The sequence below is a fragment of the Amphiura filiformis genome, unplaced genomic scaffold, assembly GCF_039555335.1.
Source record: "Amphiura filiformis unplaced genomic scaffold, Afil_fr2py scaffold_28, whole genome shotgun sequence".
In the NCBI taxonomy this organism is placed as follows: Eukaryota; Metazoa; Echinodermata; class Ophiuroidea; order Amphilepidida; family Amphiuridae; genus Amphiura; species Amphiura filiformis.
This window is the reverse complement of record NW_027305492.1, coordinates 69,234-357,591: the sequence shown is the minus strand read 5'-3', so window position 1 is coordinate 357,591 and position 288,358 is coordinate 69,234. Positions and strand designations below refer to the sequence as shown.

Genomic DNA, 288,358 nt, shown 5'->3' with positions numbered 1-288,358 from the left:
TAGCAAGCATAGTTCGTTTTTTGAGTATTTTGCATGAAAATGCACTAGAAAGGCGTTATATCTATTTGGATGATTACAATTTCTTTTAAAAGAATGTGAAAATCAGACCGTTTAACTTCCCAAAGTAAAAAAAGAGTAAAAATGCCGTTGCGTAAAGTCAATTAAAATAAAAGCAAAATAAAAATCACATGACATTTACACTTAATTAATTTTTAAGTGACAGCCAAAAATGAATCCTTCATCAGGTTATTATACACATATCATAAATTAATACTGCACAAATAAATGTCCTAAACAGTATAAATATATCCGATGATTGAAAAAGAAGAATTTCGTTAAAAACCCATGTTTCTGAGATTCAATTTGTATATTTTTCCTTGTAAGTGAGTACAGGAACCAAACTAGCTATGGTATCAATCTTTAAGAAACACCATGTACTTTAACTACAATTGGACCATAACAAATAAATAAATACATAAATAAAATAAAATGCTCGTGATTTAACATGTACTTCACATTTCGATACCAGCAGACAGCCCATACACTGATTTATTCCGATGCTACACCATCCTTTCGCACCACAAAGGTCGCACCCGTACCGCAGTTTCGTTTAGTGTTTAGATTGTAAATTATTCCCTAACAGCTTCTCATCTTTACACTCGGGTGGTGCAACACTTACGCGCTTCGGTGACTCAAACTCATGTCCTAGAGCTACCCTGATATTATGTTGCGCCACCGTGCCATATTAAATGATATATAAAGTTAAGGATTTTCGCTACATCATGTTGGGTGGTAAATAACCTACAAGTATGTTTTCTCCATTACGTAGCATGTCGTCATGGAATACTCGCCCGTGGTGGAGCAATTGGTAGCAATTGGTAACAGCTTTTCTATCATAGCACTGTTGATCGGCTTGAGCATTTGTGCCATACTATGGTTAGTTGATTTTAGTTTTTTGCTTTGAAGGTCAAGTTTAAGGGTTATTGTTTCTTTTAGCTTGGAGAAGGAAAGAAAGAAAGAAAGGAAGAAAGGAAGAAAGAAAGAAAGGAAGAAAGGAAGAAAGAAAGAAAGAAAGAAAGAAAGAAAGAAAGAAAGAAAGAAAGAAAGAAAGAAAGAAAAGAGAAAGAAAGATTATTTAGTTTTTCCTTAGCGAAATGAGCTTCTCATGAAGCTATCTCTCTGTGTGTTTGCATATTGTGCATGAGTGTTTTAAGATTAATTTTATCTGTTCCTAGTCTGTATTTAAGAAAATGGAACAAATGTGATCAAATCAAACTCATTCAGTATTTCCTGTATTGTGTATTTCACCTAGGAAACGGTCCAGTTTGGATAAAGATAAAATACTGGTTCATGTCAACTTGATGATAGCATTGATTCTTGCCTACTTTGTGACCCTCGCAAGCAAAGGAGCAAAAGCGAATCAGGTATGTTGTTCATGGTTGACCCAACGTTGGGATAAAGTTTCCTAGCCATTTAACAGTGCCAATATAAACGGCTTAACTACTTGGTATAGTGCAATGTAATAACAAATGATGAATTCTTTTATACTGTTATTTGTAATAATTTCGTATTTTTCATCATCAGATCGCTTGCCTTGCTGTAACAATATTGCGTTACAACATGTTCTTAACTGTGTTTTGCTGTATGGGTGTGGAAGCTTTACATCTATACCGCATGATAGTCCTAGTTTTTGGTATTCACAGGAATTTTAGACCAGCTTATATTGCCATAGGCTGGGGTAAGTGATGCTTTTTTCTTGCATATGACCCGGAACGACCCTTACACGACCTTCGGCTACTACATGACCTCCGACCTTTCCCACGTACCCGTATCAAAACGAATGAGTCAATCATGATGCAGTCATGTCTACAGTAGAATTCATCTCGACCTTTGCAGGACTTAAACCCCATTAAAAGCTATTAAACCAAGATAACACTCATTGAAGCAGCTCAACTGATTAAGGTTGGTCTGAACCCTGGAATTATGAAAACTTTTGGGCCTCATAACGGCTAAATTATTAGTCTAAAGAATATAAAAGTATACATTTTTAGAATGGAAATGACTTGATGAATTCATCTGTGAGGTCCAATTTGGGCAAAAATGCTCATTTTTGGAGAAAATCCCAAAAAAACGGTTTTTTTGGCCCAAATTTTTTCGTGCAACGTAACAAAAAAAAATAGTTTGGCCAAAAAAATTTTTTTATTAATTTTTAAAAACTAGATAAAAATATCTAGGGACCGTTTTTTCATTTTTTTGAATTTTGACCAACTTCACCGAAAATCAGGCTTTTTTATTATTTTTTTGAAAATTTTGCGTTTTTTGACCATTTTGGTGCAAATTTCTCAAAGTTGGTCAAAATTAAAAAAATTAAAAAACGGTCCCTAGATATTTTTATCTAGTTTTAAAAATTAATAAAAATTTTTTTGGCCAAACAATTTTTTTGTTACGTTGCACAAAAAATTTGGGCCAAAAACCCGTTTTTGGGATTGTCTCCAAAATGAGCATTTTGGCCCAAATTGGACCTCACAGATGAATTCAGCAAGTCATTTCCAGTCTAAAAATGTATACTTTTATATTCTTTAGACTAATAATTTAGCAGTTATGAAGCCCGAAAGTTTCCATAATTCCAGGGTTAAGACCACCCTTAAATCAGATCTTCTCTGGTTGTGCACAAGTGTCTGTTTTACATGTGCGACATCGCAATAAAGCTGGTATTATAGCTTCAGTTGGGTAACCGATTATAAAGAAAACAATGGTATGTGTACCTTTGTTCACGAAATGAGACAATGACCTGCTTTTTGTTAACCAGCATTCTTCAAAATGAGCAACATAATGATTGTTGACTTAGGTAGACTGACAATATTATTTATACGTCCTACCCAGTCTCGTTAAGGCTTTTAGCGGGATCCCGCAAAGTGGGGCGTACCTCGTCCCATTTTTTCACATGTCTGATTGTGGCAATTAGCACCTCGTAGGTGTTCCGATAAAATCAATGGTCAATAATAGTAGTGGCACCAGTCGCGGTACGCTGCAGTACGACGGACCTCTGCACCGTGTACATTGAATAAACAATTGGCAGTGATTATTCTGGCTTAAATCATGGGTCAATATAACTGTTAAAAGATTCTAGGAAGGTGTAAATGTGTGATAAATGGATGAATATAACTGTTTACTGTTACAGTAACCAGCGACTTTATTGCCAGGTTTTAATATTGCATTCTCCAGATCGGTGTAAGAATTATATATCAATCATATAAATAGCCAAGTAAAATGTGAACCCATGCCATGTCGTGATAATTATTTAGTTATTGCTATCACCATCCTATGGTTGTGGATATTATCATCTATTTTAGTGAAACTATGCAATTTATGATATATTTGCGATATGTGAATTATTTAATATTCAATTTTATTACATCCCAGCGACTCCTTCTGAAACAAAACAGAAAACTAAACAACATCAATTCAAAACACACATAGCGATCAAGATAATTAAAAATTCATGATAGGCCTATAATTATTATTAGTTATTTTCTTTGAACCTCGCCTATTAATGGGAAAAAAAAGAAAAAAATTCTTGGCTCTAATTTACGGTTTGTTGTTATGTGGTTTTCATCTCAATACTAAAGTTTGCGTGTACCCAGGCATCGAGGCATTCTCAACCAGGGACTCGTGGAAGCATCTATGTATAGATGGAGGCCAGCCGCGAAACCCCGATCTACAGCTGTAGCAAGCCTAGATAGCGGCCCGATGCTAAGCGGGCCAGGTAGCCAAACTCTTCAGCTCGTTAGATACATTTTCGCCCTGGGTTTTCGCCGTGTTGAATCTCCACTCGTTGCACTCTAGGAATGCTAAAATTAAATAAAAATGAAAGTTTCTTAAAATGATTCGATCCTTGAAGGTTGAATTAATTGTATTCGATCGACACATCGTGTAGGTCTACCCGCTTTAAAAATCAACAAGAAGTTCAACTTGAAACATCACTGGGAATCAAGCCCGGTCCCCGCACTCCGTGCATCCGCGGGTATTCATGCTTGTCGAAAATTTTGCGAAATAAGGGGTGTTTTCAGATGAAGAAACGCGATTCGCGAAACACACAAAAAAAGGGGTGTTTTTTCAAACAACGTGTTCGCGAAATTAAAAAAAAAGGGCATTTTCATCCAGCAGCCTACGCGTTTCTGCCAGAAAAGGGTATATTAGAAATATCGTTCGCGTTTTAGCTAAAATAGGGTATTGTCGAAGGGCAAATAATTCGCGAAATCGCTAAAAAGGGGTATTTTTCCCTAAAAACTTCGCGAAATGAGGTGCAAAAGGGTGTTTTTAAAGTTCACCGACAAGCATGAATACCCGCGGATGCACGGAGTGGGGACCGGGGAATCAAGTTGAAGTTAAATTGATTTTGATATTATCGACATACTTCATGTGCAAGATATTATCACAAGACTTGTAAATTTTATAGGCCTATCTTGCACATTTCTTACCTGATATTGCTTGTATTGCTATAATCATTTCAAGACATAATTTTTGTACGTTTCAGCAGTGTTTTTCGTACTTTTGGCACATGTTCCCACTACAATTTTTTTACAATCGTCCGATGACGGCATTTTTCTTGTCAGATAGACCTACTTGTCATGCTTGTTCTCCATCTCATCATGACAACACATGCGCACCGATGGTATATATAGGGTCATTAATTTATCTTTTCCATTTTCCATAGACCCTAGAGTGAATGTTGCATCGTATTTCCATTTTAAAACGTAGGCTAGTCATCGTTTTATCTTTGGTATTATATTCTGTCCAAAAAAATGGACCCGTAAAGTCTATGATGGACCATGCTCAAGGATCAGTGATCCCTTGCGCGATCCATGGACATTTGCCCAGCACTGCAGCTCGCCTGCCTGATGCCTACCGTGAGCCGAAACATCATCTTTCTTGTTGCTATTAAACCTCCCACGAAGCCTATCGGAGATATCAGTGAAAATCATGGTGAAGGCAGCTTTTCGCCTTCGGTGGGGGGCTGGTATTGTTCCAAAAGTTCGCATCTCTAATATTCTGGCTGACCTCACTAGAAAATTCAATTCAATGAACACAGCCTTTACATAGATCCCGCCAGCGCTCAGCGCGGCGGGCCCGCCATGGAATCCCAGTTCACTATCTGATTCAGGTACATGTACATCATCGGATTTAACATCCATCGCAAAAATGGCTTGAAATTTTGAAATATACCCCAGGAACGAGTACCAGGCCTCACTTGCAGTACATGTACAAAAGTCAATTTAGTATTTAGCACCATGGCATGGCAACAGCTGATTTTCTCTGGAATATTGTCAACAAGCCCATACCATTGGTACATTAATACCATATGCATCGAGTTGTAACCATGGTAACGCCGGGCGGTGGTCTTTGTGGTCGATGTTCATACCATTGGTACATGCCCAGACAAACAAGAACCTAGACCTATAACTTTGGTTTGCGTAGTGAAGTCAACACTGCTTAGCAACGATTTTGACAAGGACGCAACCCGGACGCAAACAAGCAGACATGTTCGCGTCTGCAGAACATGTTGCGTTTGACGCGGGCGATAACGGCGCAGCAATCACGGAAACGATCGCGTTTTTCGTTCCAGACATGAACGCTTATTTCTCCGCGTCCGACCACCCGACCAAAATCACCTTGGATACGTGGCTTCACCTACTGCCCCTTAGGGATGGGCAGTTACAGGTCTAGGTGGTATGTCTATGGGTACATGTACCATGCATGGAGTTGTAACCATGGTAACGCCGGGCGGTGGTCTTTGTGGTCGATATCTGGTATATCATGCGTATACATTACAACCTGGATGTACAACCAATCACAGTGTGGGAAACGAGTTCAGGGGCTGTGCAATAGTTATGAGCCGGGAAGGGGGCAGGGCTGTCAACGCATTGGGTCACTTTCTCACGGTCTCACGCCAAGGTAGTATAATATCACGCCTAGTAGTAAATCTCACGCAAAAAGCTGGAAAACGAGTAAAATATCACGCATCGTCAAAATTTTTTGTTGTCCTCCCCCCCTTTTTCACATTCTCGAGCCCCGTGGCTCAAATAATCATGGATCAAAATGAACATTGTAGTCGGCAAATCCCGGTATAAGTACGTCTCTGTCTCACGCCAAGCAATTCCAAAAAGTTGACAGCCCTGGGAGGGGGTGGGGATAAGAATTTTCGGATTCACTTTACTTCCAAGAATTTTTTTTTTTTTTTTTAGAAATGTATGCCACCATAGGCGTAGATCCCGAGGTGGGGATATATCCTCCCAATATTTTGCCCTGGGGGATTTTCAATACATTCATCCTCCCAGTGGCGTCGCGTCAAAGGGCACGTGTCCCCCAATTGATTGCAAAATTTAGAAAATGCCATAGGAAAATGCCCCCAAAACGGCTTGTGCCCCCCCCCCCCAATCACACCCGGTTGGGTCCGATTGGTGCCAATTTTTTGCGAAATTATTCCACTTTTGCACCATATTTACACCAGTTTAGCTTTAATAAGGCACAATTTTTCATTTGTACCATAAACTTATTCTCTTGCCAAAAGGTGCCTGATTTACTATACTTTTTTCCAACCCCCCCCCCCATGTCAAAAAGAAATCTATGCCACTGCATGTTATACCATGGAAGTACTAGCCCTTCCATGCTTTATAGGCCTACTCAATTCATACTCACTGCGCTCTAATTTGTCAAATTATTATTGGAGCAGCTATAATTAATGACGGGGGAGGGGGGCCCAGAGCTCAAGAATCTAACTAAAAAGGGAGAGAGATTGGGGTGCAGAGGAAACTTTTCCAACAATTTTTCACCGCACGTTTAAGGGCTGGCATTTTCTTCGGAAGGGGCGGGGGAGGGGGGTCCAAATTTATAAAAAGTCGGCGCCAATAAAATTGCGACCCCTATTTTGACAACAAATATTTAATGACCCCTCCCCCCACCTTACCCCTATATATGCTTAAAACACACTATCTGTGGTCATCTTGTGACTCCCTATACATTTTGGTCATCAAAATTTTATGACCCCTTTTTTTTCCAAAGGTTTATGAGCCCCAATATATTTGGGACTTAATCTCTTTCGAAGAAAATTCCAGCCCCCTTATATACCAATATCTGTTTTCCCCTCCCTTTCACTGCTCCCCCTCCCATAATTCCCGATACCGTCACTGCGGCATGCGGATAAACATTTTGATATTGAATTTTAAAAGTCAATATCAAAATTATGTTTACACCAGGGTTACACGCACACATATGTTGTTGCCATTCCGTCTGGTTACCATGGTTACATACACATGGTCCCCCAACCGCTCCCCAATAATAATGATCATGATAATAGGTCATCAACGGGTCAAGTATGTTATTTACATCAGGGATGTGAGGCTATACTCTCACATCCCTGGTACCATGCATCTAGTTGTAACTATGGTAACGCTGGGCGGTGGTCTTTGTGGTCAATGTGTACAGCCGTTCGGGACAAGTGTGTGAGAAGCGATTTCACATCAGGCTGTATTTGTTTATATTTTTTTACGTGTAAAGTGTTACATCTTCCAATATTTTTAAATAATAAATAGCCGTATTGTCCTGGCAGATTGTGTTTAAATGCTAAGTTCGTATAACTTTTGTGGTGAATAGTACATCAACAAATCATGGTTGAATGTTGGCAACACGTGCTTTCTACCGTATTTTATGGACATTCTACCGTACTTTTACAGAATACCGTATATATGCTAATTATACGGTACTTGTAAACATCATCGTTTTTGCGGTACAATGCTGGCAACTTTAATTGACGGGTATTTTACCGTCAGTGTATGCTATTAAAATGTTTAAAAATCTCAACCTTTTTTTTATAGAAAAGCGGGGGGGTCCAGCAAAAGTGGATTTGAGTCCGAATCCATACATCACTGCAGTGTTAAATGCATGCGCGTATTTGGGGGGCTTTGGGGCGCCAGCCCCGAGGTAAAAGCAGGGGCGGCCAAAAACAAGGAGCGGCGGGGGAAGAAGGGGGGGGGGGGCAAAACAGGGGGGGCGAAAAACGAAGGGGCGGCAAAAAGAATTGGGAAAGAAAGAAAGGGCGGAAAAATGTGAAAAAGTCTAACAATTTTTGAAAAAAGGTACTACACATCAAAATGTGTTGCTTTTAGGGCGCTAGCGCCGAAAATCCTTTGCTTCAGCCCCCGGGGTAGGAGCAGCCACGGTACGCCACTGAAAATGTATATTGAAAAAGCAAGAAACAGAAAAATAGCTCATGCAATAAGGGCTGTGCAATAATTATAAGCCCTTGGGGTAAAATTTCCGAACGGCCCGCCAAAATTCGCTTGCCCCCCTCGGCCTGCCAAAATCGCTTTGCCCCCCTCCTCTCGGCCCGCCAAAAATCTTTGCACCCCCTTTTACACATGCCAAATTTTTGGCATGTCAATTTTCAAACTTTAAAAGGTCTAGATATATGTTGCGAGCGCAGCGAGCAGGAACATTTGCATATTAAAGCGTTTTCGTACTGTTTTCCTAAGCCTTTTAGAGCGTTATATTGAAAAAGGCGCCCCATGAATGTGTGCCAAAAATCGCTCGCCCCCCCTCTCGGCTGGCCAAAAATCGCTTGCCCCCCCCTTTCGGCTCGCCAAAAATTTCTTGCCCCCCCCAATTTCACCCTCCCCCAGGGCTCATAGTTATTGCACAGCCCCTAAATAGGCCTACCTAAAAAACAAAACAACAAGCAAACAAACAGAAACAAAAACTTGCCCGATCTCAACATTCATCCCCCAGTAGGCCTATAAAATATAATAGCACGTCCTTAAAAAATCATGAGAATTTTATTGACACATCCTATACCAATTCGTTAATTGATGTATGCATAGCAGGTATTTTATGGGTGATAACGTAATCTAATGTAATCTGGCAAAACCAATGTAATCTGGCAAAACCAATGTAATCTGGCAAAAGCAATGTAATCTTCTCTGAATCTGTCAAAAGCAATGTAATCTGTAAACAATGCATAGACAATGTCAAGTAGTCCCTATATAATCGATGATATTGTACACAAACCTGTTAAATCCAATGTGCGGCGGACTGCGGTATACTTTGCGGCGAACTGCGGCATCCTTTGAGACTCGTGATCTCTTAGAAATGCCGACAGACGTACGCATGAGCGTAACTTTATAAGGCCAAAACAAAAAAGGTTTGTCTCAGGACCCCGCGCGAATAGCTTTTAAAATGAGATTTACTTTTTTAGTGCACCTTTTTTTTTTTTTTTTAATGATCATCGTAGTTTCCAAGAAAAATTACATTTTCGGCACAAACAATTGGCGATCATTTTGACAAAATGTCAAAATAAATAGGCCTACTCCAAGAACTGTATGACATCGTTCGCTCTGAATACCGATCTGGGAAAATGGGTCTTTGTGACCTATATTTTGCAAAATTTTCTGACTGCGAGGCCTCGCGCACCCCAGTGTGGTCCCACAAAATAAAGTTTAAGCCCCCCCTCCCATGTTGAAAATCTTCCCAAGTCTATGAATTTATTTGTACTACACAAAGTGCCCAGTTCATTCACTTTTCTTGCGCAAGGCACCCATCCAATCTCATCTAACCAAACATTTTTATGTACAAAAAACTACATTTATTTACCGTAGTTAGATATTTGGAGAGTAGTTTCCGAAAAATTTGTTTGAAATCGCCACTTCCAAACTCACTAGAAAGTCGTCAAAATTTGCCGCAAACAAGTGCCAATCATCTGATCTCTTCCGGGTTTGATGTGTGCGTTGGTACCATGCGCAATGGAGCTTCAGTTTTCATTTAGACTTAGAAACCTACGGCATGGAAACACCGCGGTTATCAGCGAATCGCACGTGGTTTTTTTAAATTACGTTTTCCGAATACGGTCATCAGTACTATTTTCGTTACATATTTTATGAAGAATGAATAATATTACGGGGATGAATAATTAAAGGTTCTGTTTTAGTTCTACGGACATGCATGATTCATGGGGAATCGAGTCATAATGTAAATAAACATGGATTGGATATAAAACTAGCAAACATTTTACTGGCGATCTGTTGAAGACACAATTTTACTAGGCCATTTTCTGAGCACTGAACATGCTGGATGATGCTGAATCAGTCAAAATGGAGCCAAATTTATAGGGAAAAATTATGCATCGCACATGTTGCGATCATCTACTGTTCGATGTTGCGATGTATGATAGCAGGGAAGTGTATAGCAATTGGCAAGTTTTGCATCGCATTCCGCGATGCGAAACCGGCGAATTCGAACCCTGCATGGATTATACTTTTCATTTAATATTCATAACTTATGATTCTGATATTTGTAGCGTTTAAAAAAATAAACACGAGACGATTGTGCAGATTTCTCAATGCGGAAAAGGGGATTGCATGACGGTCGTGGTCAGTCGTGTATATCTGAGGTTCTCGCGATAGCCCATGTAATATTACAACAATGAGGAATATTAGGCGCATTTAGGCCTAAGTTGGTGAGATGATATCAAAAAGATAAGCTTTCTAGGACTAGGTTAAACTCCCGGGTTAAACTATGGTTAAAACAATTTTTACCAGCGATTTTAAAATGAGTAGGCCTAGGTCTATTTTCAGGGTTTGTCATATTAGACATCAGTAGCCCAGAATGGCTTCTTAATTCTAATTAGCTCTTAAAAAGCTATAGGTCTAATTCAAAAGTTTCGGGGCGTTGTCATTGCCCCTTAAATTTATTTGATAGTATCAGAAGGCCTATAGGCCTACGACCACGATAACAGTTCATCCTTTTTGACAAATTGTCTCATATCTTCTCTGCATATATACACCCGTACCGGAGCTACCCGGACAACACAGTACACTTTGTGATCGCCAGCAAAATATAAAAATACAATACAGTTATATCTTAATTATATATTATCAACTCCACAACATCATACAGTTATATGTAAACTATCAACTTCACAATATTAAGTGGACATGAGTTTCAAATCGGTGACAACACAAGTGGGTAAATACTCCCGATCGATCGAGTAGACGGTGACAATGTTTGTTCTTCCTTGTTGCCAATTAGGTATGTAAATAGATCTGTGCTTGCGGCTTACCGCGGTAGGCTTCGTATTGAGTTGATGCGATGGTGTTTATTGATCAGTCTCACACTCTCGTGATAAAGCAGATTAGCTGATAGCGTCTAATTGGGTCGACGGCCTGCGGTATAAATAAAACAATGGATTCGCGATATGCGGCGGGTCCGTTCTACTGCAGGAAACCTTATAAATAATATTGTCAGTCTACCTTAACACGGTTTGGAAATAATTTCTTCATATTTTTGGTGTTATCTGTCGTTTACATATCCTTCCTAAAACACAAAAGTGCGACCCTCTCCAAACATCTAAATTAGCTAAAAATTTAGGACATGTTACAAAACTATATTTTCTAGAACCTATTTAGAATAGTTGAAATGTAGCTTGTACCGTTTTTTTTTTCATTCTTCAGAACGGAGCGGTCCGTTACCAATATAGCTCAATATTTTCGGTCAAATCTCCATTCAATTAACACGGGGAGTTAGCTAGCTATGAGCTAGCTATGCTTTCTCCCTCACTCATATTTTACAAAAGTGCGACCATTTCTGAACATCTAACCTAGCTGTAATTTTAGGTCATGTTAGAGAAACATATTTGCTAGAAGTTTGGAGAATAAATTAAATATTGGCTGGTTATTTTTCACACAGTGATGTTAACTAGGCAAGTGTCCATTCTTCCAACATACATCATTTGTAGAGGTCACGCGTCAATGGTGAGAGCACTGTGTATTGTGTATAGGAAAACGGACAGTAACTGCAGTATGTTAGCGGTGAAATGAGCGAATGAGCGGTTAAATGAATCAATGAGCTGTGAAATGAGTAAATGAGCGAGGAATGAGGGCTAAATTGAGTCAATGAGCGAGGAATGAGCGAAGAATGAGTCAATGAGCACTGAATGAGAGGTGAAATGAGTAAATGAGCGGGAAATATAAAGACCGGTTTCACCTATATTTAACGTCATTCGGGGATTAACCTTCGAGGAGTCGATGCATGGCTTCTATTTGAGCGTTCAAACCCCACCCTTGTCACGCGGGCGATAAATGTTTCGATCGTTCGTACAACTTAGAGAGAAGAAGAACGCTCCGAAGTGGACGATTCCGAGCTCGAAAATTCGGGGGTGGATGATTCCAACGCGTCAGTCGATAACGACGCGGAGCTGGAGGACAACGTCATCTACCGAGAATGGTATAAACGGACCAGACTAGCTACTCGCAAAACGTCCATCGGAAAGACGTCAACGTTCATCGGGATATCGATGAGAAGACGGATAAAGGCGAGGACGTGAGCAAAGCGCTGAAAATAACGTTGGCTAAACATCGCCCTAAATTCACCGGGCTTTTCCAACTGATGAACGACGAAGATGATGATGAGGAGGAAATGGAACGCGACGGCGAAGATGATTAAGCGGCATATTAGAATATGATAAGGATAATGAACTGAGTGCAATGCATTAGTCAAGATAATTGCACGCGCCGTGGAGTTATTGCATTTAGCTCGAGAGCCGATAGGCTCGAGAGCTAAATGCAATAACTTCATGGCAAGTGCAATTATCTTGACGTATGCATTTGCACGATACATTATCCGTCATATACTTTGAGTGTATTAAAACAATAGGCAATATTAATTGCTGCATTCATTATATTAGTTTGAATATTAGGGAAAATATCTTAAATTTTAAAAACAACGTCAGAACATTGACCAGGTAGCATTTAACTGGTCAAGAAAATCAATCACTGTATAAGTTAGCTATCAATGGTATCGATTGCGCCATACGTCATACTTTAGTAACTTATTCACGCATGGTTTGTAACCAATTGACTTTATGTTGTAATCATTTAATATCGTGGTTCCGAACACAGAGAGCACTGAACCAGTTGACCTGGAAACGATCGATTTTGACGTCTCACTAGTACTACGGTGACTAGAGATGAGAGAATAAACTTATATATCAATATCAACTGGACTTTATAGTTCTATAATTTGAACTTTAATATCTACTTATTATTAAAACACACGACAGTGGAATTTTACAATTTGTTCAGTATTATAAAGCATGATCATGATATTATGCGCTAGTGTGTGTTTCCCGGGCGTGTTTATGTTATTTTAGATATAGGCCTACATGTATTTCATTCGTAAAATGCTGAATATTTTGTAATGGTGCCATCTTGTATAATTATGATCCACCTGTTTTTAGACCTTTTTGATTAATAGAAGCTCGATTATTCTCATTTGATGTTTGATTTATTTGAGTTCATTAATCATAATTTATGGCAATGATAGTTGCAAAATAGAACACAGTTTGTAACCTATGATTTACATCGTGTGCATGAAAAAATACCATAACCTATAACCATTTTAACACCATAGAATGTATATTCGTACTTTTTGATGGTATATGTATCGAACAAACAAGTTATATAGTTATGTGAAAGTAGTATTTCTAGTATTTAAGCGTGCACGTATTATCTAAAATCTATTGTTTAGCGTGCGGGTTTTAGATAATGTATTGTTTAGCGTGCAGGTTTATATAATTTGGTCTATTAAGGGTAGTTCGCGAAAATAATGCACGGGAGAAGAATTCATAACAACGAATAGAAATGGGCACTAGAAGTATATGATATAATAAAGTAATTAAATAAAATGCGATCGACCAATTCGCATCGTCATTTCAATTTCAAACGTCTAAAACCCCATTTGCTCATTTTTCTACGCATTCCCCGCTCACTGACTCATTCTTTACGCATTTCCCCGCTCATTCGCTCGTTTACCTACTAATTCTTCCCCTCATCGACTCATTCCTTACTCATCGACTCGTTTCACTGCGAGATCGACGCGGTCCGAGGCGTTTTGTTACTACGTTTTGATACGGATACGTGGGAGAGGTCAGAGGTCTCGTAGGGGTTGAGGGTCCTGTAAGGGTCGTTCCGGGTCGAGTGTCACTGCCGGGACAAGGGTCGCTTCAGGGCCATATGGTCATGTCCCTATTTTTTTTACTGCGATACGTGGTATAGAACAAAAAATCGATGTTTCCCTAGGCGAAAGAAGTTTATTAAGCGTATCTACCCGTCGATACCTCGACCCCCGCGGGTAGTTTGTAAATTGACCCTTAACGAATATACCGAGTTTGACACCGATACGTTTCACAACACGGCCGATACGACGCGTTATTTTAGGCAAATTTCATTGTTTCTAGAACAAACACACGCCCGTGAGGGTCATTTCGGTTCAAAGGTCACTTCCGGGTCAAAATATTTGAATTTTTAAAAATCTTTTTGATTTTTTAAAACAATTTTTTAAAAAATTCTTAAAAATTTAGAAAAAAAAATAAACCCCTCTCGTTCCGAATGCATTCGTCCAATTCATTAGCCACACCCAACTCATTAATATGGAGATATGCTAATTAACCACACCCACCTCATGAATATTCAGATATTCTAGTTAGTCACGCACACCTCATCCTGTAAAAATATCCCTTTTTAACTATTTGAGTTTCATATAATAGGTTAATCCTTTAACTTCAAAATGTAATCAGTCCACTGAGAGATAATATTGGAGGAGTACTGACTATGTTATTAGTAGCATATCCTTTAAACGCGTTTTTCTCGGAAATGTTTGTCCTACACGTACGTCACTATGGGTTGCGACCGACGATATCATTACCTTCAAAATGATACTTTTAAGTTTTTCGTGGGGGTAAAATCAAATATCACATCATTTTGAAGCAAAGTTGAAAACTAAAATATTCCCGTAAATTTGCAGGTATTGCGTTAGGTTCAAAGTGTAATTTTTCAACAATCGTTGAAAAATTCATTTGATGGGCGTAATGAAGTCTTACAAAAATGCTATGATTCAGTCATAGTCTAAGTATGTACATTTTCTACTTAAACAGGGCTGCCTATATTAATGACCACCATTACAGCTGCTATTGGTAGAGAACATCTGCACAACAAAGAAAGGTATGTAACAAAGACTTGCATAGTTTGACAATCAGTGATTCGTTACAAACCAAAACTATTTAGATATGCAAAGTTCGACCTTATCGGGTTGAGATGCCGTAAATAAGAATTTGATATATAACAATCAACCTTATTGGCTTGGGATGCTGTAAAAACTAATTAGATATGTAACGCTCGACCTTATTGGGTGGGGCTTTCGTAAAGTTTAATTAGATATGTAACGCTCGACCTTATTGGGATGGGATGCCGTAAAGACGATATAGATGTGTAACGCTCGAACTCATTGGGTGGCCTGTCGTAAAGTCTAATTAGACACGTAACGCTCGACCTTATTGGGTTGGGACGCAGTAAAGACTGATTAGATATGTAACGCTCGACCTTTTTTGGTGGGACTACCGTAAAGGTCGATGATTAAGCCACCGCATCATTAACAATCAATCAATCAATAAATTTCAATCAATTTTCAACAGTTTAATGTTATTTACATCAGACATAAACAACAAAAATACAATATCATTTCAATACTACACGATGTAGAAGGTACAACGATAAGCAAGCCTGTGAATGTTGCATCCCTGTATAATTATTCATTATAAAATTAAAACAAAATAAAGATAATACATGGAAATGAAGCAAACTTTGTTTTAAACAAACATTTAATGAATAATTCACAAATTCGAAGTATAGACCTCTGGCAAGGCAATCGTTACTAATAGTTTCACGGAATACCCTCACTTACGATCATTGGGTATACCGATTATCAGACGGATAATTTGTCATGATTTCAACTTAACAGAAATGTTTATACATGTATATACATTCTGTGGTGTCAAAAACATGACAAACCAAGCTAATCAGAACAGTCTCTACTCCAAAAGTAGTCGAGAGTGCTCAACCACTAAAAATAATGGGGGCGTAATCTAACAAGTTTACTTTACAAGTGACTAACTTTGGAATTTAGAGTGCTCAAACCCATTACAGGTTACATATTACGGCCCACTATTTTTAGTGGTTGAGCACTCTCAACAGAAATCAGATTATGCCATGAAGCAGCCGTATTTTAGCTGCAATTCTGTGCGTCTGTTTGTGTGCTTCGTAAGGCAACATGACTCTCTACACATTAATACCCCGACACCGGTACTGAAATCCTGGACGCAGCATCGAGGCTCAGAGGGAATAGTAATTCTATTCCCCGGGAATAGTAATTCCAATAGTACCCCGTTCCCTCATCAATCGGCTTTTTGACTGCTTTGCAAAATAGTTGAACTATTTTAATTCACATGTTACTCGTTTAGCCAATTAATGAACGAGAATATATTAATGAAGGATATAATCTGTAATATTGTTCTACTTAGGTGTTGGTTGGCAGGAAAATTTATTTGGGCCTTCATAGCACCTGTGATTGCCATTCTGACGGTACCTATTTATTTTTTCATATTAGTAATATTGTGATTTTATTTTCAAATATTCTAAGTTATTTGTGTCCGTCTCTTGCGCATTTTTATATAATTGGAGCAAGAATTAAAATGACTAGTTTGCGTCTGACGTCATCTGTCAATCAAATTCAGGAGTTTTTGAACGCGGCTGGAAAAAGCGTGCCTTTATTATGGTTAAAAACTTGGTCCTGTGCAAAAGTACATTAATCTGTCTCCATTTCTCTCTTAAGATGAATCAACTTTCATTTACGCGCTACTAACCAATCAATGGTGGTGAGGAGCTTGATTGACTGTGACGTCAGACGCAAACTAGTCTCTTTAGTTCTGTCTCCGTCTTTAGCATGTATAGAAACCCCAGTTCTTCTCCCTTTGCTCCTCCTCCCACATCTTCTTCTCCATAGTACTACTACTACTACTACTACTACTACTACTACTACTACTACTACTACTACTTCGACTATTACTGCTACTTCTAATACTACTAATACTACTACTACTACTACTACTACTCAATCAATGGTGGTGAGGAGCTTGATTGACTGTGACGTCAGACGCAAACTAGTCTCTTTAGTTCTGTCTCCATCTTTAGCATGTATAGAAACCCCAGTTCTTCTCCATTTGCTCCTCCTCCCACATCTTCTTCTCCATCTACTACTACTACTACTACTACATCAACAACGACTTCTACTACTACTACTACTACTACTACTGCTACTACTACTACTACTACTACTACTACTACTACTACTACTACTACTACTAACTACTACTACTACTACTACTACTACTACTACTACTACTACTACTACTACTACTACTACTACTACTACTACTACTACTACTACTACTACTACTACTACTACTACTACTACTACTACTACTACTACAACAACCACAACTACTACTACTACTACTACTACTACTACTACTACTACTACTACTACTACTACTACTACTACTACTACTACTACTACTACTACTACTACTACTACTACTACTACTACTACTACTACTACTACTACTACTACTACTACTACTACTACTACTACTACTACTACTACTACTACTACTACTACTACTACTACTACTACTACTACTACTACTACTACTACTACTACTACTACTACTACTACTACTATTGCTACTACTACTACTACTACTACTACTACTACTACTACTACTACTACTACTACTACTACTACTACTACTACTACTAAACATGTTATTTTATCATAATTATCTATTCAGACAAATGTAGCAATATTGCTGGTTGTCATATACAAAACTCAGGCTGCTGCAGGATTGCATGGCAAGGATTCAATTTATTCCGTCAAGTAGGTTCTAAAAACTGTAACAAATGTACAGTTTAAATTGTGTTTAACATAGGACTATTAATATTAAAACCGGAAATGTATTGAAGTATGTATTTATGTTTTTTTGCGTTTCTTTGTCCTTAATCTTATAACATTCATTACAAGAACTTTTTTCATTATGCAAATTTTTTTTTTTTTTATATTTCTTGAATAGTTGAAAACTTTTAAATTTAAAATCCCTGAATTGAAATTGGAACATTAAGTGTATTGTATGATCAATGAAGCACGCCATAAAGGACGTTTTTATAACAAAAAAAACCCAATAATAATAGTAAAATAAATATTTTTAAATTTGAAGAATTGGTCTGCGTTGTACATTCTTATTACTGCCGATGATTGGAGTAGGCTGGTTGGTTGGTTTTCTAGGGAATCTGCATATCAACATTGCGTATATTTTCGATATACTGAGTTCCTTACAGGTAAGGTTGGATCTGCACTTAGTACCTTCGCATTTCTTAGATTTAAAACAAATGTGAGGAGAAAATAATTATGATTAATATCATAATACGAACTTCGTTGAATAGATTCATCAGGTTTGTTCAGTAAATAAACATTTTGATTTTTGTTTAACAAAACCAATTGAATTCTTACTTACTACAATAGTTCGTCCTACACATCGGATGATTTCATCAGCTATGACTGATATGGTCATCTGATCCACTTTTCCGGCAAAGCCAAAAATCCACCTACATCAATAATAACATTAATGTAAACATTATTTTCTGTTTAATACAGGGTGTGTATCTCGTTGTTGTTACCTGCATTATTAACTCAGAGGTATGTTACTAAAACTTTCACATGCATAAGCTCGTAACCAGAATTTATTGGGGGCTGATTTTGAAAAATGACTTCTTTTTTTAATTTGGACCTTTTTGAACTAGAGGCGGATTTGAAAAAGTTGACTTTTGTCAAAATTTGACGTTTTTTTACCTCATGTTCTCTCATTCGTTTTTAATGTCTAATTATTATTATTATTATTTTTATTATTATTATTATTATTATTATTATTATTATTATTATTATTATTATTATTATTATTATTATTTATCATTATTGGAATGTTTATACTATCAATTTCAGGTCCGAATGGCATTTAAACGAGAGTGGGTGCGAAAAAATGGACAGGTCAGACAAGTAAGCACACTCTTTAAATATTGAAGTCTGAAGAATAAGTATAACTGGGCATATTAGTGAATCGTTCGAACACATGGTAATGCAAACAACAGATTAGCATATTCACGAGGGTGGGAGAGGTACTACGAAAATACGTTGGAAAATAAGCTGCCTTTGCGCAATCCAATAATTTTAAATCCAAAGTTTATACAAATTTGTATAAAATGTTGTGTAAAACAAATTCCAAAAAATTCCGTTAGACATAATGATTCTGAAAATATATAGTAATATATTGACCTTTTTATTAAGAAGAAGTGGTCAGATTTTAAAAGTTTTGTTTACTATTTTACATAGAAACATTATGCTTCCAAATTGTGAGTTGTTTTGTTCCAGCAGTTGTGATATGAGAAGCAGAAGACGTGTATGCCCCATATAATAGTCCATATAGATCCTGTTGTGGTATTCAACGATTCCCCACTTTTAATTGCCTACATACTGATGTTAAGTCGTAGGTAGGTCAAGCTATTATATTCCGAATCCATTCGATCAACGGCATATTTTAAATGGGTTTCAAGAACATTTGAGCAATTACTAATTTTTACCCCAGTATCAACTTTGACCTTGGATTTCTGGGATTAAACAGATCGTCGCCAGAGTGCTACACTATCGTAAGTGACATTTTTGGCCAAAATGAGATTTTGACGAATTATGGAAGGCCATATAAAAACGCACGTTTTAAACCAGGTTTTAAGTTTCAAAATTAATTTTTAATAAATAAAATAAAATATCGTAAGTGCAATGCGATTTTAATTAATGCATGCAAGACTATCGTATGTGCCACGTACGATAGTCTTGCACGCTAATTTTGTTTTTCATTTGCTGCAAGACCATCGTATGTGCCACATACGCTACTTTATTGGGCCTAAACAGCAAAATCACGGAATCCTACACCATCGTAAGTGCAAAACAGTCTCTAACACATCACTGGCTGTGACGCTGACGGCTGTATGCGTTGTCATCATGCTGGCTAAGTTCATAGCTCCCATGACTGGTAAAAGAGACGATAAATCCGGTGTTTTTAGTTTTAGATTCAGTAATAAATCTTGAGAGATAACATTACGGCAAAAGGTGTCACTATCGTATGTGGCACTTACGACATCTAAATCAGTAATAATTCATCGATTTATTAACTCTAACACCCTTTATATAGTTTATATTATTAAAATCAAATTGCTTTTATATACATTCCCATGTCATTTCATGGCTACTTGGAAACAAACGGCTACGCTAAACACAAACAATTTTCCGCTTGTAAAACTGTCCAAACTGCACTTACGATAGTGTAGCACTCTGCCGACGAGATGGATTATCATCATCATAAGTGAGTCGGATTAGGGTTATTATATTTAAGATTTAGGGCTACGATTAGGGAAATGTGATGTTTAAGGGTATTGTTGGATTGGGATTAAGAGATTAGAGTGAGAATTGCGGTTGTGTGTGGATTCAATTTCTAATGTATAGTTTTAATCGAAATTAAAAATAACCAGAATGAAAGTACACACAATTAACGAAAACTAGTTTGTGTTAATGATATTCTATACTTGTTTGTATTTTGTAGGTACGAACGATCCAAGTCCAACCAAGGCAAGAAACTCAAAACACAAATGGGTAGAGTGACGTCATATTGTTTGTTTGTTTTTCACTCACACAGGAGACTTCTATATTAAGATTGAATTTTATAATAGTTTTTACCCTTTATAATTGTTGCTTTACAGTTACAAGATATAAAAAGTAACAAGCTACCTACAATCCTGGAATAAATGGTTGACGCTTTTATACTAAACAATCGAAATGTGTGCCTTATCAAAAATTGGAGAGGTTAATCATATATTTATGCAATTATATGTGAAGCCAGACTAACCCCTTCCACCTCCACCTGTATCTCACCTTTTTGTGTTGAAGGGTGTTACGGACCTCCTGAAATGGTTTAAGCTTGAAATGGGGGAGCGAGCCAGATATACACCAAAATACAGCCAAAGTGTGCCAAACTTTTTTCCAGGATTGTAGCTCCTGCAATTGGGTAGTCCACTAAAAGATGTTCTGAGATCAATCATTATTTATTCATTGATAAATGTATTTAGTCAATAAATCATATCGCTAAAATAACCTCGAAAAGGATGCCCGATGGTTCATTGCTCAGGCTTAAGAAGCCATTGTCCTACATTATGTGATTCTGAATGGTACCCAAGACCTTGCCAGACACCCTGCTCCATTTTGCATGGCTGACGGGTCATTGATGGTAAGAAAACTGCACTCTGAAACAGGGCTATGCTAAAAAATAACAATATTCGAAACTTTTGTCCATGACTGTAGTAATAAGTAGCAGAATAAGTCATTTCAATCAGAAATGGTGAAATCGGAATAGAAAGCACTGTTTGGTACTTGAAATCCGTCTACAGATACTTTGTTCGCAATTTAATTATCATAATCATCAAGTCAGTGTTATTAATGGATGAGGTGTAAATACAATATAGATTGTATTAAAATTAGTATTATTAAAATTAAAATTATTGTTCGGTTGGTGTTTTTGAAAAGCCAGATTATGTCACAAGCATCCACTTGAAATAACCAGTATAAAGTACTCAGTCTGGTCATTTTAAGTTGATCCATTGGTGCATTTTGAAGAGACGAGATTTAAAAAACACGACCAAATTAAGTGTTTTTCGTAGATGTATCGTTAATATAATAGAGGCTATATCAAAATGATTGCTCGTTTTTGGTGTTTCAGAAAAAGCACGATTGTTTCGTACGCATCCACTTGAAATGACTTGGTCTTATCATCTACAGAATAAAGTACAAAATATGGTCATTTTGAGTGGATCCAAAGTTTCGTTAGAAACAGGCAGGATTTTTAAAAAACACCCAAATTGGAAATAAATCAATCAGCCTTTGTACTACACGTCCTACAGATGTGAGAAAATTAAATTGAATTATATGGATGTATTTTAAGTTTTTATATTTCAACCAGAAAAGGTGAAATAAGAATAAAAAGTAGTTTGTGGCCATTGAAATCCTTTGCAGATACTTTGTTTGCAATTTGTATATGAAGAGCTTATTCCCAAACCGTGTTAAGTCCACAACCACATGTGTCTGATTTACTTGTGTAATACAATCACAATTACTTTGACAAGTTTGACATTAGCAACAATGACCATCAACAAACCATAACAATGTTGCATAACAATATACAGACTATTGATCTGATTTGGGAATCAAAGGCCTCACACAGTATTGTTACTGTGCGTCCATCCACTGTTTGCTTTGTAATGGTGCATCCAACTGAAATTATAATACCTCTAGCATCACAACCCCTTGCAATATCGCACAGGTAAATCAGAAACATGGGTTTGGAAATAAGCTTTTGATATATGTAATAATAAGTAGCAGAATAAGTCTGATTCCTACACGTCCTACACGTCCTACCGATGTGATGAGAACATTATATTGTATTGAATTAAATTGATGCAATTTGGCAATTTGTATATTTGTATTAATAATTAGTTGAATAAGCCTGATTTAATAATTATCAATTGTTATTCGTGATGTAGTGCCAATATAATACAGGATGTATCAAAATGATTGTTCGGTTTGGTGGTTTTGAAAAGCACGAGTCTGTAAGAAGCATCCACTTGAAATAACCAGTATAGAGTACAATGCTTGGTCGTTCAATCAGAAATGGTGAAATCGGAATAGAGAGTAATGTTTGGTACGTGAAATCCTTCTACGGATACTTGCAATTTGTATATATGTAATAATAGAAGCAGAATAAGTCTTAGTGATTTAATAATTACTTATGTTATTCGTGGATGCACTGTCAATATAATACAGGCTGTATCAATACGATTACACGTTTTGTTGTTTTTGAAAAAGCCAAATTTTTAAATAACCAGATTTTAAAATCTAAAGTATAAAGTACAGTATCCAATTCTTTCACTCACATCGAAATAACCGGACGTTTAAATCTAAGGTATTAAGTATAATGTCTGGTCATTTTAAGTGGATCTAATGGTACGTTTTTTGAGACACCCAAAAAACAGTGAATTGCAAAAAAAAAAATAATACGATGTGATTAAATTAGATTGAATTAGATGTATGTAATTTATTCACCAATTATTTAACTGTCATTGCACGGCAAAATTGCTGTTTTGTCCTTTTCACATGCGCAACTGTTTCACATACTGACGTATTTGCGCGACGTATTTGTCATTTGAACGGCGAAATTGACGTAAGTCCTTTTCACAAAGTGACGTGTTTTATTTAATTCTTTTGCAGAATAAGTTGTGCTCTGATAGTGTTATTAAAAATATGGTATATTTGCATTACTGTTAACCTGATTTTAATCGACAATAATGTTTTAATCAAGATTATTCTGCAAATGAAAATCGCTAGATTTTCTCGAAATGCGTATTTTGCAAATACGTCAGTATGTGATACGGCCGACTCTATATTGTGAGGTTATTATATTGAATGTTATGTAGTTATTATGTCAAGCAGATCTGGTGAATTCGGTATTGAAAGTATATAATTTGTAGCCAATGAAATCCTTCTACATAGATTTATTTGTATTTGTGTACTTTGTACTTTTTGTGCGGTATTTAGAAATTGATTAGGGTGGGAACCAAGCTGAATTAGCCCTGGCCACAAATAAGCCGAACGTTTTAAACACGTGAAAAAAAGTATGCCTACTAGTCGAGGATAGACACCATTGTCGACCCAGTATAACCGTGAAGTTGCGTACTAATGTAATCTGTGTGTTTCAGGTAATAGAGGCTACGCGGTTGCCCTTGAGCAAATTGAGTTCAAAGATCACACAAGTTATAAAATATTACATGTTGTTTCTCTGGTCTCAAGGAATACAAAAGTTAATGGTCGTGTATCTCCAAGATGCCTAGTTAATTTCAAAATGTTCCAATTTAATAAAAATAGGATCAAATTATTCGTCTTCGCATATTAATACAAAAAGGTACAGTTTCCTATATCTGATAATTCATCTGATTCTAGAATCATGGGTCCGAGTTCAACAACCCTATTATATCCTATACAAATAATGTGACCTTGACAGAGGTCATAACATAAGATCTAGACTCCGTAGAAATGCCAAACTGTATATTTTGTATTTCATTGACAATGCGGATAATTTGAGACCATCTGGACATTGCCTTGGAGCATTGTTTCTACTACATGTATTTGACCTATTTGACATGTTTCATTAATTATGTATTCTAAAGATATATGCTATTTGAAACATACCATTGACATTTTTAATTCTGAGGAAACAAAGAAAAATATGTGATATTTTATAAGTTAATTTAAGCATTTTAAAATGTTAATTGTCCCCTTGTGTTACCTTTGACCTGAATAACTTAAATTTCCTCAAGAGTACCTTCGTGGATCCCCCGGCTGATTCTGAATTTACACACTCAGGTTGTTACTTTTAAGAACAAATTTATCTTTAAGTACGCATGCAACTTCACACCCATACGGCCATTTTGCTTTACTTGTGGCAGACAACAAACCTAGTAATTACAGAAATGTTTTTAAAACGTTTTGTCTTGTTGCCAAAATGTTTTAAACATTTATATGTCTGTTATAGCCTTGTATTAGCGTTTATTAGAGTAGATCTGATTGGCAACCCAAGATTACCTTTGGGTATTTTGCACAGTGGGGTTTTTTTTTTTTTTTTTTTTTTTTACTCAAATCTATTCCTACACGTCCTTCAGATGTGAGGGAACTAGGGAGTGTTCATTTGTCCTTTGGTGGGTGTCGAAAATATAGGGGAACAAACACAATTTGGGTCCCCAAATACCTCAGTCTTTTATAGGGGGTATCAAAACATTTGATGGTAAAATTCTGGGTTAAAATGTACGAGATGGCGTGCACATTGCAATTTTTTTAAATGAATGTTTAAAAGTATTTACTCGCGTACTCTCAAGGTTTAAATCCACAAAGTGTGCGCAATGTGAGTAATCAGAAATATTTTTTGATATGCGATGTTCCAACTTTTCCAACTCCAAACTAAAGTATTTATGAACGCTCCCGTATATTAGAGTATATGAATGCACTTTTTGTAGTTCAAATAAAAGGTTTTTTGGAATAGAGAGTAATTAAGATAAAGATAAAGGACAGCTAAGACTAATATTATAAGAAGATTAAAGAGATGATTATAATAATTTTATGAAAATATGAAAATAATATATTTTAATAGCGAATAATAAATATATGGTTATATTATAGAATGTTTACTGAGAATACTACAGGTAATAAAAACAATATATTGATAAAAACCAAAATGATAGCGATAAGGCTAAAAGGATTGTAATAATAATAGTTGAAACTTGTCATTGTTGACCAAGATTACACTGTTAACAATAGTAAATAATGGTGTTTTGTTGTTATAATAGTAGATATTACATCCAAACCGTCTAGTTATGCCACACTTTCTGTAAATAGGAACACATAAATAACTTTAAGATGAGTTTACAAGTGGCAATGCCCTATTTAATTCCATATTTACCTTTGTTCCCCTATAACAAACGTTTTAGCTATTTTGGTGGCCATTTTGAAAACCTTGCAAATGGGAAAAAGCGGTGAATCATATTTCACACCCTCTAAGCATGGTTTGGGACATACGAATCGTGTTATTTTTTACTAATAAGTCACATAGTGAGACTGTTTTCTATTATTCTGTCCATCATTTTAATCATTTTGGAGGCCATTTTGAAAAAGTCGATTTATCCATCTTTCGCAGAGGTTGATTTTGGTAGACTTTTTAGTATGTTACTAAAGGCACCTAATAGAAATATTTTCCGCAAAAGAAATCCATGTTGCAATTTTTTTGACCTTTTCAGCTGATTTTACTGGCCTATTAAGCCCACGTTCGTTTTTCTTAGCGTGTCCGTGTCAGCTTAAATAGCAAATACATTTTGTTTAGTTTCATGAAATTATGTGACAAATTTGGAGGAAAAGTTACTGGATACGATACTCGCATTTGTTTAGGTATAAAACAATTGCTTTTGTACTTCAATTGTGTAAATCAACCACAATTTTATGTAGTGTACTTTTGAACACTCGAAAATGACATCTTAATTCAAAATTATGTATGAAAAAAAATTGAAAAATTGAAACTGCCATGGGCTTTGAGACATAGCATTATTTTTTCAGCCTAAACAAGTAATAGATATTTAAATCTATAAAATGACTATGAACCTGAAACAAGAGAATGGTGGAAAGAGAGAATAATAAAAAAACCCTTTAAAAAGGGATGTACCGGGACAGGAATGATTTCATGTGAAGATTATATAACAAAAAGTAGATCACAGTGATTCCTTTACAATGTACCCATTGCCAATAACTCATCCAAGTTTGTGCCATCAATTCACCTACACCTTTTATAACATTCCAGAAATATTTGTTTATTGTATGCAATTGCTAGAGTTCCAAAATTGAACATTTTTATACTTTCCAATAGTGATCTACATTTGTTACTTATATTTTTTAAAATTAAAGTATGTCTTTCTATACTGAAAACATATACACACAACAACAGCTAACCGGCAAAAGGATGAATTACATTGAGTAACAACCATTTTCTTTTTTTAAATATAAATATACAGTAAAAATAATTTTTAAGTGTAAAGATTGTGGTTGTTTGAACATTTTGAGCCAAGTTCCATTTGTTGCTATTCTTTCAACATCAGTCTTTACGTTGTTACATAAATTTGAAAAAAGATGGAATAGATTCCAAACATTTGGTACCAAATGTGATCCCTTCTACATCCTCAAGAATTTACCAAATGTGATCCCTTCTACATCCTCAAGAATTTCGGAAGCTAATTCATTGGCGATTTTGCCCAATAGTTTATGTTATATCTGTTTTGTATTCTCTCTCACACTATAGCCTACTTACGTCAAAACTGTCTATATATAGGCCTAGTATAATTATTGTGATTGCACAAATGAAATTTGTAAAAGCAAACAACATTCGCATCTTTTAGTATAGATTAATTCATAACAATCTGGTTTGAAAATTTAAACACACAGAATGTTAAACACTATATCAAGAATAATTATTTTTGGAATATATAAACAACAAATATATTATAGGCCTACACATACTGAAACCCAATGCTATTGTATTAATTTTGTTTATGGCATGGTTAAAGACTAGTGATATATACGTAGGAACATAATTCGTTACATCTGCACCAAAGCTACATTTTACTGATTTATGATTTTTCTGTATATCATCATAATATTATAGACAAAAATATATGAAGTTAATCAACTTATCCAAAAGAAGGTAATTGTTTATCATGTGTGCAAATAGCTTTTGATACCAGACTTTTGATTAAGGGCATAACATACACCCTCTTCTATCCTAACATATTATTATTATCATGTGAAACTCCTAAATGTAGAACCAATTGTCCTGCCAATTATTCTCTATCTCCCACCAACTGCCAATTAATTTTCATGTGTAAGTTTTCTGGAATAGATGTGTAATGACATCAAAACATTTTCATTAACCTATAGCAAGATCGCTGCTAGATAACCTTGACCCTGCTTGAAAAGCACTATGACATGATGACCACACACTGACACATTTACTGAGTATTTTATTGTCCCCTGCACTTTATACTCTAATAAGGTCAATGTGCATGGTAAGAGGACCAGCGAATTTGCCCAATTTTCAATTTAGAAAGAAAGTTCCTAAAATATATACTGATTTTACCTTAGTCATGCAAAATCAACACAAAACTTCTGCTTTCTTCACACACCAATTTTGGTATTTCTATTTGCTATGACAACTTGATCATTTTTTGACAATATTTTCTGTTTTATTCATAAACTATCAAATAGAAAGTTAGAAACAACAACAAACTTGAACCAATTAATAAGTACCGTGGCCAGCTTTGCTGGCCCCGGTACAAAAAATCCTATATAAATAAAATCAATACACGTGTATTAACATTAATGAAAACAACTACATAAAAATGAAAATAAAGAACAATAAAATAAATAGATGTCAGCACACTGAAATACAAGTTGTGAAAAGTGTATTATTTGACTAAGTAATAATTAATAAATAATAAATGATAATTCACAGACTTTGAGAGCGCTTTTTAAATGAAGAAACAAAGTGTTTTAGAAAGGGAAAAACGCAAGAGGGAGGAAACATTGGGTGAATAGGTTTCTAGGTTCTTCTTGAAGGTTTGGACATTGGCAGAGTGACGAATGTGGGATGACAAGCCATTCCATAAAACAGGGGCAATGCTGGAAAATGCTCTTTCACCAGCCAACTTGTTGGATCTGGAAATGGACAAGTGGCAGCAGTAGAGCGCAATGAGTACCCAGAATGACGGGTGTGAAGGATATAGGCCAGGTGTTCAGGTGTAGATGAAGCAAGAACCTTATAACCATGGACGAGGGCGTGTAGCTGGCACGTTTAGCAACTATAAGCCAGTGCAGACGGTAAAGGAAAGGAGAAGTATGAGTATATTTGGGTTCTCTGAAGTTGAGTCTGTCGCACTTGTTCTGGATAAGCTGCAAGAGGGTGATTTTTTTTTTCTGGGAAAAGCCATTAAGCAAGGAGGAGCAGTAAAAACTGAGGAGCCACCCAATCCTCCTATGTTGTCTTTTGGGTTTTGGTTTAGATAAAAACGTTTTAATAAAATTAAATGTTGGGTTATATAAAAGTCATTGAAACGTTTTAAAACGTTTTATATGAAAACACACTACAGCAATATTTTTTTAAATGTTTCCAAAATGTAATTGTAAAATATTTTCCCAAACATTTTATCAACATTATGTTAGAATATTTGCAGAAGGTTATCAACAAATAGCTGCACACGGTTTCACTTACCATTAATTAGTATACCTCCTGTAATAATCATGATAACTCTTATAATCCATGTAATTCATAGTCTGAATTCATGAATTCATGGTCCGACTGAAACGTGCTTGGGAAATGTTGCGATGGGGGTGGCGCCTTGATCTGCTGATCTTTGGGTCTATATTTGCAACGCATGCCTAACTCTAGAAAATGTTTACTTGTAATCTGGCAGTGACCCTGAATCCTCAGACTGTCGGATAATTAGAGTCACATGATTCGAAGCTTGCCTATATCCTTATGTTTCTTACTTGATATCCGATGAGCTGTGGAAAACAGAAGACGAAAGAAACGGGACTTTACGCGGACCCAATGAAACTTTTGTCGCCATAATTGAAGTTTCATATTGTACTTGGCTCGTTTCTTTGTGTGCAGTGTAATATGATGAAATTGGAAATGTTACAAAAGAACTCTTCAGGCCCATCTTTAGACCATAATATAGCCCGCTAGGTATTATTGATCGAAATCACTCCTGCCACACAACTTTATTTGCATTTGAATATCGCGTTGTACCAATCAACACAAAACCATGATAATGACTCATGTTTGGGAAGAAAACCCGTGTGCAACTACAACAATTGGTGGTCTTATTGGAATGAATACAACTCGGGTTTGCAGTAATTTAATTTAGACGCTCGGAATCTGTTCATTTCAATGATGTTTTCATTTACAGCAGAGTCCTTCTAGATTTTGCACAAAAGCGCCACAAACATGAGTTGACTTCATTTGAACCACCCTGTATAGTATTGAAATATATGTATAATCTAAAGAAACTATACAAAAATTATTTACCACAGAATGGCAAACACGCTATTTAACCCATAGTTGCCCACTTATAGTGCAGGCCCATCAATTCATAATAGCTTTGGCCTACCACTATGGTAATCAATCCTGTTACAGCACTACTTCTACGGATGGTGTAAATATGACAATACCAAGATAATGTACAGCGTTAGTGGCAGTTGAGATTGGATTAAGCACTTCCTTTCTCTTGACCCAGAGGCTGACAGTAAAATGTTAAGTTGATTGTTAGGAGTGGCCTGCTTTTCCTTTTCCAATCTGTTTCTCACTTCTCTTTCCATACAGGCCAGCATGCTTATATATGCTTTTAGCCTGGCTTGAACATTTTGTTTATGCCTGGTCCCATCAGAATCCAAGCGTGTCTCCACACGGAGCGATCGTTTAAACAAACAAACAAGCAATATGCATGCGATAACTGAATAATATGATTATCATAATGTGAAAGAGCAATAAGACTACACTCGACCACTGTTCTTAGAAATTAGTATTTCTGTTTTATCAGTATCAACCGCGTAAGTCTATTTTAGGCACTTGTTGCTTGATATCATTTCTTATGAGAATTCTGTACCCAACAAATTGATTGATGACTGAGTACGCAACCTTGCTTAACACCAGCTTATGTATAAAATAATTCCCGATTAGCAAGCTTATTACAAGGAATACATTACCATGTATTATTATTTTTCTATAAACAATTTCCTACTATTACTTAACATATATAAGAACATTATGACAATGTTATCAACAAAACACAGAAGCACAATCAACAAAGCATACGAACAATAAGTTATCAAGTTTTGATATATATTTATCAATAACTGGTTTTTTTTTTTTTCAAACTAATAATATATTTATCAATAATTGTTTGTTTGTTTTTCCAAACTAATAATGATCCTGTAATGAGATCGAGCCTTTTAATAACCTACAAATGTCTTTTTCATGTGGTATAATACCATTCTCGCCAGTGCAAGATGAAGGACTAAACAACTATATTTAAATATTCTTATCACCTTTTTATGAATTACTGTAAGAGTGCCCAATGTGCCAGATGTGTGAATTTTAAACAGCAAGAAATATAGCAATAAATAACTTTGCCAAACTAGGTTCTAAAACAGAAGCACCAGTCTTCAACATATTAATTCTAATAAAATCTAACCCTGTAGATATATTTTCTATATTTTAACACTTCATATTGCTTAAAAATTCAACATCTAATTTTATAGAAAAATATTATTGTCATCAAACGTTGACAGGTATTAAGAAAATTTTTAAGATCAGCATTATTATGCTGATGAGTCCACATACATAAATACATACATATTGAGCATTTATAAAGTGCTGCTACACTACGAGCGTAGCGCTACATACAATATTGAAGGTGGCAAAAGGCCAAAATATTATACACAAGCAAAATATATACAGAGCAACAGAACAATTAGAATGAATTGTACAAATGTGTCTTAAGAGCCTTCTTAAAAACCAGGCTGCGGATGACATGATCGAGCCGGCAACTTGTGAAACCGCCGGGCCGTATGGCATTTTCCAATATAGTCGTTTAGTTTTGTGGGGTTCATTATCGAACGGCTTGTATTTATATTATTTATCAACATAGGCCTATTTGTTTGTGATATTTCAAGCGTTTTAAAATTTCAAAATAATCCTATTCAATTACACGGTTGACGATGAAAATTTACTGAATTTAGAGAATGCAATGCGGCCACCACCTGTTAAAAACAGCAAGTGGTGTAGATTCACGGATATTATATTCAATCGGACTCATGATAAACTTGAAAGGGCAATCGATTTAATAATATCACTGTCACTTCTACATGTACACGTAACAAAATAACTTTGATATATTCATTAATCTTAGTAAAAACGAAAAACAGCATTGCCACATATAGACTATGAGACATGGGCATTTATCTTTCACTTCTGTAGTCCACTCTTGGGCAGAACATGAAAACATAACAAATCAAGAGTAAATATATGTCTGAATTAATATCCAAAAAGTTACCACGTTTTACTTTACTCATTTAGGAGTTATTTGGGGTTAAAAATGTGTTTTTCGTGATTTTTTTCCATTTTTGCCCAAAAATGTCAAATATTAAAATAGCTGTAACTTTAAAAATAAATTGAGTAGAAATTTCATTTCTATTGTAGATGTTACATGTCACATGGATTTCCAACACTGGTGAATAAAAATGTCACAGCACAATTCTTGATTTAAAAAATATGTCATTATATCAACCTAGTTATTCTGAACAAAAAAGTTAATGATGGTGAATGTCTGTGACCTATGGTTTTTGATCTATGGCCCTTTCAAATTCACATATGGACTAAAATAGCATGTTTTTGTCAATTTTTCCAATATTAGGCTGAAAATGGTACTTTTTGTAATTTTAACAAAATTTTCAGTGTTTGGAAAGTGGAACTTCACATATATTATGGATATATTATAGTACTTTCATTTTGTTAGTTGTAGATCCACTGGTAGCTCGGTTTCCATGGCAGCAGCAATTATATCGGTCAATTTTACTAATTTCAATGCAGCAAAATCATTTTAGTCATCATTTTACTGCATTGAAAGTAGATAAAATTGCTGCTACCCCGGTAGTGGGCATACCAGTGGATCTTGAAATAGCTTAACATTAAAGTACAATTACATGTTCATATTATTAAGTGAAGTTCCCACTTTCCAAAAACTAACGAGTTGGTTAAAATGGCCATAAAGGACCATTTTTGGCGTAATATTGGAAATATTGAACAAAAACATGCTATTTTAGTCCATATGTGAATTTGAAAGGTCACAGGCATTCACCATCATTAACTTTTTTGTTCAGAATAGCTAGGTTGACATAATGACCTATTTTTTAAATCAATAAAATATATATTTATTTTTTCCCCATGCAAAAAATACATTTTTAGCTCAAAAATGGCCAAAATAGCACAAAAAATATGTTTTTTGCCATTTTTTTTATATTTCAGAGTTGTGCTGTAACATTTTTATTCACCAGTGTTAGACATCCATGTGATATGTAACATCTACAATAGAAATGAAATTTCTACTCAATTTATTTTGAAAGTTACAGCTATTTTAATATTTGACATTTTTGGGCAAAATGGAAAAAATCACGAAAACACATTTTAACCCCAAATAACTCCTAAATGAGTAAAGTAAAACGTGGGAACTTTTTGGATATTAATTCAGACATATCTTAACTCTTGATTTGTTGTGTTTTCATGTTCTGCCCAAGAGTGGACAACAAAAGTGGAAAACCAAGGGCCGTAGAGACGCATGGCTTATAGTCTAATACTTTGATTCAATTTATGTCAGAGCCTGACAGCGTTTTTTAAGTTAAAATAATTATTTAGCCAAATAAAGCAAATCACTGCAGCAATTATTTACATGTTCTTTGATAATAAATTAATTTAATACAAGTATATGATGGATACTAAATTTATGCAAATGCACTCGTTAAGATAATAGCACTTCCCATTGCGTTATTAGGTGCACCCTATTAGAGAGATTACGATTTCCAAACACAGTGCTTGGACGCACGTCGATCTATTCAAAACCACTCTCCTGTATCGAAGCGAGGTCGCGTATTTAACCAGTTTTGAAGATTTTGCACGTGCGAAATTAACGTAGATACATCGTTGAAAATGCACAGAATTTGTCCAGTTTACAATATGTTAAAGACAGTCAAGGATAATGAACATACGAAGAAAAGTCTAATTATTATTATGATTCTTTTTGATTATAACAAATCATTATAATAAAGATGCAGCGATGTGTTAAAAACTGACTTCATTTAAACGCGATGTTCACCCGTAGAGATTGTCCATTGAAATGTGTGTGATACTTTCCGTATAAAAAATGACATTGACGAATACCCTCAGTTCATTATCGTTACATTTGTCTTAATACGCTGACTACAAGCCAATGAGAAAATGTTTACGTTACTTATTCATTTCGTGTTAATGTTACGATCAAAACATATTGTAAAATCCCATGTGGACCCATTCACATTATCACATCGTTTTCAATGTCTTTGTTGTCTCCTCGTGACCTCATCCAGTTGATTCTCTTCATCTTTAACCTCGTACCCGTTATTTGTAAAATATTTACTACAGCAGTATCGTATGAGTAAAACACCGACAGCCAAATATTCCATTATCGTGATTAATGAATAGCCAATATAGAGTCCAGCAGTTCCACCGATGTCACTAAATAAACTTTCCTCCTAAATGGGAATATATGAAAAATAATTAAATTTTAATGTTGAATTCTGAAAAAAAGTACGTACCACTTTTAAGAGCTATATATTTAAAGCCCCTCTCACTTCAAAACTAGTACATTATAAGTGCATTTTAGTTCTGACGAACGCTTATTGGTATATGTGACCGTCCACGGCGAATGAGCCGTAAATTCCTCCCCGGTCAATTTTGTTTTATTTCGTGTTTAAAAATTAAACATCATAAACTTAAAAATGGTATATAATTTGACTTCAAACGATATCCAGAAGCGGGGTTATGGTTTGTTAAACTTTGCTCCTTCAACAAAATTATAGCTTTTTACGTTTTTACATGTGTCTCTTTTTGTCTCATTGTTGACAATAAATATCAAACAGTCATAATTGGCGGTCATTTCAAATCATCCCCAAGTCAACGAGGTTTAAGAAAGTTCTCTCATTGTTAATTGTTGGTTATGCATACCTGTACAAAATACAATGCCTGGTAACCCACCACTTGAACAGGATTTAGCAATATAAGCAAACAAAGACCAGAGCTATTAAAAGTTCTATAGCCATCTAAGGTAGAAGCTTATTATCCACTTCAACAATAGGATTATTAATTCGTTTTTGACTATCGAAATGAGACGGATGTCGGGCCAGCTTAAGTTACTGATGAATATGACCTTCGTACACATTTTACACCGTAACTCAGAATACAATTTAGGGAATTTACGGCTCATTTGTGCTGCCAGGTCACATATAGGTTCGGTAAATATAGGGTCCACAACTTAAAAGTTCCTCCTAATGCTTTTTGAAAGAAATCGAAATATATTTATCGTAATGTAAAATTGTAAAAAGTTGTGAGTAACCTTATTTGTTTTACAAATCTGGACCAATTTGTAGTGTCACACCTCATTGCGTTCGGTCACAGTGGTTCATTATGTAAAAAAGAGGCAGTTTTAGGAGTCAAATTTCAAACAATACAGTATGTCAGGCCTCTTCTTGTGTTTGTAATGGAAATAAACCTAACGTCTAAGATGTTCAGTACATTCATACATACATACATTAAATTCTTATAAGGCGCAATATCCAATTTGATCAAGGCGCCATACAAAATACAACAAACAATACCACATGAAATTTAACAAAAAGCAAAAATACAAATTCAGTTTAAAACAAATGAGTTTTCAGAAGTTTTTTGAAAACTGCAGTTGAGCCGGCATTTCTTACATGCTGCGGAAGTGAGTTCCAAAGTGATGGGCCTGCAACAGAGAAGGCTGTTCACCTATACAATTCTTACTAAATGGTATTGCAAGGACGTTGAAGGACGATTTATATAAGTAAGTAAGTTGGCAAGATATGCAGACCACAGTCATTGAGACATTTGTAAACATGAAGACATATCTTAAATTGAATACGTTTTGTGACCGGTAACCAGTGCAGTTTTTTTTCAAAAGAGGAGATGGCCCGGGGAGATGGACTATCCAGTCTGGATGTATATCAGTTTTGCTGCTCGGTTTTGAAGGGACTGGAGGCGAACAAGATCTTGTGAGTTTGCGCCATACAAGAGGGCATTGCCGTAATCAAGACGGGAGAGAAACAATACTCGGACAACAAGGTGACGTGTGTCCTGGTCAAGATAACGGCATATGCGGCGGATATTGCGTAATTGATATTTTCCAGATGATACCAGACTGTTAACTTGTTTACACATTGTCATATTTGAGTCAAACATTATTCCAAGGTTTCGGATGTTACATGATGGTTCAGTAGGGAATGTGTCCTCCTAAACTGTTAACAAGTGCATTACAACGTCAGCGCATGCTGTCTATGACAGTCCTGATCCGTTGCTGATTTCAGTCAGATTTACTCTTGACATCTCCTAACGAACAGACGTGGCACGTCGACGAGGTGCTCTCGGCTGATTTTTAACTTCTCCTTCAATTTTCGAATCGCATTAGGCGCAACTCCCATACGACGAGCAATTTTTTCACTGGTACATTTTCATCCAGCAAACCTATTGCTCGACCGCGACGGAGATCGGGCAAACGCGGCATTATTAAAATGTGACTTTTCACATGTGATGAACTACTGGCGATGTTTGGTCTTTTTCTCAGTGCAGTACATACCCCGCACCCCGCCCAATTCAGCCATTTATCATTAAAAAGAAAAGATTTAAACACCTGCTTTACTTTTGAAAATGAAGAATACCAAAAATTAAGAATATTCCTGACCTACTCAGTATATTGTTAGAGAGTTGACTGGGCTCAGATGCAACTTTTACCACTGTTAAAAACGGTCTCTTTTTTACATAATAACCCATTGTGACTGAACGTAATGATGCGTGACGCTATAATTTGGTCCACATTTGTACAAGAAATAAGGCTATCCATACCATTTTACACGTTTGCATTTCGTCAAATATTTTTCGATTTATTTAAAACAGTATTTAGGGGGAACTTATAAGTTGTGGACCCTATATCACCTCGAACCTCAATCACCATAAGCTACCATAGTATTGAAAGCTCAGCCGTCTGGTAGAGTACAAAATGTGTTGTGTGAATTTTATCACTGCATGTATATCATGATATGTAACAATAGTACCACAATAGTATGTTAACATGTAATCACTTTTGATGATACTTAACGTGTTCGTATGTATGTTTTTTATTAAACATGATAAAGGAAATATCAACATGAATATTACCTCATATGCAGGTACTTCCTTCGTGACGGCATAATTCAATTCCTCAAAGAAGACTTCCAATCGTACAAGGTTTTGTTCAACTGATTCCTTGTCATTGATATCTATTGTCTTATTAGATATAGAGTGTATGGTTCGAAGCAAATGTTGCTGTAAATAAAATTATCACAGAGGTTTAGACACGGAGGTTAGACAATTTGTTCGTGTTATGTTTTTGAATGCCTCACACTGTTAACATGGTTAAATGGCTGGGTATATAAGTGTACTCAACATCGCGTCGGTTGCGTCAGTTATGAAAGATTCAACTGTTGTAGGTAAATGGCATTAAAATTAACACAAAATATCTTATGCCCATGTCATACTCCCATGCTGCTTGCCGCATGACGTATTAGCTAATAGCGGGCCAGGTTTGTGTCCGTTTGTGTACAATTCGCGTGCACCACAGTGTAAAACTAGCATTACTCTACATTGTTGATTTCAACTCTAAACAAAGACCACTTCACCGCAAATTTGCATTATAAATAGTCTATTAACCAACATTTTGTAAATATTGTTCACCATTTTCTTCACATATCCACATTTTCCAGATTTGAAGATTTTTATACAGGGGGAGCGTGTACCTCAGACACCCCTTGCACAAGCTGACGTACCGAAGAATTTCAATTAAAAAAAGAATCACCCTTAAATAATTTATGGCTACGGGCCTGCATGCTACCAGTAGCTACCGTACATGATTGAGTAAAAAGAAATAGAGAGAGGAAGAATGTCAAGTTTGAATACTGCTATTATTTTGCCAGAATCACATTGATTACGTATACGCATATCGAGGTTTCACGCAAAGTGAGGCGGCGTACTTACTAAGTAGACCTGTGATGGCCATGCAGATTGAGACACAGTTTTCGTAAAATACCTGGTGCTGAGAAAATCAAAAGAAACATCACTATTGTCAAAATTCTTTTCCATATTCTTGGTTACTCATATAGTGTGTGCAAGATAATTCTAAAATTCCGGCCTTAGCTAAGACTGTATGGGCGTAAATACCGGGGGAAGAGGGACGTATTCCCTTCACCTATTGACTTTTCAGCCACTTTGTGACAATTGAGGCTGGATGTTCCCTCATGTTTCAAGAGAGATTGACGCTAATGGCTGAGAGCAAACAAAACATAGTAAATCTAGAATAATGGGATATATTAACAGTACTGTAATTACCTTATTACTTCTAAAATATAAACACACAAGAAGAGATAGTTTTAGAAACAAGGCAGGTGTTAAATTTGTCTAATAAGCAAATGAGTCCAAAATCAACTATAAAACACAAATTTCGTTGCCAATAACTTACTACTAACTTACTTGCATTGCTGTCCACAGTTACATCCAAGTGCATTGTTGTCGTGAAGGTAAGTCATATATTGACGGCAAACATCTGGTTTTAAATAATAGGAGCATTGCACAAAATATACAAATTGTATCTTCTCATGAACCTTTATAACTGTATAACACGGAATTGATTTGCTGATTTTATTTGGTTTAATACAAGCAATATAAAAATAGGAAATACATAAACAAGTTTATAGTACATTACATATGACAAATAAACTAAAAACTAAATAAACTAAACTAAACTAAAAAAAACTAAAACTAAAAAGACATATAAAGTGAAGATAAAAAGACACTAGGATAACCCATAAAAGCCAATGCACTTTTGGTAGCAAAGGTGGTATCAAATTTGAGCTACCAAGTTGATGCACACGGCCGCATCAATCAAAATGTTGTAAAATGACACGGTTTGGATTTATGGTGGGTCATTAGAGTGAGGATTTTTGCGTTGTGTGTATTTGAAGCTCCACTCATTCATTTTATAAGAAAATGACCTACTTCTCTGTCTTTTTTTTTCTCACCTTCTGAAATATTAGATATTCTGCACCTTGGCCCATCAAGCTCAATTGTATCAGAACAGCCACACGCCTTTAATATATTACCATGAAGGCAAGCTCTTAGACAACGCTGTATTAAATGGCAAAATATTGAACATATAGTGACACAATAATTAGCATAATAGCCACCAATACTCGCAGATTTCATTCTCGTAATGATAATTATAGGAGAGAATACTCATTTTGTTTCAGATACAGCGTCATTTTCAAGCCTAAAAAAATAAAGATCATTCTTTATACTTTTCAAAATAGTCAAGGTTGTAATATGAAGACTTCACATTGTTTGCATAGAAACTAATCAGCCAAAGGATCCACGCGCCAATTATGTGAGCGCAATTGTTTGACATAAGAACAAAGGAGCATTTCTGTAAGCTTACTACTGATACGCACTAATATTCCCTGTATGATGGAACATCACGGAAAGAATATACCTTTCTGTCGTAACGTTCGCCCTTTATTGTCATAACTTTGCCTTGTCGCAAATCGTGCCAAACAGTATCGTCCGGGATGCAATCACTATACTTTCCTCCAAGACGAGAGACATTCTCCTATAATAATAATAAGTAGTTATTATTATTATTATTATTATTAATATTAGTAGTAGTAGTAGTAGTAGTAGTAGTAGTAGTATTAGTAGTAGTAGTAGTAGTAGTAGTAGTAGTAGTAGTAGTAGCAATAGTAGTAGCAGTAGTAGTAGTAGTAGTAGTAGTAGTAGTAGTAGTAGTAGTAGTAGTAGTAGTAGTAGTAGCAATAGTAGTATTGTATTCAACAGAGGTTGTATTCGTCGAAACAAGCGAAACACCACATCCTTAGAGTTGGTAAATTATGTCACCTGCTGTTATTCATATCTACCTTAAGCGTTTGGAATACATGGGTTACCATTGTTGTAATCTCTGTACTAACAGAATGAAAAGTAGTAATAAAGTGTTGACTCTTGTGCTTGAGAAGAGATTTGTTTACATGGCAGCTGACCTGACTAATTGTGTCCAGAAAAGTGCTGAATAAGGAGATCGCACGTACATGCATGCATATACCTGAATTGCACCTTGTACCTCGTAATCTAGACTCCCGAAAAGTCCACCAGGGACTATACTGGAAGCTGACAAGAGTGGTTTGGTGGTCTAACGAGGGCCTTGGAGTTCATATTGAATCCTCAATATTAAACTACATACTTTTGTTGTGAAAATACGTTCTGATTTTAGTTGTGAATTTATGGTGTATTAACAGACCAACGGCACAATGGCAAAAAGCAGCCTTAATTTTGAGGAAGTACAAAGTTTGTGTGCAGAGCCTGACCCCAGCACAAAAGTAAGTGGCACATAATGTCAGTACAATCATGAATTACAATACAAGGCCAGGCCTGACAGGCTAGCTCGAGATATCGTAGCTAAAATACAGGTTAACATTTACTATTACGTTATTTTACTGTATTCCAGGGCGGGAAATCCAAGCCGATGGACTATGCCAAGTATTGCAGTAGAAGTAGAAGTATGCAATAATTATATAAAGTAATATACATGGCTGTGATGGATTTGGTTAATGATATCGGTAAAGCGATTGATAAAAGGCATGAATACCTTTTATGGATTTATCAAAAGCCTTTGATACGATTGATCGTGGCATGTTGCTGCATGAATTATATCACTATAGTTTTTGAGGGGTATAATATGAATGGTTTAGCAATTATCTTTCCAATAGAAAGCAATTTGTATCGTATAACTCGGTTAACTCTGAAACTGAGTCGGTGAGCTGTGGAGTTCCACACCGGTCTATTCTTGGACCATTGCTTTTCATTATTTATATGAACGATATTTGCTACACATCAGAGATTCAATTTGTTTGGTCTTGAAATAATCGGTGCACAGCATGGACTGTGATTTCCAGAGTCAGGACACCGGGATCTCCACAAGAAAAGATGATAGAAACTGTAAAATAAACAATATTAAAATAAACAATATTGACTCTGACGATGTTTTAAAAACCTTTTCTAAGAAGGGTATTCACATTATCAATCTCAATGCCCGTTCTGTTTGTCCCAAAATGAGTGAATTAAAATTGATTGCATCCAATACTAGAGCCAAAAAAATAGAGTCTGTGAAACATGGCTTGATGATTCAGTCACCGATAATGAAATCAACATTCCTAATTTCTCTGTTATACGTAAGGACCGTCACAAAAATGGCGGTGGTACCTGCATCTACATTCATTCTGATTTGGCATTTAATCCCAGGCCTGATTTAGACATTCCCAAAATGTAAGCTATTTGGACTGAGATTTTGCTACCAAGATGCAAACCTTTTATTGTTGGTTCCTGTTACAGGCCTGAAAAGCATTCACAGTTTATCAACAATCTTGAGAATGTCCTTTCAAAATTGCCTGCTGATTCTTAAGTGATTATTTTGGGTTATATGAACACGTGTGCTTTACGTAAAGATCGAGTATACACCAAATATGCTAACATGCTCCACTTGTTTGGACATAAACAACTTATTCATACCCCAACTAGAATCACCCCTACCCCAAAGTCTGCTCTCGATCACATTATATGTAATTATGATAATGTGATCAGTCAATATGGTGTGGTAACAACTGGGTTAAGTGATCACTTTTCACGTACTGTACAAGGAAGTCACACAAACCAACATTTAACGAGCATAAAAAGTTAAAGTACAGCAAGGAATCTTTCATTGATAAGTTGTCTGAAACTGACTGGTATGAAATATTGTTATGTAACGATGTTGATAGAGCTTGGTCCATGTTTTATAATGTATTCCTGAACACTCTTGACTCTGTTGCTTCTCTAAGGGAAGTTCGGATTAAGCAACGCTCTGAACCATGGATGACAAGTGATATTATTGATGACATCAGAGAAAGAGACTGTTTGCTTGCAAAATGCAATAAAAACAAACAAATATCTGAGTATTATAAAGAGTACTGTAAGTTACGTAATAAAGTCCAAAGAGAGATAAGATCTGCTAAACAACAGTACATCTTGCATAAGATTGAAGCAAATAAAAATGATTCTAAAAAGCTCTCTAAAAATCTCTCAGAGCTTGGGTACCAAAACAAAACAAAAGACTCTACCATTATGGTTTTGGATATTGATGGTAGAAAGTGTTTTGAGAACAAAGAAGTTGCTAATTATTTCAACAAATTCTTTACTGGGGTTGCTGCCAAACTTGGTGGTGAGCTACCTGAGCCAAGTGTTCTTTATAATGTTAACTTCAACAGGTTCCAAAGCTATTACAGTCATATTAGGAATGGATCCTTTGATCTCCATGAGATTTGGAGAAATCAGTGTTTGTACAATTTAACAGGTATCTCACGGAAAATAACATCTTTTTTAAATTTCAGTCATGTTTTAGAGGTAAATATTCCACAGACACATGTCTTATCTATCTTCAAGATCATATCAGAAACCAAATCAGTGCTGGTCTTTTTACTGGAATGATGCTTCTTGACATCCAGAAAGCACTCGACAATGTTAATCACTCTATTTTATGTCAAAGCTTACTGCCCTGGGAATGAACTTCGCTAAATGGTTTGAGTCATATCTGAAATTGCAGATCTTAGATTGTTAATGTTAGATTCTAATGATTTTAATCATGTTTAAATACTTTTTTACTTTTAATATTCACTTGTATATACCGTATTTATTTATTTGTATTTTTTTTTTTTTTATTTATACCTTTTGCCCTTCTATGTATAAAGGACCCCTTCGGAAATAAGCCTTTGGACTTAAAGGGCTATCCTGTGATATCTCCTTGTTTTGTTTTTATGTGTATTATGTGTTTTTTATCTTAATGCATTTTATATCTATTTACCTTGCATTGTTGTATGTGCAATATTGAGATACCGAATAAAATAAAATAAAATAAAATCATTCAGTTCATGTACTGTAGAAATACCAGTCCATGGTCAATTACAATTCAGAATCGCAGATTAAGTAAACTCTTGGGTCTCATTGAATTCTATTTAAATGTTAATTTAAATGTGCATGAAATGGACTCGGTGGATGGTATTTTTATGTTCAATATGTTACCGAAAGATCTCAATTCGAACAAAGAAAATACGACTTTTTTCTTGAATTTCACTGTTGGTGTGCGCCCATATGGCTATATACGCGAAGGCGAAACACACGAAGGCGAAATACGCAAAGCGAAATGATACTAATATGGCTTCATATTCTGGGACTGGCCTGGTCTATTTTATAGACAGTCTCTTTGACTGGGTACGTTGATCACTATACATATTGATAGATAGGGTATACGGTATAATATTTTAATTCCTTGAAATGTTTCTTAAAGAAAAAACGTTTTTGGATTTTTATCTGTAAAAGAATGACAAAATTTCTGGCGTTTACCTTCTATGACCCCACCCCCCACCTTTTTTTTCTTTCTTTTGGAAGACATCCAATTAAACATCCAAATGAAAATTCCTGTGGCAATGGTTGTCCTATTAATTTGTAAACAAATATTAACAGCAGCATAGAATCCCTTTCTAAGAGAATCATTTTCATAATAATGCAACGTAGTGTCCGTCCCTAGCGCTGCAAATAATTCACGTAACTTTAGCGGCATGGAAAACACAAAATTTGCGAGTCTCCTTCGCAGCCAGAGTCTGGTTACGCTCCCTCCACACAAACAGTCTGCCAATGATAACGAACTGGTCCTTTTTGATTGGCTAACGGTTTTCTGACGACGTCATCCAGCTTGACGTCAAACAAAGCTTTCAATTGGTCGATCGAATAGACGGCTACTTAATTATTCATGAGCAATTTTGACCCGCCATCTCGCCAGCTGACTGAGGTCAATCAAGTTCCCGTATGTACAGCTCTATAGCTACATACGTGTAGCCAATCAGAAACGGCGTGATAAGTGGCCATTGGCAGACTGTTTGTGTGGAGCGAGCGGAATCAAACTGGCTGCCGTGGAGACTAACAATTTGCAACAATTTGTTTGGCTCTAAGCGAGCCTGTGTGATAGTGCAAAGTGAAATAATTTTGCCCACTTCTGGTGGTTTTTGTTTTGTTTTTTGTTTTGTTTTTTTTAAATTTTTAAAGTTATTTATGGGGTCAACACTACTGTTTTAATGTTGCAATTAAGTTTGATTCAAAATATTTTGTTGTCGTCAACAGGATTTCATCAGGCATCACACAAATTTACTAATCAAAGATCCCAAGAAAACATTGGATTTCTACTCCAGAATTCTCGGAATGAGGTGAGTGTGGCAATCATTGTCTGTTCATTTATTGTTACGAAATATAATACCGGGGTATTCTGTAGTAGTAGTAATTACAAATTTCAAACATTTGAGGACTTGTTCTCAAGTTATAGAAAGTGTCATTAATATTGACAATAATTGACAACCTGTTTGACCAATCCATTAGTCATACATTGCTTGCCCGTGTTTTCATATCACCAGTTGTGGTGAAAAACAATTGTCATTTGTAGAGCAAAGATTTCTTTGTTCGACGGCTAAGTATGCATGTGAATTATACTAAACCACGGTGACACATATACACACAGCACTTCTTGGAACTCCCGGTCAATTCCCGGTTTCAATTATTGGAACTGGGGTACTTTGTACTTAAATCTTCTCTAATGATGACAGATGAGTATGTGTGGCAGGGCTTTAAGGCTGTATTTTGTTCTATTTTGAAGCTAATGGTTGATTTGACCTAGACTTCACTTTCTGGTAGGCTGTCCCAGTCTTTGAAGACTCTCAGACAGAAAAAGGAATTTTGCGTCAGTCCTCTGATGACCTGCGTAGTTATCATACGGGTTCAGGGTTGGTTTGATCATCTGGCTCACAAATCTTAATGTAGCATTTAGCATTATTTTGTATGACAGCTCTTTAGACAATAGGGATCAGATAGATAGTGTTTGGTGCACACTTTACCAGTATTTACTACACATATTTTAGGTGAAGTGGTGAAAACTACATGTACTAGCCCTAAGTTTGTAGATGGTAAACGGTTATTTACGACGACGAACCTGGTAAAAAAACTCATGTTTATTTATATAATACCCGTCGATCATGCCACTGCTTTCCGTGTTATAATTTCCTCACAGGAAGGATGGCAATTTATTTCTCGCATTTTACAGTCCTAGGTGCTATGGGCTATTTGCGGGAAGGAGATATGTTTAAGTGTACGCTTATAGATTCGAATTTCAACCAACCTAATCATTAAGGGATCTAGAATGAGCGTTTATGGCGTTTCGACAGTATTTGTGGGACATGAGAGCACCTCAGACGTATCAATTTTTTGAAATTCACGATATAATACAAATTTAATGAAAAATTATCAAAATTTGATATTTTAAAATTTTTGGATATATATCAGTCCTCGAAATAAATTTTATAAATCTAATGATATATTCTTAAAGTGTATGTAGCTGGGAGGAAAAGCCGACGATCAATTGAAAATTTTGACCTTTAATATTGAAGATATGGATTTTTTCCCAAAAAGACTTATTTTTTTGGTGTTTTGGGGAAAAAATCCATATCTTCAATACGAAAGGACAAAATTTTCAATTGATCGTCGGCTTTTCATCCCACCTGCATACACTTTAAAGTATAAATCATCAGATTTATAAAGTTTACTTCAAGTACTGTTAAATATCACAAATATCAATTTTTAATAATTTGCCATAAAATGTGTATTACATTGCGAATTTCGAAAATCAAAATTATTTGATATCAGAAGGACATTCTTCGTATTCAGAATGCAATTCGATATGTCTGATGTGCTCTAATGTCCCACAATAAATACTGTCCAAACGTTCATACCCCCTTCCCTTAAGCTCCCGTGGCCGAGTGGTTAAGCCACATATCTCGTAAACCTGAGGTGCTGGGTTCGATTCCCAGGCGGGATCACTTTTTCTGCTTGTCTCCTTTATTATTTACGACGGCGAACCTGGTAAAAACTCATGTTTATCTATATAAATCCCGTCGAACATGTCACTGTTTTCCGAGTTATAACTTCCTGACAGGGAAGATGGCAATTTATTTCTCGCATTTACAGCCCTAGCTACTATGGGCTATTTGCGGGGAGGGGATAAGTTTAAGTGACCGCTTATAGATTCGAATTTCAACCAACTTAATCATAAAGATCCCGTAGCCAAGTAGATAAGGCACATGTCTCGTAAACCTGAGGTCCTGGGTATGATTTCCAGGCGGGATCACTTTTTTTGCTTTTAAACCTGGTAAAAAGTCATGTTTATTTATATAATTCTCGTCAATCATGCAACTGTTTTCCGTGTTATAGCCCTCAGTTATTGGCTGTACTGAGGCCTTAAAATATATATTTAGTTTATTACACGTATAAGGTCCACTGTGACGAAATTCCATATACAATATATTGACACCAACCATTTTATTTCTGTTGATTACCAATTTTAACAGGTTGTTATATGAGTTAGACTTGCCCGCTATGTCAATGTCAACGTTTTATATGGGCTTTGCAAAGGCAGAAGATATTCCCAAAGACAACGCCAAGAGGAGAGAGTGGGTTTCTACGCAATCAGGATGCCTTGAGCTAGTATAGTAAGTTATGGATCAACGTCTAGACATTGTGTCTGTGCGTAGCGCACTATAAATCCCTGAGCTTTTTTCTGCTTTTATTTATCATAGCAATCTTGTTACCATCCAATATAATTGGTGACTTATTATGATCCTCCTTACAGCAAATATGGAACTGACACAGATGAAAGCTTTAAAGGATACCACAATGGTCAATCAGATCCAAGAGGATTTGGTAAGATGTTAAATTACTTTCTGGTATCTGACAAGAGACTGCATTATTAGTAGGTAATGACAGTTGATTCCAAATTTCCTTTCACCTGCCAGGCGCGTAGCCAGCATTGTCAGTCCGCGGGGTGGGTGGGTGTGTGTGTGTGTGGGGGGGGGGTGGAGGAGGCAGTGGGGTACCGTGGCTGCCCCAACCCCGTGGGGAGGGGGGCTGAAGAAAATTAAATTTTGCCGTCCCTTCCTCAACATATAAAAACAGGGAAAATCTGTTCCAACTGACCGGCGGGGAACCAAAGGATGGATCCAAAAGGATAAAACAGTGTCACACTAGCAATTGATAAAATTAAAAACAGGGAAAATAATTATGACACAACATCCAATGGGGGAGTAACATAAGACATAAACAAAGTTAAAAACCCGACGTTTCGAAAAGACAAAACTTTACTTTCTCAAGGGATAAAATAAGAGACCTGCTCTCAGTATAGTGGAGACCAGCTCTGATCAAAACATGAAGATAAAAAGCTGCATTGACTGGAGCATTGATTATAACAGCAAAAATAAAAGAAATCTGAATAACAGTGGAGGCTTGAGTGGGTTGGGAAAGGTGTGAAAAACCATAACAGCAGACTTCTGACGTTTGGTAAGCCCAAAATGAATCAATAAAATCGTGTATAAGATATTTGCGGGGAGTATTTGGGCGCGATTACAAAAATTTAGAAAATAAATCTGCACTTCTGGGTTGGGTATCTATAGATTCTATAGAATTTAAGTATGATATATTTTCGATGGTAATATCTTTTCACTTTCAAAGTTTGTAATTTTCATAATTGCAATTTCTGAATATTATATAAAAAGCATGAATAAGTCTATAAATGTAAGAGTATCGGATCATTTTGAATGTTAATAAATGCGAAACGCCGGCGGTAGACACCAGCGATATCAGAGATTGCCGCGATTCTTGCAGTAGCTTTTATGAATAGAATGCAATAGTGGATACAATAGCGGATACAATAGCGGAACAATAGAGCTCTCTTAGGCTGCGTTCACATAGAAGTATACTATTCGGGTATGCGGTGCACGTTTTGCAGGTACACGCGTATAGCTTAAATCGAGCAAGGCAATTTCATAGTACCGGGTCACATAAGGCTACGATCACATAGAAGTATAATATTCGGGTATACGGTGCACGTTTTGCAGGTGTACGCGTATAGCTTAAATCGAGCAAGGTAATTTCATAGTACCGGGTCACATAGGGCACTATTCGAAAAGGCGTATACCTGCGTATAGCATATAGTATTGTGGGAATCGTGCGTGTTCGATTTTAGTGCTGCGTATACCGTCCTATTTTTATCTAATTCTGCACATTATGACACCTCATTGAATGCAATGTGACCTCAAGAAATAAAGTTACAAGCATTTGATTAGACGAAGAAAATTGGTTAACTGACCTATCATGCCTATATTCGCTAATCGCTATACGAAATACGCTCATTCGATCAGGCTGAGTTCACATAGTATACTCCTATATGAACTCAGCCTGATCGAATGAGCGTATTTCGTATAGCGAATACCGTATACCGTATACCTCTAGAGAGATTGCGGAGAGGCGTTCACTGCAAACGCCATACGGGTTACGGATTTCTGCATTTTGCGGTAGAGCGTCATAGTCCCGTTCACATCCAAACTAGCCTCCTACACAGCCAGTTTGTGTCGGTCCTAACGCTCGTCGTTCCTAGTATGTTCGTGATAGCCGCATAGAGTCTGAACCAAGACTACGTGTAAACGCAATTGCAATCATGATGGCGCTATGCTGAGACAAATAATCTAAAGGTTATAGGAAGCACCCATTGATTCACCTTGGGTGCATCGAACCAGAGAAGATTATCTTCTTTCATCGAACTACTTTCCTCGGTATTAATATGCAAATACGACTGGCTGTATCTATAATGCTCTAAGCATTCAGTCCAGATTAGCGATATTTGAGTTTTGCGGGCTATTCAGTATCGAAGTTACGTAATGTTACTATGTCAACGGGATCACGCGCTAGAGTAATGAACCACGATCGAAATGATCACCACATAAAGTATATGGCACTCGAAGGCATACCAAAGTAGCGTGATCCGGTAACCAAGAGAATTACGTAACCACTTCGATGCTGAATTGGAAAATGAGTATACATGTAGGCCTATGTTCACACGTGTATGCTATTTGTCAAAATAATCTAAACAGAGTTTGGTGTTGGATGCCTAGGAAGTCTTGGTGCATATTATTCGAATAACAAGAAACAAATTCCATTATCATATAAATAACACCCTGTTTACCTAATCTAATATGCCTAGTTACTACCCAGCAAACACAAATATATTACAGAAAACGTTAAATGTCGGGTTAAAGGTTATGCGATGGTCAAGGGCATTAAAAGTTTTTAATAACATTCAAAAAACCCTTTGTTCTAAACTTGCTGATAAACGTTCTAACACAATAGACACTTAAATATGTTTGCCAAATGATATTTTACTATAGCATTTCGAATTTTGGCTTGAAATGTTGTTGTATTTTTTTCAGTATGACACGAGTTTTTATTCATGATTTTTATATAAACATACATCGATATGTTATCAAAACGTTTTAACTAAAACCAAAAACACATGCATTATCATGTTTTAAAAACATTTTGGAGTTTGCTGAATAGTATCCATAAGCAAAACACTTTGACAGCTGTTTAATGCACAACGAAAAAGCAAGGCGAAAAATAGCGTTGCACGAACTTCTGTTCCCCGTCCCAAACAGACAATTATACCGCATTTATGCCGTAACACGACACAGTCTTGCCTAAAACGCCTCTTTGCAAGCTGATTTTTGGACGGCATTTTGAATAGGCAATCTACCCGTTCGAATTCGCGTCGAAAAAAATCGAAATTTGTTCACTTCTTCTTGTCTATACGAGATCAAATTTTAACCCCCAAAATGGATTTTATTACATGTCGGACTCTACTTGTTCTATTAGGATACTTTGATTCGCTTCATAACATGATAAACATAACATTTTTCTGCATTTTATAATGCGTTCTACCAACCGCAACGTAATCGCCTTACGGTAATTCCACGATTGACCAATTCACAATAGATTTCACCCTCTAGAAGGCATAATAACCGATTTTCGACTAATGTAGCTTGCCGTTCGCGTTCCCGTGTCACGTTTCACGTAAATTTCGCAATCTCTCTTCTATGTGAACGCAGCCTTACGGGCAAATAAACCTCGTCGCGTTTTGCTAAATTTCACTTCTTTTTTTTCATGAACTAACCGTTATTTGTAAAACTTGGCAAAAAATCGACCGATGTTTTTAATGTGACGGGAAACTTAACATCAACTTCTATTAGGTGTTAGATATCTAACCAGCACACGCAAAAATTATGTTTTGAAACATTTTAAAAACATTTTTTTAAAAAGTTAAAAATAGTTTTGATAATGGTTAATTTAATGACTAGAAAACAGTTTTAAAAAAAACATCTGTATTTACAAATGTATGGTTAGGATCATTAGAATCATAGGATTGATATTAATTTCTATCAGATTGTTCAAGGATTTGTTCCAAAATTATTTTACTTTGCAGGGCATATTGGAATCATGGTACCTAGTGTAGACGACGCTTGCAAACGATTTGAAGAGCTTGGTGTAGAATTTGGGAAGAAACGAAATCAAGGTTGGTTGAATTTTTGTTGTTTTTATAACAGATTTTGTCAGCAAAGAATATTTCAAGAAAAGCTAAGCATGTTACTCCAACTGCTATAATAACCATAATCCAAGTATGTCAGTGTAGTATAAAGCATCAAAATCCCACATATGATTGTGGAGATATTGGTATTGACATTTTGCAAAAGATCTACCAGATTCTACAGTTTTCTCATGTACATGGCCATGGGGCCCTGGGCCAGGCCAAAATTTGGAGGCCCCAAATCGCACAGTGAGAAAGGCATGTGCAGTCAAGTGACCAAGTCTTTGTTTAGATATAAGATCGACGGTGTCGGTGGGATCATTACAATTTAGATGGAGACAAGCAAATACAGGGTGTAACAATAAAATTTGTACAGTTTTGAAAATAGACTGACACAAGTATGCCGCTTATTTTTAATATTTATATTTATATATTAAGACAATTTATTTAGCCACCAGACAAGCTTTGTTCCAATAAAATCGATGGTATACAAGTGAAGATATAGCTAATTATGTAACCTAGTCTTAAAATCGCTTGGGCCACTTTTGTCCAAGTGTTACAAAAGTGACTGAATAAAGTTGAACTATAGGGTATGTTGGACGTGCTCTTACGATCGGAAGTTTTAAACAATGGGGTATTCGAACTGGTAGAAATGATGACATAATAGAATATATCCTTGCGTTTTTGAAAGTCACAACTAAGCACTGACATAACAACCTCATTTACTAGACATCGTGGCTGCAGCTCAACAACTTCAACCCCAATTCACGTTGTAAGAGCGTATTTTTATGGTTGTGGCATTCGGTAGCACATGCAGTCAAACAGAAACCATAAGATTGTTTATAGCTCATTTTTCAAACTCATTACTTCCATCAAGGCAAACAATTACATATAGCTAAGAGAAGTATCTAGAATTTATTTATTAACAGAAATGCTGGCAATAGTGATTGCCCCAGAACAGCTAGAATCCAAGCTGAACTTAATTTCAAAAGTAAAATTGTACTTATGGATGCAAAAACTGTTCTCAGTTTTACCAGGATGCAAAAACTGTTCTCAGTTTTACCAATGATATCTAAGGGATATGAAAATTACTTTATTTATAAGATAATTTGAAAGAAATTTCATGACTTCACTTATAGATTTAAAAAAAATATCATATTATTATTAAGTTCATGTTAATTATATGAAGAAGCACCACTTATAATTCTTTTGTGTCAGTTCTTTGATGTTTAATGCACGATAAGCATATCTACGCGGTTCAAACTTGATATTCGCAAACATGGCAAAAGTGGCCCAGCACGTTTTCTGGACGACTTAATCGGAAATAACTTTTAAACCCGAGCTAAGATACCAACTAAACGTCTTCTTTTAGCCAAGATATTACTGATAGTATTACATATAACATGTGTGCCATAACTATTTTAGTTTTTTCCTGAGAAGTCATAATGCAATTGTATAAATTTCATTATTACACCCGGTATATTACAAGGACATAAGCGCGGAAAAAAACATTTTAGACTATTTTAGCCCAGATTAAGGCTGAATTTAGGTATATAATAAGCCAGTGCATATGTCAATGGGGGTGCGAAATTTGGGTGCCCTGGGCTAGGGCCCATCTGGCCCATTGTCAAATACTGAGATTGACAAAGCATTAACGGAGGGGGTACTCGGTACAAATGACCATACAATGATGTGCTGTAAACATGGGTAGTATTATCGGCCTTGTGGTATATCAGTGAACCTTTTTCCAGGCCACTTTTGGTATATTGATGGGTCCTTTTTTATACCAAATTATTATTTTCGCATCACTGTTTACATTCATTATGCTTGCACAATGCATACTCTGTGAATGTACTTTGTTCAAGCAAACATGCGCATATGCCCATGCCGCTTTCCGCTGTCTCATGACATAGCAGGCAATGTCAGTCTTGTTGTCAAGCCGTCTCACGCCGCTCACTAAATGACAACTAGCATGACAGTATGAAACACGTTTTAGATCATGTTTATATAATGAAAGACAAAGATAAAGAGAATTTATCGCGTCTGACGTCATCTGTCAATCAAACTCGAGCACGGTTTGTTTACAAGTGTCGTGATGATGACTTGCTGAACGCGGATTTGTAACCGGGCGCCTTATTGTTAATTTTGCACCTTTCGACATGCAAACCATCTCAAAAGTTAGGTCTTTATAGGAGGAAACTTTCATAACCGAAGGCACTATTTCCACAATGCCTAGAAAAGCTGCTTTTTGCCTTGTAAAAGTACGTAATGTTTCGCCATTTGCTGCTATTCCTTTTCTCCGATCAGCACCAGATAGATCGGCCTTCCTTTTACGCGCTGATTAACCTGTGTAAACCAATCAAGGATCGTAATTGACAGTGACATCAGACGCGATCATTATTTTTATACCTGTCTTTAATTATACATGTAGTCCCATTATATAATTGTGATTAATTTTCTATTCTTGTTGTTGCAGGGAAGGCGACAGGTTATGCATTCATCAAAGATCCTGATGGCTATTGGATTGAGATTTCGTCTTTCAAAAAGTGAAGATTAAATCTGAATAATTTAAACAGGGAAGTGAGAGTATGGGAGTCAATTATCATGACATAAATATAGTGATTATTAATTTAGAGGTATACAGTGGCGAATCTAGTCCAAGTAATTGACAGTGAATTATTATGTTGTTTGTATCACGGTCAAGAGATGTTATAAGAGATGTTATGTAAAATTATTTACATGTATCATGTTTCAATATTTTATGTTATACATGTATGTAAAGGAGATGGTAAATTATTATGATGTATAGAATGAAATTATAATGAAATTGTAATAAAATTGTATTAATGGAATGCTATTTGAAACTGCATAGATTATAAATGTATAAGTTGAAGGAATGAGATTGTAAGGTTTATTTATAGACAAAATGATAATAGATTGAAAAGGTAATAAGATTGCTATGGAATATTATTCATCAACTTTTTTTTTCAAAACTTTTAATGAACAACCAGGGGAAAAATCACTTATAAGTTCCCCATAATACTTTTTTAAAACAAGTCCACAAATATTTTACAAAATGTGAAAATGCAAAACAGGGAGTTATTTATAGCCTTATTTTTTTAAACACATTTGGACCAATTTATAGCGTCACACATCATTGTGTTCAGTCACAATGGTCAATTGTGTAAGAAAAGAAGCCGTTTTAAAAGTTGCACCTTAGTCCATAGGAATCAGGTTTTCTTTAACAAACATGTCTTGTTTGAGGGTTGGGGTGAGATGAAACTTTCAACACTGTTTAAAATGGTCACTTTTTACATAATGAACCATTCTGTGTGACGCTATAATTTGGCCCATATGTGTAAAACAAATAAGGCTACCCACGCATTAAACCTCTTTTAAAATGATTTGGTGGGATGCTGATCCCAATCAACATTCTGCACTGTTACATAACTCCCCTTCCTTCAAGATGATGTCCTCATCAGTATAACATTGGGTCATATCATGGAAATAGTAGATGAGAAGGAATCACAACTAACCATCATCAAAGTTCCAAACACATTGCCGACATGTACATTGACGTTTCTATACACGTCAACCGCTATAGTTATATCATAATCCTCGGGATTATATCCCAACACGATGGTCAACGGTGACGTAACATTTCTATGACATGACATTTTCAATTCTAAAGCTACAGTCAAGCGACCAATGCTTATGTACTAAATGCGGCCTTGTGAGCAGGAAAGGGCGGGAAATATGAATGCATTATGGGACAGATGGGATAACATAGCCAAAAATAATGCCTTGTGGGAAGGATGTATTACCAAAATCGGAAGTAGAAAGTCATATATTTGAAACATTTAGGGCAAATTTACCTATGTGGGCGGTCTGGGGCACATGTGAAGGCAATTTGATAGAATTGATTTTCCGTTTGTCTTATGATAGAATCTGTTCCCATTTTTCGGAAACAATCGGAACAACTTGTTTTATACCTTTACATTTTAATTAAATTTGGGGTCAGCGAAAATACGATTATCCTTACAAAATGTAAAACTTTTTTAAAAGTGTCTTTAGTCGAAAATACATCGTATTTTGATTAAATGTCCCAATATTTGTATTGTTTTGGCTTCTCTGCATCTGAAAATGCAGAAATCTGTTGCAAATGTTTATAAAATCCAGTCTAAAAGAACGTTAAAAGTGCGCTTCATCAACTAAGGTCACAACAACCGGTTCAAAATTTGTTTGTGCGCAAAGATTTATCGCTATGAATTTCCAGTTATGCTACCAAATTACGCTCTTTCGAGCTTTAAAGTTTGAACACTTGACGTTTTTCTTTTTGAATAAAATAAATTATTAAACAGATCTATTGTCTTCGAAAATATCAAAATCTCATTATTTGGTGGCATGGTGGTGATTTTAGGATGTCCCCAATGGAAAGAGCGCCCTCACATTACCAATGATATGGCTCTATCTCAAAATGTCCCAATTTCAAGTTAGATCGTTTTACCAAATCAGGGCCGAATTAGGGTCCACAACTTATTATATATAAGTTGTGAGCCCACTTTTGTTTTGCAAATTTTGATGCTTCATTTGCCTTAATAGCCCAAATTTTGTTGTCATTGTGACCCTTTGAATGAAAAACACCCATATTCAAAAGTTGCACCTATAGACAGGTAACAACTCCCAAAATTAGTCTGAGTGCTAAATATTGTGGTTAAAAGCTGGACATAATGTTTAGACATGCACCCAGTACACACATATGTACACGTAACACATTGTGTCCATACGGGTCGTGTGGGCAAGGTAAATGCCGTGCTGGGATGGATACTCTGTATTACATTTATAGCGCCTTCTATTGGTTAAAATTCATTTTAGTACGTATTTTCAACTGTTGACACCATAGAATACGGAAACTATTATTTTTATTAGTTAAAAATCGAAGTGAGGTATGGGGTTGGCTTATGGTGGTTACGGGACGTTAAAAAAGAACCACTAACCGCGAAATGTGGATATCCAACTAGTTTGCCCCGCAGGGCTACAAAGAACCGTGACATATTGATATCCAACAAGCTTAAACTATAAATAAGGCCCCAAAAAGAGGGCAGGACTTAAAGGATGAGGGAAATTATGGGGTAGAAAGTAAAAGAAAAAAGTAAAAGAACCACTAACCGCGAAAAATGGATATGCAACTAGTTTGCCATGCAGGGCTACAAAGAAGCACTTACCGCAAAATATTGATATCCAACAAGCTTAAACTATAATTAGCCCCAAAAAGAGGGCAGGGCTTGAAGAATGGGGGAAATTAGGGGGTAAAAAGTAAAAGAAAAAAGTAGAGTTAGTGTTATGTATTAGGGTTAGGATTAGGGTTTAGGTTTAGGGTTAGGATTAGGGTTTAGGTTTAGGGTTAGGGTGTAGGGTGTAGTGTTAGGGTTTAGGGTTAGGTTTAGGGTTAGGGTTTTTAATTATATTTCAAATTGAAAATAGTACGTATTTTGACAACGGGGTACACCGTGCTCGTACGTATGCTGTAATACAGCATATCCATCCCAGCACGGCATTTACCGTGCCCATACGACCCGTATGGACACAATGTGTTACGTGTACATATGTGTGTGTCGGGTGTTGTGTAGGTGTATAGGAATGGACCTGTGTCCAAAACCTCTTGTCCTTTGTATGGTCACCAGCTTAGGCCAAAGGTCATTATGATGTAAAATGTAAAAGTTGCTCCAATCACTCCCCCATCTCAGCATTAGAAGTCAATTGTCATATTTCAGTAGGATGCGCAGTTCAGGGATTATGACGTCAACTAGATCAAAGGTCAGTGACTTTTAACGTAGTATTCAAATTTTTTAAATGCTCCGATTCGCCCGAAACTCGTCTTAAATTGCTATAATGATTCAGACAAGTAATATAACATAATTTGTGTGATTTTGAATTTCTTATTGTCAAGTAGTAGTAGTAGTAGTAGTAGTAGTAGTAGTAGTAGTAGTAGTAGTAGTAGTAGTAGTAGTAGTAGTAGTAGTAGTAGTAGTAGTAATAGTAGTAGTAGTAGTAGTAGTAGTGGTAGTGGTAGGTAGTAGTAGTAGTAGTAGTAGTAGTAGTAGTAGTAGTAGTAGTAGTAGTAGTAGTAGTAGTAGTAGTAGTAGTAGTAGTAGTAGTAGTAGTAGTAGTAGTAGTAGTAGTAGTAGTAGTAGTAGTAGTAGTAGTAGTAGTAGTTGTTGTTGTTGTAGTAGTAGTAGTAGTAGTAGTAGTAGTAGTAGTAGTAGTAGTAGTAGTAGTAGTAGTAGTAGTAGTAGTAGTAGTAGTAGTAGTAGTAGTAGTAGTAGTAGTAGTAGTAGTAGCAGCAGCAGCAGCAGCGGTAGTAGATATAGGAGAAGACAAATGTAAGATGAAGGAATAGAAGAACAAGAAGAATAGAAGCGGAAAACAAGATGATGGAAAAGAAGATGAGAAAGAGGGAGAAGAAGATCTGGCATTTCTATACATGCTAAAGACGGAGACATAATTAAAAACATTATTTTGCGTCTGACGTCACAGTAAAACAAACTCCTCACTACCATTGATTGTTTGGTAGCGCATAACGGAGGGTTGGTTTCTAGCCGCGTTCAGAAACTCAGCCATCGCGACAAGTTTCTGAGTTTGACTGACATATGACGTCAGACGCAAACTAGTCATTTTAATTCGGGCTCCGATTATATATAAATGCTCAAGAGAGGGACACATATAACTTTACAAAATACACAATATAACTAAATATGTACCGTCAGAATGGCAATCACAGGTGCGATGAAGGCCCAAATAAATTGTCCCGCCAACCAACACCTAAGTAGAACAATAATGCAGATTGTTACCAAATTACAAAAAAAAAAGGTTGAGGTCGGCAAACCTTCTATAAGTGTCAAAGTTATATACATATTTATAAGAAAAAGTTGTCTATTTTATGTATAAGTAAACCCAAGCCATGTTACGCAAATCATTTAATGTAATGTTTAAAAATCTCAAGGTTATTCACATTTATAAAACTGGAAACAATTATTATTATCAGCTGCACAAAACAAGTACTGGTATCTCCAATGGTCCAAAAACTTGGAATCAAATACCTTATGAGATTATACATGATGCTACCAATATTTCTCTTTTTTTTTTAATATTTCTTTTTTTCTTAAAAAAGAGGAGTACTTATTGCTGTATGACAAGTGGATCTAAGCCTGTTTGCTTGAGAACTATATCATTGTTAACTATTGTATATTTCTATATAATCATGGTTAATCTTTTCTGTTAAATTATTGCCTGCACTTAAAATTCAATTCCAAAGAATTATTCATTATATTTTTGTTTAAAACAGTTTGTGCTACATTTCCCTGTACTGTCTTGTTTTGTTTAATTGTATAATTTAATTAAACATGGATGCAACATTCACAGGCTTGCTTATCGTTGTACCCCCAGCATCGTGTTCTAGTTTAATAATATTGTATCTGTGTTGTTTATTTTTGATGGAAATACAATTTTTGGCATCCATCCCAATGTCGAGCGTTAATATCTAATTAGTATTTACGACATCCCAACCCAATAAGGTCGAGCGTTACATATCTAATTAGTTTTTATGGTATCCTAACACAATAACTTCGAGCGTTACATATATAAATAGTTTCACTGATTGTTAAAGTACGTAATTATTTGTTACAGTCATACCTTTCTTTGTTGTGCAAATGTTCTCTACCAATAGCAGCTGTAATGGTGGTCATTATTATAGGCAGCCCTGTTTAAGTAGCAAATGTACATACTTAGAATATAACTGAATCCTATCATTTTTGTAAGAAATCATTTTGCCCACCAAATGAATTTTTCAACGATTGTTCAAAAATTACACTTTCAACCTAACGCAATGCCTGCAAACCTACGGAAATATTTTCGTTTTCAACTTAAAATTATGTGATATTTGATTTCCCCCTCGTAAAACTTAAAGTATCATCTTGAAAGTAAGGTAATGATACATGCAAGTAGTAGTCCATAATCTGTCAAAATATTTATTTTTCTGGCAATCAGAGTATGAATACTTATTAATTTTTAGCAGCATTATGTTAGCCCTGGTTATAGTTAAATTCAATAGTATGCTGAATTAAACGTTTAAAGTAAAGACAAGACCCGGCATATATCCGTGTTTGTCGCCCATCTGTAGCCAGAACAAGCGTTGGTCTCGATCCCAGCCGCTAACCGAGACTAGCAATATGTACGCACGTATGCCGGACGCACGGTACAGTGTATTAAAAGCTTATTATATTTATTATTAATTCCTCTATTGTAACATACACTGACGGGGGTAACGTGTATGTATATACATTTATTTTTATGCAAACTGATTTACTCCACTATCATTAGATCCTGATAATTTTACGTGCAGGTTTTGAATGGCAAGAAAAAAGCATCACTTACCCCAGCTTATGGCGATATAAGCTGGTTTAAAATTCCTGTGAATACCGAAAACTAGGACTATCATGCGGTATAGATGTAAAGCTTCCACACCCATGCAGCAAAACACAGTTAAGAACATGTTGTAACGCATTATTGTTACAGCAAGGCAAGCGATCTGATGATGAAAAATACGAAAGTATTACAAATAACATTATTCATCATTCATAATTACATTGCTCTATTACAAGTAATAGTTAAACCGTTTTTATTACCATGTCTGTTCGAATGTCGGATTTTACGCGTCGTATTCAAACTCATCCACGCAGATGAGATTACGCGGCCCACAGGAATAGCCAATTATGGGAATCGCCAAAAAGATATGACAACTCAAGCAAACCCTTGGGTTGTGTCAGAACAAAAGGTACATCTCGATCGTGTAGGCGCTTTCACGTGACTTTCGTTTGGTCACTTATTGACAGTAGCCTGCATATTATAGGCCTAGCGTTAATACGATGTCAGGTCAGTGACTGATTTAATGGTGGAAGCCCTTTGTCCCGAACAAAAGGTACCTCTCGATGAATAGCGTGTGGGAAAAGCAAATCGGCACAAAGGAACAATGCGTTACGTAATCTATTGCCACTCTATGTTTATAAAAGCTCTTTCTTTCTTTCTTTCTTTCTTTCTTTCTTTCTTTCTTTCTTTCTTTCTTTCTTTCTTTCTTTCGTTCTTTCTTTCTTTCTTTCTTTCTTTCTTTCTTTCTTTCTTTCTTTCTTTCTTTCTTTCTTTCTTTCTTTCTTTCTTTCTTTCTTTCTTTTTCTTTCTTTCTTTTTTTCATTTTTTCTTTCTTTCTTTCTTTCTTTCTTTCTTTCTTTCTTTCTTTCTTTCTTTCTTTCTTTCTTTCTTTTTCTTTCTTTCTTTCTTTCTTTCTTTCTTTCTTTCTTTCTTTCTTTCTTTCTTTAACGCAACTTTAACCCAACATTGGGTCAACCACGAATAACTTACCCGCTGTGTAAAGTTCAATGGAATGGTTTATACGAACTTGAATTAACCAGCCTTTAAACAGTGTAGGAATGTCTTTTAATGTTTTTATCATCAACATACCTGATTCGCTTTTGCTCCTTTACTTGCGAGGGTCACAAAGTAGGCAAGAATCAATGCTATCATCAAGTTAAGGTGAACCAGTATTTTATCTTTATCCAAATTAGACCGTTTCCTAGGTGAAATACACACTACAGGAAATACTGAATGAGTTAGATTTTACTAAATTTGTTATATTTTCAGAATACAGACTGGGAACCGATAAACCTAATCTTCAAACACTCATGCAAAATAAGCAAACACAGAGAGAGAGATAGTTTCATAAAAGCTCCATTCGCCAAGGAAAACTAAACAATCTTTCTTTCTTTCTTTCTTTCTTTCTTTCTTTCTTTCTTTCTTTCTTTCTTTCTTTCTTTCTTTCTTTCTTTCTTTCTTTCTTTCTTTCTTTCTTTCTTTTTTCTTTCTTTCTTTCTTTCTTTCTTTCTTTCTTTCTTTTTTCAGTTTCTTTCTTTCTTTCTTTCTTTCTTTCTTTCTTTCTTTCTTTCTTTCTTTCTTTCTTTCTTTCTTTTTTTCCTTCTCCTAGCTAAAAGAAAAAAAATAACCCTTAAACTTGACCTTCAAAGCAAAACTAAAATCAACTAACCATAATATGGCACAGATGCCCAAGCCAATCAGCAGTGCTATAATAGAAAAGATGTTCCCAATCGCGACCAATTGCTCCACCACGGGCGAGTATTCCATGACGACATGCTACGTAATTGAGAAAACATACTTGTAGGTTATTTACCACCCAAAATGATGTAGCCAAAATCCTTAACTTATCATTTAATATGGCATGGTGGCGCAACATAACTTCAGGGTAGCTCTAGGACATGAGTTTGAGTCACCGAAGCGAGTACGTGTTGCGCACTTGTGTTAGGCATTTTACCTCACTTGTTTCGCCCCATCCGAGTGTAGAGATGAGGAACTGTAAGGGATAATTACAATTTAAGCGTTAAACCAAACTGCACGGTTGCGCCCTTTTTGAAGCGAAATGATGATTTACATTGTGTATTAGTAGCATCGGAATGATCCATAATTTTAAAGATTAACGGCTTACATCTTAGATAATGGCACATTATTATTTGTTGTTTTATACACTACCTTCGAGAATTCGAAAAGTACCGCGAACGTTGTAAGATGGTTATATTCACATGATTGGAGCGGATGTGTCTCATCTTCCTCAAAAGTATGCGATCCTTCCAGCGACCACATGCTATATATTGAACCAAATAAGAGGTCATTGTGCTCATCAAATTTGGTAAACATTGTGTAATTACAATATATTTTGGGTTAAAAAGGTAGCTATAATGTAGTAACAGTACTTGAATTTGATCATTTGCGTGTCAGCGGAATAAGAAAGGGATGATATTTTATGAGTGGAGGCTGCAAATCATTACAATGCTTTTCTTCTCCCATCACATATAGTATTGCACAGATTACGTACATGTTTTCGGCGTCCCAAAATCCACACACTGTCCTGGTATAATTCTGCAGTTGATTTGAAGCATTTTGATTAGGTGGCTACCAATGAAATACAATGAAAATAAAATAAATCACAAAGCATGTGTATCAGTAGCTTTACTTGCATGTATATAAATGTTAAGCGTGTATAGACGTACACATGTTCCATGCATCACGAACATTGCGCGCACACGCGTAACGAATACGGCCGCTTCCTTTAACTTGCTTTCGCGTATACATGCGCTAACTGTAAAAGTGTGGATCCGTAACAAAAGAATAGAAAGAGTTGTTGAATAGCCACTGATTAACATTATTTTGAGAACACAACAACACCACTTGAAAAAGTTCATTAATGAATACTTAGGAGATTAGTGATATAACTACTGGACATGTAGAAAGCTCCTAGAAAGCTATCTAGGTGAAATGGACTGAATTTTCAGAATAATCAGAAGATTTTTTCGTATTTCAGAAACAAATATAGATGTGATATTAAGGGGGTACTACACCCCTGTGGTAAATTCCTGATTATTTTTGCATTTTTCTCAAAAAATAATAACACATTGGTAACGTAAGTTATGTATATTATTGGGGCAAGGAATCCAATTACTACACTGGAATTTCAGTGACTCAAGACAAGCAGTTCAGTATATTATGATAGGAAATGAGGTAGGCCTACATACTAGCGGTACCACTTTTCTTATCATAAATAAAGAACCACTTGTCTTGGGTCACTGAAATTCCGCTGTAGTAATTGGATTCCTTGCACCTATAATATACATAACTTTTGTTTCCACTGTGTTATTAGTTTTTGAGAAAAATGCAAAAATAAACACAAATTTATCGAGGGGTGTAGTACCCCCTTAATGCGGATAAAATGTCAAACGTATAAGCAAACTGATAAGGACAAAATGAAAACAGAATAAAAGCACTATAACTGTCGATATTGAGGACATACATTTACATTTACAGAACGAGTAAATTATGCAAGGTTTTATGACATTATGATACTATCCATTAGATGTTATGATAAAATTGGAATATATGTTTTTTCTCTTGAGTCAGCAAATCAAGGGATTTCATCCTTTATGAAGATGTAAACCTGGGACCTCTCTAGTTCTTCATCAAGGTAATGCGCTTTTGGATTGTAATTTTTGTATGCCTGGTGGAGCAGCTAGATAAAATAAATGTTGTACAGAAAATCTCTTATAGTCCCTTTGATGTACACAAATAGTAGACTGGTCATACAATTCTGTCAGATTAGCATATAATCGTATCTATTGGTGGCACAGTGGCGCAGCGGTCTACAACTTCGACTCATAGTTGCGAGAGGTAGCTCCAGGTCATGGGTTCGAATCCTCGCAGCGCCAACGTTGCGAGGATTAGTCAACGTTATCACGGATGAGTCAACCCCAATCGCTTTGAAAGAGAATTGGGCACTCCGACCTGTCAACACAAGTTCGTTCCCTTTACCCTTTTTACGAATCTATCTTTTGTTGCATCATTGTTTGTCATTATTGGTAGGGTCAACACCATGACGAAGGAAGCCAGGAGTTCCAGGTTTAGATCACCATACGGGTGAAATCCCTTCCTTGACTGACACGTGAGAAAAAAAAATAATAGCGATAATGTACCTGTATTGGAAAAGTAATCTGCAATGCGTTTTGTTCATTTTTATGTTTCAGCAAACTGTCATCATCATCAAATAAGTTTAGCGATACTAACGAGCTTCCCACCATGTACACTGTATCCGTGTTGTCTCCTTGGTATTCGTTGTCGTTGGGCGTTTTCAGAACAATTATTGAGAGTGAACACTGTCAAATATTGTGTCATTCGCAGTAAATACTATCAGAGATAAGACTCAATAATAATTGTCATCATTAAAGTTAATTCCCTTAAGGGCTCGGATAGTCACTATCGCACATTATTTTGTGAGACCTGAGAGCACACCAGGCACACCAAATTGTATTCTTAATACGAGAATATCCTTCAAATATATTATCAAATAATTTAATGACAAATTATTTAAAATTGATATTTTGACATTGAGCAGTCCTTGAAGTGTCTACGTGGAAGGACGGTCTGAACTTACCTTTAACGTTGTTTAATCCAGATTTAAGAAATTCCTTTGGGATTGCAATGTTAATGCCATCTGGACGATTCAACTGGAAATCTTTCTCTAAGGCATCTTGATCCAATGTAATAACGTCCACATCTACATGGTGGTAAAATTACATGTTGTATTAACATCCACATCTACAGAGTCGTACATATTTGAAAGTTTGCGATTATTTAAATAGGTGAGCGGCGAAGGCATTCATCCGATTTGATATCTGATTCATGTTGTATGTTATTTGTATGTCATGATGTAGTATCGCACAGGAATTCACAGTTGACCAATTCAGAATAAATTTCACGGTTGACCAATTCAGAATAGATCACAACCAATGTTGTTTTTAAATGATTTATGGCATAATGTGGGGCCGTAGTGTAAGCAAACAATCTGCAAAGTGTGCTGCCCGGGGTGTGCTGAGGCTTGTGGATCAACGTCTAGGCGTTGTGCCTGTGCGAAGCGCACAAAAATCACTGCGCTTTTTTAGAGTACAGTACAACTTAGCTTAAAAAAGTGCATGATGTTGTTACCTTTCAAGCTTTACAACCCATATTCTTTTGCCCTCTTGTTACTCCTTCTGCTTCAGACTTATAACATAATATTAGTAACAACTGTTTTTCTGAATAATGATGTAAATGGAAGAAAAGCTCTATATGGTATGATTATGAAAACTCTAAAGAAATGTTACTGTATTTAAGGCACTTCAGGCTTAGTGATTCACATTTTACTTCACCAATTGGCATTATAATCATGCAGTAGAAGTTCGAAAACAATTGAGGGTGTCGCTGCAAATCACACATTATGTTTATTTTTTATTTAAATATATGTGACTTTTAATACTTACCGATTACATCTGTCTTAATGGGTAGATAAGATGTGTCAGGCAAATGTAATGTAATTTCTTCAAACGCTGAAAAAAAAACACCCCAAAATAGTACAGTTTCCTATTGTACAACTCAGCGAGAAGAAATGGCATCGGAAGATATGGATTTCCCGGTTTTTCCGCAGGAGGAACAAACATGGCTAATCGTACACGTAGCTGTATATCGTTTATAACATGAACCGTGCATTAATTCTGATGAAAGTACATTGTCTGTATAACTTGGGTGGAAATTGTATTCTGTCAATATTCAGGTTGTCGGCCTTCAGTCTAAAACATTTTTATTGAGGTTGAAGTGGAGTATTTATTCTTCAATTTTCTTATAAGTAGGTAAAAAAAGGTAATATAGAAGATAAAGCTCTATTTGTTAATAAAGAGCAGATGTTGTATTTTACACAGTGTTGGTTCTAAATGGCTCTTGGCTTCGTCATCACCTAAACAAAATAGTACGGTGAAAGTCGGGGGTCTTTATTTCTGATGGGTATTTTTGCCACGATGGCACTTTTTTAGTATTTTTTTACTTGCTAAAATTAGATCCGGGTTTGAAATCCTTGATGTAACCTGAAAAACTATAATTCTTTACAAATAGTCGGGCAAAATAGGCCCGATAATATCCATGTTTAATGGTAAATCTTCTAAGATGTGCCTTAAATTTATATGAAAGTGAAGCTGCAATAATAAAATATCCTAATTTATTTGGATAGCAATGCAGAAGTGAAAGCACCGTTCAGAATCGTCGCTTCTGAGCACATTACCAGATGATTTTAGGTCCTAAATCATACTGCAGTTACTGTCCGTTTTCCTATACACAATACACAGTGCTCTTTCCCATTGACGCGTGACCTCTACAAATAGCCCTACGTTAAAAGTATGGGGATATGACTAGTTAACGTCGCTGTGTGAAAAATAACCGGCCAATATTAAAAGTACTCTTCTAAAGTTCTAGAAAATATAGTTTTTAACATGTCCTAAATTTTAGCTAATTTAGATGTTTGGAAATATTCGTACTTTGGTGTTTTAGTTAATGTTATAGGTAATAGTACATTGCCTAGTTAACGTCGCTGTCTGAAAAATAACCGGCCAATATTAAAAATACTCTTCTAAAATTCTAGACAATATAGTTTTGTAACATGTCCTAAATTTTTAGCTAATTTAGGTGTTTGGAGAGGGTCGTACTTTTGTGTTTTAGGAAGGATATGTAAACGACAGATAACACCAAAAATATGAAGAAATTATTTCCAAACCGTGTGAAGTCAACAATCATTATGTTGCTCATTTTCAAGAATGCTGGTTTACAAAAAGCACGCCATTGTCTCATTTCGTGAACAAAAGTACACATACCATTGTTTCCTTTCGTTTCCTTTATAATCGGTTACCCAACTGAAGCTATAATACGCAAACTTTATTGCGGTATCGCACATGAAAACAGTCACATGTGCACAGCCAGAGAAGATCCGATTTAATCAGTTGAGCTGTTTCAATGAGTGTTATCTTGGTTTAATAGCTTTTAATGGGGTTAAGTCCTGCAAAGGTCGAGATGAATTATACTGTAGACATGACTGCATCATGTTAGGTAACGAATGGGCCACAAGCCGTTTGAAAACAAGACTGCACTCTACCTTGATTAAGTAAGTGTACAAAGGCTGCGCTATCCAGTGAATGTATATGTCGACTGCACCTTGTATGAAAGTTTAAATAAATGCAATAACGCCATGTTATTAAAGTATTGGTTTTATTTAAAAAAGTGTTTTGTTCCAATTCGAGATTTTTGTATAATCAACTCTTCATCATGACAGGTACTTGCCTACTTCAACACTCATAAAAATAATTACCTAATAATTGCCAAAAAAATTGACTTTATACCGAATTCACAAACTCACTATACGTAAGATAACTTATTGCCCACGTAAAAAAATTAAAATGACTTAGGCAGATATATTTCTTTTCAATTTTCTTTAAAAAATAGTAATGACTGAGACGATTATTTGAATACGGTGACGGAAAGTTACTTAAGCAATATTAACATAAATAATAATGAATTATAACATGACTTTGTGTCATTAAATATGCTGGAATATATTACTGATATATCTCGCCCAGCAAAATATTGTGCAAAGGTGAGATACATTATATCAGTGCTTTACGTGCATGACTAAGATAATCGCTTTTGGTCAACAACTTTCCATCAGAAAATGAAATTGTCTCAGATCCATAATAATTGTTTATGTTTATTTGTTATTTTTGTGATTTCTACTTTACCGGTAAGCTGAGATGTGTTTGATTCCCTTGTTTCATATGTTACTCCAGTAGAATGGAATTCATCTGTAGCCTGAGATGTAGCTGGGTCCATATTACTGATTTTATTCTTCGTTGTTTTTGACACTGAATCAGATCTATCTTGTATCAACGTCGGTAAGGAATCTTTGAAGGTTGTGGCGGTAATCTCTTTCAAGGTTGTCAACATTTCATGGGTGGTTGTTATCTCATATACTGATGATTCCTTTGTTTCATATGTTATCCCGGTAGAATGCATTTCATCGGTATACTGAGATGAATCTGGGTCCAACGTGCTGATTTCATGCTTCGTTGTGGGTGACACTGACTCAGATCTATCTCGTATCAAAGTCGTTAAGGATTCTTTGGGAGTTGTAGTGGTAGTCTCTTTCAAGGTTGTCAACATCTCATGGGTGGTTGCAATCTCATAATCTATAAAGATAATGTGACAAACTTTGGGGAGGGTCACGTGTCTCCAAATCAGCGTGGAAATATATAGGGACTTCCAGTCGTGGGAAATCTTTCGCAGTAGTTTGTTCCCATATTGTATGTTGATTGTATATTGATTGTATGTGTAAATTATGGTAAACGTCAATGCTTTGCAGTGTGTCAACCAACATAGCATGATAGCTGTTGAAGTAGAGTAGCTTTTGGCGAGAACGTTAAATTGAAAGTTACTAAAAATTATGTTAACAAATATATCAATGTATTCCTTTAGCTTCAAACCTATATGTGTATGGCATGTTAGTACAGACTTGACATTTAATATTGAATATTATTTGCAAAATTCCAAGACTGGATGGGGTCTGCATAAACCACACGGGGTAATTATTAATTGGGGTGTGTCGGGAGATGGTGTAAAATAATTGTTTAACAGAAAATGTGCTTTCAATTAGTTTACATTATGGCGCTCATAATGTAGTGAATTAGCCTAAAATGGCGGATTTAAGGGGACTGAATGTGATTTTTGTGAGGGTAAAATTCTGAATTTGAGCAACTTTATTCTGATATTATCAAATTCATTGAGGTTTGAGGCGATATTTACTGAACCTAACAACCAATAACTGTTCGTCAGAACTGAAATGCACTTGTAATCTATCAGTTTTGAAAGTGGGAGGAGCTTTATAAATATGGCTCTTAAAAGTAGTACACACTCAGAAATTTGAATAGTCCCCTGAGGTCAAATGTTATAAACTTACTGTACACAAAGAAACAGCGAGAGTTCACTGGACAACTAGGAAAACGCGCAGTTGTTTTTTTACCGTAAGTTTATAACATTCGACCTCAGGGGGCCAATCAAACCATCTGAGTACGTACAACTTTTAAGAGCCCTACTTTTAACCTCCTCCTTTGTTCAAAAAATTGGTACATTACAAGTGTATTTCAGTTGTGATGAATGCCAATTGCTGTCGAAGTTTAAGTATTATCACCTCAAACCCCTATGAATTTGATAATAACAGCACAATGTTGCATAAGGTCCGAAGTCGTGTCCCCCACAAATCTAAAATTCAGCCTCCCTAAATCCGCCATTTTAGGCAAATTCGCTACATTAAGAGCACAATAATGTAAACTTATGGAAAGCACATTTACTATCAAACAACTATTTTACGCCATCTCCCGACATACCCCGATTAATATTGAGCCCGTGCGGTTTATGCAGACTCCGTCCAGACCAGTCTTTGGATTTTGCGAAAAAAATCCATATTAAATGTCAAGTCTGTATAATATAAATGTTGTCAATATCTGGGATTGTTCTGGTATATAATTGTATCATTTTGTGGTCACCCAGGGGTAATCAGTTACTAAAAAACTGTCGTATGAGCATGATACAAGGTGGGTACAGTCAACATTTAGAGCAGGTCATTTTGGGCTCATCCGGGGTTACCCAGGGGTCATCCGAGGTCAAATTACTAAAAACTGTTGTATGGGCATGAAACTTGGTGGGTACAGTAACCATCAGCTAGGTAATCGCGACAGCCGAGAACGCCAAATATGGGTAAGCGTTTAGTTGATCAAAATTGACTGCTTATATTATTCACCATGTCCATTTACCTGTGGCACAGGAGTTAAAAATCTCCAGTGACATTATATTAATTTAATATCAATATCAGAGACATGAAAATTGACCCACCTTCTAGACTGTCGTCTGTGTGAACCTGGTATCTTGCTAAAAATCCATATGAGTGCCAGAGGCTAAAGCCGTAGACGAGAACTAGGAATGATGTTGATGGATGAGTAACAGAATGAAAACCAGGGTCAACTGAAGAACGAAGAATGCAAAACTCGCCATCAGATGTTTGCAACATATTGATGTTGTTCAGTGGCAGGTCGTCCAGTTTAAACGAGGTTATGCTATCGCATTCTGGTGTTATTATTGAAATATAGTGTTGATGTGGATCTCTTGTTGAGCCTGTAGTTGGGAATGTCACGTTGTTAGAGAACTTTTGCGTTGATGGAGTTACTACCATGAAAGGGTCAGCAAAACCATCAGAGCCATGTCCCTTTGCGTATTGAACAATCATGACAGGTTTGTCTGCCACTGCTATTATTACTTGGTCTGATGTTACAATGTTACCTTCATAAAACTCTCCAATTGATAAAGAAATGCTTTCACCGGATAAGGACACGTGTGTTGTACCAGGTGATACACTTACCACGCGGTATATAAAACCGGAAGTGCGCCCAAGGAAGGGAGAGAGTATGTAGTGATGTCCCAATATGGTCAAGGGAGGGAGGTGTTCCATCAGATAATCACAACCTGCTATGTCGACTGCTTTAATAATCATACCAGTAATATCCATAAGATTTACAAGGTTTGACACGAATTGATAGGATTCATACTGGTGCAAGGTCATCGATAGTTCTGTTAGTCCTTTAATATGCACTGTTGTGTTGTCTTCAATTGCTGTAACAACAAACTCCGAAAAGCGTTGTTTTTGTGGAATTGAATCATAGCCTACAATAATATAGTTCTCGTCCAATGCTGTAGTTGGAAGAATAAACCACGCATCGCGACTATAAAGATCAGAACTTCCAGCATAATATCCATAAACAGATATATTATCAGTTGCGATGATGGTCACTGTCTTCTTTGTTTCTTTAACGCTGAACGAATCTCTTATACCGGCGTTCTCGGGAAAATTAATTCGGGCACCCTGAGTTTGTGTAACGTTGGTAGATTGGATAAATCCAATACCAGGAACCGACACTGTCACCATTACTTGATTATTCACTTGAGTTGTGATGAATACGCTGGGTTTTGTAACAAGAGAGGCATGATACGGGAAGGTGAATACGAATTTTGTCCATGAATCGTCATTCCCGTTAACGCCTGAAAAATTAAAATGATGATGATGATGATAATAATAATAATAATAATAATAATAATAATAATAATAATAATAATAATAATAATAATGATAATAATAATAATAATAATAATAATAATAATAATAATAATAATAATAATAATAATCTACTACTAATAATAATAATAATAAAAATAATATAAATAATTACGATAATAATAATAATAATAACAATACTAATAATAATAATAATAATAATAATAATAATAATAATAATAATAATAATAATAATAATAATAATCGAAAGTCACGTGACGATAAAATTGAGTTTGAGGCCAACAATAAGTAACCCGTAACATTGAGCGCTTCAGGTGTGGAGTAGTGGCCACAAAACCTTAGTTTTGCTGTCATTAAGTTTCAACATGTTCATTCTCATCCAAGCATCAATCAACGAGCAGTAGCAACGGATACCGGGTCCTTGGGATCGACACTAGTGTACAGCTGTACATCATCTGCATACAGGTTGTAAGACAAGTCAAATGATACAATAATACGTCAATCAGGTAAAATCTAGAGAGAAAACATTGAGGCTCCAATGATTGAATCCTGTGGAAGGCCAAGTTTGAGCTCAACAGATTCAGAAAAAGTACCATCAATGCTTAAACCAAATTTACCCAGTAATATATTAAAAGGACATTTCGTGATCCACAGCCTCATCCCCCCACTTTTCTCAAAAAAAGTTGAGATTTTTATATCACTGGAATACTCTGTCTACATAATGTTTATGTACAAAATATTTCTTGCAGATTAATTCGTTTAGCAAAGATATCGCGAAATCGGAATCAACTGAAATTTTGGGAATATGCTTTTTTCGTGGATATGTACTGAAAAATGTCATAAAAAGAGGATGCTAGGATCACGAAATACTCCTTTAATCAGCATGTTGTGTTTTACAGTTTCGAAAGCACTCAAAGCCTTTGTGGTTGGAAATGCACTTCATGATATCATTCTTTACTTTCATTAATGTTGATTCTGTGTTGTGGTCCTTTTTATATGCAGATCGTAACTTTTCACCCAGGTTGTTTCTTTCAATAGGTCTGAAATTGTTCAGGTTGATAAATGGTTGTGACAATAGAATGCTTCAGGTTATCACGAAAAACGTCAGAACGTCCTCCTCGCCCAAAAGATCAAACTCACTGAATGAAAAACAAACTGGTCTCTCAGACAGAGGGTCATAATTATTTGTCAATATCAGGTTGATCTTTACCAAGATCTTGATGCATTTTAGTGATTTTGTTGTTGCAGAAACCAGGAAAGTCATTAGCCAGTTCCTGTGCCGATTCATGGGATGGGAGTACTTTGATGTCTTTGTTTAGCAAACCATTCACACTCTTAAATACAATGTTACTGTTCGCATGCTCAAGTTCATTCTTGTAGATTTTTTTTACGTTTCAATCATTTCATTAGCAACAGTTAGCTGAATAGATATGGGACGGGTCTCTTCTTTCTATCGATACTAAATCAGTACAAACATCCCAACATTAATTGTCGTAAGAATGACAACATAATCAACAACATAAAATTGCTCAACAATTATATAGATTTCAGCCAAAAAGCATAGAAACTTCTGATTTATGCAGAAGTAATACGAATCCACTATGTTGGCTCTATGAGAAATATGCAATCCTGCAATTAGTTTGCAATCGTTGGAGTCTTCATTTTCTGTTCAACTCGGTTGTCACTTTGAAACATGAAGTGAAGTGATATTTGTGTTGAAAAATGTCATTGGTTTTTCATTTTTTTTCCAAATTTATACCTACAAAATGTCAAATATTTATGTAGCCATAACCTGACCATTGGCTGCAACCGTAACATTTGCTCTAAATAATAGAAGACATATGCATATGTTATATCTGCAAATAAAATTTTCCATCATGCCATATTGAGGTGAAAATTCATTTATTTGACCAACAAATATTTTCAGTTGGATGTTTGGATTAAAAAAAGTGACATATTTGTGTAACCCATTGTCTTTTACTTCCTGTCTTTTTGAAGATAATTCATGTTAACTGTGTATCATTATCTCGCGCGCACGCTGTTCTGTTGGTTTTTGGAACAAACACATTTACTTGTTAATAAGTTACATGTAGAAGGCAGGATACGCTATGAAAATGACTTGTTGTTCTATTTCCAAATTTTTGGGTGGCAGAGCATGTGCTCATAAAAATATGCTGTCTTTGGGTGATAGCGATGCTGAAAAGGGTCTTAACGGCCCTACATACGTGTCACCTCCAAAGTGGGAGTGCTTCCACATTATTTGCAGTGAATTTTAGAAACAGAACCGTTGTTATTCCCATATCAGACGGTTATATATATTCTCATGACAACGGGCAATTTTAAATGACTTCTTTGGATGTCAATAAAGTGGAAGGTAATCATCTTCTCTAGCGTATTAAAACACACCAGGTCATGAGATGACCCGATTACGAGTTTATTTCACAGTCAAGGGTAGTCAATGGCTCTGATGGGAAAATCAGTTACAGTTACGTCTTGTCATGGGCAGTTAGTTGTCAAAAGTTAACAGTTTATGTGCATGTATTTGCCCAATGAGTTTATTACCTGTAATCAGGTAATTTGGTAACATGTGACAAATTGTTTAAAGGATGCACAGCATAAAAATAAAAAAAATAAAAAATAAAAAAAAACGAACGTAAAGAAACAATGTCTGAAGCTGTGAAGCTGTGGGCTTTCTATGTTTAAGGTTATTTTCAGCAAATGTTTGAATAATAAATGACTTCTTTGGATAACAATAAAGTGGAAAGTAATCATCTTCTCTAGCGTAAATGGCAATATTAAAAACAAACCAGGTCATGAGATGACCCGATTACGAGTTTGTTTTATATACAGTCGAGGGTATGGCCCTGATGGGAAAATTAGTTATAGTTACATCTTGCCAAGTGACATGGGCAGTTAGTTGTCAAAAGTTAACAGTTTTCAACAGGTGTATGTATGTTTTACCCAATGAGTTATTGTTTAAAGGATGCGCAGCCTAACACATACAAACGTAAAGAAACAATGAAGCTGTGAAGCTGTGGGCTTTCTATGTTCAAGGTTATTTTCAGCAAATAATGTTATTAGATACTATAGACTGTCTTAAAATAATATTCTTCATTTACTTCCATGGTGGAAAAGTGAGGATTATGTAGCAATTTGGCATTTAAATTTGCCGTCGTAGTGTTAATACATTAACATCTTTCGTTGCCAGGTCAACTGGTTCACGCTATCAGTATTCGGTACCGCGATCAAAATGATCACAACACAAAGTCAACGGGTTGCTAATAGGTGTGCAAACCAAGCGTGAACAAGTAACTAAGCTATGGCGTATTTACTTTCACGATGGATACAGTAGGGGAGACAAGTAAGAGAAACCACGTGGAAATGATTTCGCATCTCTTCATTTAATTAGAACGAGATCTATACGTAATGCCTTGATGAATTTGAACAAAAGATACAATTTTATTACTTCTTATATGAAACATCATAATACCACAATTCTTACTTCACTATTCGTAAATAATTTGGCATCTTTTCATTTAATTAATCTGCTGTAATGCTAACTGCAGACTATGTTAAAACAATATACGATTAGTATGGTTAGCCGTTTGAAACTGTTTTCTCGGGCGATTGCTTGGTAGTCACTGTCCGGTAACCCAGTGTTTTAAAATGTTATAAACGTGTTATAAATGCGTTGTGGTTTGGGTCAAAACGCGTTGATAACTTTTAAAGTCATAATGTACGATATGTGAAATTGGTTAAAATGGAATCAGCCATATTCGTTGTGTTTTTCAGGTCGACAGAGTAATTTTGAATTTAAATCTTCCATATAACTCCGCATTAAAGCCATAGGCTATTGTAACTTTTCCATAATAAAAAAATAGATATATCAGTATTTTTTTATCAGAAAATATCTGTTTTTATTGTCGGATATTGTCCCTTTCAATTTCGAGCCGAAAAACTGAAGTACAACCAAGAACATTTTGAATATACAGGGTGTCCCAAAAAAAGAAGCCCCTCGTTGCGCCCTCTTTTTCTCCTATTTCTGAAAAGTTGATCAAATATATTTTGGTATGTAAAGAAATCTTTAATCGTTAGCTTTAATAAACCAAATTATTTCAATCGGCTCACAACTTCTGAAGATATGCCCTTTTGAATAAAAGTACCAGTTTTTCACTCGTAATAATAAAACGCCGGTTCCGGTGTTTTATTCAAAATCTCGGATTTACAGCACCTAGAGTCTTGATTTTTGCAGGGGTATATTGGTTTAATAAAGTACAATATAATCGTGTAAAAAATGAATTTAAAAAAAATCAGTGATTGCGTCCTCCTCAGCAAATGTTATAATATGGCTTTAAGGCTAAAATAGTCTAAAATTGAAATTAATTAGTAAAATCTAAAAACTTGGGCACTTGAGTGCACACGCCTTCCTCACGGTGCATTTGGGGCCTCCAAATTTTGGCCTGGCCCAGGCCCCCAAAGAGGTAAATCCGGCCCTGGGTAAATGCTGTTCTCTAGACATGTTAAAAGACAAACAAATATTGTGCACTTCATGTTATAGGTTAATGAATGTGTATTAACTGTTGGGAGAGATATTAGACAAAATAATGCACACGTGATGATGTTGATGCGTTTAATGCATGCGCCCCGAAAGGAGGAGTGCATTTGACGCATCAACATCAGCAATCATTGATTTACATGTACAGCTCTCTTCCCTAGTAAAAGTGGCACAATTGTGATTTTGCCCTTTCGTTGTTAAATAAACATATCTCAAAATTGGAACAAGCAAATTGAACAGAACAAACGGCATTTGAGAGCTAAGACTGCGCCCGTGACGTTGTTGTAAGCATTATGTCACAACGGTATTCTCTAATTGCCATAGAGGGCGCTTTTCACTTGCACAATTTTTTTTGAGGCTGTATATCGTTTTCTTGCACATCCACAAAAGATTTTACTACAATTAGAGTTCTTGATATTAAGACGTACTACAATTTCTGGATAGTCACAGGTTGGTCATTAACATGGAAATTTAATATCGCACAATTTTTCAGTAAATTCTGATGGCACCAATTAGAGTAAAAAATTGCCCAAAATGGGAACAAATAATTGTTGCCATAGAAATGTCACACAGGTGACTTCTACAACTGCAAACAAAATTTACACTGTACCATTACCCAAATTACCTAAAACGTTATTCTTCGTTACAAAACCAGCTACTGTGTGGTGCCTCAATTGACGTTTCTGATTAATCAAATGTTTAACATTTTCTCAAATTGTTTAGCTTGATGCGTAAGCCTCTTCCCTTGTTTGTTGTTTAGCTTGACCCAGTAAACAGAAAGTGAGGTTTTGGCATTGCTAATAACTGTCAACAATGTTTATGCCAGTGGTATATAGGGTCACGCTTGCATAATATCATGATGGTGTTTGACATTCGAGCTATTACCATTGTAGAAATGCCAAACTCTGTTATTTTGATTCTTTGTGTCAAGAAAAATTATTGAAACCATTTTTGCTTGACTCAGAGACTTTTGAAATTTGACCAGAGATGACCCGGGAGATGACCTTTTGCCTTCATTACACAATCATCCTACAAATATTTACCCGCGTACCTGTATGTTCCATATGATTACGGGAAGAGTTTGAGGTATTGTTCTAACAATTTGAACAATTGACACCCTAAAGAAACCAAATCAAGTGGAATTTTCCTTTAACATCAATTTGGTCCAGATTATCTTGTAAATCAAACGTCAGCATAAAATGCTCGTTTTTTTTTTTGGCTTTTGGCATTTTTTCATCACATATATCGTTTTGTTGCCCATCCACAAAATATTTTACTACAATTAAAGTTCTTGATATTAAGACGTACTACAATTTCTGGATAGTCACAGGTTGGTCATTAACATGGAAATTTAATATCACACCATTGTTCAGTAATTTTGATGGCAACCATTAGAGTAAAAAATTGCCCATAATGGGAACAAATGATTGTTGCCATTGAAATGTCACACAGGTGACTTCTACAACTGCAATGAACTTGAAGTACCATGTCATATATACATAATATAGATTGTAATAAAGACGTTTGTATATATAGCAAACCATAGTTAGGCTGACAAAATGAAAATTTTAAACCAGAAATATCGTCTGAGGATGTCATTTTGAGGTCGCTGCACAAGGGTTGTGTATGCAGGTGCTCGGGATCATTTCGGCTGATGGCGATCATGCATATCAGCACTGGAATATGCTCTTGAGGGAAGCGGGACGGTTGGGGTCCCCTAAAAACCGGTTTAACCCACCAGAGTCTGGTCCTAAGTTCAGATACCTCAGGGAATTGTTTGATGCCTACCTAAGTCACGGAGATATGCAGCTCAAGAAATACTTCACAAGACACCTTCAAAGAGGCATTATAATGGAGTGCTCATCTGTATAAGGGTGACATAAGGCTCCGAAGCTGACTGCGCTGGTGCTCTACCAATGAATTACTTCTCATAATAAAATGTACAAAAATCATGTATTCTCCAAAGCAAGTATGAAGTCATGATTTTATTCAATTTTAAAGTTATTAGCATTGACATCTTTGGTAAATTAGGTAAAACAAAATAACAACAAAATTTTCAACCCAAATATCCCAGCTAAAGTTATTTTTCAGAAATGACAACCGGCTATAATCAAAAGATCAGATTAAAAAGGTCGGAAATTGCAACATTAAGACGCTTCTTATCGTGTTAAAACACGATAAGAAGCGTCTTAAGGAAGGGTATGAACGTTTGGACAGTATTTATTGTGGGACATTAGAGCACATCAGACATATCGAATTGCATTCTGAATACGAAGAATGTCCTTCTGATATCAAATAATTTTGATTTTTGAAATTTGCAACGTAATACACATTTTATGGCAAATCATTAAAAATTGATATTTTTGATATTTAATAGTACTCGAAGCAAACTTTATAAATCTGATGATTTATACTTAAAGTGTATGAAGCTGGGAGGAAAAGCCGACGATCAATTGAAAATTTTGACCTTTTGTATTTTTTTCCCCAAAACACCAAAACAAATTAGGTCTTTTTGGAAAAAAAATCAATATCTTCAATATGAAAGGTCAAAATTGTCAATTGATCGTCCTCCCAGCTACATACACTTTAAGAATATATCATTAGATTTATACAAATTTACTTCGAGGACTGGATATATCAAAAGTTGGAAAAATATCAAATTTTAATAATTTGTCATAAAATTTGTATTATATCGTGAATTTCAAAAATTAAAATTATTTGATATCAGAAAGACATGCTTCGTATTCAGAATGCAATTCGATAAGTATGAGGTGCTCTCAAGTCCCACAAAAAATACTGTCGAAACGCTCAAAACCCTCATTCCAGATCCCTAAATGTTGTACGAAAATCTTAACTAGAGCAAATACACCAATATGGCTTCTCTACTATAATACAAGGGGTGTGTAAACATGTATTTCCGCTGAATTCTTGTACAGTAAAATAATATAAGGGCAACGGCAGTTGATGGTTCCTGTCATGGATTTTGAAAAAAAAAAAGTAAAAAAAAAAATACGAGGTCCCTTTTTGTGATATTCATTATTTTCCAACAATCATAATTTTGATACAGTTACTTGCATGCTTCGTCCAAGACGACCTGTATTATACATACAATCTGTTTGTCATTTTGTATCAGTTGAACAACTTACGTGATTGTTTTATTTACATTTGAAATAATTCGTTAATTCCTTTAAAATATAGCAATGAAGTGTGAAGGGCAAAAGGCGCTCCTCGTCGATTTAAAGCCCTACCAACATCATCAGAAGGATTTTTGAACTAATTTTGAACTGATACAAATATAGATTTTATGAGAATGATTTAATCTGCAACAAAATTATTGACTGGAGCCATATAATCAACTTCCATACCCAGGTCCTACATTAATCAGTTTTAATGTAAAGGCCCACGTCTTTTTAAATATCACAAAAGTGTACGTTATTAAATGACTAGGAAAAACATTATATCAAAAAGGTATTGTCAATGATGTTGACCAAATTCCTGGGTTAAAATATTTTGTAAAATATAAATAACGTGTTCCTCAACACTTAAACAATATGATGTTACAATGGTTTTGTAACGATGGTGACGTTTTTAATTCTTTTGAAAATTATAAAACGTTTTATAACCTTTATAGCCCGACATTTGAATATTTCCCTTTCCATGCTTTGAATGCCCTTGATTTGTATTTCATTGAGATAGTGATCTAGTTGGCAATAATAATATCAAAACTTCACCACATTGGCCTGGGCCAAATTAGAGAGACAAGCGTTTGAAACTATTATAATTATAATAATTATAGTTGTTGTTGCTACTATAATTGTTGTTGCTACTGTTTGTAGTCTTAATAGTAGTAGTTATAGTAGTAATAGAAGTAATACTCACCCTTCACTCCAAAGCCTAGTATAATACTGCAAAGTAGAGCTACAAAACACTCCCACGTGCACCTACAGAAGTTAGTTTTGTCCATATTTTTTAATATTGTTCACTGTTCTACTTTAATCACCATAAAATTATTAAATGCGTTTGCCAATTACAACAGAGTCAGATAATGGTACTGATTCAATATTTTGTATTATAAACGTTGATGCAGAAAGAGTTTGTTTATTTCCATGGTGATGATACGTCAGTATTAACGTGATTAAAGAAATGGGTGCTCGTTGCTAATACCATCAACAAGTAAAAAACGTAAATGAACGCAACAAAATGCAACCATAATCATTCAGTAAATTTTGTTTCGAAGCATAATTTTTGAAATGATATTCGTGATGCATAAATAAATATATAATTGAAACACAGAATATTAGTGGTCACCCAAATGGCACAAACGTTTCCAGAAATGGAAACAAATTTGGCAAATCAAATATATTAATATATTCGCGAATATTCTGAATCATCCAGGTGGATATAATAATAATAATAATAATAATAATAATAATAATAATAATAATAATAATAATAATAATAATAATAATAATAATAATAATAATAAATAATGATAATAAAACGAGATTTCTAAAAGGCGCACTAACCCAGCAAACACAAAAACGTTTTTAAAACGTTTTAAATAAGTTACATTTTGGGTATTGGTTTAGGTAAAAACGTTTTAATAACATTAAAATGTCGGGTTATATAAAGGTCCTGAAATAGTTTTAAAACGTTTTGTATGAAAACACACTACAACAATATTTTTAAAATGTTTTCGAAATGTCAATGTAAACTATTTGCGAACATTTTTGGCCAAATATTTTGTCAACACTTAAATAACATTATGTTAAAATATTTGATCCCAGCAAACACAAAATGTTCTTAAAATGTTTTTTACAAAACGTTTTAATAACATTTAAATGTCGGGTTATATAAAGGTCGTGAAAACATTTTAAAACGTTATTGTAAATATTTTGGGCAAACATTTTTTGCAAAATATTTTTCAACCCCAAAATAACATTCTGTTTAGAATGATTTGCACCGAGTTTAAAAACATGTTTTTGGAATGTTATTAAAATGTTTTATACCCTTCATATAACACGACATTAAAATGTTTTCTGTAAAACATTTGTGTTTACTGTGCAGTAAATTACCAACAAATGTTATTTAATGTTATGAAAACATTTTATACCATTAATGTACCCTTTATATAACCCGACATTTAAACGTTTTCTGACAACCTTTTATAACCTTTTGCGAATGATGTCGAAAACGTTCTGTGTTTGCTGGGAATACACGTAAATGCGGTCTCTAAGCGCCAGAATACAATAAAATATAACGAACTGAATTGGCAAGAATATAATCTTTAGATATTAATGAGATATATGTCAAAATAGGTCAAATGGTAAAAACAAAATTGTACATGGATACCATTTTCTGAAGGCTCCAATTGAAATGAAAATGGTCTCAAATTATCAGCATTGACAATGAAACACTAAATATATAGTTTGTCATATCTACGGAGTCTAGATCGTATGCTATGACCTCTAAACTGTCAAAGTTACATACACTATATAGGATTTAATAGGGTTCTTGAACTCGGACCTATAATTCTAGAAAAATATGACCTCTCAGATATAGTAAACTATACCTTTTTGTATTAATTTGTGAAGACAAATAATTTGATATTATTTTTATTCAATTGGAGCATTAAGCTGAATCTGAAAAATAAACCCAAATTTAGATTTTAAGGGGCTACCCTCTCATTTGCTACATTATGTTAAAAATAAACCATATCGCATGAAAATAAATTATACGTTTTGAACAAATTTTAGAGGTCCCTACCGAGCATTTTAATTTTGCACATAAAGTCAATGTTGATTTTAACTATTTTCAACAAAATACTAGAAAGTAATATTTATTTGAAATATTTACCTTAAAAACTTGTGTCATCAGAGAGTTATTGGAATTTGTAACATAATTGTGAAAGAAAATTCGGGATAAAATATAATGACCAGACTTTAAGTGGATGCTTGTTACAGAATCGAACTTTTCAAAAACACCAAACCAAACAATCATCTTGATACATCCGGGACTCTACTGGCACTACATCACAAATAACAATAATATTAATAATTACTTATTATGCTACTTTTTATACAAATTAAGAAATTGCATCCATAATTTAATATAATGTCTTCACATCGGTAGGACGTGTAGGAATCAGACTTATTCTACTACTTGCGAACAAAGTATCTGTAAAAGGATATCATGGCCACAAGCTACTTTTTATTCATATTTCACCTTTTCTGGTTGAAATAATAAGTACTTAAATACATCCATATAATTCAATTTAGGGTTAGGGTGAGGCAAAGTTCATTATTGATTGTAGATTATATACGTATTTATTAATACTAACATACTAGTAATAGTATACTGTGTGTATGCATGATTATTTTATTAAGTAAAAGGAAATAATAATGGCAATAAACCTGTGTTATATCTAGCCTCATAGGCCTATACTTGCATGTATGTAACCTACTATGTGCTATATATTATGGTCGCAAAAAGAAATTACGCGTGCGGCATCGCACCGCATCGCATCGCAATTGCGGCATAGTATGAACGGACCTTTAGATTGAAATGTCTTGTTATTTCAAGTGGATGCGTGTGAAAGGATCGGGCTTTTTCAAAAACACCAAAAAAACCAACAACGAGCAATCATTTTGATTCAGCCTGTATTTTATTTACAGTACATCCGCGAAAAACACTTGATAATGATTGATTCGCGCTTATTCTGATATGTATTCTGATATTCTTATATGTATATAAATTGCATACAAAGTATCTGTAAAAGGATTTCAATGCATGGTCACAAACTGCTTTCTATTCTCTTGAACAATTCATCAGGACTGTTCCATAAAACTGTATATTTTTCCATATACTAGTCCAAATTAAACACACTTACGTGCAGACATTTTTCGTCAAAGATATGACTTAGATTGTACTGGCCCTCGTCTCGGTTCATTGTGGTGCCTTGTTTTCAACAACTTGCGCGGTGATACAAAAACTTACCATCAGACCCAACACAGAAAAATAAGAGAAAGCTTGTAGCCATTCTTTCTAGACTAAATGAGGAAGATAAGATCACGTTTGGAAAATATAAATTTCCATGTATCATTACGTGCATCAGGTTGGTCAGCACTAATTAAAACGTAAGCAATTTCATTCTCCAAAGTAACATCGACTTATACATGAATACCAATTGCGAAAAAGCAATTACAACTAACAATAAAGTTCACTAATTATCAATTTCAGATATTTTATAAGTACCCTATTTGCACCCCTTAATCATGCCAATGGTCTAGATATACAGGGTGTCCCAAAAAAATAGAGGCCCCTCATTGCGCCCTCTTTTTCTCATATTTCTGAAAAGTTGATTAAATATATTTTGGTATGTAAAGAAACCTTTAATAAACCAAAACAATTATTTCAATCGGCTCACAACTTTTGAAGATATGCCCTTTTGAATAAAAGTACCCGTTTTTCACTCTGTCCACGGATAGCAAACAGAGTGGTTGGGATGGCTCAAAGTTTCCTTTGTGGCAAAATCTAAGATCTTCGCAAACGTATTACTGAATGCATTCGCAAGTATCCGGCGCAAAAGTACATAACGCAATTGATGCAATGAGGACCAGGGCTGAAACCTGTATTCGCCAAGGAGGCAACCAGGTAGAGGGCAGAGCAGCACAGTAAACTCAGTTCAGAAGAACCAAAGACAAACCAAACAGCCTTTTAGGGAAAAAGAGAAATGACTTATGTTGCAAATAAAAAAGAAATCAAGAAACAACAAAGTAAGAAAGTAAGAAACATAATAAAACAAAAAGGCATAAATAACCAAGAAATAATAAGTAATTGCAAGTAAAGCAAAAGAAGTCCCATTCGGCATCCATTTTACCCACAAATTAATGACACTATTAACAAAATCCATTGCACATAAACCCACCGGTAAAGCCCATTCCATAAATAAAGTTATTTTATAAAGTTATCATTGAGGAATGTTTGATATTCATGCATGGTATGTGTACTCCTTTTCAATATTTGAAGTAGCCAAACATTCTCCGTGGACAGAGTGAAAAACGGGTACATTTCTTTAAAAGAGCATATCTTCAAAAGTTGTGAACCGATTGATAAAATTGTTTTGGTTTATTAAAGCTAATGACTCAAGGTATTTTACATACCAAAATATATTTGATTAAGTTTTCAGAAACAGGAGAAAAAGAGGGCGCAAAGAGGGGCCTCTATTTTTTTGGGACACCCTGTATGATGTGAGCGTAGCATGTGTTGTGCCGATATATTATTTTATATCCCGTGCCTTCTATTTTCATTTATTTATTTAATCCAAATTATGGTGTCATTCACCCCGAGTGAGAAATCACTCTCTCGTATCATTTCGATTAGACTATCGTAAAACGTCACAGTGGTCTTTTGTAAACAGAGGTCTTGTGGACGACGCAAACGGAGGTTTAGTTGTAGCTTGTAGCAGTCACTCAGAGAGATAACACCTCTCTATAAAATCTCCGTGGGCGTCAAGACTTGGACACAACATCTTAGTTTAGAGCGAGAACCATTCTCGCTAATTACTACTTTGATAATGGAGTTTGTTCTACTCCCAGTTCGCTTGTTAGTTTTAATATAAAGTTTCATACGGAATGAAGAAGATGTAGTAAGGTAATAAATAACTTAAATATCAGTAAATTGTGGTTTTGATTGTCTTGATGTGTGTGTGATAATATTCGTGCTTGGCTGAGTCTGAAAGCCTAAATAAGACCCTGGTCCTAATCCAATTTAAACTTAAGAACTATCTTTAAGGCTGGGAAATGTCCATTGTAAATGACACTTGATGTTAGGGTGAGGGGGTTGGTGGGGGGGGGGGGGGTTGTGCTACAGAAAAGGTACAGTATGCCGCCCACTTCAGCAGCATCCCGAAAATGTTGACCAAACAGCCAGCATGGCGCTCAATAATCTAAATACATGTGGGAGGGGGTGGGGAATTTTTCTCAACGGTTTTTTTTCATATTAAAGAATGTTTAAGTAGAAAATGAAGACACTTACAATATGGCTGAATTTTTGTAAAATTTGAGTATACCCGTTGGGTTTACCATTACCCACTTTGACACATGACCGCCAAACCGTTTTCAAATAATTGACTTTAAATTGATTTGGAAATGTTATAATATTGATAGAACATAAAACGGACACATCGTACGCATGTATTATGTAACGTACACGGATGAGGGGATGATTTTCATTAGATGTCTTTTTGAATGACAAGAAGAAGCTTCACTTACCCCAGCCTATTGCAATATAAGCTGGTCTGAAATCCCTCTCAATACCAAAAACAAGCACAATCATACGGTACAGATGTACAGGCTGAGTCAAAAAGAAGTAAACTCATGTTTGAGAAACTGTAACTAGAGATCTGTAAGGAATCTGTTGAAAAATGAAAACGTCATCAAAAAGAGCAATTTCTACACGTTTAAATCAAAAACGAATGGTTGCAATTGCTCCCAGCAAACTCAAGTTATACCCATTTGAATACAGCCACCCATTTTACGGTTTCATTCCCAAGTACCTATTGTATTGATTGGTAAGACGCGATGTTCAAATGCAAATTAAGTTACGTGGCAGGTGTGATTTTGATAAATAATTCCTACATGTTAAAGGGTTCTTTCCATTTGAAATTCACGGGAACGTACGTTTCTGTCGACGAAATATCAGGAAACTGAGCGTCTTTTTCGTCTCCCATTTCCCACTGCTAATCGGATTCCATGTAAGCATAGGCCTACATGTAAGTATATGAATGTGAACAAGCTCAATGTGCATGGGACACAAACACAGGCAGCAGGAAGCTTCAGGCAGATCACAAGTGAACATTGCTAGAGTTAGACATGTGTTACAGCAAGATCCAAAGATCAGCTCAAGACGCAATTCTTTACATGTACCCAACATTCCCAATCAAGTTTCTGCCAGATCGTTCGTAAAGACTTGAATTGGTATCCCTACAAACTACAGTACCGACATGGACTTCATCCTGGGGACGCCGTTTGTAATTTATTAAAAGCAAAAGTTGTCAATTCAACAATACATCCTGTTAGCACTTTGTCGATTCGAAATTGAAGAGTATGAAAATCAATCAGCCGTGTGCAGCTACAAACATGGGTGGTTATATTCAAATGAGTATAACTTTAGTTTGCTGTCAGCAATTGCAACAATTCTTTTTTTTATTTAGATGCGTAAATTTTTTAGCAGATTCCTTAGAGGTCTCTAGTTATATCCCCTCCAACACGAGTTTACTTCTTTTTGCAGCAAAACACAGTTTTGAATATGTTAAACGCAAGATTGTCACTGTAAGGCAATCGACCTGATGATGAAATAATAGAAAGTATTATAGAATAATGTTATTACCATTACATAGTATTCATAAAATAATTTCTTTACATGACGGTTATATTGCCATCATCTGGCCCATATCTCCCTCCCCCCTCTCTCTCTTTCAGATAGTATTTAGTTATTATTATAAAATAAAATAAAATCAACCAACCATAATATTGCACAGACTTCCAAGACAATTACCAGTGCTATGAATAGAAAAGATGTTACCACTTGTAACCAATTGTTGTACCATGGGTGAGTAATATATGGTCGAATCCAACCAAAAGTGTCCACGGGCCAAAAATAAAAGTCCGAAATAAAAATGTCTCCACAATTTTTTCCTTTTGCCCATTGATTCATGACATATTGGCCTTATAGGAACCAAAAGTGCCATTACTAATCTTGAAAAATAAATCCAGGACGTGTGATAGTAAATGTGATATCAAAACCCAATGTTACCTACGAATACCACTAGGATGCTTTCACTATCGCAATACTAATCAACCTAAAACAAATGGAATATTCCCATTAACGCTTTTTTCGTGTAATGTAGACCACAGGGTGTCAGGAAAATGCTAGCTCAACCAGAAAATATTTGTTTTTATTTTTATAACGCGATCAATATGATCTTAGTCAATTTATGATAGTTTATTTTGAAAATGAAGTTTAGGTCAGTTTCTGTATTTTATTTATCAAATGAGTATGAATCAATTTACACATTGTATTAGAACGAGTAGGATATATGTTTTCAAGAATATTAGGAATTATACGCATACACCTAACGCTTTATACAATGAAAAGGTGAAGAAACCCGGGTATTCGTAGGTAACATGAGCGATTTAACAATATCTATATTGAGTTTAGAGGTTTAAATTTTGCTATTATGGTAATGAATTAATAAAATGGTAGTTTTTAGATCTCTTTCAGATGGTACGTCCAAATGAATAAATGCTATTATCTTAGATCAACAAATTTTGATGCTTTTAGCAAGATTTTGACCACTTCATTTTGATATACAAGTAGTTAATCATCAATTTTACATAATAAATAATTGTTGAATGAATCCGTATATGGGTAATAATAGTGTCCTGGGGTACCACTGAAAGTTTTTGACAATTAATTTCCATTGGTTAAGACACTTCATTACACATGTCATGTATTATGCTGTATTCGTAAGTAACATTTCAGTATTTGTAGGTAAGAATTAGACTTTTGGTGGATATCGCAATCAAAACTTCATTTTATAAAGCACTTTGAATGTATTATTTTCTTTATGTGCGTTTATTGATACTTTAGACCCTATCATGTATTAATAATATCGGTTCACAGCGGTTGAAAGAGGATTGAAGTAAGAAACAAAGGCACTAAAGTGACTTTAATTTGCTTAATTGCACACAAATCGCTTAAAACCGTTATTGCAGACTTGTGAAGTCCATCTTGGAGTCAGTTACGTCTTGTGGCCTTTCATTTGAGGGCAACTACAATTAGCTTTATACCAGGGTCCATCAATGTGTTGTCTAGATCATGAGACAATGAGAACAGTCGTTTTTCCATGGTATTCGTAGGTAACCTTAGCGAAAACATCAAAAGTTACCTTCGAATAAATCAATTTGGTTGCCGAAATTTACCTACGAATACTTGCTTTTATTGTTGACATCTCAGAAATATTTAAACGCAGGCTATTGAAACTTGGTAGAAATAAAGAGTGTATTACCTTGCACCTATTGCTTAACTATTGTTTACTATTCTCTCACTTTGTGGAAATGGCACAGCTTTTAACATGTATTCGGAGGTAATGCATATTTTTACCAAACCTACCTTTGTGCCATTTAGAATTTCTGGCAGCTAAACACAATAATAAAGATGTCCGAATGCAATGCATTTCAGTATTGGACATATCAAAGCTTGTATCAATTGCGCATTTATTAGTGATTTCCATTTGTTAAAGATATATCTAGTGCTATGAAAAATTGTATTCGTAGGTAATGTAAAAATACCACTCAAAAATTATCACAAAAATTCATAATTATGTACAAATATGTGAAAAATTGAACAGGCAATCTTTGAATACACACCTTTCAGGAAATCAATTTAGATTCAATCCAATGACTTCTTTTCATAACTGATTTATATGTTTTTAAAAATACTTTAAGAAATATTTTGAAAAAATGGGTAAAAATAGCATGTTTTGAGGTCTCTGTGTCTAAGTTTTTCACAGAAGGGGTCTTATTATATATGGCGCGAAGCGTATGATCAAGGCGAAGAAACACAATACAAAAACGAATGCCAATTGATTAATACTTTTAAGTTATGGCCCTTTACATGCCGTGTACACTTTTCGTTGGATTCGACCATATACATGACGACATGCTACGTAATGGAGAAAACTTGTATGACATGATGCAGCCAAGATCCGTAACTTATGGCACGGTGGCGCAGCATTGATTGCAAACAATAACATACTAGTCAACTTTACTAGACCCTTTTGATTTATCATCACTGTTATCTACCCCCCCCCCCTTTGACCACGGAAACCATGGAAGCGCCATCTATCCTGTTCTGGCCCAAGAACTAAATCTTCAACGTTGATGGCTCACTCCGAGAACTGAGCCAAGAACGTTGAAGATTAGTAGCTTTTGGATCAGATTAGGCGTTTCCCAAAATCCACTAACAATCCTGCTATGATTCTCCAGTTGATTTGAAGCATTTTGACTTAGTGGCTGTCAATAAAATACTTGACCCTTGATAAAATATTTAAATTAAGCTTATTTAGATCGAGAACATAATATGCATCGACCCAAACACTCCTACATACATGTTCAAATGTTGAATTAGATATGTGCAATTATGACACCACAAAAGTGCTCACAGAGCTGGTGGCAAACTAACTATCTAATTGAAGAGGAAACGAAATAAACAAAATATGCAAAGGTAATAAAACAATGGGTCTACAACAAGAGAAAAAGAAGAGCAGACCAAAGCCAAGCCTACAATGTTCAAAACACCGTGAATTGACTGCCCTAATATACGCATAGGCCTATGCCAAACAATTTTTTTGGTGTTGAACCCGGGTATTCTTAGCCCGAACACCACTTTATTGTCGACACATTTTGTCGAACCAGAAATTTAAACAATTAGTGTGCATGTGCATGTGCATGTATATGTATAAAGACTGATGAGTTCACACAAAGGGTGGTAGTACTTGAATTTGCTATAATAACATTGCTACATGGAGGCATCGAAAGGTGATGAAATTTCGGCAACAAAAGCTTTCTTCAACTGATAATCAATGAAGGCCGGTTTTCTGTTTTCGAGATAAATATATATAGTTAACTGGAGATAATTCGAAATATACTTTTCCTCATGAATCAGGATTATTAACCAAATTTGACCACTGCATTAATCGTCCACTTGGATGTATGCAAATTAGATCCCTTTTACGACTGTTCTGGCATAATCGTCCATTTTGATTTATGCAAATTAGTCCTATTTTACCTACGTGGATATATTATGACTTTTAGTGGTGTTCTGGGAAATTTTAGAATTGAACAAAATGTTGCTTTCAGTTTGAAGTTGAGAGAAACATAACTCTAGATTGCCTAGATTTCAGTTGAATTGAAATAAGCAAAAACAAATTAATGGTAGATTGTTAAATAACTGTTATTTCTTGACATGAATGATATTAATATTTGATATGAGTTCATTACGTAACCGAATACAAATAACTATCATTACACTAGCAGTTTTAGTTTTTAAATGGTGGGTTTGTTTCGAATTAAAAACATAATAATAATAATTTTAGTGGCAATCTGTGGCAATGTTAACAATTATGTTTGTCTTCACGTGGAACCAAGGCCAGACATTGATTTACATTCTCAAATATACTCCGTACTTATCCTAGATATTTTACCATGCATAAATCCACAATTAACATTAACCAAAGATCTATTCAAAACAAGCCAACCATAATAAATGACAACCCCAAAACTTGAACTTTACCATAAAAGGAGCGAAATCGAAAGCGCAATCTTGCGAAGCGATGTTGGCGATCATGTGAAATGCTCGTGAATACTAGTAGTAAAGAACCTGTTCTCGGATCAGGACAGTCATTTCCATTGCTGTTTCTGAATGTGTGTGCTGTGACATTCAGCAATATAACTGGCGGATACCATGGCCTCAGATGAATCTGACGAGGTATGTTTAGTTTATTATCGTTTATGTAACAAGGACTTCGATTATTTGGACTTTAAATTACGATGTACTAACTAGAACAGAAGGGTTAAATATGAACGAAACTTTTTAAACACTTCAACACGTTTATATCTCCACTTTACACGGTATAAGAATAAAAACGTAGCGTGTGTGTATGACTATTGATGTGACTTGACGTACGTCATTCATGGGATTGTAATTAACAAGTAATAAAATGATAAAAGAAATGTTACACTAACCCTAACCTTATCTCTAAACTGATGATAGGGGCGCAAATCGCGCATTAATGATGCTTATCCCAGTAAATCTTTCTTTGGTGTTGGCAGTTCGACAGCTTTTCTTCAATTTACACCAAGGAAAGGGACATATATATATATGCAAAATAGGGGATTAAATAAATTACAAATAATAAATTACTGTCATAATGTCAAACTAATGTCAGAATCGGAATCATTGTGCTCGACATACCCGAAAAAGTGTCTTTCTATATGATTATAGCTGCCCTGGTTCAAAACTTAATTTTTCAAAATGGTGGTGGCGGCCATTTTGTATTTTGGCCTCTAGCGACAAATTTCGGGAGGGACTTGGGGCTAATTTTGTTTTAAAAAGTCCATAGAAGTCAAATCAATCGTCAAACCTTACTAGGTAAAGAATGGTCACGGAATTGAGATTTTTGACTACACTAGTACTAGTATTACAATTTTGTCTCATCGTATCATGTGGCGCCATATATAACTTTTTCATTCAATGTTAAATAACAATAGATTGCGTTTCATGACTTGTTATGAAAAGAAGCCGCCAACCTTTGTGAAATCCAAACATACAGAATATAATTGATGTCGTTTATCGGTTGGTCTGGCATACATTTAATTCAAGTCGTGTTGACACGGTCGAACATAAATAAGTTATTACCGGTAATAAGCGACTTAAATCCGACCGTGTGAACACGACTTTAGATTTAACTGTTGTGGTATTTGGAAATTTCTTGTCTTTACAAACAAGGTTAAGATACATTCCAATGCTACCTTTTCATGTTCTTACTAGCGGGATACTCGCGTTACGGAGCTCAAGCTCCGCTAACAGTGTAAACGGGAGCGATCACTAAAACATGCAGAATCACTGCACAGTCGAATGTGATACCCAAACATCGAACGTGGCACCCAAGTACTCTGTGGATACCATACACAGTCTTTTTTTTTGTCAGTTTTTGATTTAAAAACGCACGGTTGTTTGTCAATATGCTGGCGAACGACTATCATGTTCATTTAACACAGATATTCAAGTGCAAGCCTTTAATACAATTGGCTTCATTATAAATATCAAATCGTGCATAACATATACACGTGTATTTATCCCGGGTATTGATTTAGTTTCAATGCCATACAATATAATTATTTCCCAGGCGTTGTTAGACTGCTATGCAATCCCTTTTTTGATAAGCAATTAATACCTTCCATGCATAAAACATATTAAGACACATCCCCCCTGACTGCCTTGCCCAAATAAAAAAAAGGACTGCTCTAGTTGAATATGACCTGTGTGACCCATCAATAATTGGTGGATTTTCCATGGTTATAGGGATTAGGGGATGCTAAATTAAAATGGTCTACTACAGTAGACTAACGCGTTGTCGCTGTGCGATGTCCTTAGTAGGCTCAAAATGAAAGTGAAAATCACTGTTGGTATGTAATATAAATAGTTACAACAAAATTCCATTGACATCTTAGTTAGTTAAAATAAAAACAAAAACATAGGCCTATTGGAAAATACCATAATTGTTCATTTTCATATTTCCAAAAAAGTAGAAAGGTACACGGGTTTTTTTTAAAATAAATTCGCTTAAATGCTAAAAGTGGATTAAACATCTCTCCTCCTTACCCCTTAATGTAATGTTGAAGTACACAATCATAAAGACACCGGGTATCAATCACGTGAGCGTATCCTCTGTGACTGGTGGGTGATGTTAAGTCTGAACCATAAGCATCATACGTTTTTTGGTTTGTTTGTTTGTTTGTATGTTTGTCTGTTTGTTTCTGTGAAACGGCTAGGATGACGAAGGTGATGATAAACTAGTTTATTCTATCCAGAAAGCACAACCCCTACTTTTCCTTTAGACCCCCCTCCCCTATATTAACTCGCCTTCTCCTATTCCCTCTTAATCTGTGTTTTCCTTCTCTCCCCCTCTCCTCGACTCTCTTCTCCCGTCCACTCTCACCCTACACTTTCTTCAACTCTACTATCCCTTCCCCTCCGTCGTTCAATAGCCTCTCACTTTGTGCAATAAAAGTAGCTTGAGTAAAGATCAAATACATTATCGGATATGATATAGCTATACGCTGAGTAAGATTATTTGAATATCAAAACCATGATTTCAAGTGTAGATATGTTACAAGCTTTCTGTACGGGTACCAGTCATGGGTAATCACCAAGGAGATGGAAAACATGCACAACCCCTACCTATACATAGGCTCTTACTCACGAATGTTTGACGTGGTCATTTATCAATTTTTCTAACAAAACATTATGATGTTTAATTCTAGACTTCATTCTAGATTTTCGTGTCTATATGAAATTATTCACCTTTGTCTTTTTTATGACAATTTTTATTCTATAAATTGGGCCAAATAATATGAGTTTTGGACACATGCCAAATTTTTGAGATCCCACTTTGTAAAGTGGGATCACGCAGATGGTCACGCAGATGTCACAGGTGTCAAAAGCTTAAATGATCTAGAATATACCGTATTATCTAAAAGGCGCCCATGAATATTTGCCAAGAATTCTCACCCTCTCGGTTTAAAAAAAATAATTGCTTGTCCCATCCATCCATTCGGCTCTCCAAACAAAACATGACCCCCAGTTTTACCATCCCCCGGCCCCAGTGCTCATTATTTCACAACCCCTTACTATTCAACATGGAGTTTATCTTACAATGTTACTTTACTACATCAGCTTAACGATATCCAGCGCGCATCCCAGTTTACGTGATCATGCTATAAAGTATGTATTTTCAAATTATTAAATTGGTTAACGCTGAACCATTATTTTGTTAGGACGTGGACCAGTCCTTACTTAGGAGTTTTAACGAGTCTTCTACAGAACCCAATACTTCCGCAGGCTTTCCAACGCAGGTAAGCTAGTAATATGCCTTGGTAATATTAAACTCTCAGTTGCTCAGTGTGGCAAATATCACTACTATCTCAATTTCAGACCAACTCTGTGGTTAATCTAGAAGGCGAGTTTTATGCGGGATTTAGGGTTTTGTAAAATCCAGCTAAAAATCGTGGAAAATTATTCCTATATGAGTTATAATATTGTTTACCAGTCTCGGTATTGTATTATAACTACGGCTCTTTTCTAACTAGTGATACCAAAATGAATACAAACATTCCCCATGTAAAATTCCTTTTGGTAAACACAGGTACACACATTACTACATGTACCGCCTTTGATTTCGCATGTCATTGTTTTAATGACAAACCTTTGCATTAAGATGACGCCCCAAGTTTCTCATGGTATTATTATAAATTTTAGGTGTTTCCTAATTTTAGTATGGTTTTTCATATACCTTTCCTTCGCGGTTTTAATATTGATAAAGATTACGTTATATAATTTGCTCAAAACCACCGACGTCCCCTTTTCAATGTTGATTTTCACACTCTATTAGGTCCTCAATTTCCAGCAAAAGCTATCATTACGTTTTAATACTTGGCATAATTATATACACAAAGAGCGCTGCTTGCGCCATTTTGTACAACGCAAACTACTAAGTGGTTATTGAAACACCAATATATTAAACGTCAGAATTATACTGTTGTTTATATTTGTTAACCCTGACCTTGCCCTTATTTTGTTAGGATGTGAACCTTGCGAGTTTGAATGCGTCTTCTCCAGAATCCGAGAATTCCACAGGTTTGCCAACGCAGGTAAGCAATGAATAATAAGCTATCGTATAGACGAATCCAATTTCACGCATTCCTACACCTCAATGGCAGCCATAGATGGGTCCCCATCGAGTCCATCCCACCTAAAATGTGAAACTAGAGATGTACATAACTGTGGTCTAAGACCTCGAACACAGCCGTTGTGTGACCCTTAATGACCTTTTGACCCCAAATTCTCTGAACATCCCATTGACATTGGCGAATGTCAATGCATATGTGCACGTGGCATCACTCTGGTATATGTTTAGTGCCCGAAGATCATTTTGCAGGAATTTCGTTTTAGACCGGAAGTGACCCCTTAATAACCTTTGACCCCAAATAAACAAATTACCACGCATACACTGGGTAATAACAATTCATGTATTATTATAAAGATACCGTTAAAATGCTGTTTTTCTTGGTTAATAAAAATTTTTGAAGGTTTTTCGTTTACCTTTGACCCCAAATCTGTGAGGACCCCGTAGACACTGAGTAAAACAATGCATTTGTGCAAGTGGCGTCACTGTCCTACGTATTCTGTGGGAGAAGAAGCATTTTGAGTAAAAATCACATTATTTTACCCTATGAACCCTACGTGACCTTTGACCCCACAAGTTTCATGTGACATGTAGGAGCATGATCAATGATAGTTATGATCAAGTTGAGTCAAAATCTGTGTAAGCATGTCAGTGCTAGAGGAAATATAAAGGTCGACAGACGAAGAAGAAGAAGAAAGAACTAGACATGTACATAACTGTGGTCTAAGACCACGAACACAGCCGTTATGTGACCCTTAATGACCGTTGACCCCAAAATCTCTGAACATCCCATTGACATTGGCTAATGTCAATGCATGTGTGCACGTGACATCAATCTGCTATATGTTATTTGTCCCCGAAGAGGCATTTTGCAGGAATTTCGTTTTAGACCGGAAGTGACCCCTTAATAGCCTTTGACCCTAAATAAAAATAATACCACGCATACACTGGGTAATATCAATTCATGTATAAACATACCGTTACTGTGCTATGTTTTTCTTGGTTAATAAAAATGTTTGAAGGTATTTCGTTTTATACGAAGTGACCCCTTAATTGCATTTGACCCCAAATCTGTGTGCACCCCATAGACACTGGGTAATAACAATGCATATATGCAAGTGGCATCACTCTCCTATGTAATTTGTGTGAGAAGAAGCATTTTAAAGGTATTTCGTTTCTTTCGGAAGTGACCGCTTAATGACCTTTGACCCCAAATTAAAAAATACTACATATACATTGGATAACAACAATTCATTTATGAACATACCGTTACTGTCCTATGCTTTTCTTAGCAAATATAACTTTTCGTTTATACCGGAAATGACCCTCAATGACCTTTGACCTAAAATCTGTGAGAATTTGGGGTCAAAGGTCATTAAGAGTCAATTCCGGTATAAAACGAAAAACCTTCAAACATTTTTATTTGCCAAGAAAACATAGCCAGTAACTGTATGTTCATAAATAATTGTAATTATGCAATGTATATGTGGTATTTTAAAATGGTCGGAATAATGTTTATACATGAATTGTTGTGTCTAATGTCCTCATGAATTTTCATTAAGGGGTCAATTCATATGTATGTGTATGTAATTACCATTGTATTGTAGTAATTGTTTGGGGTCAAAGGTTATTAAGGGGTCACTTCAGGTCTAAAACAAAATTCCTGCAAAATGCCTCTTCTGGCACAAATAACATATACCAGAGTGATGCCACGTGCATATATGCATTGACATTCGCCAATGTCAATGAGGTGTTCAGAGATTTTGGGGTCAAAGGTCATTAAGGGTCATTAAGACCACATTTATGTACATGTCTAGTTCATTTTTGTCGTTGTTGTTCTTCTTCTACTGTCGACCATTACATTTCCTCTAGTACTCACATACTTATATCAATTTGGCCTAACTTGGTCACAACAATCATTGACCGTGTCCCTACATTTCACATGAAACTCGCGGGATCAAAGGTCACGCAGATGTCACAGGTGTCAAAAACGTGATTTCATCTAAAAATGCTACTTCTCCCACAAATTACGTAGGACAATGACGCCACTTGCACACATGCATAGTTATTACCCAGTGTCTATAGGGTCCTCACATATTTGGGGTCAAAGGTCATTAAGGGGTCACTTCCGGTATAAAACGAAAAATCTTTTAACTGCTAAGAAAAACATAGGACAGTAACGGTATGTTCACACATAAATTGCAGTTGCAGTGGTATTTTTTTATTTAGAGTCAAAGGTTATTAAGGGGTAACTTCCGATATAAACAAGTGGTGTCATTTCGTATAAAACGAATTATATTCAAAAAATGTTGTTAGCTAAGAAAAACGTAGGACAGTAACGGTATGTTCACACATAAATTGGGGTTACCCAATTCATATGTGGTATTTTTTATTTGGGGTCAAAGGTCATTAAGGGGTTACTTCCGGTCTGAGACGAAAAACCTTCAAAATGCCCCTTCTGCCACAAATGCCATAGCAAAGTGATGCCACGTGCACCCATGCATTGACATTAGCCAATGTCTATGGGGTTTTCATATATTTTGGGGTCAAGGGTCATTAAGGGGGCATAACACGGCTGTGTTCGTGGTTTTAGACCACGGCCATGTCTAGTTATAACCTGTTTCAGCACTGTAGCTAGTCAACGTCTTAATAATAAACCTTTTCAGTATGTCATTTTTTATATAGTTTCTTCACGGTTTTAATATTGAAAACGCTTAATGTATACTTTGCTCAAAATCATTGACGCTCTATCCTTTTTTAATTTTGATTCCACATAATTGGATATACAAGGTTCTGTAATCGCATGCTATTTGATTACGTTTTAATACATAGCAAAACATACATAATGACTTGTTTTTTTCGTATTAAGTCATCAACCCTAGTCCTATTGAGCACTTTTTGGGAAGCCCCTATTATTTCTTATATTGTCATTATACTGTTATATTTGGTACCAATGTATAGGTATGGGTATATCCAGAAGTGTATAGGCAACATTTTTTGACTAAAAATGCAAAGAATATGCGATGCTTAAAGTAACTTTCTGCTGAACTAAAAAGTAATAATTTCACAAGAGCAAATTAAAAATCATGGATTTTACTGTAGAAACTTTATGATGGGCATCACCCGCTCTAATGGTTGACTTCTAATGTCGGCACTAAGGAGGTGGGTTGAAATTTGTGTCACTTAAATAAAGGCAACGGATGTCTCTACGATTATGATAAGTCATTTGGATGTAAACAAGCGCTTAAATATGCCTGGTGAAGAAGCTAGTCGTAGGATGAGAAAATACATAGAAACAAATGTTAAGTTAATAACAACAATCTTATCTTATCATTAGTAAGTGTTAATGGCCCAGATGCGTTTTTCCAAACGGTCGTTATTACTCCAACGGGTCGTTATTCCGAGGGGTCCTTAATCCTGAAGGCGAAATGTAAATACTCGGAAGGCTAGGCTTGTTACTCCGAAGGGAAATTACACCGAATTTACTGTAAGGCTCGTTATTCCGAAATTCAGAATAACGACCCTCTCCAGCTTACTATTTATTGTTTTTAATAATTATTCATCATTGCTTTTACTTTTTAGAATAACAATGAGGAAACAACTCCACTTGAACTCAAGTTTGGAGAGATTAAATTTGGAGACAGTGAGAAAGTGATCAAGGTAATCGAAACGTAGTTTTTGAATAGGTCTGAGTAAACACATACTTGGCAATGGATATCGGTTATATACTTTTTAGTATTACTTTGAAATTGACTGGGCCAAAGAAGTATCCGAAAACAATAGCCAATCTTAAAGACACTAAATCTATTTTATTACACTAAGCTATACTCATTTGAATGACAAATGGTCGAATTTCAATAGTAACAAATTTAGATAATTTCTTCCTTCAAGACAATTTCTTCTGCCTATTTTTAAATGTTTTCAAAAAATGTTATTGTAAACTATTTTTGCAAACATTTTTGCCAAATATTGTGTCAATACTTAACATTATGTTAAAATATTTGAACCCAGCAAACACAGAAATGTACTTAATTTTAATAACATTTAAATGTCGGGTTATATAATGGTCATGGAAACGTTTTTATAACGTTATTGAAAATATTTTGGGCAAACATTTTTCAACCCCAAAATAACATTCTGTTTAGAATGTTTTGTATCAAGTTTTCAAGAATGTTTTTGGAATGTTATTAAAACGTTTTTATACCCTTTATATAACCCGACATTTAAACGTTTTCTGTAAAACTTTTTGTTTGCTTTACTGAACATTTTTCTCAGGACTGTTGTTGATAAATAAATGAAGAGATTTCATACTTCTAGTCCAATAAAACAGTACTCACTGTGGACGTTTCGAAGTCTTGCAGACTTCTTTTTCAACACTGATGTTGTTGTGATGATCTTCTGTTTACCGCTGATGATACATGTTGCTTAGCAACGCGGTTGCCAGTTGGTTTTCCAAGAAGATCGTCAAATGCGTGACCTCTTGCTGTAAATATTTTCATGGAACATCTTGAACAGTCTGCTATCGCCACGGCTCCATTGAATTGTAAGCCTAAGCTCTGGAAAAGGTATGTGGATGACATTTTGGAGGTTGTCAGCAAAGACGGAGTCATACCACTCACAGATCATCTCAACAGTATCGACGATTCGAATTCTATAAAGTTCACCTTTGAGGAGGAGAAAGATGGCAGGATTCCATTCCTGGACACCCTCAACGTTCGTCCCTATGATGGCTCTGTCAAACTGTTGGTGTATCGTAAAGCCACACACACCGACCAATGCATGAATTTTGCGTCCCACCACCCGTTACACCAGAAATTGGGCGTAGTAAGAACTCTAATGGACAAAAAAATAAAATCATCACAGAAGACACAGACAAGGAAGAGGAGGAAGCTAACATCAAAAAAGCGCTCAACACATGTGGGTACCCGCCATGGAGTATTGACAGAGTTAAGAAGCAAATGGAGACACCAAGAGAGAAGAAGAACACCAAGAAGGATGAGAACAGCAAATCCAAAGGCATGGTCGTCATCCCTTATGTGGAAGGGGTTTCTGAACGTATAGCCAGGACTTTCAAAAATTACAACATTGCAACAGCTATGAAACCTCATTGTACGCTCAGAAACATGTTGGTTCATCCCAAAGATAAGCGTGATCCACTCAACACCACGGATGTCATATACTCCATTCTATGTAAGAACTGTGAATCTACGTATGTTGGAGTGACAGGCAGGAAGTTTGGCAAGCGTATCGAAGAGCACCGGGCAGAGGCGGAGAAAGCAGGGGCTACAGTAAGAACCAGAGCTAGCAGAAAGGCATCAGAATCAAAGGTCAATAAATCAGCCATCACGGATCATGTTATGGACAAAGATCACATTATAGACTGGGAAGAGGCTAGGGTAGTAGGCAAGGAGGCGGACAGATATAAGCGATGGATAAAGGAGGCAATTCAGATCAGGAAGCAAGACAACATCATGAACAGGGACGAGGGGCAATACAATTTTACTCATGCATTTGACGATCTTCTTGGAAAACCTACTGGCAACCACGTTGCTAAGCAACCTGTATCATCAGCGGTAAACAGAAGATCATCGCAACAACATCAGTGTTGAAAAAGAAGTCTGTAAGACTTCGAAACGTCCACAGTGAGTACTGTTTTATTGGACTAGAAGTATGAAATCTCTTCATTTATTTTTGTTTGCTGAGTAGTAGATTATCAAAAAAATTTTTTTTAGGGTTATGAAAACGTCTTACACTCTTAATATACCCTTTATATAACCCGACATTTAAACGTTTTCTGACAACCTTTTATAACCTTTTGCGAATGATGTCGAAAACGTTTTCTGTTTGCTGGGATGCCATTTAGCCTGATTTAACCTGGCGTGCCAGTCATTTTCACCACATGTCGAATAGTTGTTGACGAAAGGAATAGAAGTAGTTGGTAAAAATATTCATGAGCAAGTGTAATTGAATCGGGCGTAAACATGGAGATATTAAGGCCTAACGTATGTTGTCAATAATTTTAATTTTCTTCCATTATCGTAATATTATGATAAAGGTCGTGAAGATAGCCGCAATATTTGAAGGCGGCGATAAAGAAGAAAAGAGCAAGTTCTTAAAGCAAACAGGAGAAAATCTACTAAAGCAACTCGAAAAGGAAGAGGAATGGAAGTGGACTGGAGACAATCGCCCTAATCTGCTAATCTCTGTGACGGGTGGCGCATGGGATTTTCCTTTCAACACCAACATAAAAGAAGTGTTTCGAAAAGGAATCGTTGAGGCAGCTGAAAGCGCGAGTATGTATCCTGGGGCGTAGCAAGCGGGGGGACATGGTGGACGAAGTCCATGGGCCCGAGGGTTCAGGGGGCCACAAGCAAACGATATAATGAAATAAGCGCTAATTAAAGAGACGCTTAAAGTCAGGGCCGAATTTACCTGGACCCGGACAAAATTTAGAGGCCCCAAACTCACCGTGAAAAAGGCATGTGCACCTAAGAGGCCAAGTTTGGTTTACAAATTGCGGCCTAAAATAAGATCGACAGTGGTGGCAGAAGCATTGCAAATTAGAGGGAGATAAGCACATTTTGTTCCGATCTTACTAGGACATTTGCGCGCAAAATAGTTTTTAATTTCAGACCATTTTCAGACCCAAAATGAAGGTAAAATTTTCTATGTGAAGGGTTAGGATAATATACGCGAATGTTGGGATAAGAGGAACATGCATAGGACAATTTTGGGGGCTCCTCTGGCCCAATGGTAAATCCGGCCCTGCTAAAAGGGCCCACACTGTTTCTTGTCCATGGGCCCCCGAGGCTCTTGCTACACCCCTGTATGTACCATTATTTCCAGGTCTCAATTGAATATCTTTCGATGTACCCCGATAATTACCTTTTATCTAAACATGTACCCGTTTTTTTTAAATGCAAATAAGTTAAATAACGTGCCTCATTCTCATTGATAATCTTCATCGATCATCAGTTTCAAACATTCACAATAGCAATGATGGGAGAGAACATTTCTTATAGATGAGTTGACTTCAATGCCTGGCAGTATGCGTACGCCTCAATCTAATTTCCATTGTTTTTTGCCTGGCTGTATGTGCGCGCATCATATTTTGTTCAGGGCTCGTGTTTTTAAAACTTCCGCCACATCACAATAAGGCTATTGAACAGTGTAGTGGGTTGCACGGCGGGGTTCACAAAGCATATCGGTATACCTGTCCTTTGCCTTTGTTGATAAACATTGAGGTCAACTTATTTATATGGAGCCATAATACTCATTAACGTAATGCGGGGTACCATGAACGCCACATTTTCAAATGTGAATAATATTTATGTCTAGCTCATACATTCATTAAATAATTTATCTAATTCAAATAATCTTTTTTTTTTTCAACGTGAATATTTTTGCTCACGATGAAATTATTTATTCAATAAAATAATTTTTTCTAATGCAAACAATATTCACGTCACAGAAATTTGTTATTTAAATTGGAAAAATTACTTAATTACACGCAAAATATAATTATCATAGCTAGAATTTGGCGACCATAGACTACTAGATTAAGTTCATGATGCTACGTACATTTAAAACTTTTGTTCATACTTTAGAAGCGTGGGTGATAACTGGAGGTACCAATGTAGGAGTAATGAAGTACGTTGGAACAGCCGTTGGTGACTACGAGACGGCGAAGAAAAATGGAAAGAAAAAAATCGAGACCATCGGGATAGCAGTGTTCGGAAAGCTACGGTTAGATTATAGGGATGAAATAGACCTGGCATTAAAAAAGGTAAACATGAAATGATGTCAAATAATCCGATGTTTAAAGAAGTTTTATCACATTGATTTGCTTCACAATTGGGCATTAAGTAAAAGGCCTAAAATTGTATCGCCAAGTCCTTCCCTGTATCTATGATGGTAAAGTCCAGGTGTAAAGTCATTTAAATGTGTTATGAAGGATCAATCTTAACATCAAGAGTGACACGTTTAAGTGATATTGCTTGATGTTGAATATTCTATGGACATGTTTAAAGAAAAGTGTTTAGAAAAATGAGCTTAACATACCGCTACATACCTACGCAATTTTTGTTAAGTCAATGCAACAATTATTTTAGGTTTAAATACATGTATAGAGCTTTCCATCGATATTCTTCCATCCAAATTTACATCCATCATGTAACGACTTACGGTTTAAATTAGTAATAGATTGCTACTAGCACTAAACATAATTTCACAAAATGTTTATTTTTGTTTTGAGGGGTGTGTGGGGGAACTGGATCCAGGACCACCGGCAGAATCGGCAGAAAAAGAAGTTTCGTCATTAGAACCAAACCATTCCTACTTTATTTTGGTAGATGATGGTACAGATAAGTATGGGAGCGACGTACCTCTCAGGGGAGGTCTTGAAAAGGCAATGTCAGAAAACTGGAAGGTGTCTGATCTGGAAGGTAATACGCAGATTTATGGTTTCTCTACCGGGAGTCAGTTTGTGCCCTAATAATTTTGCACAATGCAATAATCATGTGTATTCATATCAATAGATACATTTCGGTGTTTAGTCCAAATATTTTGTTATGAAATACAATATTGGAAGCAGTTTCGGTGCAAATTGACCGGATGAAAAAACCTATAAATCCACGTAATTCCTTTTTAATTAAAGGAAACTATTTTTTTAAATTTCATTTAAAGATATGACTAACTTTATAATAACATGTTTCTATGTAATAACATATCGTCGTCCGTATTCCATAGTGGCGTATAGTGGGGCGCCGCGAATAAACAACTTTTCGAGAAAATCGGGTTTGAAGAAATGCCAATTCAAAATCGAGTTGTGTAAATCAGACATTCATTATATTTTGTAAATGATGTGAAATTTCTGTAGTAAACTAAATAGATTTTATTGTTATATATTTTTCAAAAGAAATAAATACATACTATTGCTGGCAAACAGAAAATAAAACTATACGTCACTATGGAAAACGAACAAAAACCGTACGCCACCTCGGTCGCCGTGTAATCCCTATGGCGTTACTTTTCGTCGTTCGTATTCCATAGTGGCGTATAAGAGTGCACACCAGTAAATACAAGTCTCCGACACCCTGGGAGCAAAAAATCAGTGTTTCAAACGAGGAAACGTGCAATACGACTAAATTAAATACATTAGAAAAGGCTTAAAACCCAACTATTAGGCCCTGATTCATATTTAATCCTCATTTAGGCCTGGGAAATAGATTGTCTGTGAAAAATGAGCAGGATCTGACTTTTTATTACAATTTGGCTAAACTTTCAAAATGTGTTACATTTCAGAAACACCAAGCTATTCGTGAGGTGGTGTATGCTGTATGGGCTATAGGGTGATCTAGTCGGCATTTTCTGGAAAAAATGCTGGACTCCGTATATAATTTCTACAATAGATGACTTCATCTGACCTTCGACTTGCAGAAAGGGTATGTTTTGAAGAACTGAGTCGCTCTGGAGTCAAGAAAATGACGTTTTCCTGGACCCTGTTTGTACAGAAAGTCAATGGGAGCTATTTACTGGTGTGCACCCTGTACAATTTTGACCTTTTGACCTCGGTCACAATGTTTTCCTTCGAGTTTTAAATTGTTATCGATAAAATCCCTCAAAGCGAAGCTACAAATGACTGTGTAACATATCAATTAGGTGATTTCTAGCTTGTTTAGCTAACTACCTGCAGAATTTTGACTATTGAAGGAGTATAAAGGTAAGATTTGTGTACAAATAGGGCCGAAATCAGTGAAATGGATACTCGGATCACTCAGATCACTGACATAGCATTGTAAGACGATGCATGGTCATGCATCGCGAGACTTCAAAATTTGGCACTGCTGTCGTGCTCTATCATAGAATTGCAAAAGCTTAAGAAAAGCATTCCCACCATGGTTCGAGCATGCATTTAGAAGGCTGTGATTGGCTGATTGGAACCTGCATTGGACACAATGTTGGTAAGCTTAAAAATTACAGTGACCATTTTTGGTCAGCTTTAACATATTTTAGGCAAGCTAATTTTCATCACTGTACCCAGGCTCTACTGCCAGGGCTTATGTTATATAGTTACTAGCCATGTACAGTGGTGTAGCATGAGATATCCTATGGGGGTGGGGGTGGGGGGGGTGGCACAGACCACTATAGGGGAGGAAGGGAGGGAGCATCACCAGGCCCTAGGAGAACCCAAGCACTTTTTCTGCAATTTTCCTCAGGGATTTTCAAAGTTTTAAATCAATTGACAGGGGTCATGATGCTCTTTCACCCCCCCCCCTGCAACCGCCCCCGCCCCCACCCCTATGATGCTACACCACTGGCCATGTATTTTCTCCTCATTTGCTTATAAATGCAATTTGCTTATCTTCATTTTGCTTGCTCTTATTTAGAGAGATTAAAATGGGAAATCATGAAATTAGTTAATTTTGTCATTGCTATCAGCAGTAGATAGCAAAATATTCTAAAAATAGTACCATGTTAATTAGCTGATTTGCATAGTAAAAGCCCTTCAAACTGAAAGAAACCAGTCTAATTAAGTTTACAAATGTCCAAATTTATGATTTACTATATAAACATAAAAACATAAAAATTGTTTAGAGTGCACACCAGTAAATACAAGTCTCCGACACCCTGGGAGCAAAAAATCAGTGTTTCAAACGAGGAAACGTGCAATACGACTAAATTAAATACATTAGAAAAGGCTTAAAACCCAACTATTAGGCCCTGATTCATATGTAATCCTCATTTAGGCCTGGGAAATAGATTGTCTGTGAAAAATGAGCAGGATCTGACTTTTTATTACAATTTGGCTAAACTTTCAAAATGTGTTACATTTCAGAAACACCAAGCTATTCGTGAGGTGGTGTATGCTGTATGGGCTATAGGGTGATCTAGTCGGCATTTTTCTGGAAAAAAATGCTGGACTCCGTATATAATTTCTACAATAGATGACTTCATCTGACCTTCGACTTGCAGAAAGGGTATGTTTTGAAGAACTGAGTCGCTCTGGAGTCAAGAAAATGACGTTTTCCTGGACCCTGTTTGTACAGAAAGTCAATGGGAGCTATTTACTGGTGTGCACCCATAAGTCCGATACGCGTACGCCACTATGACATACGATGTTTTTCATTTTTGCCGATATTCATAATTATAAAATGTGTATAAAAAGTGGCGTATGGTCGATACGCCACTATGGAATACAAAAAATGTCACTCTGTAACTATACGCCACATTTAATTAATTAATTACTAATTAATTAGCTAATTATGACTGATGAGAATGAAAGAGAACATCATTAAAAACATATGTGCCAATTTTCAAAAAAATGACCAAAAATTACTATACGCCACTATGGAATACAGCCGACGATATGTGTCCCGTTCTGACCAAACCAGGATCAAGTGGCATGTTTGACATTTCATGGTTTGAATATAAATGTAAGCACTATACAATAAGCTTTGAATGATACCAAAATTATATACATTTCAAGATATGGATAATTTTGTGAATGATACTTGATATTTTTGGCAAATTGCTATTCTGAGGAATGGGTTAATACGTTTCCTGCCTTACATAGGATTGAATAGGGATTATCATAGTTAAACTGTTAATTATTGATTAAATAAGCACTCTTTAACTTTAATAAGTACTTTCAACTCAGTCTCACAGTCATGAAATCAAGAATTCCAAAATTTGATTTTTTAATGGGAATGTCATCTTTAAAGCCCTATTACTCAAAAACATGCCCAGCGACTTGTTCCGGGTTTTGTTGGAGCTGACCAAATACTTTGTACCCAAATATAAAAAACATGCATGCCAGTTTATAAAGACTTTCACTTCTCTATAGAGAAAATACCGGTTGTCTGCATAGTTGTTGAAGGAGGTCCAAACACAATCCAACAAGCAAAAGAAGCAGTTTTAAATAAGATACCGATTCTGGTAGTTGCCAACTCCGGCCGAGCTTCAAATATCATGGCTGCCGCCTTTTATAGGTAGGTATTGCTTGGGTAGTTAAATAATTCAGTAGGCGAGATCAGGGTTTCCATTTACCAATAAGATTCTAACCGCTAAACCTGATACAGTATAGCGCCCCTTAAGCAGTTTCAAAATACAACGCATTGGTTGGCTAACACGAACCTTCTTTAATCCTATACGGAAATCCTTATGGAGCAGCGCAATAAGTGTCATAATTTAGCGATAATACCCCGGGGGTCCACTCCCATTGTGGCCTGTACACCATCCGCGATAATGAAAACGCGTAAAAGGGTCGTTTTTCGTGGGTAGGCACGATACGCGCGTATCGCGTTTAGGGTGTCAAAAACATGAAAAATTGGAAAAAAGGGTAGCAAAATTGCAATTTCTAAATACGCGGAAATGAAATTTAGGGTATGAAGTTTGATGTTAGGAATGAAATCCTTGTTTAGGGTATCGTTTTAGCCAAGGGTTAAATCCTTGTTTAGGGTGCTTTTCAAAAGTTGATTATCGCGGATGGTGTACAGGCCACAATGGGAGTGACCCCCCTGGGGATAATACGACATATCCTGTATCACTGTACTAGTTATAAGACAGAGGGCGGCACTATACAAATGATGTTATTGTTTCCTTCTCAATTTTGCCGTGAAGACTGTAATTGTTTTGCTTACGATAAATGGGATCAATTATGTAGAACTTAGACAGGTAGATCGAACATTACCACTAAATATAATTTACTACTATTATCATGGTCAGCTCCAGGAAGTGCACATATTTGAGGTACTTAGTAGTTACATTTGCGTCCAATAGTATTCCCAACATTGATATCAAAATCATTGATTTCCATCAAAATGGTTATGTCATCGTCAGCCGTACATGTCGAAAAGTCTGTGTTTACAAAATGCATTACAGAGTTGTTTGTCTTTCAAGTTTCAGCCTGTAGTTGGTGGGCTCTTTGTTTCAAATTTAACTGCAGCATTGCCTATCTTGAGTGGTTGAACTTTCTTCCATACTTCCATGGGAGTTTTAGAATTCACTATGAGGAAATTGCTTTTGTCCGAATGAAGAATGTCGTTGGTGCTGATCAGCATACGTGGCTGCTTGGAGCATACTTGGCGGTCAGAGGTACTGTTTGCGACCAGATGGTTGTCATCTGCACACGTGGGTGACTGAGACAGCATAGATTGGTCCAAATTTGGAACCAATTCCTTTTTTCTTCAGGATGTCAAGTAACGGGCCAATGAAATATTGTACATATCAGCTGATGTGCATCTTCCTTGTCGAAAACGTTTAAAAAGATTGAATTCACTTGAGTATTGACCATTCAATCTAACTTGATTGATCGCTCTCTATTAAATACCATTGCAATATAGATCTCCAAACGTGTGTGATCTATACCAAAGGCAAACATATTGACAAAGAAGGTGAAGACCTGAGCGCAAGAAGACCGTAAATCCACTTGGCCCTTCAATATGTATACACTAAAGTTGCGTATAGTTTCATATAGTGATGTTTTATACATGTTCAGGGGCCAAAATAAATCTATCACAACCTTTAATGATGATTTCACCATGGAACATGCATTAAATATTATAAAACCCTAAAAAGTAACTATATGTAACTTTAGTGTATACATATTGAGGGGCCAAGTGGACTTACGGTCTTCTTGCGCTCAGGTCTTCAGGTAGAGGTGATGGTAATACCACAATAGTTGTCTTGAATGTGAGGATTCTTATAGGAAAATGGATGATGTAACCTTTCTTTAATAATGTAAGAATGTATTCAAGTTTCCTCATCTAAGAGGGTTGCAAACAATATGACGCTATAATCTCTTCAGCATGAGTCAAGTGCTCTTCACACAAACCATCAATATCACTAACTTTCTTCGTGTTAACTTTGTTGATCACATTTAGAACATCATCATCAGAGACTATCTGGGTTCCAGTGTTAATGTCGTCGGTGTTGCAGCTTTTGATTATTTCAAAACTGTTTTCAGTCATGCTTTTGAAGACAGAAAGAAGTCTTCTGTGGGTGTAGCTAACTTTTCAAAGCGCTTGATCCATGCTGCGATGATGTCTGTGTCCGTGTTGCATACTGCAGTTACTGTTCATTTTCCTATACACAATATACAGTGCTCTAACCATTGACGCGTGACCTCTACAAACATGTTATAGGTATAGGACATTGTCTAGTTAACGTCACTGTGTAAAAAATAACCGCCCAATATATTTTGTACTTTTTGAAATTCTAAATTTTTTTTGTAACATGTCCTGAATTTTTAGCTAATTTAGATGTTTGGAAATGTTCACACTTTGGTGATTTAGTAAGGAAAGGCACGCATAGCCTGCAACATTTTTAGCGACTATCACTTACTTGTGGACCGCTCTCTTCCGAAGGGAATTATTGCTAAACCACTTGACGGATATTTTTTTGTACTTGATGTCAATCAAGAATAATGTATATATTACATGTAGGCTAAAAACTGAGTAGGTGAGGCATCTGCAAATGTTCGTACCTCCCAGATATGTAAGTGACACATAACAGCAAAAACAACTCCCATATCTGTCCATAGCTTTGGTCGGTGGAGCGAGCCAGGGGATTTCAAGTGGGTGATTATTGATTGGCAGGTGCCATCAATGTGGATGATGGACTAGACTTTATCGATTGATTTCGCTGGAGTAATTTACTGTTAACCAGGTTTAAGTACTGTAAAGGTCGAATCATGTTTGCTGTGCAGAATAACTGTACTATAAATTGGATTGTCATTCACCAGTAGCTCAGAGCTTTGGTTGGATATGCTTCTCTGTTTGCAGACCAGCTTATAGAAGAGTTAATTTTCATTTTCAGATGCAGGCATGTCTTCCTATTCCTCATTTCTCCTATCCACTGCCTGTGTTCTCAGTAAGCTTTCTATTATCTTTTTAGTGACTTGACCTAATGTGTCATGAAGTATTCTAAAGTAATGATCAGGCAGAATGGCTGCATTTTGCAGCTTCCTATAGATTTCATTATTTAGCTTCACAAGTCTAGAGAGATTCCAGGGAACTGCGGACGAGTAGCTTTCTTACCACTATTGACATTTCAATGGTGGAGCACTCCCTTCTGCTGCATTAATAACTACATCTGAGATCTGTATGAAAGTTCCATCAATAGAGGTTATGTACAAGTTCGCATTCAACTCAATGTCCTTTGGAGCCTCTTGATACTTTTCTGTATTTAGCTTGTCCCATTGGAAACTACGCAAAGTGACATTTGGGAAAAAACCCAAAGATTCTGAAAACATAATAGTGATAAAATTTGATGTTTTTTTTTCACCCAATGCAAAATGTATTGGTCTCGCTATGAGTTTTAAAATATTGGACTCGACTACGTCTCGTCCAATATTTTTTAACCTCATAGCGAGACCAATAAATTAATGCATTTGTGTTCAAACCATCCAAGGAAGAAAGTACCTAGCAAAGACGAAATGTGAATTATTTTTGCCATTTTCTTAATGTAACTAGGTTAATATTGATTCCAAAATGTATTTTTGAATAAATATGTCTTAAATAGTTATATTACAATGCTGTTTTTGAAAAGATGTGTACAAATTGTTAGGCGAAGTGAATCCACATCTGCTCTAAATGACATTTACATTTTTGACAAACTTTTTTATATACACTTTGCGGACAACGCTTTTATTTAAAAAAAAATTCTGGGTTACGCGGCATCTGCTCTCTCCCTCATGAAATCATGCGCAGGCAATTGGGTCATTAGTAGTAGAAACTTGACAAAAACCATCTACCTTATTTCCTGACACTTTCTTACAAATGTGTTTGTAAATAAACAGGCCAGATACTTCTGACACCTGCCAAAACGGCGACAGCGAACCAGATGCATCTAAGACCAACAATGTCAACTGGGAGAAAGACATTAAAAAAAGGCTGGAAATCATCAGCAGCGAAACAGATGTGCAAAACAGGTGCTTTAAAGATATCAAAGCTATGATGGAGTCTGAACGTGAAATGTTCCTCAATGTGTACGTGGAAACATCCAAGATTCAAATTGATCAGATGATTCTGAAGGCGCTCATTAAAGGTACAATTTAAGTCGTTACACTGTATAGTATGGATATAAAAACAACGACCATCGCTAAAGTAAATATCAGAAAATGAAATTATTTAAGCCCTCAACCCACAGCCTCTACTTGATTTGACTAGGCGTGGTTCATATTCATAAAACTCTAGTTTAATCCCAAACAACCCCAACAATGAATAACCTTGGTGTTAGATCATTATACCCGCATGCAGAGCATGCAGGGTATCTTCTTATACCCGCATGCAGAATATGCAGGGTATCTTCTTATCCTGTGCTTTCTTCTCCTCCTCCCCTCCTTTTCCTCCATCCAACACATCATTCTGTCAAGGCTAGCGCTAAAACTACAAAGACCATGGGGCCCATATGTGGTACACTTATGGACCCCACCCCGTAGAAGTGCCTTTTGCCCATCTGTATCTGATTTCAACAAAATTAATGAGGTGTCTTTTTAAAGCTAAAAATCAGCAGTTTATCCTAGTGTTTAAATCTCCATTTTCGTTTCTGCCGCGAGGTGGTCTGTTTCGATGTGACGGGTCACAAATGTTAAGATATGGTGCAACAGATTGACAAGCCTAGCTCTAAAAGTACAAGATCACTAGGGATCATATATGGCATATGTATGAGCCCTAAGTTGTAGATGTGCCTTTTGCCCGTTTTGGCCCCAGATGTACAAGGTTAGGGCCCCAGTGGCCCAAATGTTTAAACAAAGGGTCGGCCGTTTCTCAGCAAATAAAGCAGCTACAGGGTTCAGATTTAGTACACAGATAGGTCTTTAGTATTATATTGTCAAATGTATATATAACCCCCATATGTCACATAATATGGGCCCCAGTGCCCCAAACGCTAAAACATAGGGCCGGCCGTTACTCAGTAAATAAAGCAGCTACAATGCCCAGCTTGAGTCTACTGATAGCACTTGAGAATCATACTTTAACATATGTACATGAGCCCCATAAGTCATATATATATTGGGCCCCCAGGGCCCCAAATGTTAAAACCAAGGGCGGCCGTTTCTCATAATATAAAGCAGCTTTATGGCTCAGAGTTTGTACACAGATTGCACCTGAGAATTATTGTTATATGTACATATGAGTCCCATACATCACATACTTATGGCCCAGGGCCCCAAACGCTAAAACACAGGGCCGGCCGTTACTCAGTAAATAAAGTAGCTACAGTGGCCAGCTTGAGTCTACTGATAGCACTAGAGAATGTACATGGGCCTCATAAGTCAAATATTAAGGGCCCAGGGCCCCAAACGTTAAAACAAAGGGCGGGCCGTTTCTCATCAAAGAAAGCAGCTTCCGGGCTCAGAATAATACACAGATAGCACCTGAGAATTATATTGTTACTAACACCCATACACCCACCTACCCTACATACGTAGGACTAAACAGACAGATCGTATTATATCATAATTGAAGCGATAAGGTTGTTCCAGTTAAATTACATACCCATTGGCTGTTCCATTTAATTTACATACTCCCTCTCAAATGGCCCCCAAAAGGCTGTTCCGTATAATTAACATACTCCCTCTGAAATGGCTGTTCCATTTAATTTACATACTCCCTCTGGAATAGTTTCCCCCTAATCATATTGCATAGGCTCACTGTGAGTAAGAGATATTGACAACAGCAACCTATGGAGAGTAAGAGACGACACCCCTGGGAGGGGACTTTTTACAATTTCTTAATTTTAAGTCCTCAGCAAATAAGGACTGTAAGTTTGGGTACACCGATAACATGCGGGTATAGCCGTATTTGGGTACAAATATATAGCCTTCTAGTCCTTTTCCTCCTCCTTCTCCTCCATCAAACACATCATTCTGTCAAGGCTAGCGCCACAAAGGCCTTAAGGCCCATATGTGGTACACTTATGGGCCCGACCCGGTAGAAGTGCCTTTTGACCATCTTGGCCCCAGAAGTCAAAGGTCACGGGCCCAGGGGCCCAAATGTGAAAATACAAAGCACGCCGTTTCTCATCAAATAAAGCAGCATCAGGGCCCTGAGTTGGTACACTGATAGCCCTTGGGGTATTCTATATTTACAAATATACAAGAGCCCCATATGTTATATAACTCCCAATACGCCACATAATTATGGGCCCAGGGTCGTTACTCAGTAAATAAAGCAGCCACAGTGCCCAGCTTGAGTCTACTGATAGCACTTGAGAATTATACTTTAACATATGTACATGGGCCTCATAAGTCAAATGTTATGGGCCCCAGGGCCCCAAATGTTAAAACAAAGGGCCGGCCGTTTCTCATCAAATAAAACAGCTTCCGGGCTCAGAATTGGTACACAGATTGCACTTGAGAATCATATTGTTACCAACACCCACACCCCCACCCACCCCCACACGTAGGACTAAACAGACAGATCCGAATTATAATATAATAATTGGAAATACCAGCGTGAAGCGTTAAGGCTGTTCCAGTTAAATTACATACCCATTGGCTGTTCCATTTAATTTACATACTCCCTCTGAAATGGCCCCAAAATAGGCTGTTCCGTTTAATTTACATACTCCCTCTGAAATGGCTGTTCCATTTAATTTACATACTCCCTCTGGAATAGTTTTCCTCTAATCATATTGCATAGCCTCACTATGAATAAGAGAGACTGACAACAGCAATCTATGGGGAGACGACTCCCTGGGAGGGGACTTTTTACAATTTCTTTATTTTAAGTGCTACGACAGTGCAACCTACATTTAATTAAAGCTTGTGACTTGGACTTTCACTTTTTACACATTTTCTGCCCAATTGGGCAACTTTTTACAACTTCTTTATTTTAAGTCCTCAGAAAATAAGGACTGTAAGTTTGGGTACACCGATAACATGCGGGTATAGCTGTATTTGTGTACAAATATATAGCCTTCTAGTTCTTTGCTCTTATGCTTTGTTCTTTGAATGTGGGTCATGGCAATGATAACGCAGACCACGGTATGGTATATGGTATAACTGTAGTGATTATCAGGTGTATCAAAGCAGATATGTTGTCTAGTAAAAAGCTTGCATTTTACAAATCAACATTGGATCATCTTGATATGACTACAGTTTATAGTTTTGTGATCTTTTAAACATCAATCTACAAATAAAGTGGATGTTTTACTGCATTTTGATGATGATATTGATTGGTACGAATCATTTTGATGCACTCTGTATTGTACACCATTGATATTCTTATTAAATTTCAGCTAAGAAAGAAGAACGCTTAGTTCAATTACAGCTGGCGCAAACTTGGAACCGCAGAGATATTGTGGAATACAGTGAGATACTTGGACACGTTACTGAAACTACGGATTGGAAGGTAAAATAACCATTCAGATTGTTTTCTGTTTCTCGTTATACGAATTTGAATATTTATATAATATTGAATGGCTTTGAGTGTGGTACAAGAATATATTGAACGAGATAGAAAGATATTACACCAGTCGAAGACAAGTGCAATATTTTGCACGATACAAAAATAAAGTAAAAAACTAATAATTAAAACCGCATTCCGTATTAGGATTTTAACTTGGGAAGGGCTTTCAGACGAGTCATTCATACTGCAGTTACTGTCCGTTTTCCTATACACAATACACAGTGCTCTTACTCATTGACGCGTGACCTCTACAAATAGTGTATGTTAGAAGTATGGGCAATTGCCTAGTTAACGTCACTGTGTAAAAAAAACGGGCCAATATTTAAAGTTTTGAAATTCTAGAAAATATAGTTTTGTAACATGTCCTAAATTTGTAGCTAATTTAGATGTTTGGAAACGACAGATAACACCAAAAATATGAAGAAATTATTTCCTGACCGTGTTACGGACCACAGTCATTATGTTTTTCATTTTCAAGAATGCTGGTTAACAATATGCACACTATTGTCTCATTTCGTGAACAAAGGCCCACTCAGTATTGTTACCTTGCATTCGCTTTATAATCGTTCACCCAACTGAAACTATAATACCAGCTCATTGCTCAGTGCACAGGTAAAACAGAAACATGTTTAGTGTGGATTTAACCCGAGAAGATCTGATGTAACTTAGTTGAGCTGTTTTCAATGAGTGTTATCTTGGTTTAATAGCTTTTAATAGGGTTTAAGTCCTGCAAAGGTCGTGGTGAATTCTACTGTAGACATGACTGCATCATGTAAGTTAGCTTAATCACTGCACATGTTGTCATTGATCGATATTGACTCCGTGGAAAGGCTTGAAAATAAGGGAGTTCGGTAAAATTCTTTTAATTCAAAAACGGAGCTCTCGATTGTCAAAATTCAAAAAGTATGTGATAGCTGATATATTCCTTAACATCATCAGTTATTTAGTTACATTTGGTTCATGCATTAAAGTATCCGAGATAAATCAGTTCCCGACGATACAGTTCTTTCAGGGACAGCCTGTATAGAAAATTATTCTTGCCGACTGGCTTGAATACATAGCATACAGCTAGACAAGCATGTTTCGATCCTCAAGGGATCTCATCAGTAGCACTGTACAACGTCTAATTACCGACCTTTGCATGTAGTAAAGATTAAAATTAAAAATAAAATGTTTTAAATTGATTTATACTGCTCGAGAGACTCGCTGGTATGTCGGCTTTTTGAACTTTTGGTGGCTCTGAAAAGAGCCGTTCATTTTATTTTCCGTAATATTTTGCGAATAATAATAACTTATCGTTTTTATAGGGTTAAGCTGACCCTTTTAAAGACCTATAAAACAGTAAACTTACTTTTTAGAACTTTTGGTGGCTCTAAAAAGAGCCGTTAATTATGTGAGAAACCAAAGACATGACTTTCTTTATCATCCTTTTGTTTTCCTGTGATAATCCCTTGTCTTCTTGGTGTGAATAATCCCTTGCCTTTTTTATTTCTGCAATACTGTAGCCCCTTGCTACGAGTTTACTTTTGAAGACAAATTTCTTTTCAACGTATGACTCTACGTTGTTCGACTTACGTGCGTATCTAATTAACTCGCTTTTGATAAAACCCCTAAAGACTGAGGGGCTGTGACTTGAGCTTTTATCTAGAGAGCACCATGTTTCTGTATGCTTAGTGTAGCATCTAACGTTTAAAATATTTAAAGTTCTAAACCTTATATAAACCTTTGTATATTACAATATCTAGAAATTGGATTTCTTCCTTAGAGGCTGTATATGTGAAATTCAATGATGGATGTAATTCATTAATATTTGCTATGAATTCGCCCATTTCATTCATGATCACTATTTTTTGAACCAATTTGTTAACTACAAGGCAACATAACAAGGGGCTTTTCCTAAGGCCCACGAGCTCTGGTGTAAGACTCATTAGGTCTTCTGTCCGTATTCAATCGTCTCTGGACTGACGAGTTCTTTATCAAAAGGTATGACTTCCTTCGCATGAGATTGACGTACGTCGATGGGCACTTGGTTCTGAAGACGATAACGCTACTCCATATTCTTAAGATGCACCAGAGCAGGTGTAATTGAAACTGCAGATAAGCTAAGCTAACACACACATAGCCAAATATTGTATATACAGAAGCCAATAAGAATGCAGAAACAGAACAGAATCAATCCTACCACAATTTAAACACAGATACACAGTGAAAGGGCATCATTTTATTTACTCAATGGTTTATAGAAAATGACACTCCAGAAATTACCAAATTAATGGATGTCATTTTAAAATTCAACATGGCGACCCAAACCAAATTGATTACAACTTAGATGACAGCATATTTGGAATCCTCATCCCCATATACATGGGTTTTGCACTAATTTAACCTTATATGGTTTTTACAAGCTGAAAATGGCCTGACATTTTAAAATTCAAAATGGGAACCAGCATAAACGTATCATAGTTGGACTCCTCATACCCTCAATAGGGGTATTGTCAACAGTTTTAATATTCTATGTTGCTTACTAGCTGAATTATAGGACAAATTATGTTAAAATGGCGGCTGTATTTGTTTGGGTTTTTTTGTTTTTGTTTTTGTTGTTGTTGTTTTTGTTTTTTATTTTTATTTTTAAGTTTAAGACTCACACATTGAGTTTGATTAACAAATATTTTGAATCAGCATCCTCAATTTATCCCTAAAAGTGTGTTTATTCACTTGTGACACATATTGCCTACAACATTCCATATTTATCAAATCCGGACTTGTCTAATAAATTGTAATACATTTAATCCAAAAATGTTGCTCGAAAATCTTAACTAATGCAGATAGACGCACGTGGCCTCTATTAAAAAAACGGCTTGATCCCTTAAAGATAGTTTTCGTGCTATTGTAATATATTTTCTTCTGGTCAATTTTAGAACTATAAGAAGAATACTGAAAAGTTCAAAGAAAACTTGCGAACTGCATTGGTGAACAACCAATTTGAATTTGTGCAGATGTTTCTGGAAAACAACATAGTGCAGCTTGAAACTTACCTTACGAAGGGAGAACTCGCAAATCTGTACATTAAGGTAAATATTTGGCAGAATGCTTTGTATCAAAAAAAAAAAAAAAAAAAAACCTATTTCCACCCCTTCTTTATTTAATATTGTTAACTGGTCAGTTTTCGTTTATACTGTTTACTATAAGTATCTAATTTGTTTAAAAGCCACGACATCACCGATCCCCTCTGCTATCGCTTCCTGGTTTTTGTGTGATCCTCGTCACCACGATTCCATGGCTATTTAATATTTTAGCGCCCGATCATAGATATTGGTAATTGTAATCGCCGTCCTTCATAGCATTGTGATTGAAATATCAGATGGTAGAACACTGGTCACGCAAACCCAACCTGATCTCTCTAATAATCAGTCTATATCCACATTCGTAATCAGTCTATATAGGGTGTATCAAAATGATTGGTACCCTTCATTCTCCAGTGAGTATGGACAAGAATGCCCCATCAAAATGCAGTTTAACATGCACCTTATGTTTATGTAATAAACGATCATAAAACTATATATATATATATATATAAATTGTAGTCATTTCAAGTGGATCTAATGTTGAATTTGGGAGAATCAGGCGTTTCATTACGCGACAAAGCTGATGGGTACCAATCATTTTGATGCACCCTGTATCAGATTAATGTTATGGTCCATGTTGGTCAATGTTACATTAAAATTACTATTTGTCAATGTAACATTAAGGTTACTCTAGCTTTCTTGCCCTGCGGGACCCTTTTATAGTGGGACTCCATTAATAAACAACTCCATTATGGGAGTTTCCGGCCTCCGCCCTACCAGGCTTGCGGCTTTGATGTTTTCTGTTGATACTGGAAAAGCAATCTGAGTGCATTTTATTTTTACCTTTCACTCATTCTTCTGGCCGTGCTAATTTATAGTTTATGCTTGACCACTGTTGTTTTGGAGCAATATTGCTTTTTTGTAACCCTGCCGGGCAATGCTGAACGGCCAACCCCTTCACAACTCCCCACATACCACATTTTGGTTTTTAGCTTATCATAATACTAGTGTTTATATTCTATGGTGTTAATTATCTTTCAAAATGTTTAAAATACGTACCAAAGTGAAAAATTAAAAACAACAGAGGGGGTATTTCCGACTCAATATCCAGTCTCATATAGACTGATAACGAATGTTCTGGTTCTGGTTCTGGTCAGGGTTAAGTCATTGGCAGATATACTGTACTTCACCAACTTATCCTGGAACCTAGGATTGAGTGCAGATATCAGAACCGGGGATGGCTCCCCTTCTCTTTTCGAACAGCTCTGACACTTTAACATGCACAGGGATGAATCCTCCTGAACACCGGCTTTACGTGACTTCCGAATCACGGACGAAGCACATACACTACCTGATCTGCACGTGCTAAGCAGTGTATGGGGGCGAGAAGAAATTCTACAATTAAATTATGAAATTAAATAACTGAATTTAATTGAAGGATTCCTGACCATATAGGAGCTTTTTGGGAGGGAAGAGAATTTTCACATAAGGCAAGCCCAAGGCTCGAACCCTCGCCGATCGTATCTCCCGGCCGACAGCGCAACGCCTTAACCGCTCGGCCATCTCGCCTTCTTCAGTGGGTTCTGTGAGATGTGGACTGATTATTAGAAAGACCAGGTTGCGTAAACTATAGGTCACCGGTTCCAATGCCGCTTCAGCTAATTATTCTTTGCGTCCCTTCTTCATTTAATATTGTAACCTGGTCAGTTTCTCAATATATAGCTAGATGCCTATTGTTTACTAGCCGAATATTTACCGTCACTTCTTGGGTAGTGACGTTATTCGGGCGTGAACCGCGGCCACACGACACCACGGCCTGGCTCTGAGGATTTTAGTAACTAGGATCACCGTACCGTCCATCATAAGACTGGATAGCTCAGATGGTAGAGCACTGGTGACGTAAAAGAGGTTGCAGATTCGTGTCACGCTTGAACCATTTAAAAAAAAAAAAACTACACTATTTCTCATGTCGTTTCTGTTGCACTATTATAATTACTAGCCCCTACAAAGTGATCTCAAAGACGGGCATAACCTTAAATGTTTTTATTTTTATATTTTGTAGACATTTCTAAGAAGAAAACGGTTTAAGAATATTTCCCCGATTTATTAAAGCAGCTTAAAATTATGCATTATGTGTTATGTTCTCGTAGGATCTCTGAAATTCCCTTTAAAGGGATAAAGGTAATGGCTAGACTAAGATGAAAGTCTTTAAACCCGAACGTTGCCAATTATTTATGTTGATACTAACAGTGTCTTTCCAAACGCGTCTATTTCTTGGACATTGTGGCTTCTTTTGCCAACACAGAATAACAATATAATAAAAACTGAGTTGTAGAGATCAGGAAATCACCTCAATATGTGACACGATCAAGGGAAATGAGTCGCATGTCACTAATATTGATTTTGAGATATTGGCAAAGAAACGTTGCAAAGAAAAGCCGTATCGACATGAGGTTTTCAGTTTCTGAAAGCTCTAAATGTCCTCTTTAGAAACAAATGTAAAACTCTTTTTCGAGCAGGGTCGACATGCGACTCATTTCCCTTGATCATGTCACATATTCTGATTAATTTATTTTTTTGAGGCAGACCAATGTGACAAAGGACAAAGGTGATCAGACGGGAAATATAACCCTTCACCCCCTCCTCGAAGGAACTCACTGGGACAATCGGGTAAATAGAATAATTATTATATAATTCATACAAAGATTCCTGCCATTTGGCAATTCAAATGTGTGCTATTTCAGCGTCAGCTACAAAAAGACTGCTGCACTCTGCGCAAATACAATAGTCCATTTCAACCATGGCAACGCTAAAAGTATAGCGTTAAGTTTCTGGCGCGGTAAAACCACACTATTTACCAATCACATCCTGGCGACAGCGCGTTCGATGATCACGTAGCGTCGTATGAGTATTCATTCACACCAATCATGTATCGCGTTGTAATTACTAGACGCAGCGTATCGAATATGCGTTCAGATCGCCAAAAGTTAAACATGTTGAATATTGATACTCGCGTGTGATTGGTGTTTTTCTTAAAGGTCTATATTGCTGTACGGGATGGGCGTTGCTTCCAGAATAAATTAAAATAAATGAGACTTTTGTCCATTATTATAAGTATATCTACATTGTACTTATAAACATACACTATTTTGTATAATATGAAACATGGAGAAGGGTAAAGAGGATAGGAAGAAGTTGTTGTTTTTGATGTGGTTGTTGTTGGTGGTGGTGCTGGGGTTGGAGGTAGAAACATGTCATGAGGTTATTATTGCCTTAAATTGACCAAAATGAAGAATCACATAATAGACTCTATTTTTAATAGACATTTTGAGTCAACAGATTGACCTTCTCCTTAGTGGTGTGGGAACTGGTGCTGTTGTTGGTGTTGCTTTACAGTGGTAGTGTTGTTGTTGGTGGAGGGAAATGTGGCGACTTTTGGATCTGGGTATATATTCGGGACTAAATTGTGGTGGTGGTAGAGGTGAAGTCGATGGTGGTGTTGGTGGAAGAGAGGGAGACGGAGGAGAAAAAGGAGGAAGCACTTTAAATATTCTTTTAACAATTGGACATGTTGCCATTCATTCATTTTTTGTATAAATAACTATATAATAGAAGACTATTGACGATGACGACGATCATGATGGCAACAACGACAACGACTGTCCTGGAATGATATCCATAATAGGAACGGTAAGTTTGCGAGCTATGGGGCGGTAAGTTATGGGAGAGTTCCACCAAGGTCATGAGGCGAGTTACGACTAGGAAGTGGGATGACTTACATTTAGACCATGTGGCAGATAGTACATGTGACACGTTAAGCCACTAGACGAGTTACAGATATGCCACGAGATTAGTTACAGATAGACCATGTGGCGAGTTACAAATAGACCTTGATGAACTTCATTGAACATAATATCTATCATAAAATAGCGAGTTTTGAAACAATACACATGTTTAACCTTTCGGGTGAATTCCCTACAGCACATTCACAAAACAAACATCCTAATTTTCATTGATGTTACCAGTGACGTAATTTTCAGGGTGTACTCTGCTACACTGGGTTTCAGAGAAGAACGGCAGTCCCTTGCTCAGATTGACGCGAGCGCCCTGTTAGTATAGACCTTTGTATTCACTTCAAGGGCGCCGATCTGCGCCGACCAACGATTTGACGCACAATCGGCCAATCAGATTACCGGTTTGTTGCTATATGATTGTCAGATGATTTATCCAGCTAATCAGAACCCCACTTCCGTGTTTATGCTCTGCACGCTATGCAAATGTAAACAAGTGCCGTTCTTCTCTGACAAAAACTGTAAGAGAAACATAATTTTTTAAAGAAACCAAAAACACTGTGTACTTTCATTCTGGACAAAATTAAGTCCACTTTTTTGAAAACTTGAAAGAAAATTCACATTGTGTGGCAAATATGATTTTGAACGACCAAACCATTATCCATTCAAAAGGAGCACCCCCTATGCTATACGATTAGGGTTTGGACTAATGGTAGGAATTGATATAGGATTAGGGTTTGTTAAGGTTATGTTAGGGTTAGGGATGGGATTAGAGTTAGGGTCTGGATTAGGATTAGGGCTAATGTTATGGCACAGGTGTAGGGTTTAGGGTGAGGGTACCATATGGGAGGATTGGAGTCTAGAATTACCTCGGACAAAATACAGTTCAATCAATCAATCCCTGAAACCTATATAGCGCCTAAAATCAAGAAAACTTGCACTAAAGCGCTGGACAAAATATACACAATTACAAAGAAAGTTAATGCTTATACGCAATTCCGAACAGGTGATGTTTACCCAGTTTCTTAAAAATGACAATGGATTCTGCATTTCTGATGTGTTTAGGCTGTTTGTTCCACATGCGGGGTCCATAGCAAGAGAAAGACCTGTCCTCGCATTTTGAATGTTTAGTTCTTTGTTCAATGAATAATGGTGTTGATGATGTTGTGGAGCGAAGGCGTCTGCGACCAGTTTGTTCATGAAGCATTATCAGAAATGTAATTCGGAGTTTGTCTGTGAGAAGATTTGTAAACGAGGACCATGATTTTAAAATCAACTCGTTGCTTAATGGGTAACCAGTGCATGTCAGTACGCTGGATATTTAAAGACGCTTGAACAGTGATTCGCTGATGCCGACAAGTAAACTATGGCAATAGTCTAGCCTTGAGGTGACAAGAGTATGAATGGCGAGTTTGGTAGATTCGGTGGTTAGCATTTTACGAGCATGTCTAATGTGTGCTTTATTTTGTATTATCGTACTACTGGTAATCTCATTCCAACATTGTTGTCTTTGTAAATTTAAAATGAGCCCCCACGAAGTCCCTGAAATGCTAATCGTCATACCTAATACAGTTTAACCCACTCTACCTAATGCAGATTAACCCACTCATTTGCACGTAAAACTTACCATATTGACCAGGTAAATCTAACTGAAGGAATTGAAATGATACACAGGTTTTTTTTCTCAAAATCACTTCCCATGAACTTGGGTGCGTTTTGAATTCATGTATTGATATATCTGTGTGCATGTCTGCAGCGTTTATATGTAGTTTCATGCTTGCGAATGACCGAGCCAATGGGGAGAATGTAAATTAAAAACAGGAGCGGTCCTAGTACCGACCCCTGTGGCATGCCATAGCGGAGAAACTGTAGGTTGGAGAAAGTTCCATTAATGCACACGCGTTGCGTCATATTTTACAAATATGACTTGAACCAGTCAAAAGGAACATTATTGATTCCGAGGATGTCTTGAAGTCTTGTGAGTAATACCATACGATCAATGGTGTCGAATGCACTACTGAGGTCTAGCAGCAGAGGTATGGTGACCTTGCATTTCCATAGCTCACAAAATATCATTGTGGACCTTAATCAAAGCTGTTTCTGTGCTGTGGAATTGTTTGTATGCTGATGGAAGGGGCTCATGAAGGTGGTGTTTGGACATATGATCAGTCAACTGTTTTGCAACTGCACGCTCAAGCACTTTGGAAATGTAAGGAAGGTTACTCACAGGACGGTAATGGTTAAGGATATTGTGGTCCAGATTGTGTTTCTTGAGCAAAGGTATTACGATAGCAGATTTCAGAGGATCTTGGACCACACCTTCCTCTAGTCTAAGGACATGTTTATGATGGAAGTTATTGCTGGCATAAGAGGATCCAACTGTTGCTTGACCAACCATGAACGGAGAGGGTCAATCAGACAAGAGGGGCATGGAGATTTGATAATTATCTCCTTAACGTGAGCTTCAGATACAGTGGTGAAATTGTTCCACAGTAAGCTCCTCTGCAGCTGATGGGAATTTGCAGCATCTGACCTACCAGATGGTAAGTTAGATCTAATAGTCACAATTTTAGACATGAAGAAGTCAGCAAATTGGTTTACTAAGACACCTGGATCTTCATGATCAGGAAACTTAGAAGGTTGCTTGTTGTGAAGGACGTCACCAATAGTTGAGAACATAGTCTTGAAGTCATTGCCACAGTCCACAATCCTGTTGTTATAGAAAGTGCATTTGGCAAGATAGAGAGAACTGTTGTATTTATTTCGGACTTGTTGTTGTTTTTGAGTGTGGGGTATGGGGGAGGGGGGTGTGTGTGTGTGTGGGGTGTGGGGTGTGTGTGTGGGGTGTAATTGCGTGTGTGGGGGTGTGCGTACAGGTACATGTTAATATGGCTATATGAATATAAGCCTGTAAAGAATGTGGTTTCTTTATAGTACAAGGACAAATAAGCTCATGCCCCAGGCTTATGTATACCAATGTATTATAATAGCTCTACATATGAGTACTTTTTGGTGGATTTGCTTTTCATTGCAAAATTGCAGCCATTTTAAATTATCGCAGTTTTTTAAATTGCAACTTCCTACGTACAAAATGACGTTTAATTGACTCGCGCTATTACGTGTCAGGTAAAGCCGTGAAATTGTGCTTATTTAGAAGATAAACTCATCATACAGCTATAATGTAGGCTATCACAACCTTTCCATGTTATCAATGATATGTCAATGTCCAGCCCCCCCTCCCCCTCCCTCTCCCTGGGACTTATGTCAGGACGAAGTTTCTAAAATATTAAATCTAAAATAATAACTCTCGGCCAATTCCATTGAATAGGTCCGGCACATGGCCGGCCTAACTGCCCCGCTATTCCCTGGTACCCAGGGTCTGAAGTGGGCCAGGGTTTTAATTGACAAAGGCATTATCACCAGTCTGAAATCTATAAGCTTAACTACGGCACTGAACATATACACCCCCATACAATCAAAATTACTCACATCACTACCATAGACATTCGAAGTCCATCGTGAAATCTAACCGGCTTTCATATTACTATGATTCATGTAATTTCTAAGTTCAATCAAGTCCCCGGTGGCGAATTCGGCAGTCATGCATGTATACAGTGCACAACTTATAAGTTCCCCCTAATGCTTTTTGAAATAAATCGAAAATTATTTAACAAAATGTAAAATTGTAAAAAGTTATGAGTAACCTTATTTATTTTACAAATATGGGCCAATTTGTAGTGACACACATCATTGCGTTTGGCCACAATGGCTCATTATGTAAAGAAAGAGGGAGTTTTAAAAGTTGCACCTGAGTCCATAGGAGTCAATTGTCAAACAATACAGTATGTTAGGACTGTCCATGTGTTTGTAAAGAGATAACGTGGTGAAAGACAATTTCAGATACAACTTATGAAAATCGTAATGTGTAAAGTCAAATTTGTTTGGGAAACGAGCACGGCATAATTTATTGAAACGCAATAACTTACCAGACATTTTTCGACGGGTTTCAGCCAGATTCACTATAGACATGTCCTGACGAACAGTCGTGACACGTCGACGAGGTGCTCTCGGCTGATTTTTCACCTCTCCTGTCAACTGAAATTTTGTTCTCAATTTTCGAATTGCATTAGGCGCAACTCCCATACGACGAACAATTTCTTTCACCGGTACATTTTCATCCAGCAAACCTATTGCTCTACCGCGAAGAAATTCGGGCAAACGCGGCATTATTAAAATGTGACTTTTCACATGTGATGAACTACTAGCGATGTGGTCTATTCTCACTACAGTACATATCCCTTCCATCTCAGACATTTAACATTAAAAAGAAAAGAATAAAACACCTGCTTTGCTTTTCAAGAAGAAGAAGAAGAATACCAAAGATTAAGTTTTCTTTTACAAACACATGAATATCCCTGGCCTACTGTATTGTTTGAGAATTGAGTCCTGATATGGACTCAGATGCAACTTTTAACACTGTTTAAAACGGTCTCCTTTTTTACATAATGAACCATTGTGACTGAACGCAATGAATAAAATTCGGTCCACATGTGTAAAACAAATAAGGCTACCCATATCATTTTACAGATTTGCATTTCGTCAAATAGTTTTCTATTTATTAAAAAAAAATATGTAGGGGGGAACTTATAAGTTGTGCACCCTATATTATACAATTCAGCAAACTACTTCAGCGGTGATCGTCTGCTCTGTCTGATCATCGCGTAAAAAGAACTAGGTCACGCGTTGCTACACAGCTTGACCAGCGAATGATGTGCCGATGTGATGGTGACGTGATTCAATTGGTCAATCAGAAGCACACTTACGTATACGCCATAAACTGCGCCAAATTGGCAGACCGCTGAAGTTCTCTGTTGTAAACTATAATTGGTATAATGGCGCAGATCACCAAATCGGCTCTCCATTGAAAAGGATGCCAGTCTTTCTCTATAGAAGATGCTGCTTAAAATCATTAAACAATTCTCGATCTCTCCCATTTGTGGTACACTTGCAGGATTTCGTGTTACTAATCCTGACCAATCCAAATTTAGCCAAAATTATGCACATTTCTGCTCATTTAATGCTTACTTTAGGCCATCTATCAGTTTTTCTGGAAATGGAAATTAATTTGGTTTGGTGAAATAAGCCCGTATGCTAAGTAAAGATTTGTTCCAAGTCTACAATGTTATATTATTGATAATAATAATTGAAAAAACCTTTTTAGACTGCAACAAGTCTCTCCTAAAACATTGCATATTGTATGGATAATGATTTGGAAATTCAAAATCATATTTTCCACATAATGTGAATTTTCTTTGAAGTTTTCAAAAAAAGTGGACTTAATTTTGTCCAGAATGAAAATATACAGTGTATACAGTGTAACCAATTCTAATAAATCCATATTTCACTAATACATTTTCCATAACGCACCAAACCGGCCGGATAGGTTCGCTACCTGATCGTCAACAAAGTGGTTATGTACCGTAAACCGGGCTTACATTTTTAAAAAGTTTTGCCCAGTTGGTTAATATTGCAACTCGCCACGTGTGGTATTATTATAAGGCAACACAGATTTGATGCGACGAGCGTTGGTAAACCAAATCGGCAAAATGTGCACCAAAGTACCGAGGTACAAGGATGGTGATCCTCTCAATAGTGTTAAAAGCCGCCGTGTTCTTAGGTTGTGCGTGTATTTCTACGATGATCTTCCTCTGTCTATTGGTAGCTCTACTGGGCATTGCGGCATTACCAAACACAACCGGTGTCCCCTGCTTTGTCATTTTCCACCGGAGAAGTGGTAACGCAAATCTTCTTGCCACTTCCTTTTCTCAGCAAAGTATTTCTGGTAAGGTCGTCCAAAATGAAGAAAGGAACATCGGCAAGGTTGTCCCTTTGCTTTGAGATAATAATCTGTTTATCTTGGTATGACAATATTTTAACAATGACGCTCCTTCGCATCACGGTGAACACTTCAATCGTAAGTAGTGTATGATAATATAGGCTGGGGAGATCCACTGTGCCAGACCGTCTTGAACAAGACCAACGACGCGAAAGTTATTTCACACAAAGCCGCTCTAGATTCTTTTCAGACTGCTTTAACATGGTGTCGTGTTCAATTGTTTTGTTTTTTACCAAATCACGAACTTTCAGTTATACAAAAGAAACACAGGCTTCCAGGTCCGTTGTACGTTATATTTGAAATTCCAAAGTTGCCTCAAAATTGCTCAGTTTAGACTCGCGTGTTGGTCCCAAAGGGGAACAGTGACACTTATTTTGCTATTACATCCTTGGCTGCACATCAATCCGGTACCCATTCCTCGGTGGGTGATACCTAATTACTAGCGTTATTGGTTCTTGCATGTATATGTCGCGGCATGAATCTATGATCATACTTGAGGTTCCACCAAACAAACCATGGGTTTTGACGTCTTATATTTTTGTTGTACAGGGTGTACCAAAAAAAGAGGCCCCTCATTGCGCCCTCTTATTCTCCTATTTCTGAAAACTTAATCTGAAAACCTTGAGTCGTTAGCTTTAATAAACCAAAACAATTTTATCAATCGGTTCACAACTTTTGAAGATATGCTCTTTTAAAGAAATGTACCCGTTTTTCACTCTGTCCACGGAGAAGGTTTGGCTACTTCAAAGATTGAAAAGGAGTACACATACCATGCATGAATATCAAACATTCCTCAATGATAACTTTATAAAATAACTTTATTTATGGAATGGGCTTTACCGGTGGGTTTATGGGCAATGGATTTTGTTAATAGTGTCATTAATCTGTGGGTAAAATGGATGCCGAATGGGACTTCTTTTGCTTTACTTGCAATTACTTATTTTTTCTTGGTTATTTATCCCTTTTTGTTTTATTATGTTTCTTACTTTCTTACTTTGTTGTTTCTTGATTTCTTTTTTTATTTACAACATAAGTCATTTCTTTTTTTAGGATAAAAGGTAGCCCTAAAAGGCTGTTTGGTTTGTCTTTGGTTCTTCTGAACTGAGTTTACTGTGCTGCTCTGCCCTCTACCTGGTTGCCTCCTTGGCGAATACAGGTTTCAGCCCCGGTCCTCATTGCATCAATTGCGTTGCGTACCATCCTTTTGCGCCGGATACTTGCGAATGCACTCAGTAATACGTCTACGAAGATCTTAGATTTTGCCACAAAGGAAAAAAAAAGTGGTGTGAGGTCTGGTGATCGTGCAGGCCACTCCACAGCATGAGCCATCCCAACCACTCTGTTTGCTATCCGTGGACAGAGTGAAAAACGGGTACTTTTATTCAAAAGGGCATATCTTCAAAAGTTGTGAGCCGATTGAAATAATTGTTTTGGTTTATAAAAGCTAACGATTTATGGTTTCTTTACATACCAAAATATATTTAATCAACTTTTCAGAAATAGGAGAAAAAGAGGACGCAATGAGGGGCCTCTTTTTTTTGGGACACCCTGTATGTCAACAAAATCGCTTACATTTTCAGGATGATCTTATTTCAAGTTGTTATAAGCAAATATAATGTTCCACGCTAGTTAATAAATACATTAAGAAAAAGCACATTAAAATTGCACTTTCTGTTAGTATTTCTTTTTGGACTTAAACTGTTTTTAAACACATTCTAGCAGCCCTATATAAAACCGTGACACTCGAAAGGCCATATCTCTGGAATGAAACGTCCGATTAAGATTATTTAAACGCCAAAAGGTTTCTTTCATCAATTCCCAGCCAATAAGTTAGGTCTGAATCAATTTAAAAGTACTTCAATGTTTAGTGGACATGCCTAGTAATAGGTATCATCTCTACACAGATGAAATTCAATTGTATTTCAAACTTAATCCCAGTATTACAGCATTCCCAAATAGCATGCATCGCTTTCTCAACACCACAATAATTTGTATAGGTAGCACTGAAACAACACCTTCAGCTACAATCAAACATCTGGGCGTAATCTTTGATTTTGCAATGAATATGTCGTCTCACATAACCTCCTTGTGTCTATCGTTGAATTTCTTTCTCTTAAATATCTCCATAATTCGTCGTTATATCGATGAAGAGATTTGTAGTATTTCAATGCGAGATCCCCTTCTATATCTGGTTGAAGGTCTATCGATATAATATCGGTAGACTTACAACCAGATAGAAGGGAATTTGATATTGATCGTCTCCAACGCTTACAGAATAGGGCTGCTTCCAAGTGCCTCGCCGCCATTGTCATCTGAGCTTCTTGACTCAATCCACTGGCTACCCATCAAAAACGTATCATGTTCAAAATCTTCTTATACATCTACAGTCAATGATCTATCACCAATCTCGGCGTTATACGTAACATGTATAGGAGTCACATGGGGCAGAACGTTAATGGCAATAGGTCTTTCATTGTACATGGTCCCAAATTGTGGACCAATATACCTCCAAACATTAGAGTATCCCATATTGTAGATAGTTCCAAGAGTAACCAAAAACTCACCTGTACTGATTGCTGCTGTATAAAGCCTATTTGTTTTGATTTGTATATATTTTGTATTATTGTAAAGTGCTTTTCTCAGGTCTTGGAAATGCAAAACCAAATCTGCAGTAAGTGTTGTTCATGTGGTAATGATAACGAGGACGATGCCGAAACCAAGGTCCTTCACGACATCGAGGCAATACTACAGGATTTGATCGCACCTGCGTTTACACTGATTGGTTAGTTTATGCAAATACCTGCCAAAAACCGTATTCTCTATGTATTGATTAAATCAATTATGTTTTTTTTTATATCTCAGTCATCTGGGTAAAATAATAACAGTTGAAGAAGCTGATACAATCCGCATACTCGTTAGGGATATTTCTTTGAGGTTTTCTGCTATTCTGTTTCGTTTTATAGTACATTGTATCTGCTATTTTGTCAACGTCTTTTGTATTTCACAGCTGATGGAAAATCTGAAGAAAAAGACAAGAAGATAACCCCTGAAGAAGACTACCTTAGAGATCCACACAGACAGCTTTTTCTCTTTGCCATTTTAAACAAGTACTACAAGATGGCGGAGTTTTTCTGGGAACAAGGACAAGAGCACATTGCAGCAGCACTGGCAGCTAGTGCAGTCTTCAGAAAAGTTGCAAAATCCCAAAACAGCGAACTGAAAGAAAATCTACAAATCAGAGCGAAGTAATTTGTTCATCTTTATAATCACAATAATATTGAAATATGGGGGTCATGTCGTTATTCCGAAGGACCGTTATTCCGAAGGGTCATTACTCCGAATTTACAAAAAGGCTCATTATTCCGAAGGGTCATTACTCCGACGGTTCACTATTCCGAAGGGTCATTGCTCCGAAGGGTCATTATTCCGAAGGGTCGTTATTCCGAAGGGTCGTTATTCCGAAGGGTCATTACTCCGAATTTAAAACAGGGCTCGTTATTCCGAATTTACGACTAGGCTCGTTATTCCGAATTTAAGATAAGGCTCGTTATTCCGAATTTAAAACTAGGCACGTTATTCCGAAGGGTCATTACTCCGAATTCAAAAGTAGGCTCGTTATTCCGAATTTAAAACAAGGCTCGTTATTCCGAAGGGTAATTTCTCCGAATTTAAAACAAGGTTCGTTATTCCGAATTTAAAACAAGGCTCGTTATTCCGAAGGGTCATTTCTCCGAATTTAAAACAAGGTTCGTTATTCCGAAGGATCGTTACTCCGAATTTAAAAGAAGGCTCGTTATTCCGAATTTAACACTAGGCTCGTTATTCCGAAGGGTCGTTATTCCGACGAAGATGATAATAACGATGATGATGATGTGAAAAAGACGACGATAAATATTGATGATTATAATGATGCAGATGATACTGATGATGATGATGATGACGATGACTACGATGATGATGATGATGATGGTGACGAGGATAACAATGATGGTGGTGACGACGACGATGATGGTTGTGATGATGATGATGATGATGATGATGATGACGATGACGACGACGACGACGATGATGATGATGATGATGATGATGATGATGATGATGATGATGATGATGATGATAATGATGTTGCCAGGTAATGCAATGTGTCCAATGTTTTATCAGATGTGACAGCCTGGTTGTAATCTATACTGATATTTATTACGACGGTGGGGTTCATTATGCACGTTTTATTTTGCATGCTTTATAGTGGATACGAGGATAAGGCCTGCAAAGTTCTCGCAGAATGTGAAGATCAGAGTGAGCAGGACGATACCAAATATATACTGATCAACCCGACAAGAAATTGGGGGTTCGTAAACCCTTTAAAACTAGCAGATTTGTCCGAAAGTCGAATATTCATTGCCGAGCCAACTGTCCAGAGACTTTTGAATACAATATGGAGTGACGGCTTAAAGAAGGAAGGAAAGGTATGAAGAATTAAAACAAAAACTGTACAAGGCCACATGCAAAATTTGTCATACAAGGTTTATCTCAAGGACACGTACAAAGTTTGTCTTAAAGGTCAATAGCCACGGCCGAAACAAAATTTCTTGATTTCCATATTTTCAGTGACTTACTAATTTTGGGATCTGAAGTTGAGCTTGCCATGGAACAAATGAAAAAATGCTAAGTCACCTGGCATTGTAATGTAATGTAGCTTCTGAGTTGTGGAAGGCAACTAGGAAAGAAGGGATAGACATAATGTGGCGTCTATGTGGTATCATCTGGAAAAAGAAGAAATGGCCGAGAAACTGGTGCAGGGCAGTATTTATTCCACTGCCAAAGAAGGGAAATTTGAAAGAGTGTGCCAATCACCGGACCATCAGCCTGATTTTTCATGCAAGTAAAGTACTTCTGAAGATCATCATCAAGAGAATGAAGAACACAATGGAGCAAGAAATCTGATGAGCAGGCAGGATTTCGTGAAGGAAGGGGGACTAGGGCCCAAATTGTCAATATCAGGAATGTGATTGAGAAATGCAGAGAACATAGACTTCCTCTTTACATGTGCTTCATATATTACAGTAAAGCTTTTGACTGTGTTAACCACCCTCAGATGTGGGAAACTATGAATAAGATGGGTTTCCCAAGTCAACTTGTGGATCTGATCAGCTGCTTATATGAAGACCAAGAATCGGCAGTCAGGACAAGTAGTGGGGACACAGATTGGTTCAAGATGGGATAGGCTTACGACAGGGATGTGTGCTATCACCAAATCTATTTAACATCTACTCTGAAGACATAATGAGAACAGCTTTGGAGGGGTTTGAAGGCGGAGTGAAGTTTGGCGGTACAAGAATTACTAACATGATGTACGCCGATGATACCGCTCTTATTTGTAGCAGCAGAGTAGAGCTGATTGATCTTTTGAAGTGCATCAAAGAACATAAAGAAGACAAAAAATAATGGTTGTAGACAGAGAGCGGAAAAGTGATGAGTTTGTGATAGATGGACAGGAGATTGAGGAGGTGAAGCAATAATTTGAATATCTGGGTTCAATGATTAACAACAGTGGTGACAGCACAACTGAAATTAAGAGAAGACTGGCTATTGCAAGGACAACTGTGCAGGACATGTCAAGCATATGGAAAAGCAGAGGCCTATCCATTCACCTCAAGGTACGCCTACTTCGTGCAACTGTGTTTTCCATTGCCACTTATGGATGCGAGTCTTGGGCTAGGAAAAGAGTAGATGCTTTTGAGGAGGCTTCTACAAGTGACATGGAAAGACAGGAGAACAATTTATGGGATCCTCGACAAGATTGGTACAAGTCTAACCATCAGAAGCGGCATAATGCAGAGAAAGCTGAATTACTTTGACCTTATTGTCAGGAAACATGGAGGTGTAGAAAAACAGATTTTGCAATGGGCTATGGAAGGCCGACGAGGAAGAGGACGTCCACCAACATCTTGGACTAATGACGTAAAGCTGGTTTCTAACCAAGGAATGCAAGGTGCAACGCACTTGGCATCAGATCGAGTGAGATGGCGTACTCTTGTGAAGACCACAGCAGCGCTACACAGCGCCACCTGACACAGAGAGAGACTAATTTTGCAAATCTTTATCGTTACAGTGATTAATTTTATGGCACACGGCGATTGAATATACCCTTCCGATTTGGGCTCAAAACATGTGACGTCACAGTGTATGTGCAAGTTCGCTTGATCGGCAAACTTCGGGTCGTCGTAAGGACAGAACAAAACATCAATACGCCCAGTGGGCTTGCAGCACTTGCTTGTTGTGAAAATTAATTGCATATTTGTCACGTTTAGAGACTAAGTTTGTAATATGCATTCAGCTAACTTAATACAGGGTGTCCCAAAAAAAAAGAGGCCACTCATTGCGCCCTCTTTTCTCCTATTTCTGAAAAGTTGATTAAATATATTTTGGTATGTAAAGAAACCGTTTAATCGTTAGCTTTAATAAACCAAAACAATTATTTCAATCGGCTCACAACTTTTGAAGATATGCCTTTTGAATAAAAGTACCCGTTTTGCACTCTGTCCACGGATAGCAAACAGAGTGGTTGAGATGGCTCATGCTGTGGAGTGGCCTGCACGATAACCAGACCTCACACCACTTGATTTTTTTCCTTTGTGGCAAAATCCAAGATCTTCGCAAACGTATTACTGAATGCATTCGCAAAAATGGTACACAACGCAATTAATGCAATGAGGACCAGGGCTGAAACCTGTATTCGCCAAGGAGGCAACCAGGTAGAGGGCAGAGCAGCACAGTAAACTCACTTCAGAAGAACCAATGACAAACCAAACAGCCTTTTAGGGCTACCTTTTATCCTAAAAAGAGAAATGACTTACGTTGTAAATAGTAAAAAGAAAGCAAGAAACACCAAATTAAGAAAATAAGAAACATAATAAAACAAAAAGGCCAAGAAAAAATAAGTAATTGCAAGTAAAGCAAAAGAAGTCCCATTCGGCATCCATTTTACCCACAAATTAATGACACTATTAACAAAATTCATTGCCCATAAACCCACCGGTAAAGCCCATTCCATAAATAAAGTTATTTTATAAAGTTATCATCGAGGAATGTTTGATATTCATGCATGGTATGTGTACTCCTTTTCAATCTTTGAAGTAGCCAAACCTTCTCCGTGGACAGAGTGAAAAACGGGTACATTCCTTTAAAAGAGCATATCTTCAAAAGTTGTGAGCCGATATATATTATTTTTTTGGTTTATTAAAGCTAACGACTCAAGGTTTCTTTACATACCAAAATATATTTGATCAACTATTCAAAAATAGGAGAAAAAGAGGGCGCAATGAGGGACCTCTTTTTTTGGGACACCCTGTATGAGAGTGCAAATGACGTGACGGAGAGGCTAGTTTATTGTCGTGGACTACGAATAACCTGACGATACATATTCTGCGATACAAAATTATACATTACATCATAACATGTTGCTATTGTTGACATGGCGGGGATTGGCCATTTGGTCTAACACCATTTGGTCTAATATCCATTTCGTCTACATCCATTTCGTCAAAACCCATTACGTCTATATCAACTATGTTCAATTATCATCTAATAACCAATACGTCTAAAACCATTTAGTCTAACAACCATTTAGTCTAATTCCCATTTGGTCTATAGCCAATAAATCTAGTAGCCATTTGGTCTAATACACATTTGGTCTACAAACCATTTAGTGTAGCATAGCATTTAGTCTACGTTTGAGGCTGAGGCGCAATAACGCTACTGCACATACTGTGAGGTCATGTTCTGGGGGTCACCGTGGTCTTGAAGGAGGGCGTCTTTGCTCTCGGCATATTTGTTCTTCTTTTCCCGGTCTTTTTAAAGTTTATATTATAGGCTCATCATGCATCACAGCTGCTTTCAAGGCAAAATTATCAGTTGTAACTCAAACTAGGTATTCCCGTACATTATGACGTCACTTCCAGGTCTCGACCAAACAATTCCAAACTACTGCTCTTTTTTAATTTTGGTCAAAGACCAGTGAAAATGATGACTTTTTATTCCTCTGATTTCTCAAAAAAGAATGATATGAATAGGTCGGAAATGTATGATTCAAAGAAAATCATACATTGGCACGTATCTTTACTTACATAACTTCCTAAATTGAAAATAAACAACTTTTACATTCGTGTCCATGGACCTTTAATGTGATTAATAGAAAAATGCACTTTTAAGTTTCCATGTTGAATTGTATTTTATTTTTATTTTGTTTTATTGCTTCTTCAGCCTAAAACATAAATAAGTACATTAGGTGACACATTCTTAACTAAACTTGAAATCCATTTTCAGCTCACACCCAGGCCCAGTTCATATTTTTTTATTCTGCGTCAAGTATTCGATACAACAGGTATTCGTTATTTATTCTGTTTGCATTATATTTCCAGATATGTTTAATTTATACCGAATGTTTGTTAACGTAAAATCTATAATATATTTCAGATGAAGCAGATTGAATAACGAATACTTGTTGCATCAAGTATTCTATGTCAAAAATATAAAGTATGAATCGGCTCTCTTTGGAATTCATGATTTATTTTTCATTTGTGGTTTACATGTACCATATTATGCGCGATGAAGACAATAAATGCCAATCTATATATGTCCATTTTCATATCAAAAACCTAGCTATGTTTGATATTATGTGAATAAAACACAATAATTATTGTCAGAGAGAGAGCCTGAGAAGATTTTCTCTTTGTGGTTTAATATTATCGAGATATTCGACCCGATTGACAAATTCATTATTTTATTGACAGATCTATGAACCGAACACAGAATCAAATTGGTAAGTAATCACATCGGTCAATCACAAAATGCTATAGCCTCATACCAATAGTTACCACGATCGTACATTATAGCCAGTCAAACCATTCCAGGATTTTGGGGTGGGGTTTCGGGTGCGGTAGGGTGTGGTGAGTATTGGTGGAGTTGGTGCGGAATTGTCAAATTATTGGAAACTTTGGGTTGAATAATTGTTATCTATTCAGGATATTCCATCAATGTGTACTGGTCTTCCTGGAAGAATATGACAATATGAATATAGTTCTATATAGATATTACAAAATGTAGGAACCAAACACGATACAAACAAAATGATTTTTTTAAAATATATTGTTCAGACAGTATAGTCCGCGACGGTGGGGTGTAACATTCTTTAATATTTTCCTGGTCATAGCTACCCTGTGACTAAATAATTTTGAGTTTATTTGGCTTAAATATTCAAGACAAACGAGTCATAAGAAAAGCACGGTTAAAATGTAAGGCGATTAGTCCGATTACCGAATATGGTTTACTTGATTTTATACACTTTCTTTTTACTTGCCTTACAACGTAGCTTAGGTATGTGTGGAAAGCCTTTTAAGAAGGATATCGAGACGGTTCAACGCTTCTTTACACCTGAAAAAAGGTTCTATCTCAATGTGGTACGTATGAACACTCGCTGACTCCCATAAACCATACTTGTCTGTTATTTCCAAAGTTAATTAAAACACATGGGTGGATTTGGTCTACTGGTAAAGGAACATCCTGAAATAAATCACGCCAAAATTCAACCCTTGCAGTGTGAATTTTGGTCCAGGAAGGTGTTCCATGTCAGTGCATTTTGCTGTTGTGTCAGTTGGACAACTGCTTGGTTACTGACATGTGTTTAGAGTAGAGTATTGAAGTAATCCTGTGTGCAATTTTTGTTCATTTTATGGAGAGGATTTTAAGATATGACCTTGTGAAAAATTATAAGTTTCTTTTTGAGACCAGTTTACATATACACAAACATACACACAAATCCATCAAATAATACGTATACGTCTCCTTCAACCACCCCCCACACACACACCCCCACCCCAACGCATTGGTGCATATACACATACCTTCATTTGAATACATGACGATTATTCTTAACATTTTTGCTGTCTACCAAAGACGATATATGAACTTTTAATATAGGATGTTTATGAATAAAAAGTGACCGCACTCTTAGACCGTCGACGGCAATATTAATTGTTGGCTAGGAGTCAAAAGATAATTCCCTCGTGACTCCTCATGTAAAATTTCATGAGAATCAGACCTACGGTTAGAATAATATAGCTATAAAACCTGTAAAATATACTAAACATGTTAACTATCTACTGAAAACGAAATAATGATTTTCTGTGGATTTTGTCTATTCTTTAACTTTAAAAACATTTATTTCATTTTGTCATGTTCTGTTTCTCTGATCATAAGTTTATAAATTGCATTTATAATATTTCATTTACATGTAAAAGGTAAAACGAGCACTTCTTGGACGTACAACACTTAAGATGCAATATATGACGTTATATGAGCTACTTTTGATTTGCATGAACTTCAAATTAAAGGCTGCTTGTATATAACTTGAACGTTCCCTTACACTAGTAACACTAAAACAATTTTGGTTTTGGCATTGAGGAAAAGACATTTAAGGGTACTTGCCCATGAATTTCATTCAGGGGCGTGTTTGAAAAACGGCACAGCGTATTAGTAAAAAGAATAAAAAATACTAAAATTTACACCAGGGTTCGAACCACTGCCGATACACTATGCTGAACAGTGAACGATGCCACTGTGCCACGGCGGTACCTGTGGTTAATGTCTGACGATTTTCAAAGATATACATATCAACACGTTTCTAGTGTATTGAAAAGCAGATTTTGGTAGTAATGCAGTCATAGTAAGACATTGGACTCTACTTGTCTGTTTGTTTTTCATTTAATACAAATTAATTTTGATGAATTGAACTGTTATGACTCTTAGGACTCGTAATAAACGACGATTAATTTTCTAATAAATATAATAAAAACGCTGGGTCATTCAAGACGTCCTTGTAATTTATGTCAAAACCAGGGGAGCGACAACACACCTCTACGTGTATAAGCCTACTTGCGCGATCGATACTCAATGATCCAGACAATAGCATTTGAATATACCGCCCTTATGTATGCATCTGCTTGACATGCCTGGTACCATAAAAGCGTCCAATAGCCTACCCCACCGTAAATGGCTCTCTTCATTTCTTCGCTGTGCCAATATATACGTGTCATATACGTAATTTCGAGGCATATTTTGTTCAAAACATACTGCAGTTACTGTCCGTTTTCCTATACACAATACACAGTGCTCTCACCATTGACGCGCGACCTTTACAAATAGTGTATGTTAGAAGTATGTTGCATTTGCCTAGTTAACATCACTGTGTGAAAAATAACCGGCCAATATTTAAACTATTCTCCAAACTTCTAGCAAATATATTTCTCTAACATGACCTAAAATTACAGCTAGGTTAGATGTTCAGAAATAGTCGCACTTTCGTAGAATATGAGTGAGGGCGAAGCATAGCTAGCTCATAGCTAGCCAACTCCCCGTGTTAATTGAATGGAGATTTGACCGAAAATATTGAGCTATATTGGTAACGGACCGCTCCGTTCTGAAGGATGCCACAAAAAAACGGTACAAGCTACATTTAAACTATTCTATGAAATTCTAGAAAATATAGTTTTGTAACATGTCCTAAATTTTTGCTAATTTAGGTGTTTGGAAATAGTCGCACTTTTGTGTTTTAGGAAGGATATGTAAACGACAGATAACACCAAAAATATGAAGAAATTATTTCCAAACCGTGTTAAGTCAACAATCATTATGTTGCTCATTTTCAAGAATGCTGGTTAACAAAAAGCAGGCCATTGTCTCATTTCGTGAACAAAGGTCCACATACCATTGTTTCCTTGCGTTTCCTTTATAATCATTTACCCAACTGAAGCTGTATTATAGCACCTCATAGTGATACCGCACATATAAAACAGACATATGTGCACAACCAGAGAAGATCCGATTTAATCAGTTGAGCTGTTTCAATGGGTGTTATCTTGGTTTAATAGCTTTTAATGGGGTTTAAGTCCTGCAAAGGTCGAGATGAATTCTACTGTAGACATGACTGCATCATGAATGATAGGAAGGGACTGTTTTCAGCCAAAATATTGGCTGTCACCAGATGCGCAATGGTACCGGGAAGTGTTGCAGAAAGGTAAGCGTACTCATTATTAATTCAAAATATCACATTTTAATGAATTCGGATGCGAAATCCGAAAAGGGATTGACAGGTCAAAATTCTCACACTAGAAATATTGTGAAATAAAATAAAATCAAATTTAGGTTCCGCAAACAACGTCCAATTATTCCCGTTGGTGTTTGCTACACGTGTATATAATAAATTATGATTTGGGGCTATAATTTGAGAAGAGTTATGGCCTCGAATTTCAAAATACACCATAAACCTCGTCAATTCAAGACTCTGTAAAAACAAATCAAGAATTTTCTGGGATAATTGCAACTAAAGTATATGAAAGTTATGATCTAAGCTACCAGATGCATCATTAATTTCCTGACTATGATATTTAGTTGTGGGAAAAGATTACTTTAATATTTGTGCGGGATTATTTCCCGCCAAAAATTTCAACCAAAAAGAGCATGTAGCCTTAAGTGGTTAATCTTGAGGTAAAATTTTATGCAAATCGGACGAAGAATAAAAAACTATAGCTATAAATCATGTGTTATTATGTAATTCCGGGTAGCCTTAGAGACAACCCTTGACAAAAGGGTTGGAATGAAATTAGTACAGTATTGCAAATGAGCCCCCGTTCCCCCAATCAATGTTGAATTGTGATATTTTGTTCATGTGCGCTCAGTTGTACCCAACATAACATTAATTGGTGCGGCAGTGGGAGGTATTAAGTATGAGGGTAATGTTTGGACTTGACACTAAAGGAAACGCCATTTCCTCACTCTAAAAATAACGAAAATGTGACCTTTAGAAAGTGTACATTCTATTTTTTTTATTCCAACCTATTTTGTCTAGCATTGCTGGTTCCCTTTTAATATCATTTAATTATTAACGTATTGTACTATTTCTATGATACTGTTGTATTTGCGAATTAAGAATATTTAATAGACTGCCCTTCTGAGTAATATCGTCAATAATTTAAGAAATAATTAATGTTGTTTACAGGTCTTCTATGTCGTATTTCTGGCCTACTTCTCATGGATAATGGTATCAGACAAGATGAATACATCAGCAATTTCTGTGGCAGAGATATTCTTGATTTTCTGGGTTTTTACCTTCATCATGGAGGAGATACGCCAGGTTAGTATACAATGAGTTTAATCGAAATCGAAAGTTTAGCTAAGTTTGAAGTAATTCCTGGAAATAATTAAAGGGATAATTTGTCGGTAATATAAGCCTATGTATAATATTATACACGCATACATGCATTGAATGGTGCTGGCAATATGGTGCTTTGATGGACCGTGTTTGGCTTAGTTTTCGTTTTGGATTTTATTTTGATATTTGTAAAGTGGATTTTGGAAGACATCGAAGACAAAATTTACCTCCAACAATTTGGTAACATTAAGGTAACTGACGGACTTCTCCAAAGCCAAAATGCATCCACTTAGGAGTCCGCAGATCCACTCTTCCATGGTTGTGTGACTTTGTCTGCAACCGTATACAATGTGTCCGCTACAACCAACCACTCTCTGAGTTCAAAGTTTTCAATGGTGCCCTCCCACAAGGGACATAACTCGGTCCAATTGGCTTCCAGGTTATCATTAATGATGCAGTTCAGTCCAAAGATGCAATTAAGCATCAACTGTTAGAAGTATATACGTGGATGACCTGACACTTGCTGAAAACCGTCCGTATTCCCAACCAAGCAAGCTTCAAACAACACTGAGTGGACAAACCCTAGCAAGTATCAGGCCATCCATGTCTGTTTAAAAAATAAACCACCGCGCCCTATTGAGCTTAAGATAGCTGGTAAGCCCCTGAACTATGTAACTGAGGCTAAAATACTAGTTCACCTTCAAAATGACTTGAAATGGGAAAAATGTCTGCTGAAAAAATTTGGTTTCAATGATGACGAACTAATACTTGTGTACAAAGGTTATCCCCTTACAAAATAGTTCCATACCATACTTTGTGATCCTGCTAAACAAGTAATGTGTATTTTTTCTTTTTTATTCATATGCTCATTGTATCCTGCATGCATAGCGGCCGTGCAATCCCCCATTTCTGAAGTGCATTGTGCAATGTTTTTCTTACTTTTTCTTTATATTTAATGATACTATTTAAAAATTTTTTTGAATGTTTGTTGTTTTTATCTTTGTAAATTTATCATGTAATTTGACGTTCGGGTCACCTTTTGATAAATGTTAATAAAATGCGAATATGAATATGAATAATTGAAGACCTTATTGATAGATTAATGATACTATAATCTGCATGTAATATTTGTTGTTTAGCCCTTCGAAAGATGGAATAAAACGTTAATGGAAAGAGATTATGATTTACTTTTGTATGTTGATGGGAAATGAAACTTGGGATGATGTGACGTGATAAAAATGTGATCCGGGCAAATTGATTATCAGATACATCATTATATTGATTTTTGACTTAAGTACTTTTTGCGCACAGATTAGAGTAATACAGAGTTTTCATGGCTAAAAATATTGCTAAAAAGTGAACTAAGCAATCTCTAACAGTAAATATGCTATGAAAAAGATAGATTTGGACTAAAAGTACTTTTTGTCCTCAAATTGGAGTTATACCCTTTTAATGGCAAAACTTATCAAAGATTTCTAAAAATAATTCTAAAAAGGCAAAGACAGCGAAAACTAGATATAGAAAAAGGGCAGTATCCAAACGTCTCCCCGTGTAATTCCTTGCAATTAGTCGCCCTAAGGGTAAATTCTCTTATATTCTCTTATATACGGTTTTGATATGGTTTGATTGGTCTAAAAATATATATATTTTTATTTTTTCGCTAGGCGATATGGGTATAGATCATGTGAAATAAAAAGAATAATGAAAAAAAAAATCTCATGAAAGTGCCCTTTTCACACATTCATCTTGAAATTAACTGGTTGTTAAGGACGATTATTTTTTAGCAATACACGTAGTCTCATTCACAACCGGTTTCTGTCGTTCCTAACACTCGTCGATAACCACGTACAGTATTAGATTCGCTACCTGTCCTATATACGACCTGCCTATGTATATTTAGGACTGACACACGCCAATTTGAAATCAATAGGAAATACACAGGTCAGACATTTGAAAATAATTCTTAACAATTTTGTATTTAAAATCGTACTCAAAATCGTACTCACCTCATTGTGCTACTATTCAACAACTCTTCCAATACCTTTGCACATGTACCAACCGTTGTTAATCCGTGACGAATCCACAGTTCAATAGCGTATACGCGAACGCAAGGTTACGCGTATGCGTTACGCATGAGCGCGTATAATTCGTCATGCCTGGAACATTAGACTACTCCGTAGTCCACTTGCCCATTGTCATGATTGTGCATACTCTGGATATTCAATTTAAGCTTAAAACTCCGATTTAATTAATTTGTGCACAATTGATAGATTTTCACAACTGATCATCTTTTCAGTCACCGTACTCCCTCTGTATGTTAGCTTCCCAAGTGGACTACTGACTTTGGATTGCGGTTAACATTTTTAACATGGGACTCTATGGAGAGTTAGGCCAATTTCTGGCCTAACTAAAATTGGTCATGATGTAATGCATCTTTAAATGAATGGCTTGTGATTGGTCACCCAAATCTCGTTATTGTTTAAATCCTCCCGACACGCACCATTACCATTAACTATACATGGTACACATCTATCTTTGGAATGCGGCGCTTTTGTGCTGGCGCGAAAGTTGGTGGATGAACGTATGCATCTAGCGCGTATTGTACCACCATGCTTAATCTTGTGGTTAGATTTGATTGATAAACAAGTATGATTGACAGTGTGTTTTAGAGAACGAAGTCCCTGGGTAAAGTTCTTCTAAAAAGTGAAAGTCCATAGTCGATTTTTAACTCGTAATAAACTGGCAGATTCTAAAATTAGAATTGTTCAGTATCGAAGTGCCATTATAGTTATGCCATTATGATATGTTGCATTCAATAATATAAGCCTACGTATACTTTACTTTTACTGTCACAAATATTATTATATAAACTTTTTCATTACCATTTTATACTAGTATTTTGATGTAATAAATATCAGTATAATTTCGAGTTCAACTGAATGCGTTAATCATGATTAATAACGTATTTTTATTTATCAAAAATCGACTATGACATAGTCTACTGGAACATATGCGTAAACATGAAGTTTCTTATGTTGGCGGTAGCGTCCGGCGCGTCTCAGACGACGCGGACACATCGTTGTTAATCGGTGATGAACAACGGTGAAACATAATTGAATCCCTAATTATTTCATGAGGAATGTCAGTTAATCATTGACAGTCAGCCTTACAAAAAGAGCGGTGATTTCTGTTGATATCAGCAATAAAAGTGAATAAAACGGTAATCTTTATCCGATACTTCCAAAATACTGAATTTAACTTGCAAGCGTGATACGCACACAGATTCCAGATATGACGAATTTTACTCGCTCACACGTAACGCGGATGTGCGCTTGCGTTCGCGTATACGCTCACTGTAAAAGTGTGGATTCATCACGGATTAACAACGGTTGGCTCCTGTACAAAAGTATAGGAAGAGTTGTTGAAAATACAAACAAATAGGGTTACACTTCTGTACAATATATAAATGGGTATAGAATGTGCTCTCTAATATTAATAAACGTCACTAATATATGTCAAAGCAAGTCATAGGTGTTCCTATTTCATTTGTATATTCATTGTACATGTTTTGTGTATGATAAGCATAGACATACCACCTAGACCTATGACTGCCCATCCCTGACCGTGGCAGTAGGTGAAGCCACGTATCCAAGGTGATTTTGGTCGGGTGGTCGGACGCGGAGAAATAAGCGTTCATGTCTGGAGAGAAAGACGCGCTCGTTTGCGTGATTGTTACACCATTATCGCTCGCGTCAAATGCAACATGTTCCATAGACGCGAACATATCTGCTTGCTTGCGTCCGGGTATGCGTCCTTGTCAAAGTCGTTGCTAAGCAGTGTCGGCTTCACTACGCGAACCAAAGTCACTGGTCTAGGTACTTGTTTGTCTGGGATGATAAGGCTCTCTATCAGTTTCAGGGCGTAATTCGTTGAACAACCTATAGGTAATAGTTTGATACCGCGTACATTTCTTCACTAGCAAGTCTCCAAAATTGCCATTGGGGTGCGTGTTAAATGAAACCGTCAATTTAGTACCCTCTGAAGTTATATGATCGATCTTGTTGTGATCATTACTTCTTTTCTTTTCCTTGTTTATGATAGGCATTGCCGCAACCATTTGACTTTTTCGGAGAACGTCCTGAGATGATGAGTTGTCAAAAGTGGAGACCAAACTTCTGGGACCAGTTCAAACTCTACATTAAAAACGTTTGGAACTACATTGACATGACCATGCTGTTCTTCTTTGTCATAGGGGAGATGGCTAGATCAGATCCAAATACTGCCCGAATCTTTCTGGCATTCAGTTTGGTGCTCTTCTACTTACGGTTTCTTCGTATTTTGACAGTCATCAGAAGCATCGGTCCAAAAGTTTTGATGATTTTCAAAACGGTACAATTTTACATTCAATTGGTCTGCCTTTTCAATATAAATCCATTTTTAAAATCACAATTGTGCCACGAGGGCTGTACATGTAAATCAATGATAGCATCAAGTTTATCATCGATTACACAACAATACAACATTGTTTTTACTGTTTTTATCAAGATACACGTTTGATTCTCTTTACCCACTTAAAACAGATTAAAAGATAAATACACATTTCAAATTCTGCTGTAAAATTGAATACATTCGTCGGTCGCAACACATAATGGCGTACGGTGATTTTGGTCAATTTTATGAAATTTTGCCCAACGGTTTTATATATTAAGTTCTTCAAGTATACCAAGTAAGACAGCTCAAATTATTTGACTTATGTTAACAATCCCGTAAGAATCCAATATCTTCCGTTTCACAAACTGACGATCAACATAAGCCATTATGTGAAACGGCGAAAATCAGATTTGATGACATTTAGGCACATATTCCGTCAATAATGTGGCGTACGCTTCAGAAGCGAGCCGAAAACCCCCAAATATTTCGTTTCACATAGTGGCGTACGTGCGACTTACGCTTCAAAAACCTGCTGAAACCCCCAAATTTTCCGTTTCACATAGTGGCGTACGTGCGACTTACGCTTCAAAAATCCGCCGAAACCCCCAAATCATCCGTTTCACATAGTGGCGTATAAGTCTAGAGCTAGATATATCCTGTAAAAGTTATTCCTTTTTAACTATTTAAGTTACAGTTTAATAGTTTAATCCTTTAAATTCGATTTCAAATGTAATCGGTCCACTGATAGATAATAATTATTGGAGGAGTACTGGCTATGTGATTAGTAGCATATGCTTCAAACGCATTTTTCTCGGAAATGTATTTTGCGTTTGTCCTGCACGTACGCCACTATGTGTTGCGACCGAGTACTATGTCAATGATTTTATAATGGTAAATACTGTACAGGTATTTGGATATAACTTTCTATTCAATTTGTTAAAAAGTGGCACAAAATGATTTTCATACATTTGTGTTTAGTGAAGCAGATCTCTGGATTGCCGAAACCAAAATGAATGAAACAAGAGGGGGTTTTAAAGCTAGGATTGTTCCCATGATTTTGACGTAAGAATCATGTCACAGCAGTATTTCCTAATTACCAAATATGGCGCTTTCCACTTGCACGTTTTTTTAGGCAGGCTGTACAGTTTGCTACCTATTATGTACACTATATATTCGATTTCGTATTTAATCAACCAAGTAAAAAAGGTGTTTTATTGTTTACATCGAAAGAAGGTCCATTGTTCGCGCCATAGGGCCAATTAAATATTTTTTCCGAGCCAAGAAGCTGCTTTATTGACTGACAAATGGTCGGCCCATTGTTTAAACAGTTTGGGCCCTGAGCCCATAATATTTGACATATTTGCTCATGTCCCCCCAAATTGCTTAAACATTGGGCCGACCATTTTTCCGTTGATAAAGCTCTCAGTGTACCAGTCGACCCTTTATGTTTTAATTTTGTTTATTTGCCATTATGTGGTTCATGTTGCCCCTTGTTTTAATCTTAAGGCTTTCGGCTATTAACACTAATGATGGTTTTGTTTGCTAAGTATTTATGTCTTGTATAAGGTGCGATTATACTTGAAACCAAAAAATAAAATATTTATTCTGCTCTTATAATTCTTATATAGCTGAATGATTTCAAGACCATGGTACTCATCCTCTTGATCGTTCTCGTTGGCTATGGCACGGCGGTTCATGCAGTACTGTATCCTCACGTGTCCGATCCATTGGAAGTTGCACGTGGAATATTTTTTCGACCACTTTTCCAAATCTACGGTAATCTTTTCTTGGAAGATCTGACAGGTTGGTTATCATAATTGTAATAAAGTAATATTTAATACTTCAGTTCCTAAAACGTAGTCAGACAGTTCAATTGTCTTTGCGGTGATTGGGGTGAGTAGGGAAACCAAAAGGAAAGGCTTTGGTAATCCTCCAACGAACGACCACTGTTGATGACATTATTGTTTTCTCTTTTATAAGCTACTGAAACAAGTGGAATGTGCACTAACAACATGACAGAGATGCATACCGGATACAAACAAGCATGTCCGGAGAACGTTGCATGGGGAGTCGTGTTTCTGGTGATGTACATGATTCTAAGCAACGTTTTGCTACTAAATATATTCATTGCTATGTTTAGGTAAGCTACTGTCATCTGATATATCAATCATTACCTGCAAATTCATTCTCAATGTAATTATAAATTCCATGCCGTATACGCAATAAATACATGTAGACTTCATTATGATTGAAACTCCATCTGATTTAAATTTAATTTACACGGCACATGAATTTAAGTCCCAATGGTGAATGTTCTATTAAATAACACTATGCTGTTTAACTGTTTTTACGCATAGCATCGCGTGTGAAAACATTCACAGAGAAGCTGAGATCCATTGGGCTTCACAGATATTTCACATCACAGAGGAGTACTACAACAGACCATGACTGCCACCCCCATTTATCATCATAACACACATCTACAGACTGATATGTTCTTTATACACTTACATAAAGGGTAAGGATGTACATATTTAAACACAACAAATATTCACGTATTAAAAAAAACAGATATCCATTTATTGTTATAAACAAAAAAGTCAATTAACTTGAGCCGTAATTAGTAAAAGTTACGAAGTAAGAATTCCCTTGACAATAGTGTGGACAAAGGTGCCAAAATTAACCATAAGGGTCAATTCATTCTGATAAACCCGGCTGTGGCATTTCTGAAAAGTGACGTGAGCTAAGATATTTGGGTTGAAAGATTTTTTTGTGATTTTTCCCATTTTTTTAAACGAAAAAATGCCAATTATGAAAACAGATATAACTTTCGAAAGTAAATATGGTATAAACTTCATATTTGTTGTGGAGAATACATGTCACACATGTATTCAATATTTGTTAACAAAACAATTTTATCTTATTATCTTGTTGCAATATTTTGGGTGAAATTCATTATTTTGATGATTTTGTTCAATTTTGACCAAAAAAGTTAATTTTACATGGTAAAAAATGGATTAAAAAATATGACCCTTGCAACTATTCTAAAATTGTGGTACTAGTTTACATAAATAATATTAGTCGGAATAAAAACCTGCGCATATCTAATAAACAATAACATTTTTGATAAAATGACCATTTCTAGCTAAAAAATTGCCATTTTTTTAGCCAAAACAAGCATTGTATGCTGACCTTTGATTTTCAAGAGGTCATAGGTCAAAAACCTTTGTTTTTAGTAGGTTGCCATGTTCACTTTTTTGATGTACGCATTCATATCAATACATTGGTATACTTTTTATTTCAAATATCTTTAATTTTATTTTCCCCATGCTTTACCACTAAAATTCACCTTTTTGGTCAAAATTAAACAAAATCACCGAAATAAGGGATTTTATTGTAGAGCTGTTTTAATAATTGACATTTTTGGTAGAAAGGTTAAAAATAAAATCACATAAACTGAATTTTCCTCAGCCCACGTCACTTTTCAGAAATGCCAGCCGGGTAAAATGGAAACTCAGAGTGTGTAGATACATTTTAACACCAGGCATAAAAAGCTTTGTCCAAATTGTTGGACGAAAATGTCAAAATCACTATGTGGCCTCTCTAAATCTTAAATCATATGAATTGTTATTGCGGATTTCCTGCTACAGGCCTATGTGTTTACATGTATAAAAGTGGAAAAATCCAAAACTTTTTTCAATTCAAAGATCCAGCTCAATACATCTTGCCAAATACATGTTCACTCCAAAAAACAAAAACAAAAAAGCTTAAAAAATGGGTATTTTTGGTAAAAAAATGATAACAATCATGAAAAAGCATGTTTTAACCCAATTTTCGCCTCAATATGGTACGATGGAATATTTGTGTTCACAGATATAAAATATTCATATGCCCTCTATTAATCAGAGCAAATACCGTATTAAGGTTGCAGTCAATTTTCTTTTGAAGCTATGGTTACTTTTAAATTTGACGTTTTTGTGTACAAATTTGAAAAATAAGTCGCAAAAACACTTTTTGTAACCAACATATCTCAGTTCACGTCAATTTTCAGAAATGCCAGCCAGGTTGAACAAATAAAGGAGACTCTAACAAATAATTCTAACCCGGCTGGCAGAGCTGGCACCTTTGTCTAAAAATGATGCACGGGACCCCAGAAAGTGTTCTCTCTACTATTAGGTTTTTTTTTGTTTTTTTTCAAACTTCTAACTGATATCTGGAAGCTCTGAGATGTAAAATATATATGTAGGAAATTTATAAGAAAATTCACAAGAGATTTCCGATAGAACTCTATAACGTTTATTATTTCGATAACATTTTGATTTCGACTTTAGTTTTATATTGCGAACACAAATTTTGCATGAAAATGGAGGGGGGGGGGCTACTTTCCTTTAAAATAATTATTTTACTCTTGTTTTAGGATTCTGTTTCTGATTATTGGTAGACAAAATGATGACCATTCGTATAGTCAAGACAGCTTATGATCCACGTGGGTAATGACTTTGTAAAATTGGAATTAAAATGATCTGAGCGAGTTTTGAAGTAATATACCGGAAAAGCAAAAATAAGTAAAACCAGTTGAAAATATTGTTGTGGGCAGATGTTGAAATTAATTTAAATGAACAATGCTAGGACACTTTGTGGCTTCAGCAAATTAGAATTACAGGGTGTCCCATAAAAAGCTGGCCCCAACAAATGCAGTAATATTGTATGTGATGTAACAATCATTCTGTTTTTACACATGCGAAAACCACATCTATGATCTATCATTTGCACCCCCCCCCCACACACACACACACAAAAGGAGCTTTCTATTTAAATAAAACGGTTTTGAATATAATGATCTCGTGTGTAAAAATGATTGCAGGATAAAATTTGGAACTTTCTGTTGACTTCAAGTCAATTGATAGTTTTGAAACCTACGTGCTTCAATCTGTTGCCCAATTAATTCGTAAGCTCAGAATTAAAGATTCTAACCGACATGTTGGTGTTTTTTTATATCCAAAAACGCTAAAATGGCAGTTGGAACGTTGTAATTCTGTGTCAAGTTGTAGAGGGAAATGTCAAAAACGCTACGTTATTTGCATTTTGACCGACAAGAACTAACAGACCTATCAAAATTATGTTGATAATATATTATAGAAAAACTGAACTACGGATAATCGCTCGTAGCCTGTGCCAGTACGAAAATTACAAAATTGGTCCTGCAACCATTTGTTTTTACATTCGTGCTCGTGATAATTATCTTTAAAACAGTTTCATCAAAAGAACTCCAGTTTGTTTGCTTTTTGTTTGCTGCTGTTGTTTGTTTTTTTTGGGTTTTTTTTGCATTGCAAACGATAGCTATACAGATATGCCATTTAAATATAGGCAATGCAAACTCTGAATTACTATTACGAAAATGATGATGGCATTAGTACATTTATCGGGACCCGCTTTTTGGGAATACCCTGCAGTTAATGTTAAAAGTTAAACCCTCTCAGAAAAGTATTTTCTGTTTGTTTTATAGTTCCAAAAAAGTGGACCCATAGACAATCTGGCGTTGTCAAAGTGTTATTAGTTGGATAAATGCGAAGTCAAGCGACATCGACAGTGCATCATCAGGACCAGTACCAGACTCTACATTACCGGACGTGATTTGTTTAACAGGATTATTGATAACACATTATAATTCACATTCATGTAGTTTATTTTACAGATAGTGCAAGGGGTGTTTATAAACCGAGGATTGGAATTAAATTATTCGAACAACTGTAACTACAGGCACAGTTTGGGGTATTTCAAGGTATAAAAATAGTTTAAGGTCATAATTGTAAAATTTGAAAGTGGTTCATGTTTACATGTCATGTAATGTTCCAATGACATAAATAGCACATTATTGTAATTTACATACTTCAATTATGGCTTTTCAATGAAATATGTTCGGTCTCAAACACGTACATACATGTGAATAGATTGCTTGTACATGTGAACGAAAGAAAATATTTAATCAAACTATTAGGTGTATACGTTTTTTATAAACATCTTATAAATTACTTTTACTAATTAGATTATTTCATGAAGTATGAGGATTTGCTTTATGATTTAGCAATATTTATGCAGTGTTTGTTTTGTAAAACACCATGACTGTGTTCCGCGCACATACACGGAATACCGCTCCGTATAAGTTGCTTTATATTATAGTATGTTGGTCATGATAATGTTGTAGTAGTTTTAGATTTTTTAGCAAGCTTTAAAAATGTCAAAATTAGCAAACGCAGAAATCTTTTTCATACATATTAATTTGTATTCATTTGCTTATAACGAGTACCCAGAATGAAATCAATTTATAGCATTTTGCATTTTAATGCTCATTCTAAATTTATAATGAATTGTTATAACTGACTTGGTTTAGAGTAGACTCTGTAGAATTCGCGATCACGGGAAATTAAGTTTTACGCGGAATTTGACTTCTAATTCGGAATTTTCACTAAATAAATGAAGAGAGCTTTTTTATTTCAAGAAACTCTATGTTAAATTTAATTGTAAATATCAAATTGTAATATCATTAACACGTTCCACAAGGTTTATCAATGAAGTCAGGATTGAATAGGTACATCCCGTGAATTAAAAATAATCACACGTTACCCTGGACGCCGCCATTACAAGACCGCCAAGTCACTAAATACTCAGGTGATACATGATAAATGATAAGAAGCCCACATTTGAAGACGATGTGATTCGAAGAAAATGTGTATTAAATAAAGAATAGGGCGGGCAAATGGAAAATTGTCAAGAAAAATGAAAGAATGAGTAACGTCCCTTCACAATTAAAAACAGGGAAAATATGACACAACATTGATTTCCAATGGGGAAATAACACAAAACGTATAAACAAAGTTAAAAGAGTTAAAAATGTTTTATTTAATGTGATTAATGGTATGAAAGGAGATGATCATTTAGAACTCATTTAGTATAATATTTTGTATCTTTTCCATATAAATCAATGGCTTGAAATTGCAATTAGATCATGTCTTGCCCCTGTGGGATGCTGGTCGCTCTGATATTTAAGATTTTTATGCATTTGTTTCTACAGTACTTTTTAGCCCATTTTGGACACATTTTTTGTACCTTTTAGCTCATTTTTTTATCATTTTCATCCAAGTTTGTCCCCCACCTTGAAATGTACCTTGCTTCCCCCGCGTCCTGCAAAAGTCCTGGCTACATCACTGAGCAGATGAACACAATTTTATTCACATCCCTCTTGGCCCCCTGTGGCCTGCTGGCTGATCTGATATTTTAGATTTCTATGCATTTGTTGTACTTTTTATTTGTTAGCCCATTTTGGATAAATTTGTCGTACTCTTTAGCCCCCACCCCATGAAATTTGCCTCGGCCCCCCCCCTCTCTCTCTCTGAAAAAGTCCTGGCTACTTCCCTACACTCTATTTCATATAAAGTTATGATCATACCTGATCATACATTATGCTGATAACATTAAACCAAAGTATACTTTGATTAAACATAGCACTACCACAAAGCAGAGTAGGCCTATTCATGGTGTGGTTTGGCAACCCTGATTAATTTGTCCTTCAAAAGTTTCACTTTAACTGACTATAGGTTCTCCATAAAAACACAGAATACATGCTAATGTTGATCAATTAGTTTAATAAACAATAGATGTTAATTGAGTTTCTACTGTGTCATGTAATAGTTGCTTCTACTGTGTCATGTATAAATAGTTGAGACTACAGGCATAATATCCTCACACCGATGACAGGATAGAAGGCCTAATTCAGGCTATGTCAACATTAGTGTATTGTGTTGGACATTTTTAGCATGCAGGTCCGCTGCCACTGCCTTTGCCCTGCCTTTGAAACTAATTAACATAATTTGACACCCTTAACGTAAACAAAAACAAAATTGGACGTTTTATTGGGGTGCTGACAACCTTACTCTACGCAACGCAAAAATCCGTTTTCCGAAACAATGTAAAACGTAGAAGTTTTAGCCTTACCAATTCGCCAAACTCAGTAATTTATTATAGATGATTAACATAACTGTATTTCAAAGCGTCAAACCGTATATCATTATTTTGTCCCGACAAATATAATCCAGGGAATAAAATATTCATTCATAGGTTTATTTATTTTATTCAACCTGTGCCATTTCTACTGGTGGTACATACATTTAGGACATCTAGGGCTGCACATGTATTCTAATGATTTGTCTATTACAAGCATCTGCAAGCACAATCTGTCACAAGATTTGAAAAGTAAATAGTAGGGTAGGGGGATAATAGGGGTAAAAACACATTTTTTGGAATTTAATTACACCCACTTCAGGGGTGGTGCATTGGGTAATTTGAGAAACCTACATACCAAATTTGGGCATATTGCATGAAAAAAACCCTTGCCCCCTGCCAAAAAACGAAATATGCAATTTACACTATGACTTACACACAAAATCCCCATTGCACGAATCTATATTACACAATGTACTGCTATTTAATCTGGTTGCAAAGTGCTAGCAACATATGTGTTCTAAAATATTTGATGTGAGTGATTTGTTCGTGTCCTGAACCAGGTTGGAAACATCATTATAATGTATATTATGCAATAAAGACCCCCCCTTATGTAGCATCCCACTAAAGATAATGGGTTAATTCCACTGTACTATGTAGATGTACTCCCTGGAAACACCAGCAGGTCAGCTCTTTTGTGGCATTCACACTACACTGGGCTTCAGCAGTGCAATGAATAAGGTCATGAGGTTGGTAGATGCAGATATGAAGATGGAACAGGTGTTGAAGGGTTTCATGGTAGATCTAGAGTTAGACAGTAAGCATGTCAGTCTAGCAGGGCAAGCACTGGACAATGTCCAGTGTACATGTGCCTCAAGCTGGTACGGTAGCTCCTGAATACTCTCAAAAACCTTGGAACCGCTAAAAGGAATTCCTTCTCTTCCTGGAACAAAGGTGTGTATCCAGTGTACTGTTGCCTACAAGGATAGCAGATTGGGATGCCTCTACAGGGCAGCAGTCTGTAGTCCTAATCTACAGTTATGACCACTTGACAGAGTTCCTTAGTCAGAATCCTCACATCAACAACCGCTTAGCCTGCCTTGTCAGAGAAGTTATGGAGCTTCCTTATCTTAAAGTAGCTCTTGTGGTGTTTGCCTGCCTTGGTGTGCACTTGGTGTAGCCATTCTATGCTAGAACAATAGAGAAAGATGCTACCCATACTTAACTCCAAAAGGACTGCATACAGGTTTGGGTCAGGCTATCAGTGAAGACTTTACAAGATTCATCAAGCCTGAATACCCTGGGGTATCTGATGATCTATTCCCCGGTGTGATGAAGACCTATAATGAGGAAGCCCTCTACGCTGTCTCTGAGCTTGCTGAGGAACACATTGAAGAAGTGAAGAAGCTGACCCACTTAATGCTACCCCACCTACCTGCAGACTGTCCTAGCAAGGCAGAATAAGGACTACGGGATTGATGTGGAAGCATTCCCAATGGAATATCCTGTGAGTGACCAAAAAGTGACATTGATGCAACACCGGTTTACAATATTGGCATGAACGTAGGACAGTAGATTACAGGTAGAGAAAACTACACACGTTGAATGCAGTCAGCAGGTCAGTCATACTTCAGAAGAGCCAGGAACTGAGAGCAGGGCAAGTTCCTTCCTTCCGCGGCTTCAAGGCAGCAGCAGAAGCTAAGCGGGAGCTTGAACTCAACTGGAATATATACATGAAGGACAAATTTGAAGTAGGTGCAGAACAGAGACAAGAAATGGATCAAAGGGAAGGAAGAGGTTGAACATATATGCTGGACATGCTCAAGTCGCACGGTGGTCTCTTCACGGACAGTGTGGACGTTGAGACCTTTCTAGCAGACCCAAGTGTGGATGGTGGTACAAAGCAACAGAGGATGAAGCTTGAGATACAGTTTGCCAGAGAGAGTACCACTCTCCTTCCTAAGGTAGACCCCATTTTCAGAATAATGGTAACACTGTCGAGTGGAAAGCGGAAATTAAAATTTGCGCAGGTGTTTGGGGATGCCCTCATGACCTACCTGGGGAGGAGAAGTGGCAGGACACTATTATATTATGAGAACTTTCAGCAGACCCTCGACAAGCTGGCCTGTTAGAGCAATTGTTTATATCAAGAAGCGAATATCATTTAACAAGGTGATCCTACTTATCAGTTTATTTGAAGTACACCTACTTATCAGTATATTTGAAGTCCCCATGTAATATTACAAACTATACACTTTCTGTATTTGCAGACCTATGGGCACATGAGAGTGGTGTTGACCCAATGACCCCCATAAAATGGACATATATTCTGAAATTTTGAGGTCTTAGGGAAGTAGTGAGGCCTGAAGACTCCTAAATCTGTTAAAAATACAAATCTGTTCATGTGAGGTCAAGTAGTATGTATACATAATTACCTTATCAGATTTCATTAATGCGTTATCCTATTGACTCCTGTACTAATCTATACAGTTTTTGGGTGTTTTGGGGGCAAATTTTGATTTTCAAGGGGGCAAGGTTTTTTTTAAAGCCACAACATTACTGATGGTCTCAAAATGCTTGTATTGATGGTCTTAATCATTTCCCAAGTGGGTGTCTCAAAATTCTGACCTTGCCATTTATCCCCCCAGGCTATAAATAGCTATGTACGCACTGAGCACAATGCACATACAAGCTATAAAGTACATAGCGAAGCTGTTAGTGTAAAATTATGACCTTTATCATGCTATTAATTTAACCCAAAGATTAGGAAAACTAGCAAAACTGGAGAACCGGTACTGTTCAAATAAAGACATCTGCAAATGTTGCTGCAATTTCTGAATAGTATTTCTATTACTTAAATAATTATTTTTGTTATTTCTTTTAAAACCAACACATTACTGCCTATGATGACTTTATCGCATTACTTAAATATCAAAATCAAGTAATAATTACAAAACTCGCTCTATAAACTATCACCTCTGTGGGTTTTTGGGTATATAACCAGCACGAATATTTTCTTCAAACACTGCATGTGAAAAGAAATTTGTACTCATATAAAATCACAACTCTACAAGCGACTCAATGGCTAATGTGTCAATTTAAAGCTTGATTATGTGACCTATTCCAACGATAAATGTAATGTAAACAATAAGTATTGGTATAGAGTGTAAATTTTAAAAAGTATGTTTAAAACTGATTAAAAAAATTTCAACACTATTCAAAGAAATACACATTCCAAATACACTGTAATGGGTATAACAAAGTCAGCCTGCAATATTGATTAAATAACCGTTTGTTTTTAAATACTTCGCGTATGTTTATTGTGATATGCCTATTAAATTCAAACATAATAAAAAAATCCATTTCAGAAATTTGATATTTAATATACGGTCTATAGCCTACTATCTATTTTAATAGTAGCCCAGCAAACACAAAAACGTTTATAAAATATTTTGGGTTTTGGTTTTATTTAAAACGTTTTAATAACATTAAAATGTCGGGTTATATAAAGGTCATGAAATCGTTTTAAAACTTTTTGTATGAAAACACACTACAACAATATTTTTAAAATGTGATTGAAAAGTCATTGTTAACTATTTTTGCAAACATTTTTGGCCAAATATTTTGTCAACACTTAAATAACATTATGTTAAAATATTTGCACCCAGCAAACACAGAAATGTTCTTAAAATGTTTTTTACAAAACGTTTTAATAACATTTAAATGTCGGGTTATATAAAGGTTGTGAAAACATTTAAACAAATATTTTGGGCAAATAGTTGTTCAACCCCAAAATAACATTCTGTTTAGAATGATTTGTACCAAGTTTTCAAAAATGTTTTTGGAATGTTATTAAAACGTTTTTATACCCTTTATATAAACCGACATTTAAATGTTTTCTGTAAAACATTTGTGTTTGATCTGCAGTAAATTACCAACAAATGTTATTTAATGTTATGAAAACGTTTTATACCATTAATGTACCCTGTATATAACCCGACATTTAAACGTTTTCTGACAACCTTTATAACCTTTTGCGAATAATGTCGAAAACGTTTTGTGTTTGCTGGGAGGGCTATCAACATGTTCCGGATTTTGTTGGAATGGGTCACATGAAGCGATCCTGTAAGAATGTGCAATGTCCGACGACATTTGCGTACTTTCATTATATTTTTGAAAGAACTCTGTATTAACCATGCATAATATTATACACAGATATTGACTAATTTATATGTACGTATGAAATAAATACAATATTCAGTCATAAAATTACGTGTATACCTTTCTTACATTTTTGTTTGCACGTACATGGAAAATCGCTCTGTAAATATAACAGGTTGATGCATTAATTAACGGTAATGCTTTAATTAGTTTTAGATAACAAGCTTGTCAAATGTCCAACGTAGCAAAAGCAGACATCTTTTCCATGCATATTATTTTGTTCATTTGCTTATAATGAATAGCCATGTTGGCGAGTAACCAATGTTCATTATATTGGGGGCAATGTTTTGTTAAATGTTTCTGACTTTTCATTTTAAAATTGTCAATTGTAAATATTAATTTGTAATATCATTACAATGATTGTCACGTTCCACAAGGTTTGTCAATAAAGTCAGGATTGAAAACAGCTTAAGGGGTGGGGTATGAACGTTTGGACAGTATTTATTGTGGGACATTAGAGCACATCAGACATATCGAATTGCATTCTGAATATGAAGAATGTCCTTCTGATATCAAATAATTTTGATTTTGTGAAATTCGCAATGTAATACACGTTTTATGACAAATGATTAAAATTGATATTTTTGATATTTAACAGTACGCGAAGTATACTTTATAAATCTGATGATTTATACTTAAAGTGTATGTAGGTGGGATAAAAAGCCGACGATCAATTGAAAATTTTGACCTTTCGTATTGAAGATATGGATTTTTTTGCCAAAACACCAACAAAAAATTAGGTCTTTTTGGGGAAAAAAATCCATATCTTCAATATGAAAGGTCAAATTTTTCAATTGATCGTCGGCTTTTCCTCCCAGCTACATACACTTTAAGAATATGTCATTAGATTTATAAAATTTACTTCGAGGACTGTTATTTTATCAAAAATGTGAAAAATATCAAATTTTGATAATTTGTCATAAAATTTGTACTATATCGTGAATTTCAAAAATGAAAATTATTTGATATCAGAAAGCCATTCTTCGTATTCAGAATGCAATTCGATATGTCTGATGTGCTCTCATGTCCCACAAAAAATACTGTCGAAACGCTCAAAACGCTCATTCCAGATCCCTTAAACTAATAAGTCATTTTTTTTCTGTTTTTTAATGCGCGGATTGATGCGGAGTTTACGGACAGGTTTTGCAGATACCTCTGTCGCTACATGAATAGTTTTTCCAGTCCTACTTATTTAAAATATGAAACTGTTGCAACAGAAATACAAAAACATGTTAGGTCATTTGATTGGCAAAGACATCTTAACCCTAACAGGACGGTATACTACAAAATACTACTTGATATATGCGCTGTTCGTGCATGCATCCCACGTGATGTGATGACGCAATCGCCCTAAGTGATATATAGGCACGGTTTCGCTGGCCAGCGAAGCCCAAGACCCGTGGCAAAGTGTCGCCGACCCAGTGCCTGGCATGCGAGGGGTCTCGGGTTCGAATCCCACCCAGAGCAAACAACTTCTTTCCTTCTTTTCTCTCTTTATTCCTTCCTTCCCTTCCCGTCGCCAAAAAGCCCTTAGGCGGTTAGGGTTAAACTAACTATCCCATGGCAAGGAAGCCTATGTGCGTCACTGGGTCAGTACTTGCGGTATTTAGTGTTATGCCCTTCTTAAATAATTATAAAGGGTAATTAAAAACAATTCTTACTATTTTAAGCACATTTTTTTTTATATATGGTTATAATAATATTATTTTAGTTTCTCGTAGCTAGTTTGTGTATATGATATCAATTTTATGCCTAATATGTGTATTTTTGAATAGGTTGTTTATCTGTTTTTTATCCTGGGCAGCAAGGGATAACAGTGCTGGTCACTGATTGCTTAATAAATAGATAAATAAATAAAATAAATAAGTAAATAAATAACAAAACAATGCAGACTGTATCAACGTGATTGGTACCCATTAGGTTGGCTGTTAAGTAAAATATCAGCTTCTCCCAAGTACAATGTTGGATCCTCTTAAAATGACCAGCCTGATAATTTATAGTGTTATGACATAACACTCAGCTAAAATTAAGCTACAGTTTCATCAGCTCATAATCGGCGGAAATTGTTAGGCTGTTATCACTACGCTGAAAAGTAGACCCACATTAAAAGTGTCATAGTTGACCCGTCTGGTCTCTATTGTACTTGTTAAAGAAAATAAACAACGTATTGGACTTGAATGAATAATTTGAGATGCTTCTGGCAAGATGTCATAAGTCAATTCTCGAAATATGAAGATATTAATCCGCGATGCTATAAGGCCCGCCGATTACGAACTGATCAAAGTATAGGATCTTATGTTACATTCCGACATGGTAGTCTTACACGTAATCAGCGGAAAGAGTCAACTGATATGTACCAATCATTTTGATATAATATCAATAAAACAATATATTGTCTTCATGTCTGTTATTGAAATAAATACAATTACTTTGTGGTGTTACAGGGAAACTTGTCTGTCATAGTCAATTTTATTTGTTTGCATTTAATTACCCTTATCTGACTTTTCAAAGTCAGGCACTTCATAAAGGTACAGGATGAGTCAAAATGATATGTACCAAACTGGTTTTTTTCTGGAATCGTGGAAATTACGCTGCGCTTATAATAAAACAATACCGTAGGCCAGGAATATTCATGTGTTTGTTACAATAATAATAATAATAATAATAAAGAAACATTTATGAAGCGCTTAAAACATAAGTCGCTAAGCGCTTTACAAAGTATGCCCTAATACAAAATTATACAACAAATTACAAGGACAACAAATATGATATACCGGTAGCGATTTACAAAGCATATATAGGCCCTTAATACAAATTTTACATATCAAAATAACATAAACTACAGGAAGCATCAAACATGATTATAGCGATTTACAAAGCATACAAAATTACATATCAAATAACATCAAAACTACAGCAAGCATGATAAACACACCAAAACTATATTATAACAAAATTATAGCAATATTAAAAACAAGCAATCAATATCATCATAAAATCAATGTACATAAACGTATGCAACAGAGTTAAAAAGAAAACCACCGGGGTTTTCGATAAAAGCAGGAGAAACATCCGTGGGCCCGTCACACGCAGTACCCGGTTTCCACGTTGCACGCTAATATTAAAATGACAATGCGATAAAGAAGTAAGGGGAGAGGTTGCTAGTACTTCACCCTTTATGGATACACAGATCCAAAATTATAAAAACAAATGGCAAGGCATCAAATGGCAAGGCATCAAAATTGCGCACACTAAACAGATTGCACACACAAAACATGGTGACAATGCGATAAAGAAGTAAGGGGAGAGGTTGCTAGCACTTCACCCTTTATGGATACACAGATCCAAAATATACAATTGGCAAGGCATCAAAAAGCAGACACAGAAAACAGAGCATGTTAAAAAGGGGAGAGGTTGCCAGCACTTCACCCTATAAATAAGGATACACAGATCCAATATCAAATATGTACACAACAAAAACCATGGTGGTAAACTGATGTTTTAAAAACAAATTCGGATTAACAAGCGTAGCAACTGCGAAAAAGATGCGTTTTGAGACGCGATTTGAAAATTGATAATAATAACAAGAAAAACTCAATCTTTGGTATTCTACATTTTCAAAAGCAAAGCAGGTGTGTAAATCTTTTCTTTTTTAATGATAAATGACTGAATTGGGCAGGATATGTACTGCAGTGAGAAAAGACCATACATCGCCAGTTCATCACATGTGAAAAGTTTTTAATCATGCTACGTTTGCCCGATTTCCTCGGCGGTCGAGCAATATGTTTGCTGGATAAAAATGCTCCAGTGAAATAAATTGCTCGTCGTATTGGAGTTGTGCCTAATGCAATTCCAAAATTGAAAACTAAATTTCAGGTGACAGGAGAAGTGAAAAATCAGCCGAGAGCACCTCGATATCAATAGTAAATCTGGCTATACCAGGCCAGGAATATTCATGTGTTTGTTACAAGAAAAACTCAATATTTGGTATTCTTCATTTTCAAAAGCAAAGCAGCTGTGTAAATCTTTTCTTTTTTAATGATAAATGACTGAATTGGGCAGGATATGTACTGCAGTGAGAAAAGACCATACATCGCCAGTTCATCACATGTGAAAAGTTTTTAATCATGCTACGTTTGCCCGATTTCCTTCGCGGTCGAGCAATATATTTGCTGGATAAAAATGCACCAGTGAAAGAAATTGCTCGTCGTATTGGAGTTGTGCCTAATGCAATTCCAAAATTGAAAACTAAATTTCAGGTGACAGGAGAAGTGAAAAATCAGCCGAGAGCACCTCGATATCAATAGTAAATCTGGCTGAAATCAGCAACGGATCCGGACTTTCGTAAACAGCATGCGCCGACCTTGTAATGCACTTGTTAACAGTGTAGGAGGACACATTTCCTACTGAACATCTTAGACGTTAAGTTTTATTTCCATTACTCGTGAACAGGCCTGACATAGTGTATTATTTGAAATTTGACACTACAAATTGGTTCAGATTTGTAAAACGAATAAGGTTACTCATATCTTTTTAAAATTTTACATTTCGTTAAATAATTTTCAATTTCTTTCAAAAAGCAGTAGGGGAAACTTACAAGTTGTGGACCCTATATGTTCCACAGAGACAACTCAGAGAAATGGAAATGACGCAAATGTTTCTTTCATTTTACCTCATAATTTCAGCATAAAATGACAAACCCTACCTGACAGTTTATTATTACTAATATTATTCCACCATTTTTGACAAAAAAATAAAATAAAATAAACGACCGAAATCGTACATTATAGCTTTAGGCTCAGTCTCCGATAAAGCGTCCAAGTTTGGTCTCGGTAATTGCAAAATTCCAACCACGAAGAATTCATGAAAATCATTCAGAATCGTAAACTTTAATAGTTTCAGAGCACAAAACAATGCATGGGTGATTTTACAACAATACTTCATTTTTGAGCAATATTACTTGTACGCATTGGTGGTAACGTATCAGTGGTAACGTATCTGTGAAGTCCTTTCACACTTTTGTCTTAATCGTGCAAGTGTAAAAACTTACCGACTTAATACTCATACTTGATCAGTCATCACCCGATGTACTAAAGTCTGGTATGGTATTTGGCTTCATTTATCACAGCGTTTTTTCCGAGGGGAGTAGAATTTAGGTAACGTATCTGTGACGACATGAACGTAACGTCAGGATTTTTGCCATTAATAGACCTGATTTGTTTTACTTTGAAACCATTGTGTTATGTACCACATATATAATATAACTACGGAGCCTGCTTGATCCATCACATATGAAAACATTCATATAGCTAGTTATTTTGACAGATTGCTATCCATTAGAAATATGGTAACGTATCTGTGAACAATATTGGCGACATAGTCTCAAAGCCCTGTTGGAAAAATTTAATAACCTGCGTTGTGATGTTTTATACTTTATAATTAGGGCATGATACCAGCTAATGAAAAGTACCTATAATCCATTATTATGCGCGCATGTATAGCGAACAGGGACACATTATACGGAACGCACCTTGGCTGGCGACATGGAGGAAAACAATGGATATGTATAATCAGCTTTATTGTTTTATACTTTCTAGGCATGTTACAACCTCTAGCCCCACACACTTTAGAAAGCAACTCCTAAGTATCAGTTATATTAATAAAAGTCATTTCTTTCTGACGAAACAAGTCTGAATACGACTTGTAACTATGGGCGACACAGATTTGGCTTTTTGGACACTTTATCGGAGAATGTGCCTTTAATCAAAGATCAATTCAATACAAGTCAACCGTGACAACCCAAAACTTGAACTTTACCGTAAGGAGCAAATCAAAAGCGCGGTCTTGCGAAGCGATAATGACGATTATGTGAATTGCGCATGAACGTTAGTGGTAAACAACCTATGTATTATCGGAGAAGGACAGACGTTTACATTGCTGGTCCTGAATGTGTGCGATATTCCGCGCTATAAGCGGTGGACACCATGACCACATTTGACGAGGTATGTTATAGTTTATTCTTTTATGTAACAATCCTTGCCATTCAAGGAAAACACTCTTACTTCAACCTAAACGTGTCCTTAACAATAACCCTAATCGTAACCAGTGACGAGCAACATTTCCACGGGAAGGAAATTGCAAAATCTTCCCGATGAACGGCTATCAAATTGACTTTACTGGGGCAAATGCGCGCGATAATTTGTAGTTTCAAAACTAAAATGGTCCAAATGAGGTTAATTTTGGATGTACCTATTACAAATTATTTTAAAGTTGTTCCGGCATTTCAAGACAGGTATTTAATTGTCCTCCCTGCTTTAGTCCCGGTAACAATTACTTCAATTCTAACCCTTACCATAACCATAACCTTAACTCGAACTCTAAAAATAACTCTTAACCTAACGCTTACCTGACCCTAACTGTATCTCTAACTCTAACGTTTACCCTAATCCTAGCAATAACCCTGGCATAATCCTAAACTCGAACAGTAACCCTTATCCTAACCATAACCTAACATTATATCTAACCCTAATAATAGCCCTAAAGCTAAATCTAAAGCTCTAAAAAATCATATATTACGTACATGGAGCACTAAACATAAGAACAGGTTTAGCGTGTAACATCAAGAACAAGGTAGGCTTTAACCTGTTAAGGCATATTTCATTGTAACCTGTAATATACCAGTCATTCGTTTCGGGCCATTGCGCATACAAGACACAATGCAACGTATCGAACTGTTTTTGTTCATTTGCAAAACCATGACTACCATGACATATCTATTGTATTTTGTTATATCTCACTTTGCAATAATTATCTATACATTACGTTCATGACATTGCCAAAATTATTATTTGATTTCCAAGGTCAAAGCCTATACAGGGATCAAAATTCTTCCATTCCGCAATGTTCCTCTGATGAAAATGATTCAGAAAAAAAAACACGTTGTCGTTTTGGAGTTATAAGACAAAATGTTAAATTTGAAGATTCACAGAGAATTAAACCGAAAAAAACCCCTTAATTTGATGAAAATGGTCTCAAAACAAACAGTTACTTAAAAAGTATCAAATAGTTGATACATTGTTATTATGTATACTCTTTATCTCAATATGTTTGTAGACATGTTCCGGTTTGAATGTGAACGGGTCACAATTATGTTGTACCGATTCAATACTTTTTGTGATATAATATCCAAAGTAGTACCGCTGCAGATTCCAAGGTTGCATTTAAACCTATTGAAATGTATTCTTGTTGTTGCTACATGTAGGGTGCCTTGTCATTCCTAACCACTCAATAGGTTGATTACACTCGCGTCCGCATAATGGCTTTTGGAATAAACACGCATGTCGGCTCTAAAATTTTGGACGCACTGATGGCAAAAACCTCGGGTATTTTTTGCAATACTAGCTTCGATTTGGGGTAAAAATAAAATGGGATAGCGAGTTGCGAAATAATGTAGGTACTTCGATGTCTAAATTAGCGTGTCGAGATCAAGATATCGATAATTTAACAAAACAGTTTCTTCTCATGCAAGATTATCCAAAATGTTCCCCCAAAACGATTGGTTCTGATAAATGGTGACATTATTTCTTTGAAGGAAGGAAGCAATCACCAGGCGGGGTTTTTACCGGGCATACATTTGAAAAATAAAAGGACATGTTTTTGGTCTCGTTAACACGGAGCGTAAAAAGGATATAAAGGAAGGATTTTCAAACGGATTCTAAAAATGTGTATAACCGCACCAAAATAATGTAAAGCTTCATCCAAAGCACCAACATTTCTCTCACTGCGATATTCAATTGTTGAGAAAACTTGGTTTTAGAGAACAACTTTGTACGTTTTTATACGTTTCTTTCCGTAACCTCAGAACATACGAGGGTATTTTCTAGATGGGGTCTCAGAAATGTCATGTGATACCAGTAGACATACTCATGCTCACACCTATACACTTAGATCTATATTTAGCTGAATGTGATAAGACATACATTAATCACTGGAATTGTGAGTCCATTCAGTGGAAGCACCCGAATCTCCCCTAAGGAGACCAGATCATTTGCCAAATGAAGGTACAATCACAGGCATATATTATACAATTTTCAGGCATATATCATACAATTTTGATAGCGGATTGTGTCCTGTATCCTATTCTTAGTTTCCCAAGCTGCCATTCACGACAGAGGGGTCGGTTAACTAAAGCAACCATATTGTGGCCCAGGCATGGCCTCCAGTTAGCGAAACCTATTTTAGAACTTTAAGTCATTTAAGTTTTAAACTTTTAAACTTTAAGTTTGACATTCCCTCGTGTAAGATGGGGTGTACCACTGCCATTTTATACATTCTGCATGTTAAAACGCCCGTGTTGACCGTTTTAGCGGTAAACATATTTTTTTGCTCTTGTAAAAATTATTCTCAGAAATATGGACTTTAAACTTGGTTGTTTTCATTTATATTTAGCAGAAAATACAGTAAAATTGCATGCTTGTGGGATTTTTAGCCGAAAATCAATTTAGCCAATACTTTTCTACATACAATTGTGTAAGTTAATGTCCTAATGTTGCAAGGGCGCGCTCACTTCATGACGTCATAGCGATATGAGGTGGTTTGTTTGTACTTTATATTTTGGTATCACTTGATAGATGAGACACATAGTTATACGATGGTACCCCCGGTCGTGTTACAAAATTTGGTTCAATGATCTGACGAGGTTTAGCAATACTTCGGAATTCATAATCGAAAGAAATTTCGTATTGCAATAAACTAAATAAACAAGAATAGCATTTCTTGCCGTAAATAATCTTTGATGGACATACAGTCATTTAATTGTGACACTCATAGCGTTATGCAACCCCGGCCTCTGGGTACTCGGCGATGGCCGGGTCGTGCGGGCCGGGGATTTGGGGTTTAAAAGTTCAAGTCCCGGGTAAACACCTGGCCAAAATATTGAGCCACTCCCGGCTCCCCGGGCAAATACCCGATACAAACCGATGCTAACCCCAAGTTCCCGGCCCTTGGCATACTATATAGGCCTAGATCATTTGGTTTTAATATCTTGTCATGCGGGTTCAAAATTCGGCAGGTATGCCTTCAATGCAGTGAGGATTGGATTCTGAGGGTTCGTCGCCAAAAGCATAACCTGGGGCAGATCTCGCAGCTATACTGCAGATGGTTGTTAAACAATATGTTGTGGAATCCGAACACTGATGAAGACCTCAACATCGCTAGATCTCACCATCGTTGGATTTAGATGTTTTTGCTGACTTGGAACTTTTGCCATGTTCAAAGACTTTTGTCTGATACGGCGTTTAATGTACAGGCATATTGATCAAACAGCACGCATCCAACACTTCACTTTTATCATGCATTTTCCATGCTTTACAGTGTTGTGCCACCACTACTATTATGCATGTTGATTTTGTTGTGCCACCACTACTAGTATGTATATACCCTTTCAATATTTGAAAATAATATGTAAGTTGTAATTAGAACAATAAAACCCGAAAGAATGTAAATTGGACCATTACAACAAGTAACCACAGACCGAGTGACACACTATGATGAGCTGTGATATCATCACCCAATTTACATATCGTTATAAATTCGGCAGAGTGACGAATCGAGAATTTTGAGCAAATTGAGTTTTTGTATGCTTATGATTACGTTTCAGGTTATCTTTTATTTCCACCAAAAATTAATGGTAAATCTTTCGCCCCGACGTAGTTATTGAAATTGTGATTTGGACGAATCGCGCCTAAGTGCGATAAATGAATTCGGCAAAGAGACGAATCGTATACTTAGCTGTACAAATCAGGTTGATCTATAATATTGTATAGCTGGAAACCCCGAATTTTCTATATTAAATGTCCTATACTGTTATATTTGATACCAACGTATAGTTGTAAGTATCTTCTATCCAGTGATACCAAAATAAGTACAAACATTTCCCACATGATATCGCTATGGCTTAATAATGTGAGTGCGCCCCCGTGAATTTGGGAAAATCCCAGAAAATCATACGCAAAATATAGGCCAATATTGCTATTTCTTCTTTAAAATCCTCGAGTTTTTGCTAAATATTACAGGGATGACTGTTTATAACTTATATACAAAGTTAAGTCTACATAACCTTAGGACAACCAGTAATTTCTACACAAAAGCCCCAAATCAAGCATGCGTGCTATGGTTTACACGTAGTTGAATGCGTATTCGACCCCGAATACGACTCTCTGCGCAGTGGTAGAGACATTTTGGCTACAGCATAAAAGCCGAATAGCTGTTTAAACGCGTTTTGAAGGATATATCGATTGTTTCAGAACATGTAAGTAATGCAAATAATTCGTGCACATCCACTTTATAATATACATTTCAAATGAGTACTCACGAATGTTCTAAATTTTTAGAAGGACCTATGGTTTACTCAGAATTAATGAGCGCCTTGCCATACCGACTTCGAAAGCCTTGTCGTGCGATAAGAAAAAAAAAAAAGCTTTTGGTTTCATCAGATTGTTTTCAAGTTTGCCGTTTTTACGCTAGCATATCTATGCTGGTTCCACAAAATGTAGAAATTTGAATTTTGATCAAATTTAGGATGTTCTGGCTCAGCAAATGGCTGAACCGGGCTTTAACTACAATAGGGTACGTTTGGAGCTGTTCATTAAGTCGTGCATATAGTTATAGAGCTGCCTATATATATATGAACAATTCATTTTGGATGTTGTTCTTGAATTGAAATTCAATTAATGTCCACAATATTTTATTTTGTTAGGATGTGGATGCTCTTATAGGAAACGAGATTCTTCCTGGACGTTCGTCTTCCGCAGGTTTAACACCGAACTTAACGAAGGTAAGCTAAATGTAGCATTTGTACTGAGCTATTACATTACCGTTACACACTATCCTGTCTCAATTCTAAGTATTTGGTAAAGCCAGGTGGATTACTTTGTAAAAAAATGGGAATAAAGCAATTGGCCAGAAATCTTATAATATGATTTTAAATGTTAAAAGGGCATTTCGTGATCCACAAAAAAATTCTTGCCGATTAATTCGTTTCGCAAAAATATGGTGACATTTGAATTACGATCTGGTATACAGAACGAAATTATAACACATCGTCTATGGAGCATTGTAATACACATAATCATGCATAACTCGCAAACGCAAAATCGGAATAAACTGAAATTTTGGGAATAAGCTTTTTTCGTGGATATCTACTACAAAATGCCATAAAAAGAGGATGATGCTAGGATAACGAAATATTCCTTTATTAAAGCTTACTCTGTAATTCTTAATATAATCATAATAATTCATATTGCCTTTATTTCCCAGAATAACAATGAGGAAATAACTCCACTTGGCCCCAAGTTTGGAGAGATTAAATTTGGAGACAGCGAGAAAGTGATCAAGGTAATTGTAACGTGTTTTTAAAAAAAATTAATAGTACAGCATGTACAGCGCGTATCTCAAGAAGTGCTGTATTCCAAAGAAAATATATTTCAAATAAAAGTGCTATATTTGGGCTCCACAACTGATATTTTAGTAGAAAGCGGACTAATTACCCAACACAGTGCATTTTATTTAATCCTATTTAAACATCTATATCCAAAGATAAGCCACTTTTGCTATACATGTGGTAACTGTTTTTATCAATGCCTCTAGAATTGCCTATTTTGGCATACCTCAGTCACTTCAATTAAACAAAAGCTCTAAAACACACAGGCACAAATACTTAGCCGACATCATGTTACTCACCACCAATGAAAAAAGCATTTTCGATATTTTAAAACTATTTTAAATTGTTACATCTTTTAAGAGATTTTCCAGTCAGATATATATTAAAACTAAAAAGAAATGTCTGTAATTAAACATCAATACAGATAATGTGCTTGCCTAAAATTGTTAGCCAACATAAAGCGATTGCTAGTTTATTGTTTGTTCTGACGGGGTGGTGGGAACAAAACTCCGTTTTTCAGGGGATCCCCCGCGGCGCCGTCACTGATGAAATTAATGCATAATATAGGGTGCCATTTAGCATATCAATATGGCATCAAAAGAATGTTGCCAATAATTCTAATTATCTTCCATTGTTTTGGCATCATGATAAAGGTCGTAAAGATATCAGCAGCAAAATTTAAGCCATCTGACAGTGATAATGACGAAACGAAGAAAAAGAAGGAAGAAGAAAAGAATAAGTTCTTAAAGAAAACAGGAGAAGGTCTACTACAACAACTCGAAGAGGAATGGGAGTGGACTGAAGGCAATCGCCCTAACCTGCTCATCTCGGTGACGGGTGGAGCATGGGACTTTCCTTTCAACAACAACATAAGAGAAGTGTTCCGAAAGGGAATCGTAGAGGCAGCTGAAAGCGCGAGTAGGTATCCTTAGCACTTAGGGCCCAGAACCAAATTTGTTCGATCTTTGGATCGACCGTCGATGCTGCTTCGATGCTTGTTATTGGTCAATATCAATACAGGCAAAGTATCATTTGTTATCACAATTAATAATAGTCCATGAATTGATGTCATAAATAATAATGATCAACCAAACATTGTTGATTTGTGATCGAAATATTCACCTAATTTGTTTCTTTTGCCTTTTCTCACTTAAACATTTGCCACAAAACATTCAAAAACATTTGGTTCACAGTGTAGTCTGATTGTAACACCCTACTTCTTAATCAGAGCTTTGAGCTACATAGTTGCTCCAGCAATTCGGATTCTAGGTGCCGGAGCGAAACATAGTATAGGCCTAAAACTTCACTGGTGTCATGAGAAAGTTGAAAGCTTTCACCTGATACCAATATCTTGATTTTTTAAATGGTAAAGGATCTGGGGTGGGTGTATATGTTGGGGGGGGGGGGGGGTGAGGTTGTCAATCTGACCAAGCTTTTTTAAATGCATGAACGAAATTATATTTCCCATTGATAAACTTTATTGATCATTATCTTCAAACATTCACATTCGTGTTACATTTGCAAGCTCACTACCAACGAAGGTAAAGAAAGTTTCTCCTGTGGTATGGAGCCATAAGGATTCCTTAACGTTATAAGATGTAAATATTTTAGCATATTAAATAATTTCTCCAACTTGAAATAATTTATTAAATGTTAAATAATTCATTCAGTGCATAAATTGTGTTCACGTTTTAGAAATTCGTTATTCTCATTTGAAAAAACAATAACCGTGTGTCAAAACGATTCACTTTGGAGAAATAGCCCACCAAACTACACCAATGGAGTTCAAATTGTCATATGTTACCCTTTAATATTATATATAATTATATTATATTGTTTAATTAGATGCGTGGGTGATAACTGGAGGTACCAACGTAGGAGTGATGAAATATGTTGGAACAGCCGTTGGTGACTACGAGACGGCTAAGACAAATGGAAAGAACAACATTGAGACCATCGGGATAGTATCCTGGGGAAAACTCCGCGCTGATTATAGGAATGAAATAGATACCAAGTTGGGAAAGGTAACAATGAAATGATATCAAAACTTAGGACGCTATGATCTGTCATCTATCTTAGGTGATGGTTGATTTGTCAGTGGGATGTGTAAAGAAGTTTTATCACATTTATTTTCCCCATTTTATAATGTACTTTAAGGCCTATAATATGTTGTATTGACAACACGACATTTCCTGTGTCAATACTTGGAAAGTGCATGGGTAAATTAATTTGGGAGACAGGGCTATCGTGCAACCTCGGAAATCAACTTCAAATAAAAGTCTCTAGATCAGAAACAATAGGTAGAAAACGATAAGCTACAGGGTGAGTCAAAAAAACTGCAATAGAGCAAAGAATCGATATTTATGTAAAAACCAAGTCGAACTTTCCCAATATTGAAAGATTCTATAAATGCCATACTCAATAGCCACCTTCTGTCAAAATATGAAGTGCATCGCGACAACCGTTTAATTTTTATGAGTCCTTTTGCTGCGATGTCCAATTTCGTTATTTGTCCACGAGGTAGCATGTATTTCGAATGAGAGCACACAGTGCACGGTAAAGGCACCAGATCTGACACTGACTTTAACTTAAATAAGGTTGATTTTTGCGTTATTTTAATTTCTTTTTTTCTGTTCAAACAAACTTTCTAACATTATTTTAAGTTCTTCATACCTCACTCGACTCCAACTCCAGTTTTTTAAATCCCAATATGTCCAACTTACTGGATATTTTGTAATTCACTCCACTTCAATTTGCGCCCATTTCATTTTGACATTTGAAAAACCCGCCTACAAATTTGTATGTTTTTGATAGAGAATAAACATTTTTAAAGTAAAGGTAAAATGCAAATAACAACAAATAATGTTTCTTCTCCTTAAACAAGACCAAGGGCAATAACACTTTGGGTGCTCCATTTTATTTCAATGCCAATGAGGTTAAGAAAATGGCAGTTGTTCCAAATCTACCTAACACAGATTGGGCTGATATTCAAATTTTAGATGTCTCTTGGACAAACATTAAAATTGGGTAGCGCTATAGAATGTGTCATAAAAACAAAACAGTAAATGCTAAACCCTAAATTTTTTCATACAAGGTCACTGATGGATATACCATGTATAAAATGTTTTAAAACCTAAAAGGTTCAACTCGGTTCTTAAATAAAAATGGATTCTTTCCTCTATTGCACTTTTTTTTGACTCACCCTGTATGTTAAAACAATTCACAAAATGTCTTATGGGGTCAATAGTTGTCAAATATTATTATACAGTGCTCAAATTTCAAACTTGTTAAGACTTTGTCGAAAACCAAGCCACAGTATTTCTCTGGTCATAACGATTCTGAAAAAGTATAGTTTGATCTAAAAATTGGGGGTGTTCAGTTTTTTTTAAAGGTGGTCCGATTTCAATGAAAATGGTCTCAAATTATTCGTCATGTAAAATCAAGTCAAATAAGGAATAGTTTGTACTGTTTAGAATGCTTTGTTATTACCAAAATCCGACAATAAATGCCAACCCTCATTGCAGCCTATAGGGCCTATTGAACAAGCACAATTTGAGACCATTTTTTTTTATTGAAATCGGATCAATTATAGTCCTTGAACCCTGTGTGGCTAAAAATCCCCCTCCCCCTATTTTCTGATAAAATCGGGGCAATTGTTTAATTTGAATCCAGTTATACAAAATTTGACCCCTAGGGACATTTTTTGAATTTGTTAACATAGCTACTTGTTTGCTGCGCATTTTTTCTGATCTGCAGACGTCGATAAGAAGTTGATTTCCGATGGTGCACGGTAGCCCCTTCTTCCAAATAAACTACAAGTTTAAACGAATTTTAAAAATCCCTACTTACCTACCCTATATTTGTTCAGCACTTTGCGCCAATACAAACAATAAATGAAATATAAAGCTTACCCCCGATAATCTTTAATATAAATTCCCATCCATCGTGCAACCACTTACGGTGTATAATTTTGAATTTAATAACAAATCGCTACTAACAACTTTTAAGCCTTTTAACAATTTTTTTTCACTATGAGGGCAATGTGGTAAAACTGGATCCAGAACCAACGAAAGAAAAGGGAGTTTCGTCTTTACAACCAAACCATTCCTACTTTATTTTAGTAGATGACGGAACAAATAAGTTTGGGAGCGACGTACTCGTCAGGGGAGGTCTTGAAAAGGCAATGTCGCGTAATTGGAAAGTGTCTGGTCTAGACGGTAATTGTATTTCTAATACAATTTTCTCTTTATGATAAAAAAGATTATATAGCGCAATTATATATAATTATTAAGATCATTTCACATTGCAGAAACTCACTGACCACTTTGCCCAAGAAACACCCTATAAACCAGGCTTCCTCAAATAGATTTGTTGAAGCGCCACATGAAATTTAAAAAAAAATGCAAAGCGCCACTCAATGGCTGCGAATTGCGGGTGAATCAGGGGTTTCCCCCCTCTGAAGCTATTGATTTTTTAAATTTGAGGTGCAAATGACGTCATTTGGTGCAACATTTTGTACTATTTTAGCCTGTCTTTACAAGGATAACATGGGAATCGCATTGTTTATTTATTTTTTTATATCTAAACGGCGCCGCGCGCCACTCGGGAAGCCACGGCGCGCCACATGTGGCGCGCGCGCCGCTATTTGCGGAGCCCTGCTATAAACCATCATAATACTAATCACAGAATGTCCGTGCGTCCGTCCGTCCGTCCGCGCGCTATCGCGTTCTCGCGGTGCGACATCGCGTTCACACGGTGCGATATCGCGTCCGCGGTGTGATATCGCGTGCTCGCGGTGTGCTATCGCGGAGTATCAACTGGGGTGTGCGCAGAGTACCGCATCGCGCATCGGAAAGCATTACAGTGTAACTAACAGTTGCATCTCATCGGACCAATAGGCCTATTTTCAATACATGATTAACATCGATGGGTTTTCAGATTATGGGTACCGAAGTAAGCATAACAGCTACAAAACAGAGTTGATTAAGCTGTGTCTTAATCATTGAGAGACGTATATATATCGTAGTAGTTTAAAAGGTCAGGTCAAGTATTAAGGGTAACGGGTGTTGGGTAATTAGAGATAGGCCTATCACGAGAACAGCCCAACCCGAGAACCGCGAAATCTAGTATAATATAATCACACGGGCGCAGAACCCTAATCAGCTTACATAATAATAACCTTTACAGCCAGGATAGGCTCCCTGAGTTTCGGACGGTTAGACCATTAGCAATAAGTTCATTGATACACGCCCGATCACAGGCGGTGTATCTGTATGGCGCAGTCACTTCGTTTGATTCGTCTTTATTTCCTATAATAGCAACGCAAAACCTTCAAAAATTTCGATGGTTTGTTAGCTAGAAAATGAGGCCAGTTATCGATCCGTTATCAATAATTCCTATTCGATCATGTTATTAAAGTTGGCAAATAACGACTAGTTTTGCGAACTTTGCCTGTTCAATGAGAGAACATCGAAAACGACCCGGTTTATGAAATGACGGACGGGTATTCACCAGGCACCAGTGAAATGTTTTCAAAGAAAATGTACTAATTTGATATAAGAATAACTTTTTGCAATAGCAATGCCAAAATTAGGACTTGCTTTTAATAAAAATTCCTTTAAAAAGGAATAGGGCGAGCCACTGAGGAAGTGCCAAGATAAAGGTGTAGTTATTTTATTCGAACTATTTTTATAAATGGGATTGTTCATAATAAGCATGTTTGTACGTTTGTCAAATGACAAGTAGGCCTAGGGCATGTAGTAAAAACACACTGCATAATTCTTGATAGGCAATTGTTGTCAAAAGGGTGGTTCAAAAGAAACACAAATAATTACTACAGACACATGCAATGTAGTTTTGTAATTTTAATAATAGGCCTACTGGAAAAAGAATCTTATAAAGATCGAGATAACATAAAAGCACCATCATAACACAGTAGTTATTACGTTGACATTATTATGTAAATAAGTTTATGTGCATCAGTCATATCCATAACAAAATATGAATGTCATTAGATTATTGACCAATGAAAACACAGGTAAATGAAAGTCAAGTGTTACGAAAACTAGGTGGACATCTTCCACTAATTGCCTCAGCCATGTTTGGCCCACTCACACAGCAACACACAGAGCACGTATAGGGACCCAAAAAACTTCACCCGATTTAACACACTTAGCTCTATCGTATATCTTCAGCACCACATTCAGATTTTACCTCTACCCTTCAGCTTCTCAAAACTAGGTGTATTTTATAATTTATTACTGTGCAATATTACTATTTTACTAACTCATCTTCCAACTGATATTAACCCCGAGCAACTGGTAATTACATAGCCATAACACGGTCACCTAGCCACTGTGCAACACTGGGAACCAATATTTTAATGAACCCGCTATATTCCTTTCCCGTGCTCAAATATTTTGTGAACCGGTCTCATTTTAAAGGCCATGTAAACAAAACAACACGTGTGCAATTTCAACCAATAAAAATCAATAGATGTTTGCAAAATTACCATATTTAGGTGTCTATCATTTACCGGAAATCTGGCTCTATCAATGAAAATCACGCATGACGTAACAGTAGTGCATTATCATGATGGTACTTGCTGCGTGATCAATTACTGGCATTGTGCGCTGGTTGGGTAATCTCGGTACCTACTAAATATTCATATCAATCCATCTATGAGTCATGCATGGTTGTAAATGTCCTTTCCACAGTGTGAAGTTTTTAGTGCGTGATCAAATGTAATTTACCTGATATCATGATGACCATGATGCGTGTGTTGTGAGAAGTGCATAAATCTTCTAACAATTCAATGCTATTTTATCTCCGTGTTCTAACAATAAATGCCATCAGAATAACATTTTCACATGTCATTTTTGTCTTCAGCTTTAAATGTGTCATAATATAAATGACGTTCTTTAGTTAACTTCCACGTTTACCCAGATATTAGGCCTATTAGCAGTATCAGGTCTCTCTATCTAGTATATAGGCCTACACAGATTTACAGCTCATCTTAACCCCCCCCTTCAGAAAGTCCAATTGGCACGGTACATGTATAATAATTTACTTCCGAATGGTACCTTGCGCCTTTTAGCTCCACTTATTCATTTACACCGATTAAAGGATTCTCGTTAAACCAGCAAGCCTGAGTGAGGGCGTTACTGATGTTACATCAGCAGAGCCAAGTGAAGGCCAAGTATCATTAACATATTCTATACGCTATGGTAAAACAACAAGCACATGCAAGCAAGTATTTTGCCAGTATCAATAAAACTATAATGAGGTTATTATAATGTAGCCCAACTGTACGTACAATCTGGCAATACTGCTCAGTCTGAGAGAAATGAAAAATATCTGTTGCAATTTTCTGATTTGCATAAAAGTAATGCTAGTTCATGGAAGTTGTAAAACAATTATTTCTTTTATACAAACATATTCCTTGGTAAGACAACTTTATAGCACTGTTTGAATATCAACATGAAGTAGTAATGACAAATTTAAATGGACACTATCGCCTCTGTAGTTTCCTGATTACATAGACAGCACGAATATTTCATTTTTATTCTGAAACGCCGTGAAGAAGTAAGTAGAACAAAACCCAGCGCAATATGGGTCGAAAATCGCTTCGCGATTTTCGCCCAAAAACAAAGGTAATGCGTGACACAGAGGATGATTTAAGCACTTCCCAGCAAGTCTTGCGGTTAGCACAGCTGTGTGAGTGAACATGACACCACTGCCCGCCCACTGCATACACACGTGCATGGTTAAATTTGAATTGGGACAGATATATTTACAATAAAAACACCTTCAAAAAGTTGGTCGATTTCACATTTTATGTTATCTACAGAAGGTGTGAATTATCCTTCATGCATACATCACTTTAGATCTGAAATCGACCAAGTAATAATGACACACGGGCAATTCTAAAACAACATCTTTTGCACAGAGTTCAATGGGGTTTGAAAAGTAAAGTGGCAGTTGAAACTCTAGTGATAACACTTTTACAGTGCATGATGGGGCTTCCTTAAATCATCCTCTGTGCGTGACAGATGCAAAGTATGAAATAAAAGTAGTATTTGAAGTTACGAAAATTTGACACCTAACCTGACCTTCAATCATGGCGCTGTATTCGTCTGTGTGTTTGTATTCATGTCCTCATGTAAACAAACAACAATATACACTAATCAGACAGATTGTTACTTGGCTCGCAGCATGATTTAGAGATTTTATAAGAAGGTAAATAAATGCACAGTTGTGTGACAGCCATACACCAACGACTACAGATATTGGTAAGTCTGACTATTGGTCACATGTTGACATATCACGTGTTAGGGAAGTCACGTGGCTACATTCTAAGATTTCAGTCTTGTTTACTGAAATATCTTGTCATTTATATTCTCTATTATTTATCTTTATTAATTAACATATCTTTTAAATGCTGATAAATCGTGGTTTGCTGCCCATATATCCATATATCTGTTAGCATTCAATGTTTTATGAATATAATTCTACCACGCAGAGTGGGTCACACAGTTTATACACTTAAAATACATTCAATATGATACTCATTTTTTGTTATAACAAAATATTACACGGAATATACCAGCTTATTACCTATACAGAAAGGTGATTACCCTGGGGCACTCCAACTTTGGAGGTGACGCGTATGTAGGGCTGTTAAGACCCCCTTTTCAGCATCGCTGTCACCCAAAGACCCCATATTTTTTACGAACACATGCTCGCTCCGTGCTCTGTCACCCGAAGACCCCTATTTTTCCATTTGATCTGTCACCCAAAGACCCTTACAAGTTCAATTTGAACAGCAACTTTCATTTATCACTGATTTTGTTACTTATTTTGAAAAAATAAAGAAATTTGAAGCCATTTAGAACTAGAAATTGATTTTCGAGGTTTTTGTGGCGCTGTTTTGGTTCTCACCCAAAGATTCCATTTTAAAAAAGGTCATGTTCTCACCCAATGACCCCATATTTTTTACATTTTGCTCTCACCGAATGCCAAAATCATGCTCTCACCCAATGACCCCATATTTTTACATGTTGCTCTCACCGAATGCCCCTTAGTGCGAAAGCGCCAGCCCTACACCTATATCCATTTCAAATTGAAGTGCCCCCCCGGGGTGATTACACGCATTCAGCCATTCTCCGTCGGCATAACATGACTACCGACCTCTATAAGTCAGAGCGCAAATTTGAATAACAATACTCAATTTACATATCAATGCGCCTCATGCTAATTTCTAAAGCCCTCTTCATAAAATTGCTCAATGTTATGACACTGCGAAAGGTTCGAACCTGTACCAGCACGCACCATTATTTATTCAAAAATAGGGAACATTTTGCATGTCAGCTCTTCCCTTGTATGAACTGTTGCTTCCATACAGAGCAAGTACCGGTTGTCTGCATTGTGGTTGAAGGAGGCCCAAACACAATCCAGCAAGCAAAAGAAGCAGTTGAAAATAAGATACCAATTGTGGTAGTTGCCGACTCCGGACGAGCTTCAAATATCATAGCTGCCGCATTTGATAGGTAGGTATTGCTTAGAATCCGATACCATTTAATTTGTCACTGTTTCACACTACATGTATAGCATGTCTTGGACGAAATATGACAGAAAAGAGACATTAAAATTGTATCTAATATGAAGTCGCGAATTTAGAAATTCTAAATCACTTGATATCAGGAGGACAATCCTCGTATTCTAATTGTAATTTGGTGATGCGCTCTAATGTCCCACACAAGTACTGTGTAAAGGTGTGTGACCGAGCTCTTTTAGCATGCAACACCGCATGCAATACATATGCTGATTTCGCATTCTTTTTCATGAAATAAGTGTTTTTTTAAAATTCAAATGAGTAGCTGTGCCATCGTAACGCAATCTGATAGCTCGCTGTGACGATTTTTATGTTTTTACTTTTGTTTCTACTTATTCATCAAATAAGTGGGTTTTTGTTTCCACGTTTCATTACTTTTAATAATGAATAGGCCCTCCTTCATGTGCGATAGCTTCCAAGCGTCTGTTGCTCATACTGTTGAGAAGAGTTTTTCTCTACTGTTGGTTAAGCTGGTTCACCATAATGTGGTGTTGCCCTCACTTGTCCTCTTGTAACAAGTTGAGTCTTGATAACGGCCATTCATAGAAATGTTTTTGAACCATTCAAGGAATTACCAAAAATAAATAAATAAATGTTGTTTGATTTAACGTGCGCTTCAGCTAGGCATGGCCTAATTATCAGCACACTTCAACAATTATTCCGCTGCCATTAGGATATATCAGAATCATTTCCGCTTCACCAAGTCCGCAACTGATGCGCAGGTACTCTCAGCGACTAAATAAAAGTATTGGGGTCCAGCATAAGAGATTGAACAAAAAAGTACTTTTCGTTAAATTTATTAATGAACACACGATTTATCATTGACGTTACTGTTGTTTCTTCATAAATTTAATTATAATGAAAAAAAGTGTTAAGGGGGTACTACACCCATCACATTTTTTGCAGGTTTTTTGCATTTTGCGAAGAAATGAGAAAAAAAATGGTCAAAGTGGTATGCAAAATGAAGGGGCAAATCTTCTCGTTCTATTGGTGGCATTGATAATAATGTAGGTTACATGCTTTTAATGGTACAAGCCAAAGAGAGGTACATGAGGACCTTGTCACAATTTTGATCATTTTAACAATTTCAGAACTGCTACCGTGAATCCACTTACACACACATATTTATCACTTATGGCAGACTCTAAAAGTACCAAAATATTTTTTTTTTTGGAAATGCATTAATTATGCACAGCTTTGAAAACAAAAATTATGCATCCATTTCATTCATGAAATTAAACTTATTTTCCCCCTTCCAGTTGACAATGATATGCAAAATTTGTGTTCGCAAGGCAGCACATTTGTTTCAGATTTCATAAGGTTGAAATTAAAGAACAGTCAATGCCTTGGTTTTCAGTATTGGGTGAATTTTTGCTCAGTTTTTTCTGAGAAAATAGAAAGCTTACCAAACGCGATTTATATGTGTGTGGCTATGTTCACAATGGTAACAACTCGATATTAAACTGATGGAACACCCTAACTTCTTTATGTGTAGTAACGGTTTAGTGTGATGCAGAATTCACTGCTTAATTGGAGTATAAATGATCCAGATGCAGATCTCGCAGCTAGGCCTACGTCGCATTGTACACTGTACAGTGTTTTGATTCGTCAAATGAATTGTCTGTGGGATATGCACTCAGCGGTACATAATGGCGGGCATTAGCGGCGCATGTACACGATAAAACATTTCAGGGTGTGCATTGTTTGTTATGTTATAGGGCCTAATATTTAGGCCTATTACAATTAAAAATCTCGATTTTGAAAAATGTTTCTTTAAATAACAATTGTTTTCTAATGTACTTGTTACGTCACAAAACAGCGCCCTATCATTCAAATTTAAAAGTGTATAGAAACTAGTTTACGCTTAGGGATTCTCATTTTTTATAAAATTTTTAACAATAGGATTTTTCACACACCCAAAGTTTTGGTGTCCTTGATCATTGTAAAGTGGCAATGTTCGATCCCAATAAAAGTAATTGCAAATCTTTTACAAACTGTTTTACAAAAAACACGGTTTAATATAATGTTACGAAAGATTTGAAACTAGCCAATTGTATTGGTTTTGTTTACAATTATTTTCACCACAAAAATTGTGTTAATAATGTTTTAAACTTAAATTGTCAACAGAAAGAGTCAGCTGATCATCATCAGGTTTTATGTCATCTTTTAACAAGAGTTGAAACAAAGGAACGCAAAGAATGTGCAAAGTTATTGACTTCGGCTAGCATCTTAAAATTAAACTCTGAGTCAAAAATAAGCTTTGTTTCATTAATTTAAAAGAAAGTTGTTGCATCTTGTTGGTAAAGTGATGTTTGCTACTGGTTTTATTATCACCTGTGTTGTTTGTGTTTACGATTCGTAAACCCACGAAGAATAAGTTTAGTTCGTTAATGTGGTACGGTAGGCCTACAGCCACACGTACCCCGCAGCCCCTGAACAAACACATCAGGCGCGGATTCAGGGGGGAGAGCGCCGACTGGCCCGCTACCCCCCCCAAAAAAGAGGAAAGGAGAGAAGAGAAGAGAAAGGGGGGAAAGGAGAAGATAAAAGGTGGAGAGAAAAGGTTAAATTTCACGTAATTGAGTAGGCCCATGCTTAATAATAACCCGCACAGTCGGGTCGATCGGAAGTAGGTCCTATAATAATGGCCTCACCGCCGTCCCCAGGCGGCGGATGACATGATCGAGCCGGCAACTTGTGAAACCGTCCGGCCGTGTGGCATTTTCCAATATAGTCGGTTAGTTTTGTGGGGTTCATTATCGAACCCCAACGGTTTTAGCTTGTATTTATATTATTTATCAACATAGGCCTATTTGTTTGTGACGGTAAAATTTCAAAATAATCCCATTCAATTACACGGTTGACGACGAAAATTTACAGAATTTAGAGAATGCAAAATTTTACATACTAGTACCAAAATGGTCCACCAAATCACATCAATTTAGTCTTCATTTTACCCTCCCCTGCGTTATCGATATACAAGTGGCCATTTTCGCTTCTGCTTTCGCCGATTTATGTTTAAAACAATTTATAGGCCTGCGATAATAGGGAAACTTGTCCACGAAAGGCTTCATGAACCGCACATTTCACAAATTTTCGGCCGCCAAACTAAAATTTTACACTAGTAGGCCTAGGCATAACAGTGCCAAAATTGTCCACCAAATCGCTTCAATTAGATCTTCATTTCTGAGGGGGGAACATCCTCCCTCAGACAACCCCCTGCGTCGCGCAAGCGCGCTCCGCGGCCATTTTTTTTCATTTTATTTTATTTTTTCTAAAAATTCGACCCACACCCCCTGACTGCTCTATCGACAATCGGTACCAAAAGCTGGTATCGCCCATCCCTATGGAGATTGACTACGGGCTATCGCTAAATAAAAAATCCCTTAAAAAGGGATGCATAAGCGTCCTTATCAACCAATCAACTTTAAGACAAATAGGTGAAAAACGATGTGTTTTCATAATTTTTTTTATTTCACATGATCCGTGCATATATCGCCTAGCTATAAATGAAAAAATATTTTTTTAGACCAATCAAACCAATATATGGGTGTAGTACGCCCTTAAATGTATGCATGTTAATGAATACATAAAGCCAATTTAGAAAAGTGCAACTTTTCTTTATGCATGAAATTTCATAAATGACTAAACGATTTCTCACAAAACATGTTAAATCATGAATATCGTAACTTAAGTTATTTTGATATAAATATATATATATATATGTAGAAACATGTCTTTTTGATTAATTTGTTTTAATTGAAAGGGTCTGAAACAAAAATTGATGACTAAACAATATGTAAAAAAGTGCAACTTTGTTGGGCCGAAAATTTCATAAATGGCTGTATTTCTCAGTGAAACATAGCAACAAAGAACCCGCTCACTTGATGCACAACTAACCAGTCTATGTTCCACACTTTAAAACAAAAGAATTGATCAAATCATTTTTGGATTATACTAAAATGTCTTAGGGGGACTTACTTTTTTGGAACCGTTTATTAATCAGGTGTTCATACATACACGCTATGTAACGGCGCGCGTGATTGGTCAAGAGCCGGGCATAAACAGCGTTTATGCCCGGTGTCCCTGATGTGCGATCGCCGGGTAGGAAAAATGAAGGAAAATCATGACTTTTTTGGTTATTATTTTGATGAAATACGAATCACAAAATGTTCTGGTATGTATGAACGGGGTTCATTCCTCGGGCATAAACAACCGTTTAGTCATGAAAATATATGAATGAACCCCTAATTATTACTGCGCATACTGCCCTTTCCCCGCTTGTCGCTGGAACAGTATATTGAGGACCCGTGTTTTGCGCCAAATCAGACAAAGGGTAATGAGGCTAGGATAATGAACTAAGTACAATGCATTCACCAAGATAACCGCACGCGCCTAAATTGCATTTAGGTCAAGATCCTATAAGAGTCGAATGCAATGACTCCAGTGTCAAGTGCGGTTATCTTGGCGAATGCATTTGCTGCATTGATTATTTTTTAGGTTGAACATATTTAGGGAAAATATCCTAAATTAAAACGATAACAGTTCACTGACTTTATTGTGAATACGATTATTAGTTCTGAAGCCATTTAGGCGTATAACGGCTGCGTTACTTTTTGTGAAGGCTTTACATCATGACGGGTCATTAACACTTTCCTCTGAATGTAATATATAGCAGACCAGATACTACTGATACTGGCCACAGCAACGACACGTGGAAGGAAAACATTAAAGAAAGGCTGAAGATCATCAGCAAGGATAAAGGTGTGCAAAAAAGGTGCCTTGAAGATATTGAAGCTATGATGAAACACAAAGAGTTCCATAACGTGTACGCGGAAACATCTAAGCGTCAAATTGATCAGATGATTCTGACAGCGCTTATCAAAGGTACAGTCTGACGTTACAGGCTTATAAAAAAGTTCCAAATGTATTCTTTATTTTGTCATCCCATGAGAACTCTATGAACCATGTTCACTCGGGTTGACTGGTCTCTTTGAGGAATATTATTATGGTTCTCTAAAGGGTCCTTGAATTTTCAGGTACCCTTTTCAGGGTTCAAGTGTGAGGGCTCTCCCAGGAGGACACTTTGTAACCCCTTTGGAACTATTATTTTTAAGAGTTCACATTCAAAATGTTTTTCCGACTTTTACGTCAATTTTGTAGTGGTTTAACCATGTTAACAGCATAGTGATTTTGAATAGATAATCATCTAAACCGGAGTATTATGTGCAAGGTAACAAATACGTATAACATTCAGAAAATCTGGTTCCTAAAACCTTAGTTTAACCCAAAACAACCTGGAGAATGACCTTGGTGTTGAATCATCTTTTGCGCTTATGATTTGGTCTTAGATTTGCATCTCGACCAGGGGCCCGAGAAGGGCAAATCAGGGCCTGTGCATTTTGTCGTGAATTCTGATTTAATACGCAAGCGATATTTACTATGTTGTACCTTATATTTTGATAACATTTTAGCCAACAAAGAAAGACACTTAGTCCAATTACACCTGGCTCAAACTTGGAACCGCAGAGATATTGTGGAATACCGTGAGATACTTGGACACATTACTGAAACTACAAATTGGGAGGTAAAATCATCGTGCATGCAATTCAGTGTCTTAATGCTGAAATGGTTAATAATGATAGTTTTGTTTTTATGTATAGTCCACCTGTTTTCTGCATTACTTAGTGACCACATTGACCAAAGGATTTCATGTAATGTTTGGCGGTCATTAATTATGAGCAGTTTGATGGATTCATTTTGCATTGTAGGAGTACGCGCGAACGCTCGAGAGTGTATATACACGTGGGGGTGGGTGGGTGTAAGGGTGAGTTGTGCATTGATTATCATGTGTGTGTGTTGGGGGATGCGCATCATATGAAGTGTGTAAAAGTGGGGTATGAAAGGTTTATTTGTGTGACATTAATTGCTACCTAAAACATGCTCGGCAACTGGTAAATGTTATGGACCTCTTACCCCCACAATAACCCCCCTCTCATGAATCGATGTATTAGATAAACTAGATTTGTTAGATTTAATTAAATATTGGTTACGTTTCTCTTATACGCTTGAAAACCGGGGTCGGATTTACCATTGGGCCAGATGGGCTCGGGCCCAGGGCCCCTAAAATTTGGGGCCCCCAAACTTGACCTGCGCCTCCGAAAAATACCCATGTTTTGGGCCATTAATATGGTAAAATTTCACAATTTTGCGCGCTTTGCGGGCACTAGCCTTTTATATAGCAAGTTTTATGTTCATTTTTGGTTAAAATATATAGTCTGAAATTGCATTTTTTTCGCGCATATTAATTGTAAAATATGAACAATATATGCTCGTCTTCATCTAAATTCAATTGAATGCTTCCACCGCCACTGTCTATAGTATACGTAAACCAAAACTTGGCCACTTGACATGTTTGAGTGCACAATCTGCACGTGCCTCTCTCACGGTGACTTTGGGGGGCTCCAAATTTTGGCATGGCCCAGGGCCCCTAAAATGGTAAATCCGGCCCTGTTGAAAACGCCCCCGTTCTTTACCTACATACTTCCGGTATCGCTAAAGAGTGAGAGGGATGTTATTTTTTACGTTTATTGTCTTCATCATTGCTTTGGATTGCTCCCTGTAATATCGCTGATTTATTCTGATCAATTTTAGAACTATGAAACGAATGCGAAAGACTACCAAAGGAACTTACATAATGCATTGGTGCAAGACCAAATTGAATTTGTGCAGATGTTTCTGGAAAACAACATAGTCAAAATAGAAACGTACCTTACGAAGGAGGAACTCGCAAAGCTATACAAAGAGGTAATGATTTGGGCAGGGCCTGGGCAATTAGATGTATTGTTTCCAAATAAAACATAAAACGCAACAAAAATTAGAAAGACATCATGATTCCTTGGTGAGAAGATGGGCTAATCACTGTACCGTATTTTGATAATCATACACGGTTGTTTGATGGCATGTAAAACTGAGTCATTTTAAAGAAAAGTTGAACAATGATGGCGCTATTTATATACACTTGTATAATGGTTTTAGAACATCAGCAAAAAAACTATATGAAAAAGTCATGTAAATATGTTGTTTTTAAAGACATTGAACTGTGTGGTAAGAGGAAATCACCTTATTTGTTGATTTTTTTCTTTGACTCAGACCTATGTAACAGTGACTAGTACGCAGGGGACACGGACATTCCTTCCTCTTCTGAAGGGAACTGAGTGGGAAAATTGCCTGTGTACAAATGTCCCGAGCCGGGAGGAGTTAAAAATTACTTCACACCCACCGGTATGCCACTGGTAATGCTGGTGATGGCAGTGTGGTGTTTATGTTCGTGTTGTTCTTGCTTGTGTTTGTTTGGTTGGTGGTGGTGGAGCTTACAGTTCGCAAAAATGTCGTAAACGATTAGGCCTATGTTTTGAATTTAAAATCCAATACAGAACAGTTAACCCTTGGATATTTGCTTGTATTAATTTGAAATGAGGGTATTAATTAATTGATTAATTCGTATTTTTTTAAAATTATTTTTTCAATAACTAATAGGAAGACAATGTTCTTGGATCCATCGAAAGAATTCTGCAGGATTTGATCGCACCTGCGTTCAAACTGATCACCACTGTGGGTTAGTGTATAAAGAAACCTATCAAAAATATGTCCAAAAGAAACTAAAATACAACAAAACTTTTGAGCAAGGACCACACTAATAATGTTTTCAACTTATTTCTAAACAAAAATGCACTTCAGTAAACAAATTTGAACGTGACTTCCTCCAAATTGAAAGAAAACTTCAAATAATCATGTTACACTAGTGGACATTAATATTGAGACTTATTTCAAAAGCGATGAGAATTGAAAATGTTCTCATTTCTATGAAGCTTTCAACCATGTGGGCATGCTTTCTCATGTAAAATACTAATTACTGTGTAAAGTAAATGTCACATTGTTTTAAGTGATCACATTTAACACGATAATTAGTATAGCATGCCCCGATCAGTCCCACAGGGTTTAAAGTTTCATAGAAATGAGAACATTATTAATTTTCGTAGTTTTGTCCAATTCTCATCGCTTGTGAAAGAATTGTCATTTTCAATTTCCACTAGTGTTATGGCACGTGAAGTACTTACCTGCCCCCCTTAAAAAAGGTGGTGGTGGTGGTGGGTAGGGGCGGGGGAGAGTCTAGCATTTTGTAGCAGGGCAAAAGGATGCAAACAGTTTTAACAGGTAAAAAGTGGAACAAAATATTTTTGGCAAGTCACAAGGGGGAAAAGAGGTTTTGGCACATATTAAAGGGGTACTTTTTAAATAAAACGCTAAAAAAGGCTTTGAAAATAAGTACAGAAACGATCTTATATGCAAAATGTTTGCTACGCTCGTATTATGAATGTAGATCATTCAAGGTTTGCAACTTAGGTTCCCAGAAATTTGACATGTTCAGAAAGGGGGGGGGGGGGGGTTGGGCACGCCAAGACGGGGAAGCAGTTTTTGTCAGGCCGACAGGGGGGGTAATGTTATATTTTGGCATGCCGAAAGGAGGCAAGTATGAATCAGCTGCTACTTTTCACGTTATTTTTTTTTCTTTTTTGGATTTTACAGCTGATGGAAATGTGCAGATTCTACCAGATCCACATAGGCAACTTTTTCTCTTTGCCGTATTAAACAAGTACTACAAGATGGCGGAGTTTTTCTGGGAACAAGGCCAAGAGCATATTGCGACAGCACTTGCAGCTAGTGGAATCCTCAGAACAGTTGGAAAATCACAGGACAGTGAGCTGAGAGAAAAACTTCAAAAGATTGCGTCGTAATTAATTTCTTATCTTTATAATCTCCCGCTTATAATTATTTGAAGTATTAAGTATTTACTAACATACAGAGGCAAGACAACTTCATTACTCAGAATGCTACTGACCACCCTCTGTTGTTCGTGCTAACAGTTGATCGATACACTAGCAGAATGAATTCCATACCTAAGTTTTACATCAGGGTTTGAAAAAAACAAATGCATTACCAATCATTATATTTTTCTGACATTCATCGAAGAAATGAAAATTATTGCTTTTCATTTGACCGAGAAAATTAATTATGAAGTGAATTTTTGCTAATTTTAATCGTTTCCAGTGCCTAATTAAATGACTTAGTGGGTCTTGTAAACAATAGCAATCGACTGATTTTTTAAGTGTAATCTCTTTGTAAACTTTTTTACCCGATCATGATGATGATGATGATGACGATCATACTGATAATAGTAATGAGGATGATGATGATGATGATGATGATGATTACAACGGCGACGACGAAGTGTGCCTTCTCATTGTAATTATATATGTGTACCTCTATGTGTGCATTTGGTGACAGTCTGGATAAACCTCTATTTTGTTTACGATGGCAGGGTTTATTATGTACCTGTTATTATGCACGGTTTTACAGGGGCTACGAGGACATGGCCTGCAAAGTTCTCGCAGAATGCGAAGAACAAAGTGAGGAGAACGACACCGAAGATATACTGAAAACCCCAACAAGTAATTGGGGGTTCGTAAACCCCTTGAAACTCGCAGATTTGTCTGAAAGCCTGAAGTTCATAGTCGAGCCCCCTGTTCAGAGACTTCTGAACACAATATGGAGTAAAGGCCTGGAAGAGGAAGGAAAGGTATAAAGAATACAATAAAATGATATATAAGGCATTCTGCTAGAAACGGTCATAATTACATTATATTTGTAGTATTTACATAAGCAATTTAGCGTATTTTAATATCAGGCTGTTGAACTTTCATAAGCATTTTACTAACACTTACTTCAATGTACTGTATAACTTTTTACTGTGCTTGGGGCCTAACGATACAGCTAACGCAATAAGCTAGTTTTTAAGGTTTGAGCACGGACAGAGCAAATCACATAATTGTTCTTAAATAGTAATACCATGTAATACAAAGTTCATGCATGTTGAAGTTACACTTTACCATATTGGCAGACAATATCAGCTGATACGTGATAGAAACATTCGTATGCATATTACTATCGATCGACCTATTCTTTACGCAGATCTATGTCGAAGCAACAAAGGATGGAAAGTCCAGGTAAGAAAGCACATGTGACCCGCTATGACAAAACCAAGAACAAGTCGCATTTTTGACATTTCATGATTTGAATAAAAATGTAAGCACTAGACAGTATGCTTTAAAATGATGCCAACATTATATAAATAGTTCCGGTTTTGTTGAAGCTGGTCACAATTAGGTGACAATATTAAATCTAGCATCAAATATATCATAAGAAACTTATTCCATGGAATTCATTGCCGACATAAATCATGATCTAGCTGAGGAAAAGCAGAGAGTAAAGTTACATTTACCATAGTTAGACTGTAGTACGCCCAAACAGTACTCTTGTGTGCGCTCTGCCGTATAATTCAGTATGCATGTAGAAATGCAATGAATAAGTTTGAAATGTAAGACATAAACATGTTTAAAGGATAAACAGTGCACATTGATTTACACCTACAGAATAGATTATATTATAATTATTCAATTTTCAAAAAGTCGTTCATCATGTCTAATAACTTAGGTGTGAAAAGGCTGTTGAACGTGTAGTTAGGTCCCGAGTTAGGTGTGAAAAGGCTGTTGGACTTTTTGAGAAAGCTGCCGAACGTGTTCAACGTTTAAGTGCACCCGGAAACAGGTTCATAGTCAATGTGGTAAGTAACATTATTCCTGGTAATTATAAAACATACCTTTACATCAAGCAATCTATAAACAAATTGATACCAACTCCATTTTTTCTACAAATTATACTGTTTTTAGTATGATGATGATGGCACTCGAAGCAGAGTACTAGTGTGCGAACAGGCATATATGTTATTCCAAATGGTCACAAAATCTAAAGTCATGATACACTACATTAAAATTCATCAAATATTAGCAAGTACAGTAATGAAACGATCCGCATGATCAGAAAGAATTTTTAAATATTTAAAAATATTTTATAACCAAGGTCTTCTCCGCATCTTAATCATATAGTGGTACTCTTTCTATTTCACACTCAATTAATGTATATACTGTAATCAAGATTTATTCTGTTCTCTCTTCATGAGCTAAACTATTTAAGTTGTCGACATTTCACAGATCTTCTATGTAGCATTTCTTGCCTACTTCTCATGGATAATGGTATCAGACAAGATATCTAGTTCAGGAAGGTCTGTACCAGAAGGAATCTTGATCTTCTGGGTCTTTACCTTTATAACGGAGGAGATACGCCAGGTGAGTATCCCATAAAAACCCTAATCTCCGCATTTTCAGTGGGATCTTGTTCGTTGCAGTTGAGCTATTAAAATCATAGGCCTTCAAACATGTGTTTGAAGGCCTATGGCTAAATATACAAGCTTGGTTTCCTATAATTATTGATTGACTGATTTCACTTGTTTACGTTGTTCCCGCAACTACTACAGGGTGTCCAAAAAAAAGGGAACCCTCATGACGCCCTCTGTTTCTCCTATTTTTGAAAAGTTGATCAAATATATTTTGATATGTAAAATCGTTAGCTTTAATACACCAACACAACTTACGAAGATATGTTCTTTTAAAGAAATGTATCCGTGTTTTACTCTGTCCACGGAGGAGGTTTGGTTACTTAAAGATTGAAAAAGAGTAACACGTACCATGCATGAATATCAAACATTCCTCAATGATAACTTTATAAAATTAACTTTATGTAGGGAATGGGCTTTACCTCTGGGTTTTGGGCTATATAATTTGTTAAGTGTCATTAATTTGTGGGTAAAATGGATGCGGAATGGACTTTTTTTTCTATACTTGCGATTACTTACTTTTTCTTGGTTATTACGCCTTTTTGTTTAATTATGTTTATTACTTTCTTACTTTGATGTTTCTGGCTTTCTTTTTATTTACAACATTTAAGTCATTTCTCTTTTTAGGATTAAAGGTAGCCTTAAAATAGTTTCAGAAATTAACAGGTTTGATATAACTGATTTACCTATTTCATTTACTCCTGCAAAATTAAAAAATTTGAGGTCACCTGGCCTAAAATTGATTTTGTGAATTTTGCTTGAAATTTTGACTATTCTAGTATTTTCATAAGCATGTTTGTGGGTATTTAAATTATGGATAGTAATTAGCATATTTATGTCATATACATTGTAAGGATACCGCGTAGTGGCATAGTGTTCCTTATTTAATTACATTCATATCTGATGCATTATAAAAATGTGTTTACCACTGTTTTATGGTAAAAAAAAATCTGAAAAAAATGTGCTAAAACATGAAAATGGTTGAAGGAAATATGGTTAATTAATAAAATGACAAAGAAAATGTAAGTCTTGTGTATGTTTGTATACAACAATTTTAGCACTAGGCAGTGCATTGATGACATGATCATATTTTACGAAAAATGGTGTAGGAATAAAAATCTATTATATTTTGGTTGAAATCACATTAAACATGTCACATGTTCAAGATTAAGTATGTGATTGAAAATCCTAAACACTTTTGTGTTCAGTTTTAACACCATTTAGTATGTAATAAGTGTTACAGTTAGTTAAACATGTCACAGTGTTTAGTTTCTAAATGCTGTGACATGTTTAGTTTCTACATCAGTCAACAAGATGTTTACAAATTAAACACTATAGTGTTTAGTTGACCTGGTCACTATAATGCTTAGTTGACCTGGAGACTATAGTGTTTAGTTTCTAAACATGGTGTTGACTATTATAGAAACTGCACACTGTGACATGTTTAGAAAAATAGATACTGTGACATGTTTCATAAGTGTTACAATATGGTGTTTAGAATCTAAACGCTTGAATTTGTACTATTTATGTTTAATTGTAGGCATTGCCACAACCATTTGATGCTTTTGGAGAGCGTCCTGTGACTAGACTGACGTTGAAGACACAACTGTTGGACCAGTTAAAACTCTACTTTTCCAATATGTGGAACTACATTGATATAGTCATGTTGTCGCTGTTTATCATAGGGCAGATGGCAAGATCAGATCCAAATGCTGCCCGGATATTTCTTGCATTCAGTCTGGTTGTCTTCTACTTACGGTTTCTTCGTATCTTGACAGTAATTAAAAACATTGGGCCAAAAGTGCTGATGATATTCAAAACGGTAATTCCATTGCATTTACTTCTTATCTGAAATTTGTACTGATTACCAGAAGCTAACAGAACATGCATGTTGTTATCAGTACTTTATTTAATTTTAAAGAAGAAAAAAAAAGTATTATAGGTTTCAGCAGAGAACTTCTGCGGTCTGCCAATTTATGGTGTATACGGAAGTTTGGTTCTGATTGGCTAATTAAATCACGTCATCATCACATCGGCACCTCATTCGCGGGTAAAGCTGTGTAGCAACGCGGGACCTAGTTCTTTTTACGCGATAATCAGTCAGAGCATTAACCCTTTCATCCACGAATTAAATTCATACAAAAATGTATATTGTGTTATTTTACATCTAAAGGGATTACAAGAACACGGTGCGTGAAAGGGTTAACACGTTTCATAAGTGTTACATAAAGGTGTTTAGAATCTAAACGCTTGAATTTTGCAGTGTATGCATGTTACGTTTCCATTGTAATTAATGCCAAATGTTTCAAACGTGCTAGTGTGCGATGCATGATTCTTCTTTACCTGTGTATCAGTGCATTAATTTTGGTCTTATTCATTAATTTTCTAAACATGTCAAATGTTTAGTTTCTATAACAGTCAACACCATGTTTAGAAACTAAACACTATAGTGTCCAGGTCAACTAAACACTATAGTTTCTAAACATGATGTTGACTGCTGTAAAAACTAAATATGTCGCAACATTTAGAAACTAAACACTGTGATATGTTTAATTATCGTTAACACTTATTACACACTGTGACACGTTTAGTTTCTACCGCAGGCAACACCATGTTTAGAAACTAAACACTATAAAGTTTAGTTGACCTGGACACTATAGTGTTTAGTTTCTAAACATGCTGTTCAACACATGACATGTTTAGGACAATGTGTTTAGCCAAGAAGTGTTTAGGATGTTCAATCACATACCTAATCTTGAACATGTGACATGTTTAATGTGATTTCAACCAAAACATGATAGATTTTCATTCCTACACCATTTTTCGTAAAATATGATCATGTCATTAATGCACTGCCTAGTGCTACAATTGTTGTATACAAACATACAAAAACTTACGTTTTCTTTGTCATTTTGATACTTAACCAAATTTTAGAAAACATATTACTTCCTTCAACCATTTCCATCTTTTAGCACATTTGTTTTCAGAATTTCTACCATAAAACAGTGGTAACAATTTGATACAATGTATCAAATATGAATGTCATTAAATAAGGAACACTATGCCACTATCCTTACAATTTATCTGACATAAATATGCTAACATGCATAATTGAATATCCACAAACATGCTCATGAAAATATCAGAATAGTTAGAATTTCAAGCAAAATGCAATATGTGACCGTACACGGCAAATGAGCCCTAAATTCCTCCCCGGTCAAATTTGTTTTATTTCGTATTTAGAATATATACATCATAAGCTTTAAAATTGTATATTATTTGACTTCAAACGATATCCAGAAGCGGGGTTATGGTTTGTTGAACTTTGCTCCTTCAACAAAATTGTAGATTTTTTCTTTTTTCGATTCTACATGTGTCTCTTTTTCCACATTGCTGGCAATAAATATCAAACAGTCATAATTGGGGGTCATATCAAATCATCCCCAAGTCAACAAGGTTCAAGAAAGCCCTCTCATTGTTAAGAGGCATTATCTGTTATTTTGGAGAATTTTTTTAAAATGTTTGCCACGGTCAAAAAATGGATTTTCTTTAAACTTTCATATTTGATGCACCTTGACCTGAAACAAACACACATGAAATAAATTTGGGAAAAATATCCCCCCGTTGCCATGGTAACAGCCAAATTTTCATTTTAGGCCTATTTTCGCAATTTTTGCATTTTTCAGCAGTCAATTTGTCAAGTTTTGAAGCCAGTGTTACTAATATACACAATATATGTATACTGTTTTCTTTATAAGGTATGAATAGGTCAAACCTTAGATGCCGCATTGAAGGTATAAAAATAATCACCAGATGTCAGGGTGGGATATACCATTTATTTGAAATAGGGGTGTTTTTCAATTTTTTAAAGTATGAAAATATACCAACTTTGTATAGCTCATAAACCATATGGTAGTGCTCCTATTTCAACATCGACCACAGCATGTTGAGATGATACATTGGTCTTATGAAAAAGTTACATTTGAGCTTGGGGAAAACACATCTGTATATACAGTGTTGCCAGACATTTTCCTATTTTTCGAAATTCAACAAAAATCTCACCTTAAGTTAAATGATGTGAAAATGAAACATCATCCTTTCAAGGAACATTTATTAGAAAGAGAGTTTTTATTCATATCAAATTTGATCAGTTATAATGGTCAGTGTTGTTCTAAACCACATGGGTGTTGCCATAATTGGGGTTTAATTGTGATTTTGGATATTTTCAACTTTTTACAAGTCATAAAATACCAAAATGCATTTCTATAATAAAGAAAGAAACATCGACCTCGTCATGTTGAGATGATACATTGGCCTTATGAAAAAGTTATTTTGATCGGGGGGGGGGGGGGTAAAACATCAGTTTATACAGTGTTGCCAGGTATTTTCCTATTTTTTCAACATTTAACACAAGTCTCGCCCTAAGTTAAAAGATATGAAAATGAAACTTCACCTTCATACGGAACATATCTTTTTAGAAAGAAAGTTAATTTCATATTCAATTTGATCATCTGGGATGGTCAGTGTTATTCTAAGCCATATGGGTGTTGCCATAGCTGGCGTTTAATATGATCATTTAGATACTTCCAGCTTTTTACAAGTCTTAAAAATAGTACACATCCTTAACATTATTGTGGAATGAACGCAATATTAAGGTTAAATTTAACCTAAGAACACTTAGTATGTGAATTTAAATTTTAAATTTGAGTTCGGAAAATATTTCCTTCTATACAGTATTGCCAGATATTATCACATGTATTCAAAATTCAACGTATGTTGAGCTTTTTCAGCTTTTTTTCAGCTTTTTCAGCTATTTTTCAGACTTAAAAATGCCAAAATACAATGGCATGCATTCCTAAAATAAAGATGTGAAAATGATGATACACCGGTCTTATGAAAAATTTACATTTGAGCTTGGGAAAAACATCTGTTTATATAGTGTTGCCAGATATTTTCCTATTTTTTCGAAATTCAGCACTAGTTTCACCTTAGGTTGAAAATGAAAGTTTATTAGAAAGAAATTTACTTCCATATTAAATTTGATCAGTTGTATAAATGGTCAGTGTTGTTCCAAACCACATGGGTGTTGTCATACTTAGGGTTAAATAGCGAGATGTGGTTGTTGTGAACTTTTTACAAGTTTTAAAAATACCAAAATACCATGGTATGCATTCCTTAAAAAAATATGTGAAAGTGAAACATCAACTTCACCATGTTGAAATGATACATATTTGGTCTTATGAAAAATTTACACGTAAGCTTGGGGAAAACATATGTTTATAGAGTGTTGCCAGATATTTTCCTATTTTTTTCGAAATTTAACACAAGTCTCACATTAAGTTAAATGATGCGAAAATGAAACTTCACCTTCACAAGGAAAGTTTATTTATATGAAATTTACTTTCATATTAAATTTGATCAGTTGTATAGATGGTCAGTGTTGTTCCAAACCACACGGGTGTTGCCATAATTAGGGTTTAATAGTGAGATGTGGATATTTTTTATAAGTCATAAGGGTTCAAATAGCGACGTTTTCACATATTTTTGTATAAATTGTATAAATCTAGTAATATGTACTTAAAGTGTATGTAGCTGGAATGAAAAGCCGTCCATATGGAAATTTGACCTTTCGTATTGAAAATATAGATTTTTTCACCAACACACCTAAAAATGTAGGGTTTTTGGGGAAAATTAATATCTTCACTATAAAAGGTCAATTTTTTCAATTAACATTAATTAATTGATTAGTGGTCGGCTTTTCATCCCAGCTACATACACTTTAAGTACACGTCATTAGATTTATTAAGTTAACTTTGAGGACTGTAATATGTCAACAATTTAAAAAAAAATCAATATACATAATTTACCCTAAAATTTTTATTGTATCGCGAATTTAAAAAAAATCAAAATTATTTTATATCAGAAGGACATTCCTCGTATTCAAAATGCAATTTGGTATGTCTGATGTGCTCTCAGGTCCGACAAAAATACTGTGCAAAGGTGGGTGACCAACCCCTTAAAATACAACACAGAAAACATCAAACATGTATACTTTAAAACATATATAAAAGCCATAATTTTTTTTATTAATATACACATACCAACTAGGCTAAAATAAATTAAAATAACGTAAGATTGTTACATTGCAAAAAGATGCATATAAGAGTAAGATAATGTTTAAATTACGCCTACCCCATAATATTAAAGCACACATCCCAACTATACTTGCAAAAAAGATATGGGGGAAGAAATGGGGAAAAACTATATAGATCCAGCAAATATCTCGAAAGATATGAGAATAGTCAAAGACAATGATGCACAGAACCTTTTCACAGTCAGACAAATTAATGTCCAGTTACTTTTTCCGTGAGGAGCTCGCAGGAGAGTCGAAAGTATGATATTTAAAGTCATGCTGAAGAAGAAATGACCATTGAAATGTTGCATGATATTGTTGCTAATTCTCTGTCATTCAAGCATCCCCTGCTCATTGATGACATGAATTTGTATGAGCTTGTAAAAAGGAAGCAGCTAACTAAAATTAAGCTTTCAAGACTGAAGGAGATTTATATGAACACTTTTGCAGATACTTGCAGGGTTAAAACAAAATAAAAAATCATCAAATGTTGATAAAAGTTGTCTGAGGAAATATCCGTTTCAAGTAGAAAAAGAGGACTATTGGGCACAGTATACCTATGACATGACCCCGGAGGGGGTTCTCCCTGGTTAAAGGTATACAGGGATGTGCCACGGTTTTGGGGGTACCTTAGCAATTTTGGTATACGTCGATTGGTGGGTTTGCAGTGGAGACAATACGCCAAATTGGGTGCATTAAGGCAAAAGTGTTTTTTGTGATATAGAATACTATAGGTATAACTTTAATAAGGTGTCATTTTAAAACCTTAAGGGGGTACTACACCATTGGCCAATTCTGTGCCTATTTTTGCATTTTTCTCAAAAATTATAGCACATTGGTGACAAGTAAGATATGCATATTATAGGGGCAAAGACTACAACTACTGCGCTGAAAATTTTATTTCAGCTCAGACAACAGTTGTGGAGTTACAGTCAAAAAAGAGGGAAAACCAATATTTGATCAATAAATCAATAACTACTTGCCTGGAGTTGCTGAATTTTCAGTGCAGTAGTTGTAGTTCTTGCCCCTATAATATACATATCTTACTTGTCACCAATGCACTATAATTTTTGAGAAAAATGAAAAAAATAGGCACAAAATTGGCCAGGGGTGTAGTACCCCCTTAATATTGCGTTCATTACACAATAATTTAAAGGATGTATACTATTTTTAAGACTTGTAAAAAGCTGGAAATATCTAAATTGTCATATTAAACGCCAGCTATGGCAACACCCATATGGCTTAGAATAACACTGACCATCCCAGATGATCAAATTGAATATGAAATTAACTTTCTTTCTAAAAAGATATGTTCCGTATGAAGGTGAAGTTTCATTTTCATATCTTTTAACTTAGGACGAGACTTGTGTTGAATTTTGAAAAAAAGGAAAATATCTGGCAACACTGTATAAACTGATGTTTTACCCCCCGATCAAAATAACTTTTCATAAGGCCAATGTATCATCTCAACATGACGAGGTAAATGTTTCTTTCTTTTTTATAGAAATGCATTTTGGTATTTTTATGACTTGTAAAAAGTTGAAAATATCCACACCTCACAATTAAACCCCAATTATGGCAACACCAATGTGGTTTATCTGGCAACACTGTATAAACTCTTAAAGTCTTACCCCGCCCCCTCAGATCAAAATAACATTTTCATAAGGCCAATATATCATCTCAACATGATGAGGTCGATGTTTCTTTTTTTATTATAGAAATGCATTTTGGTATTTTTATGACTTGTAAAAAATTGAAAATATCCACAAATCACAATTAAACCCCAATTATGGCAACACCCATGTGGTTTAGAACAACACTGACCATTATAAATGATCAAATTTGATATGAATAAAATTTCTCTTTCTAATAAATGTTACTTGAAAGGATCATGTTTCATTTTCACATCATTTAACTTAAGGTGAGATTTGTGTTGAATTTCGAAAAATAGGAAAATGTCTGGCAACACTGTATATACAGATATGTTTTCCCCAAGCTCAAATGTATTTTTTTCATAAGACCCATGTATCATCTCAACATGCTGTGGTCGATGTTGAAATCGGAGCACTACCATATGGTTTATGAGGTATACAAAGTTGGTATATTTTCATACTTTGAAAAAATTGAAAAACACCCCTATTTCAAATAAATGGTATAACCCACCCTGACATCTTGTGATTATTTTTATACTTTCATTGCGGCATCTAAGGTTTGGCCTATTCATACCTTATAAAGAAAACAATTTATATTTACTGTGTATATTAGTAACACTGGCTTCAAAACTTGACAATTTGACTGCTGAAAAATGCAAAAATTGTGAAAATAGGCCTAAAATTGAAATTTGCCTGTTACCATGGCAACGGGGATATTTTTCCGAAATTTATCCCATGTGTGTTAGTTTGAGGTCAAGGTCCATCAAATATGAAAGTATAAAGAAATCTATTTTTTGACCGTGGCAACTTTATTCTCAAAAATAACAGATAGTTCCTCTTAATTGTTGGTTATACAAACCTATGCAAAATACAATGCCTGGTAACCCACCACTTTAACAGGATTTAGCCAAAGCAAACAAAGACCAGAGCTATTAAAAATTCTATTGCCACCTAAGGTAGAAGCTTATTATCCTCTTCAACAATAGGATTATTGATTGGTGTTTGACTATCAAAATGAGATAGATGTCGCGCCAGCTAGAGTTACCGATGAATACGAATGAATATCCATGACGCATCATCAGGCCGACTGATCTTGAATTGGCTCTGTGTTCTTGACCTGTGACGTCACGATGGTAGATGTGACGTCACACGTGAGTCGTTGCGGGATCTTCCTGATGGTACCGTGTGACCTCACATTTTGATCTATTTGATCTACCTGGATGATTGATGATATTCATAAATTATTCATCAGTTATATTAAACCTGTTAATTTCTGAAACTATTTTTCAAATTACCTGACCAAGATGTGAGAGAAAAATTTGAAAAGGAAAACTATAATCTGACAAAACTGATGTTGTGAACAAATTGACATTTAGCAACTTTGTCTAAACTTGGAAAAAACATTACTAATAAATGAAATGTCTTGCCAATTTACAGTTACAGTTCTGAGATGAATGAAACAGCATCATAAGTTTTCTGTGATCTGATTTCAATAAAGTTGTGCTTGTTGACCTGACCTTTGACTGTTTTTCTTGTGCAAAACATTATAAAATAGTCACTCAATCCGATTGGAATGACCTTGGTTTGGTTGTTGGTAAGAAAAGCTCAAACCATTGGGTTTCTAAACTATCATCGGACAAGTCATCTAAGTTCCTAAAGGCAATGTCAATTTTGATAAAAGTGCACCGTTATTAATGCCAACTTCCATTTCAGATTTCAGCACCGGGGGACTAGGGTAGATAGTCAGTAGTTGATGGTAGCTTCCTTGACTTGGCCCTGTATGTCTTTGGCGAATGAAAAATTAGAATACGTACATGTAGCCCGGGCTATCAAGAAAAGGTTGCATAATACATCAGGCTTCTTTAAGCTTATTGATGAAAAGTCTTGCCATGCAGAACATGTTTATTTACAGTTACCTTAGCAGCAATTCACCTAGTAGCATTCACCAACAAAGTAGTTATTCACCTGAGCTACAACTGGAACAACTACCCTCTGAAAGGTGTAATTTCAGGGTAGATTTTTCCCGGTGATGTAGAAACACGTCTTTTAGCTATAAACAGCCTGATCACCCAGCTAAACACAGCTAGATTCCCAGCTAAACGCGGCACATGTCACCTATTTTAAACACTATGTTTAGCATATCAATCTTTATTTATGTGTTTACCAGTTTACTTAGTTTCCCAGCTAAATACTGTGTTCAGATTATAAACACGTCACATGTCACATATTAGTTTCTAAACGCGTCACACGTCACTGATTTTTACAGTGTAGACAGATAATCGTTGAAATGTGTAATTTAGCACTCACTTCCTTATGCCAATCACCCATGTTTTGTTTCATATAGTTGATTGACTTCAAGGCTATGGTGCTCATACTTTTGATTGTTCTCATTGGATACGGCACGGCTGTTCACGCAATATTGTTTCCTCATCTGTCTGATTCGGTGGAAGTTGCTAAAGGAATATTTTTTCGACCACTTTTCCAAATCTATGGTAATCTCTTCTTGGACGATCTGACAGGTTCGTATTATTCTAATGGGCGGCTTCAAAACTAGACCGCCGGTTGACCAGCGGTTCATGGCAGTTGAATCACGTTCCATTGCTTAGAAGAGCAGAAATCGATTCCAACCGGAGGGAACCTGGAGGAACCGTCGGGCAACCAGCGATTGAGTTTGAAGTCGTGCATAAACTAATTATGTCATGCAAAATGCACGATAGGCTTTTGCGACAGTTTTCCATTATAGAACCCTCAATTTCCACCGAGGGTTTCAAACGAGTGAACCCGTTAAAAACCTCATTTTGACTTTGTATAATTTGAGTTTGTACTTCAAAGCCGAAACGTTATGAAACAGTAATGTGTTCATATTTTTATAGATTGAATATGAAATGTACTAAAGGTCAGCTAAAGGTCAGTGGACTGACCGCAACGTTGGTTGCGCCAAGGTATGTGGATTAATCTGCTTGAATAGATTGAAATCATTCTCTCGAGTTTAAGTGTAGAGAAAGCATCACCATTTCTGAGCGAGGATTTTATACGCAAAAGATTTTATGCATGTGATTATAAATGAAAGTGTTTAGTGGATTTCGCTGAGCAGTGATTTTCGCTGGACACTGAATCAGGATATATACATCAGCCTTCCAGAAGATTGCAAGAAATTTATGATCACCTAAAAGAAGACTGCTGGTTAGCTACTGGGTAGTTAAAATTGTGCTTGTGTGATTTTTTTGTATTGTTCATTTGTTGTCATAATATTATACCAATCATATTTTACTTTCAAATAAAGACTTAGATATTGTTAACTTAACAATTAGTGTGTTTTAGCGGGTTCGCCGTCGGACAAGTTTAGAACTGTCAAGCTTTCGTCAGGAGTAGCTCTGACTTCTTCAGGACAAAGTACCTAAGAATGAGACATGTAGACCGCCCTTGTCTACTGATGACTCTGAAAAGAGTCGTTCACTGAAGACTGCCCTTGTCAACAGAGAACAAGCAGATCTCGCCTATCTGCTAATATAAAGGTTTTGGTGGCTCTGAAAAGAGCCGTTTGCTGAAGACTGCCCCTTGTCTACAGAAACAAGCAGATCTCGCCTATCTGCTGAATTTGTAAGTTTCGGTGGCTCTGAAAAGAGCCGTTTGCTGAAGACTGCCCCTTGTCTACAGAAACAAGCAGATCTCGCCTATCTGCTGATTTTGTAAGTTTTGGTGGCTCTGAAAAGAGCCGTTCACTGAAGACTGCCCTTGTCAACAGAAAACAAACAGACCTCACCTATCTGCTAAATTAAAGGTTTGTTGGCTCTGAGGAAGAGCTGTTCAATGAAGACTGCCCCTTGTCAACAGAGAACATGTAGACTGCATATACTGTAATAGAAGTATACGGCTTACCAGGAACCGTTTTAGCGGCTCTGTAATTGGTTGTTTGAAAATAGAGATCGCCACATACGATGTGATAAGATTAGCGGCTCTTTGATTGGTTGTTTGAAAATAGAGAGCGCCACATACGACTGATGTCTTTGCCGTCATTTCTATTGATAGTAGAAGTTTCATTAACTCTGATTTCCAACGCTTCACGGGTCAACCTCATCCCCAAGTGAGAAACTTGTGCCAGTTTTGTTGTTTCATCCCACAGAGGTTCATGGCCTTCTTTGCAAGCATGATCAGCTAATGCCGAGCCTTCTTCTTTCTTTTGTCTTGTGGCTCTTCGGTGTTCAGATATTCTGACTTTTAGTGGTCGTCTGGTTTGGCCTATGTATTGCTCACCACAACTGCAAGGTATAGAGTACACACATGGTGCACGATCATTGGGCAGAGGATCTTTTGGGTGGCTTAGGATGTCTCTTAATTTGGCCGACCTAGAGTAGAATGTTTTGACCCCTGCTCGATTTAGAAACCGACAGATTTTGTCTGATACACCTTTGATATATGGCATGAAGGTAACGCCTTTGTGTTCATCGTCCACCAATTCTTCTGATGTTCTGAAGTGAATCTGGGATAAAGGGTTTTTGGGCTTGAGTAATATCAACGACTCGCAACACCCTCTAGTGACAAAATAAAACAATACAGGCGGGTTATAATTGGATTCAATTCGGCAATATGCCGTAGTCACAACGAATAATGACTGTCTCTTTTTAAACGAAGCTACCGAAACCAGTGGAATGTGTACCAACAACAAGACAGAGATGACTACCGGATACAAACAAGCATGTCCGCAGAACGTTGGATGGGGAGTCTTCTTTCTAGTGATGTACATGATCTTGAGCAACGTTTTGCTGCTAAATATATTCATTGCTATATTTAGGTAAGCTAAAGCTATTGTCATGGGTGTAACAAAACTTAGTTTTAAAAACAACTTATTTTTTTCAAGGTAATACCCTAAAAATCCTTGTCGTAGCATTTGGGAGTTTAATTAATTGGGTCATTGTACAGGAATTAGAGTCTTAATGATGAATTTTCTATATTAAAAATGATGGTAATAATGCTGCTTAACCTTTCTACGCATAGCATCGCATGTGAAAATATTCAAAACGGAGCTGATTTTCATTGGGCGTTTCAGTTCTTCAACATCACCGAAGAGTACTACAATAGACCTCGACTGCCGCCTCCATTTATTATAATATCACACATGCGTAGACTCATGTGCGCTTTGTATTCTTTTAAAACAGGTAAGGGCATTTAATTTAAGGCATAATATTTACAAAATAAGCGTTGTAATAAGAATGATTATTTTAAAATAAGCAATAACTAAGCTATAAATAGGGACCATGATAGTACTTCTACCCCGGGGAGGGCACTCGAATATGGAAGTGACGGGGATGTGCATACCAAAAGTATGGGTCTTTTGGTGACAGACTAAATAAAGAAAAAAGGTTCTTTCACTGAGAGAACAAAAAATAGTGGGTCAATGGGTTATGATGATAAAATATGGGTGTGAATAGGGGGTCATTCAGTGAGAGCATTAATTTTTTTTAATTAGGGCATTCAGTGAGAGCATTTATTCCTAAAAATGAGGTCTTTCAATGAGAGCATATATTTTTGAAAATGGGGTCATTCAGTGAGAGCATTTTTTTTTCTGAAAATAGGGTTTATTTAGTGCTCGAGCATTTATTTGGGAACCTGGTTGTCATTAAGTGAGAGCGTTTATTTCTAAAAATGGTGGTCATTCAGCGAGAAAGCATTTTAAAAACGGGGGTCATTAGGAAAGAGCAAAATGAGCAAAATAAAAAGCGGGTCATTCGGTGATTTCTACAGGATGTGAAGCTTAAGAGCATTGTCTCATATTTATTAGCTTATGATTAATTGGTCAGTTGAAGTATCACCCGATTGTGGTAATGAGATCTGACTGCGTTCGCGCATAACCGTTATGCGGTGAAAATACGGCGATAATATCAGTTCGAGGGCACTCGTAATTCGCGGACGTTTCTGATTTGTTGACAACTGGGCACTTGATGCAGCACATCGGAACGAAGCTGAGTGTATAGAATAAGCATTCCTATGTTTAGCAAATATCTACCTGTGCAAAAATGCAACAAACATGTTCCAAAAAAAAAATCAAAAAAAAAACAAAACAAATCAAAACAAATCTAAATAGAACACACTAAGATTGCAATGGCCAAAATCAAATGTTTTGAAGTAAAACAAGAATTTGTCTTTAAACAGACAAGTTCACGGATCAGGTGTATAGTACATGTACTTTGAGCTACTTTGATCTAACATTTAATATTCATATCTAACCTACTCTGCACTTATTTGACAATAAATAAGTGATATGAGGCTTAATAATGATACCTGCGTCTTGACTCTGGAAAACAATATATTTTAAAGACCTCAGGTTCCATGTAGTGAAAGCCCCCTCGGGAGCCATCTAGAGTATCTCATTTTGCAATTAGGTTTTTATTGCGTTGCAAAGTAGCAAAACTTTCTTTATATATGGCCCAATTCGTGCCTGGAAAAGACTATCACCTCTTACAACCTATCGACAGGTCTAAAATCTATAATGAGGTGTCACCGGGTTTGCAAGAGATAATAATACCAAATCTAAACACCATGAAATTCACCACATCACGACCAAGCTTACATTGGGCGCCCCATTCCCGTTTTAAAGGAATTTTTATTAACTCTTGCTAGCTTTTGTCAGGGTCTGTGATATTTGTCTTTGTCAATATTATACAGGTTTATACACATGGGTTATTACAAGAGTCAATAAACATTCAATTAACTATAGATAATGGACTTAGTTTTCTGCAATGTAGTTATATTGAACTTTATCTGAAGTAAATCACCTGCCACACAGTTTTCTATAATACAGAATGATATGTTTACTTTGTGATGAGGCCTGACCTAACCCCTGCTAGTTTTGATTAACCAATCAGTTATGTGTATTTGTCTGTGATGGCCATAAGCCAATTGCAAACATGTTTCTAAAAAAGTCTAAAAAATTCCTACGCTGGACAGACTCTTGGACAGGTTAAGTGTTAAATAGTAAGTTGTCAGTGGGGCAAGATTAGATAAAGGCATACAAACTAGGGTATGAGATATTAGGAATTATTTCCTAGCCTCTTAACCACAGGGTGGTGTGCTATGTAGCTATTCAAGACACAGGATATGTAAGGGATAAACTGTGCATATGAGATATGGGTGCAAGTGGCATCATTTCACTGCCGTGAAAATTCCCAAGAGTACCCGAGCCTACCCTCTAATTCATGAATTGGATTGTAAAATTAGCAGGCACCCAACTTGAGCTAGCTACAACCCTGATAAGGCCTATTCACAAAATTATTCCCACTGCGCTGGCACGTTCACCAAAATTACTAATATCGTTTGCGACTGGGTTTTCAAACTAGGGAGTATGTGATTTATTAGACGTCTCTGAATTATGATACTGTTATGTGACATGACGCTTCAAGAGTGTTTGATATCCGAGACGTCCGTGAATTATGAGTGCCCCCGAACTGATATCGCACCTTTGATATCGCACAGAAGCATACATAACTTCGGACTAAGTACCTAAAGATTATTTCTGTTTGTTTTAACAACCAATTTGTACTTAAAAGTACAAATTGTACTTAAAAGTACAAATTGGTAGCTCCGTTGTTCGGTCAATGTAGCATGCATAAAAAAGAAAAAACTAAACAAAAAACAAAACAAAACTCACGACTATTCGACCCAATTCACTAACAAATATATGGACTATGTTTGTTTACACAAATCGTGTCTGTTGAAAACGGGATAATTACTCAATACAATGGATTTTCTCCCAACCCATTTATGCATATATAATATATGATGATTTACATTATATAAAGTAGATATCCTTTGCATGGTGTGACATAATGGATATGGAGACTCGTTGGTACACTGTATATATTTATATAATATCAGAATAGCCCCCAAAATATGGACCTATGAAGCCCAATTACTAGAGGGGTCAAAGGTGACACGATGTCAAATTTCAAACGTTATCATTTATTAGGTTATAAGTATTCAGGAAAAGTATTGTTTATAAATCCAAACAAGTACTTCACAATAGGTTTAGCTATATACTTACCAGAAATAAGAAATACACTTCTATTTTGTTATGGTGTTTGTGTGGCTGAATTGCATTTGACCCCTCTGTTCTATGGTTTCCAGAAGCTGGTAATTTTGGGTCTCATCCAAAAATGGATCAATATGATATTACTCTTTGCCCAAAGTGGTGTTTTAGATTAAATTGGTCTTTAACCTATCTGACTAACTTGCGTATGGCACAATGTAAACAAAATCGGACCAGGTGATTATGGTATGCCCCAGTAAATTGACTGATACATACCAATAACGAAAACTGTGTTTGATATCCCATTTGTCTAGTCGCGACGAATATCTAAAATTGTAACATTTTTAGATGCATGCACCCTGTAGATATGTTGCCAAAGACATTCAGAGTTTTCTGTTTCCAGCGAATATCCTGTCGAGATGTCACCGCTGCTGCTCTCTCCGAAATACTGACTAGATTTATTGTTATATGCATTTTGGTATGCAGGTAAAACAAGTGCCAAACTTGTTAAACAGGATATGAAACGGATCAAAATGGAAGAACGATGTGCCTATAACTTTATACGTCGCAAACAATTGGAGCAAGCAGACGACAGGTAGGATTATGTGTACACAATAAAGAATTCATTTCCACAAATTGCTACATGTAACTTTCACTTTCATGTACAAACAAATGGAGATAAATATCGGAAATAGTGAAAAATAATGTCTGATAACAAAATACTTTTAATAAATATTGTGGAATATTTTGGACCTAACAATAGGAATGCATAGTGCTGCTCATTTAAAAATCAGCAATAGTGTTTTTTTCTCACTTTTTTCATACAAAATTGCAGACCCATGATTTTGCAATCAGATCAGGGATAAGGTGCTTTGTATCGATAGAAAAGTAGACAATGTGTTTCGAAAGAAGTGAAACTTATTGTTTCTTCAAGAAAAGTTGACAAATAATATTTTTCAAATATATTTCAGTCGTGAGAGGATTCTTGCTCGATTGAGAGAGCTCGAAAACATGGTTTGTATGAGATTTAATGGATGGTGATGGTGGTGTTGGTGGTGGTGGTAAATGGTGATAGTGTCGGTCGTTGTTGCATGTGTAATAGAGGGTGCTTGGGTTGCGGTATTTTGTTGTTATGTTATGTTATATTTTTTGTTTTGCTAGAAGTTATTGGTGAATGCTGTCGTACTCATCGGCGACAGTCCTTTGGGAAATGAGAATGCAAGATTTGCATAATATTATTCTGAGTTTAATTATCGCATGTATTTTAAGGGTATGAACGTTTGGAAAGTTTTTATTGTGGGACATTAGAGCACATCAGACATATCGAATTGCATTCTGAATACGAAGAATGTCCTTCTGATATCAAATAATATTGATTTTTTGAAATTAGCAATGTAATACACATTTTATGGCAAATTATTAAAAATTGATATTTTTGATATTTAACAATACTCGAAGTAAACTTTATAAATCTGATGATTTATACTTAAAGTGTATCTAGGTGGGATGAAAAGCCAACGATCAATTTTTGGATCAAAACTTTGACCTTTCGTATTGAAGATATGGATTTTTCCCAAAACACCAAAAATATTAGGTCTTTTTGGGAAAAAAATCCATATCTTCAATATGAAAGGTCGAAATTTCAATTGATCGTCGGCTTTTCGTTCCAGCTACATATACTTTAAGAATATATCATTAGATTTATAAAATTTACTTCGAGGACTGTTATATATCAAAAATGTGAAAAATATCAAATTTTAATAATTTGTCATAAGATTTGTATTATATCGTGAATTTCAAAAAATGAACATTATTTGATATCAGAAAGACATTCTTCGTATTCAGAATGCAATTCGATATGTCTGATGTGCTCTCATGTCCCACAAAAAATACTGTCGAAACGCTCAAAACGCTCATTCCAGATCCCTTAAATCATCATGGAAGCAAGTCAGCAGGTTACTTGCGTGGTGGTGGTTGTTGTTTAATTATGGTGGCGATAGCAGTGGCATGTAGAACTATTGTAATTTTTAACTCAATGTGAACACTGATGGCGCTACTTACCTTAACTTCTGTTTGCACATTTGCATTAAGCCATTCGAAGATTGAATAAATAGTAGCAACATTTTTTCGAAAACAATATTTATCATCAAATGCAATGGGTAACTCAACATCTCCAAAAAGGACAAAAAGGACATAATGGGAAAAAATTCGTATTATTTCCAAATTCCCACTAACATAAATGGCTAAAAACCTAACAACATGCAATTGTATTCATCCCATTATTAGGATTCAGAAAAAAATATAGTTTCACATATCTCTGATGTGCAGTTCTTGAGTTATGGGCATAAAGGTCAAATGTTAAAATTAGGTCTCCATAATTGTCCACAGCTAGGTTAAAAAACCAAACATTAAAAGAATACTTTGCCATATCTATGGTTTTTCGTTACTATTTTGTGATGTTATCCGGGTAATCAAAACACTGAGATATAGCAAACTATTCTTTGTTTACCCTATGGACAATTCCGGAGATCAAAATTTGACTTTTGACCTGTATGTCTATAACTCAATAACTGTACATCGGAGATAGGTCAAATTATACTTTTTCTGAATCCTAACAATAAGAGAAATACAATTAGATGTTTTTCGTATCCATATTTGCCCAATTTTGGAAATTTGAGCCCTGCATTAGCAGCCATTTAGGAAATATGCGAATTACCATATTTCCCCTGTCCTTTTTTGGATTATTTATTCAGGAGGGTGTTTATAGTCAAGCTAAAACATTGGTATTCCAATTTTGTCTGTGTGCGCATATTATTTTTTTCTTAAATTGACTTGTCTATTGTGGTGAAAACAGTATAGTTACGAAAAAAGGACATCTTTATAACAGAAATATTTTCTGTATTTTTTATAGTTACAAAAAAGTGGACCTAAAGACGATAACTCGTTGTCATGGTGGTATTAGTTGGAATCGGGTGAAGTCAGTCGACATAGTTATTGCTTCTTCGGGACCACTAATAGAGACTACATTTATATTACGTAACTGACACACCATTTTTTTTTTTACAATCGGTGTGATTATAGTGCAAGTAGTTTTACTAAAGCAAAATACTGCATCACGTGCCTATCTTGGACGTCCAAGATGCAATAGTGGACATCTATGACGTAATCTTGGACGTTCAAGAATTTCACAGTAGACTTAAATCAACCAATCAAGCCACGAGGAGTCTCAACAGGCAATCATATTGTGGTTATATAGCAACTATTTTAAACTGTTGCGATATGGTATTTCACAGCAGCTTGCAAATGGTAGTGAGCTTTGGCAAACATTGCATTAATCGTTTCATAGCGAGTGTGTAGAAGAATTCAAATATCACAGATACTTTTGTAGGTACTGTGGTTCTTGATTTATGTTGTAGGCCTGAAATTATCAACTATAAAATCAAGCAAGTTTTCAAAGTATATGATTTGAAGAAAGAACTTTTGCAAAACATCAAAGTGCCCAGGGGGCGTAGATGAGGGACAGACTGGAGAAACAAAAAGCTCCGAAGCACTTAAGTTACAGTGCCCCCGAATCACTGTGTTGACGGTAACTCAATTAATCATAGTCATATAACACACGTATTTGCAGTTATAACCTAGGCTAATCTGACTATTTTATTCAAATTCTTAATAATTAGAAATAATAGAATATTACGTAGACTTTGTACTGGTTTTTATGCTTGATTGTCACAGCATACAAAACACACCATTAAGTATACGCCCCCCGAAATGGTCTAGTAATGAAATGTTTCCTTTATTGCCAGTAAGTTCCATCTAAAGGATTTATTTTATATCAAAACATTTTATTTTGTTATTCGCTGACGTAGTGCACATTAGAATTTTACCATTGCTATGTCAACTGGCTCGCACTTTCTTTGTTACGATCCACTGATCGAAAAGATAACAACAGAAAACCTATGGCATATCATAATTCGGAACAGATGTATGAGCCCAGGCTTGAACCAGTAACCAATTTCTACTAACTTGCACTACGGCAGCGAATATTCCCCGAAATTAATATTTTCCGCAATCAAGAGTGGGTCTAACTTTTCAAGGTGGACTTAATATTAAAAGTTAACATGTTTTGAACGGGTCAAATTCATAAGTGATTCTGCCATATTGCACAATGTTCGAACTACATAAAACAGTATCATTGTAATTTGCGTACATTTACATACTTTTAATGCAGTTTGTGATATATCCAGATATTTTAAAAGAACTCTTTATTATATAACCGTGCATATATACACAGATAATGACCACAATGAAATCGATGTTCCATCTCGAGCCCGTATATATATTCAGTTACTCATAATATTAATGTTAGGTATATACCTAATATAGTATAATATCGTATAATTTACTTCATAAGCTAACTTTATTTAGTATGATGATTCCATTTGATGTAATTTAGTAGTTCTTCATGCAATGTAAGTTACTAGGGTTTAAGCTTATTTTTAAAGCACTATGACATTGTTCTAGGCATTATAAGGAACATCGTTCCATATACAGGCTAAGTTGCTTTATATTCAGTGCGCAAAATGTATCATTACGCGTAAACCAAAAGAAAGACACTAAACCTAAATCACCACATACAATAATCAAAAGATGGGTTATGTTCATTTCATTCTGCGCATTTTGATATCTTATTCGACACTATTCTGTTTTATTCCCTCAATTTATACCAATTTGAATGGAAAAGGAGAACATGTCAAAAGTGGCAGACGTCTGACAGATCAGCACTATGTAGACTTTTGTCACTTTTAAAATGCTCTATTTTTTCATTCAAATTAATATAATTTGAAATAAAGGCAAACTTTGCTAATGTTATAAAAGTACGCAAAGCAAAATTACCCATCTATTGATTACTACATGGTAGTTCGGGTTATTATTAGGAAGTGTACGCATACTTTTTGTTTGCAGTAGAGTGTGTAGATCATGATAATGTTTTTGTAATTTAGTTTTAGATTATTATAGAATTTTTTTAAATGTGTCTAAATTACTCGAATGAGAGTTTATACTTGCTGGTGTAGATATCCAAAATAAAATAGACTTCAACATTACATATCTTGAATTTGCGATATAGTCCACATGTCTTCACCAGAAGAACTGGTGTTTGGATGGTGTAAATAAATGATTGGCCTTACTTGATTTTTGATGTTGACATATTAAGTAAATTATACAGTTTACAATGTCAGATTTGAAATTTTTGTGGTCGACTTATCCAAAAAAAGTGTCTTTGTACACGATTTTTAGGTCCTCTGGTTCAAAACTAAAATTTTCAAGATGGTGCCGACCACCATCTTGGATTTCTGGATGAAAATGATGCCGTAATGTCAAACTAATGTCAGAATCGGAATCCTTGTGCTCGACATACCCGAAAAAGTGTCTTTGTGCATGATTATAGGTGCTCTGGTTCAAAACTTTTTTTTTTTCAAAATGGTGACGGCGGCCATTTTGGATTTTGGCCTCTAGCGAAAAATGCCGGGATTTTCGCGAGGGACATGGAGGCTATTTCTTTTCTAAAGGGTCCATAGAAGTCGAATCAATCGTCAAACCTTACTAGCCAGAGAGTGGTCACGGAATTGAGGTTCTTGTCTTAACTACTGGATTGTAATTATGTATATTGCTTATGATGAGTAGCCATGTACCCAGAATGCAATCAAAATATACCATTTTAAATTTAAAGTTTAAAATTTTGATGTTCGGTCAATAATGCGCAATGGTTTGCAATAGGATTTTACCTTTTGATACTATTATTTGTGATCGCAGAAAATGACATGTTATGCGCGAAATTTGACTCTTACTTTAGGATTAGTAAATAAACGCGGGATCTTTATTTCAATAACTGAATTGTGACTATAATTGTAATATCAGTAAAATGATTGACAAAATTCACAAGGTTAATCAATGAATATGTTTCAAAAATCGCACTGGACCCATGACCATTAAAAGAACACAAAATGTCCAAATACTCTGGTGATGGACAGGGTCCAACGATTTTCGTGGCATAAATCGTGCGACGCGCCGCGAAATTTTACTTTATCCGCGCCATTTCATCTGTTCCGCTAAATTAATGTTTTTCCGCGCAATTCACTATAAAAACAAAATATGGTCTTTTGTTTGACTGCATTGCAATGTCAGCCTTGTTTGAAGGGTCACAGTAATGTAACCATAGATTAATAAACACACAAATGTAGTCATTTGCTGATCTGTCTCGTATCTTTCTTGCTTTCGCGTAGGAATGTAATTCTGTGGGATGTATAGTATACGGGTGAAAATAGTGATTCCGTTAACAAATCACATGAAATATGACTTGAAAGTTTTTTTTGTATGTTTGCTTGTTTGTTTGTTTGTTTGTTTTGTACTTTGAAGCATGCAAAAAGTATAAAATGGTCAAATGGTAGGAAACTTCAGATAGAGGGCGCCAAAATGCCACAGTATATAATTTCAGATTTTGACTTTCTTTTTTTCTGTCTGTGTTTTATATGTGTGTTTTATGTATAAAGGTTTCGCGTAATCTCGGCGCGTTTGACAGTAAATAATTTGTGCCAGGTGATGGACCACTGTACACTGCTACTAACTTTTCAAACAAATAGCATAAAGGTTGCTAATAATTGATAGAACTACATTAATGCAGATTTGATAAACTTACATTTGAACGTATTTACCGACGAAATATATTAAATAAATGAATAACCCCGTTATTTATACGGTTTCATCATAACTAGAATAGGGATTTCAAGGGCAAGCCTTCGTTCCAAAAACATTTAATTTCTTGAGACCAAAGCACACGTCCAAGATATAAGGAAATGAGATGAAAAAGTTGCATTATATAGTACTAGTAGCTTATATACAAATCAACGTACGGGGAGGCACTTATTACAAATCTCCATATGGGTATACTCCTCCGGGGAAAAACTTTTTCATCTTATTTATTCTTGTTCACAAAGCGATTACAGTTAGTACATATTTATAAGGATGTCATTACATTTAGTGTTGATCATATGGTGATTACAGTTAATACGTAATTATCATGATTTTATTACATTTAGTGTTGTTCCACATAGTAATTACAATTAATACATAATTATAACGATTTCATTACATTTGGGGTCGTTCATATGATAACGATTAATACATTATTTCAACGAATTTATTATATTGATGTTGTTAATGTAAATTGGACAGATGTTATAGATACATCATGACTTAAAGGCACGCAGGGTCACTCTTAGTGGGAAATTATTTTGACATCATCTTGTATTGTATTTTATAAGTAATGATACAACTACAGGCAAATTAAGTATTTTTTGGCCAAGCTGAAACACGCGATTTGCGTCCATGTAGCGTACTAAGCGTGTACGCAATGTAAGGCGCGTGTATGATTTCTCCTGTACCGCGCTATCTGCACGTGTGTTTATCGCATCTTCATATAGGGCCTAATTTTACGTTTTCCATGAGTTTTTATGTCATGATACATTTTAGAACTTGATAATTCTTTGTGCCCGGGCGAAAGGAATTACAGACATTCCTTCGTGCTGATATACCGCCATCGCCCCGCTTTCCTTGCAATGATATAGAAACGCCACGTACGGAAAAGCTTTAGAACTTGAAATTTGTCATCAGTACAACGACCGTGGCTATACCCCTAACAGCTTCCCATTATACCTGGGTGGGGTGAGGCAAAGCGCCTTGCCCAAGGGTGCAACACGGTGGTGGGACAGGGGCTCGAACTCACGCATGTCGAGCAAGCTCCCAGAATATGAGTCGAAGGCCGTAACCACTGAGCCACCATGTCCTCGTTGGTCCTCGCTAGATAGCTGGTCGAAGCATTTTCACAGAACAGTCAAGTGTTGCCAACAATCGGGCGTATTACCCTGATCAGTACCGATTGTAACGAGGCCCGCCTTTACCAGATGGGCCACGGAGAGAACGAATACAATTTTATTTGGTCCTGCGGATAATTGAACCCGGGACCTCTCGCACCCAAGGCAAATAAATTTACTAATGTGCCATGCAGCTCCCCGATTTTGTCGATATTTCTAAAAAGAAATAGTTTCTCACGAGTTATCCACTACTTTGTTAGATGGATCTCTAAGTGTAGTTTTAATGAAAACATGCTTAGGGATATGGACTCTAATGGTCAATCAATTTTTTACGCCATCAAACAAAGTATATACACGTCATCATACATGTACATCACATGTCGTTTGTGATGGAGTACTGAAAAATAATGTGTGTATTAACCACAACCGTATTTTACACGTACACGAACAACATCAATTTATTAATCACAATAGTAGAATTAAGAAACTGGTCGCGGGAAGGTGGGGAAAACTACAAACTGGGTACGTAACAACGATGGAGCTGCTAGTAATGCGAAGGGCAATTTCTTTGAAATACAGACTTGACATTTAATATAGATTTTTTTTTTCGCAAAATCCCAAGACTGTTCTGGACGGAGTCTGCATAAACCACATAGGTTTAAATATTAATTTTAATTTCAATTTCAGACTTTATGCAACATTGTTATGTTATCAAATTTATAGGGGTTTGAGGTGATATTTCTTAAACGTCGTCAGCAATTGGCATTCACCACAGCTGAAAAACACTTGCAATGTACCTATTTTTCGAACATGGGAGGAGCTTAAAAATGGTACAAAAACGGCTGCGCGGATTCCTGGTTGTCCAATGAACTCACGCTGTTTCTTCGTGTGCAGCACGTTTATAACATTTGGCCCCGGGGAACCATTTTCACATTTTCTGAGTGCGTACCACTCTTCTCTCTCTCTCTCTCTCTCTCTCTCTCAGGGTCAGATGGCGCAGGATTGCGCTGCTGTGGCCTTCACAAGAGTACGCCATCTACTTCTATCAAAAGCCAAACGTGTTGCACCATACATTCCGTGTGATGAAACGTTCTTCACATCATTTGTCCAAGATGTTGATGGACGTCCCCTTCTACGATGGCCTTCCACAGCTCCCTGAAGAATCTGCTTTTCAACTCCACCATCCTTTCTTACAATGTGGCCAAAGTAGCGCAATTTCCTCTCAATGATGGACTTTCTGATGATTAAGTCTGTGCCAATCTTATTCAGGACCCAGATATTTGTCTTCGTGTCTTTCCAAGATACTCCCAACAGCCTCCTATAGCACCACATCTCAAATGCATCTATCTTCTTCCTGTCATTTTTCGGAGCCATATTTTTAAAGCCATGTTTTTAAAGCCATATTTTCAAGAGCCATGTTTTTAAAGCTCCTCCCACTTTTAAAACTGGTAGATTACAAGTGCATTTCAGTTCTGACGAACACTTATTTGTATTAAGGTTCAGTAAATATCGCCTCAATTGAACCTCATTCAATTTGATTTTATCAGAATAATGGTGCTCAAATTCAGAGAAATTTTACCCCATAAAAATCAAATTCAGTTTCCTCAAATCCGCCATTTAAACCAATTCACTACATTATCAGCTCCATAATGTAAACTAATGGAAAGTACATTTTTCTGTCAAACAATTATTTTACACTATCTCCCGACTCACCAATATTAACATTTAGCCCGTGCGGTTTATGCAGACCCCTACCAGACCAGTCTTAGACGCGGGAGGTGCAGGGAAAACTACAAACTGGGTACATAACATTGAAAGAGCTATAATCCCCATTTGTAGTAATGTGAAGGGCATTTACTTTGAAATACAAGTGCCTGTTTTACACAGATTTACGAAATGTCGACGAAGTACTCAAGAGTATTATAATAATATATTCATTAACGGCGCGTCTTAACCATGATTTTAATGCTAATAATGAAACGACATTCTGATGTGCCCTGGAGAGAATACAATTAGTAATGTTTTGGGCACAACAGAGCTATATCTTCAATATTTAGTCATTTAGTGGATATTTTCTCTATATTGTCACGCTTGACTAAATATTATATACATAACTATAAATAATGAAACAGGCGAAATTACAAAGGAATAAGAACTTAGACACTACTTTGTTGTAAGAGCCAATGTGAGTTGTAGTATTTTTCTCAACTCATCCATCCCTGAGTCCAGCTCCAGCAACTGTTTGCTATATCCTATAGCACTTATTCATAGACACTATTTTGTGGTAAGAGCCGATGTGAGTTGCAGTATTTTTCTCAACTTATCCACCCCTGACTCCAGCTCCAGTAACTGTTTGCTTTTTCCTGTGGCACTGACGTTCTGTTCCTTAGATCCCACTTTGGTAAAACATCCATCCATAATACCAGGAACAATAAGGTAAGCGTGTGTTACCTCGGATGAAATCTGGAACAATGAAGAATGTTATAGAGAATGACAGAAATCCGAAATAATGACGAATGCGAAAGAAACAAAAATGCGGTAGTCGTGCTCCTGATTCATTAAATGCAGATTCCCCCACTTGAGCTCTATTAACCAAATTGTGACAATCGTCTGATGCAGAACACTCTTTGTGACACAAACTGGTAAGGGGGTCGGTTAAAATTTCGGATTTTCTCCTAAATATGGAGGATATGACTTTCACAACATATCTACCAAGTAAAATGTTCATATATTAATAGTTGTAAAAGAGCAATATGAAAATTATACTTTAGAAAACTATGGTGGGCCTCACCAACCCCTGGTCAGTTTTGATGGTCGGCACTACCCCCGGGTAAGGTGCTGGGGTACACTTTTATCTATAAAACTAGCGCAATGATGGAGCTACGATTAGTATTAGGATTAATTGGATTTTCTTCAAATGCGCTAATTAAAGCAAAGTGCACCAATTAAAGCACTGCCTCCGACTTTTCTAATTTACATTATAAGATTGCCAAACAGGCATATGACGCGATTCGATTTGGTATAGTCCAAGAGCGTTTGTGTGGATCAGAATCATACAGAATTGCACCGTTTCCACCTCCTTATAAAAGCTTACCATTTGTATGACGATGCAATCGTCTCGGACGCAATCGCTCGTTAAAAGCTTTTCTTTGTGAAGATATGTCACCGCCCTTGTTATGTCGTGCTCAATCAGCATTATATTAGACCTGTCAATAGCGCCATTAACCGTTAGCTCTTTAATCGTAGGGTATCCCATATTGTCAAAAAGTACGTTGTTGGCTACCATTGTGAGAGCGCGTCGTATGACATCCGGAACTTGAATACAAAGTTCAAAAAACAGTAATTATGAGAACAATCGTGAATGTTACCGTGAAACTAAGTCTTAAGATAATTCGTCCATCACGTCGGAGGACTAGGAAATATCAAAAAACAAATTTTCCAGAAAAGTGGATAAGTTGATCATACTATAAATTATTTGACGCAAAGGTCAATTTTCATATTGAGTAAAATATTCAAGCTTTGAGAAGCACATAATGTAAAGTTATATACGTAAGTAATATATTCTTGTTCATTGATTAGCTAAAAATGCATCACGTGATCAAGATAGTTTTACCATCACGGACGTAGTCACTCTAAACTTTAAATAGTACTTTCAATATTCCGGATGAACCGTTAATATATGAATGCAATTTTCAATCCTGATATATTGAACTTTTCATCGACATAATTTGTTAATATTTTTTAATTTACACATAAATATATCACATCCATACCTACATCCACGTAACCATCATCATCCCCGTTAAAGTTGCTCTCCTTCGTATTGCCACTCTTCTGATCACTATTCGAAACTTGTTTTTGGCTTTTACTGCGTTGACGTTTGTTTAGTCTCCTCGTTAAGATTGTATACAGATACGGGTTAAGGGAGGAATTCAGTGGTAATACAAACACTGCAATCCACGCGTAGCTAGTTGCAGGGATGTGTACCGAGCGTGTCAACGATAAAATACCCATGACTATGATTGGCATCCAGCAACACATATCGGAGAAAACCAAAACGACATTCTTACCGCCAGTTGAATTTGGTTTGAGCGTGATTCGCCTACACGACCAACTTTTGCCGAAGATGTTTTGGCTTTGAAGTAGATTGATACGTAGCAGACTGTCATAAGTATGAATGCAGTAAGGTTGATGCCAAGAAAGACGGTTATTGAATATTGCCAACCTTGAGGGCGGTCTGTTGTTAGAGGTAAAGCGAGGCATACTGTGGAACGACCATAAAACGCATCGCCAAAATAATTACGTGCTAAAATTGGTATGAGCGCGATAACAATTGCAGTCAACCAGATCAAACAAGCAGAAACTTTTGCCGATTTTGCCCGCAATGTTAACCTCGAAAATGGAAACATAATGTTCATGAACCGATCGAAACTGATAAAAGTCATGAAGAATACCGAAGATTCGCTCGAAATGACAGATAGAAATCCAGCCATTTTGCAGAGAAAACTTGTTTGCCAATTCTCAGCAAAGAATGCATATCGATCACGGTAGTGCACATCTGCAGATGCTATTATCAGCATATAAACGCCCATCAAACTATCAGCTAGTGCGAGGTTACCAATCATGATGTCCTGAACCCGAGTGATAGTGTTTCTTTCAGATTGATTTGGCTTCAATCTTTGTACCAAAACGAAGACATTGCCAAAGATGGCGCTGATGCCGAGGATCCACATAAAAATACGTAAAATAGGGGTTCGAATCAAGTCTTCACAGGAAGAGAATTGATCTGCTTCGGGTAAGCATTCGGTGATTGTTTTGATGTCTTGAACCAAGCAGCAGAATAGGTACTTATCCGAATGCCTGTATAAAGAATATGAATCACATGAGATTTTAACAACAGAAAGAAAGAACAATGCAGCAATATTTAAAAATCATGTTTTGCTAAAACCTAACCCTTTTATAGTTAGTTCTAACTTGTTAAATTTAAATTGTTGGTCAGTTTTAGAAATAAGAAACAGAAAAATGCGTTGTTAGGTTGTTTTTCGTGTGCTGTGACAATCAAGTCCAAATACTTGTACAAAATTAATACCAATTTCAAGTTATGCGTTTTTATGAAAACGCATTGTCTGATATTTTTCATACTCAATTATCAAATATAGCAAAAACTATTAAAATTATAAACTAACTCTTAGTCTATATGTTGATTGCTTAGACTTGTGCCAAGTCTTAGAATTGTGTGACTGCAAATTTTACTTTTACTACCAGTTATAACTAACTAGGATTAAGGTATGTTTCATTTAACAAAACAAGATAATATATTCCTGGTGCTGTATGAGGAACAAAAATGACAGTAGAAAAAAAAACCCCTCTATTATCAAAATAATACAATACAACACAATATGCCAAATAACATTGTAGTAAGTAGCCTTTGTTGGATATCACTAGCCTGTATGGTATTATTTGCCTCGTTTCAACAGCGTGATTTCAAACATGGACCATGGGCGTGTCAACAACATATCTCTAACCTACTTACAATGTTTGGAGTGAGGAGAAATCGGCAAATACATCTTTTTGACCACTTTGCAATCTTGTGTCGTGAATGTCTCTGTAACAGATCAATAAAATGAATACATTGAACGTTATGATATGTAATCAGAAGTAAACTTATAAAGCATGAATACATTGAACTGTGTGATGTGTAATCAGAAGTAAGCTTAAAAACATTATTATACAGATGAAATAAAATAAAACCATCATATTAAACTTACAAAAACAAGACCCTTTGCAGATTTGTGAAACTCCCAACTGCGATCTGTACTAGTGGATTTCCAGAAAGGTCGCTTCATAAGAAAAGAAAATGGGGAAAAAACTATATAAAGGAAAGAAAGGACACAACACAGTGAGGATACACGACCGAAACGGTTACAATGACAAAAGTCACATTATCGCGTCTGACAATTCTTTCAATCGAACCCCAGCGCAGCCCGTTACTGGTTAATAATTGAGTTACTAAGACGGTGCGTAGACGGTGCCTTCGTTAGTTACGCGATGCTAACCAATCTCTGGCGTTTATTACAGTATGAGGGCGAATGGGTCGGATACTTACAGGTAGATTAATTTAGCAAGGCGTGAAAAGGTTGAATTGGTGATGTAATCAATGCTATTTCTTGCTAGTGACCTGGAATGAATTTAAACGACAACCAAGAAAGAAAAGGCAAAATTAATGATGTCATTAAGATAGTATTTCTATGCATTTTTAATATATCACATTAATACCTAGGTTTATTGAAGATCAACAGAACAGAAAAAAAAAAAGACCGCATGATTGTAAATACAACGCTGGTGTACTACGCTTTTGCGTTGTTGCTGAATACTGTATTTGTAAAAGTAAGTACACATCTGGTAAATTATTTTGTATTTTGTACTATGTGATCAAATCTGTGATACTGTTTACTTACAAAATCCACAAATTTTGGTTGTAGTCAAAGGTTCCCACCGAGATCGACTTAATACCATTATTTGTCAGGTTTCTGAAAAAATACCGAAATATATACAATTAAAATCAGTAGGTTATAAATGGAACAAATGAAGCACGCCTATTCATTTTACCTCTTATCTTAGAAAAACAGGTTATGTCATAAAATACGTAATGAAATTAGAGCCCTTTTAAAATAGTAGTCCACATGTCATGTTCTCAGTATTGTCAGTTCTATATTAAAAGTTAATACAGTACACATCCCACTCTGTTAAACAACATTGTATACTAACAAAATCGTTAGAAAAGCCATGTTTGCCAAATCTATAAGTATCCTATCCTTTATGGTATTTCTTGCCTTCAAGTCATCTGCGAGGTGAAGATGAGTTAGATGCCTGTGATTGAGAGAAAAATGTGTCACTTTTAGAGCCTTATTATTTCAACTTTAGATAAGAAATATTATATCACTCATACATAAATTCTAGACAGTTCATTGGTTGATTACCATGTGCCATTTTTACTATCACCCTCTCCGTGTGATAGTCTTTACCATCATGTGCTCTGGCGTAGTGCGCCTGCGCCAAGCCGTGCGATGACTCTTGGACTCGCCGATTTAGTTATGGGGTGGACCCCAAAATGTGAAATATATCACGGCAAAACATGGTGTTATGTTAATGAAAAAATGTATTTCCTACCTTAAATAGTATTTTAGTAATAGAATTTATGCATGAGTGATATAAAACAAATATTAACTGTCTTAAATTCGTGTAATGGTCGAAATATAATCACTCGGTGAAAGATGTATTGTTCCATTACACTCGCCGTTCCGGCTCGTGGAATGGAACAATCCATCTTTCACCTCGTGATTATATTTTGACCATCACACTCATAGACAGTTAATATTTGTATACTATTAGAGGTTGATACGTTTAAATGTCCATATTTTGTTGGGATGGTCATCTGAATGTTGTAGAATGTTCATATTTTTTTTAATTTCAAGACGTAGTACTGTCTAAATATAATATGAAATAACAAAATGCAAGTTGCAGCAACATGTTTACTTTGACAAATACATGATCTGACAATTTGTCGTTGCTACTCGAAACATGGAGATATGTTGGTCTTTGAAAAGTTACGGACTAAGCTGTGTGAATACGGTGTTGTTGCAAGTTCATAGCTACGATCACAATAAAGGATATAGTTTATTATATTGCTTTGGTAAGCGCTAACATACACTATGATTATGTGATATGAAATTTCTTATAATTTTTGAACAGTTTATGTCCCTTTAACTCACAATTCACGGGACCCGTCTGGTATACTTAGGTGATGGGTTCGATTCCACGTTGACCCATTGCAAGAGATGTATAAACCAATGCAGGTACAGGTATCCATACACGTCAAACCTGAAATAAGAATAACAGTAAAATGGTTGCGCATAGAGAAAACTTAGTGGTGATACTTATATGAAAACATGGAAAATTGTTGTGGCATTAAGGGAAGGGGTATGAACGTTTGGACAGTATTTATTGTGGGACATTAGAGCACATCAGACATATCGAATTGCATTCTGAATACGACGAATGGCATTCTGATATCAAATAATTTTGATTTTTTGAAATTCGCAATGTAATACACATTTTATGGCAAATCATTAAAATTGATATTTTGATATTTAACAGTACTCGAAGTAAACTTTATAAATCTGATGATTTCTACCTAAAGTGTAGGTAGGTGGGATGAAAAGCCGACGATCAATTGAAAATTTTGACCTTTCGTATTGAAGATATGGATTTTTTTCCCAAAACACCAAAAAAAAATTAGGTCTTTTTGGGGAAAAAATCCATATCTTCAATATGAAAGGTCAAAATTGTCAATTGATCGTCGGCTTTTCCTCCCAGCTACATACACTTTAAGACTATTATCATTAAATTTACAAAATTTACTTCGAGGACTGTTATATCTCCAAAATGTGAAAAATATCAAACTTTAATAATTTGTCATAAAATTTGTATTTATATCGTGAATTTCATAAAATGAAAATTATTTGATATCAGAAAGACATTCTTCGTATTCAGAATGCAATTTGATGTCTGATGTGCTCTCATGTCCCACAAAAAATGCTGTCGAAATGCTCAAAACGCTCATTCCAGATCCCTTAACGACAAAAAATTGTAACAGAATGGAATATTGTAAAAAATGAGTGCGCTATGATTTTGCATTCATTTCAAGTATACCAAATGTTTTGTCTATGGGTTTGTATTTGTTTCATGATTAACCATTTGTAAATTAATGATCTTATTTTGGATTTTTCATTGATGCATTTGCAGTATACAAGGTTCTAAATTTGCAAAAACAGCTCAAAACGAATTGCGCCCTCAATGTCTTAACTAAAACGATGGTGATGTCATTTCTACATGGACCAATCAGCGGTGATAACAACAGTTATATACTTTGGGATATTATATTCCCGTCTTATTTAACTTTTTTTTATCTCTTCCACATCCATTATCTCTCTCGTTTATTCAGTAATGTACTGTAACGATATCACCAAAATAAATAATAATTTAACGGAAACTTACCACAAAACAGTTCATCATCCCCTTCTAAACAGTCTCTTACACCATCACATACTTGTGATTGCGTCACACAGTTTGTGCTACCATGACAACGATAGCTTCCGGGACAATGGTGTATGCCTGATATAGAAGGGAAAACACATAATAGTAATGTGATTTGTTAACATGCCAGCAGTATAATGGAAAACAACAGCATTTAGTGAGGCGGATATGTGACATAGATTGGATGAGATGTTCACTTTTGGCAGAAATCATGAAAATGGGTATATAGGGGGTTGAAGGTGTGCTGATTTCAAAAAGCTACGGATACAAATAATCCGAGCAGCCGTTTGGCCGCCATCTTGGAATTCAAAATGGCCGCCATTTGAATATATAGTATGTTAAATTTCTCCGCTTGTGAAGGTCACAGGTTGCTAAAATCAGTGGCAATACCCATATTTGTATTGCAAAGGGACTCATAAAAAGTACTTTTAAACACGAGAACTGTTACCTTAAGGGACCAGCTTGGCCGCCATTTAAACATTGAATGTTGAATATCTTGGCCTGTGAAGATCACAGGATGCTAAAAATGGTGGCAATACCCATATTTGTAATGTCAAGGGTCCAATAAAAATTATTTTAAACATGAGAACTGACCTTAAGGTACCAGCTTGGATTTCCAAATGGCCGCCATTTAAACATAGTATGTTGAATATGATGGCCTGTGAAGACCACATTATGCTAAAATTGGTGGCAATACCCATATTTGTAGTGTCAAGAGTCCCATATATATTATTATTCATGATAACTGCTGCCGTAATTTTTTTTAATGTAACTCCGTTAGTATTATAAAAAGACAGCACATAACAAAACAATCAGCAGTGCTGTCTCTTCTTTGACGCAGCTTATTATGTTCAACACAGTGAAGCCATGCAGGACCGAGAGCCACTTTGTACGCCATACTGTGGAACGAGAAACACTTCTGCCTATGTACTTGGGCCTTCTGATTCACAACAAAACGAGAAATCGTGGTCTCATCGAAGAAAAGGGCATTTCTGTCTCGTGTTGCAAGGTCATAGACATTATTTATGATCATAATGAGGTTGTTTATCCAACATATATGAGCTAGTTTGTATACCACTGGCAACCTGGACAACATAGATCACAACCCAACGTCAACTTTAGCATGTGCTGCATTCCATGGTACCACACTGTCTCTCACCCAGCATTTGTATTCAGAAGAGACTGGTACTCCACTCCAGGACAATAGAATAGTTCTAGATAATGAGCCATTCCTAAATCCAAACACATCAAGCCATTGCCTGAGACCTACACTTTCATACCTCCACAAGGCCTGCCTAACACCATGCCACAACCACCTAAAATATAATCAGTTGTGTGATTCCTGAATCACCAATACTCATTTCAGATGAAATGCAAACTAAGTGGATGACAAGCTTGGTCAGCTTTCTTTGTTTACAGGGTTCAGTTCCTCAACCACCAGCAAGAATTGGACAGCTACCGTTGTTTAGAGATATAGCGCATTCAGTTGCTACGGTTAAGCATGGTATGGATGTCATCAGACATGCAACTACTCATGTAAATCCTGGTCAGGTGCCAGTGTTGACGGAGGACCAGCCTTTGTATGCAAATGCCAAGAAGATGCAGTGGTCCTAGCCCAGTAGCTATAGCGAGGACAAGTATGTTGTACTAATGTGTGGTTTTCATATAGAAATGGAAACGCTGAAAGTAATTGGAAACTGGTAGGATGGTAGTAGTTGGATTACCGTGTTGGCTACCGCAAATGTCACAACAAAAGGAAGAGCTGGCAGTCTTCAGAAGGGATCTCACACAGCAAGAGCACAATGGGCACATCAAGTTACCACCGCAGTCAACATGCAAGGAAAAGCATACAAAACACATCAAGAAAGTACAACTCAGTCAGAAAGACTTCTTTCTCCGAGTGGTGTCATCATATAGAAGTCAATCATCCGCAATTCAGCTATTTGAGTACAACACTGCAACTGGAACTACTCTTCCTCCAATTCGTGAGGGCACAGCGTTAGGCAAATTTCCCGCTGTATGTAGAAACATTTTACAACGGGAAAATTATTCCAAGGATCTTTGCTATGGATCACTACCACTACGCAAAATGGCTTTCAGTCCTTGTCAGAGATCTTATGCAGCTTCACGCTCAGTGTCCTGGTGCTTTTGTTCAATTATTAAAAGGCACCTGTGTTACACAGGTCGTGCAAAAATAAATCCTCAAAGTCCAAGATGAAGATCACAGGTATGAAAAGTAATATACAGCTGTTTTCATGAATGTATATATCATGTCAGGCCAGAGATGGAAACACTGATTCTTTCTTTGAACATGAGAACCATGCTGGCCCTCTTCATTTGCTGAAAACAACATGATGCGGCAGTGTAACAAGACTGGTTTACTTGGATACTTGGAAGATTTGGTACCACGCCTAAAAGAACGCCACAAGTAGATGTGAAAATCATTTTCACATCTACTTGTGGTGTTCTTAATCATTGATGGTGCCGCACTGGTGCACATGCTTGACCCCAAGAAATCACCAACTATAAAGTCGTGACATTTAATGACTATGCACACCAAATGTTCCTTCCATACCTAGCGAAGTGAGAAGATTGGTTGTGATATGGGATACATACAAACTTGACAAAGTCTCAAGTCATATGCAAGGCAGTATCGTGGTGAAAGCCAAGCAATTCGTGTTGCTGACAACACAAGAATCTCAAGAAACTGGATTTTTTTCTCCGTGAGGATTCCAATAAAGCAGGACCTTTCCAGTTTCTCGATTCTGCTATGAGCAACAGTCTCAGTACCAGAAGGTAAATTGCTCGTGACAACCAATAAAGGACGTGTTCTTTCAAACCCACCATCATAAGTATCTGAACTACAACCTAATTGTAGTCATGTAAAGCCCGACTACAGGATGCTGCTGCATGCTATGCATGTCCTTCATGGAGACTACGAGTAAGCAATGATACTTGCCACAGATACAGACGTGCTTGTATTAGTCATGGCAACAACAAGTGTTTGCTCGGGTGTGAACTATTGCTGGCATTTAGACATGGATCCAAATTTAGATACATATCGGCACACGGTATTGCCAATCAGCTACGCACAGATTGTTCATGGAGCCTTCTATTCATGCATGCTGTTTGTGGATGTGATACCATATCATCGTTTACTGGGATTGGTAAGAGGTCTGCCTGGAAAGTTTGAACATCGCTGACACAACTAAAGCCAGTCTTCAAACGCTTATCTCAAGCTCCACAAACTTTAACAGATATGATGATATGGATGAGCTAGAGAGGTATGCTCCAATATAACAGAACATCCTCTCTGGTTAAAATGAACGAAGCAAGGAAACACCAACTAGGTCTACACTTGTCCAGCATGTCAAGCGAACTGTAATTCAGGCAGGTTGCATGCATTTGTGGACAATCACTAATACTTCCAATCCAAGAATTCCCTCTCCTTCCAAATTGGTGATGGGTAAAAGAAGACGACATAGCACACTGGGCTCTTGTTTAAACAACACTTCCAGAAGCATCCAAAGCATGTAGGGGAATGGTCAAATGTGACTGCAAGAGGAACTGTCATGGAAGGTGTAAATACTATAATGCAAATCGAAATATACACAGTTTATTCGGCTTATATAAGGCGGAAACTATTGGGCTTTTGTTACTGCTCGCGTCAATAAAGTCCCAACTCAGGCTCGCGTAAATTCACGCAAGTGTGCGCCAGTCACACATTACGCAACGCACAACTCGCGTAAGCATTAATGCGCCCAACTGTGTTCATGTCATTCTATATTAATGCATATGAGGGAGCTAAACAAACTTTAGTACCGTTTTACTTGTAATGCTTACGTCACAAATAACAAAGGATATACTATTGTCGTAAAAGATAACAGACCGCGTACAAGCAATTACAAAGTCTCAGCTTCACCCGATAATGAGGGCTGATTCTTCCATGAAATGCGGCAGGCAAAATGGCTACGCACTTACCGCGTATTTTTACGGTATCGCGTAATCGCTAAGGCACGCAACTCGCGAAGCCACAAAACGCTGGCGTGATTGTTTATAATATAGAAACGGCACGATCGAACAATCGGCCCTCATGAATATGTGAGAATTCACAGCATACAATGCATGTGGACTTTAACTGTTGATACATGGTCTGTAGTAGTCTGTGACTATTGTACTTAAATGGCGGCCATTTTGAAATCAAGTATGTCTGCTTAAGATAGCATTTCTCATGTTTGTAATAATATATAAGTATGGGACCCTTGGCATTGCAAATATGGGTATTGCCACCAATTTTAGCATCCTGTGACCTTCACAGGCCAATCTATTCAACATACTGTGTTGAAATGGCGGCCATTTTGAAATCTAAGCTGGTCCCTTAAGGTAACAGTTCTCATGTTTAAAAATACTTTTTATGGGTCCCTTGGCAATACAAATATGGGTATTGCCACCATTTTTAGCACCATGTGACCTTCACAGGCTGAGATATTGAATATTCTATATATTTCAAGGGCGGCCATTTTGAAATCCAAGATGGCCGCCAAACGGATACTCGTATCATTTGTATCTGTAGATTTTTGAAATCACCATACTTCAGAACCCCCAAGTACCAATTTCTATGATTTCTGCCAGAAGTGAACATCTATTTCACATATCCGCCTCACTAATTGGGAAAAAAACAAAGCTTAAAACTTTCAAGACTACAATCAGTTAGGTGTTAGATTGAGACGTACTATTATTAACATGCACGATGTTGTACCCTTAACCCTTGTTTCTGCTGAATCATTTTTGTAACTCGAACTACGAAGTGGAAGAGTTCCTGCAAACACCTCCCATACCATTATAGCTATAAATCTCTTCTATCCAGTGATATCACAATAGTTAGAAACATTCCCCACTATTAAGTCACAATGTCAGCGCGCCCTCGCAGACTTGGGGGAATTCTGGCTATGTATGAGAGTATAGGCAAAATTGATTTTCGGGTACTTTCCGGGTACATTTATTTGCATTCAATACGGGATACTGGTCGTATACTATACAATATACTCAAGGAAGCAAATGTAAACCGGTTACCAAGTATGGGCTGGAAATAAAAGTTACACTTACTACATTGGTTTTCATCCTCTCCGTTGGGGCAGTCAAAGTTCCCGTCACAGCGATACTTCAATGGAATACAGTAAGAATCTGGACACTTAAGAGTATCAATTGGACACTGAAAATGAGCTGTATATAAAATGCATTAAGATATACAGTATTTAATGTAATTGGTGACCGACATTGATACTGTTATGTTATACTTCATGTTTCAGATTATATAAAATTATGAATTCACATCATGAATTGTCTGCCAAAGTCAATGTTATATTGAACAGGTGTGAAATATATGGTCCCGATGCTAATTCCAATGTTCTTGAAGTTTATTAGATGTTCTAATAAAACCTTTTAATTAAAATGCCTGACAACCTTCCAGAACGTTAGAAATTTAAGAATGCTGATATTATTTTAAAAGTTAAGATGCGTTTTCATTGCGGACAATCTAATATCGTTACTTGTACATTGATGTTTGTTTCAGTTAGCATAACAGCTGTTGCATAGAGGTGAACTAATCGAAGGTATAGAGACATTTATTTTTATTTTTATTTTCGCTGCTTTCAGGGAACCAAATCTTATTTTGATTCCGAGATCACTATATGACTATATATTTTCATCATTTATAGGTAGTGTTCCGACGTATAAGCATAACGTATTATTGATTGCCTATTGATGAAATACCTGTAATTATATTAAGGCTGTAATTGTTCATTGTTCTTTCGAAAACTCGCGTGGTATGATACTTCATGAGCTCTGTGTCATTTATATTCATTCGACTCACTTACCACATTGTTCTAAATGTGTTGCGTCACGACACCCAATAGGAAAGTTGTATCTATCTCGCCCATATAGACAACGTCTGTTACTATCTACGCATGCGCCATTCTTACACGTGATACTGTCATTTTTACAAATGAAATCTAACTGGTTCATTTCTAAAACAAATAAGGTAACAAATAATTATTAATCAAATCAATCATGAAGTAGCAAATCACATCAAATTGTTTAATATGCATTACGATTTATATAGTTTTGCTACTAAATCCATTTTAAAACTACTTCATATTTCACACAGGATTTTTTTTCAAAGGTGAAGCGCGCATTAGAGATCCGTTATGACACTTCGCAAGTTAGTGAAATATTATAAAGATCAAAAGTGGACAGAACATCATGTACAAAGGTGTTTTTTTCCCATTTTTATTGCCCTGTACTTGGGACTGGTGGGTGGAGAAAAGATACCGAATACCACCAGCCCCCTTCTTCATGTCAGCCATACAATATTATAAACAAATATGCAATTATTCCTTTAAGCCCAAATTAAAGTTTGATATGTAGCTACACTTGTAATTATTGACACCCACCACTCACAAGTGCAATCGAGCAAAATAAGTCGGATGTCGGGATTATTGATTTTGAGATATAGGCCCTAATCAATAATATTATTCAACTTCCTTTGTATTTTTATTGTTTTGAGCAACACTAAAATGCAGGGGCGTAGCAAGAGCATCAGGGGCCCATGGACAAGGAGCAGTACGTGCCCTTTTAACCAGGGCAGGATTTAGCCTACCTTATTGGGGCCCTGGGCCAGGCCAAAATTTGGAAGCCCCGAACTCACGTGCCGAGGAAGGTGTGTGCATTCAAGTCAGTGGCCAAGTTTTGGTTTAACTAATGGGGGACCAAGGGCCCAGCAAACACAAAAACGTTTTAAAAACGTTTTAAATAAGTTATATTTTGGCTTTTGGTTTAGGTAAAAACGTTTTAATAACATTAAAATGTCGGGTTATATAAAGGTCATGACAACGTTCTAAAACGTTTTGTATGAAAACACACTACAACAATATTTTTAAAATTGCAAACATTTTGCCAAATATTTTGTCAATACTTAAATAACATTATGTTAAAATATTTGAACCCAGCAAACACAGAAATGTTCTTAAAATGTTTTTTTGAAAACCTTTTAATAACATTTAAATGTCGGGTTATATAAAGGTCATGAAAACGTTTTTAAAACGTTATTGCAAATATTTTGCGCAAACATTTTTCGCTAAATATTTTTTAAACCCCCAAATAACATTCTGCTTACAATGTTTTGTATCAAGTTTTCAAGAATGTTTTTGGAATGTTATTAAAACGTTTTTATACCCTCTTTATAACCCGACATTTAAACGTTTTCTGTAAAACATTTTTGTTTGCTGAGCAGTAGATTAAAAAAAAATGTTTTTTAAGGTTATGAAAACGTTTTATACTCTTAATGTACCCTTTATATAACCCGACATTTAAACGTTTTCTGACAACCTTTTATGACCTTTTGCGAATGATGTCGAAAACGTTTTGTGTTTGCTGGGGGGACTAACATATTTTGTTCAATTCAATTTCTGACTATTTTGGCCCCAGATCAACATAAATTCGGTATTTGAACGCGCGCGAAGCGCGGACATTTTTACAATTTTGCCCTATTTTGACCAAAAAACATGCTGCTGTTGGAGTTAAAAGAAATATGCATATGGCAACTTTGGGGCCCAAAATTGCCCTGGACCCGGGCCCTCCTGGCCCAATGGTATAAGAATCCGGCCCTGCTCTCCATTATCAGCCCTTATTCAATTTTCGTTTTTGTGCTCGGGGCCCCTGAACCCTCGGAGCCCATGGACTTCGTCCACCCTGTCCCCCCGCTTGCTACGCGCCTGCTAAAATGGCCATATCTCTGGAACCTTCAGTCTAATTATGATGGGTTTTCAGCAAAATAAGGTGGCAAACTATACAAAAGCCGATTGTTGCACCCCGATAGTTGCTTGTTTAGTATCTGAAAAGTATCTGAACATTCCTTTACATGGTAGATGTAATTAAACAAACGTACCACACTGAAAAGGTTCGTCTTCACAGTTTTTGCCTGCACAATCTCTTTGACCATCACAGTACGCATGCGCAGGTAGCCATGTACCATCATAACACTGAATCCCTACTGACGACTGGCCTGTGCAATCAAACATAAAGATAAGTAGAGAGATTACGCATTTTAAAAGTACAAACTTGGTATGATACAAAGCTGGAGTTTGATTAATATGCTTAGGGAAAAGAATATAATATGTGACGTGTCATGTCAAAAGCAGAGCCTTTTGGGCAGGATCGTAAATGGAGAAATAGCCAAAAATCTGCCCGGGATGATTTTTTTCACAATTTGGGTTTGTTGCGAATTTGTGATGTTATTAATGTTTAAAATATTGTCTGATAGTTTCAGACCTAAATATAACTGGCATCATGTATTTTTTGAGACATTTTTTCAAGGTAATTCCTACTCTCAATTTCCAATTTTATAATACCATAACTTACGAACTCAATATCTTCGCTTAGGAATGTCCGATTTCATTGGGGAAAATGGCGTTATGGAGCAAAATATCTCTATATTTAAGATGTGTAAAAACCTCAAAATTCATAACCTGCCCAAAAGTGTCTGATTTTGACATGACATGTGATCACACGTCACATATCTTACCACACAGTTGCTCGTCCGATCCTGTCGTGCAATCTTTCACAAGATCGCATCGTTTGGTTATGTCGATGCACTGGCCATCCGAGCACGTATATTCATCTTCACTACATCTTGGATAAACTTTTGAAAACATAATGTTATTAAATAATGTAGACGTAAGCATCTGCTTCAATAACATATAGAATCTGCGCAACTATATAATCTGGTACGTTACTCCCATCATGAACCCTCTGATTACGTTGGGAAAGGTGTATACTCACAGAATAAAGTGTAAAATCTAGCCATAAACCAATTTAGATTGCATTCGGTTTTAGCCATTTGTTTTTATATTAATATAAGTGTTAACCTACTACACTGATCTTCATCCGACCCATCGTGGCAATTAATAATGAAGTCACACAGGAATGAAATAGGGATACATTTACCACTGCGGCTGCACTGAAACATTCCTATACCGCAGTCACCACGAGGCATGGCTTGGAAATCCGAATGTGCGTGCTTATCTGAAACCATTTCAAAACGTTGTTTTTGATTAATATTTGTAATTGATAAATCGTGGCCACATGCCAACTTACAAGGAATACTTACAAAATAAAAGAATACAGAAAATAACATTTGAATATAAATTGTATAATAAAAAATATTTAAATAACATACAATGTAGCACAACAATTTGAAAATTGAATAATTGCTTTAGAAATATTCTTACTTACTCTTCTTTATTATTTTATTTATCACTACTATATCAGCAGTTCGATTATAAGGATGTCTCCTAGGATCACAAACTTCTAGGGAGATAAAGATTGCTAGAACTTAAAGGTTAGAATTATATTGCTTGCCGTAATAATTCCTTTCATCAAGATTAATTCGGTAACTCGTATTTACCTTCTCAGCAATTCCCAAAATTTGCAATCGATGCGCACATTGATCCGAACATCGCCATCGCGCACACTGAACTGCTCAGTGACCGTTGAGTAACGATATGCGCATCGGTATGACGTAATATGGGTTACGCTTGCAAAGGTTTTGGGGGAATTGTCACATTTTTTTTTATTTTGGGGAAGTTCGGCTTCCGACCAACTACCCTAAGAATAGGTTGTTTTCTGTCACACATAATCATCCACGCAACTTCACAATCCATAAGGCAATTAGTGTTTACCATTTTTATTCTTTTCAAAGCATTTGCACTTACCTTCACCAAAACACCCCCCCACACACACACACCCCCGAACACACCCCTCTACACCCGGGACATGCCCCCCCACACACACACACACATCCGCCTACCCACACAAAGAAAAATAGTTTATACCGAGTTTGTATATATTCATTAAAGATAATTTAAACTTACTTACATTCTTTACATTTGTTCGAAGTCAGACAGCTCCCTTGGTACTCACACGCAAATATCTTATGAATACATTCATTGTTATTACAGGTCACCATATTCTCAGGACAATTCTTTTGGCCTGCATAAGGAGATTATTTGAGTTAGCACGATAAGTTACTACTTTCTAAGTATTTCTACTATATATTAATATATTAAGAGATAGGATTATTTGTAATATTATGACGGTGAGGAAAAGGAGAACAAGGTGGGAGGGGGTGAACGTTTGTCTAAGATTTGGTCGAACAATCGTAACACACTCACCTTCCGATTCTAGGTCTCGTATTCGTACCGGTGCTGAAGAAGAGGAGATGCAATAAGGGGGAACGTTACAGCAATAAATAATTATAATACTAATAATTACACTCGCTTTGTTAATGTAAGTACGTGGTTATGTAAATGTTATTTATATATGCACACTCCTAAGTTGATTGATATATTAGTCCAATGTTTGCACTTCTTTAAATCGCTCTAAATTCGCATTTTTTTAATTTAATTAATTAATGATCGAACGCCAGGCTATTTCCTTTCGGCGACCAAAGTAGTCATATGAGAATCATATTATTGCACAAAACATATTATCTTAAGTCACACTTCTTACCTTCTGCATCAATAGTTACAGGTTTCATACATACAAACTGGCTGGCTTCATTGTTAGCAACGCAAGGTACATCATGCCAGTGATCCGTTGAATGGAAATTAGCCATGTCCATTAAAACACATGATTCAAGATTCCCACCATCTGGTTGACGTACACTCCAGGTTTTGGCACTTAGCATATGGAAATAGAAACATTAAAGAAACAAGTAGCTTAAAGCCATATTATATCATTTGCTGACGAGGACACCCTAAATATTTGTCAAATTCTGATTTTTACAAAATTATATTGTACTTTATTACACCAACATACCTTGCAAATATCAAGACCCTATGTGCTAAATCCGAGATTTTGAATAAAACACAGGAACCGTCGTTTTATTATTACGATGGAAATATTAGTCGAACGCATACGCGATGTTCATAACACAGTGACGTACATGGCGTAAGGGACGGTGATCTACACAACAAAGGATCGCACCATAACACGACCGAAGGAGTGATACGTATTGGCGACATCGACGCTGGTGGTATATTCCAGTAAAAGCTAACATAATTATGGCAAAGAAGTACTGATCTATTTTGTATGAAAATGTTATAATATGGCTTCAATATTGGTTTAGGAGATGATTTAGTTTACAAACCTCAGGCAATCAGGAGAATCAACCCAGGCATGGAACACTGATCAAACAATACTAAACCTGGACACACTGATGCCATGCAAATGATGCAATTCATTTAGGACCCTGGAGAATTTGAGCTGGTTTGAAACTCCTCTAGACAAGGAACTTACTGCTAATTATCCCGATCTATACTCGGACAAAAATGGGGGCTGATCCCGGCAGCGATGGTTTGTGCGAGTCGATAAGGGCGTGTGCTGATCTGGAATTGTGTATCTCTGGGATGGTTTATGGAATAATTTGGGCTACGATGATCAGCAACTTCCTGCAAAGTTTGCGGTCTTGTGGGTCTGACAGCACACTATAAAACTCGTCGCTCATAAGTTGGTTCACTGCGTACAGTCAGTCTACTGTGGAGTACAAAGTACTGACGCAGACGCACAAATTGTGCCGACTTTAAAGGCACTCATACCTGCAGCAGAGACGCAACATAGCGCGCTGTATACCCGTACGTTGCTACTTTGTACTTTAGAGTGGACAAACTGTAGGGCGATCAATAAATTCGAATGAGTTATGCATTTATCTATGATTCAAAATTGTCTGTTCAAAAAATCAATACAATACGCTTTAAAAAGGAAAACTCATTTTTTTATTTGATCAATGCTATCTTAATCTTTGTGTGTCTTTGTTACATATTAGTTCTTTCAGGTTTTCTTCATTTTAAACAAAATAACAATCACGTTGATTGCATGAAGTTAGGAGTAAGTATGGAGAGTTTCTTTGCAGTTGCTATAAAAACAATGCACTCTTATTATACAAAGATTTCGCACAATGATAAGAAGTACAATCTGCATTTTGTTGATTATTGATCAACTTTTTTTTGTTTCAAGTTGTAAATACATAACAAGTCAAACGGTAAAGCGGATAGGAAAGTGCGCGATGTCTCTTGATGATGCTAATAGTGTAGATTGTATGATTTAATTACCATTCTTACGTGTGTGCCTCAGTAAAAGCAATAGGCAAAAGCAGAAATAGAAACGATAAGCTGGACATTATATTTTATATACAGGCTTGACATTAAGTATGGAATATATTTTCACAAAGTGCCACGACTGGTCTGAAATAGCTTTAAAATACCACACGGGCTAAATGTATTATATAAAGACTAGTCTAGGTACTTCGTGAAAGAAGAAGACAAAAATACCTCCACACTTAATGTCAAGTCTGTAAGAGACACATACGAACAGGTTTCCTTATGTTGCACACATTTAGATGAGGCTAGGCATGAGCCCTAATAACATTGTAAATGTACTTACCTGTCTGTTTGGGAGTACTGAAAATATATTAGACTAAGGCAGCAATGAAAAAGAACTGATGCGCCTACGGAACATGTTTCTTTGTCGAAAATGGGGTAGTAACATAAGCTTGGAACCGTCAGTAGTTAGACCCAACAAGACTTTGGTTCTTATGATTTGTTTATTTCATTTGTTTCTTTTGTCTCACCTTTTTGGTATCTGCCAGTCAGTATAAGTCAATGGCCTTCCATCTACCCATCTGCGTTCCCATCCATCTGGAAGTAGCATCAGACCTTTTAAGGGTAATTATGAAAAATTCGTCATTTTCCATTACATCATTAAACAAACCAGTACCATTTTCTTAGCTGACAAAAGGGTAACAACTCAACATATAGGGTCAACCAATTGCTTCAGTTGAAGAGGTTATTTTCTAGATATATTGAATATTTTCTGAACACTAAAAAGATACAAGAAGCGTCAAGATCTTGAGTTACAAATCACGACGGTTAAAGAGCCGTATAGTAGCAAGTTCGACTTCCAGGACATCTTCCGGGTCACGAGAACAATGATCAACCGTAATTTTTCAAATGTCAACCGGAAATAACGCCATTTGGAAGAGGTCAACCGGAAATGCCGCCATTTTGAAAATTTCAACCGGCAATGTCGCCATTTTGAATCGAGAAAATAAAAAAAAAATAAAAAAATAGATTTCCAAAAAAAAAAAAAAATTCGAGGGACAAATTTGTAAATAATCATGAGGAAGACATGGCTAAATAGCACTATGAATATGAATGAGCGAATGTGAGTAAAATACAGCCGTTTTGAATCGTGAAGTTGATTTTTTTTCAATTATTTATTTTATTTGGATTTTTATTTTGGTTTTTTTAGGGGATATCTACATCATTTCGTCGGGTGCATCACATACTGGTCTATCTTGAATTTTTGACTTTTTTGAGAAAATTGGTATATAGTTCTTTTTTACGGAGCTCGTCCAATACAACACATTACAGACCTCAATTTTTCCTAGATAATTAGTTATAAAATGTTTAATTTAAACTATCTATGATTTTTTCAAAATACGTATTTTCACATACTGATCTATCTCGAAAAAAACACACATTTCTAGAAAATCGCAATTGAAAATCTTCGTATTAAGTTTACCTTTCTATAATTTAATTAGACTTTGGATTTTCATGAAAGTGGTTTTAAATTAAATCATATACTTAACAGATTTATTTAAGTGGAATCTTTAAGTATATTTACGTATGTAATATTGCTTAAAACTTCACTGAAGTTGTAGTTATGTATGTGAAATCGTTAATTTCCCGATATCGTATTGAAAGTGCATTACATACTGGTCTATCTCGAGATAGACCAGTATGTGATGCGTCTAAAGTCACATCATTGTTCGCGAAATCGAGTAAGCCCCTAAGATAGACCAGTATGAAACGCACTTTAAATACGATATCGGGAAATTAACTATTTCACATACAGAACTACAACTTTTGTGTAGTTTTATGCAATACTGCATACATAAATATAATTCAAGATTCCACTTAAATAAATTTGTTAAGTATATGCTTAAATTTAAAACCACTTTCATTAAAATCCAAAGTCCAATTAAATTATAGAAAGGTTAACTTAATACGAAGATTTTCAATTGCGATTTTCTCGAAATGCGTGTTTTTCGAGATAGACCAGTATGTGATGCGTCCAACGATTTATTTAATTGTTTTTCTTCAAAATGCGACATTTCCGGTTGACCTTCTCAAAATGGCGGTATTTCCGGTTGACCCTATTAAAATGGCGATATTTTCGGTTGACCTTTGAATATTTCCGATTGACCTTTGACCTCGTGACCCGGAATATATTCGTGAAGTCGTGCTTACTACTCTGCATGAAATAAATCTCATACCTATATATATCTTAAATGGCGGTGTTGCTGAACTGGCGATCCCACTTACAACCAAAGAATAAATGAATTCCATGTCTTCAGTGTCCCGAATGCTTACGAGATGAGCTCCCTCATCAACACAATGTGATTCAGCATCGTACCATCTCAAGTAAGACGATGATGTGACGACAAGGTAGCAGTTTTTTTGAAGAATTTCCAACCACTAGGGCAAAAATTACCTAGGAGAGAAATAAAAATAATGTAAAAATACACATGCATAAATTATTATTATTATTATTATTATTATTATTATTATTATTATTATTATTATTATTATTATTATTATTATTATTATTATTATTTGTTATTATTAGACGGGCGTCCACACTGGCAAATTATTATTTCATGCTACCAAACCTGGTGCTGGTGGTATTTCAAATGCCCGGTGGCGCTGATCATAGTTCGCAACAAATCCTGTCCCTGCTTCTTCTGCGCCCGAGAGAAACTTCAGAAAGAGATAGTTGTAATCACTCAATGTTTCCTCTAGAGGGCGTTGTCCATTGCAATAGGTACCAAGAACGGTTTCGGGATGTAGATCTGAATGATCATTATAAATCGTTAAAGAACTTGAATCACATTGTCCAATAGATGGGACATCAAAATGACTGAAAGACAGCACTACGTATGTTCCTGCCGCAGTTGTAATATGCCACGTGCAAGTGCTCCTTTGGGAGTAGGGATTTGGGTAGCCAATGGAAGAAATACTACCAGTCTCGTAAGTGCATTCAATGGTATAGTCACACGAAGCTACGTGGTCCATTTCACAACGCCTTCTTCCTGTAAAGAAATAAAGAAAAATAAAGTAAAACTAGATGTGTTGCTGCCTCATAAGGCTACGAAGTCTAGCCGTGAACTAGAAATGACCCCTGATGACCTTGAAATGACCTTAGAAATAATTATCTTTTCATGAAAAATGTAGCTAAAAATTTAATAACAATCTATTTGAAATGACCGTCATCATGTTTTGAATCATATCAACATCACATACACTAAGTTTCATTCATTTTGGACAAACTTAAGAATGTTATCCCTTTTGACCCCAAAACAGACCCCTCCTCCATGTTTGAGCCACGTCTGATTACAATGTACATACTGCAAAAGCCCTTAAAATTTTTGGAATGTGATACATTTTGACCTCTGGTTGACCTCTGGTGACCTTGAAATGACCTCCATCATATTTCGAATAATATCAGGATCACATAAATTATACTAATTTTCATTTATATTGGACAAACTTTAGAATTGTACCCCTTTTGACCCCAAAACAGACCCCTCTTCCATCCATGTTTAAGACAAGTTTGATTACAATCCTATATGCACACTGCAAAAGCCCTTTTAGCATTATTCTGATGATCAAAGCACTTAATATGAAAATATTGAATTTTAAAGTGATTTTCAGTTATCAACTTTGTTTGTCCCCTGTATGACCTTGAACTCAAAATCTCTGAGACCCCATAGACACCAGCTAATGTATATGTGTCAGTTGCATCTCTGTACCATATAATCTTTAGGAAAAGAAGCATTTTGAAGGTATTTGATTATGTGCCGGAAATACCCCCTTAATGAGCTTTGACACCAAAAGTGTGAGGACCCAATAGGCCCCGGCTGCGATAGCCAAAGTCAATGCACAAATCTCAATACTGTAAGAGAAGAAGCATTTTTGGTAAAGTGTGTGATAAACATGTGTATGCTATACTATCCGTGGAGAAATGTTTATGATACATTCGACGAAATTAATATTTTCAAATTTATATTTTCAAAGGATATTTTAGGTTCCTGCAATGTAAACATGTTCTTCAAAAATCCTAAAATAACAACAAATTTAATGAAGACCTCTTCAAATTTGTGTCACGTAATTTTAGATAAATATTCAAGTTTTGATTTCATTATCATGTACCTACCTGAAATACATCCTATAGGCTCTACCCTTAAACATGGCTGGTCATGCCAAGTGACCGGATGTAGATACAAATGATCGGCCTCGATTTCTTCATGAAAGTTATTCCGTGCTAACGTTTTGCTGTTTTTGTTGCCATCAAAGATCTGTAGTTCAGTTAACAAGGGAACATTATATTAAAACTCACATCTGCAAAATAACAGTAACCATAAGGATTTTTTAGATATGGCCTGCTCGATATCCATAACAATACATTGGGCATTGAAACTATAAACCAACTTAGCGTTTCAGGTGGTTAAAACATTACTTTAATATTTGCATAGTGTAAACATAGAATTTTGTATATTTTTCTGATTTAGCCTAGCCAAATGCGGCAATTTTGAATTTGACACGCAGGCAAAATCAAGAAGCAAAATATAATAATAACAAAAAACCGAATACAATAGGGATGCAAGGGTTAATGTTGATAAAAGTTAAATGGTCAATATTGATTCCTTTAGCCAAGTTGGATCAAACCTTTTTTTTTTAATTATCAAATTATTTACCATACAATCTCCAGACGTGGAATCTTCAATGAACATCGTCAAGCTATTCTCTACAGCAAATGATATACAATAACCTGTTACCCAGAATTCCGTGTCACCACATCCTTGAGTAACAAGAGCCCGGATGATGTAGATATCCCCTAAATTCAATTCCAGTGTAGGGTTCGAGTCCTGTAGTGCAGGTATCCATCCAGTTCCTGGGATGCCTATATCATATACCAATTTTATCGTTGCTGTATCTGCTGTAAACGTTTCATTATGATAGCTTGAGGAACTCATTACAATTGGAGTTATTTCACCAGTACCTACGGCGTAGTCACAATCTAAACATGAAAAAAGGAGGGGAGCTTAAAGAAGGTTGCACAGAAGTTCATTAGTTCAAATCGTCCTCTACACCACATTTTGCCATACTGCATTCTAGAAACGCTTGCTGTTAGAATAAGAAAAATGTTAATGCTAATTTATTGCACATTCTAGGGAAGCGTGGTAACCTTTTTAAAATAACCGAGTGAGAGGGTTTTCAAGAAAATATTTTTCCTGTCAAAACTGAAGCATCCTCTGTATTTAAAGAAAATATGAATATTAACTGCACATCATATATAACGATTCGTGATACCCAATTGTAGCACATTTGCTGGATGTCGTTTAAGAGGCAGAGACTTTTATTTCAATTTTATATACGCCAAAATATTTTTTTAATTGAGCAAGAATAAGGATAGAAAAAACGTTGAAAATTCTATCTGAATATTACATTAGACCCAACCAAAGATTACTGTTTAGTTTTTATGGTAATCTAATCTTTTATTTCCTGAAAAAAACATTAAGGGTCTAATGTCGATTATTCACATACTTGATCAAAACATCGAACGTTTATACAAGAAAAATGGTAGGTTCCTCTATAGTATTTTACTTACCATGGAAATGTACTGACACACGAGCACGTGTCAAAATCGATATAATGTATTGTCCATATAGACGCCCATTTATCATGTTTATTGTTGGATTTTTTTGTATAGGCCTATAGAACACGCATCAGTTAACAACAATTGAGCGCTAATAATACACATTAATGTTTTTAGGTTAATACAATTCCAAAATATGGTACGTTTTCTGCCTTTGCTTGTCACGTGGTAGGCCTATGTTGAAGTTGCGATTATATCTTCAAATAAGTTTCGAATGGATTGCAACAAGACAAGTGGCCGAGTGGTCTAAGGCACTGGGTTTATAGTATGTCCAAAGTATTGCGCCGTGAGTTCGAACCCCGCCTCCGCCAAACTTTAATGAAGTAAAATTAAAATTAAAATTTTACTTTAAAAAAATTTCATATTGGGGAAATGTGACTGGCAGAATTTATGTATGGCGTGGAGTGGTGTGATCGTCCTCCAAAGACATGGACATCTATGGAGTACAATACCAATCACCTGTTAATGTGGTCTTGATTCTATTGTACTCTGGAGGACGATTCTGGAGAACGATTAGAACTAATGACCTTCCGTGTAATCGTCCTATTGGTTCTATAAAGAAACAACTAAACCTTGATATAAGGGGTGTCATTCCCGAACATTTGTTTTGATATCTTATTCCCCTTAAATCACTAAATATTTATACGGTGAAGTTATTAATTTTAAGCATGACACTGAAATTTTATAAGTGAAATGACTAAACTTATGGCCCCCATCTCACTCGACTTTAAGGGCCCACAACGATGATAGATGATATGTATAGTTTAGTGATATAAAGTTCAAGGTATAACTTCTAGAGATACCCTCAAAAATGCATAATGTTGTAGGCCAAAGATCCGGTAATCCGAACTTTCCTATAATATGAGTAGTGTAAACAGTAACGAAGAAATATTACCTGAACTCAAACACCCCAAAAGCTCCAGCCGGGCACCAATAATTCCACGTTCTGAATCTGGTGTGATAGGTGGTAACCTATCTGCCGATTCCAGTACTCGGAGAACATAAATACGGATATGTTTGGCCTTGATGTGTTGGTACAGAATTAAAACTCTACGACACGCATGGAGATTTGTGAAAACTGTGACATCAAATCCCGATATAGATTTTATTTCACATGTTACTTCACCGCACTGTAAAATATTGAAAACAATGACTACATGATTCAAATAACCCCCTGGAATAATTCATATAATTTCAACAGTTTTCAACGCTTTCGAAACTTTCTCATATCCCTCTACAGTGAAGATTGCCCCATTCACATTCATTCAAGCTATAGACTACCAGTAAAAATAATTGCAGAAATGTCATGATTTTCACGCCCCTAAAATTCATATTCCCCCCCCCCCCCCCCGCTCATGCCCCGAGAAAATTATGGTGCCGCCACTGTAGTTACTTTACCTTGCGAGGTTAATGACCAATTATTTTTAAATATTTTGAGATGCCTATATCACGAAGTTCATGTTTAATACTAAAGAAAAGGTGTCGTTAACATAAGCTACGGGATTTAACTGTGTTTTAACCTCCCTGTTTCTTCTTTTTTGCCGCTACACCACTATTAGAAAATATCACAACTTTCAAAAGAGCCTATAAAAACAATCACGTAGGGTTGTGTGGTATAAACAAGTATGTAGTTCACTTTCTTACGTAGTTATCTAGTTAAAAATGAATGACACACACTGTCACGCACCAGAGTGTGAAGTCTTATAGAGTGAGGTAATTGGAATATTTAAAACTCCAACAATTCCTATATATGTTCGATTATGAACAGTAAGAAGATTTTGTTTTCTTTTTATTACCTCATTTTTGTTTGATTACAGGGAAGTGAAAGTTTTTAAAGTCAATATTATATCTAAATCTACTATAATCTATTGAAGTAATAATTAAACTTACCTTTGGAACATTTGTGTCAAATATATATGGCTTCCATATTTTACCGTCCCCACTATACATGATGTAAAAATGACGTAACCAAATCCAACCATTCTCATTGGTCCATTCCCCATCCGTGACTACTCCGGATATTATTGATCGTCTGCGGAAGGAGATTTGCAACCATGGCGTGGCATCGTTTTCATCTGGTGCCCAATACTTCTCATGGAACAGACGAGCAAAATGTGGCAGATGATCCGCGTTATTGTGGCTAGAAGCAGATATTTGATCGTCCAATATTATGTTCGCTGCTAAACCGAGCGGCATTTCGCAAGAACCTAGATGTAAGAAAAGTATGTTAAGCTCGATCTGTCAAAGAATCTGTCTTCTATAACTGATATTATTGTGATAACACACCGAGGTATTGATTTTATTTTAAAGTTGCATGTGGTATAATAAACTTGGAATCAGAACTCGAATCAAGGATCTTCTCCCCCGGTAACATGAATGTAATTATCAACTCTCTAACTCTCTTCACGTGGGTTTCGACAGCAGACTTAAAAGAAGTATCAAATTTAATTTTAAAAATTCAAATATTTCTGAAATATAAATTTGTATTACGAAATTTGGATTCAGTACGAAAATGCATTAAAACTAGTACAAACAGGCCTAATATTAGTTTAGTGGCTTTAAAGACAGCTCTTGATATTTTGAGAAAATATTTTCATAATTAAGTCTATGGCTAGCACAGAGAATATTAAAATGTTGTACTCAAAAACTATAACTTAGTTATAGGAATTCTCTGACATGAATTAAGCAGATGTGGGGTAAAATGTGGTTCGGCGCCAAAGGAATGGCTCAATTTTAAGCTATAATATGAACTTACCTTGAGTGAACCTCTGGACGTAATCATGCTCACCTGAAAAGAAGAAAACACATGCAAACCAAACAGCAGTAAATAAAAGCAAACCAAACTGTTACAGTTTTAGCGCTGACATATCGAAATATGTTGCCAATCAATGTTCATCAGTTAACGGAATTCAGCAAATTGTGCTATTAAGTAAATAAATGTACGTACTTGCATAGGCGGACAAATAAAAAACATTGCTTCATCAAATGGCTGTATTTCGCTGTTATATGTTTATAATATTTTCTGTAATATTTCTATACTTATCATTCCATTTAGCAATTTCTTCCTTCCTTCCCTTCTTGTTGGCTCTTCTCCTTCTTTTTTATTCTCTCGCTGGTCCACTCTCACTCTACCTCTTCCTCTCCTGCCCACCATCTTATTGGTTTCCTTCCCCAAGCTCCCATTCGCCATTTACTCTTGGCCCTCCCTTTGTTCCACGCTCTAGCAGGCGGGATGTTTAAAAGTGTAACTGGGGATGTGTGGGGTAATGTGGAAGGGTTTGTGGGGTGTCTTCATTTTCCCGACTGCTCAAAAATGTTCGGAACGCTTCGCTGGAATATTCACTGATAACATGTCACAGATAGTACCCAAGTCCACAAAATTAATACATACCTTTAATGTAAAGCTCTATTTCTCCAATATCACCTGCAAAAAGAAAATGTTTATTTACGTTACCTCTGCCTAGCCGGTTTTTATAAAGTTATTCACTTTTTAATATCATTCCAACCCATTTTTGAAAACTTGCTGCAAAGTGTTATTACATACAGTTATTTTAGTGTTGACAAATTATTTTCAAAAATGTTTGCCAAAATATTTTGCAATGTTTTGCAATTATTTTACAAATGACAGGCTCATCTCCCACTTTTTCCTATAAAAAAATATATTTTGACATCAGAAAGCTCACATTTTTCTCATAATCCCAGTGAAATTTTGGGCCCAAATTTTAGATGTTATGAATACAAAAGTGATAGCCTCATCCCCAAATGGTGGTATCCCACACATACTGTTCTATTGGCCATTGTGAAACAAGTTCTTACTTCTAATATCAAAACGGCTGGTGCAATTTACCTCAAAACTTCGGAATTGGATTATTTTGGTACTGGCCTGAATGTGATGTACAAAAAACAACATGCTCGCCTACTTTAAAACCGAGGCTATTGTATTATTGGAGAGTATATTTCTGTAATTTGATATTTTAAGAATTTTTGTGAGAAATCATATTGCGTAAAGCCAAAGGCGTAAAATGTTTCTTCTCAAGTTCATAAACTTTAATAATAGACTATCTAACCTGTACTTACCTGTTATGTTCTTCTTGCACACATAACCATCTCTGCCCGTACATGATTTATCATTCCAGTTCCCCGTTAAAAAGTAAAGAATGGCGCAATCTTCCCCTTCAGGTTGTATTTCGACATTATTGGGTTCACTTGGATGCCATGAAAAGTAATCCACCTATATGAAGTAAGTAAGTGTATGCTCTCTGCAATCGCAATGCTATACTTAAAACCTATACCAATACATGAATGCACATTTTCCAATGTAAAAATGGATAATTATGAGCAATTATTAGAAATTATATTAGACGAGATGAGACGGACGTCGGGGAGTGGCAGCACCAGAAATGATGCTTCAAGAAGCATTTTTTTATTTATTTTTTTGCCTAAACTAGTCAAATGTTAAATGTCATTTATGTGATTGGGGAAAAGCCTAAGTTGGGGAGGTATAAAATCATAAAATCACAAATGCTCAAAAATACTCCTGGTATATTTGCTAAACCGGCCTTCAAAGACAAAAATTAACATTACACCTTAAATATTGATCATATTCAATACGCAAGTTGGGTAGTACGAGGGTCATTCAACAAGTTCTACCCCCTCTTTAATAACTTTGGTTTTTTAATTGGTAATGTCTTCTGACTCCATATGATTATACATTTGAATGTAACCTACAAATGAGAGCAAATGAATATTGATATCCTTTTCATATATCTGTAGGTGACCTCAGAGGCTAAGTAAGATTTAAATATTACTTTTCACTAACAGCTACTGATCACATTGTCCCAATTTATTATTTTCGAGCCAAACAAATCGTCGGCTGTATTCCATAGTGGCGTATAGTGATTTGGGGTCATTTTTTAATGACGTTTTTCTTTCATTTTTCTAAGTCTTATCAGCCAAAATTAACCAATTAATTAGTAATTGATTAATTAAATATGGTGTCTCGTTACAAAATTAAATGTTGTGTTTTCCATAGTGGCGTATCGACCATACGCCACTTTTTATATTCATTTTATTGTAGTTAAGAAATTTCGGCAAAAATGAAAAACATTGCATGTCATAGTGGCGTACACCTCGTTACATTCCATAGTGACGTATCGGACGTATCGGACGTATAGTGACGTATCGGACGATCGAGGCGGCGTAAGTTTAACGTTAGGTTAGGGCATTGCGTTTTGCGTGTTTTTCATTGATGACGTATAGTTTTGTACTCATTGTTTTCATTTGCTAGCAATAGTACGTCTCTATTTTTTTTGAAAATTAGTTATATAAAAATAAAATCTATTTAGTCTACTACAGAATTTATTTACAAAATATAATGAATGTCTGATTTACACAACTCGATTTTAAATTGGCGTTTCTTCAAATCCGATTTTCTCGAAAAGTTGTTTATTCGCGGTGCCCCACTATACACCACTATGGAATACAGCCGACGAAATGAGGTAGAACGAAGAAAATGCTATTTCATTCCAACGCCTACAGTGCTCGCCGATCGAATTATTATCATGATTATTTGGCGGAGCTACACGCACCGGGGTGTGCAAACAAGACGTAAGACAAATAGAGATATGCACACAGTCAAATACGTCAAATAACTGTAATTAAACCACTTCAGAATTAGTCTTTCATGTGGTATTTTAGTAATTCACTGAGCATTACAATAATTCAATTCAATTTTATTCATCCATTATTAATCATACAAAAACATTAATAATACAATAACATGTTATATTAGAAGGAGATAAACATCAATATTACATTGTTATACAATAATATTTTATACAGAAAATTGTAACATTTTGATGCAAAATTAATACAAAATAACAAATTAATTAATATATTATAAATAAGCACAATCTGATACAAAATAAATATTTTAACTGCAAACATAATTAATAATAATAATAATACATATAGGACACTGCCTGTATAACACCACAATATATAATACATGTATATATGAAAGTAAAGAATATATAGACCAACTACATCCAATAGTATGTTGATTTCACGTAAGTAACAATAGTAACTAATAAGTAATCATGCAAAAAGTAGAAATCCGGGAAAAATTGAAGGCAGTCGCTGTTTAGCAAATCACATATTATATATTTAATGACATTTGATTAACGGAATAAGATCAAATTCCATGCATGGTAACAGATTACTTACCGGTGTTCCGTCCAACCAGGTGTAATTGCCTTCTACTTCAGAGTCAGTGAAGCCTAACCACAATGGCTGGCCTGCCTCAAGAGCTAACACTGAAAATAAAGCCAAAGCAATGTGAATTATTACCTGCATTATTTCAGGTAAGTAGTACTCTTGGTGATATAAAATGTCATCCGGTAATAATTAATGTAATAATCCCATTATTGTTGTGTTTTGAAAGGTAAATGGACAAGTACATTGACTTACTTCTAAGGAACAAGTTTTCCTCATCACTGTGAACGCTGGTCAGAATTGAACCCATATCCTCGCAGATTGCAGCTGCCGTGGGAAAGTTTACATAGTCGCTGCTCATGTAGTACAAATGGTCTCCCCATTTGAACCAAGACTGAGGACAACCGCCTTAGATTTATGATGATAAAATTATTTATAAAATCATTAAAATATTTCAAGAGCTTCTGAATAGTTCGACTACCTTACCGTGTTTTAAAGCACCTGCTTTAATAGCAGTTTAAGCCATTCCCAGAGGCTCGTGTGCATGAAATTTATGAAACTTACTCTTCACATATAGATAGTGCAAAGTACAAGTATTCTTAATTGTTGTTCTATCATAACGAACATTTTGACACCTCGTCAGAATCGGAGTGTTTTAATGTTGTTGACCTCTGCAGTGGTCAAAATGTGTCCTTTGACCTTTTCGGTAATAACTCAAGAACGGCGTATCCTAGATAATTCAAACTATACATTTTTAATACCAATGACTAAAGGAATACGTTGCTATACTTTTAACACGATTAAAGCAAGTTTCATGCGCACGAGGTCAGCCCCTGGAAATGAGTTGTAATCGATGTCCATTAATTGTTTTAATATTTGAGCAGGGGTTAACAAAGCAATTTCTTTTCATAGGTAATAAAATATCCACTTCAAACACACCTTTTAGGGGTAATAAATGTTAGCCTCCATTTTCCTAGTAATTTATCTTACTAAAACGATTCACCCCAACCTACTAAAACAGTAAAAGATTAAAATTCATGCTCATACCACAATATCGTTCATCTGATCCATATGGACATTGCGATACCCCATCACACACTTGGTTACCATGGACACAAACCTCATTATGACACTCAAAGGAGCATTGAGCTTCACCTGTAGGAGAAAGAAGATGAAGAAGGTAAAGTTTTTATGAAATATTGAAAACAGCGGCCTATGTTAAGCGTTAAAGATTCAAGCAGTGATCCCAGCACAAGTGTGAACAAAACATAAAGTTGTTTATAAATTGCTTAAAAGTGAAGGATAAGTCATTCATATTGTCCTTTGGTATTTTTGAAATGGCAAATTTGGCAAAAAACGAAGAAAACAGCAGTACTGACGAAGTTGAAGCCCCGTTCAAATACATGTAACAGATTCGTGTAAAATGTCTTATTTTGTCTTAAATACACGGCTTTCGGCTGAACCACTTGCACGCTATGTAAGCACATCTATGACAAAAACAAAGGTACCAAAATCTGAATTTGGACGATTTTTACGATCATCCGTATGAACAAATCACTAATTGGGCCTTTAAGTAGATGAAACACATATTTATTTATTTTTCAAAACGCCTTAAAGGATATATATATTGTGATGTGCCCTGAGTAAATTAATTTAATTATTTAACTTTGTTTACAATCTGAAAGTTTGTCATGAGATGGGAAACCCCCTTGTACGTGCAAGATAATGGTGTGGAAAGTCATTTTGGAATTTCCCCCATATTATTGTAAACAAAGTCAGATCTATATTTGGAACTTGGAAATCCCCAGTTCAGCATTATTGCACGATAGAGAAACACACCCAGGAAGTGATGTAATGAGAAAGGTTAATGTGTATAATTAATCTTGGGAAATCCCAAGCTTGCATCTTCTGTGAAGATGTGAATGAAGTGATGGTTTATTAATAGATCTAGGGTTTTCTGGAGTATAAAAATGTGAGAGCTTGAGTTTGCTGATTACAGAATGTCATGGGAGATTGTAGACTCCACATGTGTGTGATGGTCTTCGTGCTTCAAAAAAGGAGTACATTGTAATCAGTTTATATAGCCACTGATTGAGCTATTTTAATACAGAAACGAAGGAAATTGCGAGCACACAAAAGTGCTCTTCCTCATCAAAGGATTAAAGTTCTTCTGTCGAATTGCTGGAGTTTGCTGGGTTTGCGAAGAAACCTGTTCCCTGGAGAAAGAGTGATTGGTGAAAGAAACACCATTTTTGAAGAAAGCAGCGCATGAGATGAATATTTGGAGAAAGCAGCGCAAGGAGATATATTTGTGGAGAAGGCAGCACAAGAAGATAAGTAATAGGAGAAAGCAGCATAATTTTCGTGTGAGGATTTCATACGCAAGGATATTTATAAACGCAAGTGTACACTGGACTTTGCTGATTTTCGCAGGACAAGTGAATAAGGATATATTACATCAGTCGTCCAGAACATTGCAAGAACTCTAGGATCACCAACAAGAAAACAACTGGTTAAGTACTGATAGAGTAAAACCGTCATTGTGTGATATTATTGTATATGCGATATTGTTATTATATGTACCAATCATACTCTGTTTTCAATTAAAGACTTAGATTTTATTAGCTTAATCAAACAGTGTATTTGTGTTGTGCATTCGTGTGAGTTCGGGTAAAAGGTGATTTTGGCCTTGAGTCAAATACGACTCGTAACAATATTGCTAGGTCATCATCATATCATTGGCAAGTTAATATTATGAGGACACTGAAAACCACGCCTTCTTTGAGAAAATCAGTCATTTCAGGGGTACTACACCCCTGCCCAATTTTGTGCCTATTTTTGAATTTTTTTCAAAAATTATAGCGCATTGGTGACAAGTAAGATATGTATATTATAGGGACAAGGACTACAACTACTGCACTGGAAATTATATTTCAACACAGACAGCAGTTGTGGAGTTACAGTCAAAAATGAAGGAAAACCAATATTTGATCAATAAATCAACTACTTGCCTCGTGTTGCTGAATTTTCAGTTCAGTAGTTATAGTCATTGCCCCTATAATATACATTTCTTACTTGTCGCCAAAACTTTGAGAAAAATACAAAAATAGGCACGAAATTGACCAGGGATGTAGTTCCCCCTTAAGATAGATATTCCGCACAAACCAAGCGATGAGTTCGACAGATTTGATCTAGAAATTACAGTGATGTCATGATATGAATATTGCCAGCTTTGAGATAATGAACTGCCAACACTCTCAATGCACAGAACGTATACTGTTTTTGTAAATCAGAAAAAACTCTGAATCAAGTATTACAAATTTAATGGTTTTTTGGATAAACTCAGGCCGCGTCTTTATTATAATTAGTAAATTGTGATATTACAATATTCATATGTATATCAACTTGATGAGAAATACTTGGACTAACAAATAAAAGAAAAACATTTTAGATCAATTTCACCATACGAGCTTAGAATTTAAGCATGACATATCAATATTGTATTTATTATGTAAATAGCCAATTTCTATGGCCCGGACTAATCTTTTGTTGTCCCTTCCAAATTTCTCGTTTACAAGGTCGCGCATTAGGCACACATTAATGAACATCTTCATGTACGTCATCAGTCTGCAGCATTGGAAATCAATTTCACTTCGAACACTAAAAAGTGCCGTACGAGCCATCATTTTACCAACACAATTGGTTTGTTTTGGGTTTTTTTTTCAGGAGAAATATGAATAAAAAGATTGCTACCAGTGTCAACTGGTAATGTAATATTTATTCTCTTCGAATGGAGTTATATTGTTTTTTTGCAATAGATAAGCCCTTTAACATTAGTAGACATGTTAATTAGGAAAAAGATGTGAGGACTTTGGACAAGGTTGGGTTACGTGAACTCATGAAAGAGCCTCAAATTTGTAGTCTCACTTTAAAACTTTAAATCAAAGCAAACAGCCATCTCTCAACAATGACGAGGCAGGCACAAACTTCCTACGAGACTGTGATCATGTCTAAGGTCAAAAGGTCACAACATGATTATCAACATCACAGCCTCAGTCTCATTGACGTGAGATGGAGTAACTAACATTCCGATAACTATTCTTGTTTGGATCAACAGTTTGAAACTTTAATCAGTTTTAAAAGTTGCCATCATTTTTCTATTTTCAAGCACAGGCAAAAATAGAAGTTGCAGTATCTCTTATCAATGAAACTTTATCAACCGCATTTTTTAATTGTGAAGAAGAAGATAAAATCACCGATTTAAAAATTCAATGAAACATGTGAAGTGTGTCTTCGATTTACAAAGCATCAGTAATTTTTACAACACATTAGGTTCAGTTTATACACGTTTTAAGAGAAAAATAGACTTGTGAGAGTGAGAAATAATAACCAAAATCAATAATTAACCTTGATTTAACGGTAAATTTAGAACGTAATCAAACTAATGGTCGCACTTGACTAGATATATCGGTTTTTACTTTATACAAAAGACACGGGGAATTATGGGACACAATTGGAAGGCGTTGATGTTTACCTCACGCTTATCAAGCCAGAAAGTGACATTGATTGATCAATTGGCAGATATATCAAAACCAAAATATTTACAAGATTTTAAAATGTTAAGATTATTATGATTTCTTTTGTATTAAATGTATTAAATGGTCTTGGTAAACTTACTCATACAGTGTCAGTGGAAGTCAGGTCAAAAACTTGTATTTTGTCATATTGGTCCAGTACATGTTCGTGCAACTGATAGGACGTAACTCAGTACTAATTGCCGCGCAGGTAGTGCAGGTATAATTCATTTTTAAGTGATGGTCACACCATAGACTGTAAAAATAACACCACCACGGCTAGATGCACTAACCTCAGGAGTCATTGCAGAAGCGTCCACGTAGCCAAGAGTAAAGAAGCTCTAAAACTTATTTATTTTCAGTGTACGATATTAAATTGCAATATGTTTCTTTTGTGCAATAAGTTCAGTCATGAAAAATAAGAGAAAATATGAAAAGAATGGCGTGGTTGTGTTCAACTTGTGCGATATTTTGATGGTTAGCCACTCTTGACACCCCTGTCATCTTGCGTTTAAGATACGGAGTTGAAACTTAGCACACAATTACAAGAAGGATGCATAAATAATATCTTTAAAAAAATGACAAATGCTGTTCATTTTCTATATGTAACCTGTTTATGGGACAACTTGTACCTTATGGTCGGTACTATTAAGTGAGTATGATGTTTTTATGAATGAACTGTAGTATGAATAGTAGTACGCCGCCATCCACAGCCTTAATTCACAACGAAACAGTGAAATGCTTGTTTGAAATTACATCGGTACCTGAGTTTTTGTTGTTGTTGTTGTTGTTGTTGTTGTTTTTTTTTTTAAGTTTTAAAAAAATTTTGCATAAAATATAAAGATAACATGTTCAAATCAATATTAGTAGTGATATTTTGGCCTAAATACATTCGTTTAACAAGATACAGCTTTCAAAAGGAGTGGATACGTGCAGTTGGCTTATACCTGTGTGATTATTACGTAGTCAATTCACCACACACGGGTGAATGGGAGATGTCTTCCAACTTTTTTCTAATGATTTGCAATGTTTAATAATTTGTCATAAAATTTGTATTATGATCGGGAAATTAAAAACAAAATCTAAATTATTTGATATCAGAAGGTCATTCTCCGTTTTCAGAATGCAATTCGATATTTTATGATGTGCTCTCAGGCCCAAGAAAAAATACTGTGTTTCAAAATTGATAGAATGCTTTTCTACCGATAACTTTTAAGATACGGAGTTTACATTGCAATCGGGTAACGTGTATGCCTCTTTCTTATTGTCATAATTATGTACAATTTGCCGATAACGTGTTTCTCGCACGCGCATTGACGACAAACATACACAATCAAGGCTTGTTATTGGCTGATACGTCAACCAGCCTCTGCGTGAGTAGCGTTGCGACGGGGGGGGCTTTCCCTGGGCGCCACCCTTAGGGGGCGCCGAATTTACAAAAGATCAATTTAACACCGATATTCAAATTCATTATAAATTAATGAGCGATAGGTCCTATTTGTGACGGGGGGGCATAATTCTTTCTTGTTATGGACGACAAGTATTAATTTTTATATTATTATGACAAAATACAGTCCCTTCTCAATTGAATAGCCTAGAGGACATGATATAGACCTAATCTAAACCCATATTCGGTATCCAGAAACCTTCACAGTCCGAGCGGCGCTTGCACTCGCATCGCATTAAACTAGACAAAGTTCGCTAACTGAGGCCTGCTTCAATTGCCAACCTTTATCAAGGGGTGAGTTTGAGGTTTCATAGTCATCTACTACCTATACCGTTTTTCACCCCGATGTGGCAGTGATGTCAACGCGTTGTGAACAGCTGTTTCGCTCGCGCATCTATGCGGTGTCTTTAAGCGCGTGCGTATGTACACCAGCGCCATCGAACTCCAGCGAGTGATGCTGCGCCTAATAAAATTCGTATAATGCCCCCTGCATACTTTCCTGCCGCTTGCCGCTGCGGCAAGCGGCAGAGCGTTTCAACCAATGACAAGCCTTGATTGTGTCCGTTTGTCTGCAATGCGCGTGCGCCACGCCGCTCATTGCAAGCGGCAGGGTAGTATGAAACTAGCTTTATACTGACGTGACCCCGGATGTGACGTCACTGTCACCTCAGGGTGAAATGGTATTGAACAGCGCAAACCAGCCAAATTTGCCATAAGTTTGAATAGCCATTAGAAAAACCGTGAATATAGTGTCAGAAAGTCTTACACATCTTAGTATAACCTTGTCGTTAGTGTGATACTGAATGCAGCGCCATTTCTGGAATATATTCGTACACGGTGTGGGCAAATAGCTGGTCAAATGTAGGCTAAGTAGGCCTAAATCATGAAAATCGCTTAATCTGAATAATACCAACCAGTAACGGACACTGAAACAACACTACGTGTGAAGTTTGAGGTAAGTAAAGCTTTTCCTTGTTATAAAAAACAAGGAAGAGGCAGTCATTTTTTATCACAACGCGATATTTTAAAAAAGTACATTTTGAGATGGCCTTTTTGCTGGTTCTTTTTTGATTCTATATAGCTTAAAATCTGTTCATCACATGCAGTCCGATTTGGTATCTATGGTTTCATCAAAGTCTTGAGAACTAATTTGGATGGTATGTTGGTTAACAAAAACGATACTGTTAAAAATAGCGGTATTTATGCAAGCGACGTATCTATTGTGTAAAATGCATTGAAAATTGTCGGCTAAAGAGGGCATAAATTAAAATCGCGAAGAGTAATAGCAACAATAACTATCTACTTTCCAAGCGGAAACGCTTTTCAAAAACATACCACCTTTTTCGGGCAATCGCTGAAACCAAAATATGAAATTCCAGGCCATCTGTAAAAAAAGTGCGTGAGCAGAAATGACCATGAACTTGGGTCACCGAAACAAGTGTTTATATTGGTGTCAGGCCTTTCATAGTGATACAACCATTAGCCCCCAATAATGGCTTTCATTTGAACCGTTATTTGTTAAACGGCGATTTTTACTTTTTGAGAAATCAATGAATGTATCAAAAAACTTTTCGAAAGTCGATTTAAAATTGCCTAACCCGTTAGTTATTAGGATAATTCAAAGAGAAGTCCGTTTGCATTAGAACGGCCATTTACACCCTTTTTCGGTCATTTTTTTTCTAGAAAATGTGTTCCATTTTACTGGGTAAATTTGCTTAAAATGAGTAAAAATGGCATTCGGCATAGCTGCTCTTTGAATACTCCTATTAGCTTAACATTAAAGAATTAAAAAAAAAAATTACACAAACCTTTTTAATGCAAGAAATTGCTAAAAATGTGTTACAAAGATAAGGTATTTATTGTTAAACAATGTTAAAAGATCTTAATATGTAGAGCCAAGAAAAAAAAAGAATTTTCTTGTTTTCATTGACCATGTTAACTGCGATCGTTGATTTTATTGATCATGATGAGTGCTAAAAGCATTCATTACTCCGTTTCTGTAAAGCTGTGTTGAAAGGTAATCATTATTCTTAAACTAGTATTTGTTTTACTTAGGAATCGAAATTTCTTTATAAATCCACGTGTAAAGTCTGCACAAAAAGTAACTCAGCTGTTATATATACGCCTATAGATTTAGAACTAATAATTGTTTCCACAATACCGGTATTTCAACATAAAAAGAAGGATGATTTATTTACGCGCATTTTGATACCCCATTTGTCCAATTTTGTTCAATAATGACAGTACAGCAGTGTTTTGAAAGAAAAATACCCCAAGTTAAAAGTTGCAGTTATTTGTATTGATTTGAAGTAAGAGCGAAGATAATGGCGGGCTTTATGTGTTTACAGTGCTGGCATATATTATAACCATTGATCGCTGTAAACTGCAACTTTTAAATTTGGGTATTTTTCTGTAAAAGCACTACTGTGTTGTTAATATTGAACGACATTTGACGAATGGGGTGTAAAAATGCGTGTAAATAAATCATCCTTCTCACTAAGTTGAATATTGTGAAAACAATTAATAGTTCTGAATCTATAGGCGTATTTTATAACAGCTGAGTTACTTTTTGTGCAGACTTTATATAGTTATCCTTGGATCATTGTTAGGTGGTCAATTCCTCTAAAAACAATACGAAATCATTTTGGTCATAGTCATAATGCAATAACTTAATATCATGTGGGGTTATTGGAAGCATCAAGAAGGAATGATGCAGCCGAAACAATCTTTTTAGAGTGAGGCAGATATCAGTGTAATTACGAGAGCCAATGCGGACACGTACACACATAAAGCAATGCCTGTACAAATTGTAACAATAAAATTTATACACCACTGCAATTTTGCTTTTTAGGAAAAAAATAAAAGTGGTCATGGCAAGAATGTTATATGTAGTGGAATCAATATTATCTTGGCTAACAGAAAAACTTATCTTGGTTTATTTAGTAAATTTGGCTCAGACGCTATGTTCGATTATCTGTTCTGATTAAATAGTCCAGAAAACGAGTTTTGACATTCTCTCGCATATCAAGGTTCCATCACGTAAAATCGGCTTTTATGATTAGCATTTTTTTCTTTTCAGAAAAGAAACACGAAATCATGGCATAAATGTGATATGCAGTATAGAATTAGTAATATCTTGGTTAACAGAAAAGAAAACTTAGTATCTTTCCTAGATCAGGTCAAACGCTATTCCCAATTTTACTTAATCATCCGAGTTGGGCCACATTTTGCCATCTTCGCGCATAGCAAGTTTATACCACATAAAATGAATCCTTATGCTTAACATCAAAGATGATAAATCTCAGAACGAAAACCAAGATATCTCGTGTTTTTCTTTCAATGACATTAACATTAGTAAATAAATACCACTTCAAATGCCCCATTGTTTAAATTACCCATCTTAAGAGCACCCGTCCGACCTAATGGTTCATGATGAAACTGAATTCAGTAAGTTTTGGAAAGTTGCCATTTAATCTGTTTTGGGACTACTTTACACGATCTGCTATATCTTCGCTTAGAGGCCACCGATTTTATTGAAATAAAGCTTATAAAGTACGGTAATTTAAGGAAAAGAAAAAGTAAATACAATGCATTAGTGACACGTTTGCCTACCACTTTGTCTAAATTGTATATTTGTGTTACACCCTGTATACAATCATCTCATTGAAACGGATGCAACCGTTTCAGACCCAGCTAGTAATATGTAAATGTTTTGTAAATTCTGTAAATTATTTTTGTACCTGTAATGACCATTATGTGTGACCATTATGTGAAGTCGTGAAAATATGAGGGACAGTCTGCCTAATCCAGGTACACCGATACGAAAATGGAAAACAAAATGTACCTGCTATTTACTCTCACTTAAAATTATCCATATTATCCTTCGGTAAAAGTCACTTACTTTGATTTCCGGCAGTATCACACAAACATGTACAAGCTCCCGATAGAATAAGTACGACAGAGTACAGTGTAACTCCCCACATTATGTCTGTATAACCATCACGGAGGAACTAATTCGCTGGAGGAAGAAAGTTAAAGACGTATATAATTTTGCTGACTTTTGACGATAAATTAAATTAATTTCGTGCAATTTGAGTTTGGTATCAATCCAATATCAACATATAATACCGCACTACTAGGCACATAAAGATGTGAGGGGTGTTTCAGGTGAAATACACACACAATTACAAGGAATGTGCTTTTAAAGTGGAATTTAATCCAAATAATATAGTCAAATTATGTAAAAATGCATTATCGACAAAAACACAAGGTCCCCTAAATGGTTTGACTCATGATATAGGGTAATATGGTGGTGCTGATTAATATTATTTATCACAAATACCTTTCTTTACAAACCAACAACAAGATTTATAACACTTGCCTCTTTTTTAATCAAGTTCAACAACCTGGAAGTCTACTTAACGGCATTCATATATCACATTATTAAAGTTTACGTGCAACTCTAAAACACCTACTTAGCTTGTAACATCAGATTGTTGAAGTGAATGTCAAAGAAATTCCGTATACCGAGACAAGAAAAGAGTAATCATTTATTTGGTTAATGCCGCAACAAGGTGCAAGGACGCTTTTATACAGTGTGCGCAGAGTGATTTTGTGGGCGGAGAGGATTAACTGGCACATGCGCATCACAGCAATGACTCTTTTGAAGCACTGAATATCGTCATTTCTTGAGTAGTTGATATGTATACACACATATAGGCCAGTCAAATGCCGAAATCAACCCCACTGATTGCAACATATTAATGTTATTTCATTTCACATGTGTCCATCTCTCAAAAGCACACGCAAAAGCATACATACTGCAGTTACTGTCCGTTTTTCTATACACAATACACAGTGCTCTTACCATTGACGCATGACCTCTACAAAATAGTGTATGTTAGAAGTATGGGTAATTGCCTAGTTAACGTCGCTGTGTGAAAAATAACCGGCCAATATTTAAAATACTCTTCTGAAATTCTAGAAAATATAGTTTTGTAACATGTCCTAAATCTTTAGCTAATTTAGGTGTTTGGAGATATTCGCACTTTGGTGTTTTAGGAAGGATATGTAAACGACAGATAACACCAACAAATATGAAAAAAATTATTTCCAAACCGTGTTACGGCCGGGGTTACGGCCCACAGCCATTATGTTTCTCATTTTCAAGAATGATAATATATAATATAATTTCAGATTTGATTAAATCTGCTTAAATTGTTTAAAAACATACCAATCTTTTCCTCGTGTCCTAAGGGTTCAAAAAATATAGTTCGACCTAGTATCGATGTACAGTTCTTGAGTTGAAAGAGATGGGAAAGAGATGGAGAGGATTATGGGAAAAGAAGGTAATATAGGTGGGAGGAGAGAGAGAGAGAGAGCCTAGGTAACAGGTATGTGTTGTGCTTTCAGAAGACAAGAAACTAATTCATAATCATCTCCATCATCATAACTTTTGTCTTATACAAACAAACAAATATATATAAGGAATTATATGCTTATGGTACTATGTACTAAACTAAGCCCCCCCCCCCTTTAAGTGCGTTTGTCAGATAGATAGATAGATAACAATCTTTATTCAGGGTATTTCATTCAGTTTACAAAAACTGGTCTCCCATGAGACCCTGATATACATGTAATTAATAATTAAATGATATAAGATTTTAACAAGTTTTTTATACATATATTACATAATACAAAAGAAAAGCAAATTTGACAAATGCTTACATATATATTGGTAATATTTACAAAGTAAGATGATAAAATGTATTATACATGTAAAACACAAATCTTAGCAAACAGGTAGTGAAATTTAGTACAGAGGTGGCAAGGTATGAATTTATCAACTTTTTCGATAGACTCATTACCATAGATAAGTGAAATGTCATCAAAATTTTTCAAAGTATGATTTGTTCCAAAAAGCATATACTTAGTTTTCTTGTTGATTTCAAACCACCGAGCAATTTTTAACAGGCTATCATTCATTTGAGTCTGAAGAGTATATGGGTCTGATGATTTAAAAAGCAAAGTTGTATCATCAGCATACATAACACATTTACAATCAATACATTCAGGAAGAGAATTAACATAAATTATAAACAACAGTGGACCTAAGATCGAACCCTGTGGAATGCCGATGTTTACATTCTTAAAATCAGAGAGTGTAGAGTTAACATTAACTGACTGCATTCTACCACTTAAGTACGATCTAAACCAATTTAAAGTATTACCAGTGACATCATAGTTATGAAGCTTTTGAAGAAGAATTTCGTAATTTACAGTATCAAAAGCTTTTTTGAGGTCCAAAAACAATGCTCCTGTGACAACACCCTGGTTCATGTTATTTAAAATGTAGCCAGACACATCAATAAGAATAGTAGCAGTAGAGTGATTACGTCTGAAGCCAGACTGACAAGAGTTCAAAATACTGTTTTCAGTGAAGAAATTGTTAAGTTGATCATGAACAGCTCGCTCGATAATCTTAGAAAGGACAGGAAGCACAGAAATTGGTCTATAATTATTTACATCATACTTATCACCATCTTTATGAATAGGAGTAATTTTGGCTTGCTTCCAGTCATTTGGAAAACATGATGTAAACAGCGAAAGATTGCATATATAAGCCAGAGATTTACAAATAACTGGAGCAGCCAATTTCAAAAGCCTTACATCAAAATTACTAAAACCAGGTGATTTGTTGTTATTCATCTTACAAATTTCGTCAAAGACAAATTCAGGTGTAATATAGTCAAAACAAAATTGAGCATTAACACGATTACCCAGAGCACATTCTTTGTCATCATAATCATTACTGTCACATTTTTTGGCAAGACTGTTTCCAATTGATGCAAAAAAATTGTTGAATTTGTCTGCAGTTTCTTTATCATTAGCTGTGATTCCCTCATTAGTTTTGACAGCATGTACAGAAGATTTATTGTCAGGAATCAACTTTTTAATAGTAGACCACAACTTTTTAGAATTATTTACATTTTCATTAATAGCATTAGTGCAGTAAGTCTTTTTTAAAGACTTTATTCATATTATTAACCTTATTTCTTAACAATTTAGCAGTCTTCCAATCTTCAGGATTGTTGGTTTTGTGCGCTTTCTTGAAGTAGTAATCTCTATCTTTAGTTAACTGAATGAAGTCCCTAGTAATCCATTCAGGAAGTGGTGACCCTTTAACAAGCTTTTCTTTTATAGGTGCATGATCATCACAAACATCATTCAACAGTTCCTTCCAAACACTTAATGCATCATTAACACCATTACAATTTAAAACCGTATCAAAGTTTTTACCCTTAATAGAGTTAACAAAATCATTATCATTAAAGTTTTTCATTGAGCGAAACTTAATTGTTTTTGAAGGAGCTTCTGGTTTTTTATTTTTGCGCACCAAGTATATTAAGGAGTGATCGCTGGTACCAAAACTATGAACACCTGAATCAGAAATCCGATTAGGATTGGATACAAAAGCAAGATCTAATTTTGTTTTGGTTGTTTCAGTAATTCGAGTATAATCGTCAATAAGGTGCTTCATGTTACAATGAGAAGAAAGTTTACTTATTTTAGTACTGTTACTTTTTGTACATAAATCCAAATTAAAATCACCAACAATTACAACATCATCATAAATAGAAGTACAGTTTTGAAAGACTATATCTAATTTGTCTAAATAGGCAGCATTTGCATCAGGAACTCTGTATACAGTTCCAAGGAGGATAGGTTTGGTGTAAGGAAGGTTGATTTCAACCCAGAGAGCTTCAATTTCATTATCATGCAAATCAGATTTTTCTTTAAAAACAATACCATCTTTCACATAACATAATAAACCACCATGCTCCATTGTTGTTCTATCAAGCCTACAAAATTTAAAACCTTCAATTGCAATATTACTATCATTATCATCATTATTAAGCCAAGTTTCTGTCAAGCACAAAATATCAATATTATTTTCATCAAGTAAAATTCTGACATGGTCCACTTTGTTTCGTAAACTTTGAATGTTAAGATGAGCAATTGTAACCCCTTTAGACACTTTACAATTATAATCAATAAATGGTTCATTACAAACAGGAAGTTCAATAAGACAAGTTCTGTAAAAGCATGAGTCACACCAGTAAGAGGCATTATCATTATCAATAGATATACAATCAATATGGTAATTTAGTGAGCATTGAATACAAGTGGTTTTAGACTGGGATGCTCTAATTTTGCAACTACAAGTTCCACAAATAGAATCATGAGATTGAGTAGTACAAGAAGATGAAGTACCTCTGGCAAAATGTTTTTTAACATGATTTCTTAAAGTTACACTATCAGTCACATTTGCATGAAATTTCGTATAGTTAATATCACAATCATAATTAGTATCAGTTCCTTTGATGTTAACAGATTCTTTATGTGGTGATATAATTATCTTTTCCTTAGTCGGTTTGATGTCCTCTGAAAATCCTGGTCTGACAGCTTTCTAATTTGCGAAATAAAGTTTTGTGCAAGAATGGATGTTCGTTTTCTTTGCAAGTGAAGTCCATCGCGAGCGAGATGAGATTTTGTAATGTTATCATTGTCTATATATGACCACATATTGCTAGAGCTAAAAATCGCGAAGTCGCGCATTAAATTTCTTGATCCAGAAAGATGTCGCATATTGCCGTTGCACAGTCAAAGAAGAAGTTACAATATTAATAGTAGGGTCCACTTTTGATATCACTGAAGTTTGTAAGTTGTAGAGTTCGATACATTCAGGCACTAAGTAGTTTGACACATTATTTGTTCCACAATGAATGATTATAGTACTAGGTTGTTCCTCATTGATAATAACTGGTGCCAGTTTGACCCATAATTCAAGTCCACTCCCTGGTATACAGCGGTTGACCACTTTATATCTACGGGACATTCTTCGTCCAACAAGATATTTTGGGATATAATCCCCAATTATCAAAACAGTCTTCCTTTTGTTAGAGAATGAAGCCGATTTCTGGGATAGAGTAGAACTATCAGAGATGAGAAATTAACAACATAGCCCAAAAGTTCATTTTTAGATGGATGGATGGCCTAAATAAGGGGGATACAGACAAGGATGAACATGGAACAAATAAGGATCAAAAAGTAATGTTGACTTTATAACTGCAGAGTGAGAAAAAATCAACAACTTGCTATACATAAATTTTGTACGTGAATATCACTAGAATTGGCTATATTTCAGAGCTACGCATATTATGATATACATTAAATTACAAATCAATTTTAAATCAAAATCAATTCATTCAATTAACTAGATAGAGTAGACAAATATCCGCGTATTTGAAATACTTATAGAGAATCTTTAAAGCAACAATCAAATCCAAATTTCCAAGGCTGAAAATGCTTGCTTAATTTTTGTTGCTGTTATAATTCTTCCTACACTGATAATACACGGTGATTATCTAGTCTATCTATGAAATGCTTTGAAAATATTTAGAGCTCTAGATCCACTAGCATTAACAATAGACTTAGACATAATTAGTTATTTGGAATTGAAAAAAAAAAGTTCGATTGAATTTTCGTTTCATTAATAGCAGTGACAATCTGTTAGGCCTTTCGATTCAATAAATACATATCGTCCTTAAAGAATCGGATAGCAACGTTCGCATAGTCTTTAAGGGGAATCTGAGTACATCGAACACAACAAATTGCATTCTGAATACGAGGAATGTCCTTCTGATATCAAATAAATTTGATTTTCTTTTCAATTTGCGATATAAAACAAATTTTATAGCAAATTATTAAAAATTTATATTTTTGATATTTTTGATATTTAACAGTCCTCGAAGTAAACTTCATCAATCCAATGATAAGTAATTTAAAAAAAATGGATGTAACTGGGAGGAAAAGCCGTCCATCATTTTAAACTTGTAGACGGCTTTTCCTCCCGGCTACATACATATCATTAGATTTATAAAATGTAATTTGAGGATTGTTAAATGTCAAAAATATCATATCGAATTTCAAACACATTTCTGACTGGGACCCGATACAAAATGACGTTTCTCACTGAAAACATCACTATTTATCATACATCTGCTGTTACAAAACTATATTTTCTAGAATATCCAAGAGTACAAACAATATTGACTGGTTATTTTTTTTACACAGTGACGTTAACTAGGAAATGCCCTATACCTCTAACATACACTGTTTGTAGAGGTCACACCTCAATGATGAGAGCACTGTGTATTGTGTATAGGGAAATGAAGAGTAACTGCAGTATGGTAAGGGATATCATATTTTCCTTTTCCGAAGAAGAAGATAAAATCACCGATGTATAAATTCAGTGCAACCAAGTGTTTATTAAAACACAGGCTTGCTATGAAACTTTTTGAAGAGAAATAAATCGAAGTAACTAGAATTAACAACTAAAATCAATATTTAGAAATCAATTGAATTGGTGGTCACTCTTGACTAGAAATATCGGTTTTACTCACAAAAGGCACACAAAGCCAGATAAAATTTTTACCTCACACTTATCGAGCCACAGAGTGACATTGATTAATCAATTGGCAGATATATATATTAAATGATTTACAAGATTTTGAAATGCAAAGAGTATATGATTTCTTTCGTGTGGAAAAGTCTTGGTAAGTTTACTCAGACAGTCAGTCGTTTCAAATAATAGGTTGCTCTCTGTTTAGCAGCATTCTTATGTTGGATATAGGCCTAGATAATTTCTAAAAACCTATCGAATATGTCCATTGTCCACGAAAATAAGAATGTTGCTGACCTGACAACTCTGGTAATGGAGAATGTGAACATCTTCTTTGTTCAGCTAATAAAGGTCTTGTTTACGAGAGCTGTGTGAATGTGAAAGCCCTGTTTAAGTTTATATTGTGACGGTACTATTGTTAACTGTTTATTGCGTTCCTAAAGCATACCTAAAAGGAATTGATGGCTGCGTGGAGCAAACTTTTGTTATTACAATAAACAAAAACCTGCTACACCACTGCACATGTCAAATAGTAAAAATCTCTACATCAAACATTCTAAAACGTTTAAGACAAATGCTTTAAAACGATGCATAAACTTTTGCACTAATATTATTATAAGACGCACAATCACATAGGCTACAGTGTCAATGTACTCTGCAGGTCCCGGGGGGGCCTCTCCCTAAGAAATGGTATACGGGGATGCTCAAAGGTTTTGAGGTGCATTTTCATCGTTTTTGGTATACCAATGGGGTGGTTTTGAAGTTGTTTCAGGTATATTAATGACCCCTTATTTCTGTGATGGTATTGAGATGGGCTGTTGTAAGTTTTGGTTTTCTTGATGATATAATGATGGGTCACCATTACAGTAAAAATGGTATAGAGATGGGTTGGTTTACTGATAGAAGCGAGGTATAGTGATCGGGTGTTTTTTTGCACTATGCAGGTATAGAGATGGTCAACATTCAGAAGTCTACTTTAAGCACCCCCGTACAAATATTTTCCAAGAGGCCCCCCCCGGGCTGCAGGTAATACGTTTATTTAGATAGAGGCAAAACCGAAGAGGTTTGCTTAAGGGGGCACTACACCCCTTGATAAATTTGTGTCTATTTTTGCATTTAACTCAAAAACTAATAACATACTGGTAACAAAAGTCATGTATATTATAGGGGCAAGGAATCCAATTACTACACTGGAAGTTCAGTGACCCAAGACAAGCGGTTCGTTACTTATGATAAGAAATAAGGTACCGCTAGGATGTACCTCATTTCCTATCATATATACTGAACCGCTTGTCGTAAGTCACTGAAATTTCAGTGTAGTAATTGGAATCCTGCCCCAATATACATAACTTTTGTTACCAGTGTATTATTATTTTTGATAAAAATGCAAAAATAGTCACAAATTTACCACAGGGTGTAGTACCCTTATAATAGTGCCGTTCATTCTTTACAATGGACTAATCAATTATGTTGTGTTAGCCTTTGATGGTATTAGGTATTGTTGTGTAGCTAAGCAGCAAGTCAGTATGAACAAGTGTTTGTTCTGCGAACAACAATTACTTATATTTATTCATGTCAACGAACACTTAATAGAGCTCTACTCATTCGCTAGCTATTGTTCTACAAGGTGCACTCAGTCATTTAATTAGACGCTGGAACCGGTGTTAAAATTTAAAAAAAATGCGATTTACACATTTTTACTATGAAATGAATTTTCTCCGCCAAATGAAAAACAGTAAAGTTTTATTCATAGTCATAGAAAACTACAATGCTCTCATACACTGTTTTTTATCCTGGTGTCAAAATTAGGCGTGAAATTGAATATTTTAGTGTAAGTGTTTTTTCGATTTTGACAGGTGTGAACTTGGCCCGCGATCACGAGCATTTTGCTGTTCAAACTAATATATAAAGTGCACCCTACCTCTCTGACGAACATCATCCATGCCAATTATTGTCTTAGTTTTGTCAAACAAAACCCACGCATTTAGAGGCACGTGTGCTTTGAATTGTACGGTATACTTAAATGATAGTTTTTTTTGCGGAGGGGTTGTGGTAAAGGGCTATAAAGAATCAATTTTAAGTGTTTGTAATGTGTCACGAGATCAATGACACCCACTACTTCGTTTTGTTAAAGTATAAACAAAGAACTACTCATTACGTGGATAGTACACGCCTTATCAAATCGAGCAGAAAACCTGTGGCAAAGCCAAAATCATCGGTCGTATAATTTCCCCATGTATTTTAATCGAAACGATATTGTGCAACTAAAACTGAATCAGTCCTCTTTTTTACCAAATTTGAAAGACTAAATAATCACAAGGCCACTGAAGGTCTAATTAACGGCATTCGACTATCATTTTATTAAGGTTTATGTTCAATTCTAAAGCACTTCACCATGTAACATCAGATGGTTGAAGTACTAGTGCACTTCAATGAAATTCCAAAATATCCCTAGACAACGAAAGAGTAATACGGACACTAACTAACCGTCGTTTTATCTTTTCAGTTTCTGTTTCCGTAACCGTATCCGTTTTTGTAAGTCATTGTTATTCTGAAGTGGTAGTCTCCCAGGTGTGACCAATCTTTTATTCTAGCCTTTTGTTAGTTACTGAAAATTTGAAGCTCGTGAATTTCAGTTTTCGTTTTGGTAAGTTATATTGATATTTTACATAAAACCTTGAGATGTGCGGTTGGGTGCTAATCTAGACAAAAGAAGAGTCTAAATTTTACGGTCCTAAATTCGCGGTAAATTGTACGACTTCAATTGACTTGTGTTTGGTGTATATGCACTTACGCCTAGACGTAAGTGGCTCGTAAAAATTGTCTTGCATTGAAATATATACTAACCATGTTGCCAAGTTATAAGCAAAAGTCTTTCTTATTGGCGATGGAACGAGCGTCCGAAATAGTCAAATATCTCCCAATGAGGCACGTACAAGGGGTGATTTGGTAATCATGTTTTATATTGAAATGCAATGCAAAAGAATTGCATTGGAGCAAAGATAATGTATTCTATTCATTCGTACCAATGGCAAGCTAATCTGATAATTGGTTGGGCCTATATGCATGACTCGGGTTTATTTTAAATGTTTATTTTTGCAGAGCTTATTTTTAGTCATGGATCATACTGATAAATAAACTTTGTAAAGAATGCTTAATTAAAAAAAATATTCAAAAAACAACAACAGAAAATAAATCCCACTTGTTCAGCCTTGCATCATACATGTATATACACATGTATGTGGGGAATTCCCACAAAATCAAAATAGTTGATCACAGATGATTGAGCAAGAATATTAAGAACAAAACTTTTGAGACACTAGGCCTACAGAAAACTTGTGACAATGACACTGTTCCTTTATGAATACGAAAACTACTAATAAATGCTTAAGAGGGATATCCCCACCAGCCAACAACACCTTTGCTGCACCTTTATTAAAATTACAAGGGAGGGGAGAGAGGGAGGGAGGGAGGAGATACTTGAGACTGAACAAGTGAGAGTGGGAGGGGTGAGAAAGAAAGAGAGGAGAGGGAGAGACGGAAAGGCTAGAAAGAGAAAGCTGGAGAGGAGAGCGTAGGGACCGGGGAGGGAGTGGGGAGCCTGATCATGGGGGGGGGGGACAGGAGGAAGCAAAATAGGGAGATAGACATTGATACGAGGGAAGGGCGACACTGTGGCCCTGCACAAGTGCAATGGGGCGCGACAGGCTCATAAGCGGACCTTTTGTGATTGAAGGGCTTATTTTCAACGTTTTTACAGAAGAAAAGTGCACATTATCATTCGGGATTGGCATGCATTTTGTCAAATTAATATATTTATGTAGATCAATTTAGCAATGCAAAGACGAGAGGGCGCTTGACCATTAAAACATCGGTCTTGTCTCTCCCGCTTTTATTGAGATAGGCATCTGACTCATCTGCCTCTATTGAAATAAGCTGATTGGTACTTCAAAGTTAACAATGAAGTCACTTGCGTTTTCGTATCTGAACAATAGACTTACGGAAACTGAAAAGATAAAAAGACCCTAAGTCAGCACGTGCTTGGACCATTATAAACAGTCTATGAGGAGTGCTTTTTGAGAAGGAATTAACGTATCCCGATTCCCGAACATGCGCATCAAAATATAGCCTACTCTTTTGACGCACAGTATGGAATTGTCTTAAACACTTGAACTATATATACACATACCAGGGACGGTGAAAGAGCGTTTTGAATAAGTTCATTAGGACTGATATAGTTAAATATAATATCCAGAATTTTACTCACGTTTTAGACATTTCATCTTCCGTGCGGAAGATTTCATCAGTAATTCCCCGATACAGTCGCTGCATCACCTCATATCCTCCCACTCTCATCCCCAGGGTGTGTTGTTTTTGCAGTAGCTAATCGTACAAAGTAAAATCAAGTACATGTATGGCGCATTCAGGAAGTTGCTATTGTTTATTTCAACAAGCTTGAAGAAGCTTTACATCAGTTATTATATTCATTCGAGGGTTTCAGAAAATCCGTTAAGAAGCATGTTTATTTATCTATTCATATCTTAAAACATGTTAATTTTGTATCCATTAATACTGTACAAATTATACTGGTAATTTCCAGTTGGTTTTATATGTCTTTTACATGTATTAGCTATTCGATTTATTAATAATGATTTACTTGATTATACGCACAGAGAAATAAAATATATTATAATAATTTTAGGTTTTTAGAAAATCCGTTAATATGACATGTTTTAACAAAATTATGTGTGTCAATATTATTTATACCGTATATACTGGTATTTAACTATACTCTTAATAATTTCTATTTGTTTGTATATATTGTACATGTATTAGCCACTCGTTGAATAATTTATAAATTACTTGATTATAGAGTCATCACAATATTTGTAATATCGATAATAATCTCCTTAGGTAGTGGTTTCCAACAAATTTTTAAAATGTCTTTTTGTACCGATACCGTAAAGATTCGCCTAATGGTGCATGAGCTTCCTGAATATAACTGGAAATTACGCACCAACTCAAAGTGCCCTTCCATAAAAAGTCCCACCCGAAATGACGAGCACGGATTCTAGATTCGAGTTTGGATATTCAGAGGAGGGTACGCTTTATTTGTACGTAAAACTAGGCGAATATTTACGATATATTATTTAATTTAAGGCTTGTTAATTTGCCTCTTACTAAGCTTTACTCAACAGTTACTGTGCTACTTGAAGAAATAATTTATTCTGTTAAAGGCAACTTTATCGAGAAAAGAAGCAAGAGCAGTGCACATCTTATTGTATTGATCTAGGAGCGAAATCTCATACGGGCCTTAGTTAAGAATTGAGTTCAACACCCATGCCAATGTTTAATACCATGAGGTGTTAGGCTAGTCCCTCTAGATCACTGCTAGGGGTAATGGGATCAAATTGTAGGGTACGTTTTCGCTAGAGGTCACGAAAGGTCACCACACATGGTTAAAAACTCAAAATGCTTAAATCCTGTTGAAAGATATAGCAAATTACTCGTCTGATGACAAGGATTACAAATTTTTTAGGTAAAATGACGTGTTGTGGGTTACGTGTTGTGGGTTATACAGGAGTCTAAATTTCAACTTACTCAGATTTGGGCAAAAATGGTGGCAAATTGCTCACCTTGATATAAGAATCGAGAAGCAGTATAGAACTTACAATCTAAACTGTTTACTTTCCTTGTTATGTGCAATGGAAGTCAGTGATCAACCGTGGTCTATGGCCACCGTCCTTTGACCTTGTTTGCACTCTATTTCAGTACGTGAATAAACTAGATAGGCAAAACTATATTTTTTCTGAATCTATTCAGCTACGCAAACAATTTGCTACAATTTTTGAGTCAAAATTTTAACTTACTCCGATTTGGGCAAAAATGGTGGCAAGTTGCTCATCTTGATATAAGAATCAAGAAACGACCTATTGTTATTGAGTTATTCTACAAAAACCTTAATCTTTAGGCAAAATTACGTGTTTTTGGTTATACAGGAGTCAAAGTTTCAACTTACACTTACTTAATTGTATTTGGATTTCTTGGTAAATATGAGTTCGTAATGTCAAAGTAATGTCAAAGTTGAAATCCTTGTGGTCGCCTTATCCAAAAAAGTGTCTTTGTACACGATTTTAGGTCCTCTTGTTCAAAACTAAATTTTTCAAGATGGTACCGACCACCATCTTGGATTTCTGGGTGAAAATGATGCCGTAATGTCAAACTAATGTCAGAATCGGAATCCTTGTACTCGACATATCCGAAAAAGTGTCTTTGTGCATGATTATAGGTGCTCTGGTTCAAAACTTAAATTTTCAAAATGGTGGCGGCGGCCATTTTGGATTTTGGCCTCTAGCGAAAAAATGCCGGGATTTTCGCGAGGGACATGGTGGGCATTTTTTTTCTAAATGGTCCATAGAAGTCGAATCAATCGTCAAACCTTACTATCCAGAGAGTGGTCACCAAATTGAACTTTTTCACCTAACTAATCAATTATTTTATGTACTACGTACCAACTCCTAAACATGACGGTCATGATGATGATGATGATGACGATAAGGTTCTTGGTCTGAGTAAGTTTAATATAATATTTTATCATTTTGCACATTATTAAGACACTAGCTGGTGTATCACCAGTTAGTGTATTTATGATGAAATGCTTTGGGTGGACTACCATTTCTTGGGAATGTGAATGAGTATACATTCCATGCAAAAACAGGAACGTAATAACAACTTTTTACTCATAGTTAGACTATCTTTTGAATAAAGTCCTCAATCCCAAAGGGATTGCTTTCTAGGCAAGTAATGACTACCTATTCTGGAAGGTATGTTCTTTGAATTATGTATTATTAATATTCGTGTATAACACGTATAATACTATTTACCAAGTTAACTACAATAGAGTGGGTCGTTTCAAGTGTTTGATTTACGCATTGTGACTCGCAGAAATAGACAATCGTGTTAATGTCATGCTTTGTAGTAACAGAACGAAACTTATACAGCTGTCACTCTTTCTGTCAATAGAAGTAATCATATCAATAGTTCAGTCAAAGAGGGTTTAACTCACCACTAATTGCACCATATGTTTTTTACTGCTAAGCATTACAGAGATGTCCCCTGAACAGCAAAAAAGAGTATACGTGGTAGAAAGGTAGTTTTTGGCAGGAAAAGTTCAAACAGGGATCAAATGGAATGTATATTCATTCACATTCCCAAGAGATGGTAGTCCACCCAAAGTATTTCATCGTGTCGTCTGACGATTGCCTTCTAGGCATGAAACTCAGAGTAACGACTACCTCGTTATGGGGGGAATATATATCATAAATTCAAAGAGGGCTATCAGTGCAGAGGTCTAATAGTAACAGTCCGGGGGTAACAATATCATCCTGCTGGTGCTCTCACGACTACAGGTGCCCTAGTCTATATAAAATAATGAGCTACTGTACGTCTGTCTATTCGGCTATGGATTTCACTGCACTTTGACACATCGATATGATATTGATATTTCGTAAATTGATTGGTACCGTGCATGCGAAGTTTTAAGGGCGGAAATGTCATGAATAAGTTCATTGTGAAGTCCGATTGGGCTTTAAACCCGATGAAAACAATCTTCTACATGATAGGAACATACATAGGAACATGAAATTGTTTTGTCTTTTGAGGTCAAAGATCATCTATTGTTCAAATTAAAAAAATCGGACCGGCTTAAACTTAATCGTAAAAATAATCCTCGATGTGAGGGGAATATGCAATAATTAAAGCTCAGTTCATCCAAAGTCAAGGGTCAATTAGGGTTTAAATGTTAATGTTTGCCCAATTGGGCTTACACTTGGTAAAATAGTCCTTTATCATGTTTATCATTTATCTTTACCATGCATAATATGGTCACAAATAGCAGGAAACACAAGTCTAAATAGCAACATTACACAGTATAATATTAGGTGACCAATATTAAAAAGCACAAGACAAGAACACCAAGGATATCCCTAATCAAAGAAGTCTTTTATTTCCATTTCAGAAAAAAAACATGGAAAAAAACCCAGAACAGAGCCACACCGAAAGGTGAAAAACTGGTGGAATTTACATAACCCGGGAGTGAATTCCACTGTTTAAATAGTGAATAGAAATGTTTTGCCGTATTGACCCTTGAACCATTCAATAAACACAATTGTATTGGCTATCCCCGGTGTTAATGTTTTAATTCCACTTGCTCTTATTTGAACTTTAACAACAGATGCTGGTTAGTTCCGTGTGGCATTTTGTTTACAGATGTAGTTGCGTAGCTTATCACAAGTTTCGTCAAACCAATGACCGGTATTCCATACATCGACACAATCCGCCTCTCCGAGTGAATTCCAGTCATTGGGCTGGTGTCGTCCCCATTTATAAAATGTTACCTTCAAAAATAGAGAAAACTGGTTGCTTAAACTGAGAATCGATTCAATAAACTTTGACAGAGAACAGATGGCTTACGTCCAAAAGCATAAGAATCTACCCTAATGAAATATCCATCATCATCGTGTGTTTTAATGCACAAGTGATGCGATTATACGTTTTAACTCGTTCTTCACCAATTTCTAGTACTTTTCCAGCGAGGATTTCAATAAAGTACTTTAATCCCAATACGTACCAAAATATCAGTCGTGATTAGCGCTATTTCTGGGTATATCAATTTCTTATTTTTTGATGAGATGTCAAATTGTAATTATCATCATCGTACATTTAAAACGTACTCACGTATAAACTGTCTTGTACTCAAGGCAGTTTTGGTCCCATTACTCATAGAAAATTGGCAAGTGATGCACGGGAAAGATAATCGAAATAAAGAGAGGTAGAGACAGAACAAAATAACGTAGAACCAAATGAAAAGCCTCAGAATGACCCCGTTCGCAACGCTGTGGTAAATTCACCATTTTGGTTTGCCATGCATGAAGGCCAAAGTATTGTACCTTCCGGCATTTATCTGCAAAACCCGAAATCGAAAGATACTCTGCGTCTTTAAGGGGTGGGGTATGAACGTTTGGACAGTATTTATTGGGGGACATTAGAGCACATCAGACATATCGAATTGGATTTTGATAACGAAGAATGTCCTTCTGATATCAAATAATTTTGATTTTTTGAAAATACGAAGAATGTCCTTCTGATATCACATAATTTTGATTTTTTGAAAATACGAAGAATGTCCTTCTGATATCAAATAATTTTGATTTTTTGAAATTCGCAATGTAAAATTCATGGCAAATGATTAAAAATTGATATTTTTGATATTTTTGATATTTAACAGACTCGAAGTAAACTTTATAAATCTGATGATTTATACTTAAAATGTATGTAGGTGGGATGAAAAGCCGACAATCAATTGACAAATTTGACCTTTCGTATTAAAGATGTGGGTTTTTTCCCCAAAACACAAAAAGGAAGTCTTTTTGGAAAAAAAAGATCCATATCTTCAATATGAAAGGTTACAATTTTCAATTGATCGTCGGCTTTTTCTCCCAGCTACATACACTTTAAGAATATGTCATTAGATTTATAAAATTTACTTCGAGGACTGATATAGGGGCCTAATATCAAAAATGTGAAAAATATCAAATTTGAATAATTTGTCATAAAATTTGTATTATATCGTGAATTTCAAAAAATGAAAATTATTTGGCATCAGAAAGACATTCTTCGTATTCAGAATGCAATTTGATATGCCTGATATGCTCTCATGTCCCACACAAAATATTGTCGAAACGCTCAAAACGCTCATTCCAGATCCCTTAAGCTTGAGCGTTAAAAACTTATTACAAAGTTTTGCTCGAGAAGCACTTTGCGCGCGTTGTTGACACAGACGCATTAGACGTAGTACGTGGCAGACACGCACTTTAAAACTCGTTTAAGGTTTAACGGGTGTATTTCAAAATAAAACAGAGGTACACTATTTTGCACTCAATGAGCAACGCGAAACAACACGGCAGAATCTTAAGACAGTTATGTAGATAAAAGAAGTAAATATTGGTGTATTATGTTATTTGCCAATTTCTTGGTGTTTGCGTTGTGAGATGTCATCAATTAAATCAAATGATCTAAGATGAATTATTACAATTTATATCTTATGGTCATACCTGACTGTTGTCCTTCCATTCATACGTGCCCTCGTTTGGATAATCTGTTAATCCTATCCAGAATAGCCATGAATTTTCCATGATATCTGCAATAATGAATTAATAGACAGCATTATCTAAATACTTACCCTATATCATCATTAGAATCATCATCACCAACAACATCAATAAGATCCTCATCATCGTCATCATCATCATCATCATCATCATCATCATCATCATCATCATCATCGTCATCATCGTCTTCGTTGTCATATCTTACCCATGATAAATTTCTGTTCTCCGTGGTTGTGGATACTTGCCAAATGACCACCTTCATCCTGACACATTTTTTCTGCATCACTGAAGGATTCGTTTGAATTGCTGGGTTTGTAGCAATAATAGCCAAAAAGATTCCAACTATCGTCACAAGTAGCTTATAATTAGATCAAATTAAAACAAAAAAGGATTAAAATGTAATTTAATGATAATATAATCTCGCAAGCATATATTTGTGTATCCAATAAATATAGGCGCCCGAAGCAGGGTGGGGTTGATACGCCCTTCCTCTACATTTTTCCTAGGGGACGTTACGGTTAACAGATGAATCAATCAAGGACGCCTTTGCATGGAAAGACAACAGGTTAGATATGGACATAGGAACGCAATGTTGATAATTCAGCAAACATCTTTGATCTGCTTGATTCAAGAATAACATTCCACAGCGCATTATTAGAAACACCAAGAATTATGTCGTTCTGAATCTAAAGTTTTACGAAAACAATAAATGTCCCTTTGTAGAAATTTTTAAACAAATGTTGTAATAACCTACTGGTATAACTATTATCTATGCCCGTGCAACGGGGCATAGATATTGTATTTGTTGTGTTTAGTCTTCGACTTCTTCGCCTTCGCCTTCTCCTTCTCCTTCTCCTTCATCTTCTTAAGACCAAGCCTTTGCACTCCTCTAACTCAAGAACTAAAGTAGCCTCGGGGCCCATACTTGGTATAGTGTTGGCCCATGACCCCAGAAAATTTCGTAGGGTAGTCTCGACCCCAGAGGTCAAAGGTCACGGGCTACAGGGGCCAATATGTGAAAAATTTCAAACAGCTCTAGCTCAAAAACTACAGCGCCCTCATGATTTATACTTGGTACAATGATGGCCCATGACCCTTAGAAGTAACCTATGGTAGCCACGACCCCAGAGGTCAAAGGTCATAGGCTACAGGAAGCAATATGTGTAAACTTTTAAAACAGCTTTAGCTGAAGAACTATAGCGCCCTCATGTTCATACTTGATACAATGATGCTCCATGAACCTTGGATATTTTTTGAGGTAACATCGACCCCAGAGGGCAAGGGTCATGGGCTACAAGGAGCAATATGTGTAAAATTTCAAACAGCCCTAGCTCAAGCACTACAGCGCCCTCACTGTTCATACTTGGTACAATTATGACCCATGACCCCAGATGTATTCTGTGGTAGCCGCAATCCCAGAGGTCAAAGTTCAAAGGCTTTAAAAAGCAAAATAGGTACGACCTATTAACACGGTGTAGCGCAATAGGTAGTATTTTGTTATCTACCTGTGTTTGCAATGATAAAGATCTGAATCGTACTTCAAGGAAACTGTTCACTTGACAAAAACTCCCTTAAAAGGGAATGTGTAGGTATTTTGATTTTGGTTCCTTGGACCACCTCAAAAGGTTGTCATGATGGGACAAGGGATGTGGTTGGTTTAGGGGTGGGGTATTTGAGAGAGTGTGGACCAGTCTGGTGGTGTTTTAGAGAGAGTGAGGGTCAGATGGGGTATAAGAGAGTGAGGGCTTGGAGGGTATTAGAGAGAGTGTGGGCCAGTCTGGTGGTATTTTAGAGAGATTGGTGGTCTGATGGGGTATAAGAGAGAGTGAAGGCTTGGTGGGGTATAAGAGAGAATATGGGCCAGTCTGGTGGTGTTTTAGAGAGAGTGAGTGTATAGTGATAGTGGAGTATAAGAGAGAGTGAAGGCTTAGTGGGGTATTAGAGAGAGTATGGGTCAGCCTGGTGGTGTTTTAGAGCGAGTGAGTGTCTGGAGGAGTATAAGAGAGAGTGAGGGTCTGGTGGGGTATTAGAGAGAGTGAGGTCCAGTCTGGTGGTGTTTTAGAGAGATTGATGGTCTGATGGGATATAAGAGAGAGTGAAAGCTTGGTATGGTATTATAGAGTGTGGGTTAGTCTGGTGGTGTTTTAGAGAGAGTGAGTGTATAGTGGAGTATAAGAGAGAGTGAAGGCTTGGTGGGGTATTAGAGAGAGTATGGGTCAGCCTGGTGGTGTTTTAGAGCGAGTGAGGGTCTGGTGGAGTATAAGAGACAGTGAGGGTCTGCTGGGGTATTAGAGAGAGTGTGGTCCAGTCTGGTGGTGTTTTAGAGAGAGTGATGGTCTGATGGGGTATAAGAGAGAGTTTAGGCTTGGTAGGGTATTAGAGAGAATGTGGGCCAGTCTAGTGTTACGAGCATTACATGTATATCAAATGAAAGCTTAAAACAAGGGCTTTCACATGGTGCTCACTGAGTTTTCGTTTCTGAATAGGGGAAGGGGTTAGGTGTGGTCACGGGCATAGATATTCGTGTTTGGTAAAACACATTACTGTGGCATATAGTATTATTTTGTTCGTGTTACCTTCATATGGTTCCACCGTAGCGTGAATAACACACCTGTGCTTTCTAATAGCTTGATTCATTGTGTAGGTGGCATTAACCTTTAAAGAAAGATTATGCACGAAAGAACTCCATCGAACACGGGTACCACTAGTACCATCGTAGTTACATCGCAAAAAGCCATAATCTGAGGCCCATCCAATCATATCTCCAGCTTGAACTTCAATACGAGAAATGTCAGGAACATAGTATCTGAATGGTTCGTGAGTCTGATCTTCCGGGATGTCAATAGTATTGATACCGACGACTTTAAAAGAATCTTCGGAAACATGCCTCCATATTATGGCTATATAAAATATAGTAGGATAATATTTAATCAAGATGCATAATTTTTTTAATAGTAACACTTAAAAAATAACTTGTGAGTAAAAAAAGAACGTTACAAAAAATTGAGAAAACATTTAGGCCTACTCAATATTGAGTTCATTTTTGATACAATTGAGTACACCTTATAAAGTTGAGTAATAATATTGACTCAATCTTTTGAGCTTTTTTAAATGTATATCAAAATTACTTGTTGTTATTCATGTTATCAATCGTAAAGAGCAAATACAAACTGTTTTGTAAACGTTTTGATATGTGGCGAACAAAATTAGAACATTGATGGTCTATATTTCACATTGATTGGAAACGTAACCTTCATTTGAAGGAGAAATGGTGGGGATAAGGTTGTCAATCCAGGAGGGTCGCTAGACAAATCGGATTCGGGGGTGTACAACATGTTTTGCCGAAGGAAGAATCTTAAAAGGGGGGAGTGTGTATTAGAAACGGTTACTAGGTAACAAATTTACACTTGCAACGGCTTTTTAAGTCTATATACTACATTTAGAAAGGTGCTATGTCAAAGAACATGAGAACTATCAGTAGACATGTTATGATACAATACAGGGTGTCCCAGAAAACAATACCGGGTGAATCAATTTGGACGTAAGTCGAGAAATAAACATAAGAATCCAATCATCTAAAAATCAGTTAATTTTAATGGAATCGGTTGATTGATTGCGAACCAATGAGCGATTACATAACGCATACGTCAATTCACTTCATTCCAAGTTTGAAAGAAAGATCACTCAACACAATGCGTACTAGTGAACCACTGTCAATGGGTGGGCTTCTTAATTTGTTCTGTGTAATGCTTTTCGTTCTTTTTCATTATTTTTCTTGCAAAACATTTCATTAGGTTTCTCTCAAATTTGAAAACCATTTGCATGTAAGATGATGCTCGGTACTTGTAAATATCTTTTTTTCGTTAATATTGATATCATTGTTGCATAAAGTATTCCAGGTGTAATTGTAAATTATAATGCAAAGTTTAAATCTTTTAAAACTTCAATATTAATGTTGCATGGTATCAAAAACCACACGTAAAACTGTGAGCACTTGATCATTGTCATTTTTGGCTCTTTGGAAAGTTAAAATATAACATAGTTGCGCAACCTGAAGAATTAAAGCTGGAAAGCTTCCAATTGCAGAAAAGTTTTCTCGGACAAACTGTTATTCATCTTCAGTGAAAGCATGAATACATACATACATACATACATGAGAGCTTTTTTTACACGCCCTTTCAAAGATCACAGCGTGAAAAACCAAAACATATGCAAAATATAAAATTATACAAGAAACAATTGAAAAACAAAAGAAAAATGAAGCAAGCAAAAATTATGTTTGTGGAAACAGGTGGGTTTTGAGGCCTTTTTTTAAAGGCAGAGACTGTTTCAGCACTTCGCACAGATGACGGTAAATTGTTCCAGATCAGAGGTGCATTGTAGGTAATGAATAACATAACACCGTCGGATTATAAAATATATAATGTGAACTCAATTTATTGAGACACACAATCTTTAGAAAGCGGTGAGCGAGTACGAAAAAGCGACTTTTGATCAAATTTGGAATGAACTCCATTATTGCGCGCATATGTAATCGTTAATTTCTTCGGAACCAGAAGAAAATATGTGAAAATATGTAAAATAGGTCTGCAGGCATCTTCTGTGCTGCTTGCTAAGGAAAATACGTTGTTTAGCCACTGTTGCTATGCTATATATAGTTTACATTGACAATGTTTAGATTGTTGTGTTGAACATTATGTACAAAACTCCATGCTTTAATAACAATAAGAACAATTTTTCACCCCTCGCCTACACTATTAAATGATGCGGACTACAGATCTTTACGTATTGATCAGAAACGAAATTGATAGAACTATACCTATAAGATTTGCAGCTGCTCTTGGGTAGAAATTCCACTCAGTAATTCTCCCATTACAAGAGATGTATTTTTCGGGTAACACATGAATATCAGTATGAACATATCCAGCAGCATCCCACCCAAACGAACAAGAGCCTTCTGTAATGACAAAATCACATTTTCTGCATTTGTAGCTTAGTGAGCACGCAGCAAACACAACAATGTTTTTAAAGCGTTATAAATGTGTTATACACGCATTTGGTTTTGTCAAAACGCTTTAATAACATTTAACTCTCATAATACAGGGTGTCCCAAAAATAGAGGCCCCTCATTGCGCCCTCTTTTTCTCCTATTTCAGAAAAGTTAATCAAGTATATGTTGCTATGTAAAGAAGCCTTTACCCGTTAGCTTTAATAAACCGAAACAATTATTTCAATCGGCTCATAACGTTTGAAAAATGCCCTTTTAAAGAAATGTATCCATTTTTCACTCTGTCCACGGAGGAGGTTTGGCTACTTCAAAGATTGAAAAGTGCATATACCATGCATGAATATAAAACATTCCTCGATGATAATTTTTATAAAATAACAACTTTATTTTAGGGAATGGGCTTAACCGGTGGGCTTATGGGTTATGGATTTTGTTAAGTGTCATTAATTTGGGCGAAATTGATGTGGGATGGGACTTCTTTTGCTATACTTGCAATTACTTATGTTTTTCTCGGTTATTTTATGCCTTTTTGATTTATTATGTTTCTTACTTTCTTACTTTATTGTTCCTTGCTTTCTTTTTATTGACAACATAAGTCATTTCTCTTTTTGGAGTAAAAGGTAGCCCTGAAAAGGGCTGTTTAGTTTGTCTTTGGTTCTTTTGAAGTGAGTTGAAGTGTGCTGCTCTGCCCTCTACCTGGTTGCCTCCTTGACGAATACAGGTTTCAGCCCTAGTCCTCATTGCATCAATTGCGTTGCGTACCAACCTTGTGCGCCGGATACTTGCAAATATAGCAGTAATACGTCTGCAAAGATCTTGGATTTTACCGCAAATGAAGAAATCAAGTGGTGTGAGGTCTGGTGATCTTGCAGGCCACTCCACAGCATGACCCATCCCAACCACTCTGTTTGCTATCCGTGGACAGAGTGAAACACGGTAGTTGTCTTTAAGGGGTACTACACCCCTGGCCAATTTTGTGCCTATTTTTGCATTTTCTCAAAAATGATAGCGCATTGGTGACAAGTAAGATATGTATATTATAGGGGCAAGGACTACAACTACTGCACTAACAATTCAGCAACTCAAGGCAAGTAGTTATTGATTTATTGATCAAATATTGGTTTTCCCTCATTTTTGACTGTAACTCCACAACTGTTGTCTGTGTTGAAATAAAACTTCCAGTGCAGTAGTTGTAGTCCTTGCCCCTATAATATACATATCTTACTTGTCACCAATGCGCTATAATTTTAAGAAAAATGCAAAAATAGGCATAAAATTGGGCAGGGTGTAGTACCCCTAAAATGGCATATCTTCAAAAGTTGTGAGCCGATTGAAATAATTGTTTTGGTTTATTAAAGCTAACAATTAAAGGGTTGTTTTACATATCAAAATTGCTCTAGACAATTTCGGCGCGGTAATTTTGAATATCGCGTGTTGAGAGATGGTTGTTTTTATTCGTTTTTATGGTTAATATGACTTTGTTTTAAATAAAACCATGTGATGCGTGCTTGATAATTATTTTTCTAACATATAAGACATAATGTTGTGATTGCCGGACACTTCCTTTAATTTAAGGTTGGGAAATTTAATCTTACCTTCAAAGCATTCCACAGTGGTGTTTATAGCATATGTGTAATCTTTATCATATCCATTGAGTACATATGAATTATTCACCGCTAAAGAAGAAGCATCTCTCACATGTTTCCGTCGAACATGGGCACCACCTGGAAAATAACCCCGTGCTAAAACACCATCCGTAGAGGCCCATCCAAATTTATCTCCAACTTGCACTTCAATTCGTAAATTTTCGGGGATGGAGTAAACCATTGGTTGGTTGACCTGATTTGTTGTGATGTTGATAACATTGATACCGACGATTTTAAATGACTCATCAAAACGCCTCCATATTATGCCTGTGAAAAACATGACAAGTATGATAAGCTCAATCAGAGTAAATGCTCTGTCCATCTATTATTGAAGTCTATTAATTTTCACATAAGATTTCAAACATCTCATTGGTACAACAAAATGAATATAACAATAAATGCAATAATCATGATCGGGAAAGTGTAACAAAATACCTTTGACAATGGTAGCTTTTTTCGAGTAAACACTCCACCTAGTGATGCGTCCGTTACAAGTCATGTGATTGTCGGGTGATACAAATACTCGGATGTCATCACGAAAATAAGGATAGTCGATGATATCCCATCCAGTCGAACAATATTCCTCTATTAATTAAAGAATTATACTGATACTGAATTCGACTCAAAACGATTATTTTTTTCATTATATTATTTTATTAACGACATACAGTGTTAGTAATTGTGCCGACTTTGTTCTCGAGTTCAATAGAATTCATTGGTAACAAGATTTTAACAAACAGACGAATAACTATTCGTCAATATGCAAAGATCACAGCTAAGTATAACACATATGATAACATCATGTTTAATCACGTATTCCGTCAACTATACTCTGGGATACCGCTGGCTATATCTATAATCGTTAAGGGATTGGCTAATAAATTATATAAATTTATACATTGTAACTTGACATTATAATATAGCAAATATATAATAGAACACTTATTTCCAAAAATCCCGGGAAAGGGTACAGTCACCCTCTCCTTTGAGAAATTCGTTGACACGGGGGACCTGGGGGTAAAGTGAATAAAAGGGGTGGTAGGGATCAGATAATTTTGCGTAAAATTGAGGCAAAAAGTATGTTTTACGTAATTGTAGGTTTTTAAGGCTGACAATGTGTATGCACCCTAACCCCCCCCACCCCGCTGCTCCACCTGTAGTGCTGATACTGTTCGTTACAAACGAAGGTTGTGGATGACGCATATCTTATACTGTTTTCAAAGAAGAATATTTACCTCTTGTATTGACTTCAAAGTCACATAAACCATTATTCCCACTTCTGTCCTGTGCAATACATCTGACATTTGTTCTTCCCAAAGCAAATTCAGATCCAGATGCCGGAGAGCAGTCTACCCTTGTCACCTCGCCAGAGTTATCAGTAGCATTTGGAATTTGATAAGTAGCAATTGCTGTGGCTTTTCCAGGGCTTGGCACAATTCGTTGGTCTGAATGACATTGCGTAAACACAGGTGGCTCATTGTCTGGATATTAATACAATAATAAAACAAAGCTAGATATGTTGCGGTCTTATAAGACCAGTAAGTCCAGCCGTTACCTTGAAATGACCTGTGATGACCTTGAAATGACTATTGTTAAAGTCGTAAAAAATCTAATAAAATACTTTCATCTTTGGTCGGTTTGAAATAATCTGCATCATATTTTGAATCATATCAACATCACAATACTAATTTTCATTGAAATTGGACAGACTGGAAATTTTACCCCTTTTGACCTTTGGCTGATCACAGGTGACCTTGAAACGTCGAAGTAGAAAAGGATAGAGCGCCCTGCTCCCCGAAAAGATGAGTCATCTGCTTAAGATTGATTGTTGCCAGTTCGTTATAAATCAAACCCTGAATTACCCACTATGAACTAACACACAGTTCTAAAAGCTGCACAAATCTTACCAAATAGCCAAGAGATTTACTCGTTTGTGTAAAGATAAACGAAGTTGAACAAATTATGTATTTAAACGCATTAAATTATGAACTAACACACGGTTCTAAAAGCTGCACAAATCTTACCAAATAGCCAAGAGATTTACTCGTTTGTGTAAAGATAGACGAAGTTGAACAAATTATGTATTTAAACGCATTAAATTTACTAGTGTATTCTCATTTTATGTAATTCTTGCTAAATTAAAGGAATGCACGTACATCCTCTAAATCTAGTACAAAAGTAGATGATCGGGCAACGGGACGAATGAACTAGATTTAGGAGTGTGTTTATCTTTATTTGCAACAGTAGTATGCTAAAACATTGGTGCACAGTATTAAAAATGGGAATATGCTAAAATATGTAATTCATTTAATTTTATTTATCTATACATGCTAAAGTACATTGATATTTAGGTTTAAATTGCAAAATCCATATCACCTGAGACAGCTCATTGAAAGAGACATGATATGCAACATCAATAACATTATGTTCATATGGAAAGGTTTCTATATAAAAACGATTCTCTTATAAACAATCATGCGCACAGTTTCCACCTCGATACAACTTAGCACACATTTTCGTCTAAGAGCTCTTAAGCAAGCAGTGAATTGTCTCCGCACAGTTTGGATTACACTACACGGTTGAGTGCATAGCAATGTAAGAGCTGTGGAGCTTCTAGCTGAAAATGGGCCTAGCGCCTCTTTGATTGGTTTTTGTCGAAACCTCAAGTGTTACCTCCATTCAATAGAGAGTTGTTTTTATATCAAACGAAAGCTAACACTTCCCCCTAAAAACGCCTTTCGTCACTAGGTCAACAAATGCAATGTTATAGCAAGGCGAATGTGCAAAAATCTGTTGAAAACTACCTATCCAAGCACATTCTTTAACCAAAATGTAGGTTTTAAAAGTCAAAACCTCAAGGGTTCCTTACAATATTTTTCGAATTTTATGTCATTAACTGCAAAAGCACACTTATATTGTCCATATACTAGCGTCACTAGAATGAGCAATGGCCACTTTTCTTTAAATTGCAAATCTTGTGCAAAAAGTTACTATTTTCGCCTGTTTTGTCCTACGGTTGTAAATTCAATGAACTATAACTTTTCTAAAGAGCGCTTGCAAATTGATATGTAACCTAAGTAAATATGGTAATTTTAAAAAGGGAGAATTTTGACGTATTTGCGCTGGAATCGGCCATATACAGGGCCTTAAAACACCAAAACCCTGTAAAACAGATCCTAAAACAGTTCATTTGAACAAACTTACCATATACAGTGACTTTGAAATGGCACTCCTTCACGTTCCCGCTGTGATCAACTGCTGTACAATTAACTGTTGTCTCTCCGATAGTGACCATTGCTCCTGACGTGTAATTGCACGTGATGTTGGGAATTATTTCCGAATTATCGCGTGCAATGGGATTTAAAAGCCAGTCAAAAACGGCAGTGGGTTTTCCAGCATCTGTGTTTACTTCCATTGGGGTTTGATGATTGAAGTCACATTCAGGTGCTTCATTATCTGCCAACAGAGAACATATATATAGTACTTCTAATATTTCTTATCTTTCCCAGGGGCTAAGAGCAAGATTGTTACTTGTTTTGGGGATTTGCCTCCCTTTTCTTTCTCTATTGCTTCTTTCTTTTCTGGGCCTTGCTTAAGCATTTGGCCTTGGTCTGGTGTTTGGAATTTCCATGGACCCAAGGAAAAGCGTATGTCCTTACGGACTGACCCGGCAAACAGACAAAAAAGCCCTAGGACAAAATAAATAAGAAGTATCAGCGATTATGATTATCAGCGATGTGCGGTTTGTGCGTGTGGCTGTTAGAGGTGTATGTACGTATGCGAAGGTTTGTAATGATGCATTATGTGGACTAGTGTTGTATATTTTATGCGTTTGTCTATGGATGATCATGAAATCAATATTGCTTACCATGTGTAGTTGATAATCATGTTATTGTGTTATATTTTTGTCACATTGTATTCTGTCATGTTTTACAGCGACTTGGATTCGATTTATTTGTAATAAAACAATTCGTCGGCTGTATTCCATAGTGGCGTATAGTGATTTTTGGTCATTTTTTTGAAAATTGGCACATATGTTTTTAATGATGTTCTATTTCATTTTTTCTAAGTCCCATCAGTCATAATTAGCTAATTAATTAGTAATTAATTAATTAAATGTGGCGTATAGTTACAAAGTGACATTTTGTGTATTCCATAGTGGCGTATCGACCATACGCCACTTTTTATACACATTTTATAATTATGAAATATCGGCAGAAATGAAAAACATCGTATGTCATAGTGGCGTACACGTATCGGACCTATACGCCACTATGGAATACGAACGACGAAAAGTAACGCCATAGGGATTACACAGCGACCGAGGTGGCGTACGGTTAACGTTAGGTTAGGGTATTGCGTTTTGTTTGTTTTCCATAGTGACGTATAGTTTTATTTTCAGTTTGCCAGCAATAGTATGTATTTATTTCTTTTGAAAATATATAACAATAAAATCTATTTAGTTTACTACAGAAATTTCACATCATTTACAAAATATAATGAATGTCTGATTTACACAACTCGATTTTAAATTGGCATTTCTTCAAACCCGATTTTCTCGAAAAGTTGTTTATTCGCGGCGCCCCACTATACGCCACTATGGAATACAGACGACGAATTGCGCTTTACAAATGCATGTAATTTATTTTTGAGCATATTAGGGCGTATTTTGTTTTCCATTCTTTTCTGCTCTATATGTTATTTGCTTCACTGTTTTATTATATGCGTTTAGTTTGTACGACGTAAATTAAATTTTTTACTTGCCATAGACTTCGATTTTGAAATCGCATGTACTATTATTCTCACTGCCATCTCGTGCTACACACGTAACTATTGTTGAGCCTATAGGAAACTCATATTGAGATGCCGGAGAGCACACTACATCCACCTCCTCACCAGAGTTATCAGTAGCATTTGGAGTCTGATATGTAACCATGGCTATGGCGTTTCCAGGGCTTGTGACCCTTTGTCTGTCTGCAGAACACTGCGTACTAAACACAGGCGGTTCTTTGTCTGGATATACACGTAAATACGATAATTAAAAAAAAACCAAAAAAATAACACGTTAAAAAGCGTTTCGAAAAACGTATTTCCAATATCATTCCCTTATCCGCCGAAGTATTGTTTTATAATTTTTAAACAAATATTATACGTGGGGAGGGGCGTAGGGAGGGGCATACTGTAAGGGGATGTGCAATCATTATGAACTCGAGGGGGGGGCAAGCAATTTTTGGCACACCTTCATTAGGAATACAGTACAGAAACGCTTTAATATGCAAATTTTCCAGCTTGCTACGCTCGCAATATATATATTAGGATGCTAAATATACTAAATGCAAAGGGGCGGTGGTGGCTGTAAATGTGCGATTTTGTATGTACTTTCTATTATGTACGTAAAATAGAGAGCTTGCGATTTTCCAAACGTAGACGCAGAACGTACGTTTTTACGTACGTTAACACGTACGTTTTTACTTAGCTATGTATTGCAGTGAGGCCACATACTTTACCAACGCTCGTGTTGTGGCGCTATGTCCTATAGTCAGTCATCTGGTGATTTGTTTTGCATGAGATCAGCCCGGGGTAGTCGGTGGGGTCAGGGATCAATAAAGGGATCTTAATCCTCTCTACGTCATACATAAATTCGCCCAGTCTCATTTCCCTAATATTAAATTTAAAAAAAAAATTGAATTTCAGTTCGGCACAGGTGGGCCTCGAACCCACGCCGTTGCTACATACAGAATACAGAAGTCCAGCGCACTAATCCACTGGACCACGTGACAGTTCGGTAGCCATACTGAATTTTAAACATATAGGTTATAGGCAACTCCAACATTGATCGGGTATAGACCACTTGACATGTGACGTCATTGCCCGGCAGTATACGCGCGAATTATGACAATTTCCATTGTTATTTACCCTGCAGTGTGCGTACGCATCGTAGCTTGCTCAGGGCACGTGCATTTCAAATCGCCCACCATATTTCATATATATATACACCAGGCACAAAAAGAAACTCGTCAGTTATATTCTCCTTGCTGTTCAATAACTTGATAATTTTGGATTATTCTGAAATATACATTTTGTTAATTTGAATTTACTTTCTCATTTGACACCCAGTTCGTGAAAAACGAACAAGAATTGATCAAGATACGCGCCTCCAAAGCCTCAAACCCCAAAATCAAAAGTTGCATTTTCAACGATTTTCAATGGGAACGCATCATTGTATTGCACCAGGAGGGTGAAAGTGCATATAGGAACAATGCCAAAAACTACGTCACGCCGGTCACGCTATTGTTCGAGTTAAACTACATCATTCGCCATTTTGTAAATATTAACGCATGATCGTTGCTTTGAAGTTTCCACCGGATAGTCTGTGGATAGCGCAAGAGCATGCTTTGACCATGCGCAAAAAATGAATATCATGAAGATGTTTAAGATTGATTCTTAGATGTTTCAAAATTACCGTCATATTGCATAGATTCATCAAAGAATGGTTTGAAGTACTAACCTTATTTAGTAATTTTAAAAATCGGGAGAATTTTACAAAATCAATGTTTTTACCTGTCGGTATTACAACTCGTGAAACACATTAGTGATGTGCCTGGGTGACCTAATCTACTAACCTTTAACGTTTCCTCTATGAACTCTAACCCTCCTGCAATATGGCGCCTATTGTCTAGAGTTAAACTACATCATTCGGTGTGTTACGTAATAGCTACGATGCCTATCCCTTTATATCCCTGATTGCACACAAGCACCACGGGCCAATCAATAAAGCACACAGTGTAACAGGCACAATTGAATCGTTAAAATTGCAACTTATCATTTTGGGGTTTGGGAGTTTGGAGGCGCTTATCTTGGTCAATTCTTGCTCAATGTTCACAAACAGGGTGTCAAATGAGAAAGAAAAATCCAGTTAATAAAATGTATATTTCAGAATAATCCAAAATTATCAAGTTATTGAACAGCAAGGATGAATATAACTGACGAGTTTCTTTTTGTGCCTGGTGTAGTACAAGAAAGCCATTGAACAGTGTAGCGGTTTGTTTGAGCATATCGTCAGACGAGTCCCTCGTCTTTGTTGATAAACAATGATTTCATATTAGCATAATGACAGTGCTCATCAGTTAATAGCCACTTGGTGAATAGATTGGCATTATCAGCTATCAAAGAGATGTCTTATGCAGCTGCCAATCACGATAGAGGCTTGAAAACATTTTGTTATAAACCCAAAAGTGATATAAGGACAAAACTGTGCATGTTGGTACTTGATTGTTTGGATTCGTATATGTTGAAAATCCCTTGTAGTAGTATTTTTTATGTGTAGTGTATATTGTTTATAAATTATACAGCTTTTCAATTTTTGGCATTAATGCTCTGTTGCACTGTTTTCATCAACCTATTTTATCGTAGTGCATTTCTTATGTGTGTGAGCCGAAATGTCGTGGTAGATTGCAATCATGCTTTTGTTGAACTGCACTCCGCCATAACTACGGTGAAGGACACCGGTTCAAATCCTTTGTTTGGAGCCAATCGATAAAAGAATGCAGGACCTCTATAAGTTAAGAAGTGACGTAATAATCGCAATAGATGAATACAATGTTTGAATAGATCGCCCAACCATGCCAACACAAGCAGATTGCACTAATCACCTGTGTATGTCTGCAAACATAGATCTGGATCTGGTTCAATATTCTCAACGCTCTTAAGGGCTGGGGTATGAACGTTTGGACAGTATTTATTTTGGGACATTAGAGCACATCAGACATATCTGAATACGAAGAATGTCATTCTGATATCAATAATTTTGATTTTTTGAAATTCGCAATGTAATACACATTTTATGGCAAATCATTAAAAATTGATATTTTTTATATTTAACAGTACTTGAAGTAAACTTTATAAATCTGATGTAGGTGGGATGAAAAGCCGACGATCAATTGAAAATTTTGACCTTTCCTATTGAAGATATGGATTTTTTTCCCCAAAACACCAAAAAGAATTAGGTCTTTTTGGGAAAAAAATCCATATCTTTAATATGAAAGGTCAAAATTTTCAATTGACCGTCGGCTTTTCCTCCCTGCTACATTCACTTTAAGAATATATCATTAGATTTATAAAATTTACTTCGAGGACTGTTATATATCAAAAATTTGAAAAATATCAAATTTTTATAATTTGTCATAACATTTGTATTATATTGTGATTTTACAAAGATGGAAATTATTTGATATCAGAAAGACATGCTTCGTATTCAGAATGCAATTCGATAGGTCTGAGGTGCTCTCATGTCCCACAAAAAATACTGTCGAAACGTAATAAACGCTCATTTTGGATCCCTTAAAGAGCCAGGCGAGAAGAAATGTGATGTGCGCTGGGGTATTTGAATACAATACAGCTCTTTTCAAAAATACTAATCTTATAGGTGCGAGTGAACATCCTTTCTTTGACATCTATGGTTCAATGCATAGGTACCGCGTGAACGTTGTAGTGCAGGGCGATATAATAAAAATTGTATTCATCTATTGCTATGGTAGTTAATCCGATCAATTATGTCACTTCTGCGGTGTATAAACTCAGCTTTAATTCACAATGACTCATTTACATTGGCTTTGGCAAAAGGTCGTGTTCATTAGCTCGAGATACTCTAGCTAAAATATAGGTTTAAATTTACTATCTTACATTATCTTGCTGTATTTCAGCTAGAGCGCCAGACAAATAAATAAATAAATAAATAAATAACCGATCAGGAATTGTGCATATTTGAACGTGTTCCTAATGTTCCTAAAATATCTGAGCCAAAATTTCCTTGCCCTCCCCCCACCCAACTTTCGACCTGCAAAAAATGCTTGCCCCCCCTTTTGACCTGCCAACCAATCTTTGCCCCCCCCACCCCTATAATACTTCACCACCTCGGGGATACACAAAGTTATTGCACCACCCCTCAGCTGTACAAAAAACACATGATATTTTGACTATAACATTTGTAGAGAAACACTCGTTCTCTACGTTTCCTTTACCTAGACTCGAGGTAAAATCAGCCTATTTCCACGTGGAACCATGGTGGAACGTACGTTTTAATGCTACGTTGAGTCCAAAATGTCAAATCGCAATCTAATTTTTTATACGCAAAGTATCACACACATTTCAATAGGCAATCTCTGCGTATGAATATTGCGTTTAAATTTAGTCCATTTTTAACACATCGATGTACCTTTATTGTAAGGATCATAATAATAATTAGACTTTCCTTCGTATGTTCATTATCTTTGACTGTCTTTAACATATTGTGAAATGGACAAATTTTGTGCATTTTCAACGATGTATCTACGTCGATTTCGCACGTGGAATATCTTCAAAAATAGCTAAATACGTGACCTCGCTTCGATACAGGAGAGTGGTTTTGAATAGATCAACGTACGTCCAATGTCTACGTTTGGAAATCGCAAGCTCTCTAATATATACATTTTACTTGCCTGTGACGTGGATTTCAAATTTACAAGTCCCGTTATTACCGCTGCTGTCTTCTGCTAGACACGTGACATGTGTTCGTCCCAAATGAAATTCAGATCCAGATGATGGAGAGCAGACTACACTTATTACGTCATTAGAGTTATCCTTAGCATTTGGTGTCAGATATGTCACCATGGCACTGGCTGTTCCTAGCCTTGTCACCGTTTCTCGGTCTAAAGGACATTGCGTTATCTCTGGTGATTCTTTATCTGGATATAACGACAATAATAAAACACTTGCAGTATTTCCATCTCCAAGGGCTAAACATTTCTCAACATCGCAGTGTTTTAAATTGGTACATTGCCGGTATTTAACATCGGTAATTGCCCGATAATGTACCAAATTTTATTTTACTTACCAAAAATGGGTAAAATAAGATTTTCTAAACTTAAATTATAAAATGTCATTGCTTGTGTATAAAATTATACATTTTCTATTAAATGTTTAATTTATTGTAGTAGTATGAGTTCTGATTGATTGTTGACATGTTTAACTGGTACTTTGAGTACCACAAACCTTCCAAATCGATCTTGTCCATTAATCAATGTCGTTGTCTTACTTAATATCTTCTTCCCTTCCTCGAAACAGTAAGACGCAAAAGAAAAAATGCACTATCAATTAGCCATAAATTACCGATAACAGAAATGTCAAAGTCACAGCTTTTGTTATTCCCTCTTTGATCTTCAGCTAAACAGGTGATACCTGTGTGTCCAATCGGAAAGCTGAAACCTAACGGTGGATCACAAACCACGCTCAAGGGTTCGCCGTTGTTGCCGATTGCTTCAGTCTGCCACGTTATCATAGCTGTAGCGTTTCCCGGGTCTGTTTCTCCTTCCACTGATCCGTACATTGGACAAGTCAGATCTTTGTATCGTGAAATTACAACAAGATCATAACGATGTTAGTATTTATTTGGTGTAACGTGGATGTTTATGTGTAACCTGTTATAGGATTATCGTGGTGGTTAAAACATAGACCCTAAGGATTAGTTTTAAGATTTAATACCGGATGCTTACTCGGCAGAGGGTACAGAGTTCCCCCCCCCCACAAAAAAAGAGGCCCCTCATTGCGCCCTCTCTTTCGCCTATTTTTGAAAAGTTGATTAAATATATTTTGGTATGTAAAGAAACCTTTAATTGTTAGCTTTAACAAACTAAAACAAATATTTCAATCGGCTCACAACTTTTGAAGATATGGCCTTTTAAAGACAATTACCCGTTTTTCACTCTGTCCACGGATAACAAACAGAGTGGTTGGGATGGGTCATACTGTGGAGTGGCCTGCAAGATCACCAGACCTCACACCACTTGATTTCTTCATTTGTGGCAAAATCCAAGATCTTTGCAAACGTATTACCGCTATATTCGCAAGTATCCGGGTTACAAGGTTGGTACGCAACGCAATTGATGCAATGAGGACTAGGGCTGAAACCTGTATTCGTCAAGGAGGCAACCAGGTAGAGGGCACAGCAGCACAGTAAACTCACTTCAAAAGAACCAAAGACAAACTAAACAGCCCTTTTCATGGCCTACTTTTATTCCAAAAAGAAAAATGACTTATTTTGTCAATAAAAGAAAGCAAGAAACAATAAAGCAAGAAAGTAAGAAACATAATAAA

General features: G+C 36.1%; 4 protein-coding genes across 4 annotated transcripts; 3 read left to right on the top strand and 1 right to left on the bottom strand.

Annotated features, from left to right (window-relative positions):
• The first annotated feature begins 39,823 nt into the window (after positions 1-39,823).
• On the top strand, positions 39,824-52,613 carry LOC140143773 (lactoylglutathione lyase-like). The gene is made up of 6 exons (XM_072165586.1): positions 39,824-39,903; positions 43,733-43,815; positions 46,003-46,143; positions 46,284-46,354; positions 49,962-50,051; positions 52,540-52,613. Exons 1-6 carry the CDS (start codon positions 39,835-39,837, stop codon positions 52,611-52,613), a joined length of 528 nt encoding a protein of 175 aa, XP_072021687.1. The 5' UTR covers positions 39,824-39,834.
• A 36,033-nt stretch (positions 52,614-88,646) lies between these two features.
• Positions 88,647-145,050, top strand: LOC140143783 (transient receptor potential cation channel subfamily M member-like 2). Its single transcript, XM_072165596.1, has 23 exons — positions 88,647-88,750; positions 91,822-91,899; positions 92,626-92,694; positions 96,312-96,389; positions 98,785-99,022; positions 100,337-100,515; positions 100,984-101,173; positions 104,575-104,719; positions 108,529-108,776; positions 111,975-112,087; positions 115,063-115,215; positions 117,796-117,879; positions 118,822-118,899; positions 127,528-127,678; positions 127,904-128,141; positions 129,143-129,362; positions 133,689-133,717; positions 134,267-134,354; positions 137,951-138,085; positions 142,205-142,492; positions 144,163-144,337; positions 144,515-144,674; positions 144,892-145,050. The coding sequence occupies exons 1-23, from the start codon at positions 88,727-88,729 to the stop codon at positions 144,980-144,982; spliced, it is 3,252 nt and encodes a 1,083-aa protein (XP_072021697.1). The 5' UTR covers positions 88,647-88,726; the 3' UTR covers positions 144,983-145,050.
• A 15,576-nt stretch (positions 145,051-160,626) lies between these two features.
• LOC140143772 (transient receptor potential cation channel subfamily M member-like 2) lies at positions 160,627-206,666 on the top strand. The gene is made up of 24 exons (XM_072165585.1): positions 160,627-160,755; positions 165,510-165,587; positions 166,070-166,147; positions 166,847-167,111; positions 168,039-168,217; positions 170,230-170,410; positions 175,597-175,741; positions 180,485-180,693; positions 181,281-181,393; positions 182,461-182,613; positions 182,959-183,090; positions 183,346-183,424; positions 184,396-184,600; positions 185,227-185,446; positions 185,839-185,873; positions 186,361-186,490; positions 186,918-187,052; positions 188,640-188,921; positions 197,229-197,403; positions 199,517-199,676; positions 199,880-200,040; positions 203,394-203,502; positions 203,879-203,921; positions 205,819-206,666. Exons 1-24 carry the CDS (start codon positions 160,738-160,740, stop codon positions 205,867-205,869), a joined length of 3,336 nt encoding a protein of 1,111 aa, XP_072021686.1. The 5' UTR covers positions 160,627-160,737; the 3' UTR covers positions 205,870-206,666.
• A 61,730-nt stretch (positions 206,667-268,396) lies between these two features.
• On the bottom strand, positions 268,397-280,622 carry LOC140143792 (uncharacterized). The gene is made up of 9 exons (XM_072165607.1): positions 280,433-280,622; positions 278,464-278,709; positions 277,664-277,813; positions 277,178-277,495; positions 275,394-275,531; positions 273,151-273,474; positions 270,780-270,932; positions 270,518-270,603; positions 268,397-268,801 (listed from the first exon to the last, which is right to left on the bottom strand). Exons 1-9 carry the CDS (start codon positions 280,521-280,523, stop codon positions 268,646-268,648), a joined length of 1,662 nt encoding a protein of 553 aa, XP_072021708.1. The 5' UTR covers positions 280,524-280,622; the 3' UTR covers positions 268,397-268,645.
• Positions 280,623-288,358: the final 7,736 nt, after the last annotated feature.

Bases quoted from the DNA above. Each gene is read 5' to 3' on its own strand.
- LOC140143773 (XM_072165586.1), top strand. From the start codon at position 39,835: ATGGCAAAAAGCAGCCTTAATTTTGAGGAAGTACAAAGTTTGTGTGCA. The intron at 43,816-46,002 runs GTGAGTGTGGCA...CAATTTTAACAG, and splicing joins TCCAGAATTCTCGGAATGAG to GTTGTTATATGAGTTAGACT. The intron at 46,355-49,961 runs GTAAGATGTTAA...TTTACTTTGCAG, and splicing joins ATCAGATCCAAGAGGATTTG to GGCATATTGGAATCATGGTA.
- LOC140143783 (XM_072165596.1), top strand. From the start codon at position 88,727: ATGGCCTCAGATGAATCTGACGAG. The intron at 96,390-98,784 runs GTAATCGAAACG...ATTATGATAAAG, and splicing joins ACAGTGAGAAAGTGATCAAG to GTCGTGAAGATAGCCGCAAT. The intron at 118,900-127,527 runs GTAAGTTTGCGA...ATTATTGTAAAG, and splicing joins TGATATCCATAATAGGAACG to TGCTTTTCTCAGGTCTTGGA.
- LOC140143772 (XM_072165585.1), top strand. The intron at 167,112-168,038 runs GTAGGTATCCTT...TTGTTTAATTAG, and splicing joins AGAGGCAGCTGAAAGCGCGA to ATGCGTGGGTGATAACTGGA. The intron at 175,742-180,484 runs GTAGGTATTGCT...AATATATAGCAG, and splicing joins ATAGCTGCCGCATTTGATAG to ACCAGATACTACTGATACTG.
- LOC140143792 (XM_072165607.1), bottom strand. From the start codon at position 280,523: ATGGTCACTATCGGAGAGACAACAGTTAATTGTACAGCAGTTGATCAC. The intron at 277,814-278,463 runs GTAAATATTCTT...TTTAATTAATAG, and splicing joins CTTTGAAGTCAATACAAGAG to AGGAATATTGTTCGACTGGA. The intron at 273,475-275,393 runs GTATAGTTCTAT...TATTTTATATAG, and splicing joins AGCAGCTGCAAATCTTATAG to CCATAATATGGAGGCATGTT.